The sequence below is a fragment of the Rhinolophus hipposideros genome, assembly GCF_964194185.1.
Source record: "Rhinolophus hipposideros genome assembly, chromosome: 7".
Taxonomy (NCBI): domain Eukaryota; kingdom Metazoa; phylum Chordata; class Mammalia; order Chiroptera; family Rhinolophidae; genus Rhinolophus; species Rhinolophus hipposideros.
In genome coordinates, this window is record NC_138053.1 from 76,487,266 (window position 1) to 76,775,623 (window position 288,358).

The following is a 288,358-nucleotide window of genomic DNA, read 5'->3' on the forward strand; positions in this document are numbered from 1 at the left end:
ACTTTCTTTTACTACATATGTATTAAATTTCGGCAGGCAGGACAGGTAGAAGTTGTCTCCTGGGCCTTATGTTGCTTTTTTAAGAGCAAGTACAAAGTCATCAATTATTTGTTATTAGGCTTTTCCACTGAAGATTACTGGAATTAAAGACACAGAAGGAACATAGTTAAATGTTTATTATTTTTGTGTTTATTTACATGTTTTACATGTTTTACATAGTTTTACATATTTATTATTGCTTGATGTAACTAAGTTGTAGATACTGACGTATATTTCTCAAATTGCATTTGCAAACAAAGTGTTTCAGTGGATCCACTCCAGGTGACAGGATTGACTGATATTGCAGACATTATTGATGACCTTATAACAAAAGAAGGAGTTTCCAGTGAGGAGCTGGGCTTAACAGAACAACAAGCTAAAAGTATCTCCAGGTAATCATTGAATAATTAATTTTTAACTATTTAAAGTGTTTATGGTTCAAGAATATTCCAAATTGGCAGTATTTTAATGTGATTGTTATGAAACAAACTCAAAGTTTAGATTTTTTTCTTCATAAATACATTTTGTGATGTTTGTGTCATTTTCCCCCTCCCCCAATAGAATATAGACTGGTTTATTTAATTTATACAGTACATTTGTATTGTGTGAGTTTTCCCAAGGTCTCATCACTCTAATTACAACAAAAATTTATCCTATTTCATCTTAGAAGTAATTAATGTTAACACTTTACCCTAAATTTTAACCCTTGGAATACATTTTAAATACTCTTTCCGTGGAACATTAGGTTGAAATGTCTTCCCCTTGCAACCTTTTCTGGGCTAAGAACTGGTTCCTGATAGAACTTGTCCGGTGTATTATGACTTCATGTCAAGGCCATGCAAACCCTAACTTACTTGTAAAACTCTTTCAGTTACTTTCAATCACATATATAGAAATTTGCATTCTTTTAAATTAATGATTGTTATAAATATCATAAATGTATTAAATGTCAAGAATTGGAATAAAAATAAAATGGTTTCTACTCTTGAATGTAGCTAGAACTATACAAAGTATGACATAAGACCAAATTATGTCAGTATCCTATAGGAGTTTGGGGGAGAGTCAGTCAAAGAAGACAGCCTCCCACTATGGTATTGGAGCTTTATTTCAAAAGATCAGTAGAAACTCATGTGGCTTATAACTAGAAGAAAGGGTATTCTAGGCAGCAAGAATATAATTTGCAGAGGTGTGATGGTCAGTAGAGGGCAGGACGTTAGATGTAACCAGACTTTATGACTTGGAAGGGGAGAGGGTCTGGCCACTGGGGACCAGAGGCAGGCTGTCACCTCATCTGCAGGCAGTAGGGGCATCAGCAAAGGGCTTCAAACTAGAAATGGGAGCCAGTTAAAGGTCTTATCACTCCAGTAGTCTAGACATGAGATGGCTCAGAATGGAAAGTGTAGGGTAACAGACGTGAGTAAACCTGGAAACTGTCAGGAAGAAGAATGGTTTTCTCTACTTGGAGGGCTGAGTTGATAGTGGTTTCTTTAGCAAAACAGAGAATGTAGTTTTAGATATAAGGTACCAGGAGAACATTCAGTTGGTGATATTCATTGGTACATTAATTTTAGCAGATACAGATGCTAAAAGGAGATTTAGATGAGCAAGAGATTTATTTGGAGAAACCTTTGTGAGGGGAGGTGGGGTAGGAGCTAGAAGAAGTGGAGACAGCTGTGAGATGCAGTGCCAGTGTGGTCTCACCCTGTGGCGGGGTCCCCGGGGTCACCCCAGGTCCAGTGAATTCACAGAGAGGACTCACAGGACTCAGCATATGGTTGTGTTCATGGCTGTCATTTATTGCAATGAAAGAATACAAAGCAAAATTAGCCAAGCAAAAAGGTGCATGGGGTGGAGTCCAGAGGGAACCAAGCACAAGCTTCCAAGAATCCTCTCAGTAGTCACACAGGACAGACACTTAATTCTTCCAGCCACGGACTGTAACACCGCATGTGAGATGCTGTGTACCAGGGAAGCTTGTCGAGACTCGGTGCCCAGGGCTTTTACTGGGCGCTGGTCAGGTAGGCACTGTCTGCCTGGCGCATACCAAGTCCAGACTCCCAGGAGGAAAGCAGGTGTTCAGTATAAACCGTATCTTCCATTTAGGATTGTGTCCTCTTCACACACTGGGTGATGGGTCTGCCCCAAATCCCCATCTCACACCTCCTGTTCGCTTGGACCACTCTCAGTACTACTCGTGTTAGTTATCTTCTGAGAAGTAGAAGCTAAGATGGGATTAGATGTACACAAGGTTTAATGAGAGAAATGTATGTGAGGGGAAAGGGAGTAAAAACAGAAGTGGAGAGAGGCATCAGACCACAATGCAAGTCTGACGCCTCCCTCCCTGTGAAGGAAAGAGGGCAAGACGAGGGTTAGTAAGTAGGATCTCAGAGTATAGTGTAGTTCTGAGAACCTTTCAGCCAGCTCAGTGGTGACACATCAAACCGAAGTCTCCATCAGAGGCGCCTGTGCCTTGCAGGAATGGGCGGGCTACGTCCCTCCACGCTCGGTCATTAGCTTCGGCCAGCCCCTGGGAAGTGTGCTGTGGGCAGGGCCGGGAGGCTCGATCCACAAGTGCAGCACTTTAGAAGTCATCTCTGTATCGTAAGTTTTGGAAGTGATTGAGATAGTCCAGGAATAAATCTAGGTGAAGAAGTCCGAAGCAGAACCTTTAAAGCCATTTAGCATTGGAGTGGTGAGCTCAGAAGAAAGGAGCCAATGTAGGAGGCTGCATAGTGTTTTAAAAGTTAGAAAAAGACCCAGGTAAGAGGGAGTTTAAAGCAGAAAGGAGAAGCCAATTGTATCAAAAGTTACAGAGAAGTCCAATAGGATGAAGACTGAAGAGGCCGTGATGGCCTTTCTGAGGTCATTTCAGTGGATTTCAGGGGAGAGTTGGAGCAAGTTGACTAGAGATTGTACATGTATACTACTTTTTGAAGATGGGATAAAATCTTTCCAAATAAACAGTATTTACTTGTGATACTTCTTTTCTCCATAACAAATTTAAAATCAAGTGATACCCTGCCTGTTAAATTTATCAGGATTCGGCATCCTTCCAGTAGACATCAAAGAACTGAGAAGGAGAGACGAGAGATTCAAGTCTGGATGAAAAGAAAACGAAAAGAAAGAATGGCAGAGTACTTAAATGAGCTGGCAGGAAAGAGAGGGCAAGAACGCAGTCCTTTCTGTCCCCGGAGCAATCCAGTAAGTCTGCAGTATCAAGGGTAATGGAATTATCACAGAATACATGTAGTTTTTTCCTGGCAAATTCAAGAAAAGGATTAACATAATTTGCTTACGTTAGGTAGTTAAAAAGTTACCTTAACAAAAGGTAGCAGGGTATTGTACACACCATGTTCCATTGAAACAGCTTCTTCCCCAGGCTAATTATGGCTCTAGTATTTTTAAACAAATGAAGAGTTTGAGTGATTGGGTGACCAATTGGAGTTGTTCCCTTAATTTTCAATGAGAGTCGACGGCAGTTGAACAACTCACAGTGAGTGTGGTAAAGCCATTTTAAAAATCAATTTTCTATCCCTGTATCATCTACAAAACATTTTCAAGAGTCTGTACCAACAGAACAGAGGCGTGTATGTGTGTGTACTTGCCTCCACCCCTGCGGGTGGGCCAGGGAGTTCTGATATCACCTCCCCGTCAGCCAGGCAAATACCCTAGACGGTTAGAATTGTGTCCAAATTTAGAATAAATTAACTCTAAGGGCATCAGAACTGTTTGGTTTATAGACTTTGTGACATATCTTTCAAGATCACAGACCTTGTTTCTTTATTTTTACCTTCCATTTGGGTAAAGGTATGGGATTGGTGGGGGGTTAATGTAAGTAAAAATTTCATTTGAATTTCTATCAGAAATCGGTAAGATCCTTGTTTGTTACTGACTACTTCTACACAGGAGCTTGAGAAAGTGAATTCACTTGTGTGTGCACGTTTTTATATACACAATTGTGTGAAAAGACTTAAACTCATTAGTGACTCCACAGTAAGTCTCAGAGTTCTGGAGTAAGATGCACATGGCTGACATTTGCCAGTTTGCCTCTTGGTGCATAAGTCTTGAAGAATTTACACGTCACAATGAACTTGCTGCAGTAGGTTTCTTCAAACATTTTAAAGCATCAAAATGATGGTTTTAAAGGTCTGGCTCATTTCTACTTTGTCAACCAAGCTGTTGGTGAGATTAATCACAAGACTGAGGTCACAGCCTAAGTGTCTCCATCCTTAAAATGCGCTGTATTCCCTTTTAAATGCAGCTGATAAGGTTCTCTCCTTTTGGGAAAATACATTAATTTAACTACTGAAATAGATTTTGCATTAATTTAACTACTGAAATAGATTTTGCATTCCATTTATTAATCTGGATTTTATTTAATTACATAATGCTTTAATATTTTCGTGTTGTGTGCTGGGGTCAGAAGCTTCATCAAATATGACAGTATTTTGCACTATTTCCTAAATAACTATTATGTTTTAACTTCTAGTTAAAATTGATTAGTGCAATTTCCATGTGTTCCATGGATCATAGTGATTTCATTATTTGTACTGAACAATAACGAACTAACTGGATGTTCCTTCTGCAGTTTTACATGACTTCCAGGGAAATCAGGCTGAGACAAAAGATGAAGCGTGAGAAAGACAGGTGAGTTTGGTAGCTATAGCCTGAGCATTCTCTCGAGCTTGTTCACCTGAGGTGCAGGGAATGCTTAAAGAATTCTAGTTCTCACAGGAGTCCCATTTTTTGTCAATTGTGGGAGACAACTGCAAAGAAAATAATTAGACTCTACTAGCCTATTTTGGAATTTTTTTTCAAATAGTATTTACTCCATTACATTTTTATGGTTTTTATTTCTACTATTCCTTTCCCTCTCCAAATCCAGATACATAATATTTTGAAAATACCGCAGAGGCCATACTACTGGTACCTTTAATAAGACTGCCTAATGGTTTTCAAACATCTGAAAGTTGATGTTGCATTTGAAGGACATTTCGAAAGCACTGAAAGAAACAGATGCTACGTGGTGTGCAAACACTATGTGCCTTCTAGAAAGATGGACGGAAAGTGACTCTTAATAAGTGTCATTTAATTCTTTCTCTAAAGGGTGCTACTCTCTGACCACTACAGTCGTCGACTCTCACAAGCATACAGTCTGATGAACGAACTGTTATCTGAATCAGTACAACTACCAGCAACTGCACAGAAACCATTGCCTAACAAACCCAGAGCTGCTCACAGTTCCAGACAGCAAAGCTCCCTTTCTCCCAAAGGGTAAGATAAGGTTTGGCATGTCACTGGGCAAGATAATGTCAGGCGTGATCAGAAGTGGAGCGCTTTTATGACCCAAGTTCAGTGTTTTTGCTTCTACAGTGCTCAGAATTATGATGATAATAAAGTGAAGGAAAAAATGGCCCCTAATTATGAGGCCTTTTTAAGTTTATAGAATTACCAAGGAAGAAGACAATGGCATTACATGTCTAACTAAGCTATAACAAAGCAGATACCTAATACAAGTTTATCTGCTCAATCCTGTTTTCTTTTCTGTAGTTTTTGTTAGGAGGTAAATTACAGAAGGAAATACTAACTGTTCTCTCTGTTTCTCCACTCTTGTAGAAACAGTCCCCACCAGCTTACCACTTCTTCCTCTGTTGTCTCTTCCTACCCTGCCCAGTTATTACTAATTCAATTGTAGATACTGTGACCTATTTCTTCTTTAATTAATCACCTGCCATAGGTTTGGATATGATAATGACCTGCAGTGGGTTCATTAGGCAGGAATTAACTCAACATAGAATGTTAAAGAAAAGTACCCAAGTGTAAAGTTTCTTATACATGGCAAACGAATACACGAAATATTATTTGTTAGTGATCTGTAAGTAGAACAACAATTGGCAGTACAGTGTTGTTAAAAATTACCACCTTCAAAACAATAAATGATTAAGATTATAAACATACTCTCATACTTTCAGAGCCTAAAGGAAACGCTACCCACCACAACCCGTGATACTGTCAGATCACTTGTGTGTATGTGATTTGGGGTATATTCAAACTACCAGACGCCCTTTGAGTCTTTTCTAGAATAAAACAGGGTCTTAAATACATAAATAATAACTGCCAAATACACAGAATTTGAAATGGATAGAGAAAGAACAAAATAATATTAGGTTGTGGGGGCCGGCCAGAAGGCTCAGTTGGTTAGAACGCAAGCTCTCAACAAGGTTGCTGGTTCAATTCCCGCGTGGGATGGTGGGCTGCGCCCCCTGCAACTAAAGATTGAAAACAGCAACTGGACTTGGAGCTGAGCTGCGCCCTCCACAACCTTACTGAAGGACAGGGACTTGGAGCTGATGGGCCCTGGAGAAACACACTGCTCCCCAATATTCCCCAATAAAAATTTTTAAAAATATATATGTAAATATATATATGTGTGTGTGTGTTTGTGTGTGTGTATTAGGTTGGTACAAAACTGATTGCGGTTTTTGCAATTTTTAACCTTTTAAACCACAGTTACTTTTGCACCAACCTAATAATAGTTTCTTTGGGGGAAAAATGAAGTTTGAGTTGAGATATGACGAATAATTTGTTGAGAGTTATACACTAAATGTATCACTGAGATTTAGACTAAGTAAATGTATTCATCTGAGCTACAATTTGGGCCTTTTGAAATATTATAGTTTGTCACATGGGATTCTGATAATATAATAATGTGATTTCTACTTTAGAGAGAATCGACATGGTCACAATTTTCCAATAAATCGACCTGGAAAAGTCAGATATATATCCAAAACAAGTTATATCCCAAGAGGGAAACCTTTTGGACAACCTCATGGCTCATCTTGGCCACTTGGTAAGACTTAAACTTTATTATCTTGTGAAATTTTGACTTATTTCTTCTTGTCTCCAAAGTTGTATTTTCATTAACAGAAGGTATAAATCTTAGTGAAAAACAATTCTCATTTCAGCAGAATGCAAGAGATTAATAAAGACTTGGTTGTACTAGGATTTTGTTTAATTATTTTGAAATAAAAAGACCCTGGGAATCTTTTTAAACCAGTGGCCTTTTTGTAATAGAATCCGAACAGTCAGTAAATCTGACATGACTTATTTAGGAATCTGTTTCTTTTGTGTGTCTGGCTAAAGATGCAAGCATTTTTACAAATCAGGTTCTGATAGATTTCAGGAGGAATATCTCACAGAAGAGGGATACTAAAAAGATCAGATTGTGTGTCTGGCTAAAGATGCAAGCATTTTTACAAATCAGGTTCTGATAGATTTCAGGAGGAATATCTCACAGAAGAGGGATACTAAAAAGATCAGATTGAAATAATATCGTGTTTTCTTTCGTCCTTTGAATATCCTTTTCCACATTTAAAGATATAATATCTGTTTTTTATGGCTAGCCTTCCTTTAGTTAATTTTGCCATATTTGAGTTTTGATTACTAAAGTAAAGCATACTTACCTGTAAAATGATTGCACATTAAAATGTATAATCGGGCCGGCCCGGTGGCGCAGGCGGTTAGAGCTCCATGCTCCTAACTCCAAAGGCTGCCGGTTCGATTCCCACATGGGCCAGTGGGCTCTCAACAACCAAAAAAAAAAGAATGCTTAAAAAAAAAAAATGTATAATCATACCTAACATGTAGTATAAATATAACATGTAGTATAAATGTATACAGCTAAAAATGTATAATAACTAATGTGCCAGGTTCTGTTTAAGCTCTTTAATTACAATCCTATGAGATAGGTACTATTATGTTCCCCTTTTAAAGATGAGAAAACCAAGGCAGAGAAAGTTGAAATAAAACAGCTTGAGATCAGACAGTTAGGAAGTGGCAGAACCAAGATTTAAACCCAGTCTGGGTCTAGGTCCTACATACTTAGAATCTAACATTCAGTGTGCTGCCTCAATTAAGAAAATTAAAATTTCCATAAATTCCAATCCTTTTGATAAAACTTCATAGTTTGGTTAACTCTTGCTTTTGGTAAATTATAATAAGAAAATATTGCTCTTTTTAAACTAAAATTTCAAAATAGTAACCATGTTTTTGTTTTATACCTGATACATTCCAAAATTTCAAAATATTTAAAATTGGCAAGGATTTTAAACTTGAACCATGATTTCTGAATATTGGCTGGAAAAGTCTTGGCTTTTATGGAAATATGTCTTTTTCTTGGACCTGTCCTGCACAGACCTGTATTGTCACCTCGCACTTTACTGGGTTGGTCCCCTCGCCTGCCCTTACCGCTTGATGAGGTGCTGCCACTGCTTCTGGGCTCAGACGCCCAGTAGCCCCCCCCCCTCCACCGCGCACGGCCAGGCCCTCTCCCTGGCCTTCTAGGCCTCCTCAGCCCCTCGCCCCATGTAATCCGTGCTGCATACAGGCTTGTTTTCCATCCATCCACATGCTGTGCGTCTGTGCCCCCATTCCTTCCTTAAAATTCTCCCTTATACCTTGAATGCCTCGCCTCTAGTTCTTGGAAGACATCCCGAATCTTGAATCTTTAGTTCTTCCTACCTTGATATAATGAATTTTAACATCCATATTTTCATTTTGAAATTGGGGCTCATACTTAACTTGCATGGTGGTTGTGCATGTTAACAGATAAATGGTAGCTGCAATAGTTACTTTTTTGCCCTCTGAGCCCTCAGTTACATGTGTGTGCCCCTCTTGAGCACTATTGCAACAGGTCTGATGTTGTAGTTACTTGTAAACTTACGTCCACACTAGACTAAATTTTTTGAGAGTAGCAACACTCTCTTCACCTTGGATTACACCTCATATTGAAGTAGTCTTTGAAATAATTGAAAAATTGGATAAATGAAGAAATGGCTAGTTTTTTCCCCCCTAAAACGAACTATTATAAACTAATTATTGATCGAGAATAATAATGGGTAGGTATTGTAGTATCTAGACTATGTCAGAGAACAGCTCTATATGCTTGGCTATTATCCTAGCTCACCTGTCACTTAGATTGCCAGACCTTTAAGATGAAGAGAAGAGAGGTCATTCAAGGGGCTGTGTACACCCTGACTTCTCTGTCTAGACAGTGCCTGCAGGTGGCCTCTCCCACACCCGGAACCCAGCCATTCCCCGGCTATGTTCAGAGGCTTTCTGCCCCCTAATGTGGTGGGGAAACGGGAGAGAAACCCAGGCCCTTCCCGAGTCAGTAGTACAGATAACCTGAGCCGACGTGGGCAGGTTCAGTCATTGCACAGATGGGGAAGCAGGATCCATCAAGATTTTAAAATCCACTGAAGTTCATTTGTAAAAGATCTTTTCTTAAGGTATTTGTGACTTTGCTGTTCTGGAAAACAGTATGCAGTTTCTTACTAATTTCTTCAGCTCTGCTTGCAAACGGTTACACTTAGGGGTCATTTTTTGGCCTTGTTTTGTGTTTAGTTCTTTCAAAAACAATATGAGGGCTATACGATGAGTAACTGAGAGGTGTCACGAGCATAGAAAAAGGCCCAGCTTTTGGAATCATCTAGGCCTGTATCCCGCGCTGCTGCTGACCTTGTGCCCTCAGATGTGTTGTTTAAAACCTCCCTCACAGAGTTGTTGAGGACTATACGTAACACATAATATGCACATTAAATGGTTGCTACGATCCTGGCTTTTAAGCAACCTTAGTTAATCATTCTCCTGGTAAAATGTAACTTGTTTTGTCTAGGTGTTTACTGCTAACAAGCATAGGTGCCTGGCTTTTCCAGTTGTCAGAGATGTCGTCCAGGCACATTTGCCATTTGACAAGGGACTGTGGTTGTGCCACAGGCTAGCAAGTTTCCCTGCAGGGTTTCCCTTCCTGCACCTGTACTTTTGTTTTGCTTTCTTGGTTCAAAGCACCACCATTTATTGGGTCCCTGTCCTCAAAGATCTTACAATGTGATGTGTGAAAAACGCATGCCACAGAAGGTTACAGAAGTTTGCCTGTCTTTACAGGAACTGCCACTTTTCCCACGCAGAAGGAAGCTGCTGGAGCCAAAGTGGGGGCAAGAAAGGCTGTGCCATCCCCAGTGACCTTGCAAAAAGGTAAGCGGTAAAGAAAGACTAGAACGTCTTTGGATTTGATACTAAAGTTTTAAAAGTCATAAATCATGCTTAGAAATTTCAGGTACAGATTTCAGAAGGCAGAGTGTGGCTTTGTGGTTCAGAGAAGAGGCTGTGGAGTTAGCCTGTTGGGAACCCTGCTTCACCACTTACCCTTCAGCCTGGGGCAATTCCTGATCCATTTGTGAAAGCTTCAGTTTTCTTGCCTGCAAAATACAGACTGTAGCAGTGAGAACATACGCAGTAGGCTTGCCACAGTGCTAACAGAAAAACAAGCGCTCGGGAAGGTGTATGCTCACGTAGCATGGAGCACACAGAGCCACGAAGTTTGGCATCTGGGGCCTGATTTTGCTCCATTTTTGGCTACTTGCCCAAATTACCTGGGCTCTGATCTAGAGAGAGGGAAATTATACCTAATGACCTTTATTCCTCATGTGTCCCCCAGCCCAGCCTCACCCCATGTTACTCTTCACAGTTTAAAAGGTACTTTCACGTTCATTCTCCTGTTGGGTCCCTGTGACGACCCTGGTAGCTAGTCAGGGCAACTCGGACCCCATCTCACAGCTGAGGAGGCCCAGGCCCTGCTCAGAGCCCACAGGACAACAAGAATAACAGCGAACAGTCGTAGAGGACGCGCTTGCTGCCAAGCAGGGTGTTAGCACCTCATGTGCATGATCTCAGTCCCCACGCTAATCCTGTGAGGTCTGTGGCATTATCCCAATTTACAGAAAAGAACTAAATTTGGTCGGGCTAGTGATGAAAACACTGATTTACATGCACGACAAAAATGATGAGGAAAACAAATGCATCTATTGCTGGTCGCCCCATCCCCGCTGCTGTCTCCTTTCTGGGCAGTCACCTTTGAGCTCCCACATGTCTCTTCACATGTGTTTCTTCTATTTAACTCATCTTTCAAGTTTTACTGTGAATGGCTATGTTTTTTAGAAATTCTGCTTGGTTTCTTTTGCGTACTTCCCCCCACTGTATGCATTAAAACCCAAGCCTCTAGTTATTAGGTTTAGTTTGAGTCTGAGAAGCATCATTTCCTGTGCTTTTAATTTTATAATTCCAGGCTACATTGTTTGCCTTTCAGTCTCTCATTTTCATCTTTGGTAAAATGTTTTCTAGTTTAGAGTATAGCTTCTTATTCTTTTGTAAGCAAATATCTAGCAATGTTTAGTTAAAATGCCCCAAAATACAATGTTGCCCCTAAAAATAGATGAAATGATGTGCACATTTGTATTGTATTGTTTATGGAAGCTCCAGAGAATTCAGGCTTTGGTGTCGGTTATGCTCTAGCAGGAAGCGACAGAAGCAGTTCTTTCATTGCCCAGTCGTAGCCCTGCCTCTGAGAGGAGGAAATGGAGTGTCACTGCACGTTTCTGGTTTGGGGGTTTGTCTAAACTTTGACCCGGTAATTGACCCAGGTAGGGCAAGAGGAGGAGCAGGCTTTTCTTTTGGGGGTGGTAGGGGTAATGGATGCAGTTCACTGTTCCGCTTCACGTTGTCAGGCTAGACTCTGGACATTGCCGGGCAACATGGTAGAAAGAAAATGAGTGGCCACGCTCACTGTCCCTTTCACAGAGAGCCCGTGTCTGAGGGAAACTGCTGCACTTACTGGCCTCGTGCCCACAGTGGGGCTTTTTCTTGATGTATCCCTTACCTTTGCCTTAGAAAGCTTTCCCTGTCCACACTGGGCAGGAACACTCTACCTTGAAACGCTTTGTACACGCTCAGTTCCACAGCATTGTTTTTATACCGTATTTTTATCTCAATGAATATCCCAAATAAATCCTAGAGAAATGCACACTGACCTGAAGGAAATTACAGAGCCATCCTTGGGTAAAGCAAGGTGAGAAAGCCAGTGAGAGCCTCTCGAGGTTCATAGATATTCCAAAGGTAAAGATTTTTCCTGAAACGCAAGACTGTTAATCTTAATTTCAGTAGATTTGATGATTTTGTCATTCTTTCTAGATAGAAATAATTATGTTCATTTGACAAAATGAATGTCAAAGTCTAGATACCAAATTCATTGTAGCAGAGATGGGGGTGAGATTAGTTGTTGGTTACAGCCTTCGCTAATCTGTTAGCGTCTCCTGAATACTTGAATTCAGCACCCTGCCCCCATCCACTTTGGAGAGACAGCGCACCCTTATGGTTACTTTACTGCTTAATCACCTGCTGGTTTCCCTTTTGTCAGGTTGTCAATATCAGCCTTCTGTTTTACTGGCTGCTTTTTTACCACACCGTTTGTTCCCATGTGCGTTCCTATTGAATATTCATAAATATTCTTTCATAGATGTTTTCAAAATTTGTCCCACTTAGTTACTTTAACATGGAACTTTCAGTCACATCCCAAAAAATTCAGTGGTTTTTAAATAGCAGAAAAAAGTCAAACCTTTTTCATGTGGGGCACAGCTGTCACACTGGACGCTAAGGCGGCGACCACAGCAACACACGTGATGTTAAGCTGGTTTCTCTTTCAGACCCTCGGCTTAGTCAGAAGGAAATCCCTGGGCCTTCTGGGTCTGCCACGCTCCTCCTTTGGCTCTAACCCAGGAAGCCAACTGTGGGACAGAAAAATAGACCCATTTCTCACCCACAGATACGATTATCATCCTAAAGGGCCCTCTGAATAGCAAGTTAACACATTAGCTCAGGCCTGGCCATCGATCAGGTCCATCATCTTGGACAAATTACGTAACTTCACTTTCCTCATTTGCAAAATGGAGATAATAACACTTTCCTTGTAGGATTTCGTGAGGAGCATTCATTGAGCAGCCAGTTGTCCACCGAGCTGCTCCCACATGCTCAGCACTGTTAGTCATCAAGAGCACAGACGTAGCACAAAACTAAGATATGAGCGACCTTTGAGAAGGTGGTGTTGGAGTGAATATCCTGAAGGATGCAAGGGGGGTTGTCATGTAAAGATAAGGAAGAGCAAGTTCAAAGCTCTGAAACGATCATGGCCTGACAGAAAAGATGGGTGTGGGAAAGACGGTTGGGGAGATGGGCTGGCTACTTACTACAGGCGAATGCAAAACGTTCGGGTTTTACTGTGGGTGCAGTGGGAGTCCCATGGAGGGAATTAGCAGGGAGAGCATGTAATCGGTGTTTGAGAACATGTGGGAGAAGAAGAAGGCAGACAGACACAGAGATGGTGCTTGGACTAGGCTTCTAGCACCAGAAATGGCGGGAGTTTTAACATTTGGAATGTATTGAGAAGACAGGCCAACTTCAGACTTGCTGACGCTTGGGTATAGCGTGTGTAAAAAAGAGAAGGCTAAAGGACAATTGGGTTTTCACCTGAGCATTTCCTGGGATGGGAAGCCTATTGGAGGAACGGGTTTAGGGGTAAAACTCCACTCAGTTGGTTTTGGACCTGTTCAGGCTGAGACGTGCGCGCACACACAAGATGCCAAGTAGGCCGTTTGCTCTGTACAGCTCGCCTTGCGGGTCTGAGAGCTGTCAGCAGGGCGGGTGGAGATGAGGTAGGGGACAGGACCAGGCCCTGCACTCGGGGAAGTCCGTGGGCCACAGTAAGCGCCTAATGTGTGCCGCTGCTGTGTGCGGGGTGCTTGTTTCCGGGAGGGGTCCTTACCTTTCAGCACACGAGGTTGGTAGAGCTTAGAAGGTCAGCTGCCCCAAACTTCACCACTCGGTTACCTCTTGTTCCCCTCTTCAGGGAGCCACATGACTGCTCGTCGGGACCTGTGTTTACCTCCCGTCATACTCCACGTCTTGGGTGTTTCCCCAGGTCACCTTGGTGAGGGGCAGAGGACGTGCTGTGATTGGCTCTGGAACATTAAGTATGTTAGGTTGGATTTGCTAAGCTGCCTCTGGGCACAGGCTGGGATAAGTTTCTTTTCCACACATGCTGATCCTCAGTAAGGAGGGAGAGGGCCTAATGTGCCGTCACTGCACTTACCCTGAAGCCTGTGCCAAAGGCCGATCGCAGGCAGGGAGCCGGAGGGAAGATGCCGAAAGCATCACTCCCAGGACGCCGCCACGAGACTTTCCACAGCGTTCCCCCAGCTTTGAAGCTGGGACTTCTCCACAGTTCTGTTCAGTCGCCTCGCCTCCCTGGACTCCTGTCCTAGGGTTTAATTACCGTTACTTTTAAAATCAAAAGAGGTGGCCAGAATTCAATTTCCTTCTCTCACATTGACAGAATAGGAATTGTTAGAACTCTAAAGTGAACTCTATCCAGACCTTGTGATTCAAATATTACGTAAAATGTGACTGCCTTGGATTTGATGATAAGTCACAATAAATGAATCTGTCCCAATGTGTGCTTTGTTCCTTTCCCTCGAAAGGCTCTCCTGCTCCGTGTCATAGACTGCGGCATACAAAACAGCATGGAAGTGCTGGGCTTGCACCTCAAACTCAGCAGGTGTGCATCGAGTACGAGAGAGAAGAGACTGTGGTGAGTCCCTGGATGTTACCTTCAGAGATCCAGAAGATTCTTCACGAGAGTCACAGTTCCCTACTACAGGTAAGCGCTGTTCCGGATTTCAGTTTGCCTAGTGATTCCTCTGGGTTCTTCAGTTTTGTTTTGTTCTTTGGCTGGGGTGGGGGATGGAACATAGAGATACTGAGATTGTTAGGTCAGTTTGGAATAGTGATTCAAAGCAACGCCAGTTTTGGCTGAATACTCCAGTAACTTTCTTTCAGAATTTTCCTTTTAACTAAAAACACACACACACACAAATGTAAGAACAGATCATTGTCCTCCAGGTAGAAAAACCCATTCTGTCCACTCTTCAGACCTGGTGCCAGCACCTAGATATGGCAGGTGAGACCCAGCTCAGGGCCGGGCACCCACAGCCCCGTGTCCCTTCCTATTTCCTTCACCATTTCCTGTCTGTCTCAATTTGACAGGACTTGTCACCCACTGAAGACGAGCCTGAGGCTCCTCTCGGGGCGGGTGGCCGAGACAGCGTGTCTGAGAGCACTGGCAGCCTCCTCAGCAGGCTGGACTGGAACGCCATTGAGGACATGGTCGCCAGCGTGGAGGACAGGAGCCCGTCCATCCCCGGGGCCCTGGACCTGTAGGACCTCAGTGTCACTGGTGCCAAGCCAAGGCCAGCACCTCAGGGATGTGGTCCTGAAAGATGTGAGTTTACGGGAGAGAAGCAGTGAAAGAAGCAATGTGAACTAACCACCTGCAGCCATATTGTTACCTGGATTGGCCATTTCAAGAGGGAAAAGAAATAGTTCTCGATAATTTTGCCTTCATGGGAAAGGGTTGTTTAACAGTAGATGTGTTATATGTTTTTGCATTTGACTTATCTTTAGGCATAATTTTTTAAATGATGAAAAAATAAATTGTACCTTTCAATAAAACTCTTCAGTCTTGCCTCTTCCTTGAGTACTCCTTGAGTTTGAGGAAAAACTTTCTGTGGGTTAACCTGATAGGAAAAAGAAAGAAAATCAGTCTTACCTGAGACACTGAATAATGAACTCCATTTTAAAACATATCCCCAAATTCCCCTGGCTTAGTCTAGGCGTACCAAGCACCTTTCACCAATCCTGAGCTCCTAAGAAAAGTTTCATGGAGGCCAGATCTTCTGTCCTCGGCCCTGTAACCCGAAAAGCTACAGAAGAACCAGGGATGGATGCTGTAGGTGGAAAAGAAAGGGAATATGACTCCTGGCTTCAGAAGGCTCATGTTAACTTTGTAAAAACCATGGTGCCAAAGGACTTCCAGTCAAGGTGGTGGAGCCGGTAAACACTGCTCGACTGCCTAGTCCCGTAACCATATCAAAATTACAACTAAATTACAAAACAGCCTTCACTGAGAACCACCTGAAGACTAGATAATCAGAAGCCTTATAATAAGGATATAAAGCAGCAGCTACATAGACAGTGGTAGGAGAGGCAGAATGGGCAGGTCCCACACCCACAGTGTGGCGATTAAATTGGGAGGGAAATCTTGGGGTTGGAGGTCCCCCTAAGGAGTAAAGGGACCCAGCCCTGGTCTCCTGTGCCTGGGAAAGGAGTCCCCACTACATCTGGCTGTGGAAACCAGCAGGGATTGCATCTGTGTGAGATGGAGGGCTGCTGGAGACCTAAGAGCTGCAGGAATAAAGGGCCCACACACAGACTCACTCACTCGGCTCCAGCACAGAGACAGCAGCTCAGAAAGCACAAGGAACACATGGGGAAGAATTAAATTTACTAGCTTTAAGGGTGAGGCCTGGAGGGGCAAAACAGCCATCTACAGGGATGGAAGTGCTGGCTGGCACCACTGTTCCTTTCACCCACCACCCCACCAGCCCAGCCTGGTGGTTCCATCCCGTCCTGGTGATTCGCTGCGATCCTACCCACGCAACTCATGCACCTGTCCAAACCCCTTCCAGTGGCTCTTCCATACAAGTAGCCTGTCTCAGCTGGCACTGCGAACTTTCCTAAAATCTCAAAAGGTCCACGAACACTAAACAAGCAGCGGCTGCTCTCAGTGTGCCGCATACCTGTTGCTAACCTACTCCAAACCTGGTACAAGCAGCGACCGATCTCAGTTTGCACTGTAATTCCCATCAGGTAGCCCCAAGCCGGCATAAGCAGTGGCTAGTCTTGGCTTGGGACATAGCCTCTATGTGGAAACAAACATGGCACAAATAGCAGCTGACCTCAGCTCACATCATGGTGCCCACCAAAGGGTTCCAAGCCAGGCACTAGTGGCAGCCAACCTTGGTTCACAGAATAACCTCTTCCAATGGCCTGTACGCCCAGTACAAGTGGCAACCAAGTGCAAATCACTCTGTAGTTCCTACCAGATGACCCCGAGCCAGGCACAAGTGGTGGCTGACCTTGACCTGCACCAGAGCCCCTCCAAAGAGGCTCCAGAACCAACACACCTGGTGGCCACCTTCAGACCACACCAGAGCACCACCCACAAACCACACACCCAAAGGGAGGCTGGCACTAGAGCCCACTAAAGAGACTCCTATTCCGTGGGGTCAGCCCCTGCACATTAGCTTGTCCAGTGTAGTCACAATCAGTCCTCATAGCCAGTCAGCTTGAGGGTCAATCCCACCTCCTGACATGCTAATAGCAATCAAGGTTAAACTGCAAGAGGAGGGCACATACAACCCACACAAGGGACACCTCTGGAGCACCTGGATCTGGTGACCAGGGAGACTGTGCCACTGCCCCACAGGTCACCTACTACATAAGGCCACTCTTCCAAGACCAAGAGATACAGCAGATCTACCTACTACGTAGAAACATAGAGTCAGCCGAAATGAGACAAAGGAACATGTCCCCAATGAAAGAACAGGAGAAAACTCCAGAAAAAGAACAAACAAAACGGAGACAAGCATTCCACCAGATGCAGATTTCAAAACACTGGTCATAAGGATGCTCAATGAACCTAGGGGAAAAATACATGAATTCAGAACTTCAACAACGAGATAGGAAACACAAAAATGAAGATAAAAAACAAAACTAGTCAGAAATAAAGAATAAACTTAACTGAAGAACACATTAGAGGGAATCAACAGATTAGATGAAGCAGAGGATTGAATCAGCGATATGGAACACAAGGTAGCAGAAAATACCCAACTGGAACAGCAAAAAGAAAAAAGAATTTTAAAAAATGAGACTTTAAGGGGCCTCCGGGACAACATCAAGCATACCAACATTTGCATCATAGGGGAACCAGAAAGAGAAGAGAGAACAAGGAATTAAAAACATATTTGAAGAAATAATGACAGAAAACTTCCCTAACCTGGTGAAGGAAATAGATATACAAGCCCAGGAAGCTCAGAGAGTCCCAAACAAGATGAACCCAAAGAGGCCAAAACCAAGACACATCATAATTAAAATGCCAAAGATTAAAGACAAAGAGACTCTTAAAAGCAGCAAGAGAGAGCAGTTAGTTATCTACAAGGCAGTTCCCCTAGATTGGCAGCTTATTTCTCAGCAGAAACTGCAGGCCAAAGGAATTGGCACAAAATATTCAAAGTGATGAAAGGTAAAGACCTAAAAAACAAGATGACTCTACCCAGCAAAGCTAGCATTCAGAATTGAAGGACAGATAAAGAGCTTCCCAGACAAGAAAATGCTAAAGGAGTTCCTCAACACCCACCCAGTATTACAAGGAATGCTAAAGAGACTTCTTTAAGAAGAAAAGATCAAAAACATGAATAAGAAAATACAGGAAAGATAAAAATTCTCATTGACAAAGACAAATTCATAACAAAAGCTGGGGATAAAACAACTATAACACTAGCACAAAGGTTAAAAGACAAAAGTAGGAACATCATGTATAATTACAACAATAAATTAAGGGATACACACAAACACACACCCTAAAATACAATGACAAAAACAAATATGGAGGAGGAAAAGTGTAGTAATTTTAGAGTGTGTTTAAACTTGAGCAACCATCAACTTAAAATAGACAGCTAAGAAGACATATGAAGAAATGCTCAACCTCACTAACCATCAGAGAAATGCAAATAAAAACCACAATGAGATACCACCTCACTCCAGTCAAAATGGCTATCATCAATAAATCAACAAACAACAAATGCTGGCGCGGATGTGGAGAAAAGGGAACGCTAGTGCACTGTTGGTGGGACTGCAGATTAGTGCAGCCACTATGGAAAACAGTATGGAGGTATCTCAGGAATCTGAAAATGGAACTACCCTATGATCCAGTAATTCCACTCCTAGGCATCTACCCGGAGAAATCCAAAACTCCAATTCAAAAATCTGTATGCACTCCTATGTTTATTGCAGCATTTTACACAATAGCCAAGATATGGAAACAACCGAAATGCCCATCGGTAGATGACTGGATTAAGAAGCTGTGGTACATTTATACAATGGAGTATTACGCAGCCATAAAGAAGAAAGAAATCTTATCATTTGCAGCAACATGGATGGATCTAGAGAACATTATGTTAAGTGAAATAAGTCAGAAAGAGAAAGACAAGTACCATATGATCTCACTTATATGTGGAATCTAAAGAAAAGACTATGCGAATGAACTAATCAGAGACAGTTTTGGGGACGCAGAGAAAAAACCGAGAGTTGTTAGATGGGTGTGGGGGGGTTGGGGATAAGGGGAAAGGTGAAGGGATTTGGAAGCAGCTGGTAACCACAAGATGGCCTCAGGGTTTTTTGAAAATTAATTTGGGGAAGGTATTCAATAATGTTGTAAAGATTTTGTTGGGTATCCGATGGACATGTGTCCTATTTGGGAGACCACCTCAGGGATACTGTGGATGCCTGATCATGGCATTGTACACCAGAAGCTAAACATTAATGAATGCCAACTATAATTTTATATATATATAATGTGATGGCTCAGTGTGAGGTCGGAGGGATAGTGGATGGGGGGAGGGGGGTTCACAGTGTGAGGGATATAAATGATGAACGTCTAAGTATTACCTTGTCTTGTACACCTGAAACTAATGAATAAATAAATAAATAAATAAATAGACAGCTATAAAAATAGCTTCTTATATATGAAGCATATAGTTACCACAAACCAAAAATCTGTAAGATATATACAAGAAATAAAGAGAAAGGAATCCAAACATAACACAATGGAAAGTCATGAACATGAAAGAGAATAAGAAAGGAACAGAGAAATACTATAAAAAACAATCAGAAAACAATAGCATGGCAACAACTACATACCAAACAGTAACTACTTTAAATGTAAATGGACTAAACGCTCCAATCAAAAGACATAGGGTGGTTGAATGGATTCAATTTAAAAAAAGACCCAAATGGAGTAAAGGCAGTTTCTGCAATAAGGAGTGTTGGGAAAACTGGACAGATACATGCAAAAGAATGAAACTAGGCCACTTTCTTATACCATACGCAAGAGCAAACTTAAAATGGATTAAAGACTTAAATGTAAAACTCGAAACCATTAATACTCCTAGAAGACAACATGGTAATCTCTCTGACATTGCTCTGAATAATATTTTTTTTGGATATGTCTCCTTGGGCAAGGGAACAAAAACCAAAAATAAACAAATGGGACTACATCAAACTGAAAAGGTTTCGCACAGTAAAGGAAATGATCACAACAAAATGAAAAGAACCTACTGAATGGGAAAATGTATTTGCCAGTGATACATCCAATAAGGGGTTAATATCCAAAATATGTAAGGAACTCAGAATTTAACAACAAAAAGAACAATGCGTTTATACGCCTGAAACGAAAAACATCACAAAACCACAAAACCAACCAGATTAAAAGTGGGCAGAGGGCGGGTGTGGCGCGGCGCCGAGAAGGCAGCGCCCACGGCGGAGCCACGCGGGGCCTCCCGGCCACGGCGCCTCCGCCTGCCCCGCGGAGAGGGGAAGATGAGCGAGAGGGGCGCCACTCCCGCCAGCCCTTGGCCTCTAAGCAGGAAAAGGACGGCACTGAGGAGCGAGGGCGCCGCAGGCCACGCAGCCTCGAAGTGCCCACACCTAAGGGACATGGGGGGGGCGAGCAAAGGGGAGCAAAACCAAGGTGCTGCCAAGACCCGGAAAACGACCAACACGCCAGGGAAGAAACCAAGCGGCAGGCCCAAAACACTGGCGGAGGAAGAGGGCGTCCCGCAGGAGTCCTCAGAGGAGTGCCACCTGCGTCCTCCCCAGGAGCAGTTTCCTTCTGGGACGGACGCCGCCGCTCCCACGCCCCGCCCCTGCCGCAGGCCCACTCGTCCGCCACCCACCTGCGTCCTCACCACCACACACACAGCACGCCCGCGGCCGCGGCAGGGCCCTGGTGGCCTGAGTGGGGAGTTTTCCTTTGGCCCCGGTTCCCTGCAGCCCCTCACCCACGAGCACACACTCGCCCTCCTGACAGAGCTCACTGCCCACTTAGCGGCGCGCTGTCCCCCTGCGTCCCCACTCCTTCCGCGGTCGGGACATGGCTGACGGGGCTCCCGGTTTGGGGATCCTTCTCCCCTACTCTTCCCTCTGGCTTCCCATTAAGGGGCCTGGGAGGGCTCCCCTGGCCTTAATAGGGCCCGCCCCCCTGGACTGGCGGCAGCAGCAGGTGTGGCCAAGATGCTCCCAACCAACCTGTGTCTCACAGGTGCGGCTCACACCCTGCTCTTCCTTCCCCACCTTGCCCAGTCCCTGCACCAGGTTGGACGGTCCCTAGTGGCACAGGATGGAGGGGTTTGAGCCCCTACCCCCTCTGCTTTCACTCTAGGCCTCAAGGTTGCCCTCTCCTCACATGGGGCACTAACAAGGAGCTAGCCTTGCCTCCTCCCACCCCCCGCGCCTCCCCGCACCCCAAGGCTCTGGTTCCATCTTTCCTCTGTTCACAAACTACCTCTGGACAGTTGTGTTTTTTGTTCAACGTTTCATTCTTAGACATCTGTCATTGCTGCTGCTAGCAGCGCCAAATGTTCATCCTCATTTCCGCCCGTTCTGTCCACTCTCCCCTCCTCCAAGATGCTCTTAGGGGAAGGAGGCTGGGGCAGAGCGGGCTGGGTGACCGACCACCCCAGTCCCAGGGAGGGTGGGGCCCTGCCCCTAGGATGCTGCAGCAGAGTGAGCAGGGGGTGTGTGGGTTGGGTGTGTGGGGGGCTGCCTTCTCCCCCTGTTCTGCTGGGGAGGAGGTAGCCATTATTTGTCCCAGCCTGGGCCCCTCCCTCTGGTTTCCTAATTGAATTAAAAAAGTACCCTTTTCTGGAAGAAAAAAAAAAAAAAGAGGACCTGGATAGACATTTCTCCAAAGAGGACATACACATGGCCAATAGACATATGAAAAGATGCTCAATGTCACTAACCAGAAAAATGCAAATTAAAACCACAATGAGACATCACTTCACACCTGTCAGAATGGTTACTATCAAAAAATCAACAAAGTGTTGGTGAGAATGTGGAGAAAAGGGAGCCCTTGTGCACTTTTGTTGGGATTGCAAATTGGTGCAGCCACTATGGAAAACAATATGGAGGTTCCTCAAAACTTTTAAAAGAGAACTACCATATGACCCAGCATTTATTCGGGGAAATCCAAAATGCTAATTCAAAAAGATCGATGCATCCTCATGTTCACTGCAGCATTACTTACAATAGTCAAGATATGGAAGCAACTTAAGTGTCCATAAATAGATGATTGGATAAAGAAGAGATGGTACATAACATACACTGCGATATTACTCTGCCATAAAAAGGATGAAATCTTACTGTTTGCGACAACATGAATGGACCTAAATAGTGGGTATTATGCTAAATGAAATAAGACAGAGAAGAATAAATACCATATGGTTTCACTTACATGTGGAATCTAAAAAACAAAATAATTGAACAAACAAAACAGAAACAAACTCATAGATACAGAGAACAAATTGATGGTTGACAGATGAGAGGGGGTTGGGGGGGTTGGATGAAAAAGGTGAAGGGATTAAGAAGTACAAATTGGCAGTTACAAAAGTCACGGGGATGTACAGTATAGAGAATATAGTGAATAATGTTGTAATAACTATGTATGGCATCAGGTGTGTACTAGACTTATTGGGGAGATCACTTCATAAGTTACATAAATGTCTAACCACTATGCTGTACATCTGAAACTAATATAATATTGTATGCCAACTGTAATTGAAAAAAATTTTAAATTATTTTTTAAAAAACCAATAACATGGTACTAGAGACCTGGATAGTTTCTGGTACTACACCCAAATAGTGACATAATTTTGGACATAATTTTTATGAGAAGAAACTAAATACCTTCACCCATTTGCCATTTTTTAGTATAGTATCAAAGAATGCTATTATCTGAAAAGACTATTCAGTATTCTTTCTTTTCCAACTCCACACCTCTGTAAGGCCAGATTTTTTTCATATACTTTGACCGAAACAACATATGCAACATGTGGAATGCACAAGCAGGTATGAGAATTAAACTATCTTCTCAAACATTAAAGAGATTTGTAAAACTGTAAAACAATGCTACTCTTTTCACTAATTTTTTGGAAAATAGTTACTGTTATTAAAACATGTTATATGTTAACATGAAAGGGGTCGTAATTTAAAATAATAAATATTTAAACATTTTTTTCAGTTTTAATTTATAACGTGATAAATATTGACAGATATACCCACACAAACATTTTTCAGGGTCCTCAATAATTTTATGAGTATAAAGAGAACAAAAAGTTTGAGAACTGCTGCTTTTGTGCTAACAAGATGAACCCCTCACTTATCAAACTGTAATATTATACTACTTTGCACTTCACCTTTCACCCTCACTTCACAAATAAACTGGTTTTACAATAGTGTAGTTTCTTACCTGCCCACTCCTGATTTAAACATTCCACTGTCTTTTAAGGATATTATCATTTCTAGTACTTTTTCATTTCTTCTTGTAAACCCAAATTTCTATCTAATATTTCTCTTCAGCCTGAAGGTCATCAGCATTTCTGATAGTGCAGATCTTCCAGCAATTAATTCTCTCAGATTTCATTGACCAAACTATATCTTTATTTCACCCTCATCTTTGAAGGGTATTGTTTGTAGCCTTATTCTCAAGCAAGGTGTTTACTTCTCGGATGGACCTTTCTGGTGTCGGAACTGGATGCCTGGAGCGCTAAGGAGGTGTTAACAAGATCTCTCCATTCGAGCTGGGCTGGGCCTGGAACATTCCCAGAACGCTAACCTCTAGTATCTGCTGTCTGTCAACCTTGTAGTAACTGCTTTCTGGTAGGGCTCATGCCCTCCTGCACTGAATACGAGCCGCTCAGCTGTCGTCCAAGGACCGACAGGGAACCCCCATACAGACATCTGGGGATCCTCTCTCTACAGCTTCCTTTTCTTTTTGCCCTACTGTGCAGATTCCAGCCAGTTACTACCCTCAACTCTGATCTTCGTGGCCTCAGCTCCGTGGGACCACCGGGGTCTGCTTGGGCTCTCGCTCACTATGCCAGAGACAGGAAAATAACCTTGAGCAGACAGCTAGGTGTTCATGAGACTCACCTCACGAGCCGTCCTTCTCAGGATGGCACCATCTTGTGCAGCACGTCGTCCAGTGTCTAAAAGCAGTTGCCTCACATATACTATTTTGTCCAACTTTATGGGTAAGTCAGGTACACCAGTTACTCTGTCATAGCTTGAAGATGTCTTCAGTTACTCTCAGTGAGCTATACACCCATACTACAAACCTGAAAATAAGAAATGAAGGAGGGCAGAGAATATCAGCAGAGGCAGCCTTTGCGTCTCGCTTGAATACGTTCTCAGTATTCAAAAAAATGCAATATGATGATTTTGCCTCGCGTGTCTGAACGCAGAGGAAATATCCAAATGAATGTGTTTCAGACCCTTCTACTTATAAGGACCCAGACTTCATGCCCTCCACACGTGGATTAAAAGATGTAGTTTCCATATAGATTTTAAGCACTTCCGTGCTCAGGAACACCACCAACTATCAAATGGGTTCCCCAATTTCTCAAAATTGAACCTTACTTTGCTCACATTTTTATTAGAAAATATACAAAATGTAGTATAGTTTATCACTAAACCAAAAGCACACCTGTTCTCTTTATTCTGGGTGAGTTTGGAATCCGTCAGCAAAGGAAGCTGCTAAGTTTTGTCCGTCGACGTGGTTTAAAAACACTGACTTCAGCTTTACTTACTTTCTCACTTTGGTACCCACTGCTTTTAGCCTATAGTATATAGTCAATAAATGTTTGATGAACTAATGACAAACCAGTATAGCTCATAGCATTTTCCATTTCAATAATTCAAATAATTATTATGTACCATGCTTTGTGTCCCGCTTACCTTTTCTGCAAGAAATCAAACCTTGGACCTTGCTGAGGAAATAGGAGCAAGGAAACGCACTTGATAATTGTGCAGAAGTCGCTTTGGTAGCCCTCCAGAACTCCACTTTCCTCTAAGCATTGCTTATACTCGGACCATTCGGGTGTGTTCAGCATCTGGGCTGTGGCCTCATACCCTTAAAGAGAACTTGAGGGAAACTAATGCTCTTATTTTCATAAAACTATTGAATCTAGGGAACACCTGAGAGAAAAACACCCTGTTAAGGTTGGTTTGCAAGTTGGGAATGAATGGCCCAGCCTGTTCCTATACCTGTGGGCCTGGGGCCAATTTCTATGGCAGGAGTGGCCTAGCTGAAGTGAATTTTTTATATTGGATTTTTAAAAAAACAATGATACTAATTTGAAGAGAAGTATTTAAAATATTCAAAGCCTATTTACAGTGGCCAAGACATGGAAACAACAATTCATCGATAGATGAATGGATAAAGAAGTTGTGGTATATATACACAATGGAATACTATTCGGCGGTAAGAAAAGATGAAATAGGACCATTTGTGACAACATGGATGGATCTTGAGATTATCATGTTAAGCGAAATAAATCAGACAGAAAAAGCAGAGAACCATATGATTTCACTGATATGTCGTATATGAACCAAAAACAACAAAAGAACAAGACACAAATGAGAAACAAAAACTCATAGACACAGACAATAATTTAGTGGTTACCAGAGGGTAAGGAGAGTGGGGGGTGGGAGATGAGGGTAAGGGGGACCAAATATATGGTGATGGAAGGAGAACTGACTCTGGGTGGTGAACACACAATGGGATTTATAGATGATGTAATACAGAATTGTACACCTGAAATCTATGTAATTTTACTAACAAATGTTACCCCAATAAACTTTAATTTAAAAAAATAAAAAATAAAATATTCAAAGCCAGTAACTACAAAAACAAACTAATTAAAATCACCTCAGTCTTAAGTATTTCGAAATGGTTCCTAGATAAATAGTATATTGATAAATTATTGCTTCTCTGTCTTAAGACCTGAGTGAAGGGGTAATAGAGGAATATTAAAATGTACCATTGAAGACAAATACAGAGAATTGGTGAGGAGATATTACTGGATGAGAGTGGTAGCAGCAATAGGTGTACGAGGGTAGAGGAAGCCATAATATCATTTCTGTCAGAGGATAGTGCCGAATAGTAAACTTAAGATTCAGAGCTAAGAAGCACACAAAGGGGCAGGGTGAGATAACCATGGGTGGGTAGAACAGTGGCAAGTCCTCATCTCTGCAAACCTTGTACAGAGAACTCCCAGCAGCTCTGCCCCAGGCAGGACTCCAGCTGCCTCTGATCACCTTAGAGCAGAAGTCAGCAGATCTGGCCCGCTCTTGTTCTTGCAAATAAAGTTTTACTGAAACACAACCTCCCCATCCCTTTATATACGATCTAGTTGCATAGTTGCTACATAGATCATGACTTGCAAAGACTGAAATACTTACTTTTTGCACCTTTACTGAAAAAGCTTGCTGATCACTGCCCTGCAGTGGAGCCCAACAGATGAAATCCACACAGACACTCTGAGCTTCAATAAAATTTTTAGTAGCTTGTTCTAAAACCAGAATGGACAGTTAAGCATCACTGGACACATGGGGAAAGCCCGCATCATGAAAAAAAGAAAATTCAAATTAAATGGGCAAAATAATAGAGAAAACAGGTCATGCAGGAAATAGAGGAAATGTTTTTATAGAACTAAAGTTGGAATGGTCAGACAATGACAGAGGAAGGAAACCCTATTCTCACATTTCCATGAAGTTACTTGTGTTCAAGAGGTTTTATTATTTCTGGTGAGTTACAAGGGTTCAATATCAATCGATTGCCATTGGCAAATAAGTGCAATACATGTATTAAAAACCAAGCATATGTGTGACTTCATTCTCTTCCCTACTGCGGGTACTTGATGGGTGAGGGGCAGCAATTTCTCCTTCAGTGGGCTGAGTAGATTATCTGCTGTGCAGAATATTCTACCTAGCAGATGGATCTCAGGGTCTAGATTTGAGACAGATGGCAGCAAGCTGAATTGTGGTTGCAGGTTCAGGCTACAATATGTTGCCTACTCTGGCTCTACTGACAATAAAGCTGTTAATTTTATCTCCGTCTGTCTCACTCTAGTTTAATTCTAATCAGAACTCAAAGGAGGGAGGAATGTGATTTATCAGTCTTCTTGAGCCTGAATGCATGAGGCATTGCCTGTGATTTGAGAGCTCAGGCCTCCAAATGGGAACTGAGAATTCTACTTTTTAATTTGACAGATATGAGATGTTGCATTCATAAAATTAGACCAAGGTACTGTATGAGAAGAACATCAGCGAACAAGAAGAAACTCTTTGAAATTTAAAATATAGCTGAAATTAAAAAAAAAAAAAAGATTTAGAAGATAAAGTTGAAAAACTCAAAGACAGAGTAAAACAACCGACTGACTGACCAAACAAACAAATGAGAAAAAAACATAACTGAGACGATCAGTCTAGGAAGAATATCTGACTAATAGAAATTACAGAGAATAAAGAAACTAAAGAGGAAGAAATTACCAAAGAAAATTCTTCACAGCTAAGAACACATTAAAAGTTTAAAAGTCTGTATCACATGCCTGCAAAGGGAATTTGTACAAAGAGATCCATTAAGGACCAACATGGTGAAATTTCAGAATATGAGAAATACAGAAAATTTCCTAAATATTTTCAAAGGGAAAACTTTTATCTTAGAATTCTAGTCCCAGCTATCGATCAGTTTGAGGTGAGAATAAAGACATTTTCAGACATCTAATGGTTCAAAAGGTTTGTTCCTATGTGTCCATTCTTACGAAGTTACTGCAGGATTTACTAAAGCAAACTGAACATTTTTGAGCAAAAGGAAGAAGGCATGGGTTCCAGACACAGGTTCTGGATCCAACCAGAAGAAAAGTCTGGTACAACGCCTTTGCAGAAGGCCTATAAAATCAGTCCAGATTGGTGCAAAAGAAATGGCTCCAAGGAGTTTCTTGATGCAACAATTGTGAGTGTCTGTGTGTGTGTGTGAGGGGGATGGTGGTGGTGGGGGCTGGCAAGGGGGAGAGATTAAAACTAAGGAATGATATGAAAGAACACTCCAAAAAATTTAAAGATTTCTATGTGGAAATTATGTGAGTAAAAAAGCAACGCAATTTTACTAAAGGAAAACCGAGCATAGAAGAAAGGGAATACACTCATAGTACACTAGATGTTGGCTCTGACTGAACACTATTTACATAGTTTTATATTCATAAATGCTCATTGTATATAGTGATCCCCGTACTGGAAGGAAAGGGGAAGAGTGTAAGAGCCAAGCCCTTATCTATCATAAATAAGTCAATAGATCATTAATATAATTCAATATATAAGGTCCAGAATTAATAAATTATAACAGTAATTTGGATATACAGAAATACGGATATAACTACCGAAAGAGCTAAAAGTGGTATCCTGTATGAACAAGGGCTTATTTCTCTAAACTTAATTAGGAACATTAAACTATTAAATAATAGAAAGCTTATCATCGTGTTAAAAGCCTGTCTCATTAAAATTTTTATCTTGAAATTACTCTGAATTGTACAAATGGCAGGATTTTAAAGATTCAATTGACAGTTTTAAGCTATGCAGAAATCCACCAAGACGACTTTTCCCCTTTTTGTATGTCACATCTTTTGATTCCTTTCCTTGCTTTAAATCATGGTCATTCCTCATGGGCCGTCCTCAAATGAACCAAGGGGTAAATCACGTTGTCTTCTATGTGGATACCTACCCAGGAAGACTTGACTCGCTCACCAAAACTAAGAAAATTCATACCTGTTCTTTCCTTATTACAATTTAAATCAAAGCCAACCAAAGTTGTGTGACCACTTCAAACGCCCTAACCAGTTCTACGAATGAGGACACTTCTCTCCTTCCACCACCACCCAGACCAAGGTGCCATCATCTTTCACCTGGACCTCCCCCCCAATCACTGCATACATTGTAGCTCAGGATCTATTAAAAATGCCAATCTGATTTCACAAATGCAAATTCTTACTTCACTCCCACCCATCTTAGTATCTTTAATGGTCACAGGACTTCCTTAACATGGCCTACAAAAGCAGGATTTGGCCCACCTGTTTCGTCAGCTTCATCCTTCTACTCTCTTTTGTTTCCTGCCATTCTTAGGAACTAGAAGCTTCTAAAGGCGATGTGCTCTTTACCTCAGGGCCTTTGCACATGCTGTCATCAATTTGCCATTCTCCTTGCATCCTTCATCTATTTTTTCCTGCAGACTTCAGAGCTCGGCCATCATGTCCCTATGGAATAAATTGCTGGAAGCCATTAAACAAAATCATTTCCCAGTTCTCAAGGGTTCAACCAATATTATTTGGTATCTATTATAACTGTTACGTGTCAGGCTTTTTCTGAGAATGTTTCACTTGGAGCAGGAAGCCTTTTTGATCTCCCCTAGCCCTCCAGACCAGTACAGTACTACATACTGTCGTGATTTCTGTTACTCTTACTTTCAAGCACTCGTTTCAACTGTAATTTAATAACTGTATAATCGTATGTTTCGTGGTTCATTTCCAGACTCGCCCACTAGAACACAAGTATATTGCCCAAGGGCCCATCACAGTGCATTGCTCATAGTAGGCCCTCAGCATTTGCTTAACATTTACTTGACAAACGATTCAATTTGCAAAAACTCAAAACAATGGAACTAATGTCAATACCAAGTGATCTACAAGACAAACTGTTAGTGTGACAGCAAAGAAATAATCCAACGTTTCAAGTTCAGGAAAGGAGTGCAGAATGTAGCCTATGATTCTGCGATCTCACCAACGCCAAACTTAACATCTTCACTTTACTAAATAGTTCATTCCGATGGGTCATGCTCTGCACTGTTTCCAGAACCACCAGACCTCAGAAACCCCACACGTTCCTTTATCGTTCCATTATTCCACTTCTGCTCCATGCAGACCTCTGAACCTGGATCCTACCATTTTCTCCCATCTGGCTCTTCAACTGTACCTCCAACAAACCTGAATCCCGGCTCAACAAAAAATCAGTTTTTGTTGTGCAACTGAGCACTATGGAGAAAACTAACACAATCATGCAGTTTGGCATCAGCACAATCTCCACATTGCAGCGGGTGAGTGATCCTCCTGAACCCCAACCCTGAGTGTATTTATACCCCATTTAAAGTCCTTCCAAACTTTTGAATGTGGCTATTTACGCCCTTTATTGTCTGCTTGTCTCCAGCTTCAATACCTAACATTTCAGTACCGTTGTCTCTTCCTGCCCTACCATTCTCCCCCAATGATTCTCATTCCTCAACTCAACCACGATCTGGCTTTTTTCTCATCCTCTCTGAAACTCCTCTCCCTACAGACAGGTTACCATGGGCACCCTGAAAGGCAGGGCCAACCGTTTTTTCAGTCTTCATCTTACTGTTGCATTTCATACGTTGCTCTTGAGCTCCCTCTTGAAACTCTGTAATCCCTTAGATTCTTCCCATTCTCCTCTAATCATTTCTCCTGTCTCTTACAAAAACTCATTTTCCTCCCACTGCACTTTAAATGTTGGTAGTCTCCAAGGTCTTCCTTTGGCTGTTTTGCTTCCTCCACAGCTTATCTGCCGTTGAGTCCCAAATGCAGCCTCAGTACAAACTTCCCCTGAAGTGTCATGTTTGTGTATGTTCTCACTTTCTGGACATCACCTGAACAGCTCACTGGTACTCACTCTCAATGTATTTAAAACTGAACCTGGTCATGCAAAGTAGAGAAACCTAACAGTTACCCTTGATGTCTCTGTCTTCCTTTACTTCATTCAATAGTCAAGTCCTGCTTTTGCTTTTTTATTTCCTAAATACATCTGCAATGTCTCCAATGTTCTCTCTATCCCTACTACCATCATCATCCTAGTTCCCTCTCACCATCTCGGAGACCACTGCATCACTGTCTTCTTTACACTCTCACATCTATCCTCTACGTAGCAGACAGTGAGCTCTTTAATTCGTTGCTTCAAGTCCTTCCACTGCCTAGGCATTAAAATTCTATACTCCTCCCTCCCTTTCTACAGCTTCATCTTTTGATACAGTACCACCACCCTGGTTCTTCCACACTGTGCTGTCCACACTTTCAGAATTTCATCCGCCATCTCCTCCCTTAACCAAACATTCTGCGGATCCAAAGATGCACAAAAGATAATTACAGATTTCTTTAAATAAGTTCCCATATAACATGCTAAGCGATTTTATTTACCAAACTTCGTATTACACTTGTTGCAAAAACACAAGGCTTCAGATTATGTCTTCTGACTTCAAAGTTAATCATCTTTTCACCAACTCAAGTTCATCCTCTACACCAAGCCAGGTAATGTAGAAGATAATTAAAATAAAAAATAGAGCGCGTAAAATATTGCATTTTACCTTTTCCATTTACCAAACAGGATAGTAAGCCTCTCAAAATCTGATATAAAAGCAGATCTTTTGAAAAGGTATAAAAGAAGTACATTTAGTCATTAGTCAACATACATTCCGATCTTAACAGGTGACTGAATAAGGACTTTCCAGATGAAACCTTCCTTGTAAGAACAATTGATCTGGAGAGAAGATCCCGAGCGTTGCTCTTGACTCTGGTACTAAATAGGCATGTAACTTGTAGATATCAATTCACCTCTTTGAGCCTGAATTTCACCTTAGAAAAAGGGTTTGGATTAGAAAGGATCTTGTAACCTGTAGTCCACGGATTTCCAAGGCAGGTCACATATGGAACTGTGGTGGGAGTGACCACAAGTCCCTTGGAATTGCATGCAGTTCTGGGTGTGAATCTGTTCAGTTTTTTAGAGAGATTTCACGGCTTTCATTCGATTCTCAAAGAGGTTCATGAAATGTGGCTAAGAACGTCTGGTTAAATGATTTCTCAGCTCCCTCATACTGGATGATTCTATAAATATTTTTTGAAATTGGAATGTATATCCATTATTGGTTTAGGTTTCATAACAAACTTAGATTATAATTACTTTCTCCTGTTCTTTGTTCTAGGATCTAAATCTAGTCAAGTTAAGCCCTAAATTATAACTGTAGGCAAGTTACATCAAGACAAATTTACACTGCCATTTCTTAGCAGAAGAAAGGCTAATGTCAAGGGTGAGGACACTAGATTTGAACAAAGTAACACAGATAACGTTTCATTTCTAAAGTTTTGAGATTTCTAAGTGACTGAGATTAAACAGTGACTGCAAAACATCACAAATACAAAAATAGAGGTAAAATTCCATTCAACAAAAACTAGAATGCTTAGAAAATATGTAATAATCACAGTCAGAAGCACACATATATCAAGCAGTAAGTTAACACAATTTCTGACTAACAGAAAAACTTAAATCACTGGCTGGCCTCTTATTTAAACTTCTGTTCTTTACTTCTTCATCTCCAATTGCCTGCTTGGCATTTGCCAACTAATATTCAAAAGATTGTTTATCACCATCTTTCTGAAAACAGAACCTACCTCTTTACTTCATTATGTCTGAAATAGTTACCTCCGTTCTAGCTAAGCAGGCTCAAGAATAATACATGAGTTTGGAAGAGACAATGTCTCTCAAACCTACAATAAATTCAGGTAAGAAAAAATATTACAAACCAGAAAATAACTGTTGTTCTTTTAAAACTAAACCATTTTCTCAAGAATCCAAAGACATTCAGTTTCATGAAAAATTTGCAAAAAATAAAAGGCAGATGAAGAAACCTATGGATTAAGACCTAAAAAAATACATTTTGAGAAAATTGAGAATTTGAACATTTACTGGATATTTGATGTCAAGTATTAACATTTAAAGATGACATTTATAGATGAAATATGTCTGATTTCAGAAAAATAGGAGAAAGAGTGTATGTTGTAACTCACAAGTGTGGTCAAAAATTCAAAATGATTGAAACCAATAATAGCTATGTGACGGTTTCTAAGAAAAGTTTAAAAAATTCTGATGAGGAAAAAAATAATTGTGTGCATTACTCTGAGCAAACGAAGCCATATACAAGTGGAGTCTTACACAGGACGGCTGGGTTGGTGGTATTCACTCCGCTGTCACGCAGAACACACAGGGATTTTCGGGCCTCTTGGTCACTAAACTATGTGAACTGGAATGTTTGCTTGGTGACCTTTCTATCACACTATATTTACACGTAGCTGTTTCTCAGATAGTACCAACAGGACAAGGAGTGCATTTAAAAAAGTCTTCCAATAAGTAAAAATATAAATTTGTATAATAAATATGCTTCCTGTGACAAAAACTAGCTAAGTTTCTGAATGAGCAAAGCAAATAGTGAAAGGCTTTAGTTTTAAAATGAGCAAGGCAAACAGTGAAAGGCTCAAACAAGTAGAAATTTTGTAGAGTAAAAATTATCAAGGGTTTCAAGTTACATCATCATTTCCAATGGGTGATCTGACAGGTTTCATATTTGCAAAAGCAACGTTATCCCAGTCTACATCAATAGTTCTGAACATGCAGACCGCCCGGACTTTCGCATAGGAACCAGAATGAAGTCTGCGCATCTAAACGTGGCGTGTGGGGGAGGGAGAGCCATATACTTCCTCGGTTTACTTCCTAAATGAACTCATACATTTGCTTGCTGGTTATGAAATCTACATTGGACAAAAAAGTTTCACTTACCTGTATTCATGAGATAGACTAGTCGGCAAAGATTGTCTGTGTGCGTCAGTTACCTGCTAACAATTCAAATACTCAACATTTGAACAGAGTTACTTTTCTCTAAAAGTTCAAATTTCTCCAACTAGACATGATGACAAAATTCTGTTTTCTGCTTGTATTTTGGTATGGATTTTTTTTAGAATTACCAATTCTTTGTCAAAATAATAATTTAAATAAGAAAATACTAAAATTTCCTATTAATATAGTAAAGAGATACTTGGAAATTTTTATGTAAATGTGACATCTTTTCAATACAAGTCAGTAAAAATGATATGGCTTACTACAGTAATCAACAAATTATAGATTAAGATTGGACTTTATAAATCCCCAATATACTTTAAGTTTGGTTTGGTATATTTGACTGGCAAGGCCTTAACTTACTTTTGTGTTAAGGCCTAAAAAGTTGTATTTGAGAAATCTACTTTTGAAAACTTTGGTTTGTGTATTTAAAAGTTAAGGCTTATGGTTGTATCAATATTTGGCTTATATTTATAGCTGAAACAATATTGGAGCTTAGGACATATGGAAAATTCTTAAACACAGAAAATTCACCTGTTACCATCATTTATGACAGCCTTACTAATGAGTCCCTACTTCCTAACGCTCACTCTAGGAGCCTAAGGTACATACACTTCAAGAATCCTTTAGGAACTAGTTTACTTTCAACAAGGATCTTCGCACTAATGCTTAGAGTACTAAGATCAATTACTCCAATTTCAAATTTAAATCCCTATTACAACATTTACAAGCAAATTACTGAATCCTTCTGAGCCTGTTTTCCTTATCTACAAAATAGGAATTTAACTAGCAGTTTTTGAAAGAATTAAGTGACAGCACACATTAAATGTTAGGCTCATGGCATTCCAAATTGGCTTTTTTTAACCCACATCTTTATTCTTTCGTATTCTATATGCTGGACGTATAATCTTATATTGTTTCTAACTGGTATTTCACATTTTGATAAATCATGTTGTTTTTATAAGCCACCTCAAATCCTTTGCTAATAATATAAACTCCAAGGGGGAAAAATGCAATTTTGTTTTGTCCCACAGAGTTCACAGAAAGAAGGAAGAGGAAACATGCAATTAAGTGGAAGAAAAAAAGAGAAAACATTTCCTTCAAGAAACTGTTCTGAAAGAATTCCACATAGGAAATAGATCCTGAAATTATTTTCATCGTGGTTTAATAGGTGTTCACAGAGGTATTTGTGGAAATGTCACTTTTCCTCACAAAGTGAGTATCTATCTTCATTTATTGGCCAATTTCATAAAACTTAACATTCTAGAGGTCAATTTTTAAAACCTGACTTAAAAATAAGTGCACATTTTTTAAAAGATTTAAAATTGAAGCAAACCTTATCCCCCGTAAATTTTAGGCATTACTAATCCTGAGCATTAACTATGCAAATGTAAATCAATTAATTAAATACCCACCTCCCCATTTGTAACAAACAGATAAAAGACAACTGCTCCCAAAAGATGTATAAAACATTTAAAATAGAAAATGAATTAAACATCTCAACTAGTAAAATTACTCCTTTTCCAGTATTAAAAAATAACTTGTGAAAATGTAATATAATTACTAAGTGTCATTCTCATTTCAACTATATTTCTAAAATAACACATGGAATTCTTTTAATGAAGAGAAATGCCAGTTTCCCAAAATAGCATGATTGTTACCTTTCCCCAAGATTGTTATTCCCCCCACCCCAGGTTTAAAAAATAAATATTACCATCATGACATCACTAGAAAGAAATTGAAGCATACAAGGAATAAACTATAGTTTCTTTTTATATCAAAATGTACTCTTGAAAATGTGTTTGGCACAGTGCTAAATCATATATAGTTAATACTAAATATTGCAGGATACAATAAAACCCTGGAGTTAATTGTTTACACCCTCTTATGGGAATGAAAATAATAGATACCAATTATTCAGAAGTCAGCCTATACAAACTGTATAAACAATATTTTGTTTTGCTTTGAAAACCAGTGATATAATAAATTTTACATAAAAGACTGCAAAATAATATAAATGGATTTAAACAGATCTTTACAATAAGAAATTCAAATGGAAACAGACAAGTAACAAAGAGAAGTAAAAAAATTTATTGCAGTATTCGCTCCACCAGATTGCCTGGGGATCCCTTTTCTTGTATTGTTTTCAGGGTGACCTAATACATCAAAATCTACATTTACAAAAACTCCTTCTGTAGATAGGTCATAGATACTGCATGCTTTTTTTTTTTTCAACAGAATAAATTATATATCCAGGAGATTCTGCCATTTTACAGCCTGGAAAAAACAATGCTTCCCTGGAAACTGGGCTAAGCTAAAGAAAGCCATCCGCTGCTAGGTTAAACTCCAAGAACACTTTATTAAGAACATTAACAGACTAATTTCCAACATTCACTTGTTTATTTTTTAAACAGAAAGTTTTTTTCCAAGATATAAACAATTTTTGTTAAACTATAATACAGTGGGAGTAAAAATGAACTGAGAATCTGTTTCTGCTGCACAACAGCGAAGGGAGCTCCCACAAAAATGTTTGCCCAACATTTCCTCCTTTTGTTCCTGCATCCCAGGTTCCATTCTTACTCTTCATAAAACTGATTTTTTTTTTTTGCCAGAATGTTGATATTTCAAGTTTTTCTGCCTTTAAAAAAATCCTGTAAATTTGGCTGCATGTACAAATTCATTAGCTGGAAGTCCCATCCTTGGCGGCATACAGGGATCGTAAAGTCTGAACAACTTTATTAGTCAGCTTATTAGCACTCGTTAGAGCAATCTTTTTGTAAATAATGTCTGACTCTTTAATAGTGTCTACCCAAGGCACCAGTTTGCGGCCATCACGGCGCTTAGCCTCAGTCCAGGAGCCACTGTAGGAGCCTGCCATCCACTGAACACTGAAGCCATTGCTGGTTTTCTGTACTACTCTTGCAATTTGTGGTCGATCTTTGTACTTTGGACAGCAAATAGCGATGACATCCATGACATCAACACTTTCATTCATCTGTGCTGCCAACTCGGTAGAGTCTGAATTTCGTTTTGACCTTCTCAATGACTAAAACATTGGGAGGGGGGAAAAAAGACCAAGTGTTACACAAAAGAATTTTAGTGAAATTATTGTTTTTATTGCTTTTAATCCCTTGACGCCGGGAGTTGGGATTTCCCAGCACACTTCCATTGCCGGCAATGAGACGCACCGTGACCGCCAGCGCCAAGGGGTTAACATATACTTGTAAAACCATATAACTCTTAATTTGTACCCGTGTTTTTACTCTTATTGATATATAAAATTATATATACATATGAACCATAAAGCTACATAAAACTTAGCAACAATAAAAAAGGATAACACACATTAATACAATCCAAAGAAAAATTAATAACCCTTTATGCTGGATAAATCTCATTTCTGTTTTTTTCTTTTTTATTGTCTTTTATGTTAAACTTTCTACAAAAGGAAGTATAAATGGTTAAGTAGAGAATCTCTATCTACAAAATGTTTTCTCTCATAAGTATTACATTACTTGGTATACATTTAAAAGACTGACATATATAAGCACATAAAAATCATTTTACGTAATACGCTGCGAAATACGTTGACTCCTCCTCCGCCTCACCCCTGAAGTGCCTCCTCCTCTATCCTCCCCATCACTTTCATCATCTTCTGTCTCTGCCGCCGCATTATTTTTAGGGCTGCCTCCTCCAAGCAGCGAGGTAATTGCTTTGTTCCGAGCATTTGTGCTAGCTGACACCTCCCCTTCTTCCTCTTCTTCATCAGGGTCCAAATGTTCCATGAGAAGTTTGAACTACAAGAATTAGATATTTACAATTTTAAGTTAAGCATATTTTAAGTATTTCAAACAAGACTGTCAAATCCCTCCATGCTTCCTTTTCTTTAAAATTTTTTTTCCCCTAAATGTTTTCTATGGCAGTAGTTTGGGTGTGGGTGAAATAGACGTGAGCTGTTGTCCAAGTTAGGCTGACAAACATTGTGTGTAAAGAGCTAGACAGCATTTGGCTTTGCAGGTTCTACAGTCTCTCTCACGACTACACATCTCAGCCATTGTGGTGTGAAAGCAGCGCTACACAATACATGAATGAATGGGCATGGGCATTTCAACTGAACTTCATTTTATTTACAATAACACGCCAGATTTGGACCATAAGGAGGAAGTTGCTGATCCTGGTAAAAATTATCAAAAGCAACCAGGTGATTAATAATTGGTAGACATTTTTAAGTTTTCTGCCCTCTTTGTGTTTTGTCAAGATAAGAGCATACTGTGTTTCCCTGAAAATAAGACCTAGCCGGACAATCAGTTCTAATGCATCTTTTGGAATAAAAATTAATATAAGACCAGGTCTTTTACAATATAGTATATTATAGTATAGTACAGTATAGTGTAATACCTGGTGGTCTTATTTTACTATAATATAAGACCGGGTCTTATATTAATTTTTGCTCCAAAAGGTGCATTAGAGCTGACTGACCGGCTAGGTCTTATTTTTGGGGAAATAAGGTACAAGAGGAAGTAAAGGATGTTGAATAATTTTAAATGAGAACTAAAATAATTTTCAACTTTAAAGGTTTGTAGTCTATGAATAACATAAAAACATTGTGTAGGTTTCATTCTGGATCAAAAAATTGTTATTAGTTATATTCCGCTATCTGCTTTAAAAAGATTCATTTTTATTTTTTAAGACAGTCTTTAACAACATTTATAACATTAAAAAAAATCTAACTGCAGTGAAATATATAGAACATAAAATTTACCATTTTAATTATTTAAAGTGTTCAATTCCATGGCATTAAGTATATTCACGATATTGTGCAACCATCACCACTGTCATTCCCAAAACTTGATCATTAACAGAAATTCCTTCTGTACACGTTCATTAACTCCCCATTCCTCCCACCCCTCAGCTCCTGGTATCCTCTATTCTATTTTGTCTCTATAAATTTGCCTATCCTTAAAGACATTTTAAAAGCATATTTTATACATATATACACTCACATCCTTTTTAAATGAGTATATATAGGGACAAATATATATGTATGTATATATGTATATGTACACACACACACACTCTCTCTCTCTCTCTGTCTCTCTCACACACTTGCATTACTTCTGTAAGAACACATGAAAAAGTAGTAATATTGATTGCCAGAAAGGAAAGGAACAGAATGGCTCAAGAAGGTAGAAAGATGACTTTTCACTGTTTTTATGAAATTTAAACTATGTAATAATCCATTGAATAAAAAAAAATATATATATATATATATATATATATATATATATATATATATATGTATATATATATATATAAATGGGCACGGCTTTTTCCTAAAATTTGCCTAAAAAACTTTCATTTTTGCTAAAATAAAATTAGTGGTAGGCTGGCATTTTCTAAGAAAAAATAATTATGATACAATGGGTGAAAAGGGAAAGCAAGCTTAAAGTAATTCCTTATAACTACAGACAGAAAAATTTTGATAGTTCATGAAGCTTACCTTCAATGTAAATGAGGGTAACCAACTCCTTTCCCAAATTTACTTTTCACAAATGCTACTATTAGAAGGAAATATATTTTGGTTTTACTACTCACATCTAGATACTGTTTTACTATACTCCTCTTCACATCTTCAGTGATTTTGGAATTAGCCATATCACTTCGCAGGAAGTCCAGTGTTTGTTTGGGGTGAAAATGAACTCCTGTTTTTCGGTTTATCGCTTTATCATATACTTTTGCAGATTCAGATGGAGAGTATTTCTGAATTTTACTGTTTAGGAAAAACAAAACCAATAACTAAAAAAATTTTTAGGCATTTACATTTAAATTGCTCCTAAATTTTATTTACTAATAATTAAACTTTTAGTCATACGAATTTCAACCAGTGATTTGGACACAAAATATAATTTTAACAAAGGAAGTAAAGACATAAAGGCAAAGATTAAAAAGAATAATGTTCTCTTGTTTTCCTCAGTATTCGTCTTGAATAGAAACATCATTTAAATGAAAGTAGTTTCTCGTGTCTACTTTTTAATACCATGATTGTGATTTTTAGTACAGTTTTAAGTTTTAATATAATTGCTCAATACTACCTAATTGGTTTAACTCCTTCTACTTTTTTGCACTATTTATTCCCTATACAGCAGCCAGAATGATTGTTTACAACTATATTATTAACAACTCTGCTTAAAAATCTTTCTAACTTCTTAGCACTGGCCCAAGACCTTACAAGGTTTTAAATTACTTTGAATGAGTTGCCAACATTTAACATCAAGATATGGGTCATAAAGATCTGGATTATCTAGCTTCTCTTGAAAAAGTAGAAGCTGTTGACCTCATTTTGCGCCCCCTCTCATCTGTGGCAACAAACTGATGAATATCTGAGCCCTTTAGATGAAACATGGTCTTCTGAGTTGGCCAGTGACCTTCTATCTTCTACCAGATCCACTTGACTCATTTAATTATCTGTCCCCTATGAACATTTGACCTTGTCATTCCTTACGTAAGGTTGCAATGAATGCGAAAAACGACCAAAATTCACTGGGTACAGGCAGAAAAGAGATACCTACAGTGACTAATGGTGAATAAAATTTCAGGGCATTCACTATTAGTATTTTCTATCTCTTAACCTATAGAGTATATTAAAGACTATTTGGGTTCTGTTAGAGCTTAGCTTAGTTGGTCTGCATCTATTCTTCATTCATCGCTCTTTATACACTTAAATTTGCAATTTTAAGATTAGCCTAATTCTCAAATAAGACCTTTTTAAAGAAATCAACAAAATAAGTTCTTTAATTTATAATGCATTAATATTAAGTAAAGGAATATGCTTTTCCTTTGTTCAAACAGAATGGACAAATTATACAACAAAATACTATATAAATGAAAAGAAACAAACTTTTTTTAAAAGAGGCACTTTCAATATTAAAGTAAGAGTGCAATCAAAACTGGGTTTCAAATTTCCTTATTATTTTAACAGAGTAAAGTTTTTTTCTTTCCCTGCTTACAAAACCTTACCTATCAGAAAATCCACAGAGATTCTTCAAATGCTGTTTTAACATCAGAAGCAATAAAATACCCTGGGAGACATTTGCAAACTCGATTAAGGGAGCTGAATTTTCTGGCAAACATTTCATCACTGAATTTATATCATCTTCTGAGTCTGAATCTGAATCTGAATCTACACGTTTCCGTGACTTCCGAGGCCTGGAAACTTCTTCTTCACTTTCACTTGACTCATTTTCCTTACTAGGTGATGATTTTCTCTCTTTCCTTTTGTCTTTTACCATAGACTGGAAAAAAAAGAAAAGAAATTATTCTGACTTAAAAACAAATAAAAACAAAATACCACTAAGAAATACACATATACTCCATTAACAGCTTCTAAAAGCATCCTTATATTAATAATTTATATACCAAAACCCTCTGCCTTTCCATAAATGACTGGAGGTATAACCTTTATTAGGTTCTAAGACTAAATAAAATCATATATAATCCACTTCGCTGACCACTCATCCCACCCTTACCCCAGAAAAATACCCTTCTGAAATATCATTCGAAAGGAAAAAATTTTCTTATAGGAGAATAATAAAAGATAAATGTTATAAAAGTATTAATTTAGTACACAGATAAGCCATTATAGAAAACAAAGCAGTAATTGTAATTTAACTGGGGAATGATACCATAGGCTTGAACACACACCTCCAGCTTCTGTCAAACTCTCCCTTTCAAGAACTTTTCAGCAATATGCAACTTTTCTTAAATACTTATATTATTGCTTTTTACTTTATGAAAACTGGGCCGGAGGTTCTTCAGTCCTAAACGCTCTCAGGAGAGGCCAGTGCTGCTGGGTTGGCGCACACACCAGGAAGCGAGGGTTACGTACCTGTCATCCAACCCTCTGGTATGGAAATAATCTCCCTGATTTACTCATTTAATCAGGATGAGTTTTGAGCAATATGACTTTGTAAAATGAGATCTACTTGTATCATCAGGCACATGAAAATATTCTAATTAATTTATAAAGAATTTACTGAGTGCCAACTATGTGCCTGGTGCTATACCAGGTGCTTTTACAATTAAACAAATTACATTTCCTCCTAAAAACCATGAAAGAGAAGACCTAAGTTTTATAACAAATTTAGTAAAGTTTTGGGCACATAAGACACCAACTTCATTATGATGCCGCTGTTCAGGGATACGGAAAGCAATAGTAGTAAACCTTTTCTGTGGGTTGTTTTGGTATGTTATCTATGTATCTCTTCAAGTATACTATGATGACCTACAGCATTACCAGACCTATAGAATAGCAAGGTGCTTTAAATAGGGTTTAAATGAATATATGAATGGACACCAAACACTTAAGGTCAGTGCTTAAAGTGAGAGAAATAAAGAAGTGGGATGGCTTATGTGTGCGCGCACACGCACACACACAATCCACCTAAATGATCTGAAATGGAATAGGTTTAGGTCTTTCTTAATAGAAATGAAATGGCAACCCATTTCTTCCCAATTCAAGCACTACCCAGATTTCAATAAGTTCATTTAGAAAGATTTTATAAACCTGTAAAAAGAATAAAAAGAACAATGAGAAACCAAACAGTGACAACAGCATGCCTGCACTTTGACAGATGCATTAGGAATAGCAATGTGTGTAACTTACCTCCTTGAATGACTGCAGTAGGTTACTACCGGAGACTGAGAGGGTAATGTCTATATGATGCATTATAAACAACGGCTCTTCCTGTGTCTGGTATGGAAAACAGGCTAGATTGTCTGCTATATACAAGAGCATGTTCACTTCTGTTTTCTGTAGATTTAAAAAAAAAGGTATACATATTTAGTGGATAATGTAGAAATCCATCTGAAAAGCCTTTTTAGAAAAAATATTATAGGCACTTTCACCTCAATGTTTCAGAGAGCGAGAGGGGAAGGAGGGAGGAAGGAAGGGAGAGAAAGAGGTAAGAAAAAGGGAAGAGAGCGGACACAAATGGATCTTATAATCTAATATCCATTTAAAGAGATTTCATAATGACTTATACCATAGTACCTCAAGAAGAGAAGAGATGAAACTTCTTGGTGCACCCAAGTGGAATTCCCTCTATATTCTTATAGGATATATGGAATCTTTATGATAAATCCATACCACATCAGAAAGTATACATATGAATTCATAATTATCTGCCATTGTGCTTTTAAGAGTTTAACCCATGTGGAGCTCAGTTACACACAGGTACTATTCTGCCCTCAAAAATAAGTGGTAATTATTGTACTAATTATGTGGGTTAAAAAAAGTTCATCTACTCATAAAACATTTGTCAGTTTCCTACGTATATGTAATTTAGAATATCAGAGTTGTTCTGACAATGCAAACACAGTTTCACATTAAAAACTCTAAGGTAGGCATGACTTAAAGGAAACATTATGGTTACTACTAGTTGGTTGCTTTAAAAAGAAGTAACAGAGACTTCCAGCATTTCATGATCATATAGAATACAAACAGAAAGACATATTAATAACTTAAATTTCTTTAAAACATTTATAGCTTAAAAAAAAGGAAAAAGAAAAAAACAATAAAAAAAAACACTCTCGCGCGGATGGGTGGCTCAGTTGGTTAGAGCGTGAGCTCTGGGCAACAGGGTTGCCAGTTTGATTCCCACATGGGCCAGCGAGCTGCACCCTCTGCAACTAGAATGAAGACGACAAATTGCTGCGGAGCTGGCACTGAGCTCCCGGGCAACCGGATGGCTCAGTTATTTGGAGCAAGTGCTTCTAATAACAAAGTTCCTGGTTCGACTTCCGCAGGAGATGGTGGCCTACGCCCCTTGCAACTAAGATTGAACAACGGCAACTGGACTTGGAGTTGATGCGTCCTGGAAAAACACACTGCTCCCCAATTAAGTCCTGTTCCCCTTCCCCAGTAAACAGTCTTTAAAAAATAAACCACTCTCCTATTCTGCCGTCCAAACAATAGCTAGCAGCAGCAACAACAAAAATCCCATAGGATACATGGAATAAACTTGCTATTTGTATTCATGAGACTCTCACCCTATTTTTTATTTTTAAATATGTATCAACACTTACATGTTAAAATTGGGGAAATGCAGACATAGATCTCTACCTCATCTACTGGTTTTAACACTGTATTTATATATATATATATGTATTTTTCTCCTAAAACTGAGAATGTTCAAGATTATTCTGAATAAACCTTTCAAAAACTCTGAAATTCTTCAACTTTGGTCATAAGAAAGTCCTAGACTGCTCCTTCCTTTCATAAATCAAACTTCTTAAAAGACTAATCAAGGGCTGCTCCTCCCATGTTTTCCCCACCGTTCTTTAAAATCATGCTTTTCTGCCTCAATGCTTACCTGTTTCTGTCCACCAAGTATCCCACCCTATTTCTTTTTTACTTATTCTCCTTGACTTCTCAGTAGCATCAGACGCTATTATTCACTCTTTCATTCCTGAAACCCTCTTCCTTATTTGTCTCTCTTCTGAGCTCTAACTATTCCTCCTCTATGTCCTTCCCAAGCCAACTCCTTCTCAGACTGCTTTTAGGAACAATCCTATTATTCTCTCAAGTGTTCAGGACAAAAATATTCCAGTTATACTTTGACTAGTCTACTGACATAGTCTTATTTATTCCTTCCTCCCAACATTTCTTCTTTCCTTTCTTACTATCCATTCTTTTCACTCCTACTGTCATCATAATAGATTAATTCCTTTTACCTTCAATGTGAATACAATGCTAAAAAAATCTGTTTCTAAAATGCTCTTTGGAACCTGTCTTTATCACTTTATTCAAACACTTTCAATGGTTTTCCACTGTTTACAGGATCCTCCATAAACCATGTCTCACTATGACCTTTCTGCCCTAAATGACAACTTATTATTTCCCACACATTCTTATCTTTTAACTGTTATTCATGTTTTTAACCTTTCCTTAAATAGTAGATCCATCTTATCCAAACCTCCTAAGACTTCAGTAATTCGTTCCTCTTCTAACATTTAGTTGGACTTGGAGGTAATAAGAAGAAATCACTGCATGATGAGAGTGGATTTAGCATTACACATGCTGAGGTGACAGAACATCAAACTAATGACATACAGCAGGCAATGAAACCACAAAGGAATGAAACTCAGGAGACAAAGAACTAGAGGGGTATCATTGATACAAACCACCGGGCACTCAGGATATGCTGACCTTAAGTACTGTATTTTTCCTTTATTTTGTGTCCTATCTCCCCAACTGGAGATAAGACCCAGTGAGGGCAAGAGCACTGTATCGTACCATTTTGGACTCCTACCACAATGTCCTACACAAAATGAAAGCTTAATGCTGATGATATGAGGAGGATGGTGTGATAATGATGATTAAATTATATCCCAAGTATTTCTGGACTAGATGTTTGTAGTATTTATTTGTTAGATCATATATACAAAAATGTCATGTAGTACTGAAAAGAAGAGGTCTAGTAAGGTATTTACGTTTTGATAATTTTAATTTTGCTTTACAGAAAAAAAATTTGGTGCTAAAACAGCAACAAACTCAAGCTACCAAGTGATTAAAATAAGAAAAATAATTCTTTTGTTTTTAAAGCTTTACATACCCATAGACAAGTTGATAACATAGAAGACATAAAGAACCACACATTTAATATAGTCACTATTATTGACTAAAATGGTAATATTTAAAAACTGGTGACTACTTTAGACATAAAATTCATAAAACATTTATTTTCTTAAAATAATAAGATTTTTGGTGCTTACTGCTGTGTCATCAAAAAGGTTGAGTAAAGAAATTAGAAAGGCTCGTCTGTGCTGGCGGTTTCCACGAATCATGGAGTAAAGGTGTGAACACAAAGCACTAGAGGACTCATCTTGTCTGAAACCCCTTACGGCATCTTTCTGGCATGTGTTGATTGCCTGTTGTACCTGGTAAGACATCTTCATACCAGCCACTGCTTTCATCTGAAATCAATAAAAGCCTCATTTTTGTCACAGAAATTAAAAGTCAAATTAAAAACATATTTTGAGCATTACAGTCTGAGGCTAACTTCATTATTTGGTGTGATTATTTAAATCACAAAATCACAGAATGTAAGTGCTGGGAGAACATTAGAAATCATCTACTGAAATCCCCTCATTTTAGAGAAGAAAAAAATCGAAATCTAGAGGAATCATTACTGCTAAGATCACACAGCAGGGATTAGAACCCATGCATGCTGGCGAGCTTGCTAGACTAATACCTCTAGCTCAATCTTAAGAGTTAATTGTAAACAAGAATAAACACCTTGCAGAACAAACTTAGTTGCATGTTTACAAATAAGGACTAAGCAAAGTATTTTATTCTAATATGAATATGGCAGGACAGTTACCAAAGAAAGATGTTTAAATGTAGGTTATACAATTTAAGAATACATACATGAATGAATCCAGCATATTTTTTGTCTATTTCCACAAGCTGCTGATCAGCCTTGTTCCGCATAGCTGGTTCTGGGTCTGTGCCCATAGCAATTAAATATGGTACACACTAGAAATAAAAATATAGGATTTATAAGACATAAGACATCATGGTAGCAAAAGCTTTGCATGTATCTTAACATGTTAAAACTCTCTGCATATCTGGGATACATATCTAGCTTTATAGGACTTCCTTTAAATGCCATGTTTTAGTGTTCTTTTAAAAATGATTAACCTTCCCTTAAATCTAGCTTAAAGCAAAAACAAAAAACATCAACAACAAAAAAACACTGGAACACAGCAAAAAACTGATGTGCAACTTAAAACAATTTCAGTGTGAATTTAAGGTGCTTTAAATAGAAAGGGCTCCTACACTAAGAATATCCATTTAAGACTATGACAAACTACTATGACAAAATGTGTAATCCAGTAATTTTTTAAGCTTGATTGAAATTACTATGTAAAGATAACCTAGGGCAGGGCGGCCGGATGGCTCAGTTGGTTAGAGTGCGAGCTCTGAAAAACAGGGTTGCTGGTTCGATACCCACATGGGCCAATGAGCTGCGCCCTCCACAACTAGACTGACAACGAGCTGCTGCTGAGCTTCTGGAGAGGAGGTCGGATCGCTCAGCTGGTAAGAGCGCCAGCTCTCAACAAGAAGGCTGCTGGTTCAATTCCTGCATGGGATGGTGCGCTGTGCCCCCCACAACCAAAGACTGAAAACGGCAACTGGACTTGGAAGTGAGCTGCGCCTTCCACAACTACATTGAAGGACAATGAGTTGGAGCTGGTGGGCCCTGGAGAAACACACTGTTCCCCAATAATAATAACAAAAAAAGATAACATAGGGCAAAAAGTAATTTGTCTTCCATTTGCAACACTAGGAAAATATAAATTTCTTTCCATAAAGATTATTTTTGATATGGCTTCAATGACTGGATAACAAGTAATTTGGTGACAGCCATATTTATTGTACTTCTAAAGTCAGAAACACCACTACTAAACCGGCTAAACTGTCAAAATTACAAAATGGACTGTATATTAGATAATATCATATCAATGCTAAAATTCCTGAATTTGATTATTATATTACGGTTTTATGAGAGTCCTTACTTATCCTTGCAAAATATATGCTGAAGAATTCTGATCAGAGGTAAACAATCATGGTATCTGAAACTTACTATCAAATGATTCAGAAACAAAGTGTATGTATGAAGAGCAAGAGATAAAGCAAATGAGGCAAAATGTAATAAGGCAAAATGTAGGTGAAGAGTATAAAGAAGTTCATTGTACCACTCGTGCAGTATTTCTGTTAAGTGTAAAATTTAAAAGAAAGGTTTAAAAAAGCAGATATAATAAAAAAGCACAACCACCTGAGGCCATTTAGAATACCAGCAAAGAGCTCGAAGTATTTCAAAAATTCGAGTCTCAATTTACTACTATACATTTTAAGTGATCTTGACGATTACATATAGCATATTTTAGAAAAAGTTACACAAAAAATAGCCAAAATAGAAATCTTAAAGGATAATGGGCTTTGGTTATCTAATAAATTACCTTCTGTGGACTACGGTCTCTCCCGAACATGTCAGATAGGCATATACTACATCAGTACTAGCTGCCAATCCTTAGAAATACTAATATCTTTATTACACATTTAGTCCTCACATCAATATGTTGAGGTGTCGGTAGTTGATATTACCTCTAATTTACAGATGAAGGAACTGAGCTCAGGTTATATTATTTACTATCTGTGGACTAAAATCCACCCTTTTTAACAGATTATACTCTTAACCCCAGTTAACTCTCTTGATATTACATGCTGCTGGTTCTTAGGGATAAGAGTCAAAATGGACTAAAACAAATCAATCATCCCTACTTAGAACATGATTCTGAGTACATACTCTGCCAACATAAATCAGAAGTTTGTTTCATATTGACAACACTGTGAATATAAGGGTATTTTGCAGTTATGACAACTTAAGAGATAAACTAAAACTTGGACTCTTAACAGTAAAAAATCAATTACCTAACAAGCATAAAGAACTACTTATTCTCTAAGCATAATGTCATCAAATGACAACAAATGTGGCTCTTTTAGTAAATTCTGCTTACTGAAACATACTTACCTGAACTGGATGAATAAGACCTTGGTTTAGAGTCAATGCAATGACATTTAGGGCAAAGTGGCGCACACTTGACTGGGTGTGAAAAAACGCCTCAAGCACCTGTTTGAGGTAAAGCTGCATGATGGAACTACTCATCCCTGAGGAAACATCACCCATTTCTTTTAAATCTTCCTGTTTTGCAACTTTCTTCCCTACAAAAGTAAACATTAAGAACATGTATATTAAACTTTACTTAAATACGTCAAATTAGGCCACAACCAAAAGCACAAAATGTTATAGCTAGTGCTCTGACTCAATTTGGGCTTTTAGTTTTTTATGTTTTGATTTCTCTTGTAGCCTTTGAGAACCTGATGAGAACTATAACCCCTCTCCTTCCTCAAAATGGTAATGTCTGTTCATATATTGTATTTTACAAACTATTTTAGGGAGTTTATGAAAGCCCTTGAGCCTAGCTATGGACTTAAGAACTCCTTCTGAACTGAATTCCTTCATCTAACAGATAATGAAATTTAGGTATCTGGATTAAAAATGAGTCAGAGTATCTTAACTGCAGTCACACTATGAAATGGAAAAAAAAAATTTTTTACTTACAGTCTCTATCTGCCTGCTGCATACGTGTATCCTCTTCTTGTAGGTAGGTCTGGAGGTTTTTTAACACTTGTATTTTTAAATTTACTGAGGAGTTCTTATCAGATAAAATATTATTATACAGATTTTTCACCTCTTGCTCAAACATCAGACTTGGATGCTGAATAAAGGCAAATCCTAAAGAAAAGAAAAAAAAATCTCTTGATATATATTAAAATAAATATAACATTTAATGAAAATATTGATAAATTATATAAAGAGCTCCTTATTTCAAATATTAAAACTTAAAATGACTAGAAGAATATGCTTGTGGCCTTACCTAGAGAAGCATTAGAGCAGGTACTTCTTTCCCCATGAATTAAAAACAAGAAATTGCATTTCAAAGGAGAATTTCACACAAGAGGAAACCTTGAGGAGGGAGCAGGGCCTAGTGGCTAGGGGAGTGGATTAGGAGTCAGGAGTCTTGGGTTCTATTTCTGGCTCCACCACTGACTTGTAGTGTGACCTTGGGTGAGTCACATAATCTCTCTGTGCCTCAATTCTCCATCTGTAAAATGGGGACAATAATATTTACCACCCACCTACCTCAAAGGGATGTTTTCAGGACTTAAGAGGTAATGTCTGCAAACATTTTTAGATCCCTAGCAAAAGGTACTACATTGGCATTATTTAAAAAAAAAAAAAAGGAAATATATTCATTTGATGAAACAGGATAATTCTAAAATAAACTAAAGCTAAAAATCTTCCATTTATTCCTCATATGGCATTATAATGAAGCCACAAAGCTGAATTTTATAACCACAACTTAATAAGCAGCAAAATACTATTATTTATGTTTATTTGTATAAGATGCTTATTTATGTGAGATAAAATGAAGATCCCTGATGACAGCAGGTATTATTGATGCCAAATAACGAACTAAACTCAAAGCATAGAGTGATCAGATAACTAGCCCAAGGTCACACAGGATAACTATGGCCCAGGCAAGATGTCTTTTATTAACTAGTTTAAAGCACTATTTTCTGGATAGTACTACTTCTTTAAATTTACATAGAGTTGACCCTTGAACAACACGGGTTTGAACTGTGGGGACCACTTACACATGAATTTCTTTCCTTTTTCTTTTTTTAATGCATTTTTTCCCAATACATATACAGCTGGCCTTTTGTATCCCGGGGTTTCGCAACCTCTAATTCAATGAACCACAGATCGAAAACACTATTTTCAATGCACAGTTGGGAATCCATTGATGTGGAGGGTCGACTATGCACTGTTCTACGCCATTTCATATAAGGGACTTAAGCATCTGTGGATTTTGTATCTGTGAGGGCTCCTGGAACCCAAGCCCCATGGATACCGAGGGACAACTAAGTTTTTCGGTGAGTCAAAAGTTGTAAGTGGATTTTCTTCTGTGTGGGGGTCAGTGCCACCAACCTGTGTTGTTCAAGGGTCAACTGTATGTTTTCTCTGAATTAGATGTACCATTGTTAGTTTTGCCACTTTAAATAGCTCATGTCCAAACTGAACATTCATTCAAAGGCACACATTTGGCAAAGTAATACTGAACCAATATAACTCCCTAGTAAGTGATATCTGAATTTTCACTATATTTTGCTATATGTAATTTTCAGAAAGGGATGGAGGAGGAAAAGATAACAAAATTTAAACTTATTTAAAGAAATCAGTAAACATTTAAATGAGGTTTGGGTAACTCAGAATCTTTTATTACTCATTTTAGTTCAAAAGACTAATAGAAACGATTGTCCATGCATATTAAATTATAAACCTTGTTAATCCTACCAAAATAAAGTTTCAAAATAAGCTATTAACCTTATTGAGTAGCTTTATGTGTATTTGCACAAAAGCAAAACAAAAAAACACAAAAACCTGGACAGTGCTCTTCTTGTATATTTTTTTAAAGTACATTCAGTTCAGGTATTTTAACGCTAATCCTTCTCATATTTCTCCATATTCCATTATCTTCCAGATAAGCCACAAACCCTAACCTTCTGCCAAGGCACACATTTACTACATCAATGCTCCTGGAAAAATAAGGGCCAGGCATACATCCAAATTGTTCCTTCTGGGTTGGTTACCATGTGCTTCTACATTAATAAAGGTCTGTGAAGACTATCCACTGTCTTAACTATAAGTGGCAGATATATATAATGACAAAGCTTTGCAAAGAAAAAGAACAATTTAAACATATGCAATAGCACAAAATTCTTCTTTCTAAATCATTTTTCTTTATCATAGTGCTTTAATAAATGTTCTTATGAAACCCTATGAAGTCGGGTAGGAGATAGTATTGTTATCTCTATTTTACTAACAAGGAAACTGATGAACAGAGAAGTCATGTGACTTGCTCAAGGTCACCCAGGAAGTCACTGGCCGAGCCAGGAATGGAACCCAGGTATTTTAACCCCCAGTCCTATATTTTATACAACAGATCCTAAAGCGAATAGAAACATACTTAAATAAATCAATAGTTTATACTCATAATATTTTAACATTTGTTCAACCTCTCAACCAACTAAAAACTATAAAGAAATGTAGACTGAACTTACCTAGACCAATGATGGCTTTTGTTTGTACTTCTTCATCTGAATGTTTTGTAAAATACATTAATAGTTCAAGTACCTTATCCTTTATGTTAACCTAAGGGGGGAAAAATCCATATTATAAAGAAGAGTAACTTAGATCAGTTTTCAACTATAAAGGAAAAAAATACCTAAAAGCAAACAATGAGAATTTCCACATGTGAACTTTACTAAAGAATAAATCACCAGTAAGTTTATAAATCCATATATTTTAGAATCATGGCAAAATAAAGGTCTGTGACAAAGAAGCTCAAGCCAGAATGTAAATAATGTATTGCTCCCTCATTGAGAAAAGTGAAAAAATATAGCATTGCTGACCTAAACAGTGTGTTTACTATTACAAAACTGACATAAGTTGTGCGCACTAATCTTATTATAGACCAGTGACAAACAGTTCACAGATCAGAAGCCAGTCTGAGAACCATGTTTTGAGTAGCACTGTCTCAGAATTCTCATCAAATCAGACTACTGTAGTGCAGCTTTCATCCTGGATCATTACATTCACTTTTAGTTCTAAGGGTCACACATGCTAAGTAATTAATAGTAGGATCTTTACCTTACTATTGCCTTTAAAATCTTCCAGATCAAAATCAAAATGCCGACATAGTGCTCCAACAGTGAAAAGGGATCTCAGAAGTGCTGGTTTGTTTGTTAAAAGTGAAGTGTTATTTGGATCCTCTTGGTGCTGACTTTTTAATTTTGAAATGGCACCTAATAAAGTAAAAATATTTATGAAAAACTTTTTATCCTTGAATTATAATGTTCAATAATAACTGATAATGAAGTATAATTGAGTTTTTCTAGTGGTTCTTAAGTATTAAATGTCTAGAATTATAAGACACTCCTTAAAGCCTAAAAGAATTAATGTAAAAAACATTTGAATTTTATTTTACATACGGGAAGAAACCTTACCAACATTTACTTATGAGGAGATTTCTGAAGTAATCATATTGGGTTACTAAGAGAATACAAAAGATACTAGAAAATACGGCTTCTGAGTGGACCACAGAGGACAATCACACCTCTTACAATTACCTAGACGCTAGTATCAGATGTGTTAAAAGAATTGGACACACTGCAGGATCGAGCAGAATAACATTAAAGCCCAGGCACTGAACTTACCATAGTATCTATTGAAACAGGCCCATACAAATTTAAAATTTTGTGTCACTTTATTTACAACTGCCCCAAGACAGCTCACGCAATGTTGCACTACCTAAAAGATACAAAAAAATGTTACTGTTTAGATGAAAGTTAAAGACGGGCTAACAACATGTGGTTAAGATATCGTTTGTGATTTACATACTAATCAATACAGAGATGGTAAACTGAGAGCTTACAGTCATGCCGTATTTGATGATCAGTTTCATCAGATCTTCTTCAATAGTGGCAAGGAAAGTTTCACTTGGATGCTCCATCAGTGGTACCACCAGCTCTAGGATCTTGGCAACATTGCAGATAACCATGAAATCATTTTGTGTCTGTAAGGGTAAAATGAATGCTTTATGAGTATCAAAATCGCAAAAGAAACTACATACAATTTTATGTATTTGGGGTTGAAGTATTATGTATATAAAATTTAAGTAACAAAAACTATCGGAAAAATTTTAAGTCATGGAGGAAAGAGCATCAGACTGTCAAGAATCTGGATCCTAGCTATGCCACTAACTTAACCATGTGACCTCTGGGGTCACTTAATCACAATGCTACAGTTCTTTTTTTTTCTGAAATGCAACACAACTCAATTCTCAACAGGGGTATTTAAACATTAACAGAGTATTTTACTAAGATTGGTACAGTTTTTAAGATTAGTACTTTTTGGTTGGGGCATGTTAACCTAGTAGTTCTCAACTGGGGCTGAGTTTGTCCCCCAAAATATGTGGAAATATCTGGAGACATTTTCGTTGTCACAACAGGGATGTAGTGGAGATACTACTGACATCTACTGGATAGATGCCAGCAATGCTGCCAAATGTCCTATAATGCTTAGAACAATTCCCGACGACAAGGATTGAGAAGCTCATTTTTTATTTATACAAATGTATGTGTTTATACAAATTACATAACCCTTTACATGACAGATGAAAATGTCGAATCCCAGAAATAGGTATAAGGCTTCTTTATTTTGAAATTTAAAATATTATATGAAAACTAAAGTTTTAAGAAAGTTTTCAAACTTTGATTAAAAACTAAGCAGGTTCTAAAAAAATAGGTAAAGCAGCTTAAAAAAAAAATCAAAAGATATTAAAGGATTTACAGTAAAAAGTTTCTTTCCCACCACAGTCCTCTAATCACCCAATTCCCATACTCTAAGGCAACCAAAGTTACTATTTTTTTTTTTTTTAAAGAGTAAGGCTGTCAAACAATGTTTTTATAATATTTAGCCAAGCTACCATTCCTTATTTTTAGCAACAGGTTATTGACACTTATTTTGGACTCTTTCAGCTTATTATCTCACTGGGTAAAAACTTTCCCATCCTCACATTTATCTTTCCTTTCAGCGTACCCTCAGGATTAAATAAAAAAATAGGTTAGATGAATACTTCTAAGTAACATAAAAAGCCTTTCGTTCCCTGCCACCTCTTACTCCCACCCCCTTTAAGCAATAGGGGATGAGATAAAGTGGGTTTAAAAATAGAAGATAAATTCATTTGAGAATCACTGCTAAAACTTTACTTTTTAAAACAATGTAGTAACATGTTTTTGAATGTTACTGGCCTGAAATATCAAGTTAAGAGACATATATTAAAATTTAGAGGAAAAATTAAAAGAAATATGGAAATCACAACGGAAAAGAGCAGGAGAATACCAGGAAATATTTGAAATGAATATAAGATGGTTCAATATCTAAAACATTTAGATTACAGAGTACTTTTTTTTTTAAAGGGGCCCACAATTCAAAGGTAAAATGGGCAAATGATATGAATAGTCAAATCACAGGAAATCAAATCCAATGGCTAATATGAAAAAGATACTCAACCTTCTGGAAATCAGGGGAGGGAAATGAAGCAACAATAAGCCATTCCTTTACACTGTAAGACTGGCAAAGAGTGCAAAAATGACAATGTCTGTATTGGTTTCCAAAGAAGCTATAGAAGATGTCCGCCAGCAATCTGGCAAGATCTATCAAAACCCAAAACCAATACCAAAACAAATTTCCTCAACTTAGCAAGTTCATCCCTCACAGTCTATTCCCTCCGCCCAAAGTAAAATCAGTATTTAAAAGCAGTTGACCCTGGAACAACGTGGGGGTTAGGGGTGCTGACACTTGTGCAAAAATCTGCATGTAGCTGTTGGCTCTCCAAAAACTTAAATACAGCTGGTCATTCACATCTGTGAGTTCAACCAACCATGGCTGGAAATGAGAAAACAGTTTTCAATGCATGGTTGGTTGAACACGTGTATGTGAAGCCTACAGATACTAAGGGCCGACTATTTTATTTATTGAAAAAAAATCCGTATAAAAGTGGACCCGTGCAGCTCAAGCCTGTGCTGTTCAAGGGTCAACTGTATTTGAATAGGAATGTTTATTAAGAAATTATTTGTACTGGCTATCAACAGGAATCAATGTAATACCTGCCAAAATAAGAAATGGTTACATAAATCAAAAGACAGACATAAAATAGGTAATATGTAGACATTCAAAAGAATGAATTAGATATATATTACGTGATTTGATATTAGTAACTATTTCTAGCTGAAATGTATGTAATATTACCTGACTTAAAAAAAACACCTGGTCAACGATCTATATATATATACATATATCCATCCACAATTACAGAAACATGGATAAAGTATGTAAGGATACTGAGGTTCCATGTTCTGCGATGAGGAGGAATAAAGATGGGGCAGAATATATTTTTTAAAAAAATTGAAAAAGGTGTCTATTATATATGACGTGGCCTTACAGTAGTCCCCCTTATCTGTGGTTTCTCTTTCCATGGTTTCAGTTACCAGAGGTCAACTTCGATCCAAAAATATTAAATAGAAAAATCCACAATAAACAATTCATAAGTTTTACAAAGTGTGCCATTAAAGTAGCGTGATGAAACCTTGTGCTGTCCTGCTCTATCCTGCTCAGGACGTGAATCATTCCTTTGCCCAGTGTATCCATACTGTGTATGCTACCTGCCCGTTAGTTACTTACTAACCGTCTTGAATCTCCCATGACTGCAGTGCTTGTGCCCAAGTAACCCTTATTTTACTTCATAATGGCCCCAAAGCACAAGAGTAGTGATGCTGGCAATTCAGATATGCAAGGAGAAGTCATAAAGTGCTTCTTTTAAGTAAGAAGATGTGTGTGTATAGAAAAAAGCATAGTATGAATAGAGTTCAGTACTATCTGTGATTTCAAACATCCACCAGGGGTCCTGGAATGTATTCCCTGCAAACAAGGGGACTATTACTTGTATTTATATAAAACTTTATATTTGTGTGTATATGTATATGCATAAAAAAATGTACAAAATGTTTTCAAAGTAACCTTGCTTTCAAAAAATATTGGTTCAAATGAGGACTATTTATACAAATTACATTATAGTCCAGATTGTAGAGGCACACAGACATGGGATTGAATTCCAGCTTCGGGACTACTTAGCTGTATGAGACATTGGGCAAGTTAGTTTTCGTTATCTGTAAAACAGATAATAATGGCAACTACTTCACAAAGCAAATGAGATAAAGTCCTCCAAGTTCTTCACAGTGCTTGGCATTATGCTCAATAAATATAAACTATTATTATTAGCCACAGATTATATATTAATCAATTTATTTCTGGATGCAATACAAGCCCTAAAGATAGAATTAGGGTCTCAGAAATACTATATGCTGTTTTTCTATATTTGTCATCTGGTACTTTCCTCAGTTCCTAGCATTTCTCAGGACATCCTGAGATTTTCATCTAGAACTTTAATTTAGATCACCAAAACAAAATGATCATAGCAGCAAAACAAATTTAGTAGAGAAAATAGTTAAAATTAGCTCCTTAGGAACACTGACAACATAGTAAGTGAAAACCTATTTACATTTTAAAGTTTGTAAAGTATTTTGAAATTTAGTGTTTGTAATAAGTCACTGAACTCACTAGTATGCTGTCATATAAATTGCTGGATTATTTTACTTGAGCTATGTTTTATTTAATTTTCACATTTGATTTTAGGAAAACATACTATGTGTAATAGTAACAGCCTAATATTTCTGACATGATGCTAGATTTTCCATATTATACTGGTGTATTATACAAATAAATAAAATGTTTAAAATAAAATATACTAAAAATGACAAATGAAATTCAGAATCTAAAAGACAGTACATTTCTCAATGACAGGAACTCTACCTCATTCACCTCTGAGGTCTTAACAATAGTCACAATCTACTAACGACATACTGAGGGTTTGGCTTGACGATCTTAAAAAGAAATGGAGCCTGAACTTTATTTTTAATATATCAGGAAAATAATGTTTGTAGATAACTTGCCACAAATATTAGAACATGTACTTAAGTACATGACACAGTTGATCTGTCAGGGAAAATGTGAATGACACAATGTGAATTCTAAATTTAAAATATTTAGTACATGGTTTATATAAAACAGAAAAATAGGACAGCTCTATACTTACACTACATTTAGTGGTAAGATATGGTTGCATCGTCATGGCATGTTTAACCATGAGCTGGGGTCTTATTTTGCTGAATAAGAACAAAGTGGTTATGCAAGCTACCAATCTTCCCGAATTCACACCTTTATTGTCAGAGTCTGGAAAAACAAACAAGAAATAAGACACTAAAATATGACAAGGTAGTGGAAATTATACAGAATATTATTTAAATAATCAATATCCCCTGAATAGATTCAGCACATGCCTCAATATAATAGATTAGTATTTCTTATGATACTACACTTCCTGCATTTCCTTTTTCTTCACTATATAAATTGCATATGTTAACAATAAAGGACAAAGAGGCTGCACTACAGGAGGCAAGTTTTACACTAAGGGGAGTAGACTGACGTTAAAAAGTAGAAAGAAGTTGGGAAGTTTGGGGATAAACAGGGTGTTGGTTTTATCTAAAAATGGATGAAAGTGAACATGGGAAAGAAAGTTAGCAAAGGGGAACAAAACCAATTTAGCTGAGGTGATACTGTGTTTAAAGGTACTAGGGAAAAAGCTGCTGCCGTAGTAGGAGAGTGTTAAAAGATGGAAGAGAGAAACGAAGAAGCTGGGCCAGTGCTATATTAGAAAGGAAAATAAAATGCTGTTCAGCTGAAAGGAAAATGTTCTTGGGTGGCAAATTAGTTTTCAGAGATTAGCAACTTTTTAACATTAAGTAACAACAGTACCACCCTTAAAATCTGGGATAGGGAAAAACAGAACAAAGAGATAAAAAGAAAAAGAGGTACAAATGGAAAGTGAAAAAAACTGCATAAAATATAAAGGGTATCAACATTTCCTCAGGTGCCATAAATATGCCTCTGTAAGAGGCAACTGGTCCCCAATTCTGGAGAATGACTGAGGCGGTCGACTACTGTCTCTCATTAATGTACATCAGGCAATGAAAAGCAATGCTAATCTTGTGTGCTTTAAGCAACAGATATCGATTATGACTTTTATAGTTTTCTATAATAATTTACATTTTGATTAATAATTTCAGACTTGCTACTGGCAAATAACGGGATAGATGATATAGAATATTAAGTATTTAAGGAATGTAATTTAAAAAATATTGACAGCTTTCTAGCTCAAGACTAAGCACATTTTATATAACAATTATAAATGATATTAGGGATGTACCACAAATCTTTTAAGAACATTTTTACAATAAGTAATTACATTTTGAGAGAAAATTTTATAGGATTTAAAACATAGCAAACAGTTTTCGGATGAGTGCAATTAGCTAAGTAAGTACGTATTAACCCCTGGACTTACTTTTATTTCTGTTCAATATGACACCTAAAATTATATGGTACGTGAGAGATACATGGAAGAGATGAGGCCTATGTTTTTATTAGACCGCTCTAAATAATCTTAAACAACCTTAACAATATAATCAAGGCTGCAACATCAAACAAAAAACAGATTTTATTTAAGAGTAGTTCACTGTTAGGCTAAGCAGGGTCTAAAGCAAAAATAACAAATGTGCCAAAGTATCTTACAACGTCTTATAAAACCAACTTAATGACCAATATACAAAATGTCTTACCAGCTAGAGATTCCTCATATTTAAGAATGTGCTCAACTAGGTTATCAACAAGTTGAGTACAAGCTTTCTTCACAGGTTTATATGAGGAATCCTCTTCGGACTTCAACAACTATATACGTGTATATATATAAAAAAAAAAATCCCAGTATAATTATTCATCAGGCAACAATAATAATATTAACACATTATATGTGTCCATAAATAATCAGCTTTTCAATTTGTCATTAACAATTTAATACTGAAAATGCAAATTAAACAAAAATACATAGCAAATGTTTTAAAATAACTTATAAACCAGTAATTTATAAATACTTTGAAACAATTTTATTATAAAGTATTTAAATTGCTGTATATAGCATCTTACGTAGGATATGAGAGAAATAAGGAAGGTGACCTTCTTTTAAGAGCACCACTCAATGCTACCATGTTTCCCCGAAAGTAAGACCTACCCCGAAAATAAGCCCCAGTTAAGATCGTCAGGCAGACAGACGCATTTAGTACGTTATGACGATGTTCCAGAAGATGATGACATGACTGTATTTGAATAAATGTAGATTGTTGTACACAAAAAAATAAGACATCACCTGAAAATACACCCTAATGCGTCTTTTGGAGCAAAAATTAATATAGGACCCCATCTTATTTTCAGAGAAATACAGTAGTTGAATTACTTTAAAGAATGAGAATTTCATTCCTCGTTATACCAAATCCTTTGATGTCTCAAAAAAATGTATTATGGGTTAATTACATCTTTTATATAATTGCAACTATATCTGAATTGCACCTTAAGTTTTGCAATTATAAAATATAAGGCTAGATTTCTTCTGAGTTATGCTTTACCAAATTATTAATAAATGTTAGAAAAGTGTTATGAATAATGAAATAAGGAAAGGAGATCAGTCTATCTACAGCCAAAACCCCTACCTCACCCCCCAAAACAAACCAACCCAATCTTTCATATTAAGAGGTCAATGGTAAAGTCTTCTGAGATACATTGGTTTCGTTAATAAAGATTAGCTAATATAACTCTGGGGATATTAAAAGAGTTGGGATGTGCATTTGATTTCTGTGAAGAGTTCTGATGCAGTCCTAGAACTTTCTGCAAGGAGGGAAGTGTTCTATATCTCTGCTGACCAATATGGTTGCCATGAGCCACATGGAGCTACTTAACACTTGAAATGTGGCTAAGCAATTTAAATAAAACACATGCAGCTAGTACTGGACAATGCACGTTTAAACTTTCACTACAAGATGTATGGATGTTTAAACCAACTAATGGCAATCAGAATAACACAACACATACATTGTCTCCCTCCCTCCAACTCAAAGAAGTAAATCAAAGCAGAAGACTTCAATTTACCCAATTTCAACTCTGAACAGCAAATTCTCTTCCTGTACCATAACTTAATCCCTCAAGCAGCTATTAAAATCACCTGCTGGCCTTGTCTCTTTCAGGCAAGAGTATAAAACAATCTCCTCATCCGTTTTTTTCTTTTTCCTCTCCAAGACATCGAGTATACGTAAAAGTATTAACCATAAATTTTGGTTCATCAGTATTGCCATGTGTCCTTTTATTTACTTAAAATATAATGATACATGGTGAACTCAACTCAAGAACAAGAATATTTCCAATAATTTAGATTTTCTACTAGCTCCTTCCCTTACCCCATCTTCCTGTCTTACTTTCAAGGTAACCATTATGATGAATTCTACCATTTTTTGCTTTAAAGAATTGTCTAAGCTGTAATTGTTTATGGTCTTGCTTGATTTTCATCTTTCTAAAAGGTATCATACTGGATGTAGTCTTCTACATCTTCTTGCCTTTAGTGACTCATTATGCCACTAACTAACCCAAGCTGTTGCATGTAACTGCATTTTATTCATTTCCTCTACTATACAACAGGCCATTGTCTGTCTATACTGCAATTCATTTATGCATTCTTCTGAAGACAGGTTAACTACAATTTCAGTGGTATAACGAGCATTCTTTCATTTGTCTTCTGGTGCACAGATGCAGGATCCTATTGGGTATATACACTGCAGTGGAACTGCTGGGTCATGGGACATACAAATGTTCAACTTTATGAAATAATGCTATTTTGAAAAGTTGGTTGTAGCAGTGTTTAAGATATACTATTTTCTTAATTAGTAGCAGTGTTTAAGATATACTATTTAATCCATCTCTTCTCTCCATCATTTGTTGTTATCTGACTCCTCAATTTTCGCCAAATGGATGTAAAATGTGGTCTTGATTTGTATTTCCCATATTACTAATGAGGTTGAACACTTTATTGGCCATGTGTGCTATTTCTTCTATGAAATGCCTATTTGTAACTTTTAACCTATTTTTGTACTGGGACTCTTGACTTATATTGGTTTGTAGGAGGAGTTCTTTGTATCTTCAAGATGATCCTTTCTCAGTTACATGTGTGTCAAGTATATTTTCTCAGTTTGCGACCTGTGTTTCCACTTTCTTTAAGATATCTTTTGATTCCTAAATGTTCTTCATTTTAAGGCAGTGAAATTTACCAATCTTTTAAGGTTAATGGTTTTTGTCACTTGTTTAAGAAATCCTTCCCTACAGGGGGTGGCTGGTTAGCTCAGTTGGTTGGAGCCTGGTGCTAATAACACCAAGGTTGCCGGTTCAATCTCCGCATGGGCCACGTATGAGCTGCGCCCTCCTTAAAAAAAAAAAAAAAAGAAACAAAAAAGAAATCCTTCCCTACAAAAAAGTGAAAAATATATTCACACATTATTTTGTTTTAAAAGTTTTAAAGATTTCCTTTAATCTATATCGCATTGACTGTTGAAGTAGGAATCAATTTAAAACAAAATTCCTTATGGACAGCCAATTGTCCCAGGCCCATTTACTGAGAATCCTTTCCCCATTAACTGCAGTTCCACTTCTGTTTTATAGTAATTCTATCCTATATACATAGAAAATTATTTTTGGGGCTCTCTATACTGTTCCATTGGTCTATTTAGTACATACAATCTTCTTACTGTATCTTTAAAACTAGGTCCTCATGTGGAAAAACAACAACAACAAAAAAAAACCAAACAAACTAGGTTCTGATATCTGTAAGGCAACTCACATCACTGCTCCTTGCTCCTGCATTTTCAGAAGTGACAATTATTTTCAAATCTTTGGTTTTCTATACATTTTACAATGTATAGAAACATTGTAAATGTTTGGTTTTCTATACATTTTACAATCACCTTGACCTGTTCCATGAATATTTTTTGTTCTTGATTTTGATGAGATCTCTTTTATCATTTTGCCATTTTGCATAATTTTCATTTTCAGTTTTACAGTTTACTCTGTCAGATTTTATTCCTAGTTTATTAGACATTATCATTCAAAGGTATTAAATCTTATATAATAAAATGGCTTTTGTCCTCTGAAATGATTCCTTATTTTCTCCTTTGTTACATCACACACACATGCTTATGTTAAATCAGCTTTTCACTCATGCTATGCATGCGTATGTATATGTACATATGTATGCATATGACTATGTATACATACACACGTCTTTATCCATCTTATTTTTGATGCATTTCAAAGTATGTTGTAGACATCAGTGTACCCCTTTTTTCCTTTCGAGATAAAATTTACATGAAATGCAATGTACAAAGCTTTAGTGTACATTTGCTCAGTTTTGTTAAGTGCATTCACCATTATAACTCAAAACTCCAACCAAGATACAGAACAGTGGTTCTCCACCTCCAGCTTACATTAGCTCATTTGGAGAGAATGTTACAATACAGAATGATGGCCCCACTTTCAGAGTTACTTATTAATTACGTCTGGGGTAAAGACTTAGAACTTAACATTTCTAACAAGTCGCAGGTAATCTCAATTACTATTAGAACCACTGTTAGATTATTACCATTACCCCCAAAGTTCTCTCATGTTCCTTCCAAGTCAATCCCTGGACCCCTGCAACCACTCTTCTAATTTTTTTTCCGTAATATAGATTAGTTTTGCCTCTCCTAGAACTTCATATAAATGGAATCGTACCCTTCTGTGTAAGGCTTCTTTTACTCTACATAACTGTTTTTATTATTTACATTTGTTGCTGTACATATCAATAGTTTTTTCCTGTATAATATAGAATACTATTAAATTGTATGGGCATATCAGTTTTGTTTTTTTTTTTAACCCATTCACACGTTGATGGAGACAAACTGTATCTGATTGTAAACTCAGGAGAAACCAAGCTGCTCCTTAAACACTTTGCCTAGAAATCTCAGCTAAATATGTAATTTCATCGCTTGAAGTTCTGCCTTCCACAGAACACTAGAACAAGAACTCAACTCAGCCAAATTCTTTGCCACTTTATAACAAAGACTGCCCTATTGCCCAATAGCATATTCCTCACTTCCATCTGAGACCTTATAATAATGGCCTTTACTGTCCATATTTCCACCCACATTCTCTATGTGATTATATGTATTCTCCAAGAAGACAGAAGCTTTCTCTACAGCTCTTTTCTTTTCTGAGACCTCACCAGAACTGCTTTACATGTCTCCTCAAAGCACTACCAGCTTATTCTAGCATGTACCTAAGAACTCTTCCAGTCTCTACTGATTACCCAATTCCAAACCTGCTTCTACATTTTTAGGTATTTGTTTCAGCAGCACCCCACTTCTTGGTTATCAATTTTTGTCTTAATCAGCTTGGGCTGCTGTAACAAATACCACAGACTAGGTGGCTTAAAGAACAGAAATGTATTTTTCATAGTTCAGAAGGTTGGGAAGTCCTAGATCAAGGTGCCAGCATAGTTGTTTTCTGATGAAGACCCTGTTCTTAGCTCATGGTTGTCTTCTTACTGTATCCTCACATGGCAGAGAGCAGAGAGATCATTTCTTGTGTCTCCTCTTAGAAGGACATTAATCTGATTCATGAGGGCTCCACCCTCTTGACCTAATTATCCCCTGAAGGTCCATCTCCTAATATCATCCATCACATTGGGAATCAGAAGTCAATATACAAATTTTGGAGAGACACAAATATTTAATCCATAGCATTCTTGGAGGAATCCTCTTGAGGAAGGAGTCCTATACACTAATGAAAATTTATACTATTAACCTTCCCCAAAGGGAACTAAGGCCTTTTACTACATGAACTGTCCACTGGGGAAAAGGCTATTATCAGGCCTTTCAGGGATTACTAGACACTGGCTCTGAACTGAAACTAATTCCAGGAGCTAATTTCACTGTGCCCCACCAATTAGAGCAGGGGCTTATGGAGGTCATGCAATCAATGGATGCATAGATCAGGTCTGTTTCACAGTGAGTCCAGTGAGTGGGTTTCCAAATCCATCCAATGATTATTTTCCCAGTTCCAAATGTATAGTTGGAATAGATGCACCCAGTAGATAAAGAGCCCCACCTTGGTTCTTTGATCTATGGAGTGAGGGCTACTGAGTGGGAAAGGCCAAGTGGAAGCCGTGAGGACTACTTCTACCTAGGAAAATAGTAAATCAAAAGCAATACTGAATTACTGGAGGGATTGCCAAGATTAGTGCCACCATCAAAGACTTGAAGTTTGCAGAGGTGTTGATTCCCATTACACCCTCATTCAACTTGCTGATCTGGCCTGTGCAGAAGACAGATGGATCTTTGCGAACGACAGAGGATTAGCATAAACTTAACCAGGTGGTGATTCCAATTGCAGCTGCTATACCAGATGAGGTATCACTGCTTGAGCAAAAATTAATACATCCCTCTGGTACCTGGTATGCAGCTATTGATCTGGCAGATGCCTTTTTCTCCATCCCTGTCAAAGGCTCAAGAGAAGCAGTTTGCTTTCAGTTGGCAAGGCCAGCAATACATTACACTGCTCTACCTCAGGTGTATATTAATTCTCCAGTCTTGTGTTATAATTTAGTTTGCAGGATCTTGATTACCTTTTCCTTTAACAAGATATCGCACTGGTCTATTGCATGAGTGACATTATGCTGATTGCACCTAGTGAGCAAAAAGTAGCAACTTTTCTAGATGTATTGGGAAGACGTGTGTGTCGGAGGGTAGAAAATAAATCCAACAAAAATTCAGGGGTCTTCTACTCCAGTGAAATTCCTAGGGGCCTAGTGGTTTGGGGCATGTTGAAATATCTCTTTTAAAGTGATGGAACGGGCTGTTGCATCTGGCCTCAAGAGGCATAATGCTTAGTGGGCTTCTTTGGATTTTGCAGACAACAAATTCCACATTTGAGTGTAGTACTCTGGCTCATTTACTGAGTGACCCAAGAAGCTGCCATGTTGAGTAGGGCCCAGAATAGAAGCTGCCAGTGTTGAGTGGGGCCCAGAATAGAAGCTGCCAGTGTTGAGTGGGGCCCAGAATAGAAGCTGCCAGTGTTGAGTGAGGCTCTCAACAAATCCAGGCTGCTGTACTACCTAATCTGCAGCTTGGGCTCTATGATCCAGTAGACCCAATGGTACTTTAATCACTGTTTGGAGACTTTGGCAGGCTCCTGTAAGTGAACTGCAGCATAGGTCCTTAGGTTGTTGGAGCAATGCCCTGCCATCCTCTGAATAACTACTGTCCTTTTTAGAAAAAGCTCTTGGCCTGCTACTGGGCCTTTGGAGATACTGAATGCCCAGCCATGGGACACTACATTACCATGGGACACTACATTACCATGCAACTTGGGTTGCCTATCATGAACTGGGTGTTATCTGACTCACCAAACCATAAAGCTGGGTGTATACAGCAGCACTCCATCATGAAAGGGAAGTGGTATGTCTGTGATTGGGTCAGAGGAGGCTTAAGGACACTAGTAAGTTACATGAAGAAGTGGCCCAAATGCCTGACTCCCACATCTGCTACACTGCCTTCTCTCACTTTATCTTGTACCTACGACCTCGTGGGGAGGTCACTATGATCAGCTGACAAAGGAGGAGAAGACTTGGGCCTGGTTTATAGAGGGGTCTGCACAATATGCAGGCACCACCTGAAATTGGACAGTTGCAACAATAATGCCCTTTCTGGGACATCCCTGAAGGATAGTAGTGAAGGGAAATTCTCCCAATGGGCAAAACTTGGAGCAGTGAGCCTGGGTGTTCACTATGCTTGGAAAAAAAAATGACGAGGCGTGTATATATATATACTGATTCGTGGGCTATGGCCAATGATTTGGATGGATGGTTAGGGACTTAGAAGGAACATGACTGGAAAGTTGGTGACAAGGAAATGTGGGCAAGAGTCATGTGGATGGACATCTCTGAAAGGGCAAAAAATGTGAAGATATTTATTTTCCACCTGAATGTTTATGAAAGGGAAACTTGGCAGAGGAAAATTTTAATAATCAAGTGGATAGAATGACCCATTCTGTAGATACCTTCTCTGAAGATCTAACCCTCTTTTCCCAGCCACTCTGGTCACTGCCCCAATGGACTCATGAACAAACTGTCCATGGTGGCAGGGATGGATTATGCATGGGATCAGCAAACTGGACATCTACTCATCAAGGCCGACCTGGCTACGGCCACTGCTGAGTGCCCAATCTGCCAGCAGTAGAGAACAACACGGGTTCTCTGATACAGAACCATTCCCTGGGTGATGAGCTACCTGGTAAAGGTTGATCACATTAGACAATTTCCATCACAAAATGAGATCATTTTGTTCTTTTTAGAATTGACACTTATTCTGGATAGATTTACCTTCCCTGAAAGCAATGCTTCTGCCAAAACTACCACCTGTATGCATGTGTGTATGTACACACACACAAATAAAATTTAGTCCATAGGTACAATTTGGTGCATGTGTGAATTTGAAGGTATTTCACGTAGTATTTGAACTTTCCCTAGGAAACCACATTCCATGAATTGGTAATCAGTGATCTATAAGAAACCAACCCAACACATAAATAATACAAACGAGAATCTGCTGAAATTGGATGGAATGGAATGTGTGTATATGAGTTAATGTGGAAATAGAAAGTGTGCTAATTATTTTTGACTCAAAAACTTCCAATAATTCCAGCAGTCCATTACCTATATCCTTCCTAGCCTCTTAAAATTTATATGTAACTGCTAAGAGTGGTTATGTCTTTGTCACATGTATTTATATAAATATTTTTGAGCTTTATTTCTTATATTAAACTCTGCTAGTCTAATGACTACATCACAAAGTCATAATGTCACTGGTAAACTAAACTGTTGCCAGAAACTAAAGTAGGAAAGCATAGATAGGATGAAAATAAAATTGAATGGACAACTATAGGACTACAGAGTAAAGGTATAAAGAATATAAAACTACTACTGCTCAGAGATTATAAATCTAGTCATCTCCTTTCTGCTTCTAACTTGCCAATAATACATAGGGATATTATCTTACAATCTTTTCAATAATACTAAATACTGCCATTTCTGACATCTACACTTAATTTTTAATCATTTATTGTAATTATCAGATGAAACATAGTTATACAGCCTTCTAGAAATTATAATGTCCTCTTTGAAATGGCTGACATAAATATAACTAAGGTGGTTATAAGATTCTATAATATGAAGCTAATTATTTCATTTAGAAAGGAAATGATGGTAACTATATCCTGTAAAATTCTGAAATGGAAGATGACTTATGAAGAGTCTAAGGTATTATAGTTGGGTAACACAAGCAAGCATCATGAAGGTGTTTAAAAAGCCATCTTGAACATTTTAAAAAAGCAACATACTACTACACACCACAAGAATGGGCTCAAATTTAAAAAGCTGATAATACCAAGGGCTGGTGAGGATGTGGAACAAATGGAACATTGATGATGGAATGTTAAATGGGTCAGCCATTTTGGAAAATAGTTTGAAGGATTCTCACTCACCACATGACCCAGCAACGGCACTCACAGTAAGTCATCCAGGAGAAAAGAAAACACATCCACACAACTTGCACACAAATACTCATAGCGGCATTATTCATAATGGTCCAAACTGGGAACAACCCCAAAGTCCATAAGTTTGTGAATTCATAAAGAAATCATGATACTATTGATACCACTCAGCAATAAAAATGAGTATTAATATACTAGCAACATTCTGCTAATTAAAAAAAAATCAAACACAAAAGACCACAGGCTGCATGATTCCACTGAACTGAAATTCTACAAAAGATACCATTATAGTGACACAAAGTAGACCAGTGGTTTCCTAGGGTCAGGGGGAGAGGCTCAACTACAAACAAACACAAGGAACCTTTTAGGGTAATATTCTATATCTTGATTGTGCTAGAGTTTACTGTAGATATTAAAATTAATCAAACTGTATACCTGAAATTAGTGAATATTTTTGCATATATATTATGACTCAATAAAATTTGGTTATTAAAAATATAACTATGTACAGTTTCATTACTAAAAATACTGCTAAAAATAAAAAATTAAACAGAAACAAATGGACTTAACTAAATAGTAAATTGTTGACATAGTCAAACAGAAAAATGTTATTTCAAGATAGACTTCTAATGGTATATCTTTTGGGAGTTATAGATAAAAAGAAATGCAAAAATATTTTAAGCTGTATCCAATAATCTTATTGTTAATATAGTAGGGCAAAACAAATAAAAAATTATGTTCATTGCCTTGGGAACCAAGACTTTTGGCCTAAAGAAAAGAATAAAATCAAAGGCGACTTATAATCTTAAATTTGAATAAAAAGGTCAATATAAATTCTTATTTTTCTCTTTCTAAAAAAAAAATATGTATTTTCTAGGTCTATCCTCTAAGACCCAAAGTTATGATAACACTTAGCAATGAATATCCACAACACTGACATTAATTCCCACCGAAGGGATTTGGGATCTTTGGAAAAATGGCTGATTTCAGATTTGGGGCAGGAAATGTACAAGATGAGGTTGGGGCATCTTGTCGAAGCAAAAAGTAATCAGGTTACAAAAGACTAATGAAGTTTATCAAAAAGATACAAGACCAACTTGAAGGGACTAACACTGGGCAAAGATGGGCCCATTTGAGCTTAAAAAAGAATTATGACTGCAATAAATTAAAATACAGCAAAGACATAAAAATCTATTAGTTCATACTGATATTAAAAAACGAACAAACTCATAAGTCGTCTTTGGAGGATGACAGGAAAACCCATTATTCTGAAAACTGACAAGTAATGGAAAAGAATCAAACACTTCCCCTGCCTTTCCTGTAAAACTTTCACGTCATACTAACAATCAGGATAAAATTCCTTTTCAAAGAAGATTCCCATCTAATTAATATGAAACAAATAATTAGGGAAAACATCAGTATTTTATACCTTTTAAAGGAAACAATGAATCTAGGTAACGATCATTTAAAATCAATCTTTAAAGACTTAATAATATGTAGATGCACCAGGCTGACAATACCTAAACTCAGAGATTATTGAAAACAGGACAACCAATACTATGTGCCTCCTGATGTGATGCAATAATATTCAGCATCACCTACATATGAAATAAATATTCTTGTCCCTTACTCTCAAAACTGAACTTCAGTGTTATTAAGCCTCTAGATCTAAGACTTTACACACACACACACACACACACACACACACACACACACACACACACAAATGGTGGACAGAGGAACAACTTAAATGACACCAGAAGGAAGAGATCTATGAAATCCAGAACATGGGACATTCTACAGAAAAAACACATAAGTCGTATGAAAAAAAGGAAGGGATAAGTGGTCAACTATTATAGGTTGAGTGAGACTCAAGGGCCATATCATCCAAAGCAACTGTACACTAACTACAAAAATACATTTTTGAGACAATCAGGGAAATGTGAGCATGGACTAAGTATCAGATATTAGGGAATAATTTATTAATATTTATTTTAATATACATGATGATGATATTCTCGGGTTTTTTTAAAAAGTAATTTCTGTTAGAGACAGATACTAAAGTATTTATACTAGGTGAAATGATATAAAGTATGGGAATTGCTTTAAAAGTATTACAGCACACAAAAAAAAAGATGAGGGAGGGATAGAGATAAAACAAGACTGAGAAAATGATGGTAGTTTTTGAAGTGGGCGATGGGTACTTCTATTTGAAAACTTGTGAAATAAAAGATACATAGGGAGATACACATTTCCACTTATGAAATTTTAAAAGAACATGAGTTATGGTTTAATTCTGCACTACTTTAGGAAATTCTACATATTTTATAACATGTCAAATAATGTAAATATATATTTAATGCAGTCTGTGTATCTATTTATAGATCTCATGTCTATAATGTAGATTAAAGAGATAAGAAAAAAATAATGATCTGGTGGAAGGGAAGATAGAATTTCAATTACTATTTTAGAAAAATTACTTATAACAAGCAAATAAATAATGGATTAAATGCGGATGTTAACTAAAACATTCAATCTAACATATTGAAAGAAAGTTTCCCTACCAAAAGGCAAATACTTTAAAAAAAAACTGAAAAGGTTATTTTATGTGATATAAAATCTACAAAGAACTTCTATTAAATTTCATGTTATCTGTTATCAGAAGTCCAAATAACACTCACATTTTGAAGGAGCTGCTCAAACCAGTCATATCCAGTATCTCGGCATGCTGCAACCTAAGGAGGAAAATATGGTGAAACAATCAAAGTTAGAAATGTACTTAATCTGAATAAAATACACTTTTGCTATACTTTAGCCTTAAATATATAAATGTCTCAATGTCTTCAATTAAAACATTTATTTTCAAAGTAAACTATTTTTTCAGTGAGCCAATAACTTACCAATGTTAAAAAATTTTTATTGTAAAAATATATTAGAATACATTCAAGAAATTAGTGTAATATATTGAAATTAAATGTGGAATTACATTTTGAACAATAACTCGAACTACATGCTGTCAGAAAAATCCAAAAGGTCTAAAACAATAAAAATGAAAATGCTTGTTTCGTATTTTCCTTCTAGATAGCAGATTTAAAGAATTCAGTGAAACAGATATATAATTGATGACATAAGATTTCTTATGTCCAAAATATGAAAAGCATCATGGGTTAAAAAAAATTATAGTTTATGTATAATAGTTTATGTATATATTTAAACATGAAACTAATCTTAATTCATGTTTTCTGAAATACGTAGGAATTACTATCGCATTTCAGGCTGCTATCCTTGGGCTATTGCACCTAATTCATCCCCTTCTCCTTTCCCTCTCAGTTTTCAATCACTGGAGGAATTTGAAGAAATTTTAATATTGGTGCTTAAGTCAGTAAAATGCCAAAAGGTGGGGCTATGTAGAAACACCCATTTCATCTTACTTGTATCCCTTGAGTATCTTCAGAAATATAAAGTAAAGGACGTAGTACTAAATGTCAAGGTTAACCACATACTCATTACTGTCTCTCCCTTTGTAAAATGGAGTTCACCTCAACCAGGTTTGCACCGGTAGGGACCACCCCCTTGTTCCAGTCCTTCTTACCACATCAGTGATGTTTAAAATTTTCCTTGTCATTGCTTCTTTGTCATTGTGTGGAGTTGGAGTAAACCAGAGTTTTTGGAATGTTTCATTTACTAATTTCTAGAAGAAAAAATTCAAACTAAGTAATTACAACAAACATGGCAAAATTCTCAATCCCAAATTCTCATTAAAGCCTAAAACAAAGCTATAAATAACTAATCAAAACACAAACTACTGGCAATTTTTGGTATGAATTTCTCAATTTTTTTCAAATCACCAATTAATTTCTCAAAATTACAATCTTTTAAAATTTGGTTAAGATTTTCAATGAGTATCATCACTATGCCTAGCTTAAAACTTCTGCATAGTATACGCTTGAATGTTTTTGATCAAACTAAAAAATATTTTTACTACTTTTGCAGGAGAAAGTATTTAAACTTTCAACAAAGTGTTAACTAATTTATGAGTATAAAACCAAGTACAAACCATGTAAAAATCAAAATGACTCTGATAAAAATTTCCAATATATAATGCAATCTCTATAATGGTATTAAATATTTTAATTGCTGAATTTGTTGGGAATAATCAGATTTTATTAATACATCTAGATAATAAAAATGTATCAAAGTAAGTCTTTATCTTGAATTTAAATCTATAAATATCATTTCATTTGTAAAGTTTTATATATATTTAAATAAACAATTTAAATATAACAAACATTTAAGTTATTTGAAACATTAATGAACAATAAACTTTAGTCAACATTTCATCTTACCTTAATGCCCTCTTCATCATTAACTCTGCGAATCATTTTTACACACATTTCTGTAATTTTTGGAAATGTTGGTTGTTCGATACAGATGTCTCTTAGAATCTTTATTACCCTTTTTCTGACACTAATACCAGTATCCTAAGAACAGAAAGGTATTATTAAATGTCAAAAACAATCGAGACACCTAGGTATATGAAATTTGATAAAATGAAATTAGAAAATAAATAACAACAAGCAGTATATTCACTATATATTACTGTGATAAACATGGTCTACATATTTCCTTTTTATATGCTTTCTTATAGATGTTACTATAAATGAGTTATTTTATACCATCTGTTTTTAAAATATGATATCCAATACATGAAAAAACATTAACTAGTTAGTACTGAACACAAAACTAGAGTATAAGCTTCCCAAAATTAAATGGATAACAAACATGAAACTTTTGGAATAGTGTCTGCTACTTAAGCAGCATATAAAACATTTGTAACAAAAATGTCTAACCTAAATCTAATCAAACCATTGCCACTATCTTATGGTTTACAGGAAATAGAAGAAACAAAGGAACAAATTAAACAAAACAATGAGGAAATAACAAGACTGACCTGGTCTTTTTCAATTAGTCAATGTCAGAGGGGGAAGTGTGTAAAAAAGAGTTAGAGAATACTGTAAATTTTAAAATATGACCACCAAATGCAAAGTATGATCTTTCATTCGATTCTATTAAAAAAAAAAAAAAGCTGGAAAAAAATTTTTTTTGTCCAATTTTTGGGACAACTGAAGAATTTGAGTAGGAACTGGTTATGAGATGATATTTAGGGAGTGTTAATTTGGTTAAGTGAGATAATAGTTTTTGTTTACAAGGACACTATTCCTATTTTTTGGAGAGTTAAGGTGACATATCTATGAAAGAAATAGCAAAATGTTTGTAATTTAAAATAATTCAGCAAAAATTATAGATTAAATGTGGTGGTGGATACATGGGTGTTCACCGAACTATTTTGAATTTTACAAATTTCATAAAGAGTTTTAAAAATAAATAAAAAGCATCAAACACTTATTGTGCAAAATTATTTCCATAATGCAGTTTAGCCATTGTGAAAATATTTTAAAATATATTACTAGCGTAGATGCTGTCAGAGTTCACTGTCGATTTGAGAATCCAGTTGGTTTTGTCTTTCATTCTTGAAAAGACTGAGGCACCAAACGGGAAAAAGAAATTCTTCCATTCTTTCTTGGTTGATATCAAGATTTTATGCTAATTGAAGCTGGTATTACAACTTTCAATCATATAGTATTTTGATAGTAGGCTAAAGGTGATAAAATAAATTCTTGTCATTGTGGGAATACCTAGTCATGTGCTTAATGAATCTCTGTTGAGTTACAGAAGTAACCAATATGCCTGCAGGGTGTGGTGTGTAGATTCGACAGGTATCTTGAAATGCCAATGTTTCCTTTTATATTCCAGGAAAATGCTTCAGAGCCATAGAAATTCATGACATCCAAAAAATTAAGTATCTTAGAATTGTGTTTAAGTTTGCTCTTAAGACACAAATGACTTTCTGGTTAACTTGCTTGTCATAATTCAGCTTTAAAGAAACATGCAGATACACATAAAGGATTCAAAAATATTGTCATATACCAAAACTTCTGTACTTAGCTCCGACTAAGTACATGTTTCCTGTTTATATACATATATACATACATACAGAATATGTACATATTCTGATTCTTATCTAAAATATTAAACTATGCCATGTAGTTCCTGTGATTTATTCATTGTAAACTGATATAATCAAAAGGAATAGTAACTAAAAAAAGGAATCCAATTTTCACCAATGACTTGCTTTACAGTATTGAGCAGCGCTCCTCTTGAAATATGTCCTTCTTTAGAAGGTACTATAGTTCATAACATTGGGCAAAATAAATTTATAACTGACACTTTTCTAGCTTAACATTTGAAGAAAAAGATATGATACTACTAGGAAAACAAAATTATATTCATGAATTGTATAACAAAAATGAGAAAGCAAACATACCAATATTCTTTCAATCAGCATATCATAATACTGCTCAGCAAGCTGAGGTCGACAAAGGACAAATCGACCCAGTAATTCTACTGCTGCTTCTCGGACACTAGTAGAGTTATCCATCAATCGTCCATGAACTCCTCGCTGCATATCAAGCTAAAGAAAAATAAAGACAATGTAATTTACACTAGGTAGAGCTAGTATTTTAATTTGAATAGAAAGCTGAAGAAGGAAGAATCATTTCTGCTCCTCTTTACCCTTGCTAGGATACTGGGGTCTACAGCAACAACCTCAGACAAACACTTCATGGCTTTTGTTCGAACGGCAATTGCATTTTCACCAAGAACTCGAAGGATCTGCCAAGCAAACAGTGATATTTTCATAAATTGTAGAACACATAACATTTAACAAAATATAACATGAAAAGCAAAAGATATGAAAACAAACATAATTTACCTCCCTTGAATTTTTATATACGTGAGCAAGACATATTGTCTTACTGATCAAAAGTTTTAACCTAAAGGTAAGTGAGGCATTCTATACTTTAGGGCCTTTATCCTGGCATTCTCAATTAAACCAGGTTTTTATTGCTATGCTTCATTTGCAAGGACTTGTAGCCTCACTAAAACCTTGTTATGTATAACTTTAATTAAGGATATTTACTATCATTTAAATAATATTTGGTAACTGAATAATTTGTTTTTATAACATCAATCACTCTACTTACAAGGTGTGATCAAACAATAAGGTAAATGTTTAAAAAAAAATTATTAAAGTAAAAGACACATTGCCATTAATCCCCTTTAAAATACTCTCCGTCGCTTTGAACATACTTAGCCCATCATGTCACTTTCTGAAGCAGTTCTGGAAGTCCTCTTTTGTGTCTTTACTTTATCTTCCATCACGACAACACTCCATGTCACACATAACTTCTGGTATGTGGCATTTTCTGTCAAATAAAAACATTACGGTGTGTCCTCATCCACCTTACTCATTGGATCTGGCATCGTGAGACTTCCAGCTCTTCCCCAAAGTCAAAATGACCATAAAAAGTAAACGTTTTGAATGGATTCAGGACATTAAGGCCTGAACAGTAAACGACAGTAAAACTAGACACTCACGAAAGAGGACTTCCAGAACTGCTTCAGAAAGTGGCAAGAATGATGGGATAAGTGTGTTAGAAGTGAGGGGGAGTATTTTGAGGAGGTTTAATGGCAATGTGTCTTTTACTGTAATATTTTTAAAATTTAAACATTTACTGTATTTTGTGATCACACCTTGTACACCATAAGTGTTATACTAATACCGTCATGTATCCATTTATCTGTGAAACAAGAATCAATATATAAAAGGCATGCAGAACAAAGGCATTTTAACAAATATGGAAATAGAAACAAATGGTACTTTCATGATCTTTTAAAATATCTATTTTCAACAATCAAACACTACCCCACAAATATCAAGAATCAGAAATGTCTGTATAAGGGATTCTGGTCCAGTTTACCTGTGTCAAATAAATATCAAAGCTCTGGGCAAACGGCCTCATAGAGGCCAAGTATCGAACAATCAAACAAGCATCCTCATAGTCCACAGTGTCGGAGTTCATCCTGCAACAAAAAGTCATTAAATTTTTATATATTTTTTTGTAAAGCACATAGATTTCAAAGAGATAACTGAAAAAGTAAAGATGTGTTCTCCCTGGGTCTTACTTTAATGTGCTGAACTGAGAAGGCATGGTTTTAATAATGCTTCTAAGAAACTTTTTCCGGTTTTCAGCTCGATGCATAATTTGACCAGTTGTCTCAACTTCCTTTGCATGATGTGTTCCTTCAGATGATTCCTCATCTTTTTGTGATTTCATTGCTTTTTCTGTTTCCAGCGTTGTGTCACGGAACCATTGGGCTATATAGAATTTACGAGAAAACTGGAAAGAAATTAGTGAAGATTGAATTTGATGAAATTAGTAACAATTTCCAACCCACTGATAAAATTAAACCAGTTACAAATATTAAGGTTTACTTTAAAACAACTTCCATTGGATAAAGACATTTTCAGAAAGCTGGAACATTTACAATATCTGAATGATAGAAAACTTATTATTTTACTTTGTCCCATTAAAATGATGTCAAAAGATAATTTCATAAACACAACTCTATTGAATCTAGAATATCACTACTATTAAGGTCAGTATTACATGATTCAGTAAAACTTAGATGATGGGTCAACCAGAAAAGTTTAGAACAAATGGATAAAATGCTAAAGGCAGAAGAGTAGTTATTTTCAAAATCTCACTTTATTTTTTCAAGAACTACGCAGCCAATTATTGAAATATTTTAAGCTGAGTCTTATCTACAATCTATTCCTTTCAATAGATTGAAAACATGCAGTAGTTGGCTGAATAGCTTAGTTATCTCCAATCTCCTTAGATAGCATTTCCCATCAGTTAAAAATTAAAAAGTACCCTAAAATATGCACTGTTCCCTAATATAGTTTATAAATTTTACATACGAACCTATTATACTAATACTTCAAAAATATGTAATATACAAAAAATAGAATTAAGGATTATATTAAAAATAATTATTCACATAAAATTCTAACAGGTTTTTTTATATGCTAATTGATCATATCATGTACCACTTGGGGCATGCCCATTGTGAGGACCAATGATATAGCCTAGTCTTAAGGATAACCTATGGAAAGATTTCCAAGTATTTCCCATGTCACGAAATTTTAGTATATTGTAATATCTGTACCAGAATTCCATATAAGACAAATCAATCCATAACCATTCTTTTCTGTTTAGATTATCAAGTATCCCTGTTTCAAAGATCAGTATTGTAAACAATAAACAACTTTCCTCTTCATGACATGTCCCAATTTTGTTTCAGACCCAATTTGAAAAAACATGTGTTATCGCCAAAAAGATTAAAAAAATCTTACCACTAGTGAGGGATCAGTCTCAGTGTTTTCATCCAAGTAATCAAGCAATGCTTTTTGCAATTGTTGGATTTCATCTTCACCTCCTGAAACCTATAAAAATGAACCAAATAAGAACAACAAAAAATTAATATATTATACAGCTGTAAACACAAATTTGAGCAAAAAAAACTGATAAATGATAAAAATGAAAATACAACTAAAAGGAAGAAACAGAAGAATACTATTTTTGAAAATTATATTGATAGCTGAGGTTGGCTTTTATTTTTATGAACTATGTGTCATCTTTGAAAGAGCTTGTAAGTAGCTAACATAAAAATTATCAGAACAATATGTTAAATTTTCAGAGGTAGAAAGGTCCTAGTACTGGTTTTCTGTTGGAAAAAAAAAAGAGACAAATCCAAACTTAATCTAGTAAATAGAAACTGTTATTATGTGTTATAGGCTTCTTTGGGGTATTATTTAAAAAGAACATTCTGGAATGTAAATTTTTTTTTTAATTAAATTTATTGGGGTGACAATTGTTAGTAAATTTACATAGATTTCAGGTGTACAATTCTGTATTACATCGTCTATAAATCCCATTGTGTGTTCACCACCCAGAGTCAGTTCTCCTTCCATCACCATATATTTGATCCCCTTTACCCTCATCACCCACCCTGGAATGTAAATATTTTTATTTATAATATAAAAATAGTACTTTATTTCATTAAGGATATTAAATATAGAGTGGGTGAGCTGTTTCACTTGATGTAGAAACAGAAGGGGACTGAATATTTAGGTCCGGTCAAGAACAATACGGAGCAGAAATTAACTCTGAGTTGACATTCATGATTATAGCTTATACTCTAGCTTTGCCACAAGAAATGCCAAGTAAATCTTAGTAGAAAACAAAGATTAGAATAACCCACATTCTAGGAGAGTGGTGAAATGGCTACATTCAGAAATTCATCATAGCACTGTAAACTAGGTCACTGTAAACTTCCAAAAGCAATTTGGAAATATGTCGAGAGCCATAAAAATATTTACAAATGACCTTTACCCTCTAGTTTTACAGTGTACTATCTACATGGCCATATAGACAAACAAGAGGTTGTAGGTCACTCTAAGAAATAACGAAAGTCACCTAGCACCTAGATCTTGGTTTCTACCGTGTTTCCCTGAAAATAAGACCTAGCCAGACAACCAGCTCTAATGCGTCTTTTGGAGCCAAAATGAATATAAGACCCGGTCTTATATTACACTGTATTATATAAGACCTGATTTTATATTATAGTAAAATAAGACCAGGTCTTCTATTAATTTTTGCTCCAAAAGATGCATTAGAGCTCATTGTCCGGCGAGGTCTTATTTTTGGGAAAACACGGTAAATTACCATTTTCCAGTTAAAGGAACCAGCCGTTCTTAGAGAAATGGCTGATTCCCGGGCTGAGGCAAGGACAGTAAAAGATGAGCCTGAAACATCTTATTGTGCCACAAAGTAAGAAAGCCCTCAAAGAAAGCTAGGAACATATCAAAAAAAAACCACACAAAAGCCAGCTCAACGCAGGACTCACTGGTCAAATCCGGTGAGCATTAAAATAATGACAGCACAAATTATAACCTATTAAAAACAGAAACAGTAGTATCACATTAACGGTGCTGTCTTGCTTTTGATAGTCGTACTGTGGATATTTAAGTGAGAGTTCTTGTTTGTAGAAAATGTATACCAAACAGTGGTTCTCAAACTTCAGTATTCATTTGTATGTTAAACTACAGATTGCTGGTTCCCATATGCAAAGGTTCTGATTCAGTAGAATTCGCATTTTAACACGTTCCTAGGTGATGTTAATATTGGTGCTACCAGTTTAGGGAATTACATTTTGAAATTCTGTGGTAATGGGGACATCATGTTTGCTCAAATAGGAAAAAAAAATGCATATACAGATGTACATGAAAGTATATTCTGAAAAAAAATGATAACTGAAAATTTTCAACAATTAAGGAATTTGGGTGAAAGGTTTGTGGAAGGTCCTTGTACTGGTCTCATAACTTTTCTGTAAATTTAAAATTATTTCAAAATACAAGTGTAATAAAAAAAATTAGAGGTATTTCTAATTGCCAGCATGAGTAAGGTTAGGGACATTAAAAAAGGCAAAAAGATGAAAGCAGTGTATACACTAGGGTTAGAGATCATTTACCTACCAATTTTCTTAAGTAACTTTTAGTATTACTATCACCTGATCCATATTTATTTAAAAAAGTGCAGCAACAAAACACTTTCCCCCTTAAACATTAAAGTCCCCAATATGATAAAAGGAAAAGAAGCCCTCCTCACCTTTCCCCATAGAAAAAGATACACAACATTCAAAGGTACAAAACAATTTGATTGGGTGTGAAAAATCATCACCTTATTAAAGATTAAAATAAAACTTATGTTAAACCAAACAGAAAACAGCACCATAACTCATAACTTCAAAGTTGTAAAAAGAAAGCAAACTAAAGATTTATGTAAATCATTTAAATGTTCCGGTTAGACATTATAATTTACCCCAAGGTATTAACATTCTCTGGTGGGGCTTCTGAATAGCCCACTTTTAGAAGTACAGATCTTATTTTGAATCTACAAAATGAAATGCAAGACTGACATACTACCTAAAGAAAGTACTTTACAATTTATCTCCATAATTTTAACCCTTTATCTCAATACCTGCTTTAAAATTCGTTCTATAGACCCTTGATCCATTTTGCTTGTAACAGCATCTTTCCTCAGTCGCGCAGCAACAGTTCCAAGGTAATCAAGAGATGCCACCCTTAAGGCCATTTCTGTTGACTTGTTACTAAACTGATGAACCTAAACATCAAGATAAAGCAAATTTTGGTTTAATGTAATCAATTTATAATATTATTTTAATACCAATTTATCATATAAATTCCAAATCTATATTGCATTATCTGAAATGTAAACTTTTTCTCTTTGTGATATTATTCTATAAACAGTGACTGCCTTTTCAGTTTGTGGAATCTGAACATATTCATTTCAGAAAAATTACACATTAAATCTAAGAACAGTCACTTTCTTTAAATATAGGCTCAACTGTTTAATTTGTGAAAAAATAGGATACTACTAAGAATTTCTTAAGTTGGAATTCTGATGCCTATGAAACATTATCTTGGTTCCAGAATAGTATTATATATTTTCCAGCTCACAGAAAGTAAGGTCCCAACAGTTTTGTAACAATTTGTATTGCACAAGTCCAAATGTAGCTTTAAAAACAACACAAATCACAATATTTCTTTGTATTTCTCTATTGTATTACATGACGACCAAAATGTGTCATGTTTTTAGAAATACTCAAAGATGACAAAGAGTTCACATTAATTAATTTCATGCTTTGAAATGAGTTAACTATATTAACTTATGACTCAGTGTTGAGATGCTTTTAACTAACAATATAAGACTTCCAAACCAAAAATGTTTTCAAAGCAGTTATCTTACGTAATGAAATGAAAGCACCAAAAGTCACATTTTAGTTTTCTACAAGGTACTGACAATATTGTGTACAATTATGAACATGCAAAAATAGAGATGCAATGGTCATATTTCCTTACACATTTTTAAAGAATTCATCATCTGTGAATCAGAGTACATCCTCATTATGTTGTCTTCTAGTAATCTAATAATCTTTAAATGCTATACTCTTACCAACAGTCTCCCTAACAAACTAAGGAGTAGTTCGGCAGCTGGCCATTCAGGCTTATTGACTGTTGAAAGAAGGTCTTGAACAAAATTTTCAAATAGTGGTCTGTAATCTTCTTCACCTTGCTTACTACCACATCTGTTCAAAGATAAATAATGAAAAGGCTGTGAATTTAGGTGACATGCCCACCAATATGACTAAAATTTTGCTAAGAAAGTTTTCTCTATATCTAATAACAAGGTATTAAGTGAGTACATGAAATAAAATAAGGATTTAAATAAATTATTTCTCAAACTTCATTTTTCCCATTTACTGAGAAATATTAATATTACTTTCTGGTAAGTATAACACATTTTTTAAAATGAGCAGTGTTTTTATCTCTCTGAGATTACCATAAATTTTTATGAAGGCTGAATAACCTCTCTCCACAAACTTTCCTATTCAATTAGAATGCACCAAAAAACATCAAAATTTACTGAAGAAAAATTATAAATTTCAATCTAGAACTTTAACGTTTGGAGTCCAACCTATAAGCAAGTTCACAAAATTTTAGATTTTTAATATTGCAATTACCTCATTTTAAAGATCTGGAAATCAAGGGCCAAGGAGATATACTCAAGATTCAGATTGTGGCAGAAAATTGGATAAATCTTTAACTTAAAGTATTCTCTATACTGGGGAAAATAAAAATCAGACTATGTTTACTCACTTTTTAAGGAAGATTGAAAGGAAGTTTTGGGCTGTTCGCATGGCTGTTTCATAAGAGTTGGTAATGACAACATCTTGGTCAACCTTGATTGAGAAAAATGAATTTATACATATATAAAAAATAGCCAGAAAACAAAATAATTAAGTTGCTAATACTATGTTATTACTGAATAAAGGTAATACATTTAAATACTAAAACGTTTAATTATTTTATAAAGAGAAAAGCTACAATTAGCATACTAAACATATTTCAATACTTTATAAAAACAACTAAATAAAAATACTTGATAAAAACAACCAAATAAAAACGAGAGATCATATTAATTTATTAAAATACGTAAGAGTGATAAATGTGGTTAACAAATCAAGTATAAATAGTTGTTTATCATGATCTAGGTCAGAACAAGAAATTGGTTGAAAATGTGAAAACAATTTAAAAAAGAAACTACAAACTCAAAGTTTATGAAACACTGGAATATAATACAAAAGAAAATTCAACTGTTTCATTAGAAATTTAAAGGCAAGGATATACATAGTCAATTCAAAGTTGTGGAAACCCAAAAGGTGAATAAATGTATGAAAAATCTCACTAGTGACCAGGAAAATGCAAAATAAAACATGGTATCATTTCACGGTAACCAGATTAGGTAAAATAAAAGAGTAAGAACATAAATTAAAACATCACTTTGTTGAGCAAACTGACAAGTTCCAGTAAAGTTGTATGTACACTATGATTTAATAGTTTACTTCTAAATATATCTAGAGAAACTCTTGCTTTAATTTATGATATAGTTATATGATGCATTTAATTCAACTCAAAAAGAATCTGGTGTTTAGTTTTATCTAGTGAATCAATGTTGAGTGAAAAAATTAACTGTAAATATGTCACTATAACATTTATGTAAATTAAAAAAAACAATTCTGTATCAAATTTATGCAGGTAAATAGATAAGTGAAAGGAGAAACATTCTCACGATACTAGTCACCAATAGTAATGAAGGGAAGATTGGAGAAAGAACGATGGGATTAGGATGGGGGAGAAACAACAGGGATCTCAACTTTTTCGATATGCATTTTTTACTTAATTACATATTATTACTCACAACATGTATATATCTGGATATAACAGAATAAAGAAATAAAATTATTCGTGTTTCTTTTGAACTTTTTGAAAGTAATGCTATACTATAAAACTTGGGAAAATTGTAAGCGTTGGTAGGTAAAAACTACAAAACCAAATCTTAGCTACAAATTACTCAAAAGTGAGATCATCAATTCATCCGCTGCATGAATGAATTATATCACAATTATATGTTATGCATTAATGCAGGTACTACATGTTGTAATATTCACTTACACATTCTATACCTCACTTGAGTCTTACAACTTGGAATGGTAGACTTGTTAGGTACTATTGTTCCCATTTCACAGCTAAGAAACAAACTCAGATTTAAATTTGTATGTTTTATGACAGGTAGATATTAACAGTCAGAACTAGAACTCAAGTCTCCTAAAGCCTAGTCTAGTGCTCTACAAGGATCCTAAAGACTACCCATGAAGCCCTGAATAAGAACTTCATTTTTATCAGAACGGCAGAGGATATATGTGCTTCTTCCTATAAAAACATATAGTTATAAAACTTAGAAAAGACTCTTTACCTTTTTATTTGAGTCCTCTTCTGAATTAGAGTCCTTCTCTGATGATGGTAAGTGTACTACACACTGGATTAATTGTAAAACCAGTGCTGTGACCATTTGAATATACATAGGCTCTCCATCCATATCACTACTGTTTAACCTTTAATGGAGAAGAAAATATTTAAACCATACAGGGCATGAAGTGAATTTCATTTTTCATGTCATCTATTATCTAAAAGTTTCGAGATGCTTTCTTTATCAATATTTCTAGGCATAACTTTTATTTAGTACTTATATAGAACCACGTCTAATTATTTTTATAAATTAGAAAACAATCAACCATGCCCTATGCATACTTATATAATTAAAAGTAAAAAAAATGCAATATTTAATATAAATTTCTATACTCTATATACACCGCAGAAAAAAATTTATAATGAATAATGTGTTTCTCAAAATGATTTTTCAAATAAGAAAAGTTTTCAAGATTTCCAAACGCCCATGCTTTCTGGTGTTTTCTTATTAAAATCTGCTACTGTCAGTTCTTGATTATCTGCGCTAGATCGATGGGATAGAATGTGAAAAATCAAATTCTAAACTTTTTGTTCTAAAGATATTATAAAAACACAAGAATTCTTTTATATGCTGGTAGTTTTTCTTCAGGCTTACTAGAAAACAGATCTTTATCAATACACAATCAGTCCCAAAAATTAAGATAAAAACAATTATTTTACAGAACAGTCTTGAAAGCAATCTAATGCTACATACCAGATTAACATATTCAATCACTCAGGAATACTATGATAATTATGATAATGATGATTATTACCTACGACAACAAAGACAATAATGCTGACCACAGCAGTGAACAGTATTTTTTACTCGGTGATTAGTGATTTCAGAGCATTTAATCTTCATGTCTACTCTCTATACTGCTGTTCGGTCCTTTCAGCTCTCTTTTAAAAAGTAGTATTTAATGACTTCGTACTGTATAAAGCATTAAGTCCAAGTTCCTTAGTATGGCTTATAAAGTGCTTGAACTGCCTCTGACTCTTTCAAGCCAATTTCGTATTGCTCTACTCATAAACCAGTGGTTCTTACGAGGGATGATTTAACTCCTCAGGAGACATTTGTCAGTGTCTGGCGAAAATTTTTGCTGTCATCCATCTAAGGAAGGGTGCTGCTTTTGGCATTTGATAGGCAGAGATTGGGGATGCTGCTAAGCATGTTACAATGTACAGGACAGGCCTGTGTAACAAAGTATTATCTGGCCAAAAATGTCAATAGCACTAAGACTGAAAAATCCTGCTTTAGACATTTACGTTTGAGAATCACTGGACTTCTTTAAGTCTCCTAAACGTATACTGTTATTTCACCCATCTAAGCTATTCCTCATGCTGTTCTAACTGAATTTGCCTCTCTTTTATTTGATCTTTAAAATAAAAAGTTAGACAGAAATGATGAATAAATATATAATGGCTATCATACAATGGAGTTCTTCATTGTACTTGGCCTTTGCTATAATTACCTGAAGTTCCTTAAACTCCTCTTGCTGGTTGGTAATCTTGCAAGTGAAGTAAAAATTTCTTCCAAAATTAACTGCCTATGCTTTTCATACCTTGAGAATACCTGTTTAATAATTATAAGATTCCAAAATAAGTTATAATTATTTGAAAACAAAATGAAAATACTATAACATGTGATAAAAATCTGCCATTTAGAATGAAAATGTTTTCAACGTCTTCAATAGCAATGACTGAGGTAATTTACTCAACTTTTCTATCATTAATTGTAATAGTCTTATAGGAGTCAGAGTATACTAATTTCATTTAAAGGAGTATGTATGATATCTTGGGTATGGAAAGTAAGATGAGATTCAAATTTTAAACAACTCTGATTTTATTGTAAATACATAATTGCTAATTGAAATATTGTAAGTATTTAGAAAAGTTTAAAATCTAAGGCACACTAAAATAGTTCTTATGTTGAAATAACTATGGAAAACACGAGTCTACATTAATTATTTCAGGTTTGGATTTAATGATTATCAATATTATTTTTCTGGAGAGATAACTAAAAATATAAATTGATTATACTTACTGCAGTGACTAACTTAATGGCACACAACTGTAGTTCACTGACATTTTCTACAAAAAATGGTGTTATTCCCATTGATGATACCTGCATACACACATAAAAAGAAAAATTAGTGTACATCTCTAGCTGATTTCAGTAACATTCCACCTTATGAAATTCTAAAACATTCACAGTGCATTTACTTTTCTTTCAACAATCAGTATCTAGTCCTTTCTCTTCTCTAATTCTAAAACATTCACAGGGCATTTACTTTTCTCTCAACAATCGGTATCTAGTTCTTTCTCTTCTCTCTTTCATCCTCAAGCACATTACCACGTATCTTCTTTCATAGCTGCCATTTCTCAATCTCTACCTTTTGGATTAACAAATGCCAAGGAATACATATTTTAAAAAAAAAATTCTGCCATTCTGGATGAAAATATCCGAACATATTTTAAAAGAAAAGATAATTTATCTTTCAAAGAATCTAGAGTCTGGAATTTATACTACATTCATTCACCTGTCTTATGCACAAAATGTTTCTTTTTAAAATTTCACTGGAATTTCTTCAATTTAGATATACTCTGAATGGAAAAAAATAACACAGTGCTGGTATGATTATTGAGTGTGTAAGGCTACACTGAACTCACTAGTCTACAAACATACAAAAGGTTTTAAAAAAAACTTACCTGAAGAATTGTTGTGTCTGTAAGAAGTTGTATCTCTAGCAATTCTGATAAGCTGCTAACAATGTCACAAACTTTATTATAAAGCATTACTATTACTCTCTGCTTATGGGTGGAACATTTTGCCCGTTTTGCCTTTGAACTTAATAAGCCTCCTAAAATGAAAAAACAAAGTATAAACTTTTAATAATTTTTAATAAACAATAATAAAACTGTCTTCTAAATTAAGAGAACACACTTTTTTATTTCTACATAAAAATACAACCTGGTAAATAAAGTTGGTTATTTATTAAGAGAGAAAATTATTCTCTAGGCGTAGTCAGAAAGTAAATATTCTTATAATAGATAATGTACGGCACATTTAAGTGGCTCTTAAATTCTTGTATCTAAAATTTCACTACATCTTTATTTCCATTTTTTTTTAATTGGAGCAGGATAGTTAATATTATATTAACCTTAAATTTATTTGCAATTATTAAACAATCGGTAACTAAACATAGATTGTTCATGAATCAATTTTGTCCTCTCTTCTACCATGTACATGTTAAATATTTCATGGCTCATTTATAAAGGTTAGGAATAAGAGAAAAAATATATATTCTGAATGAGTCCATTTTGTAGGTAACTAATATTTTGGGTAAAGTTAAGTGATAAATATAACCAGAAATTAATATTATCTGGGATTTTCTCTGAACAGTAGAAATTACTTTATTATACGTTAATAGGAGCTAAAGAAATAAATGAACAAGTCTGGATTAACTAAAAGTTCTATATTCTAGTCAAATCAAAGCCAGTGTTTTTAACAATCTATGTAATTTAAGAATTTTGATGCCATTTTAAGTCACTGCATTCTGAGACATCCAACATGGTAAAATTATGTAACAGGTAGTTTTGATATTACACTCAAAAAGTATCAATACAAAAGGATACACCAACCTCCATGAGGATCTAATCTGTAAACAGGGTCATACTGAGGATAAAGTGTATTCTGCAAATGAAATTTAGTGTACTGTATAACTCTTTCGATTACATCCTCAATATATACAGCTTTTGGCATGTTTGGGGATGTCATAATGTTGATAGTTGTAAGACAGGCATCTGCTGATTTTGTAACTCTCTCCATAATAAGGTCTCTCCATAACCTTTCTTCTTCTTCAGTATCATTATTCTAAAAAACAGCACATTGTTAATGAAGTGGAAACACATTTATAGATTAAAATATAAAAAAATAAATTATGATATATTTGATTTTCACAGGTAGAAAACGTGGTAAGAGTTCTAATGTGTACGTTCTTTACAAAACATTAGGAATGAAGTACAATTACTGATATTACTTTAAGTAAGATAAAGTGGTACCTCGGTTTTCGAACGTAATCCGTTCTGGAAGACTGTTCGAGTTCTGAAACATTCGAAAACAGCCGACAGCTAGGCCTCAGGATCTTGCACTCAGCGGAAGCCGTGTGACAGGTTCAACTTCCGAGGCGTGTTCAAAAACCAAAGCATTTACTTCCAGGTTTATGGTGTTCATAAACCAAAATGTTCATCAACAGAGACGTTTGAAAACCGAGGTACTATTGTACTTGTTTCAATGTTTTCACATTAATACACCTTATTTCCTAATTTCACCACTAGATGACACTCCAGTGACAGTTATAGTTACCTTTATCTTCTGTGTACTTGATCTAAATCTAAGATTTTAGCTGAAGACTGTACTTACATACAAATAATTCTATTAAGGGTATAAACATTATAGTAAAAAAACTACAAAATCTGCTCACTGCTGTAAGAACTAAGCAAAAATTAACAATGAAAGATAGAGCCTTATTTAAAATTAATAAAATGTTACTGATTCAATCATTCTTAATACATATTTTTCAAAAACACTGTATTTTTGAAATGGAGATTAAAAGGCAATGATTACACAGACTACTGAAAACACATTTTGTAAAATGGGTAAATCAACAACTAACTGAGGACTGCATTTTAATTTATACATGGGTAGCCTGCATTACTATTGTGAAGGGCGCTTTTAATATTACTTATAAAATAAAAACCCCATATGAAATATCAACTTCATATTCTAGGAATACCTTCATATGAAGGTTATTCAAAGCTTATACACTGGGAAATGGACTAAATAAAAGCATATTATATATTAAGCAGAGAGGGGCTTTCTAATCACTAATGCCTAAAAATTCGATTACATTTTTTCTAAACCTCTAGTTTTCTTACATTTTATGTTTACATACCTACAAAAAAAATAAGGTAAAGTAGCTTTTCTTTGATATTAAAATTGGTGGTTAGAAGAGTCAGTTGAGGAGGCTCATCATTTATGCCAAATGTTAAAGACTGTCTGCAACACATTAAATAGTGCTAAGGTTTTCAGGAATGAAAATAATTTCATTAAGACTAAATCAGCTAGCTCTCTAGAATGCTAGATTCTTGATATTTATAACAATTTCTCGCCGAAGTATTTTAAATAAACCATGTAAAGATGGAGCATACTGCCACTACAGATTTCTCTAAGCCTTTTATTTCTATTACATGATTCAAAAATGACTTTAGAGGGGGCATTGGAAAAACATGAGTATACTTGATAAGCCACTGAAATACCACCTGAGATTATTTTTCTACAGTTTTTATTCCATGTAGATCACTTAGCAATCCTATGGCTTCTGCAAACATCAAGAATATTTCCCTGAGATAAAATCCAGTGCATGTACTAAATATACATAGTATATACTTACATATGAGAATGAAAGTATATATATCAAAAGTGTTAACAATTTTTTGCTGGATAGGAATGTGGACCTCGTATTTTCAAAAAATTTTACAATAAATATACTGCTTTTTAAATCAGGCTTTTAAAAATAAAGAAAATTTATTAACTCAGAACTTTCCCAAATTTTTATCTCTTATATTTATTAAATGCCTATAAGCACTAGTGTTTGTATTTATTAACGATAGAGATACCAAGATCAATTTGAGTGCATATGATGTTGAATGTCTGCTACAATGCTAGGAAGGCAGATCCCAGGCAATTTAATCAGTTCATAATCATTACCATGTTGCTACTGCTTTTGATATAAATGTACTAAAATTTAACAAAGGTTCCAGTTGACATTTATTGAGAACTTAGAATGTTCCAGACACTGGTAAGCACTTTACATGAATTCACTTACATATTTAATTCTTTTTTTTTTTTTTTCTTATTTAATTCTTTAAATAACCACTTGGGCTAGGTATAAAAATGGCATATAAGAATTAATATTTAGGGATAATTAGGAAACCAGCATAAGACTTCTGTTTTTCCAGGGAATGGCAAGAAAAAGAATGATTACCTACTATCATTTCATAAATGAAAGGACGTTTTAAACACACTCATACACTACACAAGAAGAGCACAATGTAAGATTAAAGAATAGTCCTTTAAATTAAATGAATTTACATCTGTCATTCTTTGTCAAAGCTGTGAATTGACAATGTGTAAAATTAATTTTGAATTGCTAATTCTAGAAGCAATGCTAATGAATGTAACTAGTAAGTGATAACAAGGTCAAATTAATGAAATTTGGAATTTTCCCTATAAATCAAAGTTCTTTATAAAAAAAAAATTTAAATATTAACAATAACAAAGGTAAAATTAACACCATGGATCTTAAACTTACATGATTCAACAAAGTGGAAAGCTTTGAACCATCTTGAATATTCTTCTCCAAGATATTTAGGACTTTCACAGTTTTGTCAGTGGAAAGCTAAAACAGCAACATAAATTCTTTTATTAATTATTTTACTACTCTTGAAGGACAAATCATTATCTCCACATTACAGACTAGGAAACTAGAGTAGACAATTTTGTGCAAGAGGGAGCCCAGTTAGAAGAATAGGAGAGAGGAATCTTCTTGAAATCGTATTTGCATAGCAACTATGCAGTAGTTTAGGGGGTGAATAGTGGTTCATAAAGATTACTGGAAGCAATCCCTTGATGCATTATTGTTTGAAGTTATTATCAATGAAAAAACATTCTGCTATTCCATTAGTGCAATGAGACTACTTAGCAACAGAGAGCTCGTAGGAAGACAACTCAACAACTTATTATAAAGCCTAAAGCAATGAGCCTATGTACTTAATATGTTGAAACCATAGCTTTACTCTTTCACCACTGTAAATGACTAAAGCAAATGTCAAAGAAAAATTTAGTTTATTTCTGCATTTAAATAATCTAAACATTTGCAACAATGAAAAAATTAAAAAGTGAAAAGAATCTAGGCCCATTCCTCTTTCAATGCAGTATGATTTTCTTTATAATAATTTGCAGAATATTTCGATTCAAGGTTTTTTTAAAAAACAATTCAGTTAGATTCTTAGAAGCAATCATGAATTTTTTTTGCATTATTTCTTGATACAAACTTTGCAATTTACCTTGAACACTTTAATTTCAAACATCAGATATTAACTAATTCATATATTTTACTTTAGTGATATACCTTATCCATTATACCCATTGCTTTAATTTTAGCAGATTCACTGCCGAGTTCATTAAGCTGATGTTTTCCTAAGAGCAGTTCCTGAGGAATTTCATCATCATCACCTGAAAACAAACACCAACAGTTTAGGTAAAAAAAAGACGCAGTTCAAAATAGTAAGCTTACCTTTTTAATAAAATTTCCAGACACACAAACACATGTAAACAAACTAAACGAACAACAACATTCTGTAAAACTCAAGCAAAGCCTGGAAAGAGGACAGTGATTATAGTGAAGAGTTCTGACTAAGATGGGAAGAGGAAATAGGTATCTTTACTATTTTAGATACACTGCTGCCCCTTCTCAATCAAGCTCTCTGCCCTAGGAGGCTGACCTGTAAGGACCACATCAACAGTCTCCCATGCCCTCTGGCTTCTGTTTGGGTTTAACCAGTGGGGAGCCCTGTCAGAAGATCAAAGAGGAGACTGAGGTCAGGAGACTTACATTGTTGACTCCTTCCTTGCAAGGTCTCTTCAGGCTGCCTATGTCTTCTGATCAAAAGGTTACTGCTTTTTTCAAGGCAGCCACCTGAAAGCTTTTTCCCTCGTAATACTGAGTTCTGGTAAGTTTTCTTTATACATGTTCCTTTGGTTGTAGAGATAGTAACACTTCCATGCCTGTTAACTCTGGTGTCTGGCACTATTCTGCCCCTACTTTTGTAATTGGTCTCCTTGTAAATACTCCTCCTCAAATTTTCCTAATGTGAAAGTGCCATCTGCCTTCCTGTTGGGATCTTAAATGACACAGAAGACCATTTCTCAGCACAGAATTGGAAAGTTTTAGAAATGATGAAACTGATACTCCAAATAATGGGGAAACAACATTAAGGATACTTGGGCAAGTAACCCTCACAAAACAAGTACTTTCAAAATAATGGGTAATGTACCTTTTGAGGTACTTTCAAACAGATATATCAAAATTATTATATGCCATATGATTTTTGTATAAATAAGGTACTAGTGTTTGTACCAGCTGAAGGTGGCATAAAATTGTTGAGGAGCTCTAAACATTATAAGCAGTATTTTTATAAACCTAATATCTTATATTTATAGATATGATCTTTACATATTATTGTAAAAGAAATATATGAATATTACATTAATTCTATTGCATTAGAATTGGTTTACTAGTTTATTTTCCATATTAGATTATGTATTACAGCAGGTCTTTGAATCACTTCATTTAATTCAACATGGTTTCATTATAACGCTGGAAAAAAAAAATTGATTCCCAGCCGGGTCCACTGTCTGTGTGCTTTTGCACGTTTCTCCCCATGTCTATGTGGGTTTTCTCCAGGTACTAGGGTTCTTCCCACAACTCAAAGACGTGCCTGTTAGGTTAACTGGTGAGCCCTATAATGGAAGGGTATCTTGTCCACAGTTGGTCCTGCCTGGAGCCCTGTAATGCTGGGACAGGCCACCCATGACCTCAAACTAGAATAAGCAGGTTGGAAAATAATTATCCTTTTTTTTTTTTTTGAAATCTTTCTTAAATGTATGTATAGCTCACATTTATTTTAATGTTTAACATTATAAGCATTTTGGGTCTTTAATCAGAAATTTGGTGATGTTTCTGTGACCAGAAATATGTCGTACGATTTTAATTCTTGTTTCTATCAATTAGCATACGGTAAAATTGCTTCCATAACATTGCTCCTGAAGTCGGAGTTTCCAAAAGGACGACTTTAAGTGAGGACTTACTGTATGTAGTAAAAGGCAGGGCGTGGGTATATCTCTTTGCATCTCTAGCAGTTAACATACTATTGACAAACAGTAATAATTCAATCAATATTGGCTATTAGAATAAATGAATAGAAGGATGGGTTCCTATTTCTGCTCATTAGTACCTTCCTTATTATAAGGTCTATTCGATTCTTGTCTGCATAAAGTCTTCCTTAATTACTCTAACCTGTGGTAGCTGCACTCTCAGGATTCTTTTTAAAACTTCATTTCTATACTAAAGTTTTCAGTTTCTTGATAACATAAACTTGATTCCACAACTAGATTTTCAATTTCTTGGGAGCACAGACCATGCCTTTTTTTCCACTAGAGTTAACTGGCAGAAAGCTAGACACATAGGTAAATAAACATTAATACATTTTATACTGACATTATATTTAGAGGTAAATAAACACATTTTAAAATTATTTTACCAAATGCAGTAAAATCCATATCTTCTAAATTATCCAAAATATTCTCTATTGAGGCTGTGAATCTCTTAAAAGTTGAAGAATCCATCATTTCTGCAATAGAGGGAAAAAAAAGCATATCATTATTTCAAATAGAAAATGGAAATTGAAGAATATCACAAACTAAAGATAAACTAAAATGTTACCTTCAGGTGTTAGTTTTGGTTCATAAGCTTTCCTCTTCTTCTGTTTTTCTTTTTTCTTCATTTTTCTAGCAACTAAAATGAACAAAAAGAAATACTGAAATGCAGGAATGACAACTAAAAATATTTTTATTTGTGTTTATAGTTTCTTCCTGAACATTAATTAACTACTTAATAATCACTGCCAATCCAAACTAAATATATACTTGGGTCTTAATTAAAAATTAGGAGTTGTTAATTAACTCATAAAAATTTCAAATATTCTTCAAAGTTAAAGCCCTAAATTTAAATTGGCTTATGTAAGAAATCCGTTGACACTGATGAATTACCCTCACTAAGGCTGGGAGGAGGAGAATAATCTTCCATGTCAGAATCTGATGGACTTCGGTTTCGATAACGACCACCACCCGAACTCCTTCTTCCTTCATGAGAATGGCCACTTCTCCTATGATCCCCAGAGCTTCTTCTGTCACGCTCTTCATATTCCCAAGCTTTATCATCATCTTTTTTATGTCGTTTCCTAGAGGCTAGAAGCAAATCCCCATGACAAATAATTTACCTCATTTAAAAAGACTATTAAAACTTGTACTTAACAAATGAACCACATGGGGAGAAAAAAATCTACATTGTATGGGACTAGGAAATTTTGAGTCATTCTGTTTAACCAAAAATATAAATACTGGGGGTGCCAAAAAAAATGTATACACATGACTTGTATTCACCTTTTGTTATTGGTATATATTGACTATTACAATTTTAATATTTTCCCTTCTTAAAATGTATATATATATTTTTGGCACCCTCTGTATAGTATAGAAATGGTATCATTTATTTTAGCATTACCTATTTAGATTTAAAGATTTTTCATGAATTCAGTTTGCTAATAAATATAGATATGAATGTTCTGACAATTAAACCACAGTGCTCATTTCAAAGAGGTATTCAGTGTCAGTAGAGATAGTATCTAAACTTTAGGATAAACTAAAGCATGTAAAACAATCTTTACCTAGGATTTGGATTGAAAACAGAAACACCTTAAAGCATTTGGATTATTGATGGGGGCACGGTTTGGAGGAAAAGTAAACTTTCGAGACAGTGTTACAGAATATGTGAAACCGTATACGATCAATTAACAGCCAAGTTAATCCCACAATTTAGTTCTAAATTCAGTAAGACTCTGATAACCTAACATCACAAGCCTACAGAGATAGAATAAAACTGTATAGTTGTAAATACTCATATATTGAATTCAATTATCCAACACGCTTGCTGAAACCCAAGAAGAAAAGCTTTTAAGCTTATGCATGCTACATAAGCATATTTATGTAAGTTACCTTGAATCCTTTCCCCATCATTCCAGAGGTCTAAATATTCTGCTAAGTCACCAGTACTGGCAGAAGCCTTTGGACAGAACTAGCAAACATTTCATCTGACACATCAACTCTGATCAACTGGTAATAGTTGCCTAGAGCATTATGTTGAGAATAATTCTGAGCCCCGAGACAAAGTATCATATTTCAGCAAGAAAGACTGATTAGCAATGTCTGTCCATTGAGAGCTGGAGGGCAGTATAAATGACAAATATTTATCATACCTGCTCTGGGGTGTAGCACCACCAAGTTAAAACCAGGATAGAGAACTGATGTGTCCTACTTGGGATCATATACTGGTTGTTATAGTGACCACTTGCTGCTGACAATGACATACTTTCTAGTCAGCTGATGTAAATGTGACTCCCATGCTTTCTTGTGTCTGGCTTCGATTCTGATTCCCTAATTATGATCAAAACCCAAATACGAAACTTTTGCTTGAATCCCCTACCTGGCTTAGGTTTAAAGGACGCAAACCTTTGGCCCATGCACTCTATGCTTGTGCCCGTGTCTTTCTCTATGGACGATCAATGTCTATACCTTGGCTGATCCCACTCTTATAAGCTGCCCCAGCTATTCCAAATCAAAAATCTAGTTTGGCTTCTTTCTGGATCCTTCTGCCCAATCTACTAACAGTATGACAAAACAGATAATTTTGTTTCCTCTTTTTTGTGGTCACAGGCTTGGCAGAGCAAGACAGTTCATTTAAAAGGACAAATGTAAATGGATATAGTTAAATCTTCAACGATTTTCTTCATAATTAGGCATGAATTTGACTATAAAATAGATGAGGGAGAAGAGGGAGAATTTCCCCTGTTTATGATTAGGGTATGCCCCGGTATATTCTTTTACTGAGGAGCTGCCTTATATATATAAATGTAAGTAGGTGTGTGTGGTGTGTGTGTGTATGTGTATGTGTGCGTGAGAGAGAGAGAGAGAGAGAGAGAGAGAGAGAGAGAGAGAGAGAGAGAGAGAGAGAAACAGGTCATTATGGATAGCATTCACTAAGTGTTTTTTCAACAAGTACTGAAATACCTACCAAATATGAGGAATGACAACTAACAAGCAAACTTGTTCACAAAGTAGTATTCTATAACCCCAAATATAACCTACTTAATCTTTTTGAATTTTAATTAATTTCATAAGAAACCCATTTCAAACATTCAACTCTACAAGTAGAAAATGCTTGAAAAATCTTATAATTGTTAGCAAGTACATACAATATGTATAGGTGGTAATTTTTTTAGGCTGTGGAGGACTTTTGTTGCAAATTAATTAAACTTTAGGCTAAAAATGGGAAATTGAAACTCAGGATGAAAATGGGATGGAAATAAGGAAAAAAAACCCCAACTTCTAATGCTACATTGTGTGTTGCAACAAGGCTATCAGGATCCCAATTCATTATGACTAGTCTGTTCTTTCTCTGTTTCTCTCATTACCCTGGCAGTAGTGTAGGAGTTCAGTAGTACATAAAATACGACTTGGGTATTTTCCACCCTCCCTTTCCAAACTTCATCTATATCTTTCTTTAGCTTCTTATCTCCCCTCCTCCTTCTCCAGACCTAATATTTGTGCTACGGCTATCCAAATCTTTCAAAATTACCCCTCCATCCTTCCCTCTCTCCTTCAACTAAACTATTGCCTTAGTTTTAGATTTTTGGGAGACCAATTTGATTAAACTGCAGTTAAACTGTAGGTTTCAAAAAGTCTCTCTCAAAGCAGCATAAGCTTGTTACTCATGTGATCATAATACTTTTATATTTTGTATTGTACTGTATTTTCACTATATTGCTTTTCTTGTGGCATAATAACAATTTGGTTGTTTGTCAATTATCAACTAGAATTCTTTCATCACTCAAATCAGTAGGCTCAGAGTTGACTTTTCTATATTTACCCGTATAGAAATAAACCAAGAAAAACAGGAAACTACTCTGAGGTCTTTTGAAAAACCCAGAGAAACTCCCCTTTTTCCTAGCAGGGGTTGAAGCTCAGGTACTCTAATATTAGCTTTCAGTATACTTGGTTCTATATATACTTGATATAATGGTTCCATGGTTTTAACGTGAAGCTACATGCTCCCGTAAGATGAGACAACAGCTCTCGTAATAGAAAGCAAGAAAGAAATAGTGGCTGCATTGATGACAGCGAGGCATTTGTGGTTCTCTCCCCTATTTTACCTTTCATGGGCATTTCTCATTATGCTATCCTTTCTATTTAACTGAGGTAGCTTCAGAACTCTCATCAGCTTAGCAATGCAGGCAGCCACTCTCCATTAACAGGAGTTGAAGTGCAATTTGAAGTAAATCTGCAATTAAGAAACTTCTTCTAAGCTATTCCCTTTAGAAATGAGTGATATATTTGGGGGGAGGGAGGAAAAGTGAAAGACAGGTGTACATATAGAGAGGGGAGTGAGTTTCTGAGCCACCAGATCTGCTTTCTCCTCTCCCTTTCCAGAGCATATGTTCCCACATGACCAGAATGTTTGATTTTAATAAAAAAGTATTGACTTCACCCACTGAAATATAAATACATCTCATGGTAATACAAATAATAACAATTATACATATAATTAAATGTCAGATTAACTTTGCTATATGTTTTATTTCAATTTTAAAACTTTGTTCATATTTGTTCAGTATTCATAGTCTACTGCTCACAGCTCAAGAGCTCACAATTTTAAGACGATCAGAGTAAATGAACATTGATTAAAAACTTTGGAGGAGGTGAAGGGCGTCCATCACAATACACATTTTAAAATGGCAGCATGCATCTGTCCTTCCTGCCCTTGCTTGTCACACCTCACTCTATGGACACTAGGTGGAAAAGGTAGAACACACTGGTGGTCTTCCCACTTCTTTTGGTCATAATGACTAAGTCAGTTGGCACACAAGTGAAGATCTCCCATAGTCTGTTTCCACTGAATGCCGTTTAAGTCAAACAAGGTTGCTGACCCCTCTTGGCTAGGCTCAATTCTCTTGCTCCAGAAGAAGGAAGATAGGGATAAAAGAGAAGAACTTTTTCAGTGGATCAGTAGGAAGACAGGCGAGGTATAGCAAGTCTAGTGCAAAGACAGGTGATCACAGTGTTGTAGAGAGGTAGCTGTGTAGTGAAGAAGCCAGCTCTGGAAAACAGTGAAACAAGGGAGGAATTCCAGGACACAGCTGGGCAAAAAGGAGAAGCCAGGTCCAAACCACAGATAATTGGCAATGTGGCTAATTCATTCATAATTTAGTGATAGTATGGTTTTAAATATTTTTTTTCACCTGGCTATCTCCTATGTGTCCTTCAAGACTCAAATCAAGTGTCACCTCTTCCAGTAAGCGTTTCCTGAACCCCCAATATGATTTTTGATGCCAATCCAATGTGCTCCCACAGCACCCTGGATTTACTACTATCACTGTACTTTTCTCAATGTATTACAATTGTTTACATTTTCCCCCATTAGAATGAAAGCTCTTCAAAGACGGGCCACATCTTATTTGTATTTTTATTCTCAATGCTCAGCATTAGTAGGAGCTCAATAATGTTTGCTAAATACACATAGACATACGAGTGCTATTTGATGCTAATCGTAGATCAACAAAATTTTGATTCTCGGTGCCAACTGATCTCAACTTTCACATATTTTTTAAGTACAAAGAAAAAAACTTGCTATATTATTTAGAATTAAGATCACTGTATGCTTGCTAAACCAAAAAATTATAAATGAGACAAACACATCAATCTGCTTTTTAATTCTAAAGTAATAATAAAGTTAGGTGATACTTACATTCAAAAGCTTCATCACTATCATTATCTTCATCTGAACTGATTTCAGCATATTTTGGCTTTTCATTAACTGTGCTACGCTTGCGTTTATTCATTTTCACACGTTCACAAAGTGGCATGGTAGATTCAATTTCTGCCAGGAGTTCAGGGGGTAATTCTTTTAACACTGATTGATCTATACTACCTATTAATGAAAGGTAAGAAAAAAATTTCAATCTGAAGATAAAAAGGAAATTTTAACTAAATTAGCATAATGAAAATAAAATATATATTTATATGAGTATTCTAAGTCACCTTGGCATTTTAAGAAAACACATTCATATTTACAACCAGAAGTCTTAACCCTAACCTAATAATGCAGTTTTTATACATACATCATTACGTAACAACTTTAAAAACATGGTAATAATGGGCAGTTATATTGTCCATTTTTGATAAAATGCCTTCATCTGCCTGCACTGACTAAATACTTTCTGAAATTAGAGATCCACTGGTATTATCAAGTATATTTATAGTAGGGGGTACATCTCATATTCTTGGTAGCACCCAAATTTGTTTCATAGATATCTGAAGCAATTAGTTTTAAAGTGATACTATCCCTCAGAACAAATGAGAAGAACTGGAGGACACTTTTCAAGTCCTTTTCTTCCTCTATGATCTTGGTGGTTGTGTAAGGTGGCTGGGACAAGAGTTCTGTATGCTTTTACCTACCAATGTCTATCTGAGAGGAATGATAATGCTGTTAGCATTACGGAGAATTTCCCCAAACAGATAAACCAATATATGCATTTAACTGAAAATAATAGAAACATGAAAGGTAGAATAAATAAAACAAAAATATTTAAAATATAAATGTCTATAACTGAAAATAGCAAATTCAAGTCTAAGTTCATATTTTCCCATGAAAGAAGGCAGGATGAAAATATATCAACATAATAAAAATTATTAACATAACACTACCTAATCCTACACACATATACAACATACAAACAGTTGTTATGAAGAAATAAATTATTAACATCCTCTTGAGAGCTAAAAAATAAAGAAATAGTAAAAGCTATTTTTTAGGATAATTTGTCCTTATGACTATTGAAGATGACAATTTTAACTAACTTACTTACCCCTGTAAATCTTTGAATGGAAGTATAAAAATGATATCTTGCCTGATGAATTTTAGGAATTGGGAGCAAAGAATACCATTCTGGTTTATAGCAGGAAATATTAGTAACTATAATCAACATTAACATTATAGCATTCAAATGATTAATAGTGCTTATGTAAAGAATAAAAATAAATCATGACAAAAATAAATGGGTACTGATTAAGACAATTTCAAAGACTCAAGAATATATAATACTAAAAATTTAAGAATATAAAACAAATTATGAATCTCAATGGAAAAATAATCCTTTTTTATTTCTTCATGAAACTTGTATTCAATATCACGAAGCAGTTATTTCAGTAACTTTTAGTCTTCCAGCCTTTTAACAACATGCATAGCAGCAATTTTACCCAACAAAGATGTAATAATTGTGAGTGATAATATTCCAAAAACTCCACTGCTGAGAATCCTGACATGCTAATGTTGTGTTTAACCTATCTGTGTAATTTTCAAATCATGTGACATTTCTTTGTACTAGCTTTCTTAATTTAACTGTATTTTATCAGTAAGGTCCACTTTTTAGAATATTGGTAGAGGTAAAAAAAAAAATCAACTTTAGCTTTGGATTGTCAGTATATTCAGCTTCAAGGTAAATACACAATGCATCCAATTTAAAGCCCTTAAATTTATAGGTTTGATTACCTATAATTATGTGGGTTTTTTTGATGGAAGGATCATGTCTTCTAGGATATATCTTTCCTTTTCCACATGACATATAATATGAAGTATATGGGTATGATTAAAAAAATACAGTGAATGTTTCAATTAAAAAATTTTTATTACAATAAAAGACATTGCTATCAGTCCCCCTCTAAATACTCCCCCTTGCTTTCATCACACTTATCCCATCGTTCTTGCCACTTCCTGAAACAGTTCTGGAAGTCTTCTTTTGTGAGTGTCTTTAGTTGTGCTGTCATGGCTACCTCAATGTCCTGAATTAATTCAAAACGTTTTCTGTCATGGTCATTTTGACTTTAGGGAAGAGCTAAATGTCACAAAGTGTCAGATTTGGTGTGGAGGAGGACACACCATGTTTTTATTTGACAGAAATTGCTGTACCAGAAGCGATGTGTGACATGGAGCGTTGTCATGATGGAGAATGAAGTAAAGACACTCATGAAATACGACGCCCAGAACTGCTTTAGAAAGTGGCAAGAATGATGGGATAAATGTGTTCGAAGTGAGGGTGAATATTTTGAGGGAGATTAATGGCAATGTGTCTTTTACTGTAATAAATTTTTTTTTTAAACATTCACATGTTTTGATCATACCTTGGATGTATATATATGGTCAATAAAAGCTTTCTGATTACCTGACTCTCTGGTTCAGTTCTTATGTTTACTTATAGATACACTTCCTGAAGTTTCTGAATTGCTGTATTTTATAGACAAACGAAAAATTTCCAAAACAGTTTTCTAAATTCAAATTCTTTTTTGTGCTACTTGAAACATTATAATCTTTTTGGTTTATAAATATGGATAATCCAAAGTATTTGACTTTTAGTTCATCATGAGAATTTTTTAAAAACAGATTACGTAATCAATTATACTCTGCTTAGATTAAATTTTCATTCACAAAGACATACTGACTTCATACTAATATCCCAGCATTAAAAATATCCTTCAGATAAATGTACAATAGATAATCAAGGGTTAGATATGTATAGGTACTTGCACTCTCTCTACAGTGGTTTATTGTATCTCCAGAGCAAGGACTCTGCTCTCTCTTTCTTAAAAAAATTCCTCACAATAGCCACAGAAAATTTATGTCTTCTATTTGATAAGGCAGGCATCACACTTTATTTAGTTTATTAATTGTAGATTACCATTTCTATTCCCTAAATTAAAAAGAATACTATCAGATTCAGGAGCTATACTATTCTGTAGATCATTTTAACCTCTGTACAATGCTGAAAGTTACAACGTAATTCACAGACCAAATATTTCATTTCTGATGATGACCCCACTTAAAAAAATTCAGCAATGGTTAATGTCTCTCACTCAACTGATTTTGTTTGTCTCAATATACTGTCTATTCCACAGGTTTATGCATTTTCTGAATTAACAAAATCCTTTCTTCCTTTTTATAAAACTCTTTATAATTTGACTCAGCCAGTTCCCTTGACTACAAAGGGTAAAAAATAAAATGCTTAACTTTTTTATATTCACACTCAAAATCTTCTAAATACATCATCAAGAATCAGGTAACTGACTCAGTTTCAATAGAAATGAATAAACAGAAAGTACTTCAAATGATCCCTACAACATATTTGGTTACATTCTTTACCCTAAATTAGGAAATAATCCTTTAAATGAAAACATGTCTCAGTATTGCTTAATACATAAATGATTTTAGAGATTACTGTTGTTTGCTATGCTATCTGTTCTTAAAAACTTCATTTTCTCCCTTCCCAATGTTTTTATTCTTTAAATCAGGTGTTTGAATTCCACAAAATTTTACGTTACTGGCTTGAGGGAAATGCCATTTAGTCAAAATTTTGTGAGGTACCTACCACACTTTCAGATTTTGTAGATATATGCTCCATTATAGTGCGCCTCCATTTTCTGGCACAAATAAGGCTAACGAATGCATTTAATTCTACACTTAATACATTTAATTCTAGATGTGCTTGCTGTATTTTAGCAATCATGAATTTCTAGTATAAATTACTCATACTAGCACATTTACAATACTATTAAAACCGTAAGTCACCAAAAGATTTAAAAGTCCCAAAAGTCACCGGTTTGACAAAAATGTATTTTGTTTGTTTGTTTAAATGGGGAAAAAATCCTGAAATTAAAATAAACCATAAAATAAAATTAACCTGAGTTAATGAACTGTTTAGGACCCAAGCTTCAATGGAAACCAGTCATGTTCAGAAATAAAGCAAGAAACTCACATAAACCCCAATTTTATAAGCCATAAAAAACATCTTAGGCAGGCATAATGTCGCTCAGTGACAATTCTTTCAATAACCTACCCGTATTACAGAGGAGTAGCCTCAAACGAATCTTTAACTTCAATCAGGGACAAAAAGAAAAAAATTCAGTAGTGTAGGTTGTCAATCTGCCCTTCTTGTGACCCTGAGTTATTATTATTTGAAGATACGTAACTTTTGGTGCAAATAGTTCCTAAATGCAAGCCATTTTCTTTATTTGAAGCCATGACAAGAAGAACATCCAGGAGTATAAATTGCTGATGACACAGCCCTGAAAAAGGGTAACGTTTGATAGGCAGAGACAAAAGGGGGCAACCTGAAGAGAAACTGAAAAATGTGGGGTTCAACTATGAGAACAGGACATTGAACGTTCCTTCCACAGAGACCACAAAGTTACCTAACCTGATGGAGGAATTAGGGGTAAAGAAGAAGATGGTGCATTAGGGACCCAAATTCACAGTGAATGTAGAAACACAGAAGATTGGTGAATAAGTTTTGCAGTCACAAAACACTGACCTCAAAGGAAGAACTCTGACATGTATATTTTAGAAGTTATTTGGAAAGACTAATAGCAAACTAGGAGAAAGGAGCTATTACCTCTTGGTGCTAAGGCTCCTTTGGCCGAATGAAAGTGAGTGGAGTGAAATTCACATCTACAATAGATATCAACAGTAATCAGGGTAACAAGAAAGGAGATATGCTTATAATTGAGGAGAGGTCTTAAGGAGAAAGAAGCTCAGGTACATTACATCTTCTGGAAGAAAAGGGTCAGGAAAATAAATAATTAGAGGGGTTTGCTTTTTTTTTTTTTTTTGATGGTTTAGGGAAAATGGAAGTGATACATAATGAGACAATCTGGAATAAAGTTGCCTTAATTATGGTAAAGAGGCAAAGACCCCAGGCATTGGCTATAAATCAAATAATGCTTATTCAGGATTACAAAAAATTTTTAAAAAAATTTTAAAAAGGAAGACTAGCAGTTATTCATCTGTGGCTAGGGAGGGGTGGTCAGAACCAAATCAAACTGCAGCTATTCTCTTTCTGAGGGCCTTTGAGAAACACTCCTGAAACTAATAGAAACAATCCTTACATAACCACTGTATAAAGACTGTTTACAACCTAAGAACTAGAAAGTCTCCTTTTTAATTTTAGCCAGCAATTTTCCAATTGTAGATTGTGACCCATAAGGAAGTTGTGAAGTCAGTTTTGTGGGTCTTGACCAGCAGTTATGTTTAAAATGAAAGCAAAAGTCTCAGTGATTTGCCTGTAATAAGGGAAGGTATTATTAATATGTAGTTGTATGTGTGTATTAGGTCAGAGCATGCATTTTTTTTATCTTAGCTCACAGCAACAAAATTTGTAAAGTCTTTTAAGCTTTATGCTTGCTACCTCTCTCAAAACAGGAGTCAATTCAGACTGAAAAGGTCCTTCTAGGTTAATCTAATCCAATGTGTGGGCTTAGTCCAATGTTTCTTAAGCTACAGATTGCCAGTTATATTTTTGAAGGCCTGCTACAATAAAACCTTGGATTACTCAGAAATTACTTTTATTTTTGATGTAAATCTTTCTAAAAAGCACTGTAGCCATCTCTTTTTTAACAAGACAACTTCTTGCCTCATGATCATTTTGAAAAGATCAAGTTTTCCATGATGCTTTACACCACAATGCCTTTAGGAGTTAACTGCTAAGCATAATAAGCCTGTTGGAGATAATATGAAATGATCCAGGCTTTGCTTCTGAGTTCTGCGGGTCTGCTTGTAACTTGCTGAAATGGGTATACTCAGTCTCTGCTGAAAGTGTAGACAATATGCACACAGCAAATGGTATTCAAATTCTTTAACTCATTTATACCATTCGTGGAAATTCATTGCAAGGAAATTTATGCAATAAAACAAAAACTCTATGAAGACGTTTAGATACATTTTATCTACTGTAACACCAAAATGTTTGACCATAGGGGAACATAGTAGTAGATCCCACATTAAGTAAGGATAATTATGAACTATAAAGAAATAGTAAATGTAAAGAAAATAGAATGCAAAATAATAGGTATATCATGTTGTACTATGTATTTGTAACAGGAGTCAAAGGAAATCAATGTAAATATTATACTAATTTAAGAGATTAATTTTCTTAAAGAAATACAAGATGTATTTTAGAGAAACAAAAAAAAGGTCAATAATGAGTGAGGGATTAGGAGGTATTTCATGAACACAGTGGGTTTTCAACAAAGATGAAGTGGTATGAGGTAGGAGGAGTGGAGGATGCAGGACAGGAGCAAAGAAATAGGAATTGGTAAGCAGGAGGTAAGTTTGGGGAAATCTGAATAGTCTGCTCTGGACTGAAAAAGCCATTTAATAGAGAGAAGAAATAGGTAAGCCTATAAAGCAGGTAAGATTCATATATTACAGTTTTTTCAAGAGTAACAGAATCAGAATGTGGTTTAGAGATGTTACTCTAGCAATAACTTGTGAGATGGTTTGGAAGGGGGAGACGTTAGAAGTGAATTCTTCTGAGAGCTATTTGATACGTCTATGGAAAGGGTATGAGAACAGTATTACGAATTTAACCATTTTTGAAGATTGTTAACATCATTATTATATAATTATCGTATCAAACTTTAGGAAGGAATGTTTAGTTCAAAATATTATTACCTATGTAACGTGATCATATAGAAACCAAAACTATGGAATCAAGGACAAAAAGATTCACCTGTTGATATTTGTTATTTAATCTTATCAACCTTATCAAGTATTAAATTGTATTATTAGCTACTTAACTGATGACTACTACTACATAAGGCTGAATATGCACAAAATTTTAGCAACATCTATTTTATTATATTCTAGAAAAACATTTTCTAACAGTGCAAGAAATGGCACATTTTCTGATTACATTCTTACTACACATGGCTGTAAAACAATGTTTAATTTTAACTAATCTAGTCTCACATTACTTCTTCCATACTGCACTATAAATGAGTCAAATGTTTAAGTTTTCTAAACTTATTGTGCTTTTCCCTTCTGCCCTTGTGCTAAAAAAACACGTGATCCCCTATTCCTTTGTATTCACACAGCACCCTTTTCTTTCCTACAATACTGTCACTTTCGCTTTAGTTAACCATACCCTCCACAAGATCATAACTGGATAAGGCATAGACTGTGTTGTTTGCAGCATCTAGCAGACAGTATGGAATGATGAAGATGGCCAGAAATATTGAATGCTTAGTTCAATGATTAGAATGTGTCTTCCAAGAAACTCTTCCAGCTGAACATTCTTTTTAAAATCCTGTAAGCAGTTTTCAGTTGTTATATATACATATATAAATTTTATTGGGGAATACTGGGGAACAGTGTATTTCTCCAGGGCCCATCAGCTCCAAGTCACTGTCCTTCAATCTAGTTGTGGAGGACACAGATCACTGGCCCATGTGGGAATCGAACCGGCAACCCTGTTGTTCAGAGCTCACGCTCTAACCAACTGGGCCACCAGGCTGCCCCAGTTGTTCTATACTGATAATTATAAAAAAGTTTACCCACAAAGTGAAAAATAGAGAAAAAATTTCATAACAGACATGTAACAAGTATGAAATATTTTAAAGGCAATTTAAATCTGTACATATCTGTTATATATTTATATTTAATACATTAACGATATTAATTACATAATATATTAATTATATATTAATATATTAAAATGTGATCACATATATAACCCTATTATATGTACATAAGTACTTATAAATATTAAATATCCTCTAATATATATTTGCCTAATTTCATACATTTATAAATATTGGATAAGAAGTTGAAAAATAAACTACATCAGTCTTTTTATACACAGATTAAAATATACTTAAATGGCAGTGGGAAATGCAAACTTTAGGTTTCATTTCCTATAGAATAAACAATCTAGTTATCACATCCATCTATATAAAATTTCAACTTTATATAGGGCTCAGCAAACTACAGCCTGCATGGTGAAATTTACCCTACTGTTTTTATATATAAAATTTTATTATAATGTAGTGACACAATCATTTACACATTCTCTACGGTTTCTTTTGTACCACAATGTTAGATAAGTGGCTAATAAAGCCAAGAATATTTACTATCTGGACCTTTACAGAAAAATTTTGCTGAGCCCTGATCTGTATCATGTCATGTCATACTTTATTCAAAATGGAACAAAGTGCCACCCACGTTGTGCAGTCCCTATATAGTTATATTCTGTACAGTTCAGGTCAATGAAAATTGATTTATTTAATGAAGACAAAATACCAAGGAGTTGGTTTATAACAAATAAAGGAACTGTTACAAATGAAGCAGGCAAAAGAAAAGATTTTAAGAAATATCTGGTTTTAAGTACCACAGTTATGATACTGATACTAGCACTACAAAGATTTCATCAATGTGCAGTTATCAAATCACAATGAGGAAGAACTATAAAAAGAAACATGCTTTCTAGGAAGTTTATTACATAAATGACAATTTACTACTACTTAACATAGAGAGTAAGAAGCAAGGATCAATTGATCCTTTCCTTGATAAACATACACAGTGAGAAAAATAAAAGGCAGAAACACAACCTAATTTTATACCTCAAGGAATTAGGGAAAAAACAAACTAAGCCCAAAGTTAATAGAAGAAAGGAAATAACAAAGATCAGGGTAGAAATAAATGAAATAGAGACTAAAAAGAGAATAAAAAAGATCAATGAAACTTTGTTTTAAAAGATGAAATGGACAAAACTTTAACTGGACTTACTAAAAAATGAAAGAGAACTCAAATAAATAAAATTAGAAATGAAAGACATTGCAATTGATGCCACTCAAATACAAAGGATCATAAAGAGACTACTATGAGCAATTATACAACAAAGGGGGACGACCCAGAAGAAATGGATAAAATTCCTAAAAACACACAACGTATCAAATTGAATCATGAAGAAATAAAAAATCTGAACAAATTACAAGGACATTGTATTAGCAATAGAAAAAAACCTCTCAACAAAAAAAAGCCCAGGACAAGATAGCTTCACGGTTGAGCTCTGCCAAACATTTAAAGAAGAATTAATACCAATTTTTCTCAAGCTCTTCCAAAAAAGGAAGTGAAAGGAACACTTTCAAATTCATTTTATGAAGCCAACATTATTCCGACAGCCAAACAAGATGAGGACACTACCAGAAAAGAAAATTACGGGCTGATTTTCCCTGATGAACATAGACCCAAAAGCCTTCAACAAAATATCAGCAAACTGAATTTAACAACACATTAAAAGGACCAGGGTGAAGGGATTAAGAAGTAGAAGCTTGTAGTTACAAAACAGTCACAGGGACATAAAGTGCAGCATAGTCAATAATATTGTAATAATTATGTGTGGTGCCAGGTGGGTACTAGACTTACAGGGGGATAGCTCTGTAAATCACATAAAGGTCTAACCACTATGCTATATACCTGAAATTAATATAATATCGAATGTCAATTGTAATGGGAAGAAACAAAAAGAAAAAGGAGAATCCCCCAAAGTAAAACTACATAAGCAAAAAAAAAAAAAAAAAAAAAAAAAAAAGGATCACACGCCATGGAATTTATTTTGAGGATACAAGGATGGTTCAACATCTGCAAATCAATCACTCTGACACATGACCTTAACAAAATGAGAACAGAAATCATATGATCATATCAATAAATGCAGAAAAATCATTTGACAAAATTCAACACCCAGTCAGGATAAAAACTCTATGAACAAAATAGGTAGAGGGAAAAAATCTCAACATAATTAAGACTATATATGACAAGCCCACAGTTGATATCGTACTCAACAGCGAAAAGATGAAAGCTTTTAAGATCATGAACAAGATGAGGATGATCACTCTTGCCTAGTACTGTGTTATTCAACATAGTAATAGAAGTTGAGAGCAATTAGGCAAGAAAAAATAAAAAGCATCCAAATCAGAAAAGAAGTAAACTGTCTCTTCAGGCAGATGACATATATATAGAAAGCCCTAAAGATTCCACCAAAATACTGCTAGAACTAATAAAGTCAGTAAGGTTGCAGGATACAAAATCAACATACAAAAATCAGTTATGTTTTGATACACTAACAATGACTATCAGAAAGAGAAATTAAGGAAACAATCCCACTTACAATTGCATTAAAAAAATAGAATAAAATAGGAATAAATTTAACCAAGAAGATGAAAGATCTGTATACTGAAAACTCTAACCTGATTAAAGAAACTGAAGACACAAATAAATGGAAAGGGACTTCATGCTATGGACTGAAAGAATTAATAGTTAAAATGTCCACACTACCCAAAGCAATCTATAGACTCAATGCTATTCCAATCAAATTTATGGCATTTTTTTCCACAGAAGTAGAACAATCCTAACATTTGTATAGAATCAAAAAATAGCCAAATTCCCAAAAAATCTTGACAAAGAACTGGAGCATCACACTTTCTGATTTCAATCTATATTAAAAAGCTGTAGTTATCAACATAGTATGGTACTGGCATAAAAACAGACACATAGACCAATGGAACAGAATAAAGAGTTCAGAAATAAACCAACAGACACATGGTCAATTAATTTACAAAAAAAAAGGAGCCAAGAATATTCAATGGGGAAAGGACAGTTATTTCAATAAATGGTGCTGGGGAAACTAAAACAGACACAATGTAAGAGAATGAAACTGGACCACTATCTTACACCATATATAAAAATCAACGAAAAATAAATATTTGAATGTAAGACTTGAAAACATAAAACTCCTAAAAGGAAACAGACATGAAGTTCCTTGACAATAGTCTTGCCGATTTTTCTGGATTTGACATCAAGCGCAAAGGCAAAAATAAACAAGTGGGACTACATCAAACTAAAAAGCTTCTGCAAAGGAAATAATAAGATAAAAGGCAATGTACCAAATGGGAGAACATATGTGCAAATCATGTATCTGCTAAGAGGTTAATATCTGAAATAGATTAAAAAACTCATACAACTCAATAGTAAATAAATAAACAAACAATCCAATTAAAAAACGGGCAGAGGATCTGAATAGACATTTTTCCAAAGAAGACATACAGATGGCCAAAAAATATGAACAGATGCGCAACATCACTAATCATTAGGGAGATGTAAATCAAAATGATGAGGTATCACCTCACACTGTTATAATGGCTATCACTATAAAAAAGACAATAAATAACAAGTGTTGGCCAGGATGTGGAAAAAAGGGAACCATTCTGAACCGTTTGTGGAAATGTAAATTGGTACAGCCACTATGGAAAACAATATGAAGGTTCCTCAAAAAATTAAAATAGAACTACCATACGTTCAAGTAATTCCACTTCTGGGTATTTATCTGAAGGAGACAAAATCACAATCTTGAAGAGATATCTGCACCCCCATGGTCCTTGAAGCATTATTTACAACAGCCAAGACATGGAAACCACCTAAGTTGTTTAGTCCATTGGTGAATAAATAGATAAAGAAAATGTGGTATATATACAATGGAATATTATTCAGCCATAAAAAAGAAGGAATTCTGCCACCTGCGATAACATGAATGGATCCTTAGCGTTACGCTAAAAGAAATTAGTCAGACAGAGAAAGACAAATACCATATGATCTCTCATGTGGAATCTAAAAAAACTAAACTCAAAGAAACAGAAGACAGGTGTTGCGAGAGGTGAGGGGTGGGGGTGGATAAAGGCAGTCAAAAGGTACAAACTTTCAGTTATTAGATAAGTAAATTATGGGGATGTAAAGTACAGAATGGTGATTATAGTTAACAACACTGTATTGTATATTGGAAATCTGCTAAAATAAATCTTAAACGTTATCATCACAAGAAAAAAATTAGAACCAGTAAGATGCTCAACGTTAACTAAACTCATTGTGGTAATCATTTCACAATACATACATATAGCAAATCATTATTTTATACACTTTAATGTTATATGTTAATTATATCTCAATAAAACTGGAAATAAATGGTGGCAGCAATGTCTTCAAATACACACTAAATATAAAGTATATAGATGCAAAAGACTTAACAATTTATTAGATAAATTCAATAGGATGACTGCATTTCTTTATATTAAAAAATGGACAGATTCTAGCTCTAACTATAAGATTCATTTTGGTCCTCATAACTGTGTAAAGTAGGAAGGAAATTGGTCTCTCCATTTTAGAAGTGAAATGAACCCAGGTTTTGAAAGGCGATGATTTACTCAAGGCTCTGATTGTAGTGCTCTCTGTACTACAACTTATATTGGGCTCAATGAAGAATTTTCCAAAGTTAGTACAATAGAAGTCAGAGAATGCTAAATTTTGTGGGTGGGGGAAAGGATCCATATTAAAAACTAACTCCCTATTACAGTTGACCCCTGAACAACACAGGTCTGAACTGTGCAGGTCCACTTACATGGGAATTATTTTCAATTGATCAGTGTAATTCAACTGACCAGCACAGTTCAAACTCATGTTTCTCAAGGGTCAACTCCATGGTTGGAAATCTGCATGTGGAGGGTGGACTGTAGTTATATGAGAATTTTCCACTCTGTGGGAGGTTGGCGGCCCTAATCCCCACTTTGTTCAAAGGTCATCTATATATTGTATCATATCATAGTATATTACATACTATTATGTTACATATACTGTACATTGTATGTATTATATACTATTACTCTAACATACTGAATTCTCTCTGGATGTTGAATTCTATTAATACAATTACCAAAACCCTCTCCTACAAGAGCTTGATACAGATACAAAGATAATAAATACCCACTTTATATTATACCATATACTAGGACACATTACACTATACAATATTACCTTACTGTTATTACAGTATTATATTCATATACTATGATGTTATACTATACTATTACTATGAAGTAGGCATTTATTATCTTAATATCTGTATCAGGGTCCTATAGGAGGGGGTTTCAATAATTGTTTTAGAAGAGGGAATTCAGCATGTTAGAGTAATGACTATGTCTTCATAAATAGGAATAGGTTCTCTCAGAATTAGTTATTTGCTATCCTCTCACCCCTCAATCATAATATACCTATTTCTACAAATAGGAAACCTTACAGAAGCTGTCCTTGAGCTGGTGTGAGATATGGAGTAGAAAAGAGAGAGAATATTATTAGCGAACATTAAATACATTTAATTTTTATGAAAAACATTTCTACCTAACGACTCTTTAAGTCAATTAATGTCAATTATTTACTAAGCAAATTCTGGACCAAAAAAATTCTACGAATAAAAATCACGAGGACAAGAATTTTCAAAATATTGCTCTAAAATCACACTCAACAATAGCCAGGTATGTATTAAGCCAACTTCTGTAATAAATATTCTCCAAACATTTCCTAAAGATATCAGTGATAGTAAAGTCTTTACAGAAAATGAAAACGAGTTTTTTTAGATAAGTATTTTATAAAACCCATCAAAGGAACCAAAATAAATTTCCACTGCAGTATTATTAAAGATTCTGAATATTACAATCATATATCTACTTGACCAAGAATTCCTCAACTTAGGAATTCACAAACGATGCCAAAAATTTACTCTCAGAAACAGTACTTTTGCTGAAATTTACAGAAGACTAGAGTCCTAAACATAATCCAACTCGAGTGGTAAGTGCTACATAAAAGGCAACTAGCTAATGTATTTTAGTGATAACATTTGGTAATGTAACTGCTACAGTGACAACTGAGGTGAAGTAACTGCCCCTAATAATGACTACAATCATTAACTGACCAAATGAGTGCTGTCCTTCAAACACTGTTGACTCTGAGAGCTGCTAGATAAGTACATTTCCAGTGAAGAACATTTTCAGTAACTGTTTTATCTTTAACTTAAAGGCCTTGATCTCAAATAACAGAAGATAGGTTATTTCTTGAAAGCAGTGAATGCAAATGACTGAAAATAATACAGGAGGTGGAAGGAAGTAGGGGGAAGAAGAAGAAAAATTGATTTCCTTGGATATAAAGCTAAGCTATTTTGAGACACTCTAGAATTGTAAAAAAATCAAAATCAAATAGTTAATCTGTAATTACTGATACTAAGCTGTTAACAACACATAAGGCATGTTAGCTCATGATCATGCCAGTTTTGAAGATCTTCTAACTTTATTTTAATATGGAGACATACTTACTGTACATTAGGGTATATTAGGATAATACTCTGAGTAAAAATATTTTACCAATTAAGATTATTATTTTCACATTTAATATAATGACTGAAATATATTGTAATAGAAGATATTTTTAATATTTTAAGGTTTTACAAAGGTTATGTTGGTTCCCCACCTCCATGCCCTTGCTTGGCAAGGAAGAAACAAGGTGATGGTAAAAACACTGGGAAGATGATAGAAGCTAGATGAGGACAGAACTGTTAATGAGCCAATCGTGTAGTAGCTATAGGGCAAAATAAAGGTAAAGGGTAAATTAGATTTGAACGAGTAGGTCTCCTTTGGATGTTAACAAACACTAGGTAGCTGACAGTGTGAAAAGAGTTATTACAAAGTTTAGGGAACAGAATATCGAATATTCTGTAGCTCTAGAGCTAGGGTCTATTGGAAGAAACATAAAAGATGAAAACACAATTTTAATCTGCATGCAAAAGCCTTTTCTGAACATGGTGGCATGCAGTCTCTATCAAATAGGCATTCAATATGCTTTTATTATGTACTACACATTATGTTCGGTCCTAGGGATATACAAATACCCCACAGTAATTAAATCAAATGTAACAATGCCACTTTACATTTAGTAAGTTCATACAAAAGACAAAATAAGAAATCTGTATTAGGAATCATAAATCTATAATCCTACCATTCAAAAGTTACCAGCTTAAAGTACATTCAACAAATTTCAAGTTAACCTAAAGAATGAATATTTTAAATATGGACATTAGATACAATATTTGAAAGATGGAATTTTATGGCTCTTCCAAAACAGAAAAGTCTACCAAGAATGTTGGCCCTAGGAATTAACAACAAAAGCATCCCAGCAATATTCAGTCTAATTCCTTTACTTAGAAAAACACCAATATGTCAGAATAGGTGATTTTCTGTGACTCGCCATAGAAAATCTTAAGTAATTAATATGTACTACAAGGGTCAGTAATCCACAACTGTGATTATGCATGTAATTAAAAAAAAAATCTCTGCCATTGCTGACTTAGTAGCAGAGATCTAAAATAAAACCAAAATTAATACATTACTAAAAAATAATAGATATAAATTCTAAGGTATAAACAAAGCCAAAAAATATATACATGGGATCCTGAAGTGAATCTAAGCATTGAAGTAATATTTTTGATTAAAAGGTTCACTTATAATTGCAGATATATACTGTGTGTGTGTGTGCGCGCGCGTGCGTGTATATACATACGCGCGCGCGCGCACACACACACACACACACACACACACACAAACACCCTTCTATAACAGGCAGAAACACCCAGAGAGCCTACTTACTAACAGGAACATGTCAAGTATATATTATCTGTGTTAAAAAAACATGGATTAGTACTAAAACGTTTATATTCACAGGTAATGAAATTACATGTCAAAACACCATGGGAAATAATACAGCAGTTACTAATTAGGAGATATATTCATTTCTTGATGTTCAGTTGTAAAGATTATTTGTTAAAACAGAGCTTAGAAAGCAAGGCTAGCATAAGCTGACAGAGGGCAGGGGAGAAAAAAGATGGTTCAGATCAAAGGGACAAGAGGGTACCACTTTCCATCTTTCTATCTGACTTTTCTAAAATTGTGTAACTGTATTCTTTAGTATATATACATACATGCCACTCCCAAAATTTCAGTGATAATTTTTAAAGACAATCTTGATCTAAAAGAAAACAATTTAATGCTAGCCACTACATTCTAACAACCTCTTTTAAATAAACAAATAATTCTGAAAAGATGCACTGAAGTTAAATAAAAAAACTATTAATTAAAGCTGAATTAATAGTTCCTTTAAGTTTTTGTAGGTCTTATTTCCGTAATTTAAAATCTAAAAGCTTCACTAAGAGTACAAATATTAGTAATTCAAAGACAATTTTTTCATTTTTGAAACACAAAACCAAATAAATTAACAGTGAAAAGTAAATATTTAATGAAGACCAAGAATAAAATGACAAGTCACTTTTTTGAATAAAGACTTCTTAGTAGTAACATTATATTTTCAATAAGCTTTTTTTGATAGACAAGGTACAGAAGCATTTTACAAAAATAACCATTACACCTTCTATAGCTAATACACTGCAGTGCTATACAACTTTCTGTGATGATGCAAATGTTCTCTATCTGTGTTAATAGGGTAGCCACTTGCCACTTGGGCTATTGAGGAAGTGAACTTTTTATTTTATTTCATTTAAACTATTTTCAATTTAAATAGCCTAAAGAAGCTAGTGACTGTATTAGACAGCACAATTCCAGAGTTTCATAAATTTGTTTACAAGTATAAATCTAAGTTCTTAATGAATTTTTTACACAGAATGAGAACTTAAAAAAATCAAGTAAACTTTCCCCTCTATTGGGTTAAGGACTAGCATCTCAATCTATTTATACTGCATGGGCTTAATAAGTCTTGCCACACAGCATCATCAAAAAGAAAATTATATATATGTGTATGTATATATATATATATATATATATACATACACATATATATATACATATATATATACATATATACATATATGTAAAGTAGTATATAAAGGAACACAAAATTCTATTTTTCTGCACAAAATGCCACTGTATTTTCAGCATTTAAGACTCTGCCTCCCTGTAAACAATACTACTCAAGTAACTGGAGAATTTAAATCAGCAACCATGCAAAAAACACCCCAAATACCCAAAAAACTCTCACAAACTCCAATTTGACGTAAATACCAATCCCTATTACTTTTCCATAGGAAAAGGCAAAACTATGTATTTTTAAAAATAAAACATTTGTAACTAACCACCTCCCGCACAAATAACCGTTTATGTAAGTTCCTAAACTATAAAATTCAAACTATTTATCAATAATTAATTCAGAGATAGTCTGTAAAACAATAGTATTGAGATATTTTATATTCATAAAATAATTTATTACTGATTTTTATATACCACATAGCTTAACTGAGATGTCAGAAATTAAAATTCAGTCAGTTTATTACCTCATTATGGAATGGAGTATCTCTACAGTCAAAATAACTATTGAGAAAGTTGTTAAATACATCCTAGATCTAATCATCCATTTTAATCATTCGAGTAACAACTTTCAAAATTGCCTAAAATAACTAAACAGCAAAAGAACTTATTTCTGTGTACCAAACAGCAAAAATTGTGACTTCGGGGAGTAGTTCAAGTAGGAGTGGGAGAAAAAGAATTTTTATTGAGAACTTTTTGTCTATATTACTGAAAACAATTGTATTATATAAATGTTATATTTTCATGTAGCAGTGTTTCAATTTTTGTAAATTTCCTTTTTTTAAACCGTAGTAACCCTACAACTTAAAGGAAAACTGATTAGAATACAAATGACATCTTTACAATTATGCTTACCTTTATTTGACTTTGATGGTTTATTCTTGATAGGTTTAAGGGAACTTCTTGATTTATCCTCTCTATCTTTAATAAGTTTCTGAACATCATCCAAAGACAGTTTCTGCAGGACAACTACAGGCTTAGCTCCTTTATTTAGATCTTCAACTAATCCCATTTTTTCTACTTTGTCTTTCTGCTCTCCTTTCATTTCCATTTTCTTTGTCTCCTGAGTAATATTGCCATCTTTATCCCTCTTGATTTTTGGAATGACAAAATTTTTCAACGCACCAGACCTGCCCCCCAACAAATAACTTGGAAATTCTGCCTTATTATCAGGGTGCGCTTTATTACTGTCTACTTTACTCTTGTTACCCTCTGTCCTTTTGTCATCTTTACTATTTGGTGATTTGAAACCAGGTTTATCAGGTCTTGATTTATTGGAATCGCCTTGTTTAACACGAGGACTGTCAGGCCTTGATTTTTGCTCCCCAGAAGATGGTCTTTCCCTGGAGTCCCCTGATTCATGTCTGTGTTTTCTTTCTAGTTTATCAGGTTTGGAACCATCAGATTTAACGCCATGTTCATTTCTACTAGAGGATCTTAAAGTTTCTGGTCTTCGAACCCTAGACTGATCCCCCCGATGTCGCTCGGATTCACTCCTGTCATCTGATTTTTGTTTACTGTCATGGTCACGTCTTAGTGACTCAGAAATAGATCGCCCATCAGGTCTCTGCTTTAAGGCTTCAGCTCGTTCTGATTTTAACCGAGGTGAATCAGATTTAATGTCCTGTTTATGTTTAGACACTTCAGGTTTTTTCTCTGTTGATGGCTTTCCAGAATCCCTCCTATTTTCATGCCTATGTTTTGGTGTTTCAGGCCGACCTTCATTTTTTTGCTTTGGAGTTTCAGGTCGGCCCTCACCTTTCTGCTTTGGAGTTTCAGGCCGCCCTTCACCCTTTTGCTTTGGGGTTTCAGGACGCCCATCACTCTTTTGTTTTGGAGTTTCAGGTCGGCTTTCACCCTTTTGCTTTGGGGTTTCGGGTCGTGACTTTGTTTCTGATCTGCCATTATTTTGTTTGTTGTCATTTGGTTTTGTGTCAGACAGTCTATTTTCATTCTGTTTAGGTTCGGCTGTGGTGCTCTCATTTTGTTTGGATTCTGTAGTTCTGCTCTCATTCTGCTTAGGTTCCTCTGTTTGTATCTCAATTTTAGTTTCTAACTTACTTTCACTTGATTTTGTCTCCACCAATCTGTTTTCATTTGATTTAGATTCTGCCAATCTACTTTCATTTTGTTTCAATTCACTCTTTGAAAGCTCGGAATCAGACTTTTTTTTAGGAGTCTCAGGATGGTTTTCTGGTGTAGATTTAAGATTTCCAATAATATCTTCCTGAAGAACAGAAATAGGTGCATCATTACATTGTTTGATTTCTTCAGGCTTTTTTATGGAGTCTGAGTCCTGAGTTACAGAAGCCTGAGAGTCCGCTCTTCCTGCCTGATGAAGATCAATGCTAACCATTAATGCTGGCCTTGACCCATTTCCCGTAGAACCCGTCTCCTGAGAAGCTGGTCTATTACCTCCTGTAGCACCCCCAGCCTCCTGTGGGTAAGAATCTTGTTTTCTTTTTTTCAAAGGCTTATCTGAAATTTAAAGATAAATATTCAGTATCAGTAATAGACAAATACTCTTATCTTATTAAAAAACCATATGGACTTTTGACTATTTTTTAAAGTCACAATGTTTTTTAAACGTGGTGAATGCAAATGTCAATATGCATATACAAAAATAGTAGGCACTAAAGACATAGTACTTTTAAACCAAAAATTCTGAGGAAACACTCATGCTTGCTGTACCTCAATAGATATTAGCAACCATAGTAAAAAGAATTTAACAGCATACTTGGTGAGTATATATATAAGCCAAGAATATAAAACAAATGGAACTTATAATAATACATTAAATACAAACATATTTATGTTTGTATATGTTAAGGATAAACCAGATTCTTTATATATGAATAGGCAACCAGTTATAAATTATGTATCATCATTTTAACTCTTAACCAAAAACTACAAAGAGCCCCAAATCTACCAACATACTAAATAGGAATGTAAACTTTACTACATGTAAGAAAAATATGGAAAAGAATAAAAACCTGACAGAAAACAGAAACCATGCCACTGAAAAAAGGTAAATGCTAGGAGTAGGAAAAAAAAAAAAAATTTTGTTATTAACCTTTGATACAAGATTCAAATTTTTCAAGGTGCAAACAGCACAAATGGAATTTAAAAGCTAACTAACAGAAGTATATTAAAAATAAGGTAACATTATAAGTACAAAATGAGAAATATATAAGTACTTTTTAAGATAAATCCTGTCTAAAGCAAATTTCACTGAAGAAAAATGCTCTGGCTCTTCAACATAAACTTCTAGGGGTCTATAAATTGGCCTCAGTAAGAAATTATTCACAGTACTCTGGAATGTAAAGACAAAAATACATGCAAACACAAATCTACCACCACAATAATATATGTCAAGGTAGTCTTAACAGCTATGTATTTCTGTGCATGATTACATGAGACTTAAGAGGTTGCTAGGTCATTTTCTATAAATCAAACCTCTTGGGAACAGTTATATTATAGCACCATGAGGTTTGCCTGCTTTAATACTGACTTGCTGAATTGCCTGGCTGTATTTTAAGAGTTATTTTAAATTACTTTTACAGGAGAACTTCTAGATTGTCTTATAGTATTCATTAATGTGATATAACATCATTTAAGGAAAACAACAATAAAAGTCAAATTGACAACTTAAAAAAGCCCCTTATTGTTAGGGAATCAAGTTCTGAAAAAATTTTTTTAATGGCAATGTTGCTTTTATATACAAAATTTCCATCATTTTGTTTTCATAGTAAGCAGTAGCAGCTCATCCAGCTTTAACTCTAACCAAATATTGCTAAAATGTATTTCAGACATTTGCTAGTTACTTTGTAAAACTAAGTCATTCTGCTTCTTCAATTATTTAGAAGTCCAATCTATCATCACATGTACTTCATTTGCAAAACAACTATAATAGTAACAACAACAAAGTATATTAACATTACACAGTTTTCACTAGTTAGAACTAACCTGGTAAAAACTTACATGAAGCTTTTTGCATCAATACCTAAGAAAAAAGCACTCAGAATAATAAATTTATGCTTACATAACTGTATTTTTGAAAGTTCTGCCACACAAAATAATCTTACATCCTGCCATTGGGCATACCAAATAATTGTTACCTAATAGGATGCTTTACCTTATAGTTATCCCTTAAACCTTATGACAAGAATCTATTAGAAATTTAAATAGTGTAAGTTTTTTATATTTCTTAATGAAATTGAAGCATACTTGAGAACTATAATGACTATATCTCTTCAGAAACTTGTGGCTCATCCTTATGAGCAATCTGTCTTTAGAAAAACACTAAAATATCTTAAAGGCTAAATTTTAAAGGATTACAAAATACTTAAAAGAGTTTAAAGATCATTAACCTCACTCAAATTTATCTTTCATCATTAAAACAGAAATTCAGCAAACAATTTCAAAATTATGTTTGATTCAGTTGTTTTAAACTATAGATTCTATATTTAATAATAAAAACTTATGAAAGCATTTACAGTAATACGTTAAGATTGGGGAAAATCTTAAATTTTTTTGCACTATGCATAAAATAGTGCTAAATAGAAAGTTTTAATTTTTCAATTATTGGGAAATATTTCACCTCTCCTGATTCACTTGATCTGATTCAATTCCACCATGAACTTAATTCTTGTAAAGTGGCTCTGAATCTGCACAGGTCCATTTTGTCTACCTATTTTCGTTATCAGTCTTCATTACATCATAACCTTCACCTAATGATGCAAAGCCATCTCTATGAAGAATAATTTCAATATCTGGGATACTGATTACCTTTAAGCTTTCTTTAGTGTTGGAAATCATAAGATTAGCTATCAGAATGCATATATTCCTGAAGGAAATACATACAAAAAGACATCATAATTTTAAAACCAGCAACACTTGTCATCCTGATGTTAATATTTTGAAAATAAGATCCAGCCCTTAGAGAAATTCTGTATTTGATTACGCTTATAAAAAACGTAGTATATCACTTGCTTACATCTATTACAAGTGATAACTGAAAACAGTTAAAGCAGAAAACACAATTGCACACACAGTAGCCAATGATGAAAAATGAAAACATTCCACTCCTAAACCACAGCACAGGCTAAGTGGCTAATTGTCCTACTCCTGTTCAAAATCCCAATCCTTTATTCCAAATGACAGTAGGTAGTAATTTACTTCTTATAAGGGTTACAGTGCAAGAATATTGTGACATTATAAAAACATTAGTGTAGCTAGGCCATTCCTTATACTTGCTAACATGGAAAGTGGACCTTGGGAAAAGATGAAATAGGCAAAGATGAACAAAGAAAACCCCCCTTTTGACAAAAGAAAGCAGAAATTTTCAGCACATGGAGATATTAATGTCTTTGATAAGTTATTCCAGAAGCAAAGATGAAAAGCCTTTAAAAATTTATGTAATTACAGACGTTAAAATACAAGCAAGAGACTGAGAAAAGGGTCCTTTAGGAATATTATAAAATATTAGGTTACAGAGAGTTAACCTATCGGTGTATATAAAACTATCCAAAGAAGGGAGAACAGGCCAAAGGGACATGAATATCTAGCAGCCAGAAAAGTGTCTTCTATGTGTGGAAGAGAGGTACATTAGGTTCTACCACAGCCTAAGTCAAACATCTAAGAGTACTGGATGCCTTTTCTCAAATTCCATAATTATCAAACAACCATGTTTCTAATCTTATTTACAAGGTACAGATTTTTTATTATTTTTTTAATTTCTGGAAGGGAATTCTTCTCTCATAACAAATGAATATAATAGGAAACAAGCTCAGACCCTAGATCAGAGCTCTTAGTAAAACCATGTAGACCAGGCAAGTAGTCCTGTTTGCTCCTTCCTTACTACCGCCAATACAATAGTTAGAATAAGGTTCTCAGTGCCAAGCCTTAGAATACACTGTCAATTTTACAATTTAGTCCTAAAATGTAGCGATCAATTCTTTTCAAAGAAGTGTTTCCTCTCTCAAGGGCTGACTAAAAACTACCACTTCAGAAAATTTTGCTTTTATTTATAACCTCACATACAATCTTGGAGCAACATACCAAACATTTAATCTTTCCAAAATCTCAACGGTAACGGCTTATATATAAAACACTATCTCATCACAAAATACATATACTGAATACAAAATAACAAGGTTCAAATCAAAGTTGTTAGGTCACACCTAAATTCCAAAGGTTTTCAAATAAAGCCATGAAATAATGGGAACATGGCTTTCAAAAAACAGGTTAGAAATGATTTAGGACATACATACACACACACACACACACACACACACACACACACACACACTTTTTTTTTTTTTTTTGAGGGCGCAGCTCACAGTGGCCCATGTGGGGATCAAACGGCAGCCTTGGTGCTACCAGCACCATGCTCCAACCAACTGAGCTAACCGGCCACCCCACAAATTAGAAATGAGAGCAATAATGTGATGTCCGCAAAATCAGCATACCCAATTTGGGAAAATGCATATATTCATCTCATCTAAATCAAACTAAAAAACAGGTGTCTCTAATAATCATTTTCTCCTTTAATTCTTTTTTTTAAAGTGTGTTTTTCCAGGACCCACCAGCTCCAAGTCAAGTACCATGTTTCCCCCAAAATAAGACCTATCTGGACCATCAGCTCTAACGCTTCTTTTGGAGCAAAAATTAATATAAGACCCCGTCTTGTTTTACTATAAGACCACGTATAATACAATATAATATAATACATATAATATAATAGCTGGTCTTATTTTACTATAATATAAGAGCCAATCTTATATAAGACCGGCTCTTATATTAATTTTTGCTCCAAAAGATGCATCAGAGTTGATGGTGCGGCTAGGTCTTATTTTCGGGGAGACACAGTAGTTGTTTCAATCTAGTTGCTGAGGGAGGGCACAGCTCACAGTGGCCCATGTGGGGATCGAACCAGCAACCATGTTGTTAAGAGCACCGCGCTCTAACCATTAACTGAGCTAACCAGCCCACCCTTTAATTCTTACAGCACCAGTTACCTCTGTAAGTCAACTTACAGAGCTTGAAATTCTAAGTCAACTTTGCTCATTCAACTTTTCACTTAAATTTGCTATAGCCATACCATCAGATTACAAGAAAATTGATTAGATAATTAAAAATAAAATATATATAGAGAAGGTGACAAAAGTGTATACACATTTTAAGAAAGGAACAAACTGTATTAAAATTATAATATAATGAATGATGCTAGCATTCACTTGATTAGAGCCATCTTTTGAGCGAATGTCATACGACACGTTGCTACAGTGGTAATTCAATTCAACTTCGAAAAGTAATACACAGATAACATCTCTTAAAATATGTACATTTTTTGGCACCCCCAGTATTGCAAGTATAGGAAAGAACAGCATGCTTTTTGTTGATTTTGTTATATTCTCCCAAAGAAAAGTTAGTGGTCTAAAATAAGTTTGCTAATATGCAATTAGCCCTATTTACTATCCTTCTTTTCATTCAGGTTTTAAAGGTAAAAACTTTGATTTCAGCTAGTATGATACAATAAATGTTCAGGCAAGTTAATAAAAAAAGTTCACAATTTCCTCTGTTTCTGTTCCTACCAACCATTAAAAAATCATTTAAAAAAATTACACTCCTTCCTAAGAACATAATTTTCCAAAACACAAGATTAAAATGTCATGCAAAACTTCAGTTCTCAAGACAACTAATAATTCTTGGTCAAGAAATTACAATTTTGTATGTTTCTTGCAGAACTATCACCGGATTCAGGGGTACGTTAATATTATCAGAGAAGCTGAAGAATATTGCTCTCTTCATTAGACATGCATATACTTTTAGAGGAGGGGCCCACATAGTATACTTATTTCCTGAACCTTACACCACTAAGAAAAGAGAAAAGAACAAACACTTTATTTTATCCTTAACGTCAATGACTTACTAGTTAAAATAAGAAATTCCAGTTCCCTAGACAATAAAATGAAGACTTCTAGCAATCTACTTGCATTTATATATTTATAGATATGATGTATATATTTAGCAAATATTGTAGTACAACAATTAGTAAATAGTTTATTTTCAGTAACATTAAAAAAGCCATTATGTAAATCTTCAGCATGTTTCTTAGCATAGGAACACAATTATCTAGAAAAGATCCTCTCACCTATGAACAAAATCATATATAAAAATGAGCTCCACCCCACATTAGGTTTTAGTTATACAATCACCAAAAAAATATGAGAACTGCATATCAATCTAGAATATTTAACTATAAAATTAAATCATAAAGTATGCTTTGGTTTGGATAGTCAAGTATGTACATGCATCTTCAAAGACAGCAAATTCATAAATTATATTACTAATTTCAATCACTGATTCATCAGTCTCTCTTAAAATAATCAAGAACTTAATAGGCAGCTGCTTTCATTTGATTATAATTATTTATAAAGCAAGAAAAAAGCCCATATACTAATATAACAGGTGTCTTGAAACTCCATCCTAATACACTAGTCAGACAAAAGGGAACATTTAACTGTATTCACTAACAAAATATCCTTGATCCTTAAGGTTTGCTATTTAATATTAACTTAAAATTCTTTCCATAATTTTTTTTACAAATATGTATCACATTACTAAGAGATGGTAGGATTAAAAACCCAGTGAAAAATCTAATTGTATAATAAGCACATACACAGACTTTTCTTAAAAGTACTGATTCAAAATAATTCTATAGCAGTTAACCTTGTTTTGATAGGAAAAAAGGTGAAGATACACAACTATTTAACGTAATGTCTGAAAACTGCATGAAATAGAAATGCTAATGTTCACTTTAGTAGATAAGCACAGATAAAAATCACTTGGTACATAATAGGTGATGGACGTATGATACAGAATTACTAAATCTCAAATAGTTGTTTCAGATAAAAAATGAAATTAAGAATTTAATTTCTGAGGTCTGAGCATTAGTAATAAAAATAAAACTGAGGAGAGACATAAAGAATTATAAAATATAAGGAAAAAAGAGTAATTTTTTAAAAAAAACCTTCTTTGACATTATAATTATGTATTTGCCCAGAGTATGAAATGGCAGTAATGATATTATTTTACCTTTATCTTGAACTTCTTTTGAAAAGCGCTCCCTTTCAATAGCTGATTCTCTCTCTATTCGCTCTATTTCAGCCAATGCATCCAATTCCACTTCATCATATATAGGTCCCTGTTGTGATACCTGTTGCTGATTCTGTACCACAGAAGTCTGGGGCTGTTTTGTAGCAACTGAAGTGTTCTGTTGTAAAACAGGCACTTGATTTGCTGGAAGGAATGCTGTTTGTTCTTGCTGCGACAAACACTGAGCAGCATTTATTGGGCGGTTTACATCCTGTGGAGTAATGGGTGTTTTTGAAGTCTGTCCTGGGTACTGCACATTAAAAGGAATATCATTTTCTGAAACATTGCTATTTTCCATACCAGAAAGCATATCCTCTTGCTGGTCCATGTCTGAAGACCTTACACGAGAAAGTCTTAATGTAAGTTTAGTAGAGTCCTTGGATGGAGAACTAATGATATCATACATTGCAGCTTTCTCACTCTGGTCTTTTTCATCCTTGCCTAATTTCATTTTCTTTTGCTTCTTTTGTTTTCTTTCTGGAGAATCCAGCAAGATATCTGGTGGAACATCTCGAGGTGATGAACAAGGTAGAGGCTGAGACTGTAAAATTAAAGGTGGTCTTGATCCTAGAAAAACGATTCAACAGGCAAGAATGAACAATTGTGTAACTTTTACATTTTCTTATACTGTGATAGAAACATTAAGTATTAATAAGTGACAACATAGTAATGCTATACCTTCAAAACTAGTTGAAACACTCCTCATGAACACAAGTAGAGACTTCTGATGAATGTGTTCAATAGGTTGTTTGTTCTAAGTTTTCTCTTTCTATTAGGTTGGTGTAAAACTAATTGAGATTTAAAAGGTTAAAAAAAAAAAAAATTGTAAAATCCGCAATTACTTTTGCACCAACTAATATCTTAAGTTATCCTTCCTTCTTTTGCCCTTTCCTCCCTCCCTTCTTTCCTTCCTTCCTATCTGTCTATCCATCCTCATCCATCATCCTTCCATCCATTTCTCCATCCATCCTTCCTCAAGAATTAAGAGGGAAAACAGGCTGGTTATCTGGGCCAACCACCCATGCCATCGTTACTCCTCCCTGGCATCTGAATAACTTCTCACCCTGACATTACTTGAGAGCCATGTACCTAACTCTGATGCCAAGTTAACAAATAAGAGTTACTCTGGAAGTTGCTATCTCTTCCAGAAGCTGAGTTATTTTTATCCCTGAAAATTCACAGATTATAGATTTTGAAAAGCTCATAAAAGTTCAACCCTCACTGTATAAAGAATGTCCCTGATCAAAAAGTTGGGACAGTATCTGTGGAAAAAAAATATCTTTACAAAGGCAGCCAGTTAGCTCAGTTGGTTAGAGCGCAATGCTCTTAACACCAGGGTTGCCAGTTCGATCCCCACATGGGCCAGTGTGAGCTGCACCCTCCACAACTAGATTGAAACTACTTCTTGACTTGGAGCTGATGGGTCCTGGAAAAACACACTTAAACTAAATACAAGTTTAAAAAAATAAAAAATCTTTACAATAAAAAGGGAGATCAGTTCATGTTTTAGATGGCTATAAGAAGAAATACTCATGGATAGAGCTCATCATCAGCTAAACTGCAACCAACTAAAGCTGATGCTTTAAAGTGGCGTATAATAGTCTCTACAATAAAATGGTAATTCAAATTATCAAACTTCTTAGTATTTTTAAAAAATAGCCCAAACCTTGACTTAAATTCAATTTTGTGAACCTATTATACATAGAAGACCATATAAGGTTCTTTGTAATTTGAAGATAAAATAAAATTCATGTCCATAAGACAGTATAAGTCATTAGAAAAAATATAAACTAATATCTTGAGATTAGCGGAGGGTCTATGGAAGATCAGTCATTAACTTAGAACTTGAAGAACAGATTGGATTTTAATAAGCAGAAATGAAAGTGGATTTAAGAGATTCAAGGAGGTAATACAGAACAGGTCAGATATTGATAAACGTAAGAGGTGAGAAGACTTGAAGATGATTCAGGACTGGAACAGCATAAAGAGAAATAGGAATGGCAGAAAAAACATTGAGAACAAATTTGAATATGAATTTGAAGTACCGGCTAGATACGAGGAAGGTTTATCTGGAAATGAAAAATTACAACTTGGGAGATAGGACTAGAGCCAAAGACATTGATTTGGGCTTCTTGTTCACAAAAGTAATCAATGCTGCTCCCAAAACTGAGTAAAATAGCCAAGAAAACAAGTACAGTGGAAGATTAAGTTTAAAGATAGAAATCTTGAGAAATGAGAGAGCAGAGAGAAGAGTTAATGAAGACAAACAATCAATGAAAGAAGTAGGAGGAAAGCAGGTAGATTCAATATGAAAGGGATAGAGGATGGAGAAAGCCGATCAATAATTTTAAATGTTTAAGAGAGGTAAGAGGTTTGTAGTTTGCACTGACTCGATTTATCAGTGAGAGTGATATTGCATATATCTAAAAACTATCAACAGTTTACAGGAATAAGTACAGATTTGTTTTTTTCCACAGTAAATGAAAAACAATAATTTTTGGTATCTCGATCAAAAAATTTGAGTTCTTTACTCAACTTGAAATATGAATGCTGAAAGAAATTTTAGTTACAACAATACCTTTAGGAGTTCCATCACTTCCAGCAGGCGAGCATACTGGCTGTGGAGACCTCAACGGAAAAGATGCAGCATTCCTCATTGTTGAAGAATCTCCATCCTAAGAATAGAGTATAAAATTTGTATCTTGAATGATAAGAAAGGCCTTATAGAAATCTTAAAGAGAACCAATAAAAGACATAAATTACTGACAGGTAAAGTGTTGGTATTCAAAAGCATAATTCTTCTGCACTTTCCTGTTTTCTTCGTGGTATATCTTAGAAGAATTGAAATTGTATCCAAAAGAATCAACAGCCTACGCATGGCAATGAATAAGAAAATTGGTATTACTAGTATGCTCCACTTTTGTTTGCTATTTTCTACAAAAGGAGCTGTGAACACCCTACCAGGCTGTAAATGTCTTGAGAGTTCACAAGTTCACTGTCATCTCTGTATTTCTTTAGGTACATGTAACTTATATAATACCACCAAACCAATTACAAGACAAATTTCCGGTACATGGAATATTTAAATAACATCAAAACAGCATTAAATTTCAGAGAAAAAGTTTTATACAGGTCTTAGAGGGAAAAAGAGCTAAGTACTAATAAGTAAAGGTTCATTATTTAAGAGAACATTTTTGTATGAGCATATGTTTAAAAATAAAGTTACATTTCATTAAGAACCTAAACCTCTAGACCAGGGGTTGGCAAACTTTTTCTGTAAAGGAACAGGTAATAAATATTTTAGGATTTTTGGGCCACATACAGTTTGTCACATTATGTTCTTTTTTGTTGTTGTTTTTTACAAACTCTTTGAAAATGTAAAAACCGTTCTTACTTTGTGTGTCAGACTACTGGCCAGTTTACCAACTCTGCTCTAGACTAGGCTCTGTGGGTACAGAAACCATCCTGTTCATAGCTGGATTCTCTGATCTAGTATAATCCTTGATATACGTAGATATCCTTTAAATTGTGGAATTGAAACACTAGGTTATCAGGCAAATATGAGAGCTCTTTTATTACCTTAATGATAACTAATACATTACATACGTCACTACTTAGCCTGTGCACCATGTGTAGGTAGTCGTCACTTGAGCCATGTCTAGGATTATCAGCATGATGATTAGCTGAACTGCCAGACAACGGGCCAGAAACTTTATTATCATGTATGTTTCTCAAACCACCTGCAACAATGGGACTTGATACCGATGCTGAAATTAATAAGAATTAAAAAAAAGCTTTATAAAAATAAACTGTTGAAACTCTTAGAGGACAACAATTATACATGACATATTGTAAGCATGCAGAAATACAGAGAATAATATAATGAGCACTCCTACACTGACTATCCAGATCTTGATCACATCTTAACATGGCGCTACATGTCATTCATGTGCCGCATAACGAGGTTTCAATCAACAACGGACTGCATATACCATGATGATCCTATAAGATTATACCAGAACTGAAAAATTCCTATCACCTAATGATGTCCTAGCCATCGTTAATGTTGTAGCCATGGTAATATGGTAGTGCAACACACTACGCATGTTTGTGGTGACGCTGATGTAAACAAACCCATATTTACCATTGCATTACAACTGCCTTGTTTTCAGTCCAGTAACATGCTGCAGACTAGGGACAATAGGCTAGACTTAGTAGGCTCTACCACCCAGGTTTGTGTAAGTGCTCTAAGATGTTCGCACAATGATGAAATGGCCTAATGGTGCATTTCTCAGAGAGCATCCTCACTGGTAAGTGGCACATGACTATTTTTGAACTGAAGTAAAACAGTAGAGATGGTCGACGCTCTCTATATATCTGCCTATTCTCCTCTATTCCCTTCCCCTAATTCCCTAAAAGTAACCACCAGATTTGAGTTCAATCTAACTACATCTTGACATCTTCGCTATGAATGAATATATTCCTAAATGATAATAACCAGCATTGTTTTGCATATACTTTTATATAAATGGTAAATGTATGTATCCTTCTAAAACTTGCTTTTTAATTCAATATTATGTTGAAATGTATCCATTTTTATATATTACGTAATTTTATATTCATTTATATGTTAAAAAATTTTATTCTTCTGAGTAATATACATAATTTATCCATTCTTATGTTAGATGTTTATATTGCTTCAATATTTTTATTGTTATAAACAATGCTGTAATGAATATTATTGTATGTGATTTTTTTTTTTACAAATGTATTTAGGAGTGAAATTGCTAGATACGTCCATTTTTAAACCCTAGGAAACATTAACAATATAGCCTCCCAAATTACTTATGCCCATTTGTACTCTACTGGTAGTGCATAAGAGTTCCTACTGCTCTACATCCTTGCCAACAACTTTCGTCAATCTAAGGATGAGAAATGTCTCTGCCACTTTAATTTGCACCCTTGATAAACAGTGACGCCAAGAATCTTTAAGTGTATTGGCCATTCATTCCCTCCTTAACACAGTACCACCACAAAAAGACAGTTTCCTATATTTTCTTTTGAAAATTTTACAGTTTTCTTTTTTCACATCAAGTCTTTAATTCATGTAAAATTTATTTTTATGTGTAGTGTGAGATAGAAATCCCAATTTTACTTTTTCCATATGGATAACTATCTCAGTACCATTTATTAAAGAAACCATTATTTCCCCATTAAGATATAATACCATATGTATCAAGTTCTATTTGTTCATGGTATGTTCCTAGGCGCTTTATCAAATTCCACTTCACCATGTTCTACTCATTGATTCCCGGACTAATGTTACAATAAATCTTGATTCCTGTTAGATAGAACCGTATCTCATCCCATTTCAAAATGATCTTGCCTATTCTTGAACTTTCATTCTTCTGCATGTATTTTTACAAGCAGCTTAAGTTGCTTTTATAAAAACCCTGCTTGGGATGTTTATTGAAATTGTATTGAATTTACACATGTGGAGAAAATTCTCATCTTTACCCTATTGAGCCCTTTCATCCATGAAGAATGCGTAACTCTTCACTTTCTTAGGTTTTCGTTTATAGCTCTTTCAAAAGTTTTATGATTTTCTCCACAAAGAGAATTTATTCCTAGGTGTCATATAGTTTCCCTTGAAATTTTTAATAATATTTTACAAGACTATACTTATAATTGCTTATTTTAGGTGTATAAAGAGGCAATGCAATTAATTTCAATATTATGATCTTGTATCCAGTAATCGTGTGGAGTTTTTATTAATTCTATTACTGTGTTTGTAACTTCTCTTAGGTTTTCTATGAAGACAATCATATCACTTGAAAAATGAAACTTTTCATTTCTTCCTTACCAATAATTATATATATTTTATGCTTATCTTCCTGTATTGACTAAGACACCCAATAAATAAAATAAATGATACGCTAAATAAAAGTGGTGATTATAGGCATTCATGTCTTATCCTTGATTTCAAGGAAAATGTTTCTAATTTTTCACCACTAGGTGGATTTGCCTTTATCAGGATAAGATTGTCAGGATAAGGCTGTCCCAGTCTATTCTTCTCCAGTGAAAACTCAAAAATCATTAATGGAAGTCGAATTTCTTTTTGAATACTCTTTTGGCAACTATTAAAAGGCTCACAGGATCCCCATCCTCTTAATCTGAATTATATTGTCTAATATTAATCAATCCATGTATTTCTCATATACATCAAATTTTACTACAGAGGTTGATAGCACTGCTTATTTGGTTTTGTAATATTTAGAAATGTTTCCATGTTCATAGACGATGACTAGAATGTTTTATGATTAAAACATCTCTTCACTGGATGCTTAGTAAAATGTGAATAAAACTGTCTGACCATGTTTTATTCCCTCCCCTTTAAGGGAGACAGATTTTTGAACTACAGAAGGAGGTATATGCATTTTAAATTACAATAGATATTGCCAAACTGCTTTCTAAAAAGGTACCAATTTATACCTCTATCAAGACTGAGGGAATCCCTGCACACTTGTTGATACTAGGTATCATATAACTATAAAAAGATGTATTTCACTTTAATTTTGATTCACATCTCTTTGTGAGCCAGGTTTACCACATTCTCATATACATATTACACTTTTCTGTATCCAGTTTGCTTTTCTTTTAGTAAATTGTCTACTTTTTTAGTCTACTTTTGTCTTATTCTTATCAATCTCTGTAAGATCTTGGTGTGTTAAAAGTTAGTATTTTGTGTTTAAATTTTGAAACTGTTTTTCCACATATTTAACTTGTCCTTATTTATGGTCTCTCCTCTTACATAGAAATTTATAATTAATCTGGTGTTGTTTTTTTTTCATTTCTGGAATCCAGATTTTAAGTGTGCATAAATAAGGCCTTCTCGACTCTAAGATTACCAAAACTTTACCCATGTTTCCTTCTTATAATTTTATGATTTAAAATACATGTAAATATTTTATCTATCTAGAACACTTTTACTCTAGATAATCTAGGAATCCAATTGAAATTTCAAAATGCCTAGCCAATCAAACTCAACATGATTTATTAAACAATCCATTCTTACATACTGATTTAAAAATGCCATCTTTAGAATGACAGAATTAGAAAAATCACCATTTTCCAATGACCAGTGTAAAAACTGATGAAATGAGAATCATTATCTAATGCTAAACCTCTTAGGTAAAGGATTAATGGGGACCAGGATATTTACATGATCTCAAAGTATCCATCTTCAGATTACTTACTAACTGCAAGGAGAAAAACAGTACTTATACAATGAAGAGATGACGTGGTCACCACCTAAACACCACTGATACTGGGACCACTTGACAATATGTGCATTCTGATGTGAAGCAACATAAAATGCACATAACTTATCTAGTACTCTTGCCAAAAACATAACTAGAAACTAATAAAGCTTTTAAAGATAACTGCTAATAGATAGGAAATATGAAGAATATTTAAGCAACACTATAAGGAAATAGTCAAGTCTAGAATATGAGATAGTCTACAAAAGTACCACACCCTTCATAAAAACAAAAAATTCTGTCATGGGGAAAAAAAGATATGGGTTTGTTTCAGATTAAAAGAGCCAAAAGAGATGTAAAAACCAAATGCAATTATGAATGATTTATTTAGGACAACTGGTGAAAACTATGGACTGGATATTAGATGATACTATCTAACTGTTCTTAATTTTTTTTAGGGGTAAATTATTACATTTGGTGTTTATATAGGAGAGTTTTCTTCTTTTTAGCAGATGTATTTAAAGGCAAACAGTCATGTTTGTGACTGTTGGTGAAGGGGTTTATGGTATTCATCTTTCAACTTCTGTACATGATTAAATTTTTTATAGTGCAAAATTTAAAAACTATTTTAAATTTTAAAACTGTATTAAATGTTATCTTTAACATACTCCCATATATATCTGCCTTATTCTGGATTCTTTTCTGTCTCATTTACTTATCCATTTGTTCCTTACCATACTAAATTTTCCAATTTATAGTAACTTTTATATCTGAGTGGGGCTAATCTCGAATGACTTTTTAGTTCAAGTATCTGAGAATTTCCAAGATATGACACATTACTGAACAGACCCTCAGACTATATTTCTCTTTTGAGTTTGTGGTTTCAACTTACTCTTTTGATAAAGCAAGGTTCATCTTGTTAAAAAACAGCAAAAGTATTTAGAGTAAAAACTTATGTTCTTCTGTACACATACTTATGTGTATGTGGACATTTTCATCAGCAACAAATGTGTTCTTTGAATATTTTTCCTCCTGTTAATTACATTTAAAATGCTCCTTCTACTTATTATGCCAGAGCATACTATTTTACAAGTATCAAGAGCCCACATACATAAATACATACTTATGTTCAGCACTCACATTAAATTCTGTAATTTTAGAGGTGTCTATTCCAAATGTGTGATTTGCCTCCTGGTTTTTCCTTGAGTTAGTTAGTATATGAAATAGTTTCAACCTAGTATTTCATTATCTAGATTTGGAAAAGCAGCCATGGGCTGTTTTGATGGCTGATTAAGTTAAAAGCTTGTAAGTTAAAAGTTTATAAATGAAGAAAATTTGGACATCATGCATAACAAAAAACAAGAATACATAGAGAAATTAATGACTGCAAATTTTAAAAATTTGCTGTTAATTACGGGGGACAAAACCATAGATGTTTATTATATTATTTTGCACTTTTTAAAATTTCTCCAAAAGTACAAATAAATTTATACTAATAAATTATTTAGCAGCCATGACATACATCACAAGGCACTGTAATCTTAAAAAAGACATATTATCACATTTGACTTCGACTGAGAACTAGTATTCTAATCCCAGATTTTTATTTTTTAGGGAAAGTACTGTTCTTTACTTGAAATTACTTTCTCCTTTTATGGAGTTAATATTCCCTTTCTTTTATAACTTGCTAGGAAGAGATCTTTGTGTTTGCGTTATCAAAGTGTTTGCATCTAAGATTATTAATTTTCCTTTATTAGCACTGCATATACTTTATAGTAAAATTATACTATATAAACTTTACCAATTAAAATGTAATTTTTCTTTGGCTTAGTGTATTGTAGGAAGAAAGCCCAAATAAAAAAAGTCATTCCTAATTTCATAACTAGATGTACTCAAGATGTATAATAACCTAATCCAAAAAGTCAAATGAAACTAATCTTTTTACTTTCCAAATTATGAATCTCCAAATGGTAAATGTAACATGTTTTTTATTTAAGCCACATCTTAAAAGGAATATTTATTGACAATAGTATTTTAGTTTCTGTTTTAAATATTGTGAAAAGAAAGAAATGAATTTGCTTGAAGTAACAGGTATTCTCTGTAATTAAATAAACAACATTTCTTACCTTGTTGCATCTGTGGATGTGTTGTATAACTTGAAGGATGGGAATATGGCATGTATCCTGCAGGGCTTTGTGGGGCATATGGACTAGGCACTGGGCTATTTTGTTGTGGCATAAATCTGTTCCCAGAGCTTGTCTGTGGTGGCACAAACCGGCTAAAACCCAAAATTCAAATAAACAATATCAGGAAATGAAATAAATATGCTATCCCTTGAAATTTCACTGCCATAAAATTCTCCAAGTTCTAATCTAAAATAAAACCTATGCAGACAGAAAAAATTTGAAAAATAGTCAGATGCACAAAAATCACTCACAATTCATAATCTGAGTTACACTACAGTTTATAAAAACTGAGGTAATACATTTATTTTATTTGCATAAAGGTATTCATTTATTTAAGGTACATAAAGCCATGCGCCCCAAATTCTACTCTATCTCAAACACATTAGTTATTTTAACACATTTTTTTGTCTATATGAAGTTAAGTTACTAAAATGATAGTTACTTCAATTAGTATACTAGAGCATTTCCACATATAATATTTTAAGGCAAATGTTCATGTGGGTTACTATTTAAGGCTAAGCATTTCAGCTTATGAACTACATATAATTCACCATTACATAAATGTATATATACACTGTATATTCACAAGCGTATTTACCACAGAAAACAATATGTAATAAAATGATACACACATATGTATATATATATTACCTGGAGGGGCTATGTGAGATAGTGGTTTGTTGATAATTGGAAGATGCAGGACTACTATGCATGGAATTCTGAGAAAGTTTATATTGAGACATCATCATTCCTATAGAACACACAAAAATGGTAAACATGTTATTCTTCTAATGGTAAAGTATCCTTTCAATGATTTAAATAAATTGTTCTTTCATAAACACTCAAAAAGTTTTCTGCTCTTTTTTAACCAACATATTCATTTTGAAGAGCAAAATATAGAAACTGTAAATTTCAAGTACAACCAATTTGACTGAAACATTCTTTTGTTATTATAACTAATCTAGGATCTGTGATAGAGATTAATTTTTTTAAAATTTTACTTATTTAAAGTTCTATCATATAGCCTTAGAATTGAAAAGAACTTTTAGAAGTCACTTTAACTCCTGATTAACTACTAAACAATTCCTTCTACAACAGGCCTTTGGGTGGTCTTTCGATTATATGGAATACTTTATTACATACATCTCCCATCCTTAGGAGCTTAATTTCACAACACTATTTGTTTCATTGTGATTCAGACCTAGGTTTTTAAAAGTACTTTATTGAATGGCCCAAAGTTTGAGCAGCTACATTCCATCTAAAAGTCTTTTGGTGCAAAACAGAATGCTTCTATTCTTCCACAGTAATTCTTTGCCACATATTAAGGATTAAATGAATATTTGATTAATGAAGGAAAATGTGAGGTTAGCTTTCAGATTCTCACATTTCTTTTTAAGCTAGACGCTGTTTCTTCAATTGTTACACAAATGGCATTTTGTTATACATGAGACAGAGAAAAATTCAGTTATTTAAACATTTTTAAAACCAGAGATAAAAATCTCCGATTAACCCTGAACTTTTTAATGATATCCATAGCCAATCTTTTTGGGAGCTTCAAGTATCACATCATATTTCCACATTTCATTTCCTGCTGTTGATGTAAAAAGTGTCTTTTAGAGTACAAGGGATTCTAGCTCTAAAGTCGTAGTTGAATGAGATGAGGGATCAAAATCACCTCAAAATCTACTAGTAATACTACTCTTTTATATATAGTCTAAATTGCAACTTTTGAGCTTTCTCTTCCTACTCGAATTCAATATTAAATCATATGTTCCATAATTTAATAATTTAATTACTATAATTATTGTTGCTGGGGTTTTTCTTTCTCTCTTTCTTTCTTTTTTTTTTTGACAGGGAGGGCAATACTCCCTAAGATGGGAGTTAAAAAAAAATATCCCCCTGAATTAACTAACAGGCTGAAATCACTGGCACAGGCTGAAATTTACTAGTTTGAAAGCAATGGCTTTAAAAGTAAAATGGACAAATGAAATTCTAATAGTCCTTTCTGGTTATTTCAAAGCTCCAAAGAAGTATAAATAAAGTGTTTTGCTTATTAAATTTTCACCATGTGTGACTCACATTTACACTAGCAACTAAGAATCATCTTTAAAAATTTTAAAGCCAAGTATCACTAGAAAAATGCTTTAAAAACTCACATGTAATTAATTAATTTTTAAATGCTAGCTTATGTTTTTACAAAGTAGGATATGGAGAAATCAACCAACATTTTGGACTTAAAAATAAGTATACTTATAGTACAAAACAAAATATGTGTCTGAAAGGTAAATACTCTTAAAAGTTTTTTATTAGAGTGATTTACTACCCAAATTATTTAAAAATATGTTACCTAGATGTAGTATAAATAGCCTTAGAAGACTTCCTTTATTCAATCTTATAGTTACGTTACCCTATACTAAATGCTCCTATCCTATCCTATTAGTCTTTCTTCAAATCAACGATCTCTATTTTCTTTCATTCCAACATTCTCCCAGAGCAAGTGCAATTCTAGTTTTCCTTTCACCATTCGCATCTCTCTCCTACTATTGCATTCTAGCTTATTAGTTCTGGTGAAGATAGTCTTGCCCTGCATACCTGCCTTTAATTGCTGAAAAGTGATTTGGGCAGAGGCATGTCCATGGATTCACTTTGGGGAATGGATAGTTAACTATACAATTGCTTTAAAAACAGAATTTACACACAAATACACAAAATCAACACACTAATACTATTAAAACATCGAAATAAAATTAGGAGATGGGGTGGGAAGCTTCATGGAGGTGTTTCCAATAAATCTCTCAATATTTTTGAACACGGTTAATCAATTAACTACGCTGGACCTTCTTGAGCTGTCTAAACTATTTCCTTCTATTTTAATCTTCAGAGCCAAGCAAATACTTGGGCTTGCCAAATGCAGTAAGCTTAAGACCAAAACAATGCACCTAACTTAAAGGTACTCGTTTACTATGTAAAAATTATACTTCTGTTGAACGTCGTATTTTTATGATTTTTATAATACTTATTATAAACAGATTTTCTCCTTAAATAACTTATTATAAACCTATTTTCTGTTTCTAAGGCAACAGGAGTGTTAAACCAATTACTACATAACCCTGAATGTAATCACCATCAATACTAAAACTAATGCTAAGTATATTTATTTATACATGTACTACTGCATGTTGAAAAGCTCTGCAAATATTTTTATTTGATTAATGAAAAGACTTCTTTCAAAGCAATTATACGATTTTTTAAAATAAAGCTCTTTGAATAAACTAATAGATTCTGAAATATCTAACAAAATACACTTTAAGCTTTGTCTAATTTTCAAGGAATTTAGTTACATATTAAACTGCACAAATATTAACATCCATTTAGTTTCTTTCTTGGCTTGATTAAAGGGATCAACGCAGCATTCATTGATGATAGACTTGCTTGTTAAAGGAGACATTTCAATTTAATTACTACATGTGAAACAAATTCTGTTATGGACCCACAAAAAAATATACTACGAAACTGAATTATTAAGAACCTCACCACTTTGTACATATCTGTTCTGCATACTTTTCTCCCTGAAAACGTTAGGACTCCTTGCCAGGACGGCCTGCAACAAGACTGGTATGTCGCCTTCTGGATCATCACTGCCAAGGTTATCTTTCAACTCTCTGGCATTGAAAAAAATAAATGTCATTAATTAAATAGTGATTGATTAGTTAAGAATTCATTATTCTACACTGGTTAGATAGCAATTCATTAGTGATATTCAGAAAAGGCTGAGGCAGAAAATCAAGAAGACTTATGGTATAAAAATAAATCGCACAGTATGTCTATCAATTTCATGGATTGAGGCTGCTATTTTTGGAAGAAACAGAATTATCAAAAATGACAGAGGAGAGTTTTTCACAGGACACCTTTTTTTTTCTACTTTACTTTAAACAGGAAAATAAAGCCCAATACCTATTTTATGAAACTATGAGTTTACTTAAGAATGTTCACATTAGTTTCAAACCAGAAAACAGTCTACTGTAAACTATTCAAAATAATGGAAGGGTATAGAGGTGATAATTATGCATAGAAGTTGATATTTGGGCTTGAAATATATTTTCTCCCTTACATCTGCATATAAATCAGTCTACCGTTTTGAGAATGGTCTTGAAATGAAATATGCTGCCACATTAGTTAAGACAAGGCCCAGATGTTAGGTAATTTTTCCATCTCATATCCTTTTCTCAAATAAAGTCATCAGGAGGTTAAAAAAATGGCCAAGTGAGTGGTTAAGGATAATCACAATTTTCAATAAACTTGAAAGTAAGTAGCAAATTAAATGCATAACTATAGAAGATAAATGATAAAACATAGGCAGCATTTTAAATTGTACATTCTACATGTCACTGTTCCACTCATTAAATCTAATAAGATTTAGAAAGATGGTGTCCAGCGATAAGATTCAATAAATTTCTGAGGGCCATCTTAAAGTAGCTCTCCATAAAATAAATCATAACTGTATATGTACTATTTCCCTATTTCTTTAAAATTTGGTAAAAACTGTTGATTAAGTACGTACAGGTATAACAAAAATGACGTAATATTTAGACTGTTGAATTTCTGGAGTGGCAAGATATTAGTATTACACTTCCTCCTGAGAAAGTAATCATTTCTGAGACACCAACCATTTCTCAGTTTCTCTATCAGAATATTCATCTGGTATTTCACCTTAGAGTCATCAGCCTTAAAAATGGCCCCAAAATATGTATTCCATCTAATGGCAGAGACCTCTCCATTATAATATGCTTTATCCTCATCCCCCTAAATAATGAATCTTTAAATTAAAAAAAAAAAAAGAATGGAAAGATGCATGAATACCACTGTGTAGTGGGATGTAAAGGAATACGGAAGAGAGATTTAACTTTTGTGTTCTCACGATATTATAAGTATATACTGCTTTCGCAGTAAAAAGTAAATTTTACCAAGTATACTTGCATGCAAAAATTTTATAAATATGCTATATAATTTAAGTTTATGTTGTTTTTTAAAAGTCTATGTGTAAAACCACAAACCTTTGTTCAGATTATGTACTAAATCCTGGGAAAAATTAGTCCCAAATTCTGAAGTAGCTTTCCATAGCATTAGTCCTTGAGTTCTTCTTATACTTCCCAGGAAAAGCACGCGAGCATACTCCAAATAACGCTAGCAGCACAGTCTCTAGCGCCTGGGAATTCTAACTAACCACTCTACAATACCAGGAAAAAGGGAGATAGCTTCAACAGCAACTTTAGACCTCTGCACAGATCCACCTTGATGGATCCCAAGATTATTTTAAAGGTGCAGAAAAGATCTTCATAGAACTACATGGGCCAGAACTATCGTCTCAAGGTAACCATGGCCTATTTAAATCTCATTAATATCTCATTATAGCAAGGCTACATTCTCATTTGGATATTGATATATTTAAAAAAATAAACTATATATCTAATTAATTGAAATAAAAAGTAAAACCAGGAATACTGATTCTCTTAGTAAGAACAAAACTTTTCACTTTATTTTAGATTGTACTTACATGTGATCTGTCGATACCTGGTTGAGGCTATGGACAAGCTGTGAAACCAAATTATCATCCCTACAGGCCAAAAGGCAATTCACCTCTTCTGCTATTCGCGCATTAAAGAGGAGGCTCTTTGTAGTTGTAGCAGGTAAGGGGGATGGAAGAGGCAGCTGGTTCAGGACTATTTGGAATAAAATCAGATTATTAGAAATTGAGTGAGTGTAGTAAGTCTCTTCAGTGCTTACATATATTTTGTGATTAAAAGTAAGGTACAAATATCAATGTGTCATATTATTATAAGGCATTCCTACTCTCCCTCAACAAACCCCAATCAACTCTAAACACCCAAAACATCACTTGGACCATAATAGATTATACTACTCTCTGAAAATAAAACTCAGCTCCTTTAAATTTCTCTTGATTTTTCCTACTTAAATTTTTATTAAGTTACCGGCTAAATGAAAAGATAAAAAGGTAAGGTTAAAATAACCTCACAAAATTGAGACTACGTTAATTAATCTCATTTATTTTTTTCTTATGTGATTTACCAGAATTACTAGTACTTTCACATAAACCAAATAACAATACCTGACTCTTTACCAGATGAAAAAAATATTTTTTAACATTTATACAAACACAAATAGCTCACTTCAGCAGGAGAACATTCATAGAATAGAATTCTGGAGGAAGAATATCTTAGAATTTTGCTTTAAGTTATAAATTCCTAAATAGTTCTCTCCTTTCTTCATTCTATTCTAAACAGCAAACAAAAGAACATATATGTTTTACAATAGTTTAAATTCAACTATTTAATGTCTCTTCACAAAAGGATATTTATTAATTTGTCCAAACTAAAAGTTAAAAAAGTTAACTAAAATGTCTTTATTTTTGGCTTAATTTCTAATCACCTACACAGTATACCATGTTTCCCCAAAAATAAGATGTAGCCGGACCATCAGAATATAAGACCGAGTCTTATATTCTGTAAGACCTGGGTATTGTATTATACTATACTATACTATACTATACTATACTATACTATACTATACCCAGTCTAATATCATACAAGATCCGGTCTTATGTTAAAATAAGACCGGGTCTTATATTAATTTTTGCTCCAAAAACGCATTAGAGCTAATGGTCCAGCCAGGTCTTATTTTCAGGGAAACACGACATGTATTTTATCCCCACTAAAACCAGATGGAAATTAACAACAGAAACAGTATTTGGGGGATACTGAACAGAGATAAAAACATTTCTTGAAGTTATTTTTTTCATAACTCATTCATTATAAAGCCCTAAATCTTACATAATGCTATACAAAGATAAGTATGTCGTCTCATCACCTTCTACCCTTCCCTCTCATATCTCTATTTCCCTTTATTTATTCAGATAGCTGACATAGCAATTAACTTTGTGGGTAGCTTTTTGCACCATTACCTCGGGACAAATAATTAGAGTTATCTACCAAAAGAGCAAGTCCCTAAAAAATTGCATTACACTACATAAATATCAAAAGAATGACAATGTTCTTTTAACTGTTCAGAGTGTAATATGCTGCTGACATCTAAGACAAACTCCAACGGATTACTGAACATGCCATGCAAAATAACCATCACTAAGAAAATTAGATTGTTGGTGAGCAAATTTTCTTCTTTGAAAGGCAGTTTCAGTTACCATTTCTATTAGTACTTTTTAAAAAGTCTGTATTAGTTCCTATATGCAAACCATTGTTTCAGTTTTGATTTTTCTTAATGCTTTTATGTCATTTTCTTTGGTCTTTACTTTTTCATTTCTCCCTTTATCATGTAAGACCTTTAAAGAAACACATGCTACCAATTCTTAATGGGTGAAACAGAAATTAAGGTCTTACCTATTGTTAGCTAACTACACTAGTATTGTTACTTTCACATATTAGCTAATAAATCAAAGAAAATGTCATTCAAAATCTAAAATTTTCTTATTTATGACACTACAAATAATTTTTGTTATAGTCTAAAAAATTATAGTTAACACAGAGTAATGTAAATTAGATAAATTAACCAAACTTACGGTCTGTGAGACTAGCAATCCCCGCAAGAGTAGTGATGGGGACATGGGGCATATCCCCATTCATCCTGAAGTTCTGGAATGGTGTTGCCTATAAAAGTACTTAGTTCAGGTGCCAGCTGTCATTACTTCCCATTTTCCAAACACTGCAATGAAAAAGATACAACTTCTTGTAGTATGCCAAATGTATTACCATTAGGGAAATGCTCATAAAAATAAATTTTTCTATTTTTCTTCTTTGTTCAACCTATACCGCAGAACATCATTCACATACTACTTACCTTATGTTAGGCACTGCCAAGTGCTTTGCATATATTAACTCATTTAGTTCTCACAACTAACAAGGTAGGTACTGTTATTCTCTAGATTTTATTGATGAGAAAATTAATTTACAGGAAATATAAAGCAACCTGTGGAGCAAAGATTTGAATCTGGCTCGAGTCTATGTTACCAGAAGGCTGTATTACTAGATGGGGATACTCAAATGTTGAAAAGCATTGTAATTCTTTTCCACATCAAAAACACATTGAAATCTAGCTTCAACTTTCTAGCTATGCCTCTCACTACTCTCCTACATAAACCATCCTCTCCAACCAAGCTGATCAAACTCTCCTGAAACCACCTTGTGTTTTCTCATTTATTTATTTCATACTATACCTCCCTACCTAGGGAGTCCCCATCTGTACTTTATTTAGTCCAATTCCTATAATTCAAGTTCCCACTACTTCATGAAACCCCAGACAAAAGCTATCCTACCTTAATCTACCCTGAACTTACATTTATGGACCAACATTCTTTATAAATAATTAATTATGTATTCCTTTGTGGCATTTTTTGAAACTTATCTTGTTTCATTCTTGTATTTTTAAAAATATTCATGTACTTACCTCATTTTCCTAATATTGCATGCTTCTTAATATTAATGAATCACATAATCAATATACAAACACATAAAAGACAGAGAAACGCATGTGTTGTTAACGTTCCTATTTAATGTTCCTATACAATGACTTAACTGACTTAAATATTCAGTTTTTATTATGATACAATTATGAGTGTGCGTGTAGACATTTTATAAAATTCCTGAATACCTTTTCCATTATTCTGTTTAATGTCCCTGAATTTTTCTCATCTTAATTTCAATATGTGGCTTTTGGACCGTTTATCTTTCTCATAACAGTACTTGTGTAAGAACATTTTTTTAAGTATATAATACAACATTTTAATAAGTGCACATTTATGAAAGATATGCCTTTGTTAAACAGCTTTATAAACTAATCAGCAGAGGTCTACTCCACATCTACCAAGACATACTGCTAAAATGGAAAGCTGACTTGTAATTTTCAGTTTAAATGTTTCTTTTCCCCCCCTTGAAGTTGTATTTGCTTGTCAGTCACTTTTAAGAGAACCTGGTAAGTTTTCTTGAGTTGTAAACTTCAAAAACAGTGAAGTAACACTAACAATTCTCCTTACTCAAACATCTTAATGAAACTTTGCAAATAAGTATTTTTCTTTTTCAAATCCTTTGATTATAAATATAAGATATAGAGACGAAAGTTCACAAAACATGTATGTATGGTTTAACAGAGTTATAAAGTAAGCATCCACAGAACCACCATTTATTTAGAAGGCTAGCACAGTAGTTCCTTCTAGAGGTAACAACTATCCTGTCTTTTTGGTAATCATTTCATTTTTTTCCCTTTATAGTCTAATGACCTTTATACACATACATTTTTTTTCAGTAGTGGCCAAGGAATAAATATTGCTTTCCTTTGATGAATGACTGACATAAAATTTGCTAGCAAAAGCCCACTGAAAGGAAATGGCACAGGAAATTGTACAGGAAAGATATCCTTGGCTATCCTATATTTACCCTTTTACTTCATTGTGAACTTTATTCTTTAAAGTTACTAATTAATTTGATTCTTTAACCATCACTAAAGAAATTTAAAGAAACACTGCGTATTTAGCAATCATATCACGCACTTAAAAAAAAAAATCACAATTTAAATCCTGTTGGAAGTCACCAAAACACAATGAATTTTTTCTAAGTTAAGGCTAATAAGAAAGTTCCAATTTATGCTTAATAATTAATGGAAGAACTTACTGCATGCAAATTACGTATAGAACAGCATAAAAACACCTTGTTATCACATATGACGCACTGTTGTACATGAAAATTGCCATAATCAAGCAGATTAAGTAACAAGGACTGTTTAATTATTTAATTCAGAGGATAGGAACCCATAAAGAACAATATGCTATCACTTGTTAAGTGGGAAAAATGGAAATGCTGATATAATAAACATTACTAAAGACAAACAAAAAAATATGCTAGAGGGTTCTGTTGGGGGCTGCCCAACTTTATTGTTTTCCTAAATCTCAGGCAACATGTAAGGTAGACCCAACCGTAGGCTGGAGTTTTTAGACTAAAAATTATTTACATAATTAGTTACTACTTATGAATTAGAAGATTAATAAACCTAACTGCAAAATTTTGCTTTTCTTAGTGGTGCAATGATGCATCTGAATACTCTAATGTCAACTCAAAACTGGGGGTAAGTGGGAAAGGAAGGGAGGCAACAATGTTTTCTTGGTTTAAAGTGCTTTAAGTATGGATAGAGTAGATGACTAGTGACATGTACTTTTATACCGCATTGCTGAACCATACTGTTTTCACAGGAATTCACGATTTTGAAGAACAGCAAAAAAGACTTTGGTAAAAACTGCCTTACAGTTTTAGTTCAAGTCATAGATGTTGATGAATATGAGTAACCTGAGGAAATGTCGCTGCCTTACGCTGGAAGGGGACCGGCATCCCTCAAACATTCCTAGAAACAGCCTTCCTAGAATTCTAAACATGAACATACACATCTCGAACTCATCAGACACGGCATTTCTGCCTCTGTATCGGGCAACGTTTGGTCTACCTGGCTCTGTTAAAGTACACTGTCTTCCATGAAACTGCTGAAACTGACGCTGCAAGTCATCTCTGGGGAACAGTTCGTCCAGAATGAAACAAACGGCGACCAAATGGGAAAGATTATAATGCGTGCTTTGGAACTGTCACTTAAAGCAGTGCTTTACTTAAAAACTGTGACTGGTGAACGACTAGTGGATTACAAAATAAATTTAGTGGGTTGAAATCAACACTGAGAGGGGTGGAGGGATTTGTGAATCAAGGTGAATTGTCTTTGTGGGTCACCAAAGCAAAGCAGTTTGAAATTTGCAGATTTAAAGAAATGGAAGAGTGAAAACAGTAGCCCAACTCCTAAGTGGTGATGAGAACAAAATAAATGCATGCAAATCACTTCAGATACTACCCAGCACACAGTAGGTGATCCAGAATGTTACACTGCTGACTGGAAATACATGCGTTTGGGGGGACAGAAGAGAAACACAGGTGAATTAGGAAAAAGGGGTCCTTTTAGTACAGATAATCCCTACTTCTGAAAGATTATAATTTTTTATTTGAAATTCCAGTATACATTTCACTATAGTATTACAAACACGTATAAGTCCTAAGCACACACCTACAATTACTTAAATGATAAGTTAGCTGAAATAAATATCAGCAATAAAAGGCAGAAAAAAAATCTAACTTGTAAATCAAACATGTGCAACACAAATGAGTAAGACATCATTTATAGACTAATTTTAAAATAGCTTGAGGTTTAATTAAAATAATGCTTAATTAGTGGAAGATATTATGGTAAATTCTCATTTCAACCCATTATAATGAGTCTGAAGGGAACTTCTAAGCACTTGCCAAGATTTTTAAAGACCCTAGGTCTTTGTTCATTTAATTTCACTTCAAAATTTATGATTTCTTCATGCAAACAAAAGAAATGCAAATAAAAACAGTATTGGTAGAAGTTATAATAATATTCAAATTGGATGGATCTGGAATAAAAGGCACTCTCATATTCTGATGGTAGATAAACTTTTCTGGACAGCCACTTTGTATCCCATAGCCAAAAAAATATGTATAATCTTGTCTCAACAATTTCACTTTTTTAATAGTGGAAAACTGGTAGAAATGATAACTAACATTTGATGAGCACCTACTACGTAATAAAAATCAGTTACAAACACTTCAAATGTACTCTCATCAAATCTTTATTTGACACTGAGGTACTAATAATCCAGTTTTATTTAATGAGGAAACTGACACAAAGAGAGGATAAATAACTTGCCAAAGGTCATACAGCAGGAGTCAAACTCAGGCTGTCTGGCATATGGACACTTTATATAACAACTGAAAAAGTATTAGCTTAACTTTTCTGGTACAATAAATGATGTTACATCCATGAAAGATTACTATGCATCAATTAAAAATCATGCTGTACAATCAATACAGATGTGAGGAAAGGAGACAGTCACAATATACAGTCAAGGAAGAAAGAATAGTTGTCTGGGTTTAAATCCAAGCTCCCCTACTTACTCTGTAACCTTGGAAAAAGTTACTGAATCTCTCTGTACCTCAGTTTCCTCATCTCTGAAAGATGAGGCAGGTAATGCTATTATTTCTAATTTTGTTGTAATAATGAAATGACTTAATACATGTAATGTATTTAAAACTGAGCGGAGCATGTAGTAAGGGTTCAATAAATGTGCGCGGCTATTTTATACACTTTTCTGCATCTTGCTTTTGTCACATATACTATCTTAGAAATCTTTCATATACGCAGATAAGTCTCATTCTTTTTCTAGTATTATTTTATAGCCTTACTGAAATATCAACCTTAAATGAATGTTATTCACTCATGGTATAAGCTATACCATGTAACTTAAAGTAAGGTGACTATCTCTTTATGGAATCAGACTCCTTACTACCTTATAACCACATCTAGTACTCGGTTCACAATTGCAGGGTACCTCAAGTGCTCTTCTACTCTCTTCTTGACTTGCACTACACAGCAGTAAGCACAACTCCTGAAGAAAATCAATCTTGGATAAAAGATTACAACGAATGAATGAATACTCTGGTTACGTTTATATTATGATCATAACTTCCTAAAATTAGCATAATGACATTTTAATAAATAAATCTGGTCAAGAACAAACCACTTATCTCCTCCATTTCTGAATATGTCAATGATAAGTGTATACTAAATGTAAGATATCAATTTGATAACTTTTCCCATAGCAACCATTCAGTCAGCCTTAATTTAATAACTGAAATTCTTTTAAATTCTACTTAGTGTTGCTCTGCAGAAAAAAAATCATCTTTTTTTTGACATAACAAAATCATTTTCCTTTTATCTGAGAGTTAAAATAGTTTTAAAATGTCATATTAGGTTAGATCAGTAGTTCATCCAACTCCATATAGGTATTCTTTGAGTTATAACTGCTACCCAAAAGAACAACTATGTTTCTATAGTATGTAGCCTTTCATGATGATGCAGCCAATAACATTTATTTCATGTCACTGTGGCCACACTATGCTAGGAAAGCAAAGCACAGTAGTTAACAAGATGGAAACCGTCTCTACCACTGGAATCTGTGTTTGGCCAGGGGATGTTGTAAAGGGGTACATCTTCCAGGGGGAGAAAAGGGAAAAAATTAGTGAATTAAAACCTGAACCAATTTTACTGTGACTACTCCGTATTTTAATTGCTCCACAATCTGCATCAAATTTATTTAAGAAAAACGACAGCAAGGATTCTTAAAATTCATGAAAAGATACAGAAAATATATTGCTAATTGAAAGAATATCAATGTGTAAAGTTCAAGCTCATTTTTGTTTAAAATACATTTATACAAATGATAGTCTAGGCAGAGAAAAAGGTTCTTTAAGAAAATATTTTTAAATCATTAACAATGGTTGGGGGGTGTATTCAGGGATTTGGGGGAATTCCCATTTTTGTAGTATTTATATCTGTTATTACTTGGGCATTTAAAAAATGATTAGGATATTAATTTAGATTCAGAAAAACAATGATATAAACTATGTATGAAAGTAAAAAACAATAAATGAATCTTCTAAGTTATCTATGAAATCTACGTTACAAACCTACTGTAAGAAGGCACTGTGCTAGGTGACAGAATACGCAGGGCGCGTTCATAAACACTGGCCAGAGCATAGGGCCAGCAACGTGAATTGGAGCCCACAAAGGAGTTTGTCATGAAATGGTGATTTTTTCCCCGTATCTTTGATATAAGTGAACTTAAGCTTTCGGTAAGACTAATGCACCGATGATAAGGAAGATGGAATGATCAAGAGAGAGAATAGAGGCAGAAAGTTGTTGGAAGAATACTGCAGTATTGGCACGTAATTATGGTTTGATGTTGGCCTCATTCAGATTCAAATGCAAATGTAACATCTAGTTGGAGAGGAAGCTGGAAATTCAGAACTGACAAAAGTGGTCAGAACTACAGCTATAGACAGGCAAGTTATCCATGGAGGATTGCTAATAGTAAAATTGTAACAGATAAGAGACAAGGTGGTAGAGGATTTTTTTCTTTTTTAGCATTTCTTACGTGCCAGACATTAAACACATACCTTCCCTTAATCATGCCAAGGGTAGAGGTTGTGAAGATGATTTCTACTTCACAGATGCAAAAATAAAGGCTCAGAGCATAAATGCTTTGTCTATGGTTACACAGATGGTACATACAGCAGAGCTGGGATCTGAATTCAGGTGTTTCTAAGCAAATCTTACATTTCCATGCCTAGCTGAAGGACATAAAACCTGGGAACATCTACACTGTTATGACGGAAAGATAAACCAATAAAGAGAAAGGAAACTGCTCCTCAGAGAAGCTAAATGTGTGCTCAACATCTCACAGCTAGTGACTGACCCATTCAAAACGAGAATACAAGTGTTTGCATTTCTATTATAGCTCAGCATGGTTTTATACTATGTTATCATCTTGCGTGATTATAACATTACTTTGAATAAACTGAAATTTTACATATGTGGACTATTTAGCCAATTCACACTTTTCCTTGGTAATGTTGCTTTTGTGTCGGGGGGAGGGCTTAAAACTAGTGTATTTTCAGTATCTCAATTTATATTACATTTAATGGCATAAACTGCCTCAAATTCTTTCTGGGAAACAGGTGGAATATAAATCCAAAGAAGCTGGATAAGTAAGGAAATAAAGAAATGCACAGTGTACTATTTACTATTTTAAATAGGAAACAGTGACTCCCTAGAGACTGGCACCTCTCCAGTAGAATCCTTTCACTTTTCCTCACGCTTACCTTTACATTCCTTTTCACTGCCTACTATTCAAGAACAAATTTTTCACATTCTATTTGAGATACTTCAAAAAGATCTTGCTCAAATCCTAGCTCAAACACAAATAGTTCCCAATCAGCCGCACTGTGAAAATTCTCACTTCTTTAAAATGCTCCTGCTTTCCCATAGTTCTAAACTACTTCCACTAAAAAAACAAACAAACAAAAAAACAAAACCCCACAAAATAAAAGAAAGCTCTAAAGCTCTTTCTGGATATACGCTTTGCTTTTGGAACCTTGAGCGCCTGCTGGACAGCAATAATGTGTGTCTTCCAATAATATAGCTATATCATAATATATGTAATATTTAACAAAAGGATATAATTACATTATTGAGTTATACTACGAAGAGAAAAAGAAGTCACCAATAGGTAAATCAAGTTGAGATTTAGGGTGTCTCAAAAGCAGTTAATAGAAGTAAAACAATCAGTAAAACTTTGTATCCTATAATCAGCTTTCTTGTTTGCTCTTATCAATTTATTCCACCTGCATTTTTATACAAGAATGTGTATGTTTACTAAGAAGTAAAACAATCAGTAAAACTTTATATCCTTTAATCAGCTTTCTTTTTTGCTCTTATCAATTTATTTCACCTGCATTTTTATACAAATCAACTTTAACAAAAGTTCATGTCACTTAAAAAAGTCCCTGCTGATTGTTAGTTGAATTGAAGTGGAGAGGCCTGCAGAATAAGTACATGATGTCTAATCTTAACAAAATATGCAAAAATACAAGCTGCATCAGGAAAAAACAATCCTGAGCCCTGCAATTTGTTTAAAATCTTTTTTTTTTTTACAGAGAAGCCATGGAGGAAATTTCCAAATGCTGCTATGAGTTATTTGGGTTCCTACTCCATCTCCCCATGTCCAAAATTTTATGTTTCACCTTCTTTCCCACTGCAAAAGAAACAGCTTATCTTCATCCCCTAATAAAGGTTGTTACTTATACCATGAGACTATTTCCTATACAATGGCATTAGAAATGTAAAATCAATGTGATTTTTTTCTAAATGAGGTTTAGGTCTTAAAGAACTGTAACACTTATATGTAAGTTTCAACCTTTGACCATAACACATTTGATGATACACAATTAATTTAATCTGACATGTAAAACACTTTTATGTAAAATTACTGAATAGTCCACAAGAGGGCACACTTTCAACTACTGTAAAAATTTTAAATTCATGTATTTTTTACTGGTCCATCAAAAGTTGAACAGATTCTTCTGAATTGATTATTAAACATGATTAGAAAACAATAAATTCTGAAGTTCATAATTTTTTGTTTAAACACAGATGGAAACTTTTATCGGACACATATAGAAAACAAGCCTGGATACACCATGACTTCTACATTAATATTAAATTAATTAAAGTCTGTAACAGTCTTATTAGCCATCTCGGTTCTGCTAGCTAGTTGGAATTTGGCCGCCCTAAGAATCTTTCCAAGAAATTCTGGCTACTGTTTTTGATCCTCAATAAGTGACATAGTTTCTAGGAACGAATAATTCAAGACAACTCAGGAGAACAAAGAGTATGTTTCAGATACTTTATGAAATATTTCCAATTCAAGAGGTTAAGATCATTAATTAAGGGGGATTTTCGGTCAAGATGGCGGAGTAGGTAAACGCTGTGCTTACCAACTCTCACAATCAAATCAGAATTACAACTAAACTACAGAACAACCATCACTGAGAATCACCTGAAGCCTAGCTAAACCGAAGCACTAAAACTAAGGACACACAGAAGCCACCTTGAGGCTGGCAGGAGGGGCGGAGATGCAGAATGGCCTGGTCCCACACTTGGCGTGTGACCATTAAGGGAGGGATATCTCAGCTGTGGAGGTCCCCCCTAAAAGAACGAGACACATACCCAGGAATCTACAGCCTGGGAGAGAAGACCCCGTAATCTCTGGTGTGAAAACCAGTGGAGATTGTGGCCCAGTGAGATTGAGAGCGGCTGCACTCCTAGGCGTTTCTCTTACAGGGCCTGTGCATGAACTTACTGCTAACAGATTCACAGGCTCTGAGCACCAGTGCTGGGGCAGCAGCTTGAAAGGAACCAAGGACATACATACACAGGGAGGAATTGAAGTGTTTGGCTGCAGGGTTAGGGCTGGAGGGGCAGCTTTCTCCCGGACAGAGGAGCTAGTGGCTGCCATATCTGAGTCTCCATCAACCTGGCTAACAGCTTTCATTCATTCCACCCTGGTGATTCTGAGGCCACGGCCCATTCAACGTGCAGGCCCACCCAAGCTGTTTCTAGTAGCTTTTCCATAGAGAAAGTCTGCCTTGGCTCATGCTACAGACTTTCCTAAAATCTCTCAAAGGTTCTCAAAACCCAAACAAGCAGCATCTGGCTTCAGTATGCCCCATACCTCTAGCTGAGCAGCCACAAGCCTGGCACTAGTGACACCCGGCCTAGGTTCGCAGCTTGGCCTCTCAAAGCACCTCCAAGCACAGTGTGGGCAGTGGCCATCTGTGGCTTCCTTTGTAGCTCATGCCAAGTGGCCCTGGGTAGGGCACAGGCTGCAGCTGAACTTGGCCTGTAGCAGGTCCCCTCCCAGGAGGCTCTGAGGCTGGCACACCCGGTGTCCAGCTTCAGAACAAGCTGGATCATCACCCGGCCGCTTCCAAGGACGACACACGCAAAGGGCAGAATGGGCAGGGCACCAGAGTCCTGCAAAAGTGAATCCTGTTGCACAGGTTCAGCCCCTGCACAGCATCTCCTCCACTGTAATCAAGGCCAGTCCTCACAACCAATGAGCCTGAGGGTCAATCCCTTGCACTGATGTGCAAACAGTAACCAAGGCTCAACTACAACAGGAGGGCACACACAACCCACACAAGGGATACATCTGGAGGACCTGGTTCAGGTGCCCAAGGAGACTGAATCACTGGGCCCCACAGGTCACATACTATATAAGGCTACTCTACTAAGATTGGGAGACATAGCAGCCCTACCTAATACACAGAAACAAACACAGGGAGGCAGCCAAAATGGGGAAACAGAAGTATGTTTGAAATGAAAGAACAGAGCATAGCTCCAGAAAAAGAATTAAACGAAATGGAGACAAGCAATCCACCAGACATAGAGTTCAAAACACTGGCTATAAGCATGCTCAATAATCTCAAGGAGAATTTTGACAAAGAGATAGGAAACATGAAAATAGAGAAAGAAAACAACACACAAAAAAGTCAGAAATAAAGAATATAATAACTGAAATGAAGAATACATTAGAGGGAATCAACAGTAGGTTAGATGAAGCAGAAGTTCGAATCAGCGATTTAGAAGATAAGATAGCATACAACACCCAATGAGAACCGCAAAAAGAATCCCCCCAAATGAAGACAGTTTAAGGGGATCTGGGACAACATCAAGCATACCAACATTTGTTCTACGTGTGTACCAGAAGGAGAAGGGAGAGAGCAAGGAATTGAAAAGCTATCTGAATAATAATAAGGTAAAACTTCCCTAACCTGGCGAACAAACTAGATATTCAAGCCCAGGAAGCACAGAGCGTCCCAAACAAGATGAACCTAAAGAGGCCCACACCAAGACACTTCATAATTAAAAAGCCAAAGGTTAAAGACAAAAAGAGAATCTTAAAAGCAGGAAGAGAAAAGCAATTAGTTACCTACAAGGGAGTTCCCACAAGACTGTCAGCTGATTTCTCAACAAAAACTTTACAGGCCAAAGGGATTGGCATGAAATATTCAAAGCGGTTAAAAGCAAGGGCCTACAACCATGGGTACTCTACCCAGCAAGGCTATCATTCAGAATTGAAGGACAGATAAAGAGCTTCCCAGACAAGAAAAAGCTAAAGGAGTTCCTCACCACCAAACGAGTACTACAAGGAATCTCAGAGGGACTTCTTTAAAATGGAAAGAAAAAAAAGATCAAAAACATGAATAACAAAATGACAATAACCACATGTCTATCAACAATTATTTTAAATGTAAATGAATAAAATGCTCCAATCAAAAGAGAAAGGGTAGCTGAATGGATAAGAAAACAAGACCCTTACATATGCTGCCTACAAAGACACACCTAAGATGGAAAGACACACATAAACTGAAAGAGACAGAAAAAGATTATTTCATGAAAATGGAAATGAGTGGGGGAAAAAGGCTGGGGTAGCAATGCTTAGACAAAATAGACTTTAAAACAAAGGCCGTAACAAGAGACAAAGAAGGACGTAGTAATCCCACTACCGGGTGTTACTCCGAAGAAACCCAAAATGCCTTTTCGAGGGGACATGTGCATCCATCGTCCATTGCAGCATTCATTACAATAGTGAAGACGTGAGGGTAACCTGGGTGTCCATCAATGAATGAATGGGTAAAGAAAAGGTGGCACATATATATACACAATGGAATATTACTCAGCCATAAAAAAGAATGAAATCTTGCCATCTGCAACAACATGGATAGACCTAGAGGGTACTGTGTTGAGTCGATTAAGTCAGACAGAAAAAGACAAATGCCACATGATTTCTCTTATATGTGGGATCTAAAAAACAAAATAAACAAACAAAATAGAAACAAACTCATAGATACAGAGAACATTTTGATGGCTGCCAGCAGGGAGGGGGCTTTGGAGGTGGCTGAAAAAGGAGAAGGGATTAAGAAGTACAAATTGGCTGTTACACAGTAGTCATGGAGATACAGCATAAGGAATATAGTCAATAATATTGTAATATAATCAATAACATTGTATGGTGTCAGATGGGTACTAGATTTATTGGGCTGATAGATGGAAGGGGGGTTGAGGGCAGGGTGGAAAAGTTTGAGGGATTAAGAAATATAAATTGGGGGGGCCGGCCCGGTGTCTCAGGTGGTTAGAGCTCCATGCTCCTAACTCCGAAGGCTGCCGGTTCGATTCCCACATGAGCCAGTGGGCTCTCAACCACAAGGTTGCCAGTTCAATTCCGAGTCCCGCAAGGGATGGTAGGCAGTGCCCTCTGCAACTAAGATTGAACACAGCACGTTGAGCTGAGCTGCCTCCCGGATGGCTCAGTTGGTTGGAGTGCATCCTCTCAACCACAAGGTTGCTGGTTCGACTCCCGCAAGGGATGGTGGGCAGCGCCCCCTGCAACTAGAAAACGGCAACTGGACCTGGAGCCGAGCTGCGCCCTCCACAACTAAGACTGAAAAGACAACAACTTGAAGCTGAACGGCACCCTCCAAAACTAAGACTGAAAGGACAACAACTTGACTTGGAAAAAAGTCGTGGAAGTACACACTGTTCCCCAATAAAGTCCTGTTCCCCTTCCCCAATAAAAAAAAAAAAAAAAAGAAATATAAATTGGTAGTTACAAAATAGTCATGGGTATGTAAAGCACAGGGAATATAGCCAGTTATATGGTAATAACTATGTATAGTACCCAGGTGGGTACTAGTCAGGGGGAAGAATCACTTCTTATATAAATTCCAACCTCTATGCTATATACCTGAAATTAATATAAAATAATATTGAGTATCAACTGTAATTGAAAAATTAAAAAGGAAGGGCATAGGGAAATAAGAGATTCAAATTTCCAGGTATAAAACAAGTAAGTTTTGGGAATGTAATATACAGCATAGGGAATATAATCAATAATATTGTGATAGTGTGGTGTGGTGTCAGATGGTTGCTAGACTTATCTTGATCACATCTTTAGATATATAAATATTGAGTACCTGTGGTGTACACCTGAAACTAAATATAATACTGTATATCAGCTATAGTTTAATAAGTACCTTTAAGAATAATAAAAATAAAAAAGGCTGAAAAAAAAAAGAACACATAGAAGTATGAACTGCGGAGTCAGACTAACTCGATTCAAACCCTAGCTCTCCATCTCACTAGCTATGTGACTTTAGAGAAATTACTTAAGCTCCTGTACCTGTTCACCCTCTGTAAAATTGGCAAATTACACCACAAAAGAGATCATTACGTAAAGTACCTAAAGAACAATTGAAAAAGAGTACACATAAAAGACCAAAAAAAAAAAAAATCATGACTATTTATGCATAATCTGCACTAATTCCTTTTTAGCTCTAACACACAAAATATCATTCCAGCAACTCTCTTCTCTCTCGTCTCATCAATTTTGTCTCTTATTGGGTCATTCCGATCAGCATATAAACATTTATATGCTGATAACTCCCTCTACTCCCACAATAAGAATGAAAAACAAAAACCTTATCTTGACCCTTATGTCCTCCAACAATTGCTTAATTTTTCTGCTCCCATTCACAGTAAAATTCCTTCAGTTGTCTATATTCATCTCTAATTCTTCTACTTTCTTTTGAAACCACACTGTACATGTTTTTAACTCTCATCACCCCACTAGATGGCTTGCCATGGCTATTAGTAATGGCAACGACATTGCTAAAAGCATTGGACAAGTCTCAGGTCTCATCTGATTTGACCCAGTGTTAAACACAGTTGATCACTCTCTTGTTTGAACTGTCTTCCAGAATAACATACTCTCCTATTTTTCCCTCATACTACACTGGCCACTCCTTAATCCTATTTTGGATCCTTCTCATCTTTCTGTCCTTACTGTCACTGATCTCATTCAATCCTCATGATTTTAAAAAGCACCTATAGGCTGATGACTCCAAAATTTATATCTCCTACTTTGACTTCTCCCCTGTGCACCAGACCCATATATCCAACTGCCTACTCAACATCTACTTTGAAATCCCAGGAAAAACAGGTCTAGAGCAAGAGGTTGGCAATTATCCTACTGACTTCTGAGAGTATGATTCACATGCTTTAGATAAGTTCTTTATTAGATATGTATTTTGCAAATATTTTACCCCCGTCTTTTGCTTGTCTTTTCATTCTCTTAATGTCTTTTGAAATTTTGATCAAGTCTAATCATCAGTTTGTTCTTTTATGGTGGTGATGGTGCATGCAGAAATTTTCTGGTGTGACAAAAATGTTCTATATCATAAAGGGACACTGGTTACATAAGTGTACCTACTTGTCAACTGTAAAGCTGAGATTTTTGTTCTTCAAGACATGTATTACCAAACTCCAAAACAGTGTAAAAGTAATACTAATTGGGCAGTGCTTTGGAGAATTAAAATAACAGCATGCTGATTATTATTGAAGCTGGGTATTAGGCATTCATTATACTCTCTTGTTTTCTTTGCATGTACTTAAAGCTTCCCAGAATAAAGTGTTGTGTTTTTTTTAACTTTTATTTAAGTGTGTTTTTCCAGGATGCATCAGTTCCTAGTCAAGAACTTGTTTCAATCTAGTTGTGGAGGGGGCAGCTCACAGTGGCCCGGGCAGGGATTGAACTGGCAACCTTGTTGTTAAGAGCACTGTGCTCTAACCAACTGAGCTAACCAGCCACCCCGTTTTGTTTTTGTTTTTAAATTAAGGAAACTTTTTTGTTGGGTGCGAAATATTGCATCATAATAAGATCAGCATTAATTAAAGTCTTTTTTTCAGAAGCATTCCTACTAAAACCATGTGCTATAGACTGAATGACAACCCCCCCCCCCCAAATTCATATGTTGAAACCTAATGCCCAATGTATTTGGAGGTGGGCCCTTTCCGAGATGATTAGGTCATAAGGAAGGAGTCCACATGAATGGAATGAATGCCTTTATAAAAGAGACCCCAGAAAGGTCCCCTGCCCCTTCCACTAGGGGAAGACATAGCAAGAAGATGGCAATCTATGAACAAGGAAGTGGGTTCTCACAAGATACTGAATCTACTGGCACCTAGATCTTGGACGTCCCAGCCTCCAGAACTATGAGAAATAAATTTCTGTTGTTCATAAGCCAACTACTCTATGGTATTATGTTATGGTAGCCCTAATGAACTAAGACACCATGTTTCCCTTGGGCTCTATTTCTGTAATTGGTTTAAAAACCCACAAAAGAACTCAAAAGAACCAAACATCACCATTAAATGATATAACTAATGAATGGGGGGAAAAATACTGGGATAGCTTTTTAGGAAAGATAAACTTTTAAAAGTCAACTTAAACCAATAACAAACAGCTTCCAACTAAGGAGCTAAATTTCAAAATTATTTTAAGTGGTTCAAATTACAGGGAAACAAGTATTAAATGGAGAAAAGTGATTTCTGATTCACATTATCTACAGTAACTTTTATGATTTCCACTGGACTCTGTCTCTATGTCATTTTATAGGACATAAGTATATAAATTAAGGATGATATAAATTAGAATAGTTTTTGTAAATTAATAAGCTCATGTTCAATGACCTAATTATGAAATACAGGTTTAATAACATTAAATGCCATATCCTTTCTGCATATAGAATGAAAAAAAAATTAGTTCTTTAAATTCTTTATCAGTTCTTTAAATTCTTATTTAAATAAATCAATTATTTAAATTATTATCAGTCCATCTTTCATTAGGACACATGGATTTTTAAATGTTAAGTGGGGTTTCTGATTAACTCAATGATCACAGTTACTCAGAAGTAAACTTTCTATGAAACACAGATCATTAAAAAGAAAACAGAACAGCAACTACAGTCTGAGATAGGTCAATGGAAATACAGAATCAAATGACTGTGTGTTATAATAAATCTCCAAGATAATGCTATTAAACAGCAAAAGTCCCTGAGCAAACTCTTTAATTAAATCTTAAAACCCTCAAAACAGCATTTTTACTGTTTTCTTTCTTCATTTTGTTTCTTGGTTTAGAAAGTCTTGGGATATTAACTAGACAGAGATTTTCTGTGATCAGAATATATGATAGCTGATTGATTTTAAAAGTACCTAAAATAAATGATTAAATTTCATCTCATTATACAGGGGACTTTCATTGTTGTTTAAGAAATCTAAGTAAAGTTGGAGGGGGTGCAGAAAAGAGGAATGTAAAAAGATAGGTCTCTCAAATAATGTTTTAACACAATTAACTATATTGTACATAAACACAAAAGCAAACTAGATTTAAAATGGAAAAACAAAAACAAAAAGCACTTTCAATTTCAATTGGAACATTGAATTGCCTGGACCTGAGGCAGCAGTTTAGCTTCTCCTTACCAGTAGCTAGTAATATTATGTATACATCACTGGGTGACGAAACTTGTAAGTGACTAATTTCCTTTTTCTTGCTTAATTTCTTAATTTTTTGAAAACGTAAATCTTTATGTATTCACCGTTATACCTAACACTTAGAATAGGATCTGACAGATAGTGAATGTTGAGTATATATAGGTAATAAAAAACAAACAAACAAACAAACCAGACATGGTAATATACTCACGGAGCTTAGAGAGTCCAGCAGGAATGATATTATGAATAATCACATGCAATATATAATTACGTATCGTGATAAATTCCATAACAAAACAATAATAAGGGATGATACTTAACACCTAATAAATATATGCTTGGAATTGTTCTAAGGAATTTACATATTTAATTTCATATTAATTTATATTTTATTCATTTAATTCATATTTATATATTTTAATTCATTAATCCTTGTCTTATTAAATAGGCACTACTATTATCCTAATTTTAATAAAAACTGAGGTATATGAAGGTTAAGTTACTTGCCCAGGGTCTGATTCCAGAGTTCCTTCTCTGAACACTTGGAGCCCTTGCTCTTTTCTAAAGGAAAAGCACAGAGCACTTTGAGAGAAGATGACTAAGTTTATGTTGGAGGGGAGGGTAGTCACTGAATGCCTCATTAAGGAAATCTCATGAGTTCGAGTTAGGCAAAAGGGTAAGAAGAAATGAGGATGGGAGTGATTAGCACGATCAAGTCTCCAAAGGAGGACAGAGCTTAGCACAAAATAAAAGGTTATGTGGCTGTTACATAATGATGAAAAGATACAAAATTAGGGAGAAAAGGTACATGCAACTTAGATCATACAGAGCACAACAGTTCAGGTCAAGAGGCTTTTGATTTCGATTCACGCCACTTAAAAGAAGTCATCTACTGGCCATTTACATACATATCTTAGTTACTATGGCAACTAGAATTGATTAATATTGAATCTACTTCTCCCTTTTCATACAGACTGTATATACTTCTTAAAAAAATTAACAAACTCAAATCACTGCATTTACAGACTTAGGCATAGCTTTAAAATACTAAGAAGAAACAGTGATTTGTCACAAATAAAGTATAAAATAACTGCCTTAGAACAAACTTGAAAAGATAAGCCTAAACACTAAATAAGAAAAATAATACACTCTTGGGGTATTTATTAAATGAAAACTTATGTTCATGCAAAACCCTGCATATGAATTTTCACAGCAGTTTTACCTGTAATTAGCCCCAAACTGGAAAAACCCCAAATGTCCTTCAGTGTGAGAATGGCTAAAGAAACTGTGGTAGGTCTATACCATGGAATACCATTCAACAATAAAAAGAAACAAACTACTGATACATACAACTTGAAAATTATACTTAGTGAAAAATGGCAATCTCAAAAGGCTACACAGTGTATGATTCCATTTATGTAACACTGTTCTTGAAATACCGACATTACTGAGATGATGGGCAGATCAGTGTTTGTCAGTGGCTAGAGGAGGGAGTGCAGGTGTGTGGCTGTAAAGTTGACAGCACAAGGGACGGCGCTTGTGGTGATAAAATAGTTCTGTATGTTGTATGTGGTTGGTAGTTACACATAACTACACATACGATAAAACTATAGAAACACACATACACAGAGTGCAGGCACAGCTGGCTAAATCGGCAGAAATTCTTGCATTGTACCAATGTCAATTTCCTAGTTTTGAAACTGTAGACTTATATGCAATGTTACCTTTGGGGGAGGCTGAATTAAGGGTACACCTGATATCTCTATACATTTTTTTTGCAACTTCCTATGAATCTACAATTATGTAAAGATTTTTAAAAATTTTAAAGCAATTATAGTCTATGTGTTCTATATAGTACCTAGTTAATTTGTGTAACAGGCTTTTACTATTGAACAAAGTTCAGACTGGTTGATTTAGAAATTATAATTTACAGGAACAAAGCTTTTCTTAAACTTATTTTTAAAAACATTTAGAAGTTATTTAAAAGTTATTGAAAGTTTCTGTTTGGCTGCCCATTTTGTAGTGACACCTGCTTGTTGGACACACTTGGCGGGCACTGCGTGGGAACTTGAGGATGAAGTCGGCAAGCTGCGTGCATTTGAAAGGCACAGCCTGTCTCCTTACTTGAGTGCAAGGTCATCAGCCAAAGCCCTGTTCTGATCAGTAACATCCTCAGTCACAACCAGCTTCCCAGCACAAGGCCCAAAGGAGACAAAGGCCCAACCTCCATGAAGCACCTGGACACCATGTTGGCGGCATTCGGAGGGAGCGAACTTATTGGAAGTTTTTAAAAGTTATTTTCTGAAGGTTAAAGACGTGTATTTTTTATAGGCAGTTTTTAAATGTTATTTTTAAAGTGTCTTCTGAAGGTTTTAAATTTTTAAATATTTCTTAGGTGGAGGAGATAACTTTTAATTTTGATATACTTTCAAAGTTACCAAAAAAGTTACAAAGTTACACAAAATTGCCCTACAAGTACAAGAAACTGCCATAACTTTACCACAATTCACCAATTTTTTACATTTTGTCCCATCTGCTTTCACACTCACATTCACAATGGCTCCCTCCTTGCTCCCCCACCGTGTGTGTGTGTGTGTGTGTGTGTGTGTGTGTGTACGTACACACACGCACTTGTGCACCCCCCTGAACTACGTGAGAGCAACTGGAAATATCATGGTCCATTTCTGTAAATACTTCAGCATGTATTTCCTAAAACATTCTCTTAGATAACTACAGTACAATCAATAAAATCAGATAATTTAACATTTATAGAATAATATTTAATCCCTGGTCCCTATTCTGTCAATTGTCCAATAATATCCATTTATAGCTATTTTTTTTCTTATTTCAGGAACCAATCCAGGAACTCATATTGCATTTAGTTGCCATGCTTCTAGTTTTCTTGAATCTAGAATACTTCCTTGGACTTTTTTGTATTTATTGACTTTGATATCTTTTAAGAGTACAGGCAAACTTTTGTAGAACCCATCAATTTGGATTTATCTGACGTTATTAGATTCAGGTGACACCTTTTTGGTAGGAATACCACAGAGGTAAATATTACATCCTTCTCAGTGCATTGTATCAGGAAGCATCTGATAGTAGTTTTCCCCTAGTATTGGTGATGTTAATTTTAATCTCTTGATTAAGGTGATGAGGGCCATGTTCTCCACTGTAAAGTTACCCTTTGTAGTTAGTTAATAAGTAATTTGTAGAGATACTTTGAGACTATGTAAATATATGATCCCACCTAACTTTTACTCCCTAATTTTAATACCATTAATGATTTTCTATCTGTTATACTTATTAGTTGGTATTTTACTATAATGACACATTTCCCTTCTTCCTCATTTATTCAATCATTCATTCATTCATTCATTCATTCATTCATTCATATCAGTATGGACTCAGGGATTTCTTTTTTTGTTCAATGGGTTCCTATCCATTATTATCATTATTTATTTTGATGCTCAAATTGTCCAGATTTGGATAGAGGCAGCTCCGTCAGAATTCCGTCAAGCTGAATTCTGTGTCCTTGTGCTATGTCGCATCATCCTGAAAGCAATTCCTTCCTTTTCAGTGTAACAGGCTGTTCCAACCTCATTTCACACATTCCCTACCCCAGCAGTGGAAACCAGCCTTCTTCAGGGAAGGACACTGATTCTCTTCAGTGGAGAACAGTATTTAGATACAATGTCCGTTGTGCTCTCTGCTACTGGTATGTAATTGTAGGCTGTTTTATTTTGAAAAGTAAATAAAGTTAAGTGAAAATGAAGTGAGGATATGAAATGAAAAATAGAGAATCAAGAGAAAATAAGTATGTGAAACATGGCTCCCAAAATAATAGAAATATATGAAAAGTAACTTATAAATTCCAGAACCACACAACTTCAAAGTTGAAAAATATCTTACAGATAATATAAAGTCTTTTATCTTACAGACAAGAAAACCAAGACTTAGGGATGTTAGGTTATCTTGGCTGAGGTCTCAGAATCACACATTAGCAAATTCTCAATTCAACATTCATCAAGTTCTGCTCTTATACTATTTATCCGACAAACATTTACTGAGTGCCTATAATGTGCCATGTTGTGCCTAGGGGTCTAGCGCTGAACAAAACAGACAGCAATCCCTGTGCCCTCCCAAAGCTTATATCCAATCGATCAAATTGATCCAATTTTCCATACGAAAAGGTACTTCACTTCATTCTATAAGGAAACACACATTAGAACCACAATGAGATATCACTACATTAAAATTGAAAAGACGAGTCATTTCAGTCGTTGGAATGAGAGCGTGGTAAACAACAGGAACTCTCATATACTCTCAATTCTGTGGGAGTATACAGAATTGGTGCAACCGCTTCAGATAAAACTGGTATTATCTGCTAAAGGTGATTACCCCACGGCCCTGCCTTTTCACTCCTAGATACATACCCAACAGAAAACTCAGTGGCTTAAAACAACCATCTCTTCACCTCCTCCTGGAATCAGTGGGCCAGACTGAACATGCTGGGGCTCTTGGAGATGGCAGAGGCACAAAAGTGCAAGCCTAATCTTGCAAATGCTTTTTATGTCTTTGGTCATGTCACCCACCCACTAATTCCAATGGTCAGAGCATGTCATGTCCAAATACAAAGTCAAGGGGAAGGGAAATACTATATTTTCTGCCTCTTTAGGAGTGAAAGGAAATACAGTCACCCAGGAAAGAACTTGGGTACAAAGGAGGGGCAAAGACGTGGGGCTATCGATGCAATCTATTACATCCACCCAAACGGAGATTTTCAGGAACAGAGCTGGTATTTTAACAAGCCCTGCAGGTGATTCTGATGCATGAGAAGTTTGGAAACTGGGTTCTCACCCCCAGAGGTTCTTACTCAGTAGGTCTTGAGTAGTTAGTACCCAAGGATTTCGCTTATCTAACAAATTTCTGAGATGATGCTAACGCTGCTTATCTAGGGACCACACTGCCAACTACGGCAGTGGAAGACAGAACGGCTTCTAAGAAGAAGTCACCTGCGATCAATTTTGAAAGCTTGATAAGAACTGTCAGATAGAGGAGTGGAAAGGTGTTTTGGAAAGGGGAGAAGCAGGTACAAAGGTAGAAAGATGTGAAACTATGTAACAGGTTTAAGAAATTTCAAGTACTTCAGGACGAATAGAATAAAAGGTATGGACAGTGGGAAGGTGAAATAGGCAGAAGTTAGAAGATGGGAAACTTTTTGTGCTAAGTTAGGAGTCCAAATGGACTGAATCCCAGAGGTAAGCAGTCATAGAAGAAATTCATAATGAAAAAAATGATACGAACAGATTCTAGTATTAGAATATGCTCTATAGCAGCATTGTGGAGGAGTAGAAGACACCAGATTGTAGGCAGGAAGAACAAGAAGGTAGGAAAGATATGAATGAAGAAATAAGACCCTGAACCAAAATTGGACATACAACCGAAAGAGAGAGATATACGGAGGTAAGAGAAACTTGGCGACAACTTACATGTGCAGGATAAGTGAGAGGGAAGCATCCAGGATAATTTTTAGGTTCTGGCTTACACAGCTAAAGGTATAATACCACACAAACACACACATTCATCAACAACATATCACATCCTGCTTCGTTCCACAAGAGCTGACCCTTAAATGTAGCTTAAACTTCCTAGTTAACAGGGCAAAAGAAAAAATACAATGTCTGTAAAATACCCAGTTTCCCCGAAAATAAGACCTAGCCAGACAATCAGCTCTAATGCGTCTTTTGGAGCAAAAATTAATACAAGACCCGGTATTATGTTATGGTATATAAGACCCTGTCTTATAGTAAAATAAGATCCAGTATTATATATTATATTATTTATATATTACATTACACTACACTACATTATATTATAAGACCCGGTCTTACAGTAAAATAAGACCCGATGTTGTTTATGTTATATTATATTATATCATATTATATTATATTACACTACATTACATTATATTATATGACCTGGTCTTATATTATAGCAAAATAGGACCGGTCTTATATTAATTTTTGCTCCAAAAGACGTATTAGAGCTGATTGTCCAGCTGAGTCTTATTTTCAGGGAAACACGGTAAAAGTGAATCAGTTGTTCAGTAAAAGTTTTTCCAAAACACTGTAATCTGAGAGAAATTTAACCAGTGAGTGAGTGTACATAAAGAAGATTCTGGATGATATAATGGACAATATCCTTGAAAGCATCCCTAAAAGTGCAAAAAATCTGTTTTGGGTCACTTTCTTTTTTTCTTCTCCTTTTCTTTTTTTTAAAAAAATCACATCCTAAATGCACAATTAGGTAAAAGCTAATCTACAAGGGGCCAAAATAATGCAATCCAAGCACAGAGCTATCCAATGGTATGGTTTAAGAGTGAAGTTTAAAATACTCAGAGGAAGGGACTGAATGGCCACCCATTAGGTACTCCTCCATTAGCACATTTTTCTCAAAGCTGGGCTTTCGAAAAATTAAGATGCCCAGAGTACACGGCTGAATGCAAACATTTGATATTACCAAGGGCAGAGATACGTTTTACCTATTAACCAATCAAGGCAAGGAAAATTAAGAGAGGATAATTTTATGAAGTTTAAGAAACCTACTCCAAATACATTCCACTTTTACACAGAAAAACTCAGGCAGATTAGAATCTTCTTCAAAAACTCTGATTCTGCTCTAACACATGGATGAATAAGTGGATCATGAGTCCTAGTATGAAAACCATTACAACTAGCTATAAATAAATGCTATATATTGCGTTTCTCAGACTCTGAAAGCCTAAAGGTTGATAAAACCTCTTAATGTGGGCAATATACTTTGTCTTGCCTGTATTGCTTAACACGCCACAAATACTCCTTTATGGAAAACACTATGTACATATAAATTTCCTAAGCTGCCTAACTGGAGGCAGTATGTGACCTATACTCTGAGGGACAGAGAGGGAGAAAGCAAATTTTTACCTACTACGTGCCAGCTCTGTGCCAGGCTCTGTGCTAGTTGTTTTACATTCTTTTTTCTTCCCCCCACCCCCTGATTTTTCATTTACTCTTCAAATTACCCAACGAATAAGATTCATTATCTTCATTTTAAAGATGTGAAGAGGATAAACTTTAAAGGATTGCTCTAAGTATAATAATTAGTGAAAATGTGGGATCAGGATTCAAAATCAACTTGTCCTCATTCAGATACGAAAGTTATAAAATGACAAACATATATAAAAAAATTCAACCTCAATCTTAACATGAGAATTGTGAATTAAAACTACACTGAGACAGCAAGCTTTTGAATTCTGGCCAACATGATAAATGAGAAATGTTAAGACACACTATTGTTGGGGCTATGAAAAAATAGGCACTTTCATACATTGCTAGTTAGAATGCAAAAGGGGTTGAATTTAGCAATACCTAACACAATTATATATGTATTTACATAAATTTTGACCCAGTAATCCCACTTTTAGAAATTTACCTGCCACAAATATGTAGAACATCACATAGGTATTGCTTAACCACAAAAAGAAATCCAGAAAGATAAACTTGAAACTAATGAAATCGTTATCCATAGGGAAGGTAGAAATGGCACAGGGAAGATAGCAATGGAATGGTAGTCAGACCTCTATATATACCTCTATATATACTATATACATACAGTTTTGACTTTTGAATCATGTAAATGTTATTACACACTCAAAAAAAGAGAACACGCTAAATCAAAATGGATACAGCAAACACTAAAACTGAACACAAATAGCAACAAATGAACCTAACTATGTTATCAAATAACATAATCACACACACAAAATTGAATCCAAGGAATTCTGACCACAGTACTATGACTGCGTACCATTACTGGGTGTCATGGGATAAACTGTGGCCCCCCTCCAAAATATATCCACTTGGGACCCATGAATGTCATCTAATCTGAAAATGGGGTCTTTGCAAATGTAAGGGTCTCAGAATCAAATCATTCCAGATTTAAGGTAAATACTAATTCCAATGATTATGTCCTTATAAAAGATAGAAATGGGAGACCCAGACAGAGAGAAAAGGCCATGTGAAAATGGAAGCAGAGATTGAAGATATGTAGCCACAAGTCAAGCAATGCTTGGAGCCCCAGAAACTGGAAGAGGCAAGGAGGGACTCTTCCTTAGAGCCTTTGGAGGAAGAGTGCGCCTGCCGACACCTTGATTTTCGAGTTCTGGACTCTGGAACTGTGAGAGAATAAATTTCTCTTGGTTCTAGCCAGCAAATTTCTGGTAATTTATTGCAGAAGCTCTAGGAAACTATTAATAATTCACCGGGATATATTTTAAGGACAGAAAGGATTGAAAAGAAATCTTGAAACTTATCTAGTGTTTTATATTGGCAGTGGTATTGATACAGCAATTCTAATAATATATGGTCTTGGAATACAAGTGAAAAAGTCTTCAAGAACAAAGAATCCATCAACTGTGTCACTTATTACTGAAACCTGAGAACTGACCACTGGACGTGGCAACATGAAAGTCACTGGTGACTCCAAGAAGATCAATTTTAAAGTAATGGAATGTGGGCCTAATAAAGGAGGGGAGGAGAGGAATAAGACAGACTAGAGACAGCTTCTCTAAGGAGGAGCTGAGAATTGGGGCAGGACAGTCAGAGAAGAAATTTTCTTTCCAGAGAAATAACATTATGTTCGAGTGCTAATGGAAATGAATGATCAAGTGGAAAGAAAAAAATATTAATGATACAAGATAGAGGGGAGAATTACAGGAGTGGTAACTCTATGTGAGGGAGTCAGACCCCAGGGAAGAGGTGGAAAGGCTGGCTTTAGGAACTTGGACAACTCATCCACAGTAACAGATGGGTAAGTAGAGTATGTATATGGCATAGAGACTGGTGAGTAAATGCAATGCCATCTACTTGTGAAAACTCTCTTGATTGCTTCAATATTTTGTGACAGGAAGTTCATTAGCTAAAATTAATGATGAAAAAGGAGATGCTGGAGGTTTTGAGGAGAGGAGAGAAAGTACGAAAGTCATCTAGGTGAGGAGGGGCGTGAAAAGATCAAATAAGTGTGGTACAGTTGCTAGGAGCATTAAGAATCCACCGTCATTATTTTAAAGTGAGACCAGTCATCTTTTTTCTCCAGTCCCATTCAGCCGCAAGAGTGAGATTTAACCCTGGTTGTAATTTTGCCAAGATAGAGAGAGGCAAAGGAACCGAAGATGCATGCAAGGGAGTGATGATGACTGACCTTTGAATTTAAGGTATATGGAGAGAAACAGGGATATTGGGGTGAAAAAATCCAGTATTACATCATTCTCTCCTGCAAACAATTTAATCCTTTGGCTTCTGTAACTCTATCTTCCCTCTTGTACCTGCACTGATTGATCCTTCACTGATTCCACTTTCTCCAATGGTTTATTATCTTACATCATTTCCCAAGTCTAACTACTTGGTCCTACGTATACTTCCTCCAAAATTAACTTATTTTCATGGCTCCTGAAAGGTCTGTATGGATTCATTTTGTAATTCCTCACTGGCACTACAAATGCTTATAGTGTCAATGTGTCAATATGCCTGACATCAACAATCATTACCCTCAAAGTGTTAGCATCTTAAATAACATTTCTGAAATGAAAATCATTTCCTGTAATCTTGCAATTTCTATCATTATTCCCATTCATTAGTAATCCAAACTCTCAGGCTATGAATTTTTTTTTTAAAATCTCTGTTATCATCTGTATTATTAGTTAATTCTTCCTTTCCTGTTCTATTACTCTGATCCTAGCTTAAAAATCTCATTATCAGTCACCTGGGTTATTGTAATTATCAATTAACTAGTCCTTTAACTTCAGTACTTCTCTACTTTCAGCAGCCCTTCTTACGGGGATGCAATGAATTGCCCTTAAACAACTTTTTATTATTTACTTCCATAATCAACTACAATAAAAACAACATTTACAAACTTAATTCCAAAGCCATTATCCTCACATTCAGTCCCCTTATTTATGGTTCCTCTTCAATTATATTTTCCTTTATTCTAATTTTATTGCTATTCATAAACTCCCCATTCTTGCCAGATTGGTCTTTTCACTGTTCCCAAAACAAAAATCTTGTGCCAGCACATTTCGTTATTTAGTTCTTTTTCCTTTCTATACCTAAACGAATTCTATCCATCCTTCCAGTTCCACCTCTTCCTTGAAACCTTCCTCTACTATTGTACTTCAGAATATTTTCCTTCAATGAACTCCTGTGTTACATTCGACAAGTCAGGATCTGGCCATGTATAGTTATTAGTCTCTCTAACCATTTCATTGGCATCTTAAGGGCAAAATTTTGTCTAATTTTTTCAACCCCCCCCATAACACCTAGCAAAATGATGGTGATATTATTAACAGGTTAAACTGAAAACAGTGGGAAACTGCTAGGGAGTTTGTTAGATGAAAAACTCAAGGCCTTAAGAATCAAACACTAGGTAAAGAGAGTTTGAAATTTGGGTGCTGAGCAAGTATTTAAGGTGATGACACCTGGGAGTCAAAATCGCACATAATCTTAAAAGTATGATCTTTACTTGTTAAGCTTATGTTAGCAACCTCATGTTTGCTGTTAATTGGAAAGGGAACCACATTTTAACAGAGATCTATCAGTTAAACTCTTCGATACTCTTATTAAGAAGAGTAAATTCTTCTTAGAGTAAAAATTAAGAGTTAAACTTTTACACAGATTGGTAATTTAAATCCTTGGAAAAATCTACAATGAATTCCAAAACAGATCCATAAAAAGCTTGAAATATTTCTACCTTCTTACTTATCAAACATAGCTGATGAAGGAACAAGGAAAGTTTAATAAAATCCAGTTGGTATCTTTTCTGTGATGAAGTAAATGGAATCAGGTAATTTTCACTATTGATTTCTGAAACCATAACTAAAAATCTGCTTATTACATTAAAAATTAAATTCTTTATCAAAAATTAACATTAAGTGGATATTAAAAATAAATTTTCTATTTTCAACATGTCATGGCTCCTAAATTTACAAGCCTCCTTTTACTTCTTCAAATCAGACTAAATTCTTACCTGTCTAAGACCAAAGTCCAGAAATGAAAACGTCTTCTGCTACTATCTGATCAGATGTCAGCTAACACTGAGTGGGTAAGGTTCTGAATAACCATTACACAAATGTATCAAATTAAATATTAAAATCCCCATAGACACTTTTGACCAAATAGAATCACAGAATTTTAAAGGCAGAAGACAATTTAGAGTTACTACACTAGCTTGCCTATTTTATATAAGAAACAGGAAAGCTGAACATTTATAAAGTTTTTGGGGAGCAGTAGTGGGGAGAAATATCATTATTATACCTGATGTAATGGGGAAATTGAGAGTTTATAATAAGTGCCGTTGTTTCCCCGAAAATAAGACCTAACCAGAAAATAAGCCATAGCATGATTTTTCAGGATGACTTCCCCTTAACATAAGCCCTAATGCGTCTTCTGGAGCAAACCTTAACATAAGACCCGGTCTTATTTTCCGGGAAACACAGTATAAAACTCATAATGACAGAACTCAAAATAGGTTCTGAAACCACAGTCAGCTAGATAAAAAATTCTGACATGGATACTTAACTATCATGAAAAACACACTAGAACTGACAATATCATAGCTTAGAAAAAAATAAACAGAATTATCAATGTATGAAAATTTATGATTATTTAGAATATTTTTTAAAACAGTACTATTATTCTAGACAAATCTAGGTTAACTTTCACTGACCAGTACTAAGCTGGGATAAAAAGTCAACTATAAAAGTAGACTGTGATAAATTGAGATGTATATTGTAATCCCCACAGTAACCTCTAAGAAAAATCTTAAAAATAGTAAAAATAAATAAATAAATCAACAAAGGAAATTAAATGGTACACTAAAAGAATATTTAACACAAAAAAGGCAGTAAAAGAATGGCAGGCATAAATCCAATGATATCAATAATTACATTAAGTGGGAATAGATTAAACATGCCACTCAAAAGGCTGAGATTATCATAGTGGATAAAACCCAAGGACGTTACTTCTATAAAAGACGCATTTTAGATTCAAAGATACAAACAGGTTCATTTATTTCGAGTAAAATAATGGAAAAGATATTCCATACAAACAATAGCACTAAGAATGCTGAAGTGGCTACATTAACAGCATACGAAATAGATTTTGAGATAAATAGTACTAAAGACAAAGAAAGATTATTTCTTAATGACAATGGTCAATAATATACCAGGAAGACACAACATTTATCAATGCATCCACTCACAACTAATAACAAAGCTGCCAAATACATGAAGCAAAAACTGACAGAACTGAATGAAGCAGAAACAGAGAAAATCAGCAAGGATGTAAATGACCTGAACAACATTATCAACAAATTTGACCTAGGCTGTTCAGAATTTACATTCCTTTTAAGCACACATAGAACATTCTCCAGAACTGACCACGTGTTGGGCTACAAACAAATCTAAATAAATTTAGAATCATAAAAAGGACATTCCCTGAATAACAGAACAAAATTTAAAATCTGCAACAAAAAGAAATCAGGGAAAACTCAGAAGTCAAAGAAGATATTAAAAAGGAAGTTAAATATTTTGAACTGAATAAAAACAGAAACACAACATATCAAACTTTGTGGGATACAAGTAAGGCAGTGTTTACTGGAAAAATATATAGATTTAAATGCCTATATCAGAAAAGAATACTCTCAAATCAATAACCTAAGTTTCCACACACTAAGAAACTAGAGGGGCAGCTGGATGACTCAGTTGGTTAGAACGTGAGCTCTGAACAAGAGGGTTGTCGGTTCGATTCCCACATGGGATGGTGGGCTGTGTTCCCTGCAACTAAAGATTGAAAACCATGACTGGACTTGGAGCTGAACTGCGTCCTCCACAACTAGACTGAAGGACAACGACTTGGAGCTGAGGGGTGCTGGAGAAACACACTGTTCCCCAATATTCCCCAATAAAATTTATATATATATATATATATATATATATATATATATACATATAAAAGAAACTAGAAAAAGCAAATAAAATCCAAAGCAAGAAAGAAATAATGAAGACTAGAATAAAAATGAATGAAACACCCTGAAAAACAAAAGAGAAGTACCAATGACTTCGTTTAAGTTGGCTCTTTAAAAAAAGTCAACAAACTTTTAGATAGAATGACCAAGCAATTGAGAAAAGCAGACACAAATCACCAAAATCAGGAATGGAAAAGAGGAAAAACCGACTCTATAAAAATTAAAAGGATCATAGAGGAATATTATGAACAATTTTAAATCAACAAATTAAAGAACTTACATTAAAAGAAAATCCTGAAAAGACATAAATTACCAGAACTGACTACAAAAAACAGAAAATCTGGGTAGATCAAATAAGGACATTAAACTACATATTAAAAACTTCACATAAAGCAAAGCCTAGGAATAACGGTTTCACTGATGAAGCTTATGAAATACGTAGGAAACGCATTTTGCGAGGTCAGTATTACCCTGAGACCACAGCTAGAGAGAGAAGACAAGAAAACTCAAGACCAATATCCCTTGTGAACATAGATACAAAAACCCTTCTTAAAAGATTAGCAAACTGAATTTAGCAATGTAAGAGAGGATTATAAGTTATCAAGTGAGATTTTTCCTCAGAATGAAAGGTAGGTTTACCATCTGAAAATCAATCTAAAATGCTACATTCATAGAATAAAGCACAAAACCACATGTTCATTTCAACAGATGCAGAAAAAGCATGTGACAAAATCCAATACCCATTCATTACAAACTTGTTTTAAAAAAAGGTAAATAGAAAGGAACGTCTTCAACTTATTAAAGGACACCTATGAAAAGTCTACAGCTGACATTATTCTTAATGGTGAAGGCTTTCCCCCAAATGCCAGAAGAACAAGGATGTCTGTTCTTACTACTGCTACTGAATGCTGTATTATTTAGGTTCTAGCCAGTGCAGTAAATGCAAAAAATAAGCTTAAAAAATAAAATAAAATATTTTTAAAATATTACGTGCATTAAGACTTTTTTTAAAAAAGTGAAACCATTTATTACCAGATGATATTTTCCTGTATGTGGAAAATCCTAAGGAACCCTTAAAAAAAAAAAAACAGGTTAGCAAAGTCACAAGATACAAGGTCAATACACAAAAATCAACTGCATCTCTATATTCTAGAAAAAATGTGGAAACAAAGAAAACAATTCCATTGAAAATACAACCACAATAATAGTTAGGATAAAATATTTAAGAAGTACAAGATTTGAATAATGTTGCAAAACATTGCTTAGAGAAAAAGGTAAACTGAAAAACAGCTCATGGACTGGCAGGCTCAACATTATTAACATAGCAATTTTCCTGAAATTGATCTATACATTCCACACAATCTTTTTCAAAATACCAGCTGGCTTTTAAAAAACTGAAACAAGCTGACCCTAATTTTATATGGAAATCAAAGGATCTAGAATGGCCTAACAATTTGAAAAAGAACAACAAAATCAAAGGACTTACACCTAATTCCGAAACACAGTATGAAGATACTGTAATGAAGAGAACTGAGATTCCAGAAATAAATCCTTATATTTATGTTAGATTGATTTTTTCATAAAGTTGCCATGATAATTCAATAGGAGAAAAGATAACATATGGTTTGGGGACAACTGGATATCATATGCAATAAAATGAACTTAGACCTTTCTCTCATACCAGACATAAAAATTAATTCAAATGGATCAAAGACCTAAACGTATGAGCTAAAATAATAAGCCATCTAGAAGAATATATAGGAGTAAATCTTTGTGACTTTGTATTAAGAAGAATTCTTTAGACAACAAAAGCATGAGCCATAAAAAAATAAAATTGAGAAAATGGACTTCATTAAAGTTAAAAACTTTTGCACTTTAAAGGACACCAAGAAAATAAAAAGACAAGCCACAAATTGGGAGAAAACATCAGTAAATCATATTATCTGACAATACCCTTGTATTTAGAATACAGATGAACTCTCACAACTGAGTAAGACGATGATCCTATTTTAAAATGGGCAAGACTTGCTTGAATAGACATTTCACCAAAGACACAAGAATGGCTTATTAAACACAAAAGTGCCCAACATCATTAATCATTAGGAATATGCTAATTAAAACCACAATGAGATACCATGATACACTTACTAAACTGGCTATAATCAAAAAGATAATATCAAGTGTTGGTGAGAATGCTCTTATATACACTGCTGGCAAGAATGTCAAATGGTACAGCCACTTTGGGACACAGCTGGCAATTTCTTAAAAATTTAATTTATCATAGGACCTAGCAAGTCCATTCTTAGCAACCTAAGAGAAATGAAAACATTTGCCCACACAAGGATGTGTCCACGAATGTTCAAAAAAACATTATTCATAATAGCCCAAAACTGGAAATGATCAAAGTGTCTTTCAACTAGTGAGAGAATAAACAAAATATGGTATATCAATATGATAAAATAACATTCAGCAATAAAAAGGAATAACATACTCATATATATTCTATGCCATGAATGAACCTCAAAAATTATGTTAAGTGAAAGAAGCTAGATGCAAAAGACTACATGGAGTATGATTCCTTTTGGATACCAATTTCCAGAAAATTTTACAAAAACAGAATATGGAGCAGCAGCTGCCTGAGGCAGGGAAGGGGGTGTGGGAGTTGAGAGCTGACCACAAATAGGCTTGAGGGAAATTTTAGGGGTGATGGAAAAGTTCTAAAACTGGATTGTGTTGATGGTTGCACAACTCTATAAATTTACTAAAAACCACTGAATTATATACTTACAACAGTAGGTGAATTTTATATTATGTAAATTACATCTCAATCATGTGAAAATGCAATTAGAGATATTGCCCTCCTTTAGGTAGCTATAAACATTTTCCATAGTTCACATATTTTTTCTTAAAAAAGATAATCATACATAATAAAGAAACTTATTGTACATGTTAGCCATATACTAACAATTTCTAGGAATTCAAAAACAAACACTATAATTTGCTGGTAATAATTAGCTCTAACCTCACTTGACTAAAATTTCTTGTGAGGAATAAGGAAAGCAATCATGTCATTTAAGCAAGCTCATACACTGTCACCTGCATGTAGTTAAAAAGACTATTTCACTTACCCTAGGATGGCAGTTACATTCAATATAATTACCTTGTTTTGAATAGAATCACTGATACGTAAGAGTAGGAAGGCATCTTATAAATAATCTAGTCCAATCTTTTTGTTTTACATGAAAAGAAACAAAGAGATAAAAAGCAAACAGATGAAATGATGTGTTCGAGAGCACACTTTCAAAGCTAATTGCAAAGCTTCCCAGTCTTGCTCAGTCTCCTGACTTACCTGCACTATGTACTGACTATGGTATTATTGAAAGAAGAAAATGGTAGAAGATTATAAAAAATAATCACAGTGGAAATATTCAGGCAATATAAGCAGATGATTAATTTTTCATCCTGTGAACAAATGTCTTGTAACCCCAAATGTTTGGTTCCTTTTATATTCTACAAAAAGGGGAAGGCAACTTTAGAAAGCCTTTTAAACACTTATTTAGTACTCCAATACACTCATGAAAAGAATTACCTTATTTAATAACTGGAGAAACTGAGTTTCAAAATAATTTAACTTGCCACAGTTAGAAAGCTTGTAAATAATGCCAGAATTTAGAAAACTAAATTTATCTGATTTCAAAGCCCACGCCCATTTTTCTACACCTCTTTCAGACACTTTAATGCAATGATATACAAAACAATTCCTTTCAATAAATATTGTTTGTGCTTACATCTCCAATATATTCATTAGAAAACTCACAAAACAGACATTTTAAGAGGATAAGATAAAAAATATGTCAGAGGTTCTAATTTTCTTTGCACAGTGAGCTAAATTATCTTGCACAGCCTGCGTTCCACCTTCCAGTACACATACACCAATTTGGAAACCACTATTCTAGATACTACTGTTTTTCCAGAATTGAATACCGTCCTCCTTTGAAATTTTCTTCTGTTCCTGCTATGTTATCCTCATTTAAAAGCTTTAATTTCTGTATTTCTAATTCCATTAATTTCTCCACACAACTTGTGTTTTTCTATTTTTACTCTCTTCTATTTCTAGGCTCTTGAAATTGGAAATACATCCACTTAAAATCTCTTAACAGTCCACCAATAAAGCTGGACATTCTTATTTAAAATCAGGGTTTTAAAATGACTATGAAGAAACTGTACAAAGATGAAAACTATAATTCTTAGTTTTCTTAGTTTGATAGACTGGATGTTTTCTGTTAAAAGGTTTACAGTGCGCTTAGGTAGGGGGAAAAAACCTATATAAGAAAAAAGGAGGTATTTACATAATACTAACATTGACTTTTTAATAAAAGCAGTAAGTAACCTCTAAACCTCACAGAAAGTATGAAATTTGTGTTTGAGTAAATAAAAATCGTTGAGACAAGTGTTGATCAATGTTATATGAAACCAGGAAGGTAGCAATCAGGTTGCAGAACATGCTTCATTAGAATCAATGACTCTACAACATGCTTCATTACAAGTGTGATGTAAAATATTTCTATCTAGCTTAAAAGGCTTAAATATATCTGGCTTTGGATTACCTTTTATCAATATGAAGTGCAATTCAACATAGAGTAAAATGTTGCTTTTCAAAGTCAGTTTTTTGCTGTCAGTTCCTTCCAGATGTCAGAATCGTTCTCCTACTGAATCAAACTTGTTCTCTTACAAATTGATGCACAGTCACTTCTTTATAAACCAGTGTTTCTAAATTGTTTAATGTAAGATTCCCCCTTCCCAACTAATTGTAACCCTTTTGGGGGTGGTATCCTTCCCACTGAGAATGCATGTTCTAAAATACCTTTCGCGGGCCGGCCCGGTGGCTCAGGCGGTTAGAGCTCCGTGCTCCTAACTCCAAAGGCTGCCGGTTTGATTCCCACATGGGCCAGTGGGCTCGCAACCACAAGGCTGCCAGTTCGATTCCTCAAGTGCCGCAAGGGATGGTGGGTTCCGCCCCCTGCAACTAAGATTGAACGTGGCACCTTGAGCTGAGCTGCCGCTGAGATCCAAGGGATGGTGGGCTGTGCCCCCTGCAACTAGCAATGGCAACTGGACCTGGAGCTGAGCTGCGCCCTCCACAACTAATACTGAAAGTACAACAACTTGAAGCTGAATGGCACCCTCCACAACTAAGGTTGAAAGGACAACAACTTGAACAACTTGACTTGGAAAAAAGGCCTGGAAGTACACACTGTTCTCCAATAAAGTCCTGTTCCCTTAAAAAAAAAAAATACCTTTCACAAAGCTTGTATTGTAGTTACAGGGATCGATTTTTTTTAATAACGACAAAATGAAGATAAAGAAATCACTCATTTATTCTCTACTGTCCAATAGAGTCCATCTTCCTGAATCAATTCCTAAAATAGTTTCCAAACATGAAAGAGATAAAAGCAAAGTTGGAAAGAATGAGTTGGTCAGGATAGGCATCCAAGGACTGGAAACTGCGAAGGCCAGTGACCGTCGTAATATCTGACGCTGACTTCACACAGAATTGGACTATACACTATTGTAGACATGCAAAACTCAAGACAACTAACGTAATAATAATAATGAGGAGGAGGAGGAGAAGGGAGGTAGGGGTAGGAGAGGGGAGGAGGAAGAAAAAAGAAAGGAAGTGAATGAAAAAGGAGGAAAGGAAGGGAAAGTAGGAAGGGGAAGGAAGAAAAGGAGGAAAGAAAGAAGGAATGGAAAGAAAGAACAAAAGACATTGCTGACGAAGTTCTTGGAGCCCAAACCACTGATTTTTAGATGTCTCTCCCTAACTGGCCTACACACCCAATTCCAACAACATTATTTCTGTTTGTACTAGAGTTCTCTCTATAGTAGAGAGAACTGTTAAGAATGTAGTTTTAGTTTATTCCTGATTATTTGGGTTATTACTATATATGCAATTACTTACATCTCAGATCTCCAAGAGATCTCCACGGACAACTCCAATTACCACAGTGCCGCAGTTGGCATCCTGCTCTAGCGACTCTATTTTTAAATCTTTGAGTTATTTTTCTAAAATTAATTTGTGTATTCTCATGCTACCTCTATATTAATGCATACTTCTATTTTTGCATTTACGAATTGTAATTATCTATGAAATCTGAGCTTCATGTTAAATTATGAACTACCTGATGACATGGAAAATTATCATTTACCTCTATAGTATTTCCAGTGCCTATCACACTAGCAGACAGTTTTACATACTGAATAAGTGTTACGCTTTAACTGCTGGCCTGCTAAGCACTTTACCACACGTATACATATGGTGCACAACCAAACTGACCTTTCAAAAAGGATTTTTGATAGAAGTATCAAAATAGGATTATCTGATGAAGAAAAGCTCTTTTCCTGTGTTGTCATGCTTAGAGTTCCTAATGCCTGAGGCATACAGATGTAATAATATTAAAGTAGGGGTTGCAAACTCAAATGCCCACAGTGCCGAAGTCATTCTAAATAAGCGAAAGCAAAGAAGGAGACACATAAAACAAGAGAAGGAAATGGCCGTCTGGATACTAAACGCCCAAAGCAGCAACTCCATTTGATTGTAGCCACTTGGGAATCCCGGTCATGAGGCCAGATCTTTAAGTGTTCAAGAGAAGCTAGTTACCTGCCCTCCCCCTCCTTTTTTTCCTTTTTCTTTTTAATATGGATTCCTGTATTAAATCTTGGCTGCTTTCTTTCATTTATTCAATCACTCATTTATTTATTTTTAAACACCGTATGAGCCAAAGAAAACATCTACAGGATGAATTTGGACTGCAGGGCATCAGTTTGTGATCTCTGATAAGTATATAACATCTTCAACTGATAATGATAGGTTACTTGGTTTGGTTCAAGGAATCAGAACATTGCTTTGACTTTTTAAAATTTACCTCTTGCCTCCTTCCTCAGGCTCATGTCCATGAAACCCTTTTGATCTTTCAATATGATGCAACCAAAATGATGACTTTAAGTCCCAGAAAATCTTCCTGCTTCTCTGACTTTATCAGCCTTCAGCTTGAAAGGCCCCCACTTCCTCAGCCCCTTCCCAGGCCCCTCACGCTAATTCCTACTTTGGTCACTAACTCAGGGAAGCATTCTATGATCTCGCCTATCACCTAGATTACATTATAGTCTCTGTTAAACAGATTTTCAAGTACTCTGTGCTTTTCTCAAAAGCACTTGCCAAAACTGTAATGAAATAACCATTTCTGTAACTAGTTATTTTATAACTAATTCCCTCCCTGAACATCAAGTTCTAAGAGGGCAGAAAATGGGCATACCTTGTATATTACTAACCTCTGATCGAGCACAGCATGGGATAGGCATCAATCAATAATTGATGAAGGAAGAAATAAAGGGTCACTTCTTACTATTACATTAAAAAAAAAAGGAATTAAGTGAAAAATAGCAAAATTTGAATCTGTGCCCTGAGACCAAAGGGGGGATTTTCACTTTTAACAAAGTATATTCTTTATGTGAACTTCTGTATGTGTTTCTTTATTGAGCTTGTTAACTACTCTAACTCAATACCTCTAATCTCCCTATTGTGTCTACTAGATCTGCCTAGTACTAAAAAGGTGTATTAATCTCTACACGCGCACACACGCATACTATATAGAATTGTTTTGTCAAATCTTCTTTACATTTCATTTTTTGCCTTTATATATTTAGCAATTTGTTGAGTTCATATAAATTTTGCCAGTATTTTCTTGACAAACTTTCTCTTTATTTATCCTTTTGCCCAACGTCTTTCTTTACCTGACTATTTAGTATTTTAACTTTAAGTTCTATCCTGTCTGGCATTAATACTGCAATTTCTGTCTTCTTATTTTACTTTCTTTCACATCCTTAGCCCAACTCATTATTTTCATCTTCTCAACCACTTTATTTCTTTACTCTTCCCCTGGGTGATTTCCTTTTCTCAAGGATTTTAAACATCATATATGCTAATGATTCCAGGCTCCACCTCTCTCCTGAATTCCAGATTGGTATATCCAACTACCTAACATCTCCATTTGGATATCTAATAGCCACCTCAAACTAGAATATTTTATCTTCAAAATGAGTTCCTTTTATTGTTTTTTATATCAGCTACTTCTGCAACATCTCCCACTTTGATTAAGGATAACTCATTCTTCCAGTAGCTTCGGCCAAATATCTTGGTATTATCCTTGATTTCTTTCTCACCCATTTTTGGATCATGAGCGTCTCCCTTCAAAATATACCTTGAATGTGACCATTTCCAAGACACCTTCCTCTCTCATAACCTCCTAATTGATTTTTTTTTCTACCCCTGCTACTCCCAGGCAATTTAACAGAGCAGCCAGAGAGTCTGTTAAAATATAGATCAGGTCATGTCGCTCCTGATCAAAATCCTTCAAAAATGTCCTCTGTCATTCAGAATAAAAGCCAAAATCCTTAAAATGGTCTTCAAGTTATGAATATGAATTATATTTCTTAACTAGAAATTTGCTTGGATATTCTTTTCTCCTTTCAGTAAAATACTAGCATGTATCTTATCTTAGGAAATATAACTTGTAATACTTAAGTGTTATATAAATTGATGAGATAAGATACAATGCTAACTCAGAAACCAAGAAATAAATAGAGGCTTGTTTGTTTTCCTTCAGATCTCATACATCTATTAACTCTTAAACTCCAGACTTGTGAGATGAAAGCACGTGGTTTTATACTGTCAATCATAAGACAAATATTATATACATATTTAAAAGGTTTATGGTTCTAATGTTAACAAAACCAACTCCTCCTTTTAAATCAAACCAATAAATGTTTTGCTTGAGTTCCAGGAAAAGATCAACTTCAGTTACAGCTGCTGATTCTAACAATAAGTGTTTAAATCTGTTCACAGTAGAAAAGACGTAAAACCATTTGCCTTCTTGACAACCATTTTTCACTTGAATTTATATAATCTAAGATAATTGGTGTGATAACTGTAGCAGATTAAAAATGGCTACAAGTCCTCTCCTGGTCCTCACCCTGAGGTGACATCTAATTTCCCTCTCTTTGAGTCTGTGCTGACCGCAGTGACTTTCATGACAAATAAAACCTGGCAGAAATGACCCGGGTCTCCCAAGGCTACGTCCTAAGAAGCCTTGCAGCTTTCACTCCAGCACATACTACACTCTCTGGGAGCCCTGATCTACCATGTCAAAGGTGAGACCAGCATGACAGCCATGCTGGTGTTTCTGTGTTCTGTGATTCCGTGCTCTGGATGATGTCCCAGCCAAGCCCAGCCTTCTGGCCACGACCACCGGGGTGGCACTCACAGACCTGAATACCTCCAAGCAATGCCCATCAACACCATAGGAAAAAAGCTGAGTCCTATCTGAAATTCCTTACCTACAAAATCATGAGACGTAAGAAAATGGTTAATTTAAATCATACTGAGTTCTGGGATAGTTTGTTACACAGCAACAAATAACTGGAACATTCAGCACATTTGTATTTAATTGGCAACAAAAAAGTTTTCGTTTCAAATTTAATACTACCTCTATTTTCTTTTTTTCCTGCAAACCAAATCTATTACTTTAATCCTATGGCCCCCTTTATTCCTTAAAACTTTAATGATAACATGTAACTAACTCTTCTCTTTCTGTGATTAGTATAGCAAGTTTCAATATGTAATAAACAATTTTAAGGTTTTGTAAGTAGCAAAAGAACCATAATCTAATCTCATTTTGTACTTAAAGAAAATCTTGTACTCTGAAGTTTATAAATTGCATGAAATAGGCAACTTCTCACCAAACATCTTCTCACCAATAGGCAAACTTCTCACCAAAATTCTCACCAAAAATATTTAATTAACTAAAGCATAAAGACATGACTTCCTTCCACTTAGAAAATTAACAATGTCTGTGTGATTAAGAGGAAGTAATAGTACTGTCTTGGGAAGAGGGTGAGTGATCCACAAGAAAGAAAAGAGAGTATTAAATGAAAAAAATGAAAAAAATTCAGAATCCATTGTCATAATGCTATCTAACCAAATGGTTTTAAAATTTTACTTAATACAAACCTATTAAAATGGCCAAAATGCAGAACACTGAAAACACCAAATGTTGGTGAGGACGTGGAACAATCGGGAATCCTTATTCACTGCTGGTGGGAATACAAAATGCTACAGATACTCTGGAGGACAGTTTGATGATTTCGTATGAAACTAAACATACTTTACCATACAATGCAGCAATCACACTCCTTGGTAGTTACCCAAAGGAGCTGAAAACTTAATTCCACACGAAAACCTGCACGTGGATGTTTATAGCAGCTTTATTCATAATTGCCAAAACTTGGAAGCAAACAAGATGTCTTTTCATAGGTGAAAGGATAAACTGTGGTACAGACAGACAATGGAATATTATTCAGCACTGAAAAGAAATGAGCTATCAAGCCATGAAAAGACATGGAGAAAATGGAAATGCATATTATTAAGTGAAAGAAGCCAATCTGAAAAGGCTACATCCGGTATGATTCCAAATATAAGACATTTTGGAAAAGGCAAAATTGTGGGGTAAATAAAAAGATCTGCGGTTGTCAGAGGTGAAAACAGAGCACAGAAAAATTTTAGGGCAGTGAAAATAGTTTGAATGCTATTATAATAAATACTTTGTATGCTATTATAATAATGTATATACATCATCATACATTTGTCTAGAATGTACACCACCAAGAGTGAACCCTAAGGTCACTTTGGGTGATTATGACATGTCAATACAGGTAAAATTCCTGGTTAAAAATGTACCATTCTGGTGGGTGATAGAGCGGCTGAACACAGGTGGGGACAAGGCATATATGGCCAATCTCTGTACCTTCAGCTCAATTTTATTGCAAACCTAAAATTGCTCTATAAAAGTCTTTTAAAAATTGCTTCACCAAATATGGGATTTAAAAGTGACTTCTACACTGGTGAATGCGAGGGGATAAAGACCAAAGAACACAAACTTATACACATCTGTGTATCAATTATGCAAGTCGAACGCTTCTGAGGTTCTTTTCTGTCTGCGTGATGGAGACAGTTCCCACAGCCTTGTTATGATCACAGGGTCAGAGACAACGCACACAAAACAGTGCGCATAGTATGGGCCATCAGTGGTGGATAGAGGTTCAGAAAAAACAGCTTTAAAATTGTTACTATTATTACAAAAGAGCATAAAACAACATATAAACCTGTAACATAGCAATAAAATGACTAAAAAAAAGTGATGAAGCAACCAAATTTTCTATATAGTGTAACTAACATAAAATGCTGTAATTATTGCCACATCCATTTAACTATTGAGCACCTACTGTAATTCCCAGGTAGGTAAAATGCTACCATAAGAAAGGCATAAACTGACAGAAGCATTTTAAAGTTAAACTCAGTTCTAGTCTAGGTTAATCTTAGGGAATATAATAGATGATTACAGAAGCAGCTCTTTTTGTCACTGACAAAAGTGAATTCTTTAATAAAAAGCGTAGTTAATTAAAATCAACATAAAATCCTAATAATTTTAATCAAAAGAATCAACTCTCATCTGCAAAACTTAGTACTAAAATGTCAGCAAAGATGCATTTAACAAGTGTTCAAAAGCGTGAGGTCTTTGCGGAATGAGCCAGAGGGATGAAGTCAGGTGACATGTTCATTGTCACAGTCAGGAAGGGAAGGCCAAGGGGATGAGGAAGCTGCTGAAGTAACTAAGTAATCAATACACTGGATTCAGGAATGGGTATGAGAACAAGAAAACGTTCATAAATGGTACTTAGCAAAATAAGCAAAGCAAGACATTAAAACAAATTTATTACCTAGAAGTCTGAGAAATAGAGTATGAAATACTGTGTTCCTGTTCTATTTGGACAGAAGAACAAAAGGAAAGCAGGAAATTTGAGTGGAACATAGGAAAATGAACAAACAGGAACCAAAAGTTATGTAGCATGCACGTACGTACTTTCTTTCTCTTAGCTCAGCCTCAAGCAGAAATGGCCTTCAAACAACATGGAATACAGGCAAGAACAGAGGTTTTAATTATAATTCCACTACTTATTAGAGAATGACTTTGGGTTATTTATTTAGCCTCTTTAAAGGTATCCTCAAATATAAAGTGAGGATAATAGTACCCAACTCACAGTTATTTTAAAGATTAAATGAGACAATGTAAAACTAATGTAGAAGACACTCAATAAATATTATTAATAGGTTTGAGATACACCATGATATAGAAAAGTGTGTTTTAAAATATTAATATCAGTACTATTAATAAATAGCACCATTCACTAAATACTTTCTTGATGTCAGGCATTTGCTAGTTTATATAAATGTTAATCTTTACTAGATTCTTGCCAGATTGATATTAACTTAGTGCTTAATAAGACTGTAAAATATTTTCTGTTAAAACATGCAATTTTTGTCCTTAACCTGATAATATTAAGAATATAAAATATATAAAATTACATTAACAAAGATACTGATATACTGGAAGTAAGTATTCAAAGAAAAAGGCCTTTGGCAGAGGTCCTGAGAAATATCATAGAAAAGTGAAGCAAAATGAAAACATCTGAGGTGGGGATGGGGAGTGAAAACCTTGAAAGGAAATATGAGAGATGAGAGCCTAAGCAAAAACCTATTTTGTGTATTACCCTGACTGGGGATTTTCTGTTATTGTTGATAATTAAGGAGCTAATGCCTGCTATGAATATTACTAACTACTTTATGTTCACATTACCATTTAATTTTCATAGCAATCTTGCAACATAGGTATTACTCATCCATCAAAAATGTAATGATTTGGATATGAGCACACAATACAGTATACAAAAGCTGTATTATAAAGTTGTACACTTGGAATTTATATAATGTTGTTAACCAATGTTACTCCAATAAATTTAATTTGAAAAAGTGAGTACCTACTAGGCGGCAGACATTGGGGCTACAAGTGTATACGAGCCAGCAGTGGCCCTCCGCTCATCAGCTTGCAGACTACGGTAGAAACTGAACCTCTTTCACAGAGGTTAAGCAATTTGCTGGAATTCACACAGCTAATGCGGGACAGAGGGAGGCTATGGACTCAAATTTAAAACCCATGCTCTTTACCACTACACTCATCTCAACACAATTAAAAAATAAATTCTATAATGCTGACAAACTCTGAAAACTGTATGAACTTATATAGCATTTCCTCAAGAAACAAAAACAATCATATTTAAATGTTTTAATAATTTATAACTTGTATAAGTAATTTAAATATAATTCAATAATATTCTGCGCTAACTGCAGTTGTAACACAACTATAAGATTAAAAATCTCAGTGTTGTGTTATATGGGCACTGGTCTTATTAGGGAGACCACGTCATGGATGGTATAGATGCCTGACCACTGCGCTATACACCTGAAGCAGAAGCTGAATAATACTGAATGTCAACTGTAATTTAATATATATACAGTCACGAGATATGGAGTACAATATAGGGAATAGAGTCAATGGAATTGTAACAGCTATATATGATGTCAGAGGGATAATAGACTGGGGCAGGGGGTATCACTTTGTGAGGGGTGAAATGTCTATTACATTGTTTTGTACACCTGAAACTAAAAAGAACAAAAAGCAAACAAAAACAAACAAAAAAATCTGAGTATTAGTTCAGGAGAAAAATAGTTATCAAAAGTTAATAGCTATATTCACAGAATTCTATATTATCAGATCTAGTTTAATTAAACATTTAAGTAATCACATTAACAAATGAAAAACTCCTAAAGATGGAACAACAATGGATCTTTGTGGACAGCAAAAACGTGAGCAGACAAATTATAACAATGCCATCTATAGGACAATTAGTAGAATGCGACAACCAACTTGGAACTTGCCAACTAATTCATGATCACTTTCATCAAGAATTTATAGAACAGAACTTAATCATCAATGAAACACTCAAAACCAAACCTCACACATCATAAGATTAGAAATTGGCAGGACTCAATCTGTAAGTCTTATATACTAATATATTTGAAGTTTCTACATATAGTAGTGAACACTTTCATACCTACCAACTGGTGTTAGCTGGGCCTTCTCACTTATTTATATCCTCTTAGACTCATATTTAAGCCAAACAGTTGGTATATAATACAGACTTTACACAAAACCCAAAACAGGTTAGGACTAAACTAGATTATAAGCAACTTTAATGCCTGCAGAAAAAACTTCTCCTGGATATGAAAATTTATAAGTAAGAGTATTTATCAGAATACCTAAGTTGTCAAGTAATATAAACAAATACTGTATGTTTCAGGTCACAGGAAAAAAATGGATATGAAAGTGAAAAATGGGTCAATTTCTGAAAAGAATCTCGATAAGTATTTTTTAATAAAACCTATTTACCAATAAAAATTAAATATTATCCTAGTTAACAAATTAAGAGATATCAAGAAAGGTAATGCCGTCAATTTACTCATGAAGGGGGGGAAAAACGTAAAATTTTTACCTCAAAGAGCATCAATGACCCACAGAAGCTTTAACTGGTTCAATCACAGTAAATATTTTCTTTAAAATGTATTTTAAAATGTATTATCTCTGTCTTATAGAGATAGAAAGTACTTACAAGTGGTGGAAAAGAATGCTGTAGTTCAAATCTACATACCATCACTCACACTTTAAAATTTACTTTTATCAAAGGTAAAGAAAGGTAAACTAATTTCCAGGGGCTTGCTTTTTGATATTTCATTTATCCTCAACAAAATTGTCTTGATACATAAAATTATCAAGTTGAGGCATAACAACGCTATTTGATAAATTAGGTGACAAATATAGGTAAAATGAACTTCAGAGAGGCTGTTATCTGACTAACTTCATAAAATAAGTAGGAAAGTCAAATCCAAGACTTTCTGGAATAAAATCTAATATAGGTTTGATATTACCGTGTAGCAATCCCAAACATCACAGTCAAAAAGCCGGAGTGATCACAAGGAAGTTAGAAATGTGCTTGATACTTCTCACAATTCACACTAAGTTAAAAGTGTAATACTCACTAATGACACTACTCACAAAAGAAAATCCAACTTGAGTTTTGTTTCACTCATAGTTCTTAAGGATTCAAAAATTTCTAAGAATATATTCCCTAATTGGGTAACCGCAAAATGAGATTTAACCTGTACTATGAATAACATGATTTCCCTTATTCAAAAATCAAACTGGCAGGTAAGTTTAGGATAAGAGACAAGAAAATAGAAATTATCATAAAGACCCAATTTCTACAAAATGGATCAAAATCCAAAGTTATTATATAAAAAATGACGGAGTAGGAAATGGGCAGTAACAGAAACTGGCGATATACTTAAAGAACCATATTGAGGAAAGCATTGTATTTCAACAAAAGAGTAATCATTTCTGATTTCCCTTTATTAATTACAATTTATTAAAACAATATAAAGCTAACGTTTTTAAGCATTAATCAATTCTGCACTGGTCACATCCACTTTAGAAAGCTGGCCATTTTTATTTAAATAGCTTTATAAACTACAGGATTTTACTCGAGTAAACTAGTTCTCCTTTATGTAACTGAAGGCAAACTAAAATCCTGGCTACTTTTTGTGTGTGTGCATGAGGCTACAAATTTGGAAAAGTAGTAACAATATGGACTTGTCTTGGTAAGTTCCCAAGTCCTAGATCATCACTTTTGATTCTGACTTTGCAAGAACATAAAGAAAATGACTTCTCAGTAGAAAAATGAATATTTTCAGGGAATGGTAAGGAAAAAGGTATTACAAGAAAGTTCCAAGCATAGTACTTTTTACTTTGCTTTGGTGTCACTATTATAACAGGATGCATATCATTAGACTATTATGGTCCTAATGATAATTTTGCTACAGCTTTACATCTCTCACTTCATTTTCAAAATAGCGTTCAAACCAGAAGCAATACATACAGAAATATCAGTAATGATTTCTTACAGATGAAATCTTACTTTTCAAGGGACATACGTATAATGTACTTTAGACCCAGGGTAAAATGTGATATGAGTTTCTCCTAGTGGGTGTGAAGGGATAGGGAGGCACTCAAAATGTTAGCTAGAAGAATTAAGAGTATATTATTGGGTTGGTGTAAAAGTAATTGTGGTTTTGCAATTATTTTTAACCTTTTAAACCGCAATTACTTTTGCACCAACCTAGTATTTGGTATTCAGGAAAGAAGAAAGATAATCTGAAAGTTTTTAAAAGATGACATAAACCTCACCCCTAGAAAACTGTAATTTATAGGCCTGAATGACGAGATCAAAACAGGAAGAGCAAAAGATAACTTGACAGCAGTCAAAGCAAAAACTGGAGTGGAGAGCCAAGTGACTATGGTGACATACAGAGAAGAAGTCAGGGAATATGGATCTCTATTTCTGAGTTTAGGTATGATTTAAATATTTTCAGAGTTTGATTTAAACATTATGGTTAAACCTTATGATTAAACATTATAATTTAAACTTTTTCAAGTTACTAAAAACTAGTCAAAGTATTTTAAAACGAGAGAATAAGCACAGGTAGTCTGAAAAAAAGTATAAGAAACTAACAACAACAAAAAAAGAGAAGTAAAGTCCCAGACAGATTCAAGATGTCGGTGAATAGGCAGCCAAGCTAGGGATGAGGAGTGCATTGCTGCTGGTGTGATGGTGATGAGCAAACCTTTTCTTTGGTGGAACAGTTATAAAATCAGTCCATTTAAATAGCCGCCAGGAGCAGAGAAACACAATCCAGTTATGTACCATGTAATGACAGGAGCTATGTTTGTTAGATTTCGCCATTGTGTGAACATCACAGAGTGTACTCAACGCAAATCCAGATGGTGTACCCTACTACACACCTAGGCTATACCGTAAACCACGGTCACATATGTGGCGTCACTGACTGAAACACCATTACGTGGTACACAACTGTATGCTGGGTCCATTTGTCAGAAATGCTATGAAACAGTTTTGTAATTACCATTATCATAAGAAAGAATATCAGTCAAAAGATTCCCAAGATCAGCCTAATAAAAAATTAAAGCATCAACTCTAAACTTATACAGTCAAGTATGAAAAGTTGAGAGTTACATGAGACCTAAAACAATTTGCCCACTATTCATTCAAGGTCTACTTGTATGATTTCACCATAACTGAGTATCATCTGTGTACCACTGTATAGTTAATGTTTTTCTTTAAAAATGACTGTTGAAATGCTTGGACAAATTGATAGAATGTTTATAACAAGTCTTTCTCAAGTGACACAAACCTAAATGCCCTTCAAGTTCTGCCATCATCAATTTATGCCTTCCTAGTCTTTGAAAGCTAAAAGTGATGAGAGCTAAAAAATGATGAGAGCTTGTATCCTGGAAATGGCAAATAGTATTAACATTAAATGTACAAAAGAAACTATAGTGAGTTTCAAATATAACAATCCACTTTACCTCAAGTTTCACAATTAATAAGTGGCAGAGCAGGAATTCCAACCCAGGACAGCTGGCTTCAGAGCCCAAGTCATTAACCAGTATTATACAGATTCTCTGTCACAATCCATTTTAGAATTCCCAGGATAAACTAGAATACTGACAACCAGATTTTAAAAATAATTTTAAAAGATATCCTGTTAAAGTCTGTATTTGGTTTAACGAGTATTAAGCCTACTGTTGACGGCGACAGATACCTTTTTGTGTGGCACTTAAAAAATTCTACTCCTGTGAACACTGCAATGTACAAGAACCGATATGTCAATGTCATCAGAGCCTTTTTCATCATATACATGGATCAACTGCTATGTTAAAAATAAAGTTGAGGATTCTCTGCTTATGTAAATAAATGTACTGCAAATGAAAATATCTTGTTTCCCAGGCATGTACTTGCCACATAAAGATTGTGCCTACTAAATCAAAAGCCCCTTTTCTATTACAATAAGCACTGTAAACTTCATCATAGGATATGTTCAAAATCATGCTTTTCAAATAAGGGTGAAAATAAAGTTTACAGAAGCACATGGTGAAACAAAAGAAATAAAGATAATGCAAAATATAACTATATCAATGTGCTACTGTCAACTGACACATGGAAGGACTGCCTTTTATTCTGAAGTTACAACTTTTCTATTTTTACTTTACCCTTTTAATATTAAAATGCCCCCTCTTAACAACATAAAAGCTGGTAAACCTATATTAAAATTTAGCTAATTAGTGAAATTCACTTAAAAACAAAATGCTCTAAAAATTGTGGGCCGCAACTGTGCCCACAATGTTTAGAGCTTTTAGTGAAACACTGGTATTAAACACTGGCATTTCCAATACAAAAATGATGAGATGGCTTTATTTTGGCCAGGTGTTTACTTGTAGTTTTGAAAGTTTCAAAGTAAGTTGTTAGTTACTTCCCAACTAAAGCAATAATTTAGTAAATAACTTTGAAAATAGGAGTCATCTTCTGTCTAACTTATCAGAAAAACAAATTCAAACATCTAAATGAACTTGTAATAAAGAAAACTTCTGAAAGGCAATTACCTACATTTATTAGGAACTTCAAATTTGGATAAACTGTACTGAGAAAAGAAATTTCACTAACTTTTCTCTAGGAAATAGATGGGTTGGGAAAAAAGAAAGGAAAATTACCACAAATAAAATGACAGTGACAATTCATTTGCAACAACTGAGTGCAGTCATTCCACATATATTTTTCCACTGGAGCTAATAATGTGGTAAAGAAATGGATACCAGATGCATTTCCTTTTAGTCTGTGTACTAGCAATGATAATAAATGATGAAATATGATTTCACTGACTATAATCTAACAGATAGATCCTCAGGGAATTTGATACAAATGCAAAGAATTTCTGTTGTGTTCAGTTAGCTTCACTTCCACAAAAGATAAAGGCAGCTCTGGAGATCCTTAGGCATGTGTTAGCACATACTACCATGTAATAAGTTTTATATCATTCTTTATATGTCAAAATAAAGGTCAGAAATCACTTAAATGAGAGTGACGAATAGGAGTGCTATTTTTTTTAATCCTCTTTGGACTATAACTGAACAAAAGGTAAAGAAAGTTATTGAGCTTGAAACAGCTTGTAACTGTTTCAAGCTTGTAAACCTTTATTTCTTAGTATTGAAATGTTAATTCTCTTCCTTTGATTCTACAGTTATGATACCGCTTCAGTGTTTTTTCATAAGAATATTGTTTTGAGAACAAAACTCCCATCAAGAATTTACCAGGGCAAAATGATTGTACTGAACCTGTACTAAACTCAGAATTTGATCTAATAAGAGCTTTTGGACTATAATTTACCTAATTTGATAAAAAGAAGTCTGTAGAAAGAGTTGTTACAGGGATCAAGTTAAATGAGGAGTCTAGTTAACTGATGTTACCTATAATAGATACAAACATCCTAAGATTAAATATTCAAAATGAAATTTTCTATTGTTTCTAGTTCTAAAATTTTAACATTAAAAACTAATTTTGAACCATACCTCAGAAATATGTTACTAAAGTTTGCATAGGTTTAATTAGTCTATGTAGACATTTCAAATGTGTTTAAGATGAACAAAACATTTTGGATATTGGTTTAGAAATACATTCGAATCTATATCTCTGAGAAATGTCAAACTAAATGCCCAGAATAAGGGAATGATTGTATACAGGGTTATATGCAAGTGGTTGATAGATCACACTCTGAAAAACTCTACCTAGTGTTATTTTAAATGTAAATAAAGTAAATTTTAAAAAGAAAAAAAAAAAACTTTCTGAGGAAAACCCTTTTTAAAAATGCCAAGAAAGTTTTATGTTAAAATAGCATTTAAAAGTAGTTATCATTAAAATTAAAATGGCAAAGTAAAATCTCAATACTCTGTAAGCTCTCCAAATGATATACTCTGCAACTGGGCAAATTATTAACTGCTCTCAAATTCAGTTTACATTTACTATATAGTTTTGAAGGTAATAAATAAAAATGGGTTATGTGAGAAATAGTCAATATAAAAGTAATAAGTCACTTCCTGGCACGACAAGTGATAAAAAAATTTCCTACAGTTTAACAAGCAGAATTATGGCAACAATGGCCATTATCCATAGGTTTAAAGATTACCTATCTACACTCGATATTTCTTAAGATGAACTACAAAATATGACAGACATTTATTGCTCACGAAATATCCACATGCTTTCCACATCTTGATCCTTACCAGTAGGGCAGGGGGGTGTAACTGGTTCTGGTTAATGGGCTACGAGTGGAAATAACCTGTGTGTCATTTCATGGTTGAAATACTTAAGAGCCAATGGAAGACCCTCCAGCTCTTTCTTTCCCTGTAGTGGTGATTGTGGAAGTCTAACGTTCCAGACGTGTAGTTACACATTGTCAAAAACTCCATCCATCAGTCTGGCTTCTGGAACTACGAGGTAGAGCAGATCTTTTCCCCGACAAACTGTTTCATAGGTAATACGAGCAAAAATAAACCTTGGTTGGAGTAAGATTGTACTGTTAACCCACCCTATGCTAATACCAGGTTTATTAATAATAGATCATAATAATTCTTGTACATTTACTCAGTAGGCTTGGTTTCAAAGAGAAAACACCATACATGATAAGCCAGTTGCTTTACTGTCTTAACTATTTCCCTTAATCAATGGAGAAAAGCACAAATATGTAATAAATACAATCATATTCAACTTTTAATATGCAACTACTAAAAATTTTATTAAGAAAACTAGACATTTTTATAAAAACACATTTTCACTAAACTAAAAAAACTCTCATAATATAGTCCCACATTTCTTTTATACCTTACTTTTGTTTTATCTCTTTCTCTCTATACATATGCACTTTTGTATGCCGAACCACTTGAGTTAGTTACATTATGGCACTTCAACCTAGGAAAAAAGACATTATCCTGCATAATTGTCACACTTAAATTTAACATTGATACAAATTGTCTAATATACAGCCCATATTCAAATTTTCCCAGTTATCCAAATAATGTCCTCTAAAGGGGCAATCCAGGATCATTCAATTAATCAAGGGTCACACTGTAATTGGTTATCATACCTTTTAGTCTCTTTTAACGTAGAACAGTTCCGTAACCTGTGTTTTTAATCTTTTAAGACACCAGTATGTTTGAAGAGTTAATGGCAATTGTTTTGCAGTGCTCAATTTGCTTTTTTCCCTCATAATTAGATTCATATTTTAAAAGATTGTGTTTTTTATAATAAAAAAATTTCTAGAAAGTAAACCATAATAAATCCTGGCCAGTGGAGATATCACAGAAGTCTAAGAAAAAGGAATGAACTTTTAAAAATCTACGCCACATACTCTCCAGGGCAAACTAACTGCTCTCACCATGGGCCTGCACACTGACTCTCAGCGCTGCCCATCTGTGAGCCTCTCTCCTGAGGCTTTTAAAGCCAACCAACCACTGGACACCTTACCTTCGATGAGCTGGCCTACAGACAATTCAAATTCAATACTCAAAACTCATCTCAGCCACAAAACTTAATGCTACTCTCCTTCCTCCCATATTTCTCCTCCAACTTAAGTATCAGCATTTCATCCAATCTCTAAAGCCAAAACGCTCCCTTCTGCCTTATCCCACATCAAATAAGAACTAAAAAGACTTATCAATTTAATCTATACAGTATTTCTTAAATCCATTCTCTTCTATCCTGCTATACTGCCTTTCTTCTAGAATTTTAGGATTTTTTCTTTCCTAGACTGTTTTAATAGCTTAATTGGGTCCCATTTTCCAGTTTTAGCATCTCTAGATACAGCTTCCTCACTGTATCAGAATAAAATGTTTAAAACAAATTTGATCAAATGACTCACATCTTTAAATCCTTCAATAGCTCCCCTTCAAGAACAGAATAAAGTTCAAACTCAGCATCGCCTACAAGGATTTACAAAATTGATTGCCTATCTGTAGTTCCAGTCACTTCTTGATTTACACTTGACGCTTTTTTCACTTACATTGCTTTCCTAACTTTAGTCACTGGATAGCATCTTTTCAGTTTTTGCTTTTTCCTCTGAGGGAAAAGACACTTATTTCCTGGGGGTAGAAGAACAATGACATCTGAAGTTCATTAACTTCTTCCTATGTATATTTAACAACTAGTTTGGTCAGGAAATATTTGCTTAGCCTCTACACTATATGCAAAGCATTTTATTAAGTACTGTGAGAGATACAAGAAAAGTTAGATGTATCCTGCTCTAAGAATAGTTTCCAGTACAGACTGTAGTTTTGTTTTGTTTTTTAAAAAGGTACACATATACAGGTAGGGAGAAAAATACAAGGGTCATATAAATAAGTTCCGAGAAAGTCAGAGGAAGGAGAAATTCAACATTTTTTATTGTGATATACCATCCACAACTATTAATACGTAACACAAAACTAATTTTGCAAGCACATTTAGGATAATGGCACTTCCAACTACCATATGCTTGAAAGACATTGTTTAGCATGGTGAAAAGGGTTGAAAACACAAGGAGACCAGTTTCACAGACTACTGTAATAATCTAATCAGAAAGTAATCAGGATATGAACTATGGTAAAAGCAATAACAAGAACAAAGGAATAAATAAGAAAGATGTTTTGCGGTGGACCCAACAACTAAAGAGACATGGGAGGAAAGAGAGAAATAGTCAAAACATAACAAATTTTGAGCGTAAGGTGCCCATAAAGATAGTGCTACTTATTGCCCCATTAGTTACAAGATCTTTTTCAGTCTTTTGGGGTAGAAATTCAAGAGAAAGGCTTTTCTATTAAGTGCAATTGGGTTGTCTAAAGGAGGAAAAAGAAAAAATGGAAGGTAAATTATGGGGGAACTAACTGAGTGCTAGAACAACAAAGAAAGTATTATTGTCTCTTTCTCAACCTTTCCAAGTCTTGGTTCTACTTTTTAACTTATTCGTTTAAACTATATAAAAACACCACCTTCCATACCTGACTTACACATATACACATGCATGTACACACACATTTTTACTGCAAAACTGGGATCATACTCATTATACTGTTCTAATGTGCTTCTCCCCCAATGATACATTGTTTAACCATTTATCCAGTCTATAAAGCCCTACTTCCTTTTAAAAAAATTGTACAGTATGTATCATAAACAGAAGACTAGGAGGAGGTATTTGGTATTCATAATACCTGAGGGTGCAACTGGCAGTAGTGAGTGGGACACTGAACCCAAAATGCCAACAGCACTTGCCACCTCTGGCTGGGAAATACAGAATTAGGCAATTGGGGTGTGCTGCTCGGTTTTAAGAAGTTTGGAAAGACAGTCAACAAGGTTCAAGTGGGGACACAGTAACAATTTCAGGGTGGGATACACTTTAAATAACAGCTCTGTGAAGTATCTGCAATGGTATATGTTTCTTTTCCTTTACTTCCTTCCTTAGGTTAGACTGAAAGTTTCTGAAGAACCTGCATCTGACTAATTACTTGTGAAATTCTCTGCTTAAACTTTTTACTATTGTGGCCTACTGGTACAATTTCTCATTTTCCTCTCCAGGATTTAATGCACATGTTTGGCAGTGGCTGTATTATTTTGGATGTAACTTTGGACACTAAAAAGAAGCTAAAACTAGAACTTACACATTATTTTTTAAAACATGGCCAAAGTTCTTCAGTCATTTCTGAAGTAATATCTTTAATACCTTTCTATTTCTTAAATCTTAATTTCCTTGTGGTCCTATGTTCCCTATATAGTACCTATATAGTACATATAGGTACTATATAGTACTATACCTATATAGTACTATATAGTTCCCTATATAGTACAATAATTGTACATATACAAGGTCAGCTCAATAAATTTTGAACAAAAAGTTGCCTCTAATAATAGAAAATTTAAAAGCAAATCTCAGTGAAGACAGGTTTCTAATTTAGAAAGGTTCTATAGGACATAGCCTGGAGAGGGCCCAAAACAAATAAAATGTAAACATCCATTATATGTATATAAATGTGGTTCACTTACTACCCTACAGTGAGACAGCTATCAGACGGAAAGTTAATTTAGACATACTTGATTTTTCTTCTAATTGAAAAGATAGCCTGCAAGATTAAAGAATTTTTAAGCAAATACTAAAGCATTCTGTAATCTCATCTCTTTACACTCAAATAAGAATTTCAAAGAATTCTTTTAGTATGTAAACATTTTACTTAGTCGCTGTTGAAAGTGTGTGTAATATTTTTGTATTCTATGCAAGTAAATATTACTTTCTTTGTGTTAATCATATTGTCTTTCAAAAGGCTGCATAATGCCACCAGAAGTAAATGAGTATATTGGTTTTGCAGTGCCTTGACAGTATTGGATATTAGCTCTAAAAAACTTCTTTTGGGGAAAGAAAGGTAGGTACTGACTTGATTACATTTGTTTTAAATTTAAAAAATATTTTTTCAACTGTTCATTTACAATTTGTACAAATTAGTTTTTGCTCATCTTTCTATTGAAATCTTGATGATTTTTCACATGAGCTGCCAGGTATTTAGCTATTACCTTTCAGGCTTGTTCTTCAGAGGGATTTTTGAGAAGTCTTAGCCTTTCTTTTTTTAATCGTGAAGGTAATATATGCACTTTGTAAATATTTTAGACTGCAGATAAAAGGAGAAAGGACCTATAACCCTGTCACCTTGATGTAACTGCAATATGTTTGGGAATATTTTCTTACGGTCTTTTCTAAGCAAATGCCTTTTACTTTCAGTCATATTACTCCCATGATATTTTGCTTTCTTTACCTAAGGTGGGAGACTACATAAGACAAAACACTTCTGAAAGCTACAACTTTATCATGGTGTCTTAGACAAAGCTACAACTATTATTTTAATTTCAGGTAACTACCTAATTTTATTTTTCTTATTACTTGTCTGAATTTTTCATAATGAATATGTATTACACCTTGCAGTAGTAGTGCTGTGAGAGTTAAAAGACAAAATGTATATGGGACTCACCTAACAAAAGCTCTTACAATTATGAGACCAAGAATATAGTAAAATTCTCTTGGAATAAAGACATCACAACAACTAAAGTCTAAAGGCAATATAATATTCTAGAACCTTGCTACTTTAAACATGGAACACAGACCAGGAGTATCACATCAGCTGGCAGTTTGTTAGAAATGCGGAATGGCAGACCCTGCTTCAGATCTACTGAATCACACTCTGCTTTATAAAGGATGCTCGGTGAGCCTCTCACAGCAGTGCTTCTGAAATTTCCGCTACGTACTTGAATGGCTTGGAAAACTTAAACAAGTACATATACCTTGGGGTCCATCCCTGGAAATACTGATTCCACGGTCAGGAGTAAGGGCTGGGAATCAAGAAGTCACCCTCCAGATGCTTTTAATATGTAGCTATGAAAACCACTTCAGAATGCACGTAGGGGAAATTCACATCCTACCAGTCACCACCTATGCAAAGAAATCCACCACAGCGTTTTCAGCACTACTTTGAAACTCATTCATGTTTCCTGCGGATCAATTTTCCCACACCAAGATAGTGCTTATAAAGCTTTCATTCCTTCAAAGAACATGAAGGTTAAGGGTCTAGAAAATATTCACAACCTAGCACTCTTCAATTTTATGCTCTTTTCTCCAATACTCAGATTTAGAAATCACTAAGTATTAATTGTACTTTCTACTAAAGACTTAGTGAGAAATATAACTACATTTTCACCAAAAAAAAAAAAAAACCCTCAGGTTGCAACAAAGTCAATTAATTGTTTTATGTCATCAATGGTGGTGGTTAATCTCAAGGAAATTTTTTGGAGGAAAGTCCATACACGGTGATCAAATTTTTACCTCACTTTTTCTTCTGTAAATTAACAATTTTAAGCCACTAATAAGTAAAACAAAACCTGTTCAGGTAACAGAAATATTTTTTTCTTAAAAAAGAGAAAACACTGGGTCTGAGACTATATTAAAAGATTAACTAGGAGTGCTACTGCTTCCAGCTGCTAAGATCATTTGAAGACTGCTGCTGAAGCCGTATAGCTTTGTAGTGTCCGCGTACGCTGGGCGTCCTTCTGTGCGGTGAGCCAGGCGTGAGACTCTGAAGACTCAAGTCCTGAATCACTTCACCAGTACAAACAGATTTCCCATTCAGGAGCAAAACGTGAAGCTAAGTGGAGCAGAATCAGGTAGAACACTGGTTTCTTGATATCTCACTTTGCCAAAGAAGTTGTTTACTGAATAATTTTTTGTTAGTGGAGATGGAATTAAAAATGGATAGCACTGCGAAAACTTTGGAGCCACCCGACTCCCATTATTTTCAGTGATTCATTCAACGAACACAAGCAGAAATAATTTTTAAAAAGCTATTGCAATAGTTTGACAGGAAAAAAGTTATTCTTGATTAAAAGAGTAATAAAGGCAACACAATGATTTTAACAAGATGAAGTAAATAGCTCCCAAGATTATGCTTAACACAAAATACATTCTTGTTAAAATTAATCTTAAAGAGTCACAAATTGTAATATTAGTATCACTATCATTATTTAAAATTGTTTTGGGAGGTCTAAAAATGCAGTTCCTTTACATATTTTATGCATATTTATTACATGTTATATACTATATGTTATATGTATTATGATACTGATTATATGTATTTAATTTGCAGAGATAGACTGATAGTAGCATTTATTGTAGGGTTGCTGTTTCCCTGATTTACCTATCACAATGTATTGTATAGTGATGTAGCTATTGTAGCTTGATAATGTTTTAACACATGGTAAAAGGCATGTCTGTTTTCCCCTCCCCATTAACTAACAGTTCTCAGAATTTTCTTACTTATTTTTTGAAAAATTACAGAAATATTATTTCAAGATTCCCCAACATCTCACTGAAATTTTGATTGAAAATATATTAAACCAATAAATAATTTAGGAATAGGCATCTTCAAAATAGTTACTCTATTTGCCTTTCTCAAACTTTTAAAGTTTCTTTGTATGTCACATACATTAAGATTGTTTCAGAAAAGAGAAAAGCACAGGAAAACTGCCCTTTTCACACATAAAAAACAAAACCTAAGAAGGTATTCCATAGTCAAGTCCAACCCTGACCTGAAATGCAAACTGTAGGCTTTTCTGCTCAATCACCCATTATTAAGTCCTAAATCTTCAAATTAAAAACCCTCTATTTGTGGATCCCCCTCAAATGGGAAAAGACTTCTCTATCAGAGCCAACACAGAAATGAGAACTGTGTAATGAGAGGTAAACATCCCATGAAGACACACTTTGCAGTAATATTGTTTCCTAATAGTTACATTATTCAAATTCACTCCTTATTACCTTTTCCAATGAACTCCCGAAAAACTACATACTTCTGTTCTTGACTAGTAATTTTTGGGCAATTTATCCTTTATGGATTAAATGTAAAAAAAATAAACTCAACTTGCGCCCTGCTCTTACTTGTGTTGAATTTGTTCATTTTTGCAATACTGCAATCCTTGCACTAATCCCAGAGGCACTGTAGGAGGCTGCTCTAAGATGCCCCGCAGGCACGCCAGCCTCCTAGTTACTTCCGCCCTTGAGCAGTCTCCTCCTCCAGAGTGAAGGATGGAGTTAGTGACTTGCTTCTAACAGAATACAGCAAAAGTAACAGCATTTCACTTCTGAGGTTACTGCTTCTCTCATGAGTACCTCTCTTACTCTAAGAGGTCAGCTGCCACGTTGTGAGCTGCACGATAGTGAGGTCTGATGACAAGGAACTGAAGTCCGCAGCCAACAACCAGTGACAGTCTGCCAAGTGCCAGGTGCGGAAGCCTGGAAGCAGGTCCCCTGCTGGTTGGGCCTCATGATGACTGCAGTCCCCATTGACACCCTGCCTGTAGAAAGACTGCAGCCTCAGGACACAACCAGAGTTTAGCAGGCACCCAGCTAAGGTGTACCCAGACTCCTGCCCGACAGGAATTGTGAGATAAAAATATTTACTGTTTTAAGCTGCTAAATTTTGAAATTCCTTGTTACATAGCAATAGATAACAAATGCAGTTTTTGAGAAAATTCCTAAGAATCAATTTATAGTACAGTAGTTCCACCTTACCCACACGGGATACATTCTAAGACCCCCAGTAGATGCCTAAAACTGTAGATAGTACCAAACCCTACATATATATGTTTTTTCTATACATACATACCTACGAAATAGTTTAATTTATAAATTAGATACAATAAGAGATTAATAACACAATAAAATAGAACTGTGAGAATACACTGTAAAAAATATATACTGTAGTGAAAGTCATATAAATGTGTTATCTCTCAAAATATCTTATACTGTACTCACCCTTCTTATGAGGTAAGATGATAATATGCCCATGTGACAAGACGAAGTGAGGTGAATGACATGGGCATTGTGACGTAGTGTTGGGCTACTACTGACTTTAGGACAATACGTCATAAGAAGGATCAAAACAAGCATGAATTTCTTTTTCCTTCTTCTCAATTTCACAGACAGAAGTTTCATTCTTACCGTAGATCTTAGCAACCTCAGAATATGATTTTTTTCTCTTTCCTTACTAAGTCAAGAACTTTCACCTTTCCACCTAAGGGAAACAAGTACTTCTATGGCTTCTCTTTGGCATATCTGAATTGCCTGCATCACGACTCTTGATCTTTGGAGCCATTATGAAGTAAAATAAGGGCTATGGGAGAATAGCATGCATGTGCATCATGCATATGCTGGACAAAGGGTTGATTCATGTCCCGGGCTGGACAGCGTGAGATTTCATCATGCTACTCAGAACAGTGTGCAATTTAAAACTTGTAAGTTGCTTATTTCTGGAATTTTCTATATAATTTAGGGCCGCGCTTAATGGTAGGCAACTGAAATCAGAGAAAGCAAAACCATGGATAAAGGGAGATTGTTATATATTAATAGTTTAATAAAATTTCTTTTGTACAAACTAACATTATAGCACTATCCTATTTATAAGCACTTGTATTTATATTATTTGTATTGAACCTCATAAACAATCCTAAGTGGTATGTATAAGAGCAGATATAATTCTGACTTATATCTTGTATCTAAGAGTCCTAGAATTTAATCTAATATGCTCCTTTCCATACTCAAATTCTTAAATAACTTGTTCATTCCTAGATATCTGGCTTATCTTTTTTTGACACATCTTTTATTAAGTTTTTCTTCCTTTTTTAAAAAATTTTCCCCAAAGGATAAGTATATCAGAGAAGTTCCTAGAATATCCTACCGTGTTTCCCCAAAAATAAGACCTAGCCAATCAGCTCTAATGTGTCTCTTGCAGCAAAAATTAATGTAAGACCCGGTCTTATTCTAATACAAGACCGGGTATAGTATAGTACAGTATAATATAGTATAGTATAATATAATATAATACCAGGTCTTATACTAATTTTTGCTCCAAAAGACGCATTAGAGCTGATGGTCCAGCTAGGTCTTATTTTCGGGAAAACATGGTAGCAGCAATCTTGAGATGGTATAGTATCTCTTGATTAATATTTCTGAAAGAAACCAGTCTAGAAGAATGATTTTTCATAATCTAAGGTAGTAACCTAAAATCACAAAGCAAATGACAGTAATTAAGAGGGGACAATATTGAAATAAAGTGCCTCAACACTCACCTACAAGTCTATTTTTAGCTTGTTTGTATAAATTTTCAGCTCAAACATTTAGTGAGCACCTAAAGTGCCAGAAGCTGTACTTAATGTTGAATTTAATTGAGATGAATTAGATGCAATATACCACTGCCCCCTCTCCTGGCCTATCAAGGATTCCCAAACTAGTGGAAGATGATAATTATGGTATGATACAATAGGCATTATAATAAAGATTAAAGCGGAGAAAAGGTGGGAGGATAGAGACGGGAACAACAAACCCTGCCTAAACAAGATTAAGAAGGCATCACAGAAAATACGGAATTATGAACTTGCCAGGTACTCTGCCTGATATAGGGAAAATGGTAGCCCAACGAAAAGGAATGCTATGCAATACAAAGGAGATTTGTATGGATTCCTTCCAGAAGGTTCATGACTAAGACTAATGAATCAGTCCCTCACAACCTCATTTATTTACTTAAAAAGCTAAGCATATACTGCTATGGCACTACTCAAATCCTGTGTTAGGATATAGAAATAAAGCAATAAATCTGATATTAAGTTCTTGACCTCAGGGATCTTAGAGTCTAACTGAACTTATGGGGAGCATGCGTTCATTTTAATTCTGCCAACTCTGAACTGCTTATAGGATTTCCCTCTCTTATACCTTGGGCAAATCACAATCTTTGTAAACATTTTTCTAATTTGTAAAGTGAAAATAATATATCAAAAGATTGTAGCAAGAATTAAATAATGTAAGTAAAATATTCAAAATAGTGAACTCAATAAATATTAGCCACTATTGTTATTCCTATTATCATCACCATTGCTAAGAATAAGGCAATTAGAGCTTTTAGCGAAGAATTCTTCTGTTTTCTAAATCATAAAGAAGGAACAGAAGGAGTCCTTTCTGTTTAGCTCCTTTTAGATTCTATAAACAAAGTAAAAGAAGTGGTAATGTTATCATCAACTAAGGCATTAAACCACTAGTCTGTCATAATACCCCCAAAAAGACGACTGAAAGCTACACCTGATCTACCAGCAAAGTCTCTGATACAATCTAGGACTGATTTCATTTGAGTTACAACCAGGAATTTAAACTCTGTGTTTATGTGTACTTGAGAAATTAATACTCAATAACTCAGGAGAACCTTCATTGATTCACTTTGGGTCTAAACTATAAAAAATAATTAAAAATAAGCTGACATATACTGGCAGGGATGTCCTGAGGGCATGAAGATAGAGACTTGCAGTTATTGATGAAGAGGAAAGGAAAAATGAGGTATCCTGAAATGAAAGAATCAAAGAAAAGGTAACTCGGGCTTAAATTTGAAAAGAGTTCACAAAATCAGGAGACAAACATGTCTCTGAACCAAGATGGAGGAAGTAATCAATCCTTCAATAAAAGTCCATTATCGGTTATTTTAAACCTATTTAGAAATTTGTTTTTAAAAGGGCACAACACCATCCAAAGTATTGGATGATTTCTTTAATCTAAATTTCTTTCTATGAAATCCTACTGTTCAAAACTCAATAAACCAAATTAGAAATAAAGGTTTTCACTGATTGAGAGATACACCTATTGTATCCAAAAGGTGTAATACAAAAAAAAAAAAAAAAAAGCAAATGATATAAAACTTCCACAGCAGCTCAATCAAAAAGAAATACAATACATAATCATTTTTAAGACCCTATAAGGCAATCACATTACCCTTGTTATTTTTTTACGCTGGTAAGATCCGAAGTAAAACAGAAGTCTTCAACACAGAGAAAACAACTTAAAGAGTTATTTTACTCTTTTCAACTTTTAACCACCCTTCCTTTAAGCTATAACTTCCTGTCCTAAAATTATTCAAGGAGCTCTCCCAGGACTTTCTCTTTTACCAAATCGTCTATTAGCTTCTGGACCCAAAGCCTGACTCCACAAGTTTCAAGAGTCAACTTTCCAAAGTGAGGACACTAAGGAAATTTTTGAAACCACAACTGGGTAATAAAACAACATTAAAAGAATAGGCTAATACTTTATTTGATTTCTACAAGTAAAGACTTGGGATTTTTCTAAAGTAAAATAAAAATTCAATTTAAAAATTCTACTTTAAATCTTATTTAATAGCTATTTATAGTTTAAGGATCCAACAAGTATTACGTATAATATTATCAACCTGGTGTAAGCTCCCCAAAGGGAATGGAGAAGCAATATTAGTACAGCAATAAGAGTTCAAGACCAGGTTTTAGAATCAGAAAAACTTAGGTTCAAACTCTCCTTCCTTCTTTTTCAAGCTGTGTAATCCTGACTTCCCAAGCTTCATTTCCTCACCTGTGAAATGGAAATAATATCTACCCTATGAGGTTTTTTTTCTGAGTATTAAAAATGATAATAGATAATGTATAGAAAGCTTTAGATAAATGTTTGTTTTTAAAAGGGGGCAGGAAGAACTAACCTACCTATCTTTATATCTATTATAATACCTGGTTATTGGTCAGAAGAACAAATTAATGAGAACGGAAGCGAAAAATTACTGAATAAGCACAGTTTTACGGCACTTTTGCACTCATTTAATCCTTGACGATCAACAGAACACATCACAACCTAACTAGGGTGTATCTCTTCATTTTCCTAATTGCTAGTGGAAGCTGGTTCAATTTTAGGTTCAATTCTGACTCATTCAAAAACAGAAGTTTGAACTTGAGGAATAATAATCCATTATCACTATTTCCTCTTGTTCCTAATCAGCAGATATATCTATTTAAACCATAATGTTGTAGTATTAACAAAACGCAATTTATTAATTTTTGCCTCCTTGCCTCTCTTCCCTCTTAATTCCCTTTTACTCGCTTTGCCTACTCATCATCCCTCCCTCCCCCAACTCAAACTTTCCAGATGGACTACTGAAAATCACTTACTGACTACTGGAAGATGAAGCCTTTAGCAATTACTGGCCAACAGAATTTATTTTGCATCCACATACCCACATTGTTAACATAAGCATTTATTTATTCCTGTAACAAATATTTGAGATGGCTCTTCCTACAGGTAAAGTCCACTGCTTTGTGCACTAAACCATAATTCCTCAATTTTAATCCCACAGCCAGACAGCACTGAATGAAAATGTTTACATAATGTGGCCACAATTTTTCTTCTGAGCTGTCTAATCTCACTTCTCATATGTGCACAAGTCTTTTTAAGTCATAAACGACTGGACAAATAGGAAAAATTTTATCTTAACTACGGCTGGCATGTAGTATTTGGAAAGCTGGAGAATGACAGAATGAATCATATTGAAGAACAAACATAAACTGTCCCTAGAAAATGAATTAGAACTAATAAAGGAGTTAAGCAAGGTTGCAGGGATACAAGAACAATATATAAAAGTCAATTGTACTTCCATATACTAGCAATGAACAATCTGAAAATGAAATTAAGAAAACAATTCTATTTACAATAGCATTAAAAAATGCTTAGGAACAAATTAACAAACGAAGTGCAAAATATTTTCAGGGAAAGAAATTAAGTCCTTAAAAAATGAAAAGGTATCCCATGGTCATGGACTGAAAGACAATATTGTTAAGATGGCAATACTCCCCAAACTAATCTGTAGATTCAACATTATAGCTACCTACGCTGTAGAGATGAACAAGCTGATCCTAAAATTCACACGAAAATGCAAGAGATCCAGAATACTAAGACATTCTCCGGAAAAAAAACCAAGTTGGAGGACTCACATCTCCCATTTTCAAATCTTACTACAAAGCTGCAGTAATCAAGACAGTGTGGTACTGGCATAAGGTCAGACACATAAATCAATAGAATAAAATTCAGAGTCCAGAAATAAACTTATACTTACATTCAATTGACTTTTAACAAGGGTGCCAAGAGCATTCAGTGAGAAAAGAATAGTCTTTCAGCAAATGGTGATGGCACAACTGGATTGTCACATGTAGAAGAATGAAACTGAATCCCTACCTCAAATTATATGTAAAATATTAACCTGAAATAGATCAGAGACTTAAACGTAAGAGCTAAAACTAAACATAAGTGTAAATCTTCATGACCTCGGATTAAGCAATGGTTTGTTAAACATGATAGAAGCACAAGCAACTCAAGGAAAAAATTTATAAATCAAACATCAAAATTAAAAGCTTTTGTGCCTCAAAGGACACTATAAAGACAGTGAAAAACTGGGGCGGCAAGATGGCTCAGTTGGTTAGAGTGCGAGCTCTCCATGGGATGGTGGACTGGGTCCCCTGCAACTAAGATTGAAAATGGCAACTGGACTTGGAGCTGAACAGCGCTCTCCACAACTAGATTGAGGGACAGCGAATTGGAGCTAATGGGCCCTGGAGAAACACACTGTTCCCCAATATTCTCCAATAAAAATAAAAATAAAAAATAAAAAAAAGATTAGCATAAACATTTCTCCAAAGATAATATAAATGAGCAATAAACATAGGAAAAGATGCTCACTATTGTCAGTCATTAGGGAAATGCAAATCACAGTCCCAATGAGATACTGCACACCCACTAGGATGGCTACACTCTGTTGACAAGTATTGGTGCGGATGTGGAGAAACTATAAACCTCCAACATTGTCAGCGGAAATGTAAAAGTCATACACCCTCTTTGGAAAACAATCTGGCAGTTACTCAATACTCAAAAGAGTTGGACATAAGCACAGGACCTAAAAATTTCACTATGTATCTACCCAGAGGACCTGAAAACATGAAGCCCGCACAGATACCTGTACACAAATGTTTAGAGCAGCACTATTCATAATAGCCAAAGGGGGAAAACAACCCAAATGTCCATCAACTGACAAACGTTCGGTGCAATGAGGTATATCCATATAATGGAATATTAATTGGCTATAAAAAGGAATGAAATACTAATACATCTATGACACGGATGACCAAGTGACAGAAAACAGACACAAGAAGGCCACAATTGTATAATCCTACTTACGATTTTTTAAAAATCCATAGCACCACAAGGTAGATTAGTGGTTGCTAAGGGCTGGGGGGAGGGGGAAATGGGGAGTGATGGCTAATGGGCACGGGGTTCCTTCTCGGGGTGATGGAAATGTTCTGAACTAAACAGTGATGATGGTTGCACAACTCTGAGTACACTAAAAAACACTGAATTTTACCACTGTACACTTTAAGAGAGTGAATTTTATGGTCCGTGAAAATGTGAGGTATTTTTCAAACCTTTTCAAACTAGTTCAGATGAGTCACATAAGTTATCAGCAAACACTTGCTAAGACCCTGTTCCAGGCAAGACACTTACCAGGTACCACAAGCAGATCCTGCACTCAAAAAGTTTATAATCTGACTGGGAAGATAAATAATGTGAAAATGAAATAAAATAAACCACAGCTTGATATAAAAAAAGAACATGTGACATATAATTTATATAACTCCTGCACACAGGTATGTATTAGATGAGGATGAGAGCATATGAACTGGGGCAGGAACAAAGGGAGAAAGTATCAAAAACTTTAAAAAAAAACCACGCTAGGTGATTCTGATATGTTAACTTTCTCTCCATCACCAGCAAAAAAACACGTAAAATATTAACAGAAAGAAGGTATGATCTGCATAGATGGAGAAAAAAGGAGGTAAAGGTTTTGGTTAAAAAGTGTGAAGCAGGGAAATACGAGTTATACCAAAATATAGCAGATATATTTGTGTACACTGTATATGTACATACTGTCATATATAACAGTACAGTATCCCTTTGGAGGCATAATTAACTTTAGATATTTAGAGATGAGTTAAATCAAGCTTCTTGTATAGTTATTATTTGGGATTTCATTTGATCTGGGGTGTATAGTCAAGTTCCATCATGAAAAAGTACTTATATTTCAATACCAGATAAACTTGAGCTAATTTGATTACTTTTTATTTACTTATAAAATATCTTCCTTTGTAATAATTCATTATACATGGCACAAACTAGAAGATTTTCATTTAGAATATACTTGACAAGGATATCTTTTTCATCAAATCACAATTAGAAAGGTAACTGTCAACTAATAATAAATATTTGCTGAGGACTTATTCTAAGTGTACAGCATACTTCTAAGCATTTTACATGTTACTCTTAAGCAGTGTGTATCCAACATAAACAAGATAACGCAATTTGACTTTTGAAAACTTTTTAAACATAAGCCACCCTTAGGAACTTATCAGTCAGTTCTTAATTTTCTATTTTATTCTAAGTATTGTTACTAATTTGTTTTTGACTATTTTTAGTTCAATTTTCTAACCAATTCTTTTGCTGAATTCATTTATAGTATCTGCTACTCTAACTTCTTTCCTCAATTCTACTATGGTCCTCTAGGTATCCAGCAACTCCCCTCCATTCTTCAGAACTCAACATGTCTCTACAGTCTATCTCTATTTTTAATTCTAATTCACTAATAACTCTGCTTGCCATGGTTCCCTGCTCCTTTGTGCCTCACATGTTTTTATGGAATTAAAACAAACAGAGGGATCTTTTAGGCAGTCATGTAAAATTTGGGAGGGAGGTTAAAAAAAAGTCCTAGCATTGAATGCCTAGAATTCATTGCTGAGCACATAGTAGTCATTCAATTAACTCTTGTGGAATGATTTAAAAGCCTAAAAACTTAGCTAAAATAGAAACTTATAATCTTACCTTACATCTCTAGAAAAGGATTATAGTTTGAAAAAATTTCCTAGGTGATTATGATGTGCCTCTAACAACAACAACAAAAAAAAACCTAAACAAAAAAATACTGTACACTGATCCTAGGAAAGCACTATTTTTCATTTTGACATTATGATACCTGATCAGTTTTGATAAATCAGTTTGATTCCTTTATAATTATTTGCACATGTAATACTTTTGAAAACTACTGCCATTTTTAATTTAATTATTCCAAAAGTAGATCTTTATTTATATTTGTAAAGATAATCCCCTCAAAGTAACACAGTTCTCACTAAAAGATCTCATTATATTTATGGATTTAGTATAAAACTAACTAGAGAAGCAGTCTTTAGATGAAGCAAAATAAACATATACGTTGGGAAAGGCCAAGGAAAAGCCTGTACAATAGAAACAAGAACATTCATGTTGTTACTCTAAGTTCACGGTAATATTGTCAATATACTGGAAAATAAAGCATCAAGAAAAAAAACGATATTATCTTCTGGTCATTTATATTAAGATTTTTGTTTTTAAACTCAAAATATCTATTATCCTACCTTTAACCCTGATTTAAGACTGGAGAGATCTTCCAGGTCAGTCTTAACAGAAACTTTCAAATAACCATTAGTATTTGATCGAGCCACTAAATTTTCCAACATCCATTCCATTCAAGATGGGAAAAGTGTTACAGTGTTCAGTAGACTGTATTCTTACTCCGAGGCAGCCAAAAGTCATTTAACTTATGTTGGCTTTAAAAGCTATGTGCTAATTCTAATTTGTATATCGATACCAGAACTATAATAATGAATTGAATAATATCTTGGACAGTCTCAGTTGAGGTAGTAAAGGAATCCTGGGTTTTCAACATGGTTTTAAACTTAAATTTTATATATCCTTTTAAAAAGTCTGCATAGATTTAAAAATGTCTTCCTCATGAAAATAATCCTCTAAGAGACCAATTCATCACCATGTGCTTTGTCAAAGAAAAGCCTGTCTTCTGAGCTCCAAGAACCTGAAGTATTCCAACTCCTATACCCACCGCGCACCTGAATGTCTCAACGGTCAGTTAAACCTGACATGCCAAAAACTGTAGTATACTAGCCTCTCCCTCCCACCCTTTTTCCACATCCCCACTGTCCTATTCTTATAACCTTCTCCTATATTCCTAATCGTAATGAACGGAACTTCCATACCCCAAGGCCCACAAGTATGAAACTAGAGAATCAAAAATGCATCCTTGACTATTTTCATTCTCCATTATCCAATCTACCTACATACAAACACCAAGCTGTACCCAGGTGAATTCCTTACTACTTGTTACGGGCTGTCTCCTCCATGTACACAGTCTTGAGCTGCTCATCAATTCCTAAATGGTCTCCCTAGTCAACCTTCTGCCTACTATCTCATCTATATTGCCGCCAAAAAATATTTTTCAAATACAAAATATACTTCATTACTAAATAATTTCTTGATTTCCCAATGCCTTTAAAATAACATGCAGAATTCTTAAAGGCATACATATTCCTTCATAATCTGAACGTTGCCCCTCTCTGTGGCTTCAAATCTTTTTGGTACACTCCTTTTCCAGCCCCATGTTCCCATAACTTAAATATCTACACTTTCCAATATCAAACTATTGCCCCAGGCTCCCAAGTCTAATTAACTTAGTTTACATACTACCTTTAGTCTAAATGAGGTGAGCCCCTTAGGTGTTCCTACTGTACCCTCTCTGTTAATCTTGGTAATGTAACATAATCTTTGTTTATCTGTCTATATTAGACTGTTAAGATCCTTGAAGACAAGGCCAGAGTCTTTTATCAGGCCATCTCTACTGCCTTACAGTTCCTGAAACACAGGAAACACTCAATGTCTGATGAACAAGACACTGAACATGAGATTATGGCCATGTCCATAACACGCCAGATGTTTCACATTTCAAATACTGGAGTGCCAAAAAAAATGTATACAAGTGGACATTTTGGTCAATGTTGCTCAAGCAGTAATTCGCCGTAATCAGAAATGTCTGGACGCTGATGGGAACCCCTCTGAGCACCTGTTGTAGTTGCAGAAGTCAAACTGAGTTGTGTTCATCTTTTGTTTTCGGTATATATTGAGTATTACAATATTAATAGTTTTTTCCTTTCTTAAAATGTGTATACACTTTTTGGCACCCTCTGTATAAAGACTAAGTAATAACATCTACATAAAACTTGACTTCTTTAGTATGTTCCAATCTAGAATCCACTTATCACTTTTTCTTCCTGCAGTCTGATGATTCCTCAACTATAGTTATATCTCTAGGAACCTACTTCCTTCTTTCATTTATCTAAAACATTTTTTCCTACTTTATTTATTTTTTTTTGCTAGTCCATAAAAATCCTAAAACGAAAGAACCACTGAGAACCCCTTCAGTTTACAGTTTAAAGAAATGGGCTTTTAATAACTGGCCTAAATCTCACTTGGCTAATAGCTAGTTTAGATCAGACTGTTTGCTAATTTCACTATATAGTACTCCAAATAATATACTCAGTTATAAAAGCTCATAATTTTTATCAGGAAGTTCAAATATACATTGAAAAGAGATCACAGAAACAAGTAGGGAAGAAGAGCATTTAAATGACCGAAGAATAATCTTACTAGAAAATGTCCATCTATAAGACATGAAATAAAAATTATGGAAGGATAAAACTATTTTTTAAAATACATATTAAGAGCCATAAAAATGTTCAAACCTTTTGGCCCAACTTCCAATTATGGGATTCTACTCAAAGTGAGTAAAGCCCCAAAAGGTTTATATATATATATATATATATATATATATATATAGATATAGATATAGATATATATCTATAGATGTAGATATATAGATATATATCTATATATATATATATATCTTTTTATATGTAAAGATGCTCTGCTGTCTCATTTTAATACAGAAAAAAGTGAAAACAAATAAAATGTCCAACAGTAGGATGACTAAGAAAATTATGGTTCATCCACTGACAAAATATTGGGTAACATCTTAAATAATTATGAACACTCCGCAGGGAAATCTTTACAATACTACCCTAAGAGAAAACAGGATCATGTATGTGTATTTATACCATAAATACATATTTATCCATAATTACATCCATATAATTATTTTTATTTGCAGCATTATTTACAATAGCCAAGATATCTGGTTGTCCCTCAATGGATGAATGGACAAAGAAGTGGTACATATACCCAATAGAATATTACTCAGCCACAAAGAAAGAAAAAGAAAGACAAGAAAAAAGAAAAAAAAAGAAAAGGAATCTTGCCATGTGAAACATGGATGGACCTAGAGGGTATTATGATGAGTCAGACAGAGGAAGTCAAACGCCATACGATTTCACTTATTGTGGAATCTAAAGAGCAAAAAACCAGACAAACAGAAACAAACTCATAGATAGAGAGAACATTTTGATGTTTGCCAGCTGGGGGGTATGGGGTGGGTGAAAAGGGGGACAAGATTAAGTATAAATTGGTAGTTACAAAATAGTCATGGGGATGTAAAGTACAGCATAAGGAATATTGTCAATAATATCATAGTAACTATGTATGGTGTTAGATGGATAGTAGATTTATAGGGCTGATCACCTCATAATTTACATAAATGTTTAATGACTATGTTGTATACCTGAAACGAATATAATAGTGTATGTTAACTCTAATTGAAAAATAAATCTGAAAAATAAAACAACTAAAAATAGTTTTATTGAAAACCTAGTAGGAAAAACATAAATGAGTTTATAGATAATTTTCCCATTTTCCAAATAGCATGTAGTCTTTTTCCACATTTTATAATTGAAAAAAATAAATAAGAGAAGTCTTTAACTTTGAGGTTCTTAAAAAATTTTAAGTTCTCAATTATACAACTAAGCCTTACTTAACACACCAGAAAACTTTAAGTAGTTTTGGTTTCCAAGGAAACTAAGGGAGTATAGAGTTGCTGAACTATGAACTTTTACAAAGAACACTAAAATTCTGGTGGTTATCTTCTAGTTGAAACATCACAATCAATAAAACCATGATAATTAGTGCAAGTGGAAACATGATTCAACAGCCAGGTAAAATATTAGAACAGTCACTAACTTATAAATTGTGACTCATTTTTAATTCAAATTTTTAGGCCCCCTCATCTGAAAACTGAGGACATGTGATGGCACTATTACATACACTACAAACCACAAATAACTGGAAAAGATTGAAGACTAATACCTCTCTCCCTTTCCCACCAACACTGTCCAATTCCTAATATGCGTATCTGGATTATGTAGGTCACCTTAGCCCTGAGCCTGCGAATTTGTTTTGTCGTTTAGCTGTGAGTGGAAGCCCAGAGGTAATACCTGAAATCAGAAGCAGCCGGAGTGGAAACAGAAGAGTATGAAGACTTCTAAACACTTCTGTATAGAGATCTTTCTCTTACCCAGGTAAGCAAACCTAGCAGTCCAAATTCAAGTGATTAACTAAATTACTACACCAATTCTTTCCTTAAATGCTGTCCTACCTTTCCTGCGCTTTGTGTTTTCTTCCATCAAACTTGCTCAATACTTAGCAAGCCCCACCCATTTTCTGTCACTCCAATTAGTCCTATATCCCAAACTGAAATACAATTCAAATTCATTTATTCGTGTATGTTGAGTGCTACTATATGCAAATCACCATAGAGACTCAGTAAACAAACAGGGTTCTCCCATCAGCTTTTGTAAACTGCCTCTGGATTGGTCCCGTTTTCTCAAAAAAACATGGTAATTTGCACTAGGGCAAAATACAGCACCTATTATTTCTTTAGTTATATACTCTAGATAGAGTGAAGAAAATGTTTACTTTGTTTTTCAAGATAGCATCACATTTTAAAATGCCCTTCACAAAAGAGACATTCATGTTATTTAAACCAATAATTCTAAGCAGACCCTTTTGTTCAAACTGGGGAGTGCAGGGGATAGCTTCTTATTCTAAGGAAGAAACACTGTAAGGTTATACAAAGCCATGAGCAATAACCTCCAAACGGACAAACAAGTAATACATATCTGACTCTTGCCATTAAAAGCATATACAGAGGCTGCCAAAAAAAAAATGTATATACATTTTAAGAAAGGAACTGTATTAAAACTGTAATACTCAATATATACCGATAACAAAAGATGACTACACGTCATGTGTATACATGTTTTTGGCACCCCCGGTACATGCCTAGCAACTGAATGGTATCATATTCCACTCCTTTTGTTTCTTTAGTTGTCTGTTAGCTGCAAGAAAAATGAAAGTTATTGAAGCAAATTTGTTTCCACGGTCAATTAAAAAGCCCTTCCTTTAACTTTCCCCTCCTACATTCCCATTTTCTTCTCAACTCAGACTCTCCTCCTGAACATATAAACACAGTATTGAAATGAATGTACATATCCATGAAATGTAGTACTCTAAAAGTAGGTATGGAAAGATAAAAGCTAAGTTCAAACTGTTCTACTTGATATACCAGTCAGTAAGTCAAAAACCTAGATTTTAGACATAAAGGAAATGTATACAGAAGACAGTCACATTTAGGCTATAAAGCATGAACGTTACTGAAGATTCTAGTTTAATTTTAAATCCCAGAGCCAAAGTATATGAGTAAAAAATATACTAACACTAAATACATCTTTCACAATCACTTCTAAATCTTTCTGAAAATGCTACAAATTATTCCATCTGACAAACTGTATGTACATGCCCACTTTCAGAATGAAAACAGTAGAGGGATGGATGGATTCAGTGATTTCCAAGGAGGCGCTACGAATGTCAGAACTGGGTGAACACATGGACTGGAAGTAAAGGAGAAGTCAAACATTATCACCAAGTTTCTAGTTTAGGCTATTAAGCTGCTGGTGGAAACAATAACCTACTTTACATAGATGTAAGTTTGGGGTGAAAAGGGGGTAAGAGTAGGGAAGAAATGAAGGACGAGTTCAGTTTTATATACTTTTGAATTTGTAGTATTTATGGGACATCAGGAGGTGCTTGGCAGACAGCTGGATCTGTCTCAGAAGAGAAATATATTCTGGAGATAGATTTGTGAGTCATCAGCACATAGAGAGTAAGCATGTAAAAAGCCATGCGAATAGATGAGATCAATAGGAAGAGAGAATAGAACCAAGGCTGAAAAACCACCTCGGGAATACCAATATTTAAGGGGTGGGCAAAAGAGGAAGAACTAGCAAGAGTCTATAAAAATGAGAAGCCAAATACAAGAGGAAGAACATAAAAGAGACTGATATCCCTGAACCCAAGGGAATGGGGGGGAAAAGGAGGGTGTGGTCAAATCTAACCACCATAAAATGTCCCAACCTGCTTAGAGAAGCACCACTTCTCTAACTTTAAACATTAGAAGAGCGGCAATGACTGTTCACTATAATCTATGTTCAATACGTGTAAACAACAAACTTTAAACTTAAAGCAAAATGTAAATACAATATTCTTCAGTTATTATTGTACCATCCCTCATTTCTTGTTCCAGTTTCTAAGTGCTGTTTGTTCAAAAATACATGATACTACCTATTTTAATTATGATGAAAAAGAGGGCAATGTTAGTTTACCTGCTTTGTAGAGCATCTAACCTAACAGAATTAATATAAATAAATGCGACTTAATGTCAATACATGATTTTTGAAGGGGTAAATATGGGCAAGTAAAATTATGTCCAAAAATAAAGCAGCTACAAGATCTGAGAGAAATAGCTAAGGCTATTCAAAGTATTTTTGACATAGTACCACAATTAAATGAGTATATTAAATTCAATTTCGAAATTCAGTCATAAACAAACCACTAATATATGTAACAACATGGATGAATCTCAAAAGCTTTGTACTAAGTGAATAAAATCCAACACAGAAGGCTACATACTGTATCATTCCATCTATATGACATTCAACAAAATACTACTAGGCCCTGGTTGCCAAGGTCTAGAATAGGCGTAAGAAACAGATTACAAATGGACGTAAGGGAACTTTTGGAATTATCGTGTATCTTGGTGGTGGTGGTGGTTGCAACGCTATATATGTTTGTCGAAAGTCATCAAACTGTAAATCTAAAACAGTGAATTTTACTGTATAAATTGTACCTCAATAAGCCTTACTTAAATTAAAAACAAATTTAAGTCATATCACTATTTTGGTTGAATAGCATTTTCAATGTGCTATAATGTATTTCTCATTACAGTTAACTTATCTACATTGATATTATACGTAATACTGAAATTAGCCAACAAAATAAAACTATAATAGTTTTAAGCTTAAAATAAGAAAGTAGATACCTTCCCTCTTGCAATAAACCCCAGTATCTTACTCCCAATTCTATTGTCCAAGGGATCAAAAGAAAAACCCTTCCTGGTACTTGTCGATCCTCACCAACTGCTAAAGAAGGAACTCTGTTTTAAACTTTTCTTTGATTTGGTTTTATACACAAGTTATGGTATTGTTAGGGATGTATGTTAATAAAATGTTCTTACCCAAAAAGAAGCCTCAAGGACATAACCTACAACCAAGAAAATGCTATTTTGAAATTAACATAAAAACATACTTGCCACTCACGCTAACCTTCGATTTAGAAATGTATCTTAAAGAAATATCATGTAGCTCAACTCTAATTAATCAGTTTCAGCAAAAATGTACTGAACACCTACAACACAGGACAAGCACTGTGACAGCGTTAGGGGCATAAAGATGAAAATAACAGTCTCCTTGCCCTCACAGAGTTGCTGGTTTAGTATGGCTAACAGACCTAACAGACACAGGAACAAACCATTTTATCAAGAGATACAAGTAACACACGGACAAACACTATGAAATAGAATGACCAGAGAAACTTTCACCAAAAAAAGGGCCATGCTTTCTCGTTTTCTCCTTAAAAAAAAATTTCTGGTGCTTGACTCAACATTTTGAAAAGTAACACGTCTACAGAAGAAAGCAAAAATGCTACACACGTATACATTTTAACAGTTAACATCAATGCTTTTTCACCAGCAACATTTTGAACTAATGAAGATCTCAGAATTTGAGGCCTTTGAAACTGCTCTAGGTCTCATCAAGGAAAGTAGAATTTATTGGGAAAAATCTATGTATAAGCGGATCTGCACAGTCCAAACCATGCTGTTCAAGGGTCAACTGTAACACATTACAGGCCCATCCACATGAACCACAGCACCTATATTCACCACGCTATGTAAACATTTGCTTATGAGGAAATTGGATGAACGGTGACAGGTAAAAGAAGAGATACACAGGGAAAGGGAAAAAGAAAAGAGTAAAAAGACTAGTAGAGTTAAATAAAAAGCATATATCATACATGTCTTTCAAGATAACCTCAAGGTAGGTTATGGCATAAATACTAGATTCTTAATTCTTTTCTCCAAGTGTAAAGAATGTTAACAGTAGCTTTTAGGCCATTTCAACTTTCAACCTTAAGAGTTGTTTGTCAGGCACAGGCAGAACCATGAAGGAAAAAACATTATGTCATGTGCATCAATTTTTAAAGAATAGAATTAAAGAAAAGGGGAAGTTAAGGCCAATTTACACCCATGTAAAATTTCCACTTGGTCATTACCATGGAAAAGCTAAATTATTATACATATAGCCTATACACAGATGGTTAATTTCTTTAGGTGGAAACTGGCAATCCTATCAGATAAAGACAACTAAAAGAGGTTTTAAATCCTGAAAGGGTTGCCAAGTAGCAGTGCTGAGAACTCTGTGATGTATTTCCTTGCTGGGATTAATTTCAAGGACATTTTTGTTTTGCAAACAAAAAAATTAAATATAGTCACAAAGATTAATATTTTTGGAGTAAACTATTGAGTTTTAATAACTCATTAGTGTTTCTAGCACTGTTAGTCTTTAAGGAATCTAGAATAACTATTTTTAAAAAACAGTACTTATACCAAAACAAGAGTCATTTCATTGATACATTTCATCGGCACAAGACTGAAGGATTAAGAAGTATAAGTGACCCAAATATGTTAACTCTAACAAAAAGAAATCCAAATTTATGTCACAGCTTCTGAATTTCTCAGAAGATGTAAAGTACATTAAAAAAATTCATTATATAAATGTTGTTAATTCCACGTTTTTGCATACTGAAAAATTTTCTTTTTTGTCAAAGAGCAAATATACACAAAATAAAACTTTAAGAATTTGGTATATTCGTGTTAAATGATATGTTACACACATGTAAGATGGAAAAACAATTTACCTACATAAATTATGTTTTAAAGTTTAATGTATTTTGGGGAATATTTTTTAATGCTTAATATTTTTACAAAAAACAATTCAAGAATCACATTATGAAAATTAAATGGTTTTTCCACATTTTCAAAAGCTATCTATTCCACAGATACCTCACATATATATTTAAAAATCAATATCCTATTTAAATGATTACATATACAAACATTTTGCATATTATATACATGGTGTAAAGTAACAAGTCAATTTTTAAAAAGACTGCAATCAAATAATGTATCGGCTATAACTGACCAAAACATTTTAGAATTCCTCTTTTTAAATTATCTTCAGGATCTTGTTATAAACTACACAAGAAAAAGTCTCACTACTCTATAACCAAGCCCAAACTTTTTATAAAATATGTAATACAAACCTTAAAGAGGCAGAGTGATAGAAAGGGAAGAATGAAAGTTTTAGAATCAGAAATATTTGGGTTGGAATCAGTTCTAACACGTGCTAGCTTTGCCACCCTGGACAAGTTTCTTAAACACAGTGAGCCTCAATTTCCTTGTCCGTAAGACGAGAATACTGTCACTAACCTTATTGGTTAGTTGGGTGATTCAAATCACGATACACAGTATAGTGGTTAAAACTGATGTGGTAAAGCATGAACTCTGGAGTCCCTTCTCCACTTTCTTCCACTTGTTAGCTGTGTGACCTTGGGCTGGTCACTTAATTATTTAATACCTAAATTTTATCAAATGTCTCAGATTAATAAATACAACGAAACTCATATTATACCTTGAAAAGCTGAGACAATCCATATAAAGAAAGCCCCTGGCACAGTTTCTGGCACATAGAAATTACTCAATAATATTACATATTACAAATGTAAAGCACTCAATACAGAGCCTGACACAAAAAAGATCTTACAAAATTTTAGTTTCCATAAACTAAGTTCTAAATTACTTTTTAGTCTCTCTAAAATTCAAATTCACCTCTGAAGATAAAGATTTATCTTTAAGGATAAGAAAAAGACTATTTCAAAGGCTCTAAAGGTATTTGCTAAAGGACTCATAAGGTTGTATGTAATAGCAACAGGTCTGGAATAAGTGTACAACTTCCTAAGTTGGCGACTTTGAAAGGATCAACATTCTTTGGCTATATAAATACTGAATTTAAAAAAATCACCAGTCATACTAATGTATAGATTCATCTACCCTACTACAACTGGTCATAAACATCTATCTGAATGAAATCACTTTCTAAAGAGAAATTTTCCCTTTCTAAAAATAGATGCTTTGACAATTTCAATATTAAAAAACCCTACAAGTAAAAAAAAAAAAGTCACAGATTGCTTAACAACTCAAATTTAAAATATAAGATAGTAAAAATCTGACGATTTCAAATCTTTATATATACATCCTATTATGATATATATAGGATATAGATATATACACACACCCACACTCATACATATATATATAAATTACAGTCTGAATTCTATTTTGGTTCTTTGCCTGAAGTAAACAATTTCCTTGACTACATGACTTGAAAATATTCAATAAACTGAGCAACCAAAGGATAATATTAAGATTTTACTAAACTAGAAATGTGGAACCCTAAATCCTTAAGAACAAATGTAAATCAGATTGAACATTTACTAATTATAAGACAATGAGCAATTTTCTAACCTTTCCAGCCATAGTTTCTTCATCTGTAAACTGTGGATGGTATGTTTCTATTTCATGAGCTTAAGAAGAATTAAATAAGATAATATTACGGGGGATATATTTAACACTACTCTGGACAAAAAAAAAGCCCTCAAAATCTTATCTAGCTGGCAATGCTGTATCACAAAATAATGTCTCCAAATATCACTTTGGGAATTGAAAGGAATATGCCTTAAAACATAATTCTGAATTCATTAAACCTGACTCCAGATTTATACCAAATATAAGAAAAATATCTAAAATAATTTTTATTACTTGACTTACATGAACAAAAAAGTCTGAGCACATAAAATACCCTTTAAAATTAAAAGGATGGCCTTAAACAGAAATGGTACTTAAAATTGCTTTTAAATCAACTAGAAACACTAAAATTCCACTATTTTTAAAAAATAGTATAAAACTCTCAGGAGTCATTTATTGTTTATAGAAATATAGTTAGTTCTATATTTCTTAGGAAGGACATATGTAAATAAACTCGATCCTTCAAATACTATATATATATATCACTATATATATCACTATATATATATATCACTATATGTATATATATATATATATATATATATATATATATATAATATTGAAACAGGATTATAGCTTTGCTCATAATACTTTTGAAATGTAAGGATTTCTAATGTAAGAGTACTAGTTCCATACCAGGAAAATACAAACAAGAGACAGGTATCATGTCTCTAAAAGAAGAGGGAAAAGCCCCTTGGACTCAGACAATTAAAAAAGTCACAAATGGTATCAGTGTCAGCACTGAGCAATAGCTCCATGACCAGAGCTCAGACATTTCTTAAAGCAACATAATCCAATAAAAAAAAACTAGTTAAGAGTCAGGGAATCCCTTTTTCTCCCACTGACTCACTACATGAATCTACACCAATCACGTGGCCTCTGAGTGTCAAGTTTTTCATCAAAAAATGGAAATCATGCTGGTCACTTCTCTCACAGTGAAATGAGAATATTTATAAATGACCTCAGGTCACCTTGAAAAAGAACCGATATAAAATACAAAGAATAATGACAAATGACAATTGCTAAAAATAGAGATAACTCTGCTTAAAAAGCATATTTTTAAATGATTTTCAAAGGCTATATGTAAGACCATAAATTACCACCAAAGCCAACTTAGTACGTTCAGGATATTAAAATAAACACCTTCAAGTAAACAGTTAATTACCGAACTTCTATAAAGCTCCAAGTCAGTAATTTTTCTATTTATTTTATGGCAAATAAATGTGATAAACAAAACTGAAGTTACATGTCTATAAAAGGAATTTTTATTTACCTCAGTCTTCCCAATCACTTCATATAAAGCTGAAATCTTGTATTTAAAACTTCGGAATTACTTACAATCATGCTTTTCCTAATAAGCAATGAGGTGGGGAAAGTTAAATGAAATAATATGAAACTCAAACTCTTGAGTTTTTATTTACTCTTGCATTAATTTTTACACCCTATTTTGAGAGAGCAAAAGTACCACAACAGGGTATGTCAAAATATAATACAGACAGGTTCAAATATTTCCAGTATAGCACTTTGATGAAGGATTGGTATCAAAAAATTCAATATGAAATAGTTTAGGAAGCCTTAGAAAATACATGTTTGAGCTGGGTAGTCCAGCTCCAAATAAATTTTATGTTTGAATTGGTATAGCTTTGCTCATAATACTTTTGAAATTTATTAATGATTACTATGCAGAAAACCAAAACTACATTTACTACCATACTGAAAGCTTTCATTTCTTCTCCTCAAAGAGATTCTCAAATACACAGTCTTTCTTTCTTCAAATATAACTTTTTTCTTCTTAAAGGTGGACAGTATTATAATAATCCTTAGCAGAGGTTCAAAACGCTTTCAAATAACTTCAGTAAACAAATGTTGAACGGCTTTCAAAAGGAAGCATCCTATACACTCTTCTCAAAACATTAACAATTATTAAGTATTTAATATTCAACTTTAGTTTGATTTACTAGATTTTCATTATTTACCTTAAACCTGATTTCTTTTCAAGTAATTATTATAAATTACTGGTAACTGCAGACTCAAGAGAAACAATAAACCATAGTGTTGAAATTTCCTTTAGGTATATTACAAAATATTTCTCTAAATAATAAAATTAGCATTATAAGATTACTAGAACACTTAATAGTTGTCTCCTTTCACTGAATTAAAAGATAGTAATAATAACAATAATAATAATGGAAATACAAGAGTAGCCACTGGTCACTATCCTAACCAATACATGGGAAGTAGGACACACTACTCATAATCTCTAGGGAAACACAAATTATTTCTTCCAACTAAATTATCAAAAATTTAAAGTTCAAGCTTGGGTTTTATTTGAGTTTTACCATGTTTTCTCCTTTAAAAAATAACCTATTTAACCAGTTTGGACCAAACAAACAAAAAAATACTTTCAATCTACTTTAAAAAAAATGTTTATGCTATCTTAATAAAAGCTATCACACAACCTATATTACGTAGAGATTGCTAAATATGTAGAATTGAGAAAATACGATCTGATAAGAATTAATTCACTTTAATTTAATTCCAAAGTCACAAGGAAAAAAATCAGTCACATAAGCAGATACCTAACACACAGATCCAAACATCTGTATAAGAAAGCTCCCTTTAACTATAAAACTCTAAAAGTTGCTCCTGTTGATGAAAACTAAGCAAGCAGAACTCCTCTTTCCATTGCCTTTAACAGAAATATGTTCATCCCTTGACATGTCTCTATTTTATTTACATAAAAGTTGTAAAGCCCTTATCTGCCTCCCCAAACACCCAGCACTCTGCTTAAGATGTGAAGTGTTTTTTCCCTTCTGTATTCTCTCCCCCCAGCAGGCCCCCATTCACATGCCCCCCACCCAGTGTAGGCCTGAGGCCCTGTAGCAAACAGTGTCTAACAGGAGCAGGCAGCACAAAGACAGGAATGGGAGATTAGTGGGAGGGAGGGAGGCCGGGATTGGGGCTCAGCAGGAGCTTCAGGCTTTTTAAAATTCAAACTGCTCCCTGACCAATACAAATCACGGACACGCTACTGACTACTACACGGATTTATAGCATTAAAAACATGCCCAGTACGTGACAGCTATATTAACTTCACTCTTTTTCACATTTCTCTATACGTTTGCAGTAAATGTGGAACAATTTATTGTGAGCAGACTGCTAAACTCAAAAATAACCTTCAAAAAAGTTACTTATTCTACAGCGACAATAACAATTTAATGAGAAAAAATTCGAACCAACGTTAACACCCACTAGTAAAACAAGGGACTTTGTTGACCAGTGTTGCTTCATGTTAACCAATGAAAAGTTTCCCTCCAGTGAATATGAAACAAAGTATCAAAATAGTCTAACCCAGGTACACCTATTTTCCTATGCAATTTGTGTGGCTTAACACTTTTCAATTGGTTGTTTTTCCCTTACACCGATCTAGTTATCAACGCTTCCACAAACAGGCTCTAAACACCTAACTTACACATGCACTGGAATGCATGATACAACTGGCATTTTTCTCCAGCATTTACAGATACATTTGACCTATTAAGATGACACCTCTCTCATTACACAGTCAAACATCATGGGCACAAACAGCCAATGACAATCCTGGGACCTCAAGAAGATCTGCCCTGACATGAAAGGATGGCACCTTGTACATTTTTTTTTAACCTCCCAGGGATTGTTAAGCATAACTTAATTTGTATATTTTTAAAGAACATTGGTTCTACCTGTACCTCAGCACAACTCTCAGAACATCTGAAATCCCTTGCAATGCTTCTAACACGTTTGGATCAGGAAGTACCCGAGTATTTCACGCAGAGCCGTTTAAAACTGTTCTTATATAACACGCACACACGTAAAAGTGGCAGGGGAAACCTGTCAAGTCCTTTAGACCTGTCTTTGAATAAAAAGCCCATGGGCAACACACTGTCAAAGCACAACAGGAAAGCTGTCTGGGGAGGGGGCACATGCGGGGTCTAGCGCCCTGTGGTTTTCTGGATTCAATCATTCATGTGGGGACGACGTCGTTCTTTCAGGAAGAAAATGAGTCTTTATTTAAACTTTCCAACGCCCAAACAAGTTTTCCACAGGGACAGAATTACCACTGGATCCGCGTCTGAGTATTTACATTTGTCTCACTAACTGAAACTACTTCCTCCCTTCATGGGGTCACCGGGGGAAGAAGGGGGGTTGTTTGTTTCACTGGGACGTTCCCCACTCTCGGACCGGGAAAGTTGTAAATATGGGGACGAGCAGGGCACCTTGGCTGTTAGTGGTATTGTTTCCGCCTCCTCGCCAGCTCCGGCTCGTCTCCCGGGCGGGCGAGGCCTGTCACCGAGCAGCAGTAGCTCCGCTCAGCCCGGAGCTCTCCTAATCCCCGAGCTCAAGTAGATTCCGCTGGCCCGCGGCCTGCACTCTCCGCCGGGCCTACGCCTCCCCGGCCGCCCGGCAGGAGCCCGGTCCCCGCCACCGCAGCCGGCCGGGAGACGGTACAAAACCACCGCCACCCAGGGCGGCTGCCACCGGGGAGAAGCGAACTCTCGACTCGCCCGCGGAGGAGACCTGGGGCCGCCAAGGAAACGGCGGGGAGGGGAGCGAGGAGGAGAGACGCTGAGGACCTGGCGCCGCCGCCGCCGCCGCCGCCGCCGCCGAAATAAAGAGCAGGAATTTACCTGGGCGAATCGGCGTCTGAATCCGAGGGGAGGCCGAGGCCGCGGTGGCGAGAGACTATAATCCGGGCCGGGAGGGGGGGTGGCTACGGCTCCTCTTCCGTCTCCTCAGTGCGGGGAACATGTAGAGCCGGGGGGAGACCAGCCGAGAAGACAAATCGCGGCTTCTTCTTCCTCCTCCTCCTCCTTCTCCCACATAGAAACACTCACAAACACCCGGCCAGGGGCCCGAGCTACCGGGGGGGCATCGCCGCCGGCCCGGGAACCAATCCTCCAGTCGGCGGGGGCGTCCCTCCCTGCGGCTTGCTGGTGTCGGGTGAGTCGGTACCGACGGAGGGAGGGGGGGGAGGGCGGGGGGGGAAGGAGCCCTGTGTGTGTCTCTCTCTCGTTCCGTCTCTCCCTCTCAGAACAAAATGCCGACCGGAAGTGCAGCTGCAGGAATGACTCCCTCCGCCGGCGCCAAACACTAACAACCACCCCCTCTTCCCCACTCCACTTCCGCCACCGCCGCCGCCGCCGCCGCCGCCGCCGCCGCTGCCGCTGCCGCCGCCGCCACTTAGGCTCGCGTCGCCGGCCGAGCCGCAGCGCGCCGCGCCGCTCGGCACCCGGGGGCCCGCAGGGGCCGCCAGCGAGGCGGCGGCCGTGGCGGCGGCGGCGGCGGCCCTCCTCCGCGCCCTCCTCCTCCTCTGGGCGGCGGCGGATGTGGCCTTTTATTGTCGGTCCCGCGGAGCGGCGTTTTCGCTGCGGCACGGCAGAGCCAGCTCCCCCCGGTCTGTGACTTTCCTGGAGGCCGCCCGGAACGAGGCCCGGATCTGATGGTGGTCGTGTGCGTGGCGGGGCGCCCCGGCCGGGACCCGCTCGCGGGCTGCGCTCGCGGCCGCAGCTGGTCGGCGTGAGCTTTAGGGAGGTGAGCGCGAGGCGGCCGCGTCGAGGACGCCGGCGATGCGACGGCGACGGTGCATTTTTTTAAACGGTGTCCCTGCAGCCTGGTGGATGGATGCATCGTGCGCCTCTCCTGTGGAGAGGCCGGACTTGACGCCCTTCTTTGCATTTTTTTTTTTCTGCGGAGTCAGAACGCAGCCCTTGGAGGCGAAGAAGATTCTCAGCTGGATTGACTTGGAATCGTTTTTTTGTGATGCATTTATTTCTGGAAATATTTGGTGTTTTCTGATCGTGCTTTTTGTCGGCGGTGATTTGGGTTCTTCCCTCCCTGTCGGGATACAGACCTGTAGGCGACGCTGTTGGGGCGGGAGCCGGCCCGCAGCGGGCCCCGCGCTAGGTGTGCGTGCAGCGGAGCGCGCCGGCCGAGCCACCCGCCCCGGCCCCGGCCACCGGAGGAGTCCGGGCGACGGCTGGGCCCGGGGCCCGTCATGGTCAAACAGCGCTTTCCTCTTTGCATTTGAAACAGGTCCTGGACCAGGCTGGAGTACAACTGTGCTGATGTGGACTTCCGTGCTTCTTGTGGTCTCGCACGGCAACACGTGAAGTAACTGTCGATCCACGGTTCTTTGTTTTTACTTGTGTAAATTAAAAGGGGGCTATTCTTCGGGTGTAAAGTGCGCTAGGTAAGCGAATTCTCCTCCAACGGGACGACAATGTGCGTTACAGTGTCATAAATTTAGTTCAACTCGACGGTAATCGTATTCTTTCTGTGGTTCGTGCATGTGTCAATACGCTAAGAGTAAATGGGAATTTTCCCCTACAGGCTATGCCTCAAAAATCGCTCGAGGTACGAGATCATAATCACTCCTTTACTCTGGACCCTGCATTGGCTTTGCAGCTGGCTCAGAGTACAAGCCAGCGCCTTACCGGCGGCGTGAAGGGAAGGGGGGAAGCTGCCCTGCCATCCTCACAGGCAGGACCTCTGCTTTTGCTTTTCCCCATTCCAGGCTCCCTAGGGCTTGCTCCCACGCTTGCAGGATTTTGCTCAAATGTCACCTCGTGGCTTCCGTAGCCAAGCTTTGCAAGTTCTCTGTCTCCTTGTCCAATTTTATCCTTCAGGCATTCTGTATATCTTACATGTTATTTAGTAGAATGTAAGCTCCAGGAGAGCAATAGGTTTTCTTTTTCTCCACTAGTGTTTCGTGGAGAAAATAATGCCTGACACACAGTAGATGCTTAATATTTGGTTAATGAATGAATGATGATTTTAAGGGCCATGACACCTCCCGCACACACCAAGGTCTGAACTCTATTCCTTACTATATAGGCATATATACTTAGATACTACAAAGCAATTTATGAAATATTTGTGAAAACTGAAAAAAAAATCTAAGGAAAAAAAGGCAAGTTTATTGCACAGTTCTAGAAAAAGGCACTACGTACAGACAGTTGAAAGCCCTCCACAACACCAGAAACCCAGAAACTAGTGATAATTCTTTTTTGTTTGGGTTTCTGTAAATGGGCTTGCTAGAGAACAATTGATTAGTAGATGATATGGCCATATTCATACTGGGCCAATTATCTTTGCTGTCTTCCTGAATCACAAACTTCGTTGTCCATCCTATCTGCCCTCTTTCTTGCAAAATACTGTTTTCACTAAATTAAAATCTGTGAGAATTTGGCGTAGCCCAAATGCAAGCACTGCTTGAAAAGTTCATTCAGGAAGTATTTATTGGGCACAAAATGTGTGCCAGGCACAGTGATTCAAAAGGTGCATGTTTCTAAGGCTTTATATGAAGGACCACATATGGCTACTTTGGTTAGTACTCAATTACACTGTCAAGCAAAGCAAATGCTAGTGAGATTTATTTTTATCATTTCCTTCTTAAGAAAAGGTTCAGTGAAAGTTGAGGTCAGGCTTAGTGTGGATGTTTTAATTTACTATTTAGTATGCTCTTGATTTACATTTCTTTATGATAGTACTAGGTATACCAATTAATTGACAATAATTTTTAAAAACTGGAAGAAATTGAGGATTTTTATTTCCTCGTGGCTGGAAAGATAGACTTTTTAAATTAAAATAAGTAAGTATACCAGTAAACTAGAAACTGCAATAAGCCTTTGGCTGTGACATTACAAATAATCATATTTCATTTATGGAATTTTTGGATAAGACAGTCTTGATAGTTTTTTTAATAACCATTAAATACAACTAATTGGACATTGTTTAGTAAATCCAACAATCTGTTAATTATAAGTTTACCCATGAATCTTTGAGAACAGCTTTAAGTATTAATACAGATCACTTGGAATATGTTTTTCAGTTCCAAAATACTAAGGAAGCAGTTTGCTTCTTTAAACAAACTGAAATATACTTCCGATATACTTTCTTAAATGTTACGGGTGAAATAATAATTTTGCATGTCCAGATAGCAAAAGTCTTGGTGTTATTGTAGCATTTAATTTAAAATTTCAGATATTTTATTTTTCAGTTCACTCATTTACTTAAGGACTTCCTCCGTGCTCCATAGCTTTATGATACCCACCTCCTATACATTAGTGAATGAAAATAGACAAGTTCTCTGCCTTTAAAGGTTTTAACTTGTATGTAGTTTGTATCAATTTTTTTCCAGATCATAGAATTGAATAAATTGCTTCAATGTATATCAGAATATTTCCCTATTAAATCAATTAGTGTTTTGCTTGCCTAAATTTAAGTATACAAGTTGAGATCTTGTGTAAAATCTATTAATTTAATCTTAGTGTTTTCTTGATTTCATTGTCTTGTTTCTTGGGTTTTGTTTTTTTGGTTTTTTTGCTTAATAATTACTTTCTTCAACCTTACCCATTTATTTTGCTCTTACATTTTTAAATCTTTATGTCTGAAATCAGTTCATTTATGGAGACCTTCTATCCTTGATTTGCCAATTCTTAATTTGTAGGAAAGCCCAGTAAACCTTTAATCTGACCCGATATTCCCCCCTGGCTTGAAGTACTGGGTTCCACTACTCATTTTATTTGCCAAGGCTATTCCTGGATATTCCCATGTGTATTCTTGATCAAGAAACTGCAGATGTAAAATATTTTAAAATGGATTTTAAGTATTAACTATTGAATGTTATCAGCAGTAATTGGTACAATTGACAAACTGAGTTATTTTTATTGATAATACATATCTTCAAGTAAATACAATTTGCCATAAAAATGATAGAAATGAAAAATTCTAGAAAATCATTTTCTTCTCACTATTTTATGTCCACCAGTTATATTCTTTGTCAGTGATAAAATTAACTCTTACAGGGACAAATTTTTGAAATATAGTAAAAAAAGAAGTAAAGGACATGTGTTGTATGTTTTGTAGATTATTTAAAAATCTACCAAAATTATTTCATATTTAAGATAATTAAGTTACTTTTAGGATGATTTTTGTCTTAAGAAAATTTGATGAAGAGTTATAGATGTTGATTTGAGAGTGAACTACAAAAATAATCAAACAATTTACAGTCTGTAAATAAGTTTCTACGTGAAGTTTCTAAGGTAAATAACGTAATCAAATTTGTGATAGTATTTATGAAAGTTATTCAACATATTTTATCCATTTTTATTAAGATAATAGAAATGAATGGTTTTTACCCAGATGACTTTCTTGAACAAGCTAAAGAACAAGCTCTGTCCTTTCATTAATCCTTCTCACTTATAAATTCATAGATTTTATTATCCATGCCATCCATTTATAATCCTGTAACTTTCCTATATTGTTGTTTACATTTTTGTGTTATCTATGCCTTATGTCCCTAAATCAAAGCAACCAGTTATGTGTTATACTATATTACAGGCCTCGTTGTACATTGCATAGGGTAGGGACCTCAAAAAATGCATTTCTGAAATACATTGTCTATATAAAATTATTTAGTCATGGAATCTTCATGAAAGCCTAATCTTAATGGAACCTACACTTATGCTGAATGTGAAGCAGAGAATTAAACTATACATGTATTTTAATACTAAACTAATCTGGGACTACATTGATCTAAAAGTGATTTTATCTATGAAGAAGAATACAGAATCCGTAAACTTAACATCTAAAATAGGTATGACGGGAGTGCTTGTGATGCTTATTTCAAAGCATCTGCTCTAGACCAGTGTTTTAAAACTCGGTAATGTACCTACCATTATGGATCATGAAATAAATTTTGTGGGTTGTGATGAGTATTTTTTTATTTAAAATAAAAGAAAATTTAAGTACATCAGAAATGGTCAAGTCTGTATTTTTAAATATTCATTTTGTTTGTGTGTGTGCACGTGCTAGATTACCTTGTAATAAATATTTCTTACTGTGGGTTATAGGTCAAAGAAAAGCGGTGGTAGGTTTTTTTTTTTTTTTTAAATCTACCTTTCAGGTTTTCCTTTACTTCTTCCCTTAGAAAATAAAAAAGAATTCTAGAAAGTTCTGATTGCCTATGCAATAGTGAGGAATTTTAGATGCACTAAGAGATTTGATCATTGGTTACAGAAAGGTGATCTTAAGGTAAAGGGTAGGTAAACTGCAGAAATGTCAAATGTGCTTGAAGTTGTGAGAAGTAATTTTGTCCTAATGGAGCTAAATTCGGTGTGTTTAGATCCATGACTATTTTATTAGTGATTTGTTGTAACATCTAATCTCAAATGCTCAGTACAGCAAAATAATAAATGTAAGGCAAAAGATATGTTTGTTTCTGTCTGTTTCTTCCCACCCTCCTTTCAGTCTTAAAACAGATGCTTATTGAATAGTCATAGGGGATACAAAGCAAACTGTTACTGTCACAGAGTAATTATCATAAGAACAATGTGTCCCCTGAAAATGATAGACATTTTCCTCCCTCCAAAAAATATAACAAATTTTCAGTAAGGTTTTTCCCTCTAGCCAAAGTAAATAATCATTTCTTAAAATAAATAGTTAACTTTCACTTGCCATCCAACTCATTCTATATTTAAATATACTTAAAATTGTGTACAGAATATAAAAGGTGGAAATTGAAAAAGGAGAAAATTGTGTATAGAATTTGAAAGGGAGTCAATACACTCTGTAAGTGGAATGAAAAATACCAAACAAAATAAAACAGATTATGTTAAAATGAAATGTAATAAAATTTAAACTTATTTGAATTTCATTACTGTTTCACTTTATTTTAGTACATATTTCAGTATTGTAATGTTGGCAAGTCTATTTAAGAGCATTAAAAATTTTTTTTTCAGACATGATGTCAGCTCCTTTTCAATTATAGATATTTAAAACCTAGTTTGGTTAAAACCTTAGCTAAACACAAATTGTTTTAGGGAACTATATAATAAGAATCTCCAAGTCAATTACTGCACCAAAGCTTACTCCCAAGTATTTCATCAATGCAATGATACATAGCCTGTTGAATTAAGAAAGAAATTATACTATTAACCAGCAGAGGGAGCCAAGTCAGTCCTGAAAGGTAGGAGTACAAAGAAAACCACATGACTTCCTGTTTTGAGTTTGACTGTTGTGGCAGCTGTTCTCTCTGAGTTTTAGTTTACTAAAAAGCCAAGTAAAAGCATAGAAAGGCTACCAATGTGTCAGATGTGGATAGGGTGACAATTTTAACTATCAAAATCACCTTGGAGGAAGCAAACTGTAAAAACTTCTGTTTAAATTATGGACAGCCCAGAATCAGCATATTTGGCATAAAAGAATAAAACCAGATGTTAAAAATAGAATAAGTAAAACATATATTTAGATACTGATTTTCTTTCTACTACAGGTAGTGAAGCGTGGATCAAAACAAAGCAATGATAAGTTTATAAGCAGAGGAAAGTCAAGTAGAAAGATACAAATGGTGCTCGCTTCGGCAGCACATATACTAAAATTGGAACGATACAGAGAAGATTAGCATGGCCCCTGCAGCAAGGATGACACGCAAATTCGTGAAGCGTTCCATATTTAAAAAAAAAGAAAAGAAATATACAAATGGAAATGTCTCAGTATTATAAGCTAAGATGGAAAACCAAAGAAAACAGTACCTTAGGGCCATGGTGAATGGTCAGATATAACAGTGAACAATTTATTAAAATTTCATTTTTATTTAAGCTGAAATGAGTCTCTAGGCACATTTTTAACTTATGTAGTTGACACAAATAAGTAGATTGACCTTATATCAAATTTGTATACATTTTGACAATCTAAGAAACAAAGGATAAATTTTAATGATTATAGTGAAATAATATTATGAGGTGATTTTTCACTTTAAAAATAGAAAATAGAATTGTTTTCACTATCTTTTATTAACAAAAAGTAATACTGTGTTTCCCCGAAAATAAGACCTAGGCGGACCATCAGCTCTAATGTGTCTTTTGGAGTAAAAATTAATATAAGACCCGGTATTATTTTACTATAAGGCTTTTCATATATAATATAAGACCCGGTTTTATATTAATTTTTGCTCCAGAAGACGCAGTAGAGCTGATGGTCCGGTTAGGTCTTATTTGGGGGGAAACATGGTACCTATTTTGTGACAAATGTTTGGAGAAATATAGTGACTAAAGGAGAATTGTACTGTCAGCTCATTTAATATCTTCTAAGAACCTCAAAATACCCGATAAAATAATTATTTGAAGTAAAACTAAAAGCTGGGTGTTAGCTAACTGCATCAAAATAAATTCAAAGGCCAAAACAATTTTAGTTAAATAATAAACTATATTATGCTAGGCTAGCCACTTACTCATTGCAAAGTTTATGGATATACACTATCCAAAGCATAGAATGACAATGGATTCAGGCAAATTTTAGCTATAGGAACATTTACTTAAGCGTTTATTCATTCCAAAAATATACTTTTGAACACCATCTCCATAGGACATGGAGCATATCTTCATTGTGAGCTAGTCAAAATTCTTAAATCTCATTGAAAGATTAAATTTCATTAATTTTCAATAAAATTATTCAATAAAATTAAAGATTTAATTTTCGTTGATATGAACAGTCATAGAAATTCAATATACAACCCATTGAACCCAAGAGATGATACTTAGGAGCGAATCATTCAATATTCAATATTAGAAGGCAGATTGTAAACCTATAGCTCAGTTTTTATAATGCTACATACTGACATATTAGCATCTGGTATCAAATTAGTTAATCATGGCAGTGATATCCAATAAGTAAAATTCATTTGATATCAGTCCTAGAGACATCTTTAAGCCAAAAAAAAAAAATTTCAACCTGTATGTATTCCTACTTCTAATTATGTGTTTTTACACACAAGTTGTGATTAATATGGGCTATTTGGGCTATTGGAATTATATAACCAGTCTAACCTTTTAAATTATATTTAGAATTTTCTTAAAATGTTTTCACTCATGGAAAAATACTATACTGATCTTTTTAAAATTCCAATAATAAAGTGGCAATAGCTTTGCCATGAACCATTTCTTTACTGATAAGCATAATAGTGGGTTAACTTATAAAAAGTCCAATAAAAACCATTAACTTTGTAACCAAAGTTAATATTTTAGAGTCTTAAATTTTTAGTATTTTTTTTGTTATATCCAGTTTTTATTTAATAATCTAAGTTTGACTGTAATGATAAACTCAAAACCAAACAAAGGAAAGAAAATAGCTCATACCTTGTCTTATTTCAGAGTAGGGAATGGTGACATTAGGAAAAACACCAAGAAAGTGACTTCCAGTGAACAAAATCAGGAGGTCTGAGTAAAGAATTTTGCACTCCCTAAAAAAATTAAATACAAAATTTTAGTCAGGAATTTATACCTACACATGAATACTGTTTTTAACACTGCTCTTTAGATGTTTAAAATATTTTTGAAAAAAAAACATCAAAACCCAAACTGCTTTAATAGTCATGTTTCTATTAATAATTGATCATCTTTCTCTTACACTGCTGAATTCTGTATCTGTACTGAATTCTGTATCTGTTCTAAAGCACCTTTCTAATGCAGCTTTCTTGGTATTGCCTTCCTAATTCTACCGTCAACATTCATTAACTTTCTCCAGGATATCCAGATGATTCCTCATGATCATATCCAGGCAAACTGTAACTTTTGCTTGATGTAAGGAGAAATAGCTTACATTATAAATTTAGATGATCTATTCTAATACTTGACAATACTTAATATATGCTAAAGTATTTTTAATTTGAAGAACTTATTGAACATCTTACAGACTTCCTGTAGAAATATCTATTTTATGCTAGGAGCTTAGAATTGATAATGACTTAATGTTCAATCTTGTGCTTACATTAAATCTTTTGGATCTTAATTCTACCTCCAATATTTCTGTAAAAACAGCATAGTTCTGAAATCTGGCTCTGTAAAAAAGTGCTCACCAGAAAACGTTTGAAACTATTCTGACTATGATGTAACTATTATACTCAATATGTTAAGAGTTAACTATGACCTATATTTTTAGGAATATTATTGTATTCTAAGAGTATCAGAAGACAATGTGCTTCTGAAAGGAATTTTGAATTTATATACCCAAAGTTGGGGGATAAGTTGTTCTTTACTTAGACATGCAGAACATTTTTATTATTGTAAACTATAGATCCTTCATTCAACAAGCATATGCCCAGCACCTATGTACTGGAAACAGTGAATACAAATGAATAGCCTTTTCTCTTTCCTCATATAACTCACATCCCAGAGGAAGAGCAGATCAAATATATTTAGAACAATGAGATAAATGACTATGAGTTGTATTAAAAGTGCTATGAAAGTACGAAAGATACCTGGAGGTTTTGAGAAAAGCTTCACAGGAGAGGTGAAATCTGAACACCAGTGATGGATAAATAATTTTCCAGGTAGAGAAAGACAGGAAGGAAGGAAATCAACCATTCTAAGAGGAAAACAAATATATTTTTTTTAAAAGTATAGGTGCAAGAGAAAGTTCCTTGTATATTTCATAATCTGAATATTGCTTTGGTTACAATGCAGATTAGATAAGGAGGGTGGAATCTGCTACTCCAGTATAAAAAGTGTCTGGATTTTACCCCACATTCAACAGGTAAAGAATTTTATACCCAAGATAATATAAAATTTGTATTTTAAAACAATTGCAAATTAAAAAGAAGTACCTATTACATTAGGGGAAAAAAGAACATTTAGTGAAAGTGTAGTGAACCTGGAAGTCTCATACAATTTAGAAATATGTATCCAGCTGCTTATGCATACTCTTTGAACAGTACTTTCTCATCTGGTTTCTTGATGAGGCTTTATTTATTACTTTTGTAATTTCAATTTAAAACAGAAAGAAGCTTAGACAACTGAAGGAAGGATGGAATGTCAGAGAGGCTGGAGAAATGTGAATCAATAAGAAAGCCAATGTAATAGTTTAAGTGAGACATGAGAGCTCAGCTATGGGACCAGGACTGGAGAGGAGGAGGTAGATTTATAAGGTAAAGTAGAATCGAGGACTTGTTGAAGCGATGAATATATAAGGTAAGAAAGTGGGGAGGGGGGCCTCAAGTATTACAATTTAGTTGTCTAGGTGGGCTCTGCTCTCAGTAAATGAGATGGACATACAGGAGAAAGTGTAGGCTGAGAGCAGAGAGGAGAAAGAATAAATTTAGTCTGGGATCAATTGAATTTGAGTTGCCTAGTAGACTCCCAGTTAGAAATATCCAGTAGGCAGTGAAAATATACTGGATACTCAGGACACAACGCTGAGGCATGAGAGTCATCTTCATATAAGTGATAGCTGAAGCCACAGAGTTAAACCCAGGGAGAGTTTATAAAATGAGGAAGAGCCAAAGAATTATAAGGACCACTAAGGATAAAGCAAGCTACCAAAGATTGATATGGTTTAATAATCCACCACTTTCTCCCTAATATTTGAAAAGAACCCTTTTTATTTACAAGATGTTTAGTTAAATATTTTAATAGATGGGTGTTTCTAAAGTACATAATCTATAAAATCTTATATTATCTAATCCTGGGAGTTATTCGATTACTATCTCTTACATTTTACCTGAAAATGGGAGAGTAGGAGAACAGAAGTTGATTTCCGAAGAGAATAATAGAAAAGGTTAACAATATTTTCTTTTTAGGCAGCAAACTCTTCTTACATAATAATTACATAATACTTACAACCGAGATCTAGAAAGTTTAGTTACAGCTTCCAAACTTTCTAAGTAGTTTCTGTCTATACTAGCCCCAAGGTACTGCTACAATCCAATACACACGTCTACTTGACTTCTTGCTGCTTCAATTAAATCATTCCTTCTTAACGCTTGTTTGTCTTACTACTATTCCTCTCATAATATCTATCCAGTCACTGGTTTCCACTGTCCCCATGTATTTTGATTCCTTTAAATCAAGGGTAATATCACAGACTTCATTGTTCCTGTCACCTAGTAGTAAGACAGAAACTAGCGGAAAGGGGTGGAAATGAAGATTATGTTGAACATACATTCCAGAGCTAGCTATGTTTTTCAGTAGTGAACCACAACAGTCAGAAATCCACATGTCTGGGGGCCACATGCATTTTAAATCATAACAGTAATGAAATTACAGTCTATTAACTATTCAAAAGTATTTAGTATTATAGTATCCAAATAGTTTAATCAGCTTTATTCACATAAAAGTGCACAATTATGGGCCAATTACTAGTCTTTAGTTTTGAAAAATCAATGAGAATATTGTTATATGACAAACCAAACTTTGCTCAAAAAACAAGGGCTATTCAACAAATGGTACTGTGACAATTTGCAAAAGGATGAAGTTGCACCTGTACTTCATACCACATGTAAAAATTAACTTAAAATGGATCAATGACCTAAATGTAAGAGCAGAAACTATAAGACTCTTAGAAGAAAACATAGGGAGAGATCTTTATGACCTTGGGTTTGACAAATGATTATTAGATATAATATGACACCAAAAGCATGGGCAAACAAAAAAAAGAAATTGTATTCCAAAATTTAAAACTCTTGTGTTTCAAAGGACACAAGAAAGAAAGTGGGGGGGAAAAAAACCACGATAGAATGGGAAAAATATTTGCAAAACATATATTTGATAAGGGACCTATACCTAGAATATATAAAGAACACTTATAACTAAACCCAATTTAAAAATGGGCAAAAGATCTGTATAGATATTTCTTCAAAGAAGAAATACAACTGGCCATTAAGCACATTAAAAGATGATCAACATCATTAGTCACCAGGGAAATGCAAACCCAAACCACAATGAGATACCACTTCATTGTGGCTATTGATGGCTAGAATAAAAAAGTCAGATAACAACAAGTATTGGCAAAGATGTGGAAATATTGCTGGTGGGAATGTAAAATAGTTCAACCACTTTGGGAAGCAGTTAGGCAGTTGCTCAAATAATTGAACATCTAATTACTACATGACCCAGCAATTCTACCCTGAGGATATACCCACCAGATATAAAGACATATGTCCACACAGAAATTTGCACACAAATGCTTATAGTAACATTATTCAGAATCACCAAAAGGTAGAAACAAAGTAATGTCCATAAACTGAAAAATGTGCAAACAAAATGTGGTACATCCATACAATGGTATATTATTTGGTCATAAAGAGAAATGAAGTACAGATACACGCTGCAAATGAATGAATCCTGAAATCATTATGCTGAGTCAGTCACAAAAGACCCCATGCTATATGATTCCATTTGCATGAAAGTCCAGAATAGGAAAATCTATAGAGACATAGAGTAAATTAGCAGTTGCTTGAAGATGTAAGTGTGGGGGATGAGCGAATGGAAGGGGTAATAATGGAAGGGTACAGGGTTTCTTTTGTGTGCTGATGAAAATGTTCTCAAATTGACTGTGGTGATGGTTGAACATATCTGTGAATAGACTAAAAATCATTTAATTGTACACTGTAAATGGGTAAATTTTATGGTGTATGAATTCTATGTCAATAAAGCTTTTAAATAAGAAACAAAACAAGGATTTATATGCCGACAGGGTACATCTCACTTTCCACTCTAGGTTTACATTACTGAAAGTGGCTCTCAGATTCAACTTCCATGGTTTCAGGAGAAAGAATATAATATATATTAACAGAGTTGGAAGACTCATATATTGCAAGAATTTGGCTACAGTGCCAGAAATTTCAGAATACTAATGAGTGATGTTTATATATCCTACGGATACTATGGATTCTTGGTGGGCATAGTTTGCTTTCACTTCAATCAGTTCTTTAAGTAGAGCCGTGTTGACAAGGCAGATGCTTAAATAATTCAAATACATCACTCTAAAGTCAGCTGCAGAAACTTAAAAGCATAATTCATGCTAATGAAAATTTGTGAATTTCTTTAGAAATCCTGATTTTATTTCTACCAAACAGCTCAGCACTTCTTCAAATTCTGTGATTCCATTTAGCACAAGGAAGTTCTGATATGGGACATGAATGCACACTCCAAGGAACTTAAACACTCATATTCTGGTTTGAATATTAATAACTATAGTTCCTTCACCAACTCATCAGCTCTTTTGTTTTTTTTCCTCTGCACTCTCAAGTTCAGTGTATTCAGATATCTTGCTTGCAGCACCAAACAGAAAATATAATCATGTTAGCTGTTTGCGCTCTGTTCCATATTTATATGCTGAAGCCCTACCCACCAATAAGATGGTATTAGGAGATAAGGCCTTGGTGAGGTAATTAGGTTTGGAGGTCATGAGGGTAGAGGGATTGGTATGATGGGATTTGTATCGTTATAAGAAGAGGCACCAGAGCTTCCTTTCTCTGCCATGTGAGGATAAAGCAAGAAGGTGGCCATCTGCAAGGGAGAAAAAGAGTGCTTACCGAGAACCAAATCTGCTAGCTCCTTGTCTTGGAATTCCCACCCTCTGTAAGAAATAAATGTCTGTATTTTAATCCACCAAGTCTATGGTATTTTGTTATAACAGCCCAAGATGACTAAAGATAGCCTCAGACAAATTTGGATTCCTTTAATTACCAAAAGTTTTAGATCTGAACTAACATCAGGGGAACACTCTTCAACAAGTTTCCACAATCTAGCCATTTTATTGCATTAAAATAAACTAAATCGATTGCATTTGGAATAGCACAATGATAACAGTAACAACAAAAACTTCAAATAATCCTAACAAGAAATGTGTGGAATCCATATATAAAAAATGTATAAAACTTCATACTGAGAGCTATAAAAAATTTTGGAAGAAAAATATTGTCCTCAAATTAATTTATAGGTGTTCTTTTTGTAGAACTTGAAAAATGATTCTAAAATTCGTATGGAATAATAGATAAAAACAAAGACTTTTTAAAAAGATGAGTTATGAGTGGAAGGGACTTCAAAATATTAAAACACATTATAAAACTAAAATAATTGTAACATAATTGTCATAGAAATTACAGATAGTTGGAAGAAACTCCAGTATGTCATAACCCAAAGGAGAGGGAAAGACTTCTTAACAGATGATGTCGGGATATGGCTTTTTGTAAATCCAGTTTTGTTCACACCTAAAACCAAAAAAATCTTCCTTAACACCTCTCTCCTTTATGTCCCCTGTACCCCACCCACTCAATCAATCACCAAATCTTGTTCATTTTGTCTTTGAAATATCTGTTGAGTCTGTCTACTTTTCTCTGTCTCCAGTAACAACAACTTTTATTTGTTATTATTGGTAGCCAGAAGTAGCTGTCATCATTTCTCACCTATTACTGTAATAGCCTATTTACTGGGCTTCTAGCATCCACAAAGACCCCCTCCAACTCTTCTGCTGCCACAGTGATCTTTTGAAAACATACATTTGATCATGTAAGCCTCCTGCTTAAAACCCTTAAATGGCTCTCATTACTCTTAAGATAAATATTAAAATTCTTAATACTGCACAAGACTCTGCACAGTGCACAGTATCCTTGCCTACCTCGCCAACCTCATCTCACATTAACTTTGACCTTGCAATCCTTGCAGGTGATCTTGCAGGCTCCCTGGCTCTCTTCCCAAGGCTTTGAACCATACTAGGCTTCCTGCTGCCAAAGACCCCACAATTCCTTTCCTTTATGGCACTTACATAAGTTGGCTTTCATACATTCATCAGTGTGATTATTTGATTTATGTTTGCCTTTACCACCTAAACTGTAAATTCCACTACAGCAGGGACCATGACTGGTTCACCAGCACCTAACAGAATATATATGCTTGATAAATATTCACTGAATGAATAACTGAATAAAAAATGAAGGATTAATAAATTAGATTCCCATATTACATTCACTAAAATAAATTACAAATGAAATTCTAAATTTTAAATGTAAAAAGAAAATAAATTCAATTTTTAAAACTATAGATTACTTGGAAAGTTAATAGGACTCAGAATGTGAACAGAATTTTAAAATATATTTTTGAGGCAATCATAGAAAAATAAAATAAATAAAAATTTAAATGTATACCAATTGAATGTTTGTTTTAAATAAATATATCATGTTTTAAAAGAATATAAGATTATAGGAGAATAAGCACATAATAGAGTACAAAGCTCAGAGAATATATATATATATACATATAAATATCATAACTCCATTTTTATAATTTAAAAATTGGTTAAGAAATACACCAAAATGTTATATACTTAAAAGTAATTAATTATCTTCACCATCCTCTTTTTTACCCAACATTTTTATTATTGACCAAGAACAACCAACCAAAGATACATACTTTTAACATTATTAAGGAATTAATCTGAAATATTCCTGAGTCCAGACAGACCATTTCATCAATCTTTCATGGAATGGAGAATTTCCATGCTTTATAAACTATTCAGAACTTAAAAGTGATTAAATTATCCAGTTCATTTTTATTAGACTAAGAATCCTGAGACTAAAATATGACCAAAATATTCTTAAAATGGAAACTAAAGAAAATTCTCAATTAAAAACTAAACATCTTAATAATAACTTAAAGAATCCACCATAACAATTATGTTCATAACAGGATTGCAACTATTAATATGATACGTAATACATATGTCAATCAGTTAAATCAGAAAATACATATGATCATCTCAACATATGCCCAAAAGGTGTTTAACATCCATCGCATCTAAAATCTTTTGGAAAGTAAGTCAGTTGGGATGGGAAATTATTCAATAAATGGTGCTGTGAAAACTGACTGGACATTTAGAAAAAAATCTACTTAGTCTTACTCACTTCCACATAACAAGTTCTATCTATTTTAAACCGGTAGAATTAAAATTCAAGCTGTACAAATCTTGAAGAAAACATAAGGGATTTATACCAAATTTTTGAGTGAGGGAGAATTTCAAAGCTTAAAAAGCTATGAAAAAGATTTTTAAAGAGAAAATATAGATAAATTAAGTTATAATATTCACAACTATAGTCCAAAAAATCCAGCATTTTAGATTAATGATCAAATATAGTATAAATTCTAGATAGAAAATTTGTCCTAGTGATATAAGCTAAGTAGACTTTTATAATAAGTGATAAATCAGAGACTTTCTTCATTTACTCCTTAGTAGTCTGTGAAGGATTTAGTACATATATATTAATATGTTCTTAATATATTCTATACTTTTTTAAAAACATGTATCTTCCCCCCCAACTACTCATAGTTTGAGCAGCAACACAGCACTTGACTATGCATTGTATGTTTGTTGAATGAATGACCCCCAAATAATCATATTTTGATTAAAAATTAAGAAATTCTGGGGTTTTTTTCCTTCTCATACACTACCAGGGCAATAAATATCCTATAGCTTGGAATAAAATGTAGGGAGAAAACCCATGGACTGTAAATTGGGATAAGACTTACTAAATTACAAATTTTGGCAAATCACTAACTTTTGTGAAGAGGTTGACAATATGATATTGTTTGTACCAAATCTATTTTAACATGAATTAATTAGATTGAATCACTATCCTACTATTTTCCAAATTATTTCACAGAAAATTAGTTCTACAAAATAATCCAGAAATAGAGGATTCTTTGGCCATGTTTCCCTTTTGAAGGCATATGCATGTTAACAGGTTAAATGTTCTGAGAAGTTCCTCAATAAAAAATAAACAACCTGTTTGAGTTTGTTTAACTCAATGATTTTGATCATGAACTCTTTTTATGATATAACCTCTATTAATGTCTTTAACATTAGAGTATTACTGAATTCCAAATCGAACTGATTATGCAAACGTTTTGAGCATGGCGTGACTAAACATTGCTCAAAATTCGTTTTCTAACTGAACCAAATAAGCCCACATTGTTAAAACAGGCCCAATTCTCTTAACTACACATTCTCACAGTTTATGGGTTTTTGTTATATAAATTAGTTTGTTATATAAGTCAACACATGTTAATATTTACATATTTATGTTTATCTTTTCAATACTTTTTTTTTTTTTTAAGAGAGCGAAGCTCCCAGTGGTCCAAGTGGGGATTGAACCCTCAACCTTGGTGTTAATTAGCACCATGCTCTAACCAACAGAGCTAACCGGCCGACCCTTTTCAATACTTTTAACAATTTAAACTTTACGTTTTGAAAGAAACTTGAGCAGATATAATTTATTCAGATAAAAACAATGAGATTTTATTTTTTAAATGAAGTGGCAGGATTTGTATGGAAGAAGAAATATGATATTGCAAGAATGGGTCAATTTTTCACCTATTTTTGTAAAATGAAAGCAATTACATCCTAAAATGTTATATTTTAATATCTAACCTTGCTTTTATTAACTTGAAATTTCATTTCTGTGTGAAATAGAGAGCACATACCTTAAAATTTTAGATTTAAATAAGTAATTGCTAGAACTTGGGATAATCACTTAATTTTTATAAATACTGTGTTTCCCCGAAAATAAGACCTAACTGGACAATCAGCTCTAATGCATCTTTTGGAGCAAAAATTAATATAAGACTGGGATATAATATAATATAATATAATATAATATAATATAATATAATATAATGTAATATAGTAACGGTCCTTATATTAATTTTTGCTCCAAAAGACGCATTAGAGCTGACTGTCCAGCTAGGTCTTATTTTCCGGGAAAATAACAATTCTCTAAACCCCTGTTACCATATTTATAAATTAGAAATTATAGTTGTGGCTAACTCATCTAGGTAAAGAAAGAATTAAAGGAGCTAACACTTGTAAAGTTTTAGCACAGTGCCTGATACATAATTCTAAATAAATGTTTGTAATTATTTGACTATCTCCAGTTTTAATTCTAATTCTGATATTAGGCAAATTATCCAAGATAACCCAGGGTTTCTTATTTTTAAAATACTATCCAGCTCATAGGACTGATGTAAATATGTTTCAATGAAAAATCAATATTTAAAAAAATCCTTATATAACACTTGAGAATTTAAAAAAATGCTTTCCCTCTTTAAGTTTTCTCTCACTCCTGAAAACAAAAATTATCAGTTAACTTTTCACAGATTTTTATGAAACATTCCACGTTACTGAAATTACAAACCAAGAAACATATTGGCTTTACTAAGAAATGAATATGCCATGTACTATAAGATTGTACCAATTTCACTAATGAATAAACTATTTGAAAATGACTGGCTCAAGTCACAGGGCATTTACCAAAAAGGCAAATATAAGCCGTGCAAGTCCTAATACTTGATTTCTCATCACATGAATAACACCCAAGTTATTACAGAAATAGTATAGATACTGTAGCATTATTGGTTATTGCTTATCATATGCTCTAGCAAAAAAATGATTACTAATAGTGTTAAGACTTTGGTTGGTTTAAAAGAATGGATTAAAAAATACTTTCCACATCTTCAATTCTGCTCTGGTTAAAAGCAAAAGGCAAAATGGTATAATCATTATACAGTGGGAATGCAGCCTGAATTACAATGTCTCCATTTTCATTTTGACTCTACCACAAACTAGTAATGTGATCATTTAAAATTAATCTTTCTGGTTAAATTGTCTCATCTTAAAATGAGGAAGACTACCTAAGTAATTGTTAAAATCCTTTACTTAAAGGTAGCATGGTACTGTGCAAAAAAGCATGGATGTAGGAGTCAGATCTGGCCTCCCATCCTTATGCTATAATATCTACTAGTTCTGTATCTTCAAGAAAATTAACTTTCCCAAATGAAATTTAATTCCTTTTTTCAGTAAGAAGTAAAAGGGATAAAGCATGTGAAGTCCCAGGAAGGTGCACAGAGAGGTGCTGAATAAAAGTTAGTAGCTCCTTGTCAAACCTACATTTCTCTTGTTTCTTGTAGAAGCCTCGACTTTTTCTTTGGACTGGTTTCAGCTAGTAACCAAAAATCTGGACACGTGGATATTTTTTTATTTATGTTAAACATTAGAAGACATAAAAATTAAATTACATTTAATTACACATTTAATGAATAACCGTCGTTGAAAATAATATTCACATGAAACCACGGCTGTCCAGGTAAATCCAAGACGTATGGTTTTCTTCCCACTACTATTGTACACAGCCACCTTCTCAGGAGTCTACAATATTTTAGGTGTAAAGTTTAATTGCAGATTCTATTTATAGTACTTGAGCACATCCCACGTGCCCTCCCAGCCCTGACCTTCTGCACACCTGAGGGAAGAGGTCCGGAACTAAGCATTTCTATTAGCTGTTGATAATTTGGGGAGACTTCATGAAGAGGGTCAGATGAGTGCTTGTATTTCTGGAAGGTGACACACTAACGGGGCCTCGGTGTTATTAGGGAATTATCTAATTAGTAACGAGGAGAAAACTGTGAAGCCACTTACCTGAGCGGGAAGCCTCGGGTTAAACCATTCTTCCTAGTGAGTTTCTCTTTGAGAGAGAAAGAGGATACAAATTTCAATTCTTCACCTCAGATTCACTTATTTTATTGCATAGCTGTTTATTGTAATTTATTCTATTGATTTCACTGGTGATAATTAACTTATTTTATTAACTAGGGGGCTAAACAAGTTATATTGTTAAGAACCCCCCCACCGCTCTGAAAAAATGGAAGCGTCCACTAGCTGTCCTTGTGGTCCACGCTCAGCTCAGCTAGTGGCTCTGCGAGTGGCTCGCTGGCTGAATGTGGCTGTGTATTTGGCTGTGTAGGCGCCTCTGTGTGCATGTTGCGGAGGAGCTCAAGAGACTAAATTATAATAAAGCGAAGATAATTGTCTTATTTAAACAGTTGGCTCGTTATAATAGACTTTTAAAAATCTAGATAATGAAAAAAGGAGGACAATATTAAGAAAGAAATATTGGCATTACGAGATACTCAAACTACAATGAACCTGTTTTATTTTTACTTTTTACATAACTGACAATGATATGAATGAAGCAGATTTCCATGAATAATTTTCTAAATGTAAAGCATTAAATATGGACTTTACAGATTGTGAAAAAGAAAATGTGAAGTATATTTTTCAAAGGAGAATAGCTTTGTTTTGCTGACTTTAATTGTAATACATAATCACTGTTTAAAAAAATCAAAACAATACACAAAATTCAAAGTAAAGATAATAAAATCACCTGAAATCTCACCGCTCAGAGATAAGCACTGCTAAAATTTTCTTAAACAATTTTCTAGTCATCTTATAATGCATACATGTACACTAATACACAGACACACATATTATATACATATTTACATATAATTTTACATGATTGGACATTCTATATGCATGCTGCTTTGTATACTGCATTTTAATGAAAGGATATGTTGTGTAGATCTTCTTATGTCATTATTTTGTATGACTGGGTAGTACGGTTGAATGATAAGTTGTTTAATCAACCTTTGTTAAAAGATAATTAGGTGTTTCCAATTTTTTATAACATACAAATAACACTATAGAGAATATCCTTACATATGATCTTTTAGTACTTGTTGGATTATCTCCTCAAGATAAATTTCTACAAGTGATATTGCTGGAGCAAAAAATAATACCCATTTAAAAATTTGGTATATATTTTCAAACTGCCCTCCAAAAATATATCAATTTACAACCCCATCAAGAAAAAAAAGAATGTTCATTTCTCAACACTGAACATCACTGAGTATTACAAATCCTTTTAAACTTTGTCTATCCAAAAAGTTTTTCTTTCTTTTTTGTTGCATTTTTTAAATTATTAATTAAGCTGAATTTTTTTTGTTTATTGTCCACTTGCATTTCATCTTCTGACATCTTCATGTAATTTACTTATTTTTTCTATGGTGGCAGCCATCTATCTAATTATTTGTAAGAATTCTTTGCATATTATTAATCTTTTGTTTGTGTTAAGAAACATAAACATGTTTTCTGAGTTATTTGCCTTGTAATTTCGCCTATGATGTATTTCAGGCATATATTTATTTAAAATTATTAAATCTGTACATTTTTTCTACTTCATTATAGAATTATGTTTTAAAGTATAACAATACAAAGAATTATAAACTGGATACCTTTCCTCAGGTGGTCAGCTCCACCAATTTCTTGAGGTATGTCATGATGATTCATTGGAGTGACTTATCCTCTGCCCTCCCCAAAGTAGTTTTACCTACATAAGTCTACCTATAAATATTTCATTAGAATGTCACAACTTAACAATAGTGTAACCAGAAAGCAATCCTTATCTGAGGGATAGCTCACATACAATAAGAGACAGCTCATTTTCACATTATTTCATCTTTTCCAGATGCCCAGAACCTTCACACAGACTCTAGTCTGCCTAAGGAAAGCTCCAACTATAAAGCCTCTAGCTCCAGAAAAGTATACCAAGCTTTAGAACCTCTCAAACTTTGATATCCTGACAAACGTTGTCAGGTCTGTGCCTCATTGCTTTAGGACCTTAATAGTTACTATTAATTGCCACTGTTCTAGATAGCACCGCCATCACATTGTTTTATGAAAAGCTTTCTCCTTATTTTAAGCCCAAATGGACAATATCACTAAAATTGTGTTTTGATTCCACTTTAGCTTTAATAGTTTTAGAGTTAATAATTATTTTTGTTTCAATTCATATTTCTTTGATTTCTCCACATACCTTAGGTTTTCATTTTCTTTTGTATTAATTTTATTGTTTATTTTGTATTACTTTTTAATAATTATGTTAAAATTTGCTCTGTATCTCTAGAGATTTAAAAATAGATAGGAAAAACTGGAATAATTCCATTTGAAACAATAAAGAAAATGTCCCTTTTTGAACAGGAAAATAAAATATGAAACAACACATTCTATCCTCAATCCCTGGATTCACTTTCTTTCCATCTTTAAAGTTATTTAACACGTGTAATCAAATTTAGAATTGGCCCTAAAATGTATATATTTTCTACATGGCAGCTGGAATGATCTTTTAGAACTAGAAGCTTCAAACAACTTAAATAAAAGTCCAAAATCCTAAACATTGCTTTTGAGCCCTTCCTGATTCGACCTCTGTTCACTATTCCAGTTTCAGCATGCAACCCTCACTCTCAATACTGGCCTTCTGTTATGTTAGTTAAGGAAATCTGTAGGTATTACCCAGTAGACTGTTTCTTTTGCCTAAAATCTTTTCCCATACCCTCTTCACCCAACGTATTTTCATTCTTCAGGGGGCTCGTGGAACATCGTGTAGTTTGTTCTAAGTGGTCAAGGAAAGATTTCTAGAAAATGACAATTACACAGATATCACATTAAGAAAAATAATACAAAAATATATAGCTAAGGCCTGTCCCTAGAAGCTTTGTGCAAATGAGGGCTCCTGAAATTTAACTTCATAGTGTATCCACCTCCAGTTGGAATACCTTGCCTTACCTCTATTACAGGGTCATGAGGATCAAAAGAGAACATATCTGGAAACGAATTGAAATTTAAAGCAGAGCCCAGTGGTTATTATTTTTCTTGATATTTTCTTTTTATAGATACAGCAACAATAGACATTTAATCTTAATAAGTTGACAGATTTTACCTAGGGTGACCAACATAAAAACCTAGTCATTTATTCATTTAATTTATGGACTACTCTTTTGGGGATGTTAGTCTGTCTATACTATGTACAAGTTGATCCTAGCAATACATTTTGCTTTAATCAGTACAGTTTTCCTTATGGCTAGGAGTTACAATTAAAAATACATATTTTAATGGACGCATGGTATCCTCCAATATATAAAAGCAGTTAAATGACTAGATATGAGGAGAGGTGTCAGTAAGACTAATTTTATTGTCTTTGATAGACATTGGTTTGTTGTTATTTACTCCACATGTACTTGTAGAAAGAGATCCAGCTCATAAGTGATGAGAAGAACGATCCTATGGGTAGAAGGTTGAGCAGAGGCCAGGAAGACCCGTTCTTGAAGAGGAGACAGAAGAGGATGAAGACAAATGCCATGTACTTTGCAGTTTGTCCTTGGACTAGCCTGGAACCAAAGAGCATAATGATGAGCATCATTTTTCTATGCTGTTATAAAATGTTTTTGCTATTTTACTTTTCAATTTCTTTACTTAGAGGCAAATCAAAGTTTATTCTAACTATTTTGTAGTCCAAAGTAAAATAAATCTGTAATGGGCATTCATCTTGAGAATTTACAAATATTTAAATATATGTTACGCCTATGAGTCAAAATTTTATTTTCAAAGTGTTTCTTTATATTCATGGATTAATATAACAATTATTGAACACCTAATTAATATTTATTGAGGAACCATTTTAAAATCTAGACATGCAGTGGTTAACAAGAAAGAGTTTATAATCTAGTGGGTGAAAACAGTCAATAAATAGAAGAACAAATAAGTATTGAATATACAGTGTGATAAGTGCTGTGAAGAAAAATAAAGAGGATGGACAGTGATGGCAGGTGGTCAGAGCAAGACCTATCTGTGGTGATAGCATTTGAAACAAGTGAATGAAATGAGAGGTAAGTCATGTGAGTGTCTGGGGAACAGTTTTCCAAGCTGAAAGAAAAGAGTAAAGATGAGTAAGGTGTGCAAGATGAGTAAAAGCTTGGCATGTTCCAGGAACAGCAAGAGGGCCATTTTGTGTCTGGAAGAGTGGAGTTCCTGTAAGAGTGAACCAAACAACAAACCTCTATTCTCCTGGAACTTACATCATACTACAGGAAAGAGACAAAATGAATAAACCGTCACATAAGTATATGATGGGTGGTGATAAGGTGATGAAGAAAGTAGATCAGGAAAAGGGGGAAGAGAAAGAAACGAGTGCTGGTTTAGAAAGGGTAGTGAGAGAAGGCTCCTTAGAGGAGAGAACATTTGAGCAGAACCTTCAATGAAGAAGACAGGCAGTGAACCACACTGATATCTGGGGATGAGTGATGCAAGCAGGAGAGCAGAAAGTGCAAAGGCCCTGAGATGCTTAGAGAAGAACAAGGAGTGTGGAGGTGAGTTTGCAAGGAGGAAGTGATATGAGATGAGGTTGAATTCATGGCCAGGAGCTTGTAGCTTGGGGCTTGCAGGTTTTTAGATTCATTTTCAGTGAGATGGAATGCCAGTGGATAATTACAAGCTGAGGAGTAACGTAACATGACACATTTTAGAAGAATTTCTTTGTCTACTCTGTTTAGGGGACAAAGGGAGAAGTAGGGGGACCAGTTAGGAAGTTATTTTCGTAGTCTACGTGAGAGGCTGAAGTGTTTGGATTAGTGGAGATGGTGGAAAGGGATCAGAGTCTGGATATATTTTGAAGGTAGAGCTGACAGGATTTAAAAATGGATTAACTGTAGGTTGTAAGAAAGTGCCAGTTGGACAGCAAAAATCTAGGTGGAATTGTGTATTTAAAAATGTAATTCAGTGTGAAATTCTTACATTTTAACTATTCAAAGATGTTACTAACACAAATCTAGATTTGATGAATCCATTCAACTAAGTTCCTTTAAATGTGAAGTTTTGATTGAAATGTGAAAAATAATTCTCTGTTTTGGCTTTTATTTAGCATCTGGCCATATGAGTAACACTCATAAACTACTTGGCAACAAATTTACCAAATACTTGTTGAGCTTGGCACTGTACCAAAAACTGAGGACACATGATCAAAAAATCACTGATCTGGAATCATATTTAATCTTCAAACTTACAATTTTTTTAAGTAGGTACTCTTACGTTAATATCCATGCCAATGTCTATGACAGTATTATATAATATCACAGTGTACTTGCAAAAAATTTAAATGTTGCCTATTAGAATGTTGACATGGGGAAATAGGGTTCCTTTATAGGCTGACTTAGTTGTTGTAGCCTTTATTTGTAAATTGTTTTAATTCTCTTGGGATAGAGTTAGAATTAAACTCCATGTAAGGCAATAATGAACTCTATGTCAAAGGAGTTTTTGTGTACATTTGATTCAAGTTAATGATGCTTAATTTAGGTTTCTCCTTCAGTGACCAGATAAGAATACTATTTGAAAGAATCCATTACTATATAACTTTTATCTTCATTCCTAGGCAGAATTGTCATCTTATTATTTGGAAACATTCTTAATTCATCCAGTGAATGGTGCACTGCCTTTTAGAATTACATCTCTTTAAGACCACATTACAGGATTTTTAAAGAAATATTTACTCACTTTCATTCTTTTTATAGTGTCTGAAATATCACTGCTGGCTTTTTTTCCCCTAAGAATTATATGATACCTCAGTGAATGCTTCTGTTAGTGTCACTTTGCTAATTGTTATGATTAACTCAAGTCCAATTTTAGCTTATTTTATCAAATTACAGAGATACGTTAACCTATACTTTTAATGAATTGACTTTTAAAAAAATTAAATTGCCACTTATTCTTGTTGTTGGTCTGTACTAATCAATGAAGAATTGTTTTCTGACATTGATTCAGGGAGAAAAAGACAGATTTAGTCTTATAAGTATCCTGTTATGCTCCTAATTGATACTTTAAGCACTGTTTTAGGATATATGTTAGGCCAATTAATCTTGGGAAAGTGTTCAAATCATTAACTTTTTCATTAGGACTTGAGCAATTCTTTCTCTTTTTTAGCATAATAATTTATCTGGGATTATTTTGTTGTTTTGATACAATTATTGTAAATCCTTGCCTATCCAATATCCACTTTTCAACAACGGTGGATCTTCAAAAATAACTCAGAACCTGTAATTCAATAAAATAAATATTGCAAAGAAAAGTGTTAAACCAAAGCTTAAGCCTTCTGCATCATGATGGTTGCGGTTGACAACACCAGCAAAGAAACAGAGAAACAAATAAAACAAATAAAACAGAATGTTCTGATTGATTAACCCTGCCCATAAAAGCCTTCTTGCTAAGTTTTGTTTGTTAAATCTGTGAAGCAGGGGTTTAGTGCAAGGAGCTAGAAGAAGAAAGAACAGAAGAAAGAAGAGTGGATAGTAAAGGGAGTGACTGCAGAAGTAGCATTGGTTAGAAATGGTGAGAAGCTGTGGGCATGGGCCAACAGCAAGCCCTTGAGGAGGAGACATAAGTGACTCTGCAGCCCATGTGCTCCAGAGCTCTTGAAAGCATAGGACAGCTCCTTTGTGAGACTGTACAGGAAAGAATTGCCACCCAGGCATAACTTTTCTAAAGGCATATGTTACATATCTGTAAAATGTAGTGGTGTAAATTTCTTTCACACTAACATGAAAGAGAGCCATACTTTTTTCTGTTGTTTGTACTGTTGATGAGAAATACTAAGTAATAAACAGTTTAGTATTTCATGAATAATTAGTTATGCCATGCTTTTTTGGTTAAAGAAATCACCTATGTCTTCCTTTTCAGTAGAAATACCATTCAACAATTTTCTCTTTTAATAAACTTTGGTTAAATTTATTGTATATAGCTAAATGGCAAACTTTTAAAACGTAAGTCATATTTCTGCCTTAAATATTTGTAGAATGAGGTAGGGTATAAATAAATATAAATACATAAAATCATACTAAATGTAATTTGTATGTAATTGGCTTTATAACCTTTGTAATTATCTAGCCAAAATAAACATTCCTGTATTTACCTCAATTCCTATTTCAGTTTCCTTTTCACTGTATATCTTTCTAAAGATGTATTAATGTGAAAAAATTTGGTTTGTGGTGATTCATTTTTCTGTAATCCACCAAAATATAATCTACTAAAACTTTCAATATCTAAAAAAAAAGTAGCAATGTTTACCCTAAAACAATGATTTTCAAAATATGTTCTGTGTAGTTTTGACAGGCAGAATACTACCCCCACTCTCCCAAAGAAGTTCATGCTCTAATCCCAGATTTTGTAGATGTGATTAAAAGTGTGAACTTTTAATCATCCTCGGTTATCCTGGTAGGCCCAATGTAATCATGTGAGGCCTTAAAATTGGAGAACTTTCCCTGGCTGTGATCAAAGAGTCCACAACAGAAGAAGGGTCAGAAACATGTGATGTGAGAAGGACTCTATCCACTGTTGCTGGCTTTGAAGATGGAATAAGTAAGCTATAAGCCAAGGGATGAAGAAGGCCTCTAGAAGTTGGAAGAAGAAAGGAAGATTCTTCCCTAGAACCTCCAAAAAAGAATGCAGTTCTGCTGACACCTTGATTTTGACCCAGTTGAGACCTGTGCCAGATTTCTAACCTAAAGAACTGTAAGCTGATAAATTTGTGTTTTTTAAGTCACAGATTTGTAGTACTTGTTATGGCTGCAATAGAAAACTAGTACTGTAGCCCAAGGGTTGGAGGATGTGCCTCGGGTCATGATGGAGAAGCCTAGGGAAGGCCCCAGGCCCACCCATGATCTTTCCATTTCCTCTTTGCATTGACTTATCCCTGCAACCACATAACTTCCTATCAGCTTTAGTTATTGGAATTCCATGTGAGATTTATTTGGGAAAAAAGTACTACTGTTTAAAATGAACACAATATAAATACATATATGATATACAATATCTATTTATACATGTATTTGTTTACAAATATTTTTATTTAAATGTACTTTGTTCACTTAAATGTACTTTGTCCATTTGTAAATAATAAGTAAATATTTCGTTGACCTGCAGAAATGGCTATGGCTAAGAACAGGTAGGGACATAGGCTTTACATCATACTGACTTGGATTCACATCACATCTCTGACACTTAACATATATAATTCTGAATCTCAATTTGTTCATCTATAAATTGGAAATAATAGCAGTACCTATCATTTTTGAGTGTTCTATGCTCCCAGCATTGTACTAAGCATGTGTTCTGAATTAATCATTTAACCCTCCCAAACTAAGGCTATTAATAATGTGATACTCTTTTTATCACCATTTTACAGATGAGGATACCGAAAAATAGAGGGCAGGTGAGTTATAGAACCTCAGGCTATGGATCCTGAGATCTCAAACACCTATACTTTGCCTGGACTTTGTCACCTCCCATGACATAACTACACAGAAAAGCAGCAGCAACTCGCTCTCAGACCAACCACGGGTGTGAAATTTTCTTCACCTCATCCATCTGAGCTGGAGCCAGAGCTGGAGAAGCAATGGTCTTCAGCCCTGGATTAGCTCAGGAGATGGCAGAGCACTAAAACTAGCTGTCATCACCAGAAAGAGAAACTAGTCAAGGCCTGAACACAATGGGGAATTAATGAGATGATCGTAATGACTACTATGAATCTAACACTTAAAATATGTAATTACTGAATTAAATGCTTTACACGTATTATCTCATTTACTCCTTAAAACCTATTTTCTCCATTGTAAAGAGAAGGAAATTAAGCCTCAGAGAGGTTAGGTACCTAGACTAAGGGTCAACCAGCTAGGAAGAAACAGAGCTGAGAATATAATTGAGATTGCCTCCAAAGACCAAGCTCTTGACCAATTTGTTACACTGTATTAGATCGGCAGTGATAGAAGCTTGTAAATCTATGTTCTCCTTATCCTCCTACTCCCACCGCATGATTTGGGCAAATGTGAATAAATGTGACGACTGAGCAAGGCATGTGGATTCTGAACCCCAGGAATTTCTAAAATATAACTACTACTTGCTTGCTACTATAAGAACAGTTTGTGGGTAACTAATTCTTGACGGGTTTCAACAAGCTCCTTTAAAATACCCGAACTTAGCCAGGCAAAGTGCACCAAGATTTTTCCAAGCAGCATCACTCTAGAAACTTAACAGTTGTGGACAAAAATTTTCAACTCATTTACCTCGATCTTTCTCTTTAAATTTTTTCCTGGGAAAAATTCTTAATCTTTGTCCCAGGCCAAGGGATGATTCAATGTTTCAAGTAGATTAGGGCCAATGTCCTGTGCTCAGGCAGAAAGGAAAAAAGCACATTGATAATTCCCCTCCCCCCAGTTAACTTGGAAATCTTAATAGTATTTTACTTTTCTATTTTACCTCTGAAGGCAAACTCTACGGTTGCTATGTAGGCTCTCTTGTAGGCTCCCAAGTCAAATCACCCCTAAAGATGTGTTTTTGTTGGCTCACACAGTGTTTAAAATTCTTTTGAGCCAGCCTTTAGAAATTAGGAGATTTCACATAAACATTCAGTTTTCTAGTTTCCCTTAAAAAATTGTAAGACTCATTCACAGTGAGTGATCTTCCTGTGTGGTACCTTCAGACTGGGTTGGGCTTCAGAGGGTCTACGCTTTCTGTTTTGATATGGCCAATTACCTCTGGTCCTTTTCTTTCATGTAATCGATATATCTGTCTTCATCTGGGCCCTTCTGCTGTTTATTGAGCATGTGCCAGATCTTTTATATGTTATCTCCTGTAATTAGCACAATAAGCTTAGGAGGGAGATATAATTATTCACATTTTTTAGATTGAAAAACAAAGCTGCTTTTAGCCATAATACTAAATACTTTTGGTTTTATCAGTCTACAAAAATGCTAGTTTTATTGCCATGATTGATGCTGTAGGGTATTCCAAACTCAAGGGACTGTGTGTGTATGTGTCTGTGAGTGCTTTTCTTTTTCTTATGAAAACAGAGAATAATAAACCTAAATTTACATCTTTGTAAAAAACTACTTTTTGTTGTTTTCCACTAGGAGATACTTTTATGTTGTGGATAGAGCTCTGAAGATAGTCTTATTTTTCTTGTGTATCATTTTATTTTTTTCAATAAAAAGTATTAATTTGGTGTAATACAAACAGGTATACCAACAGCTAAGATGGCTAAGAAAGCTGCTATTTACATTCTCTTCTGTAGTAAGTGTTATGTTTGTTTTGGCTAAATTTCTGCTTTGGCAAATTATCATTTTTTGTTACATTTTTCCATATGAAAAGTGGTGTGTAAGTTTCAAGAAGTGAAGACTTAATTTTAACTTCTACATTTTAAAATTCTGAAATGAATGTAATGATTAACTATAATATTTCTTTAGTTTATAAATATCTTTAAAATAAACTATAGTTACATTCACAGAATTAAACAATGAAGGCAGGAAATCCATACAGTTAACTCACTTATTATTAGTTCTTAGTTGTCAAAATGCCTTTATAATTGGAGTAATGTTTAGTTCAAATCTTCACCCACCTTCTGATTTTAATTTCTGCATGATCCTCTACACCTGATTTGTAAAATGAAAAAATGGAGTATGTGAACAAAGTAGCTCGACTGTTACCACTAAGATTTCTCCAACCATCTGGCTAACCTATCTGACAGAGACAGGTCTGGGGAGCAAAAGACTTTTGGACATAAGCACATGTGTGAGGGATCAGAGAGCACCAGGGTTTAACATGTAATGCAAGTGCTGTGATTCGGCTCACTTATTTACTTTTAGGATTTAAAACTGTGATAAGAGGCAGGCAAAACGTGGTGTCAAATTCAAAACAAAGTATGGTGATCTGCCTTGTTTTCTACTTGTTACTCTCCGATGAGAACACTTTTCCACAAGACTGAGGAGCAGATGGTGCTAATAAGGCCAATTAAGTGCTAAGCTTCTGGAAATGTTTTTGTTGAGTGACATCTTTAGACTGGTTTCTGCTAACATACATCTTAAGCCATGTGTTTCTAAGGTACAATAACATTAATACTTATGGTCACTGGAATTTTTATTTTCAAGAATACGGACTCAGACAAAACAAAATAATAAAAACACTTTGCCCCAATTCCAAAGACAGTATGTGAAGTTGAATGGTGAGGTTCTAATGCTTTGGGCATTCTTAGGGGATCAGTCTAGGTCATTGGTTTCCAGCAACTGGTGCATGAAGAAATTTTCTCTAGTCTGCAATGAAAAGAGAATATACCAAAAAAAAAAAAAAAAAAAGGATTTTGGGGTGCTTGTTCTCTTTCCCTTTTAATTTTAACTTTCTAATTTTTCATTATGATAGTTTGGAAGTTATTGATCCTATTCTTTCATTGATTTCTGTCTACATAGTATTTTATTTGGATCACAGGTAAACAGAATTGAATTAATCATAGTACATTATCATCATTGGTCCTTAAATGGTCCTTCTTTATTTTACTTTTTATTTTCTAGGTTTATTTTTACTTACCCCCTCCCCCCACAAAAAAAACACAAAACAAAACAAAGCCAGATATGGTGAATATTCACCCAAGGCAAGCACCAAAATCTACCAATGATTTACATCTATCTACATATTCTTCCCTTATCCCATCTCTGTGTGTATGTGTATCTCCAAATTTCTTCTTTTATGAGGACATCAGCCATATTGGATTAAGGCCCACCCTTACGACCTAATTTTAACTTGAGTACCTTTGTATAGACTCTATCTCCAAATAAGATCATATTCTGAGGTACTGGAGGTTAGGACTTCAACATATGAATTTTGGGGGAACACAATTCAACCCATAACAATAGAGAGCTTACTTTTTTATTTATTATTATCAAGTTAACAGTGAGCCACTTGAAAAAGTTCAAAGAGGACTTGGTTCAAGTCCTTTCCCAGCAAGGAAAGTGACAGAAGAGAAAAAAAGTAGAGTAATGGGGAAAAAGAAATTTAATAGTGGACATCTATAATTTTTGCCTGCCCAGAATTTTTTTTGATAGTACTCGTATTACCTTGATTTTGTTCCATGTGTGGTTCAACTAGGGGCTGAAATAGAGTATTTCACTCTCCTCTGCTGAGTTATTGGGCCAATTGCTGAGTTATGTGGGCCAATTATAATATCTGAGAATGTCATTTGGGACTTTTGTTAGAGCTCTTATGAGAGTGATATGTTGTCATGCGGGGTCTCAGCTCCTGCTCCCCACAGAAGAACGCAAGATATGGCTAGGGTAAAAAGGAAAACCCACAGAGTCATGGATAGGGGATCATACCACTATAGTATCACTGGATGCTAGGTGGAAGACACAGGAAGCAGGAGCCACACAATCCGCAATCCACCGTCAGCTCTTGCTAACCGCACTTGCTAGCCACAATCCTCCATCCGCTGCTCTATCAACCAAGCAACCAACCAACCCCCGCAACGTAGCCACAGCAGGTATATTAATGGCTAATGGCTAACTGGTAACAGCTGATAGCCACCCAGCCACAGCGGATGGTCATCTGATTACAGCTTATGGCCATGTAATAACTGAGCCAGCACCTTTCCACGTGAGGCCTAGAGCCTGGAAACTGCTCTCTGGGACTCTGTCCCCACATATGTTCTGTCTTCTGAGCAAGTGGCCAACTTTGACACCTCTCGAGGAGAACCTAATTCAACATGGGGAAAAGTAGAACTGAAAGATGGAGAGAGGAAAAATGATTACAATATCATCTTGACATTTTAGATTTAGCTGTAGGTAAAGTTCACCTTTTGAACTTCCAAGTTACATGAGTTGATAAATTTGCCTTTTGATTTAGGTTGGACTCCTGTTATTAACAGATGTTCATTTAGTTTTTGAGGAAAGATAATAGGAAATAGGCAATTCCAGAACTGAAATAATTTGTCACATGCTTCAAGTGAGCACACAAATAACAGGACACTTCTAAGTCTTTTTAAAATGAGCTAACATTGTCTCACTCCTTTTTCCCTTTCTTTGATTGCTTAAGAGCCTCACTTTTGGACCCCTTTTTTATTTTTATTTTTTTTACTAAGTGTGTTTTCATATACTTATAATCAAGTATATTAAACTTGCTAAGAGACTGGATCTTTATTATTCCAACCACTAAAAAGAAATGGTAATCATATGATGTGATAGAAGTGCTAATTATCACTACAATGGCAATCGTTGTAAATTTATAAATGCATCTAATTAATATGTGGTACACCTTAAATTTATACAATGTTATATGTTAAATATATTTCAATTTTTAAAAAGTGGTTAAAGAGGGGGAAATTAAAAGATACCTAACATGTTTTAAAATTAAAGCTTGTGTATTGTACATTCATTCACCAAATATTCAGTGGAACCAAGTTCTTTTCTTTGAATTTTGGCATCTGATCAAATTTTTGAATTTCTTTTTGGCGTAAATCACACTCTCGTTTACATCATCTGCAATTTTATGGTTTCCATTTCATTAATGTGGAGATAGAATATAAAGACATTGCAAAGCAGTCTGAGTGCAGAATCTGTCTGGCTTTTAACAATTAAAAAAAATTTTTTTTACAATTGCCTCACCTGCGTGTAATTTGATAATATTTTTAGCAACTCACCTTTTAAGCATTTGTAAGCATTTGACTTAATTTTCATAGAATCAAAGCCTAACTTATTTGCACCCAGATTTCTCATTTTATGTAATATTTAATTGAATTATGTAATTATAATAACTAGTACAACTGACATCAACAGACTTGGGGATAAAAACTGACTCTTAATTAGCATAAAATTCAAATGTAGAAGAAGTTCCCAGGTTTCCTAGTCTTGAGTTTTCAGAGTCTTGTGGGCCTCAGTCAGTATGTTTTACTTTTAGAGAAGTCATTTGAAACACTCTAATTTTATGCTCTGTGTATTTTATGTAAAAAGGTAAAGTAAAAAAAAAGTAGTATAATCACAGAAAAAAACAAAGGATGGCAGTAATTTTAAAGTAAAATTGCACAGAATAAGATGAAAAAGCAATACACTAAGAGGCTGAGTTATAATTGTGAAAGAAATAAGTATTACCTTAATGAAATATTAACCATATCAGCATATGAAAATGGTTTATGTAACCTCAGGGGAAATAATAATCAACGGTTTAGACCTTAAATTAGTAATTCTAAATACAGAAACAATAACTTTTGTGTATTGCAGAAGCAATGGCTGTGTCACTGTGACTATTTTAGTTAAGTAATAAAAACAAAACTATGCTGGGGCCGGCCCGGTGGCGCAGGCGGTTAGAGCTCCATGCTCCTAACTCCGAAGGCTGCCGGTTCGATTCCCACATGGGCCAGTGGGCTCTCAACAACCAAAAAAAAAAAAAAAAAAAAACAAAAAACAAAACTATGCTGTTTATATTGTCTATCAATTCTTCCACTTTAGTTACACATCCTCTACACACAATTATTAAATACATTTGGATATTTTCAACTATTACAGGTTACATGACAGAGATTTATCTTTGAAATTTCCTGTGGAATTACATAAAAGAAAAATAATAGATCTTGCATCAACAGCTAATTTGTCATTTTTATCAATCTCTGAGGGGATTCCCAGGAAATATAATGATGCACTTAGACTAAGAACTTACTATACTGCATATGAATACAGAAGGAAGCTAACGACTCATAGACATTTTTTGGAAGACTGCCTATACGCTAAAAGGTGCAAAACTGGCAAATTACATATTTATCTGGCTTGCATAATTTCCACGGCTGGCTTAGTGAATGAAAAAAACACACTGGCTTCAGTGAATAATGTTGCTATCACTTTCTACCTTAATTGTACAATTACAGTTGACCCTTGAACAACATGAGTTTGAAATGTGGAGGTTCACTTTTTTATATTTTTTTCACTAAATATTACAGTTGGGCCTCCCTATCCCCGGGTTTTACATCCACGGATTCAACCAACTGCTGATTGAAATGATCAGTAGTTGACTGAATCTGCGATGGGGAGGGCCAACTATATGCATTGTTCTACGCTTTTTCATATAAGGGACTTGAACTTCCACGGATTTTGGTATCTCCGAACGTCTTGGAACCAATCCTTTGTGGATACCAAGTAATAAATGAGTTCTGGAGGCATCAAAAGTTATATGCAAATTTTTTATCGGAGGGGTGAGCTCTCCTAAACACTGGAAAGGGTCATCTGTAATTATCTGATAGCATGCAGTGTGTTCACATGAAGAGATAAAGCAAGGTAAGTAGAATCCTTTTATTTATACTCTAACTGGTATCCCAGACGACCATGCCACTCAAAAAATTGAACAAAAATTAAAACTTCAGTAAATTGTCTTTATATTTTGTCTAATTTTCCGTCTAATGTATCCCCGATAACAAATAGGTAAAGCATCAGTACAGGAATTTTTATTAGAAGTATTACTGCATTTACTTTTTTGCTTATTTTTTTTAGTGTGGTAAAATACAGATAACATAAAAGTCACCATTTTAACTATTTTGAAGTGCACAGTTCAATGGCATTAAGTAAATTCACAGTGTTGTACAACCATCTCCACTATCCATTCCCAGAACTTTTTCATCACACTTGATATACATGAAAATAAATCCCAATTCCCCCCTCCTTAGCCTCTGGTAACCTCCATTATACTTTCTCTATGAACTTGCCTATTGTTAGTATTTAAGTGGAATCATACACTATTTGTCCTTTTGTGTCTGGCTTATTTCACTTAGTGTAATCCTTTCTAGTTTCATCCATGTTGTAGCATGTATCATAACTTCATTCTTTTTCAAGGTTGAATAACACACACACACACACACACACACACACACACACATATATATATATATATATTTATATGGTTTGTTTATTCATTCATCTGTTGATGAACACTTGGTTGTTTCCACCTTTTAACTATTATGAATAATGCTACTATGAACAACATTGGTGTACACATATCTGTTTGAGTCCCTGCTTTCAATTCTTTTGTTTATGTACCTGGGAATGGAATTGCTGACTCATATGGTGATCCTGTGTTTAAGTTTTGAGGAACCACCATACTGTTTTCCACAGTGGCTGCAACATTTTACATTCCCACCAGCAATGCACAACCTTCCAATTCCTCCATATCCTCTCCAACCCTTGTTTTCCTTTTTTTGTGTAATAGCCTTCCTAATGGGTATAAGTGGTATCTCACCGTGGCTTTGATCTGAATCTCCCTAATCATTGCGGATGTTGAACATCTTTTCATGTGTTCATTGGCCATTTATTCAGTTTGACTGGGTTGGGGAATGGAGGTGACTCAGGTCTTCACTCCGAGTGATCTGAGCCATAATAAGGCCACAGTGGACTGTAGCTGCTGCAATCACCTGTTCATAATTATCACTAGGCACAGAAACACGCAGAGAGCTCTCTGAGCTCTCATGAGCTCTCTGAGTTGCAAATATAATCCTGCCTAGTTTCTTGTGGTAATCAGTGTTCATTTTCTCTGACAGTGGGGTAATCCCTTTCTTTGACTGTTGCCATGAGGAGCCCGAAGAGACCAGGTAGTAGTCATAGTTTCAACTTCAGCAAAATTCTTATGTTGTCTAGTAGAAATAAGATTCTCTTGAGAATGAGAATTTAATCTGACAAAACCTAAAGTTTCAGAGAGAAGTACAAAATCTGAAAATATGTCACTGGTAATAATGGTGAGAGGGATGAGTCTCGCTTCCATCTCTTGTTTTGTTTTTCTGGATCTATGTATTGCAACCATTGGGGACATAGCACCATTTATAAGTCCCTGATTCAAAGCTTTCACTGATAACATTTTGGGACTGTGTTCTCCCCCTTAATGTTATCCTTGAATTGGCGGGTGACCTGAGTCTATAAAAGATCATTCAACCATCGAATGAACTAAATGCTTTGCGGTAAAGAGGTATGTGATAAAACTAGTGTATCTCATGCTCATGTGCCCACTGACACACCACTTTTGCCATAAAATGGTTCCCCTCGTTAGAAGTAATGATGTGTCAATTGTCATGCTGCAGGACCAGTCCTTCTATAAGCTTCAGACAAGACTCTTGCCTTCTCAGCCAAGACAGTGAATCAGAAACAATACCACAGTCCAGAGAAAATGCAGTGAGTGACTAGTGCCTCTATCAATACGTAACGAATTCAGGAGTAGAGAGCCTCATCACATTCCTGTGCAATTCATCTGTTCAGTCCCTACGAAACTTTTCAAATCAAAGTTATCTCAGGTTCCCACTACAATTACAGTTAGTAATTACAGTTAGCCTTACCACCGTTAGGTACGACAGCTATTGCATATTCCAGCACCTCATTTTCCACCTGCTCTTCCATCACAATCTCTCACAACTTGAAAGTCCTAGGAATTGTGATGGGGTCTTATTACTGTTTATGAGTGATCTAGTTCCAAAATTTCAACCTAAACGCCTGTTTTGAAGGGCTACTACTAGTACCAGTTGTCTTGGTTTAGTGTCTTACGTCATGTTTCCTAGGGAAGGTACTCTGAGGTGGGTATTTGCATGCAGGAGGTTTACTGGGGGGTGTTCTTGAGAACAACACCTGTAAGGGAGTGAGGAAAACAGGAGCGAGCAGAGGGAGAAGATGAATTGTGATGTAGCTGCAACAAAGGGTTTGGCGGATGCCATGGAAATCTCTGGAGCTGAACTTGCCCTTCTGAGATGTCTCACATTGAGGCAAGGCTACGTTACCCCCAAATCTGTTAGTCATTGGGTCAAACTGAGGGAGGAACTTCAGCTTGGGTAATGCAGCTCCCTTTGGCCAGGGCAACACCTTGAAAGGTATTCAGCTGTGAGCTACGTGTTTCCCCCAAAATAAGACCTAACCAGAAAATAAGCCCTAGCATGATTTTTCAGGATGCTCATAATATAAAATAAGCCCTACTGTATTTCCCCAAAAATAAAACTAGGTCTTATATTAATTTTTGCTTCAAAAGATGCATTAGGGCTGATTTTGTATTACGAACATCCTGAAAAATCATGTTACGGCTTATTTTCTGGTTAGGTCTTATTTTCAGGGAAACACGGTATCATCAGACAACAGTCACAGTGGCAGAGGAAATGAGTGCTGTGGGCCTGCAGGGGGAGATGTGGATGGTGCACCATGGCATTTACTACATTTCAAGAGAAAGCAGAGTTGGGACGAATCCTTTGCTGCAGATACTCTATTTGGGAAGTGATACCAGGGAGTGAGTGTGGGAACAGGAGTTTGAAAAAGGAGGAAGGAAAGCCAGTGCCAAGATGTGCTCCTCGGTGGGTTGCTGCTTTGGAAGGCTGCTGCAAGTTTCTGTGAGACCTGAAGAGCCTTGATGCATCGCAGAAGTTTCTGCCTGGGGGGAAAAAGAGAGAAGCATTAATGAGTTGGCTCCCATCGATCAAGGGTGGAGCCACAGGCATTAAAATGCCCTGTGCTTCTGCGTTTCCCATGAGTGCTGGGAATGCCAAAAAAGGTGCAGTGGGGTTGTGTCTGCGTGAAGCTTGTAGAAGTTGGTATGGGATGGGTTACCTCAGAGTAGAGAAGGATTGAGAGAGCCCACAAAAAGTACTCCTGGAAACATCTGGCAGAATTTAAAATGTAAACACTTTATGATTCACAAATTTCACTTACAGAAATTTATAATACAGAAATTTGTACTTCTGGGTGCAAATATGTACGTGAATTTGATAGGCTCTTGGTCCATCAAATTTAAGGCCAGGCTCTGCCACTGTGAATGAGATACCTGTGAAGTGTGTCATGACTCACATAGGGTTGCAAAAAGTATTAAGTGAGTTAAAACATTCAGTAGGCTTTGAACAGTACCTGGCGCATGGTGAGCTCTTAATGCGTGTCAGTTATTATTAATATTATTCTTACAAGGATATTACAGCTACTGTTCGTAGTGACAAAGAATGAGAAATAACCTAAATACCCATTAATGAAATATCAGGTAAAGAAATTATAGTATGGTCATACATAAGGAACTATCATATGCAACATATGTTGTGAAGTGGAAAAAGCAAAGCAAAGTGGAGAAACGTGTGTCTAACATGCTCCCATTTGTGTAAAATGCATATGAAAGTACGTTGCAATAGAGATTGTTAGGGTTTACCAATAGCTGGTTCCTCTCTGCTCCCTGGGCACACAGAAAATTGCTCTTTGTGGTTAAGTGGACCACGTGATTAGCTCTGACCAGAGTGAGTCCCAGTAAGAGAGAAAAGCCCCTGTGCAACCTTCCAGCTCTCTCTTCCCTGGAAGTCACATGCTGAGATGGCAGCTTCACAGGGTCATGCAGCTTCAATATATAGTTTGATGCAGAAAGAAAACCTTTGTTGTGTTTAGCTTCTGAGAGTTTGGGCTCAATTTGCTACCACAGCACAACCCACCTACCTTGTCTAGTATAATGTAATTCCATGAAGGAGAGGAAGAAAAATGAAGACACTGGTTGCTCCTGGAGAGGAAAACCATGGGACTAAGGGTCAAGGGTGGGAGGAGACTTATTTTGCCTTCTATACCCATTCATATGCCTTGATATTTTAAACTATGAGTGTGTAAAATTTTTAAAAAATTAAGTATAGTTTGGGTCTGAGAGAAACCATCAATCATCCCCAAATCTTAGGAGAAGCTGCGCCTCAAAACAAGGAAACAAAAGACAAGGCAACCTCCTGCCCCTGGAAAAGACAAAAGCACAGAAATCATTTAGCCTGATTATGTTATTTTCTCCAAGAATGCTCAACAGCTTGAATAAAGAGGCAGAAAAAGAAATTTGGGGGGAAACAAAGGGAGTAAAGATAGGAGACAGTGGGGTGTATGGTTGTGGATGAGGAGAAAGTGGTGGGGTCTAATTGCACTGATGGTCTTGAAAGGGTAAAGATTTTCTGCAGTGGTGCCAGAGGAAGTAACGTGGAAGAATAATGGCTGGTGATCGGGGAGTTAGATTCTCAAAGAAATGATTTACAAGTTCTCACAGTATCTAGAAACTGGCAGCTGGGGTAGGGTAAAGTAAAAGGTAACATGATTTTGATATTTTAATATGAGTACTATAAGATTTGATCTTGTTTTATATCCCATGCTTATAATATTCTGAGTAGTTTCAAAATACATATTTCATAACATAGATGGTGATGATGAAAGAAATCTTTATCATTTTCCCTCAGGAGCTTTTGCGAAGGAATTTCTGATTTTTCTATAAATTTTACTGCAAAAGATGCTATGACATATTGCTGATCAGTAGTGACCAAGCCGGATATTTGCAGGACAGTTATGACAAAGGAGGATGGCAATTTCACAATAAGGGTGAATAATGGAGACGATAAAAGGTAACCTTGACAGATAACTCAGTTAAGTGGGAAATTGGAAAGTATTTAAAGATCCTGATTCGTACAAATAGGCCATTCTATATAATTACATCTAAAATAATAAACAATATTTATATAGATGGTTTCCTTGAATTGCAGAACATTTTTCTTGGTGACTGGAGAACTATGGCATTTTAGAAAATAGAGGAAGGGTTTTATTAACATGAAATAGACCATTCCTCTAATACTGTAGCAAATATTGTGGGCGAAAAGGAATCAAAGGAGTTATCCAGCACCTATTGTGTATGTAGGCAATGCAATGGGTGCTGTTTAAAAAGCTACATTATCCCTGATCTGAAGGTACTTTGGGTTCAATTAGAGAGATGTGGCATAATGGAATATTCCTCACAAGAATGATGGAAATAAACAACATAGTAATGGGTGCATTGCAAGGTAAAGAACAAAGGTGGTACAGAAATTCAGAGAAAGGCAAGTTCAGGATAGTTGAACATTGTGAAGACTCAATGGAAGTTATTGTCAGCTGGATTTGAAATCAGAAGACCTGGATTAGAATCTGGTGCTGTCATTTACTACTTGACCTTAAACAAGTTTATTTAACTCGCCTCTACTTTTTCATGTGTAAAGAATGATAATATCTACCTTATAGTATTGTGAAGAGTGTGCCAGTCCTCATCCTGTTGCCCTCGGATCTATTTCTTGCCCTTTCTGTTTCACAGCTGAGTTGGAGTTGGCAAGCAGCTGTATTTCCCAGTGCTAAGGGCCGAATTGTGTCCTGCCAAATTCACATGTTGAAGCTTCTCCACTGCCAGGGAGACTATATCTGAACAGAGGGGTCTTTAGGAGGTAATTAAGGTTAAATGAGGTCATAAGGGTGGGGCCCTAATCCTATAGGACTGCAGCCTTGTGAGAGGAAGAGTATGATCTCTCTCTTGCTCTCCCCCATGTGAGGACACAGCACGAAGTCAGCCTTCTACATGCCAGGAAGAGAATCCTCACCAGAAACTGACCATGCTGGCACCTTGAGCTTGGACTTCCCAGCCTCCAGAAGTGTGAGAAACACATTTCTGTTGTTTAAACCACTCAGTCTATGGTGTTTTATTATGGCAGCCCGCGCTAACTAAGACACCAGGTTCCCATGTCAGGAGGGTCAAGCCAATGGCAGGTATAGGACACACACACACACACACACACACACACACACACACACACACACACCCCACCTTCCAATTTTTAGCTGCCTTTAAACATATTTAGCTTGTGATTGAGCAAAGAGATAGTTATATGGAATTCTGTTTTGGATGAACAATATGAAAAGTTTGTGGATGAGAGAGATGAAACTTTAGAATATCTGCTTGTTTTCGCTAACCTAGAGTTTATCAAGATGTCTTCAAGTTTCAGATGAAATTGTTTCTAAGTTAAACACAGTTGGAATTTTATAGCCTTTACTCCATATAGTTAGTTAATAATGTTGGTGTTGCCTGAAGCCTGCATTAAAATAACACCATCATAACGTTCAAAACACAGCAACAGTGATCTTTAAATTAAAATGTTTTAAAAACTAGATTTATAAGCAGCATGTTTCCTCCATGCCCTGAAGGTCATGCCCCGGGTTTCTGCAAAATTGGGCCAGGAAGAAACTGCAGTCAAGAAGGGCTCTCTCTGGAAACTATCCTCTTTGTAATTTCCAGAAGATATATATTTGAAACTCAGAGCACCTGACAGATCTTAACTACCAGACATAACACAGTGTTTGCACGTTGGTTAGTGTTGCTATTCGGTGTTTCACATTCATTGCGTGCCCAGGAGAATCCTGCTACTGAGATGAGCACCATCTCTGTGTTGATCAGTTGGTTACATTGTAAAACAGGCTGGAATCTGTGTTTGTTTTTTTAAAATTTATTTCAATGTGAAATATAACCAAGAAGGGACTTGGATGGAAATGTGAAATGTGCTGCCAGAGGAAAGTCCCAGATATGAAGTTTTGAAAGATATTGGTTAACTTCAGAAATAGCTGGAGTTTACCTGAAAGTTATTGCTTTTAAAACAAAGAATATTTTCTGGACACGATATTTGTTTATGCTGTATAGTGGATTTTAGTTGATTCCATAAATCCATTTGTTGTCAAAGGGCAACATATGTCTTGATGAACTTTTTGAACAGTCATGTATTTTTTATATCTTTAACTATATAATTTGAGCTGGCATTGACCCTAGAGATAATATAGCCCACATGAGAAGGCACATTTTCCCCACTCTAAATATTAGAGGATATTAATGATACTAATAATCATTTACATATTAGGCATAATTTACTGCTATTTCAAAATGATCAAATTTTCAAATTAAGATAAAGAATGTTATCTTTTATGTTATCAGAGATAGTCATGAGAAACAAGACTCATTCTAGGTTTCTTGACCTGTTTCTTTTTTTTTTTTTTTTTTATAGACCCATACTTCTACAAAAAGGCCATTTATAGAAACAACGTTCACAAAACCTGATTTTGATAAATAAATTTATTAATAATTTAGCATTCTATTGAATGCTTAAATAATACAATGTAAAATTAAAACTAAAAACTTCAGGCATTTTATGCATCTTATAACTAAATGTTTTAAAGTAAAACAAAATAATTTTTAAAAATTGGTCCTTCTGGACCCTTTAACCATTACAGATGCTGAGTACTAATATTTATTGCTTTGTATTGCATTATTGTCAAGATTTGTCTTTTAAGTTCTGTCACTTTTTTTTTTCAGTTCTGCTCACTCTTCTGACATCATTTCTGACATCACCATGAAGCGAACATAATCCCGTTGGTCCCAGAAGGATGAGAGACATGGAGCAAAGCTGCCTCGGTCGAGCTGCCTCCACGACGACCAGCCTAGATCAGTCAACCACAAGCTCATGAGCTAAGTCAGTACCCATCATGGTAAGGCTAATGAAGGAACCTAGACGAATCAAATCCATACAGACTGAAAGTAGAACGGAGCTCACCAGGGACTAGGAATAGGGAAGATGGGGAGTTACTGTTTAATGGGTACAGTTTCAGTTTTACAAAATGAAAAGTGTTCTGGAGATAGTGGTGGTGGTTGTACAACAATGTGAATGTACTTAATACCACTGAACTGTACACTTACAGAGAGTTAAGACCCTCTGTTCAGATATAGTCTCCCTGGCAGTGGAGAAGCTTAACACTTAAATCGGTTAAGATGGTAAATTTCATGTTTCACATATTTTACCACAATTAAAAATCATTAAAAATGAAAAAAAATAGCTAGAGAGGTTCAGTTTTCTGCACTAAAACTTGAATGATTCACCAGACGAGAGCAAAGACCACTGAGAAGATCTATACCAATCATTCAGAATGTTCCTAAACTGGGAACATCTGCATTTGATGTCATGAAAGGCATTCCACCCCACCCCACCCCACTGCACCCACCCAATATGGGTTGGGTGGGCTTGTAGTAGGGACCCTCTGTTTTATCTTGAAGGGGTGTTTCTTCCTAATGTGAGCGAGGAATAGAAATCAGAGAATTCAGTCTCATAACTGCAGAGTTGTTTTCTCTGGTAGGAACTTCTTTGATGGGTGATACCTACTAGTTATTTTATGAATGCTCCTGCTCTGCCAAACCCTCTCTCCTCACTCTCTCTTCTGATTCAAATCCTTGGTCTTCTCACAAACCTCTTTTAAGACCCTGAGCTGGTGGTATTCTCTATTCCTCCCCACGCAAGGGAGGAAGTCAGAGACACCCATCACCTCACTGTGCAAACTCCAGGCCTCAGGTTTCACTAGATGCTAAGAGTTTCTCTACTCTACTCAGGCTTTAACTGGAAAAGAAAGAAACAGTATCTACTCATTTGAGTGGAGGAACTAGAAGATGCTCTAATTCTGTACTAGGCTCCCCACCTGTGAGAACAGGGGATGATTTCTTCATCAGTTACCTATGAAGCAACCAGATCTCACCTAGAAAGTACACAGCACAGTATGGATTCATATTAACACATCACATTTCTCTTGTTCCCAGGACTTCTCACCCTGTTTACACCACAAAGCCCATCCCAAGGGGTGGCTCTGAGACTTACAGGAAGGGTAGCACAAACTCATTAGGTTAATTCTGAGCCCCAGATCTCTCCCTGCTTGGAAAGTGGCTGGAACTCTCAGTTCGTTTTACCTGACTGACTCTACCCAGATTTGAGGCACACGTGGGCCAGAGCCTGGTTGCGTCTCCTCCCTATGCAAAAACGTTATTAGTTTAGCCTGCCATAGACAAATTGTAGCACATGCTGTCAGTGTCCTACCCATGTTCCTGGAACTTTCAGTGTGCGTTCCTGGACTTCCAGTAGCCAATATCTGCTTCTTTGCCTGAGGGGTCTTACACACACACGCACACCAACTTCAACTGTGGAAAACTGTGTTGCTCAAATACAGCAAGCTAGAAGTGCAAAGAGGAGTAAAAATTTTGCCCCCTCACTTGAGTAGACCTCAATCGTTGACTCTTGGGACTTTAAATAAAAATACTCCAGCTCCCTCACCTTGAAGCCAGAGTAATTCTGAGACATATATTTTGCACTATTTCCAAGGGGAGATTGAGCTCCAACTGCCACTATGGGATCTGGCCTAATAGTACTCCTTCTATCGGCTACCTTCCTTTCCCTTCTTTACATCACCTCCCTACTTCTTTACCTGTGTTATTGTCGATTCCCAAATAACTACTTGCACTAACATCCTGGTCTCCAGTCTGCCTCTTGGAGAACTTCCATGAAACCTCCTGTGAGTCCCTGGCACTCAGGTTATGGTACCTGCCTCTCCCAGTTGATCAGTGGGATGACCACGTCCCCTCAGGTGATTATACATACCACATAACGAGACCGGAAAACTCATGGAACCTTCCTGGTGGTGCTCCCTGTTCCATGTGAGGCCATCCATCCGTGCCTCATCTATTCAGTAGGAGAAGAGCAATGCCACCTCTTCAGCTTTCCCCCAAGTCCCTGGGATCTCAGAGATGCATTACGAAGCCTCAAAATGGACCTGGATCCCTTCCCAGTGATTCCTAGCAGAAAAAGTCAAGAGGTCCTATTCTGATAAACGTAGGTGGGTGTTCGGTCGGTGGTGGGAGCAAAGAATGAAAGTTGAAGAAACAAAACAAAAGGGTGGAAGACAATTGCCAGAAGAGGAAACATGGGATCTAGGTTTCACTTTCACTGAGCCCTTGTGCTGGTTATGCAATGTATGATGAGTCAGCCTCTGTTAAAGGCACAGACGGAGATTACTCAGAGTAACTGAGTAACTCTACTCCCACCCTCCCTATCAAACTGTTCTCCCTGATTTCTGTCTTGCTGATTCCATACCCACATTATTTCTGCATCACGGAGGGGACTGACAAGTCTGGCCCTAACCTTCAGAAACTCATAATCTAGTTAAGGAGGCAGCGATATAAACAGATTCAAATAGTAGATAGTAAGTGCTGCCATAGTTTAAGTACTATGGAAATAGAAGGCAAAAACAGCTAATTCTAGCTGGAGGTATTGAAGATGGGTGAACAAAGAGGCCCTGAGAGATGAAGAGGAGATTTCCAAGCCAAGAGATGCGAGAGGGACTCTAGGCAGAAGGACCAGAAGGTCCTTCTCTGTCTAGTTGTGATTCTTGGGATCTTCATTTTTAGGCAAATAAGCATTGTGGGACCATAATGCTGGGGCATGAAGACAACAGTGCTGGGAAATACAGATGGTAGCAAGAAAAGAGGAAAACCAGTTTGAGATGGATTGACTCCATAAAAGAAACATGAGTCTCCAGAAGCTGAGCAGGGAGGTTGAGGACAGGACATTGTAGGCATCACTCATTCATAGGGTCACCAGGAGTCGGAGTTGACTCAACGGAACATAACAAAACATTGTGAACTGGAAAAGATTCCATATGTATCCCTGGATGGCTACTGGGAAAAGAGAACTCATTTGGAAAGTGAATATTTTAGAAAAAAAATTAAGTTAATGCCTTTTTGAGAAACCATCTCTGATGTGCAGCTTCTAAAAATGTAGGCATTTATTTATGATTTGAGAACTTAAATGGGTAAGCTACGTAATTTCAAAGTAGTCATATCCACAAGAAAATGAACGAGGGTCAAAGCACAAATACAAAGTCAACTTGATATGTATATTGCTTTTTGATTAAAGAGACAGAATACCTAGAATTCAAATTTCGAAAGCAATTACAAACAAGTTTGGGCAAGGTATGAAAATTCAGGCCCTGGTTTTTTATCTAAAAATCCCCTGATTTTCTATGAAGTCTTTTCCCTTTTTAAAAGATAACTAGGAAATGAAGATTTTGTAGAGTTTTGAGTAGGAAGTGATGGGGTTACTTTTGTTGCAGGGCTAAACTTTTCATTTTCTTTTTTGATGGAAAAATTTTAAAAATTTAGGGATGCTTTGCATTATACTAATTGTTAATATAAAAATATTTTTCACTTGAATATTTGTATTTGTAAGAGGATAGATAGTTGTAGGAAATTAGATTCTATGAAGGAAAATACTAATAATAAATGTGTAATTCTCCCTTTTACTACCATTTATTCGTAGTATGTGGTTTGGGTTAAATTCTGGGTTAGTATAGTTGAGTAGTACCTTTTTTTCCCCCAAACTCTGCTCCTTTTTCCTTCTTCAACCATCTTTCTACTACCAATAATGGGGAATTGTTTTATCTCTCAGGAGTTAAATTTGAAAAAGTAACACATTAGAGAACAGATAAGGCTGCTGTAAAAAAGAGACCCCAAATTACAGTACCTTAAGCAAAACACATTATTTCTCTCTCACATAGCTGTGTGGAGAGATTCTAGTGACAGTATGGCTTCTCCATGGTGTCAGGAGCCCTGTCTTGTCACTCTGACATTATCAACACTCAGCTTCCATCCCTTGGTTGAAAATGGCTGTTGCAGCTACAACCAGTGATCAATTTCTTCTAAAACTAATGATGATCCAGCTTCAGGATCCTTCACTTTCATGGATCCTTTCCATGAGTTATGTAAAGTTATAAGGGCTGCAGGATTTTCTGGGATACGACTGTAGGGGGACTTTTTGTGTCATAGATCTGTTTGACCATTTGGTGAAATCTGTGGACCCCTTCTCAGAATAATATCTTGAAGAGTTTAAAGTACAATATATAAGATTACAAAGGAAACCAATTATATTAAAGATCAATTATCAAAATATTTTTAAAAATTTGTGATATAGAAGTATGATGTTTCTTTATTAATTGAATAAGACCTAGTGATGGAAATAATAACTACCAGAATTTTGAAGTAGTAATGAACATTAATAATATTTAACATGTTTGCATTACTTGTAATGTCATGTGAACATATCTAATTTCTATTGGTGACAGACTCACAAGTAAACCAAATATGACTATGCGTTCCTGTCTACATTTATAGTAGAGGGAAAAATATTAAAAGTTATACTCCACAGTAGATCTGAGTGGTGCATTTTCATGGGTTCTGCATTGGTTTTCTAATTAAGAAAGAACAATTATCCTTGTATTTGATTGTCTTTATTTTCTATCTCAGTTTCTCTCTGTGTTCATTTCTTTTCATTTTCATCAATATATATTGTGATTATCTCAGGGCTTTCCTCTATGTCAATTATTCAGTTTTTTAGTAGGGACTATTCTGTTTCTTATATATTTATTTTTTTCTTTGATCTTTTATCTGATCTCTTGCTTTCTTTAGTTTATAGTCTTATTCATTTTTGATATAGTGACACAAGTTCAAGGAATTTCCTTCTGTTCCTTGAATTAGGTTTTCTTCTGGTTTGAGCTTTTTGTCTGTTTCTTCAATGTTTCCTTTCTCCCTCCCTCTCTGTCTTTGGATTTTTGTTCTTTCCTTCTCCCTTTTTAAGGTTTTCCAGGTTAGGTTTTTATGGTGTCATGCTCTTTTTTTTTCTGCTTGGCTCTTTCCAGGCACACATTCTATCTGCTCTGATTCAGTGCAAGTGGTTTCTTGACTCTCTGCTGTCTCCGAGAGCACTTTTCCCCTCTGAACTGTGATGTAGGCTGGAAGTTTTGCTCTCCAGGTACTACTCTATATCTTGAGAGTCTGAATGTGTGGGGGTGTTGAGGATAGGAGGAGGTGGTATATTTGTTCTCTCATCGAGATTTTGTTAATTATGATGTTTCACTCCACTTCTTTAGGGTGTGTCCACCCCTCCAATGGGGACATAATTTGAACAGCACTGAAGCCTTCACAGACTGTGAAAGAAAACCAGCCTTGCTATCTCTTCACTTTCCTTGTTTGATCTTTTTCTTTTCCAGTTTCCATTACTCCTTAGTGAAAAGAAATATTACAAAAAAAAAAAGGAGGAGAAGGAGAAGGAGAAGGGGGTGGAGGAAGAGGAGAATTAGGGGGAGGAAGAGAAGGAGGAGGACGACAATGAGGAGGAGGAGGAGGAAGAGGAGGAGGAGGAGGAGGAGGAGGAGGAGGAGGAGGAGGAGGAGGAGGAGACGACACAGGGTGGTCGCTCATTTGCTTTTCTCCAGGTTTGAGAGTAGGGTGAATTTTCAAAATTCATTACAATGTGGAAATAGTGGAGGTGTTATCCTTTGCTCAGCTCCAGAATCTCCTGTTTCTTTCTTTAGACACTTGTTTTAGAGGTTTATAGCATTAGCTTAAACACCTTTTCTTGTCTGGTGATTGCTAGTAAAATTTTTTGATCATTCTGTTCGGTGAAGCAGAAGTTCCTTGAAGCAATTTTAATCTCCCGCCTTATCCCAGAAGTCTGAGCCTCAATGTTTTTAGTACTAAAATGGATGTAAGTATACCACATTCAGAATTATAATGATAAACTGGATTGATGTTTGCCTAGCACAGTATTTGGTGTGAAGAAAGTAGATGGTAATTGATGGAAAGCACTTAATTTAAATAAAATGAATTATTTTTCAAGTATACCAATAAAGCTGGAAAAAAGTAAATACAATGAATAACAACAGTAGCATCTTTATACATACTATAAAATACGAAATATATACATCATTTACAAATCTCCTTCTCAAGATATGTTCATATTTCTAACACTTGAAAATACTAATACTTTTATTACCCATGAAGGGCACATTAGCAATTCAAACATATGAAACAAGTGTCATGCTTATTAGGCCATTAACTTAAGATTGACCGCTAATTTATTCCCTGAATTATGATCTTTTTAGGTGAGTTGGGAGAATCAGAAGAAATCACAGTCATCTGTAGGAAACATGTCGATATATTTGCAGCCAATTTTCCATTATCCACATGGGGATTTTCTGCATTTTGATTATCAGTGCTGTCCAGATGACGTCCAGAAAACAAGAAAAGATTCTGCTATTGGGTTTTTTCTTTTTGTTCTATTAGTGAAATCTAGACCAGATGGTGATTCCCAAGCAAACCCTCCTATGTAAGAGAGTCTATAAACAGACCATACCTTTTCCTACCAACCCCATGTTAGAAATCTGTGCTGCCTCTTCCATGAGCCTTCTGGGAGAATGACACATTTGCTTTCATTAAATGGAAAGTGAAAGGACATAGGGAAAGCCTTGTAGAACTACTTGTTCAAAGAATCAAATACATGTGTTTGATTAAAATGAAAATAAATGTTTAAAGAATGACAGAGAGGACGATGTGAACTTTTCCACCCACGCTTTCTTCCTCCCTTGTTTTTCCCTTGTGTGACTGTAAATTCCTTTGGAGGGAGGATTTCAGTCTTATTCTTCTTTTTATTCTCCTTTCTGCCCCTTTCTCCATTCAGCACAGTGAATGGCACATAGTAGATGTGTAAATATGTTTTGAAGAAATCAATGTGTATATCTAATGTGTAAGCTGAATATACATTCCAACCTCATTTACAGACATCCCTAATTGAGCATACTTTTTATTTTTCTGAGGAACTATAACATATAATTAGAGGACTGTACTACTAGTCATTATCTAATGCTACCAGAGGAATTGCTGTCAGAACTTTTCTTGGAGAGGAGACTATATTCAAGCTTCCTGATAGTTAAGGTCAAGTCTATAATTTTTCCACATCCTACTGGGAAGACTAAATTCTAGAAGCCATTTGAAGAGGATGTTGTGGTTGCAGTTGCCATATCTTCCCAGGTATTGATAGTATTCATTGTATGATTATCAGAGATTCCTCAGATTTCATACCTATGTCCTGACAATAGCTTTCTTTCAAAAAAGCAAATGACTCCTTTTTATTATTGAGGTGTATGTGGGTGTATGTGTTAAATAACACACTTGACCAGTAACGTTATAGCTGAACAGTCTAGAAAAAGTCATGACTCATATTTTCTTGGGTGTTCCCTTTTTTAGTTGATGCATGGCTTATGTAAGTCAAGGCTATTGTATTCTCCAAAATTAACAGGTGTGGACCTACATATTGTGTTTTAATATACCCTCTTTCACAATTTTTAGCATTACTTTACTTAGGGCCAAAGGGTATCTCCTTACTGAAAATGCTTTGCACTTTCCAGTCTTTGTACCTTTGCATATCCTCATCCTTCTATAGTGAATGCCATCTGTTGTCCCCATGTATCTATTGAGGTCATTTCTATCCTTTTAAATCCCATGTCAAATGGGATTCATATCTCATATAATGCTTTTCATTATAACACTATATGTTCTTAGACATATTCATTTTAGCTTTTAAAATGAAAACTACAAATACGAGGTCTGTCAATTAAGTTCATGAACTTGTTGCAATGACGTTACTAACCTTTTTTTGATATCAGGGGAATTATTCATTATGAATTTGTACCAACTGGACAAACAGTTAACCAAGTTTACTATTTGGAAGTGCTGAAAAGGCTGCGTGAAAAAGTTAGACGAAAACGACCTGAAATTTTTGCCAACAATTCATGGCTCTTGCATCACGACAATGCACCAGCTCACATGGCACTGTCTATGAGGGAGTTTTAAGCCAGCAAACAAATAACTGTATTGGAACACCCTCCCTACTCACCTGATCTGGGCCCCAATGACTTCTTTCTTTACCCGAAGATAAAGGAAATACTGAAAGGAAGACATTTTGATGACATTCAGGACATCAAGGCTAATACGATGACAGCTCTGAGGGCCATTCCAGAAAAAGAGTTCCAAAATTGCTTTGAAGGGTGGACTAGGCACTGGCATCAGTGCATAGCTTCCCAAGAATAGTACTTCAAAGGTGACCGTAGTGATATTCAGCAGTGAGGTATGCAGTACTTTTTCTAGGATGACTTCACGAACTTAATTGTCCAAGCTTGTATGTATTTAAAGTAAAGAAGAGTTGAAAACAGCCTAATAGGAAGCCAACCAGGTACAGGCAGACCAGGACGAAGTATTTTGAAAAGACTAAGCAGTAATAATAATTTAATGATATCTGCACTTGGGAATGTATCTTTATTAAGCATCCCTACTTCATTTGCTATTATCTTTCCTTTTCTAGCATTTTCCCATTTATTAGGTAGGTTGAGAGTGGGTATGTGGGCTGTATCTTGTAGTGTCTCGCATATTAGTCTTCAAAATTGTTATGGGCTCACCCATTTAGGGCATAAAAGAAAACCAGTCGGGTCAAGTGAAATGAACTGGAAGATTTTTAGTTAACTTTGAAATGATTGTCAACCAGTCTGACCCTACTCTTCTTCAGGTGACCAGATCTTGTTTTCATTAGCTACATTAATCCATTAATGAGTACAGGGAAATTTAACGGGCACTTACTTCACACCAATAACTCTGCTCGGTGCTGGACATTGTGCTAAGTGCTGTATTATCTTTACTGATGGGGGACCTAAGGAGAGGGTTTACACACACAACTTTAGGGTTTGCTGCATCAGACAACACCTCAGCTCATGATGGGAAGATCAGTTTCCATGGTCACTTAAAATCCCATGGTTAGATAGTGTGGTAGGCTAAATAATGGCCCCCCAATATGTCCACATTCTAATCTCCAGAACCTGTGAATGTCACCTTATATGGCAAAAGGGATTTCATGTATGTGGTTAAGATTCTTGAGATGGGGAGATTACCCTAGATGACTTGGGTGGACCCAGTACAATCACAACATTCCTTATAAGAATGCAAGGTGAGTCAGAGTCCGAGGAAAACGTAATGTGATGATGGAATCAGAGATTGGAGTGATGCTCTTTGAAGGAGGAAAGGACTAGAAGCCAAGGGCCACAGCCACTAGAGGCCAAACAAGTCAAGGGGATGATTCTTCCCTCAGAACTTCCAGAGGGAACCAGTCCTCTTGACAACACCTTGCCTTTAGCTCAGTGAAGGTGATTTCAGACTTCTGACCTCCAGAACTGTAAGAAAATAAATTTGCATTGTTTAAGCCACTATTATTAGTTTCCTGTGACTACTATAACAAATTACCACAAACTTGGCTTAAAACAGGAGAAAATTATTTTCTCACAGTCCTGGAAGCCAGAGGTTTCAAACCAGTATCACTGGGTTACCTCAAGGGGTTGGCAGGGCTGCCCTCCCTCCGCAGGCTCTAGGGGAGAATCTGTTCCTTGCCTCTTCTAGCTTCCGGTGACGGCCGCAGTTCCTTAAACTTGTGGCTGCATCATTCCAATCTCTGCTTTATCTTCACTGTGTCTTCTCCTCTGTGTGTGTCTTCTCTTTTATCAACTCTCCCCCTACTTCTCTCTGATGAGGACATTTGTGATCGCATTTAGGGCCTCCTTCTTCATTTGACAGGCACAACTAAGTAATGTATTTATTCTTCAATGGAGAATTCAAGATAATCAAACCACCTCAACATCTTTGACTTAATCACATCTGCAAAGACCCTTTTTCCTTATAGCGTACCCTTTATGGGTTCCTGAATTAGGACTTAATATCTTTGGTTGATCATCATCCAGCCTACTACAACCACTAAGTATGTGGTGATTTGTTACAGTGGCAACAAATACAAGGACATATTAAGCCTCCACCAGTAGAGTAGCCAAACAAAGCTGTTTTTCAGCAGAAAAATAGTTTTTTAGGAGGGCATGGCTTTTCTATGAAACACTAGGGATCTGGGCAGTGCTTCTTTGAGTGCAGCTTTTCAGATCTGACATAGACATTTTAAACTTTATATCAAATATGTTGTTATAAGGGACATTAGACCAGCTGGAGAGCTTCTCTTTCTCTCTGCTCCTTTCAAAGCAGGCTGGCCTTGAGGATCACTTAGTAAGTGGATGGGAACCATGCACTTAAATGTGGCATATATTGTCTCCACGTCCCCAGAAGTCCATTAAGCATTGTGCTGCTTTCTTGGTGGGAAGGAGTGCAAAATACAACTTTTCTTTCACTTTTTTTGAGGAGATATTCTGAGATGTTCCATCTACTGAACTCTCAGAAACTTCACTGAAGTAGCAGGTCCCTGAATTTTTCTGCCACACGTATGTCTTACTCAGGCATTTCAGACCTATTAGCCATTTGTTATATATTCTTTCAAATCCCTTTATTTTCATTTATATATACACAGGTACTCCACATTTATTTACTTCTCACCCAGGCGCTCTTCTTTTTTTTTTTTTCTGGCTGTAAAATATTCAGTGGTGGCTTAACCAATTCTGACACCTACACTCTCAATTCCCACCCACGGAGTCTCCTGTGAATTGAATGAAAAGGAGATATTCTGGAATGAGAGTACACAGTATAGTAACAGGCATTATTTTTTCAAGCTCAGTTAAACCAGATGCAAAAAGAATTTGTTGTTAGGCATAATGGGTGTGGTTTGTCTTTTTTGTGTAGATTGGGGAATTTGCAGGTGGGTCTGACTACTAGATTCTTCTATTTCTGAGCCAGATGTCTCTCACAAGTAGAAGTAGCACACATTACTGCATGAGTGTTTGCGTGAATAAATTTCCCCCTTGTTAAAAGCCAAGGATTAAAATACTCAAAGCAGTATCCTCTTTCTTCATTTGACAGGCACAACTAAGTAATGTATTTATTCTTCAATGGATAAATTCATGGGGAAGTAAAATTTTTCACAGCTATTCTGGTTTTATGTATTTGTCTCCAAGCCTGGTTTACAAATCTACCCATATGTGAATTCAGATGTTTCTGAAAGCTTAGCTCTTTGAAAACAATGGAAAAATAAAGGAACATTCAATACAATTTCTGCATCTTGTAGGAAAAAAATCTAGATAAAATTGAAGCACATGTTTGCAGATTTTCTTTTAATGCAGGAAAAAAATAATCATAGGGCTCAATAGGGATTCTTAGAAGCTGGGTCCTTAGAGGTTTTAAGGAAAATCATTCCATTTTGTAGATGGCACAACTGCGGTCCATAACGACTCAATATTAACTGGGGTGAGAATTCCAAGAGGGTTTTCTTTGCCTCTCTAAAAAATCAGAGAATTAATACAAAATTTTTGATAGTAATAAAATCTTAAAATCAAAGCAAGATTCATATAATAGACTATTATCCAGGCATAAAAAGGAATGGTTTATCCAAAGAAAAAGAAAACAATAACTGGAAAAAATATTTGCACTCCCATGTTCACTGCAGCATTATTTACAATAGGCAAGATATGTGGAAACAACCATGTGCCCATTAATGGATGAATGGATGAAGAAATTTTGGTATATATACAAGATGGAATATTAGTTAGCCATGAAAAACAATGAAATCTTGCCATTTGCAACAACATGGATGGACTTTGAGGGCATTATTTAAGTAAATACTCAGGTAGAGGAAGACAAATGCCATCTGATCTCTTTTATATGTGGAATCTAAAACCAAAACAGAACAAAAAGCAAGCTAATAGAGACAGAGAACAGATTAATGCTTGTCAGAGGCAGGGGGTTGGGGAGAAACCGATGAAGGGTAAAAAAGGGTAAAATAAATAAATAAATAAATAAATAAATAAATAAATAAATAAAATAGAATAAAAAAGAAACATATTTGAGAAATATTGCCTTGGTCGCAGTGTAGAAAATATAGTAGAGGGGAAAGTTCCAGGGAAACTAGATGAAAGCTATTGCCATTAAAAAACAAAAAAAGAGGTACTGATATATGTGACAATATTGCGAAACTTGAAACATTATGTTAAGTGAAAGAATCCAGACAAAAGACCACATACTGTATAATTCCATTTATATGAAATGCCTAAAATAGGCAGAGACTTCTGTCTAGTAGATTAGTGGTTGCCAAGACTGGAGGAGGGGGATAGGGGGTGATTACTAATGGGAATGAAGCTTATTTTTGTGGTGATAGAAATGTTCTGGCGCTAAATAGTGGTGATGGTTGCACAACTCTGTGAATATACTAAAAATCACTGAGCTTACACTTTGAAAGAATGAAGTTTTTGAAAGATGAAATTATATTTCGACTGTTATTTATACACATACACACACACACACACAATCAAAGCAAGATACCAAAAGAATTTTGCCTAACAAATTATTTCTTAAACTTTGTATAAGTATTTGAAGGACAGGTAGCTTCTTCTTATGTTCATTTAATTGGTATGATGGATAATCTAATAAAAAATAGAAATAAAAATCAAGGATTTGTCCTTAAGTCACTTAGAAATCAAGTGAGATAAAAATCTTCTGATACGAAAAGGTTAGGGAGAAAGAGTTGTCCCTGCTTAATTATAAACTGAGCTATAAAAGTCTCAGCAAACACTAGGAATAGTGATCCTCAAAACAGCAGATTCTCCTTTATTTGTGATAATTGTTATTCAACATAATGGACACTTGCTGGTGTCTTCCAGAGCATGCCTAATGTAGCTCATGACAACTGGGGAAAGTCTTTCGTTATAAGAAAAACTAGATACGTTAAATAAACAAGCAGGCCTTTTGTTGTAGCTAGGTATCCTCATCATGCATCATGTTTATAAATATCTAAACTGAATTGAGGCAATTTTCAAACTTTTTTGTTTGCTTGTTTAAAGAAAATCAAGCAATGTAGTAGGTTTGGCAGACATCGCAGTGTCTACCTTTTATCAATTTCCCCCTTCTTTCTTACAAACAGAACCATGGTTAAGTTTGAAGGGGTATTATGGGATAAACTGTATCCCTTTAAAATTCGTATGTTGAAGTCCTAACCCCCAGTACTTCACAATGTAAGTGTATTTGGATTAAAGAGGTAATTAAGGTTAAATGAGGTCATTGAGATGGGCCCTAATCCAATACAACTGTTGTCCTTATAAGAAGAGGAAATTTTGACACAGATACACACAGAGTAAAGACCATGTGAAGACACAGAGAGAACACTGCCATCTACAAACCAATGAGCGAGACCTCAGAAGACACCAACCCAGCAGACACCTTGACTTAGGACTTCTAGACTCCAGAAGTCTGACAAAATACAGCTTGGTTGTTCAAGCCACCCAGTCTGTGGTACTTTGTTATGGCAGCCCTAGCAAACTAATATAAGGGATAAACAAAAAATGTTTTTGTTTGTTTGTTTCCTTGCAACCATGGGTGGCTATGCCTCAGAATTTTGGTCAAGGAGATATCAAAGTGGAAGTTCCTTGGTGGGCCATTTGCTAAAACTGTCTAAAAGAGGTCAGAATTAGATATTACGTGCCTTTTGTTCTTTGCCCTTCCCTTTCTTCCTGCCTGAAATAGGAATATGAATCTGACAGTAGAGCAGCCAACCTGAAACCATGAAGCAACAGCTAAGGATAGTCAAGTGGAAAGACAAAAGACCTGGAACCTGATGGTATCAGAGTCACTGTACCAACCCAGAACCATCTAACTCCAGATTCTTTTATGTGAGAAAAACCAAATCCTTAATTTATTTAGCCACTGATTTTTTTCCCCTTCGAGTTTCTAATTCATATAGCTGAAAGCAATTCCTAAATGATACCACAGATATTTAGTATATATATATATATATATATATATATATATATATATATATATATATATATATATATATATATTTATATATATAACCTCATGAGAAAGAGAGCTGTTCTATATTGGGTATAGTTGGAAGATCTGATCGGAAGCCACATGGGACATGACATTTCTTTACTTCCAACCATCTGCTTAGCTAGACAGTAACCACCTTCTCATTTGTGAACAAATTTTAAATTAGTTTAATAGTTAAATTAAAGAGATGCAGACTTTTAATTTTAAAGTGGGCAATGATGCGTACTAATACATTTAGTGTTCAAGAACATTTTAAAAGAACCATACTTTGGTAGCCAGTACATTTAGATTTAAAGAAGTCTTCCTCTGTAATCACTGGAGTAGGTTTCGGAGTAGAATTGTTGCATTGCTTTCCTTGTAAAGTATCATACGCAGACTACCCAGGTACCTGCCCTCTAACTCATTAGCCTGTGTGGCCTGTAGACCAGTTATAGGTCTGCAAATTGTTTGTTACCAATTTGGAAAAAGATAAGGAACTTGTGGCCTAATGTAAACCAGCTACATCACTAAGCACACTGTTTAGTTCAGCCTTTTATCCCCCCCTTGGTGGCAAGACTTCTCGATGAAGGAAGGAAGCCGTATGTTGGTCTACATTCTGGTACCATCTCCTTATCTCATTGCAGACTGGCACTTTGCGTACCACTGAGATAGACAACTTGATTAGTACAATCAGCTAAATCATTGTGAGAGATAGCGACTGTCAGTGTCTGCTCTCTGGAACGCTTCAGCCTGTGAGTCCAGTTAAAATCATATTTATATGAGGTCTAGACTGTAATGACTTTGAGCTCCAACTGCCTACATAAGAACTTGGCCATGCTTTTAAGAGTCCTTAGAAAACTCTTATATTTCTTCAGGAAAAATTCACTCAAGTTCTTTCACTCTGATCTGCTGGCCACGTCATCCCAGCATGGCCTCTGCTGCTGATATTTCGGTGACAAGTGAAGTGCTCTATTATTTAGGATACATTTGGTTGCAAGTAACAGAATACCCACCAAGTAATAGCTTTAGTAATAAAGGTACTTAATTCTCTCACCTAACAGATAGTCTGGAGGAAAGCAGTTCTAGGTTTGAAACTGGGTCAACAGTTATCTGTAGCTCAGGCTCTTTGCATCTTTCAACTGTGCCATCCTCCGTGTGTTGGCTTTTGGTCCTTGTACAAGTCACGGATGGGCCATACGAGGTACTTCAGAACTCTAGGCATCGTGGTTTAAAAGCAGGAGGGAATGAACAGAAGCAGAAGAAAAAGTGGGGCGCAGATGTCACCTTTTCACCACCGTACATACCCAGAGGATTTCCTGTTCCTTCTCATTGTTCAGAACTGGGTGTCACGAACTGCCCTAACTTCAAGGAAGTCTGAGAAAGTGGTCATGTCTGTCAAAGAAGGACAGGCTGACTGTAACTGGCTTAGACAATCAGGATTCATCCCCTTGTGCTCCACTCATTGACACCCCAAACTGGATGAGGGTCCTTTGGCAGAGGACAGGCAGCAGTACCTGCCAGAAATACTCCCCAAAGCCACCTTTCTTGGAGGACCAGTGCAGTGCTAGTGATAGTCAAGGGACCTAGGCTTCAAAGCTGCTGGACCCAGATCCACAGTTTCACATATCCTCTCATGCAAAATGCTGCCTTAGCCGCTAACACTTGGTTTCTGAGCCCTTGACACACACTCACATCCTTCTACAACAACGAGCCAAAGCCTTCCAGCAACAGAACTGTTTCGAATGCATACATGGAAAGAAAACATTCTCTCCAGGGAACACGAGTCTACTGAGCTGTAACTGCTAACCACATAGGGGTTATCATGCATTGTAGCTTTAGCCCCTTGCCCCTTGGAGCCAGTCTGAGACCTTTTTTCTTCTTCTTCAGATTGTGGTTTTTACATCTAGATAGTTTTTCCAGAGCAAAGAAAATTGTGTGCAACTCTCTAGTTCTTGCACAACACCAAACTGTTAGATTCTTTGAAATGGCAGTTTTACAGCCTCCACACAGGCTGTCAAGGCCTTTACAAGTCTTAGGTTCAAGTTTCAGCCAGTCACCATGCACTTACTCTGTCCATCCCCTCCTGACAGTTACTGAAAAAAGAAGCTGCTCTGAAGCAATTGGTCTAGGAATGGGATCTCTACCCTGAGAGGACGGCAAAAGGTTTATTTCCTCTTCATCACCTACTTGATCCTTGTAATTAAATAATGTAAAGGAGCGTCTGATGCACATAGGGACTGTTATAGAATTCTATGAAGTGCAGTGTGTGCGTGTGTGTGTGTGTGTGTGTGTTGTGTGTTTGTATTAGTCAACATAAGCTGGATGGTTTAGGAAGATTTTGAACAAAAAGTAGAACAAGAACTATGGGTAGGTTTTGGCCAGTGGAGAGAAAAAAATAGGGTGGGCATTCCTGGCAGAGGGGTGTTTAATGGTAATATGGCTCAAGGTAGATACGAACAGGAGATACAAATGGTAGGTAGGTTAGGGCTGGTCAGTAGAGAGAGGATGACATATTACCAAGTGTATAAGGAGTTTAGATAAAGTCATGACTAATCCATCTTTATTATCGTAAGATTATCTCTATTATTTTGTTATCATTTTCTCTTCTCTGTTTATGCCTATTATTATGCTTGTTATGGTGGTCTTCTTAGAAATAACTCGAGCTATACATACTCAACCGTTTCTTTTCTTCTACTCAGTTTCTACATGGATTCTTGATCTTGGTCTAGCTGCCTCTAAAACAACAATTCTGAATTCAAATGAATATAAATCAGAAGTCTTGCAAGATCTGCATTCTTTCACGTTACTCTTCACACCAGTAGAAGAAAATGGGGATATAACTTGAATTCTCTTGAACCTTCTTCAACTTCAACTAGTTATAACTGTCTTGTATAACTAGGGAGGTTTAAGAACCTTCTGATCTTCTCCCCAAATGTATTCTGGATATAATCTTCCAAAAATACTATTATTATTTTATTTATTTAGCACCAATTATTACATATCTAATCTTTTTAATTTAGAGGGATATTAAAATGGGTTGATTATTATATGTATGAGAGTTAGTTTTCCACCTTTCCATTTTCTTTTTCATGAAAAGTTGACAATATTCATAGACATACAATCTTTATCTTCTGATGGTAGGCAGTTTCTGGCTTTTACTGGTTGGGTTTAATCTCATAAGAAATTTGGAAAATTGGATTTCATGTGTCAGCAAAATTGATTGTTGCTTAAAGCATTTGAAAAACCAGCAAGTGTGGATGGTGGCTGGTGGAACCAGACAAATGGGATAAAATATAGGGATCCTGAAACAGTGTGGAGAAATCTTCCTTGTTCACACAAGACCAAATGTGTATTTACTGAAAACAACACATGGAGAGGATGGGGAACTAGGACTTGCTTTGTTAAGTTAAAGTTTGGGGAATATTGTAACTGAAGATGCACCTGGTATGTTCAAAGCGAGTGATAAAAGCCTTTGAGCAACTAATTTCTCTCCTGGAGAGAAATATGCACCAATGAACATGCTGGGTTGGCTCAACGGTTCCCAAATCAAACCACAGTTTGGTCTCGCCCATGATGTCTTTCTCTCACTCATTGTCTTTCTCTCTGTCTCTGTGTCTCTGTCTGTCTGTCTGTCTGTCTGTCTGTCTGTCTCTCTCTCTCACACACACACACACACACACACACACACACACACACACACACGGAAAGTTTTAATGGATATTTTGGTAGGTTGAATCATGGCCTTAAACATGTTCGTATTCTAATTCTAGACATACGTGAATTACCTTACAGGGCAAAAAGACATTGCATATGTGATTAAATTAAATGTCTTGAGATAGGGAGATTATCCCGGGTTATTCAGGTGGGCCGCAAATGCAATCACAAGTGTCCTTATAAGGAGGCAGGCACAGATTTAATACAGATTGAGAAGGAGGAGGCAATGTGACCACAGAGGCAGAGATTGTCGTGATGCCGCCAGAGCCAAGGACGCTGGCAGCCGCCAGAAACTGAAGGAGGCAAGGTCTGGATTGTCCCTGAGGGCTTCTGGAGGGAGCTCAGGCCTGCTGCCACCTTGATTTTGGCCCCGTGGAACTGATTTTGGACTTCTGGACTTCAGAACTATGAGAGAGTAAAGTTTTGTGGTTACTTAAGCCACTAAATTTGTGGTAATTTGTTACAACAAACGGAAATGAATACAGATGTATAGTAGAGTGACATTTTTAGATATCAGAATTTAAGGCAAAAATCATATGTATGTATACATTGACCCCTGAAAATCACTTAAGAATGTAACACATTGGAGAACAATGTAGCACGATTTTCTCCCAGCAATGGAATGGAGTGTTGTTTCTTTAGTTGAGATGCCAGGTGTAGCAGTAGCTGGCTCATATTTAGAGGCTATGTTGTAGGAAAAATATTTAGTTTTAAACATTAGATTCCTCACAAAACTACTTGGGAACCAAGTCCCACTGAGAAAGCTGCAAATTCGTATTTCCCATCTCTCTCTCTCAATCCAGGCTTTTGCTCTGTGAATGGAACAATGGGCTAAATCACTCATGTCATTTAAATTGTTCTTTCTCTTCCAAATCAGTATGGTTGAATTTATTTAAAATAAGTATAGCTTACTTGTATATAGACTCACAACATGCTAGATGCTTTTCTAATTGCTTATATTAAGTCATTTAAAGCCAGAAGCTGAGGTACAGAGAGGTTAATAACTTGATTAAGATACATTTTTCTTTTATGTAGAGGGTGCCAAAAATGTATATACATTTTAAGAAAGGAAAAAACTATTAAAATTGTAATACTCAATATACACCAATAGCAAAAGATGAATACAAGTCACATTTGACTTCTGCAATTACAAGAGGTGCTCAAAGTGGTTACCATCAGCATCCAGACACTTGTGATTACAGCAAACTACTGCTTGAGCAACGTTGACCAAAGAGTCCACTTGTATGCGTTTTATTTTTTGGCACCCTCTGTATATAGAAACAATTAAACAGCCTTCCAATACAAAATTAAAGTCATTTGAAAATCCCCACTTTTTGTCCCATAAAGCCTCTGGGGGAACTGCCTAATAAAGATGTGGGTCCCAATTTCAGAATCTGTAGATGAAAGTGCTTCTCCAAAAGGAAGCTCCCCTCTTGTTTCATGTTGACTTTCCCTTCTACTTTCAGTCCAGTTTGAAATGAAAAGAAGTTCTTAGAAAACCTTTCTCTTCTTTGCTTTTAACTTGAAGATATTATGCTATTTTCATAATCCAGTCTGATGCTGTTAAATTAATACATACTTTATTCCTTGATTCTTTTTCCAACAACCTTTGCGGATATCAATGCTAATTGGTTTTGCACCCTCACTACTTATTTTTAGCCCATTTCTTTAAATTGCCTATCTTAATTTGTCTTTCATATAATGCGTCTGAAATAATCTCTTTCCTCTTTCAAACCACAGAACATTTTCTCGGGTTCAGAAAAATTGCTGCAATTTTATATAATCTTTGATAACAAACACTCTTACTAGAAGAGCCATATAGTGAAGCGTTAGCTGCCAGCTTCAGGAGCCATATAGTGACAGCCTAAAGCTGCCATAAAGCTTTACCTCTAACCAGCTAAATAACCAGACTCTAACACACTTGATGGAATGCTTCAGGTCCTCTGAATGACTGAGTAGTGTTGCTGCATAGGTGAGGCCACCCAATGATTCAGAGGGATCGAAGGAAGGAGTGACCTGGCGTTGGCAGCCAATTTGGTCACAAGGCACACAGGGGAGATCCAAGAATGATTCTGTAGTTTTAAAATCACCTGTGTCACTTCTGTACAGCCCACCTAGTCTCACTGATTGTTTGAAAAATAGAGACTTCTTTTTCGGGCTTTTTATCCAGACAATATGGCAGTCTACAGAGCTATTGTTCCTCTTTTCGCAACCTCTTTCCTAAGTTTCTCCCCATCTGTGCTAGAGCAAAAAGCTGGGTCTCTCCTAAGGACACTGATTCCCCCACAGCCCCTTCGGGTTTATTTGCCCACTTCCCGCACACCTCGGGTTTGTCAGGAAGGAGGGTGCAGTTCCTACTCTTGCTGCCCTGCCCAGGTTCTGCTCCCCCTGCCCCGCCCCCGCCCCCGAGCACCCATCCCATCCCCTGACTAAGTATTGGCTGCTGGCGGCTCACAGCCGCTCCCTTCTGAGACGTGCCCTACTTCAGTAGGTCTCAAAGTGAAGTCCCCTGGACCGGCAGCCTCAGCACCTGCTAGTTTGTTAAAAATGCAAATTCTCAGGCCCCACTCCTGACTTATGGAGCCATCCAGTTTGTGGTTCTTTGTTATTGCCGCTCTCAGAAACTAATGGAAGGGGATTCAGGAAGCACACTCCTTTCCTGACCTCTTGCATAAGAATCCCTGCCTCAGGCTCTGCTTCTAGGGAACCCGACCTAAGGTACTAGGAATTTTTCTTATTCCTCACCGAGACTTCCATCTTCTGGCAAAACACCCTGCTCCTTTGAGGTTCATGCCATTCAGCTACACCGTCCTTTCTCTGAACCTGTTATTATTGCAACAGCTTTATTAAACTAGCTGAACACAGTAGGATGCACTCAGGAAGTGCCTTGTTTCTCTATCAACTTCGTTTAAACACACTCCGTGGTACTTCCCTGACCCTCCTCTGATGGTATCTCAGACTCCCATAGGTTTTCTGATTACATGTGGTTAACAGAGCAGTGTCATTCTGGGGTATTAAAAAAATCCCACCATTATTTACATCTCTCATTCGGTCAAAAGCTGCCCCTCTCTGCCGTCATGGAATGCTCTGGGATTCTGCAGAAGGGGTGAAAGAGCTTGGCTTGCCCTCTATCTCCTCCCCTACTTTCTTCACTGCCTCTGGCTCCTCTGGGACAGGGAGAGGATTAGAGAAGGTTTATCAACCTCAGAACTGTCGACATCTTGGTCTGTGTAATTCCTTCCTGTGGGGGCCATTCTGTGCATTATAGGATGTTTAGCAATGGGGGTGGGGTTCAAATTGCCCTCGGTTGAGAACCTCTGGGTCAGAGGAAAAGGGCAATTTCATACTCGACTTGTTGTTGGTGTTATCTGACCATCAGCTCCCTCTGTCATGGCCTATATTTTATTGCTGGTTGTTTCTCTTGCGGAGTGTTTTTGTGGGTTCTTCAGAGATCTCCTCATCACCCAGAAGAACATCTACTGCACGTGTTTTGCTAGCGAAGGCCCTTTCTAGCTGACCTCTAACACCCCTACCCGTTTCTCTGACAGACATCTGCAACCTGTTCCTCTGGGGTCACCTTTCCCAGGTTGCAATCAAGTTCTTGGCCGGGACTGTGATTCTCTTCTGAGATTTGGGATCCTCTTTCAAGCTCACTGCTTATTGGCAGAATTGATTTCCTTGCAGCTATAAGACTGAGGTCCCCATTTTCTTGCCAGCTGTCAACTGAGAACTACTCTCTGCAGGTAGTTCTCTTGGGTAGAGTCCTTTTGAGAAGTCATATTCCCAGCTACTTCTACAGGGACCACTTAGTCCAGAAATCTGCATTCTGCTGGTTTCTCCTCACCATGCCATTGCAGACAACTGTTTCAGACAAGTGTTTACTCTCAGACTTCTCCAGGTGTGAATCAGATACCAGCCTTTGTCATTCTCCAATACAAGGGGAATAGGCATAAATATCTCCCAAGAATTCTCACCACACTTTGCTTAGGCTTTGTATTCATGTGCTATTGCTGTGTAACAAATCACCGCAAGCTTAGCAGCTCAAAATAACACAAATATATTACCCCTCAGTTTTCATGGGCCAGGAGTCCATTAGGAGTTTTGGTGAGTCCACTGTGCAGCGTTTCACCAGGATAAAAATCGAGGTGTTGGCTGGGACTATGATCCTCCTCTGAGACTTGGGATCCTTTTTCAACCTCACTGCTTATTGGCAGAATTGATTTCCTTGCATCTGTAGGACTGACGTCCCCATTTTCTTGCCAGCTGTCAACGGGGGACTGAGCTCTGCTTCTAGAGGCCACACACAGTTCCTTGTCATGTGGCAAACATGGACAGTTCACAGCGTGGTGGTGTGCTTTCTTCCAGAGTAGCAAGAACACATCTCAGACCATTAGTCCCTTTTTAAACAGTTTCCCTGCTTAGGTCAGGCCCACCCATGATGATCTTCCCTTTAATGAACTCAGCTGATCCTAGGGGACATGAACTACCTCTGCAAAAATCCCTTTTGTAATATGTGTAACATCGTCAGGGGAGAGATACCCCATTATAGCTGTATGTCTCACCCACACCCAATTCTCATCAATTGTACAGGGTATAGATCACTGTGGGGTCATCTTAGAATTCTGACAATCACAAGCCCTGTGGGGTTAGTGGGCCAGGAGACCCCTCTTATTCGGCTTGAGGATAGTGGTCATCGACCTCCTTACCAGAAAGGTGAGGGGAAATGCCATGATGCTTTGCCCTAGCAGGACAACTTTCTTTAAACAATTTTTCAACAACAAACACTTTATCTTTTCTCTTACAGCCTAGAGATGGATTATAGATCAAGGACTGGTTTTTACTCACCTCTTTGCAGGTACTAGGTATAGGCATCTGATACTACCTCTCTTTTGAATCTGTAAACATTTATCAACTAAATAATATCAACTAAAACTCTGAGACAATAGGAAATACCATCTAACATCCTGTTAAATCATTATCTTCTCACCTCCTTGTCACAACACTCATGAAAAGCTATGACATTTGGTCCACAGTCCCCCTTTCCTCTCCAGTTAGGTGCTGGTGGAGAAAGTCACACAGGTGGATGGATAGTTTCCACCACAACTTCATAACCACCAACCTCAGGTGGGCCTTCAGCACCGCTTGAACACTCTTGCCTGGTTCTTTGTCCTGTTCACTTTCCCACTCCCCACAATTGCTCTTTCAGGCCTCCACTGGCCTCACACCTCCAACTTCCCCTTCTTTACACAGTATCTGTGAGTACCTATGAATGGTAGTCTCTACAATACAGTACCAGGGATTCAAAGATCTATGAGACTAGTCCTTTTCCTTAAGGAGTTCACAGTTTAATGGAGAAGACTGGCATAAACAGAGAATTGATAACAAGATGAAAAGGATAGTGGCCAAGTTCTATGCACAGGACATATCGTGTTTCCCCAAAAGTAAGACCTAGCCAGACCATCAGCTCTAATGCATCTTTTGGAGCAAAAATTAATATAAGACCCGGTATATCATATCTTATTATATTATACTATACTATATTATATTATATTATTTTATATTATACCGGGTATATATTATAATAAAATAAAACAGGGTCTTATATTAATTTTTGCTCCAAAAGACACAGTAGAGCTGATGGTCTGGCTAGGTCTTATTTTCAGAGAAACACTATGTCAGAACTTAGAACATCTTTGTAAATATGCTTAGGTTGATGCTGTTTTGGTCAAAACTATTTTTTTAAATCTTATTGCCTGGTTTTGAATTACTCTTCTCAAAGACCAATCAGTTCATATTATTCTCAACAAGATTAATTCTCCTAAAGCCATCAGGGAATTTGGTAGTTTTGGGGGTTTTGTTTGTTTGCTTGCTTATTTTCATTTGTTGTAAGTGGGGAATTAGGGAAGACTTCCCATAGGGGGTGATTTCTGAGCTGTTTTCATAGTTGAATAGTATTGGGTAAAATTATGTGTTCCATCACCATGTGAGACA

At 35.4% G+C, this 288,358-nt stretch overlaps 2 protein-coding genes across 7 annotated transcripts in view; one reads left to right on the top strand and one right to left on the bottom strand.

The window, feature by feature from the left end:
* CPLANE1 (ciliogenesis and planar polarity effector complex subunit 1) overlaps window positions 1-15,458 on the top strand; it is a 98,505-nt gene extending 83,047 nt beyond the window's left edge. For all 4 annotated transcript variants that reach the window (XM_081053900.1, XM_081053902.1, XM_081053901.1 and 1 more), the window contains 8 exons: window positions 300-431; window positions 3,078-3,240; window positions 4,628-4,686; window positions 5,146-5,313; window positions 6,765-6,889; window positions 9,985-10,074; window positions 14,409-14,587; window positions 14,974-15,458. In XM_081053900.1, coding sequence (XP_080910026.1) covers window positions 300-431; window positions 3,078-3,240; window positions 4,628-4,686; window positions 5,146-5,313; window positions 6,765-6,889; window positions 9,985-10,074; window positions 14,409-14,587; window positions 14,974-15,147 — 1,090 coding nt within the window. In that variant the 3' untranslated portion in view covers window positions 15,148-15,458. The remainder of the gene's footprint in view (window positions 1-299; window positions 432-3,077; window positions 3,241-4,627; window positions 4,687-5,145; window positions 5,314-6,764; window positions 6,890-9,984; window positions 10,075-14,408; window positions 14,588-14,973) is intronic.
* Window positions 15,459-35,674: 20,216 nt separating this feature from the next.
* On the bottom strand, window positions 35,675-222,312 carry NIPBL (NIPBL cohesin loading factor). Of its 3 annotated transcripts, none has more exons than XM_081054409.1 (47): window positions 221,776-222,312; window positions 140,548-140,690; window positions 138,511-138,676; window positions 136,491-136,618; window positions 133,608-133,707; window positions 132,897-133,048; window positions 127,118-127,278; window positions 126,090-126,186; window positions 123,452-124,078; window positions 115,208-116,830; window positions 97,527-97,709; window positions 92,717-92,914; window positions 92,391-92,462; window positions 92,209-92,298; window positions 90,018-90,121; window positions 89,199-89,285; window positions 86,467-86,698; window positions 85,534-85,685; window positions 84,869-84,949; window positions 84,297-84,397; window positions 82,790-82,928; window positions 81,133-81,215; window positions 80,429-80,561; window positions 79,433-79,576; window positions 76,747-76,836; window positions 75,513-75,727; window positions 75,308-75,410; window positions 74,061-74,159; window positions 73,813-73,959; window positions 71,774-71,908; window positions 71,020-71,118; window positions 70,109-70,162; window positions 58,589-58,697; window positions 57,010-57,146; window positions 52,729-52,869; window positions 52,511-52,604; window positions 51,945-52,099; window positions 51,356-51,446; window positions 48,792-48,965; window positions 48,201-48,391; window positions 46,034-46,141; window positions 45,379-45,579; window positions 42,269-42,415; window positions 40,624-40,898; window positions 39,202-39,376; window positions 37,215-37,403; window positions 35,675-36,652 (listed from the first exon to the last, which is right to left on the bottom strand). In XM_081054409.1, exons 2-47 carry the CDS (start codon window positions 140,609-140,611, stop codon window positions 36,287-36,289), a joined length of 8,412 nt encoding a protein of 2,803 aa, XP_080910535.1. In that variant the 5' UTR covers window positions 140,612-140,690; window positions 221,776-222,312; the 3' UTR covers window positions 35,675-36,286. The 3 variants fall into 3 exon arrangements, with proteins under 3 accessions (XP_080910535.1, XP_080910536.1, XP_080910537.1); XM_081054410.1 differs by having other exon boundaries at window positions 37,174-37,403; window positions 221,776-222,224; XM_081054411.1 differs by lacking the exons at window positions 127,118-127,278; window positions 132,897-133,048; window positions 133,608-133,707; ... (2 more) ...; window positions 140,548-140,690; window positions 221,776-222,312 and adding an exon at window positions 126,279-126,375.
* Window positions 222,313-288,358: the final 66,046 nt, after the last annotated feature.

Excerpts from the sequence above, each read along its gene's own strand:
- NIPBL (XM_081054409.1), bottom strand. The coding sequence starts at position 140,611 with ATGAATGGGGATATGCCCCATGTCCCCATCACTACTCTTGCGGGGATT. Across the intron at positions 85,686-86,466 it reads CAGATTAGATCCTCATGGAG|GAGGCTTATTAAGTTCAAAG; the intron begins GTTGGTGTATCC and ends TTTTCATTTTAG. Across the intron at positions 52,870-57,009 it reads ATCTTACCACTAAATGTAGT|ACACAAAATGATTTCATGGT; the intron begins GTAAGTATAGAG and ends TTACCCTTACAG.